The sequence below is a fragment of the Phallusia mammillata genome, chromosome 7 (genome assembly GCF_965637545.1).
Source record: "Phallusia mammillata chromosome 7, kaPhaMamm4.hap1.1, whole genome shotgun sequence".
Lineage (NCBI taxonomy): Eukaryota > Metazoa > Chordata > Ascidiacea > Phlebobranchia > Ascidiidae > Phallusia > Phallusia mammillata.
In genome coordinates this window covers 15,836,809-16,116,905 of record NC_137258.1, presented here as the reverse complement: position 1 = coordinate 16,116,905, position 280,097 = coordinate 15,836,809, and the positions used below count along the sequence as shown (strand labels likewise).

Genomic DNA, 280,097 nt, shown 5'->3' with positions numbered 1-280,097 from the left:
AAACTTTATATTTTAGCACGCAAACGGATCTTCCTTTACCAGGTTTATGTTTCGCTTTTAACTATTTCGTAACTACAAGTTCGAAACACGATACGATAATCAAAATTGAACCGTAGCGAGTTAGGGGAAGGAGTCACAACCTTTTGTTCGTTGGACTGACCCATGACATTCAATTACTTCAACATTTCTCCGACTGCGGTTTTGTTTTGCACGTCCTAAGTAACCACAGATTATGATGCACATATTTGCATACAACATGGTTTTTATTTTTGAAAATGTATTCAAAATGTTACAAAATCGAAAGTGCCCTTGTCACTCATTTAATAGGCTTTTAATTTTTAAATTTGCTTTTCTTAACCTTGTATTTGTTTCTGAGCATAAGGGGCAAATGTGAACACATACAAAGTGCCGCAGTCATACATTCCACTTGTAGACTTACACACTAATCAGCTTTGTATCTCTTTGTCCACAAACAAAAGCTAAGAGCTAAGATACTTGCTTTAGTCACGTTTTAATACTTACATTTCGAAGATCTTCATACTGGTTTTCAATCCCCGTCACCTTCGAAAGTGGATTTAAGGCCTATCCAACACGACTGAGTATATGCCGCTTTTCACACTTTCAATATTAACCGGTATATCAAGAAAATTCCTTTCCCTAAACTATAACGTCGTCGCCCTGGGCGGCCTGAATGCATTGCAAAAATAACATTAGCGAACTCACGCGCAACGTTACCCGGGGCGGCTAGATTGTCACTTTCATCAAACAAAAACTTTGAACAATTGTTTAAACTGTTGAACTTGACATAAGCTGTTACGTGTAAGAAACACGTACGATGGTCTATGTAAAATTTTAAATTTGATGAGAACAAAATTGCTATTTAGGCAATCGTTATGATGCTTATGCTTAAGTTAACTTAACTACATTTGCAATTTTTTTCAGTTAGGCAGCCGTTTTTGGGTATAAATACATACATTTTTGCCGAAACTGCAATACAAATCGAAGGTATCAAAGAATAACGATTCTGAGAATAACGACTTACGCCTACGCCCTACAGCAGTGGTTCTCAATGTTATACGGATCGCGTACCACCTGACAATTTTTTCTATCGCTGCGTACCACCAAAACCCTGTGTGACTTGAGAGACCAAGAAATAGGCCCATTTTCTCACCCCGGATAGCATATTTAACAATTTCAAAAGAATATCCCAAATATAGTTTCGTTTAAACCAGGGGTGATCGGTTTTGTCAGTTGAGTTGCTATTCTAAATCAGGCTTAAATTAGGTATTAGGCTCAATTTCGGAAATAGGTATATCACAGAACACTACTCGCGTACCACCTGAAAAGTTCCGGCGTACCACTAGTGGTACGCGTACCACAGTTTGAGAACCACTGCCCTACAGTGATCTTGCCATTAAAGAAACACCTTATAATCCCGTTTAATTTTTTTTCTCTGAAGAGTTCTATATTTTTGCAACAAGGTTTTTTAATTTTTTCATGTAGATTTTTATCCCTACGACCCCACTTTAATGTTTTTTTTTCTAATTTTTATTCTTGAAATTTGTTCTATCATAACATTTAACATCATAATTAAAAACAAATAATTAAATAACTAAATTACATAAACTATGCTAAACTTTTTACTGCTGTTAAGTTCTATTCAACTTACTAATCAAATAAAATTTATAACTCACATTATAGATATCCGATGAAAGCTAGGTATTGTTTTGCTAACTATTACTATGATCTACCTATTTTGTTTGCATTTCATAAAAAATTAATTACTCTTTTTCAAAACTGCATTCCGTATAACAGGTGCATTGCGTGTATTTTGAATGACAATGGTCGCGCGCCAACGTTTGTTTGCGGTCAGTTGTTCTTCGCTCAATCGCAAACACAAAGACATTGCCATCCAAACGTCACAATCGATCACTAGCGCAGTTTCAAAAATAAATAAGCACCTGACAGATTGTTTTGGCTTGTTCTGTTCACGTTGAGCGTCAAGTAATCCCAGGATTAACATTATTATACTTGGGGATCAAAACCCCATGCGAGTTAATTGCCCACTGTCTACAAACATAAACACATCACTGCTGGACTTCTAACGTCATAACATACACATTGTCTGCGTTTCGTACCTAACACAACAAGCTTGATTTTTGACATTTAATTTATTTTGCTTGCCGAATTTCCAGAATTTTAATGCACAGAAAGTTATAATCCACTAACAACAGTTGTTTCAAACGTATAAGTGTAAGAGAATACGCGTGTTACCGCAAGTACGCAGCTAAAACCACTTAAAATGGATAAGAAAGGATATAATTATGTGTCGGTACTTGGAACGTGTAAAGGCGTAAAAGTAAACTAGGAATTGTGGAAACAACTCATTCCTTTGAAAAGGAAATGTTACAAAAACAAATGTCTTTTTGAAATTCATGTTTTAATTACAACTAGTGTTGTTTAGTCCACATATACCATTTTAGGGGGTAGCTTATTTTAAATAGGTGATAAACATAAACGTGTCTAACATTAATAGTTCAAAAAAATTTGCTCAAAATACTTTACAGCGGTGAAGGCCAAAATATAGGACAAGCCATTGTAACAAAAGAGAAATACGTGATTTTTTACAGTCTTTTAATTTCAGTTACCAAAAGTGTTAAGATTTTAACTATTGACACTAATGCTATTCTTTCTTTGTCGTTGTTGCATTTTTCTGAAGAGCCAAATCCAAAATATATCAAAACTGAAATCGCAGAACTCAAATAGGGTTGCAAAGCTAAAACAAACAAAACAAAGTTGCAAAAGAATAGTTTTATATTCTTTAAAATATCAACAAAAATCAATTCAAAGTCGTTTTTGCGAAATCATTGACTTTACAATTGGTGCTCAGAAGTTGGCCATTGAATTTATAGCTAACTGCATCTAGTAGTCTTTTTGGTGTGCTGCATGGCGTAATGGTTATGGTCGTTTATAGAATATCATCTTACTTACATTATCTACACAGTTTTTTTCACCGTCATTACCAACAGTAGAGATTGGTCAATGATTATGGTTTGTAATAGAGACACTGACATACACCCCTTGTGGTAGTTTTATCGTAATCAGTTGGAAACATTCTAAAAAAGCTTTAGTATGAAACAAATTGCCAGCGAAGTGGAATAAAACTTGTTTTCGCTTGTACTTTATATTTCACTGACGATGACAAATATTTTTGTCGAAACGTCTGTTAAATAAAATGAATACGTTTTATTCCACTTCGCTGGCAATTTGTTTTATACTAAAGTTACTACTTAAGTTCGTGTCTTGTGTCCTAAATTCTAAAAAGGCTGTTTACTACTTGAGAAGTGCGACAATTTGTCACCTGCATCCGAGAAAAAGACCTCCCGCTCCTCCGATATCACACATTAATTTTTCAAAACTGTAAACTGCCTCTTCAGTGACTACAGTATATTCCAGATTTGGATAGTACAACCGAAGTGCAGTTCCTTTGCTAAAATTTATTAAAAATTCGTTTATTTATCCAGAAAGAAGAAAATTGTAAGCTGGTAAAATATGCAAAAATTAAACAATGTTATATATAGGTACGGCATACGGCTCTACTTTCTGGATAAATACGGCATACTCTAAGTTTGGACCTTTCAAAAGGTTTAAACTACTGTAAAGCTGATGTACGACATTTCAAAGCGGTTTTGGGTAAATGTTACAAAGCAATTTGAAAACATCAACATATTAATCGTTTTAAGAACAATTACGGCTGTGATATATATGGGTTGTAATGCACCTGAGATCCAAGCCACCTACGAATTTAAAACGTGAGGTATATTGAGGGCTTCTCTTCGTGTTGGTCACTGATACTTTGTACTCAATGTAAAAGCATTCTTGTGGACAATTACATTCGGAAAAACTGAATATATCTGTAACAATCAAGTGTTCGTATTTAATTGTGCTACACCTCATCGAAATGAAGTACACTAATTGAGGCGTAATTTTGTTTTCTGGATTAAAAACCCACAAAGGCAGATTTCTATGTAAGTAAATAATCGGTACAGACCAGCTGGGCCATGGAAGCATTTTGACTGGGCCACAGACCAATCAAATAGAAAGCTTTTTTTAAGAATTTTCATTTGTGTCACTACACTCAATTTTACAAGAATAATGGCTTGGGGAGGAATTGAGAAGGAATGTGAATTAATTTGAATTATTCTATTTACGGTATAAAGTTACTTTGACTTTCTGCAACGGCGTATGTTTATGATGTAATAAACTACTTTGTGATTACAATAAAGCCAGATAATAGCAGCATATCAATTGTCCAATTATTCGGTCATAACTGAAAATGCTTGAAGAAGGGAAGTGCTGTTTTATGATTTTTTGCATGAACTTATTTTGAACTATATTATCTGTTTGAAATATGGCCTGCAGTTTTTTTTGTTCTGAATCTACTTTATAGTTGTTTCTTTCTTTCATAAAAATTTACTGGGCCACAGAATTTTTGTGCAATGAAAATGGGCCACGAAAGAAAAAAGGTTGAGAACCACTGGTATAGACAGACTATGGTTCGCTGCAAGGTTATCTCGCGTCAAAGACGATCAAATTTCTTTGAAGAAATTTAAAAACAACAACATCTAATTTAAATACCTTTTGATTGGTTTTCATACAATTTCATGATTTCCTGCAAACAGACGAAGACTTGAGCATAATTGCACGTTTTCTCATTACCGGGATGATAATAATAACGGCATCCGCACTGTTTTATTGTGTAGTTCGCTTCGCATTCGTTCAAGCAACCCCTCCTCGTGTACCGATCATAATTTGCTAGTTTGACTTCTCCACATTGTCCATACGGCGGAGGCTGCTTAAAAACTCGGTTAAATAAACGCATTGCAGTGTGTTTGGTCTCTTGTATAACAATATAGACCACCAGCAGTGATATATATTTATAATTTCTAAAAGTATTGGGTCGCATGTAACCACATCTAAGGTATGTCACAAAGTTGTAGTTAACTTAACAACACAAGCGATCAACATATAGATCTATAGAGCGTGTCGTGGGTCGAATCCCGTAGAAAAGTCATGTCTAGGTTGATTGTCGAATTATCCGTGTTGTTCTATAAACGTTTGTCCTAAAAATATAACTATCGATATATCGGCATATCCAAAAAAAATTAAATACGGCAATGATGTCGATTAACAGCAAACAATGCGCTATGTCAGTGGTTCTTAACCTTTTTATAACGGCCGAACCCCTACGATATTCTTCAGCCTTTGGTCGAACCCCAAGTTACATCCTAGGTTTTTAACCCATTTTGTTTGGTGGGTCATAATTAGTTTTTGTTTCAACGTAGTGGCAACAGTTACTGTTTGTCATTTTGTTAAATTCTGACATCATAATACAAGCAACTTGTTTCAGGATTGCTTTAATTCCGGCAATTTTTAGTTTTTACCAAAATGAAGCATTGTATTTTTAGCCTCTGTACACTAACATGAAAAAGATGAAGTAATAAGTTTTTGCTGCCCACAAAATTTCGTTGTTTTTCTGCTTACGAACAACGCGAACAATGCTCTTTGTTACGTCAAAAAAAGAAAAGAAAACCTTAGTGCAGGGTTGAACAACCATTTTGCTGGGACGGCCGCGTCACAGATTCTTATTTTACCAACGGCCGCCATTTACCTGCTTATTTTTGTTTTAAAATACTTGGTTTATATCATGTATTTTTAATTTACAACACAGTTTGTTTCGACTTTCAAGCCGAAAAGCTAATTCGAACCACATCCTGTGGGTGCTACAACTGGACATAAAACGGAGAAAAACTCGGTTTACCAGCTTGACTATACCAGCTCTACGGCCAAAATCTTGTCACCAGCTGCACTGATAATACATAAAACTTTGAAACAGTGTATCTGGTCTGAAGGTAACCTATCATTGTGTTAGCATATTGCTTTACCAAGTATTACGATTCTTTTACCAGCAGTGTTGTTTCTTTTCGAGATAGAACAGCATCTGTGATGTCACCGGGCAAGAGGGAAAACCCCCTATGCCGCAACGTCGTTATGTGGCTGTCTGCTGGATCAATTGAAACTCGGAATCCACTGTAGTACATATAAGGACCGACTGTCCATTCTGATTCATTTTGCTCCAAACCTACATCCAATCCTTCACCTAAACCTTATAATACATATATGATCAGAAATGGTCAGATTTTCGGGAGGCTCCTGCTTTTTACTGTTTTGATAAAAAAAGATTAAAACGAAATTTAGAAAAGTCATGCACAGAAACACCAACATATAGAATGTGTGTTGTGCTTCAAATGTACTATTGGAGCATTCAAATAGTGTAGGGGTCACCAAACTTTTTCACAGAGGGCTTGATAATTTCAATAATCTCGCATGGCTAACAAGCCCTTACGTAGTCTTTCCCAAACTAAAACTCGAGAGGCGGTTTTGACGGGAAGGCCAAGGGCTTATGTCTTTTCACGATGCTATTTGTATTCAGATGGTGCTGCTGTTAAATTGTAAAATTAGGAAGAATGTATAAGTGTCTCATCTACAAACTGATGCTCCTTTATTCTGTCACAAATAACAAAAGAGGGAAATTGTTCGTGCACAAATATACATATTCTTTGCTATTGTGTGTGACGTAACAAACAACTTTTGGATTATACCTATGCGTTGTAATCTTGTTATATCAGATAAATTTATTACTATAATCCATTCTGGAGGTTTGCGCAATCTTTAAAGATATCACATACGTTTTGTTGAACCAAAAATACCTTTTCGAGTCGGATAAAATGACACCGAGGGCCGCATCCGCAGTTTGGTGACCCCTGACATAGTGTAAGACAGAAAACAGACTTTCAGTTATTTCTCTGCGTACTAGTTACTCAGAAGTGACTCACAAAGTACTAAATACAATGTTGTCATTACCTATTGCGGTTTGTTCTAATGTGCTTGATGCATTTGCTCCAATTCGAATGCAAATTCCCATATCCGTCACCGCAGTTCCCATTATTTCACTTCGACATTCTCGAGAATGAAACAGGCACCTGGAATTAAATAAAGCATTTGTACATCTGTAAAAAAAACTTCAAAAAATGCAAAAGAAACTGCAAATCACCCAACAGATTAACAATAAAGCAAGCGTACTGACCCAAAGTTCAAGACAGTGTTTGATTTCTTCTAAAAAAATTATCCACAAACCAAAATAAAATTATCCACAAACCAAAATATTTATTTTCTTACTGCTGCTGTGCAATTCATTTCTTTTTTTAACAAAAAAAGAACTTACAAAAATGCTTGTCTTGTGATCACTTGAGAGGTATCATTTATTTATAGAACTGTTTAGAGATCTTTCGCCAATGTTTCAAGATTTAGATAATAGATGTGATAAGTTTCAGTGTTATGTTATCAGGTAATGTCAGTAATGATGTCAAAAAGTCACGTAGTAGAGTAGCCAATTACAATGTATTCCTAATGCCTACCAATCTGGTACGGTTTTGAACGACGTCCTTTTCATAAATTCCATTCCGTCAAGGTATTCATAATCGGTAACGTTGATTTCTTTGTCAAATGTTTTTGATCCATAATTATTGAACATACTTTCTAGCAGTCGTTCTTCCTTTGGAGTCAACGAGCTTTTTCTGTTAAATCAAAGATACATAATTGATCAAAATCGCTTTTGGGAGTGATAGTGTAGGGAAATTTTTCGGTCATTGAAAGTACTTCTGCTAAAAAGGACTAAACTGGTGAAATAAACTTGGTAAATTTACTGTTTTTGGTACATTCAGTATAGTTTTTCTATAGCATGTTAAGGTCAAATCATTAATTTGCGTGAGTAAAACGATCTTTCGTAGGTTAAAAATATTTAGTTTTGGGGGCGAAGGATTAATTTTTAACATTGAAACCTATAGATGTATTTATAATTTGGCCATTTTAAACTTACTGGTAGATATTGTAAGAACAAATTATAACAGCTGGAAAAACGCTTGATGGTTCGTATTTCGTCTTGCTTCTCATTACTGTTGGATATTCGAAATAATCATTTACACTTCGACACATAATGTAAATGCAATACGACATTCCGCCCAAAATAAAGCAAAACCAAATCAATCTGTAAAGAAAGAGTCACTTTTTGTTGCACTGTGTTTTGCAATGATGTTCAACAACTATCGTACAGTTTACTTTTGATTTACCTTCTCATAATGTTCGAATCACTTCGAAATACGTATCGTAAACCATGCATTGTTGTGTTGTCTGTGAATCGTAGAGCTGCGATCCATAATGCGATAGTCTTGTTTTCTAACTTTTGTTTTTCCTTCTCACTATTGTCTAATGTTTTGTTTTGTGCTTCCGTCAGTTTCATGTTTTCTATTTTAACGGCTAATCACAACGACCTGGTGCAAACAGTAGAAACGCTGTTGATATTCTAAAGATTGCCGTTCAAATACTTAAGGGTTAAATTTTTGCCAAAAAAGAACAGCTTTAATGTTTACACCAATATACCATAACTGTATCGTCATCATATTTTGCTGCCTTGTGTGGCCTAAACCCTGCTACAATTTGCCATTTTGATCAAACACAAAATCTTTAAAACGCGGATAATAAAACTTCTCAAATTTGCTTATTGATGCTTTGAACTGACATCTTTCGCAACTAGATGTTTTCAACTCCTCTGTCTTCACATACAAACAAGCGATAAAAATTTACTGGACAGGAAACTGGCGGTCGATCAGGCTTTCTATCAATCTACCCCATCTTTGAGCCACGTTTTTCAATTGTTGTGCAAGATCTTTGTCGTGCTTGCGTGGTGATATACGACATATTCAGTTGTCGAACACAAATAATGAACAATAACCAAAATCAAACAAATCTAATCAATACTATAAGTCAATCTCACAATGTGCCTATCGTCATTAGATAATACTGTGAAATGTAAATATCCCAAAATAACTCTTTTTTTACTGGACACCATCAGTCATTACCGATCATTTTTTAGCCAAACAATTCTGTTTGTTAATGGGGGTGACATATGCATGTCCAGTGCCGGATAAAGGGTCTGCTGGCCTGTAGGCACATTTTATAGGTGGCCCGAAAATCAGTGTTGCCAACTAAAAAATTAGAATTATCAGTGTTGCCAAATCATTGTCACAAAGATCGTTGTTGCAACTATAACATAGGGTACCGTGCAAAAACTTGGTCATATGCCTAACTAAATAACAACTTTGCACGTTTTTGCGATTGAAAACGCGTTAACTATAGTGTTTGGAGGTCAATCTTACGGAGTAGATCGCTTTCAATACACAAAATAATTATTTTGAAAACATGACTAAATTTCTACTGATTTTTGACTGGCCTGTAAAACATATATTTAATGTTTTTTTCACATTTTTTTTGATATGCTTACATGATAGTGCATAAACCTTCAGCAGATCAACAACTTTATTTTTGTCGAACTGTTTCAAGCACTCAAATGTCGTCAAACTGTTGATTTGGGTCCAACATATCTTCGAAAAGTTCGTTTAGGTTTCTGAGAAAGCTAGTATCTGGAACAATTTTTTTAAACTTCAAACAATTAGGGACAATTAAGACAAGGTCCCACGAACATCTTACAGCCAATAAAAATACAACAACGCAATTGTATAATTCTTCATTTTAAACAGTTTTATAATTGAAGATCTAAAAGATGTAAACTTTTTGTGTAAAGAGTAAAGTCTGGACAAAACCAACACTCGTAATTAAATGCTTTCATTAATTCGCAACTTTCGAATCTCACCTTGTTTCCAATGTTTACCGACTTCATTACATCAACTTTACATACAGATTAATCATTCGCTGAATCGCCATACGCAGGTACACATAAGCACATCACCACGATTTATCAACGGTAACATCAAATACAAATACAACAAAAACAACAGCTAATAAAGATCAAAAATCAATGTGTTCTGAAATTTGAAAAACAACTTTAAATAATGTTGGATGTGGTTTTTATAAGCGTATATGCACTGCTTGCTTGTTCAAAAAACTTTTGAAGTTTTTCTCTTTGCAAGTTTTACTTTGCTTGTATTGACACCTAGTTGTTCGATTTTATATCTTGTTTGTTCATCGGCACATTTATTGAAGTATTCACTTTGGATTCAAGTATTCAGTGTTTGGTAATGTTTGCTATTATATATTTGCTATTATAATGCAACGTCATAACGCAACCATGGAAGGTGGAGATTGGCTACAAAGTCACGTGACGGTTTTAGACTAATAGCCTTGTTAGATAATTCCAGGAAGTTCTCGCTTAAGTCTAGCGAAAATCGTTGTGTGTTTGTGTTTGTGCTGCAGTTTTGCAGTTGCACGTTAGTACAGATGTGTCTCGAAAGAATCTCGAAGAAATCTACTAGTTTTGTATTAAAGTTCTGCTTGGTTGAAGATTTGTCGATATCAACCGCAGACAATTTTGCTGAGAAAATAAAACTTGTTGTGTTAAATTTTAACAGTAGAAAGACGTTGGCACTTAGTAGTTAACGTTACAAGTTTTTCAAAAAGACGGTTTATTAAAGTTTTTCGATTCGGGGTTACGATGTACAATATTATATTGCCAAGTCTTTTCACACTTGGAAAGATGTGCTACCCCGACAATTTTTTTCTGGTGAAAATATTTTCAGTGACAAGCAAACATTTTGCGATTATTTACCAACGCCTTTCTTGAAACCACATAAAGATTGCACTGAAAATAGACACAAATTGCGCTAAAAATAGACACATTAAAACAGTCGCAAAAAGTCAAGTTGTTTAAATGGTTTACGCTTGCAAACTCAATAGGTTTGCAAATTCGAGATATTTTTATTGTTATGTAACGAAAAACGCGTATTATGAGCAATATAAGAAAGGGCTTAAAACTATCCACCATGTCAAACATGTACTATTGTAATGTTTTGTAGAATTATTCGTCATAATTTTGGGTAAAAAATAGTTGTTTTTGCCATACTTAGAAGAAATACTTGCGTACGAATCTTAATAATCAGACTTACAACAAAGTTTCAGGACCAAACATAATTTTAACACATAATTATGTGCGCAATTCAAGAGAAAATGAAATGACGCCTTAACTAGAGCGTTCCTCAAAATTTGGCTGTTTTTATTGTATGACTTCATGAACTTGATTTTGTCGCTTTTTCCGCAAAGCATATTGCCGCAAAATCCAAACCCACATCATTTCAAAACTGAAGTCCACAAACTCGAACATGGTGGCAAAACTGTAAAAATGGAAATCATACAATCTTTTCTTTGTATATTGGATCATAAATTACGTACCTGACACCAAGGAAAAGTCCTCCAGCACCACCAACATCACACATCAGTCTTTCAAAACTGTACACAGCTGTCTCTGTCAATTCCCAATACTCCAGATCAGTGTAATACAACCGAAGTTGCATCGCACTACTGTAGAATACAAACGGAATAAAATAAGAACATGCTTTTTCGCTTGTTTTTCGAACAAACTTTCATACAGGCCAGTTTATGTGACATAACAAAACATATGTTTATCGGAGAACAGCTTTGGGTGCTGTCGTTAGAGGTAATGTAGATAAAGCTGTGTTGAATTGAGTAAAATGGTACAGTTTGAAAAGGTTTGTTGCATTATTATTAGTCGGACAATTAGAAACAAACTTTTTTTACAGTATTTACAAGTTTTTACAACAAACGTTTTTCATACTCGATATTGATGTTTATCAGTTGCAGCATAATATCCTTGTATCCCTGAGTAGGAGCTGTGTGTGTAATATGCAAGTCATACTCAATTTTGCTGCATTCTTGTGGGCAGTCACATTTCGTGTTGTCAAAAATAGCTAAAGAAAAGCAAAAACAATTTGGTTTGGTTTATTGGCTACACACCAAAGAACGTTTTGGGGGAATCTGGTCAGGCGAGTTGCAATGACGAGTGTTTCGATAGGCGTTGTGAACTGATTTCTTGCTGGTTTAGATAAACACCTCACAGTTTCTGTGCCAGAAAGAAATTGCTTTCACAACATCTCGCCTTTGATGTAAGTTACAATATTTTAAGAGGCAAATTGCATACACTTTGGTATTTTCTTGAAAGTTACAGAATTAGGAAAAATAGGCTTTTGACAAAATCTTTTTTTTTTAAACGAGTCTGAATATTAAGATACCCAGATCAATCATTTCAAATTAAAGTTGGCAAGCTTTTGTGGCAATTCGATACTTGAGTTAAATGAGCTTGTAGATCGAGATGAGATAGCACACAATAACTGGCTACACGTCTCAAAATATGTACGGAGTATTTTAATGTTACGATACGAGTATGCTGGTTTCTTTACAACTTAAACATCGAAGTCGGCCAAGCATCGAAGATTTACATAGGATAAAGGGCTTCTTCACTGACCTGTATCGTTCGCAAATGAACTAAAAAATGCGTAGCTGCACCACTCGAGCTCCGACAACGAACAGTATTTGGCGTCACCAGGCATATAGATATACCTGCAGCCACATGACTCCACAGTAAAACGAGTTTCACATTCTACGATACAATTTTCCTGTGAATATTCGTCAAAGAATTCCAACTTTGATGTTCCACATTGCCCATGCGGCTTGGGCTGTAAATCGAAATACTTTGAGTAAAAAAAAAACCTGTTTATTTGGCCAAACGCAGCATATTTAATCTTCTTTAGGTATTTGCAAGTGACCAACCCACATGAAATAGACAGACACAATATGGCAGTCATAGGTCTCATTTCCACTGTTAATTACTACTCGTTGTTTAATATCTCCTAACAGTGAACCATACCAGTAAACCTAGGTAAATCCGGATCTTCGCTTAATCCGGACAATATTTTGGTCCAATCGGGTCTAGATGAATCGAAGTTTACTATATTTGTATGTAAGTTGTCACAACTGGAAACTCAATTCTGGCCCATACTAATTCATAAGTGAACAAAAAAATCTAAAATTACTTGTGGTAACAATGTGTTTGTCTGGGACTGTCTATTACACCACGTTTTTTGTCAAGTGATTATTTTATCAATACAGTTCTACTTGAAAGGTGTGCTTTTGCTATCTCTGAACGCACGTCGCACTTATTTGACCTTAAATGAAATCTAGTATGCGATATATGTTTAAATTGTTAATGCCACTCACTAAAAATCCGTATTTCTTTTTGTGAATAGCCACATCTGTTGCGTATCCAGGTAACAGTGAGAACCCTTTGTCACGAAGAAAAAATACGGTCGTTCCAGGTGAGTGAACAGCTATTCGATAACCGTCGTACGCCATATGAGGCCCATATGTCCAGTCATCAACATAAACTGCCTCAGAAAACTCGAAACCACCCGGTTGTCCTAAAATTGTAAACAAATCAGGGTTTGCAATGCTGGTGCAAGTAAATTGATTACTTGCCTGCTGTATTTTGGTACTTGTATTCGGGGCTATCAGATGGATCAAATACATGACACACACCGTAGTCGGTTATGGTTGTTCTGAAAAGATTGTCTTTGCATTGCCTTCCTTTATACACACAACTGCAAATGTTAAAAAATGTCAAGATAAGTAATATCTTTATACTGACACAAGAAAAATTGATGCTGTTAAAAACAACTATAAGCTACGTTGAAATATTACACAAAAATCAAATATTAAAACAAATAAAATACTAATCAGTGTGAATGTCGTGACTCGCGTTTCGGTAAAATTCCAGCATGTCCATGTCATCAAATTCACTCAGATCAACCGGATTATCATCGAGAGGAACAAAGTACGAAGCATAAAGGCGTCCCAACGCCTTTTCTTGTCGTTCAGTAATTCTACTTTTTCTAGGGAGCGAAACAATTTGCAAAACATGTAAATTTGCCATGATAAGTATTGGGGATTTTTTTGTTAAAAAAAGCAGAATGCGTGGTCGATGTAAAGCACTTTATATACATCCTCAGATTTAGAAAAAATGATCATAATCGCAACAGTACGTATTTAACGTTTGATACCGTACAACGATTTTGGTAATGATTGATTATAGCCATGCTGCACAAAAAAAACTTTGAAATAGTCAAACAGTCTAACCTATATCACCACATAGTTTAATAAACACTTTCAAGACTAACCTGAATACGTTGTAGGGGCATATGGTCACAGCAGGAAACTCACTTTTTGATTCAAATTTTCTACTCACGCTCAATATGGTCGGATAGGAGAGAAAGGCGATCCAGCTTTGATAAATAATGAACAAGCAATAACTCATTCCCAGAAAAACCACACACGTCCAAATGAACCTAAAAGTGTGGTTGCGTAAAAGTATGAAATCTGATTATACGATTTATTTTAGTTACATGATTTTGTTTTGCAGCCTTTAAATCTACATGCACAGATTAAAACCTAAAATCTCTCTTAAAATTGCATGGAGATGTAAAGAAAATCAGTATAACCTTCTCAGGTAATGAGCGTCCCTCATAAACACGTATTTCAGTCCGTGCATTGTAACGCTATCAGTGAATCGATGAGCCATGAGCGAAATCGCCAGATCAGTTGCATCTTTTGCATCACCGAACTTTGCGTCGTTTACCCATTCTTCATTTTCGGACTGGTTTTCTTCCTTTTTTTCATCTTCCGTTTCCAAGTCCAATATTTTCATTTTCAGGTAATTAGTTTTAAATTGTAATAGAGCTCTTATTTGAAAACCTATATGTACAGCAAGTGTGAAAATGGAAAACAATATTTTTTTTGCATTAAACTGTGAGGTAATTGAAACGAATAGTTTGCACTTGAAACACCTCAAATTCAAAACAGATTATTCTCGATTCATCATGAAAACTATTACATAAATGTCAATTACAAGCAGTCTCTTCCTACAAACTCTTAGCCCTGAAATACTCCAGGACAGGTAATGTTGATTATTTTGAGTTTGTTTGCAGTGTCTGGTTAAATATGGTTTTAATCCGTTCTTTCCATGTTAGTTGCACTGTTTGTGGCTGTGTCTTCTTTTCCTTTTTCGTTTTGCGTTGACGTCGAAATCCCGAAAGCCATAACAACTCTCCCACGAAATCAACGAATTCGAAACATGTAACAAAGCTGCATGACAAACAATTTTAAACAATATTCACAAACAAAGTATTTTATCATTTTCTTTATCATTTTTTTTTCATAACATTTGTTACAATATTAAATTATCGCTTTTCGGTGACAAGTATGAAACTACTGTACCTGCATCCTAAGAATAAACCAGCTGCTCCTCCAATATCACATATTAGTTTTTCAACAGAATAAATAGCAACCTGTTCAATTTTGGTATATTCGAAATCCTGATAGTACACGCGCATTTGCAATCCTTGGCTGGGTTTAAAATAGTACAATTAACATCCAAGCATATGAATAGATTCAAAATACTATTAAACCTTAGATCCACGTTGAGATACTTCTTTAGAATTTCTGTCCAACCCTTGGTCGGAGCGGTGTGTATGACTTCCAGCTCGAAATCAGTATAATTGCACTGTTGTGGACATTGGCATTTCGTCTGGTCAAATATTTCTGTTAATGAAATACATATTATATGTACGTGAAATCTGCTCGACGAATCAATTTGGCATCAATAACTTGCTTGATTCATTTCCAAACGCGTCTTTCAGCACATGTAAGCATTCAGGCATTTGCGAAAGTCGGCATATTTGGGCATCACCGGGCATATAAAAAAACTTGCAGCCACACACTTCTACGGTGTGGTTGGTTTCACATTCAAGCAAACAGTCTTCTCTTGAGTACGAATCATAAAAGGAAAGATTGGTCTGTCCACATTGTCCGTGCGGTGGAGGCTATAAGACAACAAAACCTTTAAAACCGTCAAAGAGGAGCTGACATACAGAATGGCTGAGCGAAAGTGAAGAAGAGTCTTAGCGAGATTAAAACATGCCTTAGTCATTCTAACAAACAAATATTCTTTAGACCAGCAGTGCACAGCAACCAACGGCCGCGGATGCATATTTTTGCGGCCGTGCACATGTATTTTTAGATCAGGGAGTCGAGCGCTTGTCATACGTGTTCGGGTTTGGTTAAGGTTCATTATGTTTTGTTTCTAGGGGTTTGAGTTAATATTAATTGTTTTAGCAAAAACGTAGTGCACCCCTGGTTTACACTAACCAGGATAGTAATTTTTTGTCGCTTTAAAACAACTTCTGTAGTAAAGCCAGGTAAAAGTGAAAACCCTTTATCCCGAAGATAATGCACTCTTGTTCCTGGGGCATGCACAGTAACACGAAATCCATCGTAAATCAAGAAAGGTCCAAATGTCCATTCTGATTCGTTTACCACTTCGCCGAAATCCATACCTCCTGTTTGACCTTGAAAATAAAATTAATTGCCAACCAACAGATTTTGTTTTTATTACTTAATATTGATCACCGGTCAATATTCCCAGAAACTTCAAGGAAGAATTACACATCTTTAATTATTATGTTTGTGTTAGTGATGCTGTTCAATAAACTTTACAGATGCTACACTGTGCCAATTCTATTCGACAAGTGTAAGTACAAATTGCTCAATGTGGTGCAATAACTATCTCCAAAAACTTTCTTTTTAGCTTAACCGGCATATGGTATACATATTATCCTCTTTGAAGACACGCCGATTCAGACGTCGAAACGTCAAATGAGTTATATACAAAATAGCAAAAAATTTTTATGAAATATGCCTGGCAACAACACTATACACTATACTTATTTGGCTTTCACTAGGTTTAACTTTTGCAAACGAAGATCTTTGATTATAAAAGGTTGTCCGGTGTATTTCGGTTAAAACATCCAGCCGAAGTAAACTTACACAAAACGGCTCATGCAGTCTGCACGATCTATGATGCTCTATTTTGCAATATGTAACAATTTATATTCTCAGAGTACTTCAGTTTTTACCTATTGAGGTTTGTGCTTTCAAATCTGGATCCGCGCTTGGGTCAAAAACTCTACAGAATCCATAATCAGTTAAATATGTGTGAAGCAGCTCCTTTCCACACAGCTTTCCCTCGTACGTGCAACTAAAAAAATTACTAAGTAGTGTCGATTACTGATGCAACCACAAACAAAAAAAGAATATCGCAAAAATCGTATAAATTTAAACAAAACATAACAAACGAACGAACCTGTACTTTGTATATTAATTTATAATTATTGCAAGCTTTGTGGATTTTTGATTACACATAATGCGACACATACTCACTAGTTGGTGGGATATTGAAAGCTGGTATTGCGAAGAAATTCCAAAAAGTTTAAGTCATCGAAATCACTAAGATTAACTCGTTCTCCGTCCAATGGAAAATAAAATTCACCGAAAACTTGTTTAACTGCTTGGATTTGTCGTGGTGTCATGGCACTACGTCTAAAATATAAAAACACAATTTAGGTTTAGATGAAACGTTTGCATAGTTGCATTTAGGGTGATACTAAAACTATAAAAAACAATCCCCAAATTTTAAAGATGAGCAACAGTATGAAAGTTGCCAAAGGTATACTCGCAAAGCAATTACGAAATCATGTACTGCAGTATGGTGGTTCTTAAAGATATTAGAAAAACCGCGAGGAGTTTGAAAGTTTTAAACTATCTTATGTGGTGTCAGATCTTGCGTTTGTAAACCAATCAACTGCTTAAGATACATCGAACCTGGCATACACACTTACTGAAAAGTGTTGTACGGGCAAATGGTAACAGCCGGAAATTCGCCTTTCGCTTCAAACACCGTGTTGATTCTAAGTGTTGTTGGATAAGTGTAGTAGGATTTGAAACTTTGAAAAATTATGTAACTGCAGTATCCAAGACCACCCAACACGACACAAGTCCATATAAGTCTACAAAAGAAGCAGAAGATTCAACAAACCTAAAACGCGAGGTTACTGCAATATTTCACGAATTCACCGTAACCGTGGGAAGAAACAAACAACATACAATTCGTTTAAATTATTGGATGTTTTTCATGGAATTGATGACCGGGTGACCAAAAAGTCACATAAAATTGCAATTAAAGTCCCGGGCACATTATGTGGTCATAGTAGGCTGCATTTATGTGCTGAACGACTCGGAAATTTGAAAATTTAGACTTTGCTAAGTTGCCAAGGTAATTTTAAATTTGTATTTAATTGATCACAAAACATTGATTTTCCCGACTTACCTGCGCAAAAAGTGTGTATCTCTTAGAAACATGTATCTTACACCATGCATTGTAACGCTTTCTGTAAAGCGATGTGCTTTTAAAGAGAAGGCCAAATCCACTGCATTTTGGGCATCGTCCACAAAATTTTCTTTTTTAACCCATGCCTCTCCAAACAACTTATTTTTATTGTTGTCTCTAATTTTACTTTTAGCAACTGTTTTTTCTGGTACATCCATGGCAATTACTCCTGATATTATTTGCAAAATAAGAAAAAAAGCAGTTTAACAACTTTTGTAAATCTGGTTCTAAACTTTTGACATTATTCGCAAATTAAAAATCGTCAAAAAACTCGCTTCAAACAAGTCAAGCTCCATTTGTAGAATACATCAATATTTTCTAAAGAAACCATATTAAAGCGTATTTGCGGCGTTTTCTTCACTGTTGCATCACAATCACCTGGTTTGTCACATGTTTTACCTAGTTTGTGTCACCAGATAAATTACCATCTACTGATATGGCTTGTATTTCGACATTTCAAAAGACATTTTGTTGGAGAAAACGGATATTATCATGAAAAATTAATGTCATCGCGCCCCCTGCAGAGACCCCAAAACGTGATATTGTTTCTTTTGTTACTTCATAATCTATTTCAAGTGCTAAAAGGTCTGTTTGATAACAGCAGGTGTGGACACAAATTGCCAAACCTAATAATGATCGTTTTATCTGGTATTTGCTTTCGCATTATCAATGGAATCAAAGAAAATGACAAGTTTTTGCCCTTTTTTATACGACATGGCGGTCAAACTTGAATGGTCATCTTTTATAATTGTTAACTTTGCCACTACAGAATAATATTTTCATCTCCCAGGCTTTTCTTTGCTTTCACTCTTCTATGGGGCACCAAAGTCATAAGTCAATGTTCTTAATCGGTCTGTGCGTTAAATTGAAGTTCAAAATGCAACACCAGGAAGTCGAACCGGAACTGAACCCGAACCCGCGAACCGGTTTGAGCGGTTTATTTCATTAAACCCGAACCGAACCCGAACCGCTAATTACGATTTTCTAAAAACCCGAACCGGAGTTGAACCCCATATTTTGTTTGGCGTTGGACCCGAACCGGAACCGAACCAGTAAAATATGCAGTCTGTTTTATATGTTGTGATTTTATTCAAAACTAATACGCGAGATAACACTTATAGGGCGTGTCAAAAATTACGGTGCACGGGCAAAATTCTTTTGGAGTTTGATAAGGCCAGGTAGATGATGGTTAGAGTTAAATTGACATGAATAAAAATTTGAACCGGTTTAAAAACCGCAAACCGGTTCGGACCGGATAATTTGCCCGAACCGGAACAAAACCCGAACCCGAAAATATACATTTTTTAAAAACCTGAACCGAACCCGAACCCTTAAAAACAAAACCAAGTGAACCCGAACCGAACCTGAACCCATATGACAAGCGGTTCGACTCCCTGTGCAACACCAAGTGAGTCAGCATGACATATAAAATTAAAAATACTGATATATATATTTAAATTTACGACTTTTAGCATGATTCTAGGGTGGGTTTCAATTATCTTATCTGGTAAAAAATAGCCGTTGTAAATATTGTGTCACATTTTTTCCATAGGTATTGTGTCACATTTTTGTTCCATTACTCATATTCATCAGTATGTCCCTATAAACAACACAAAAACGTTTAAAGCCAGGAGTGCACAACACAGGGTCTGTGGGCCCAATTTGACCCTGGATTAGTTTAAAAGTGACACAAGTGTGTTGTTTTTAGTTACGTACTAAAATATTCACTGATGATTTCTTGTCGATTTTAAGATGTATTTGATTGTAGTGCGTATTTGTATAGGAACTAGAGATGTACCGAATATTCGGCAAATCGTCCACTTTTACAAAGATTCGGTCTCGGCCAAATAGTTTGTTGCGATTCGGCTGAAACCGAATCTTTTACGAACACCCATTTAAAGCGTTAAACGCATCCTTTCTGCTTAGTACCAACGAAAATCGCTTCAATCATTATATTTTTTACAACATTCACGCTTTTCCCACTGCAGACAAAAAAAATCAGTAATTCATTGTCGGGTTGGCAATCATGTTTGAGGCAATGTTAAACCCCACAGAACTAAAATAAGGACGCAACACAACCATTCTGCACGATTGCCTGGTAGATAAACCTCTGTTTTTATGTCAAACGCGTAGTATACGACTTTGCGTGACGTCATAAATGATTGGGTTGATTCGGCCGTATTTATTCCGCAAAACCGCCGAATATTCGGTTTCGGTCGAAACGAAACTTCGATTCTGTACATCACCAATATGAACGAGTGATAGTGGTACTGTGGTACGAAAGAAATATTTTACACAATAAAATCAAATTACTTAAACATGGTGTAACACGATACTATAGAAGGTTGGAGAAATTCGTGCCCGCAATTCCAGTTGGGTTGTGTACTCCTCATTTGTGCAGTTTTTTAGATTCTTCGCATCAAACGCTCACAAGGCACCAATATGTGGGTTTTAAATTTACACTACAGTTTCTTGTCATACTCTAGTAATTTTTACGATCATTGTTTATTTTGAACGCCCTGAAAATTAATGTTGAATACATCCTATCCGCATGACAGAACATACAATGCTTACATCGCAAAGTCACTCAACTGTATCTGTACGTCATGTGTCGTGTTGTTAAATTGCACCAGAGTGTAAACTTTCCTTGTGAGGTCACAATAGCATGCGATTATATTCTGTCCATCGTTTAATGCAGGCGTAGTTAGAATTTTCGACAGCGGTAAATTGTAGTCAATATAGGCCCGTCGAAAAGAGAATCCATGTTTGTTCCGGGACGTTGACGGGAGTTAATAGTTGTTAAAAAACTATGTCGATATTTGTGTACCATTAGTGTTACAAGGTAAACCACGCCTTATTTTTTGCCGACGTGCTGCATTGCGACTCCTTATTAATGTTTACCTTTCTAGAAATAAACACCTAAATTGGTGATCGCTTACGACAGGGGTCCGCAAATAGTGGGTCGCGACCCAAATTTGGGTCGCGACACCTTCCAGTCTGGGTCGCGAAATATTTTAAATTTCCCATGAATATAAGCATCGCATCTATAGCAATAATGAAATTCAGCTTTTTTCGACCTCCGAATTATTGTAGCATTTGTAGCACGTAACTGTTGCATACAAAAATGTAACAAGTTTTGTAACAATGTAACAAGTTAAGCGCACCTGTACAAGCAGTCATGCGCTTTCTGCACTATTTTATATTAAAACCAAATACAGATCACGACTAGAAGTAGAGAACAACAAGAACAGCTGAACGCTGTGGCTTAGAGTTTGCCAGTTTTAGTATGACTCTAACTTCTTCTTGGGTTATTCGGATTGTTGGCGACTGTTAAGTTTTCTTCCCCGTTTGCGCTGAGTTCGAAATCCAGTGATCCAGAGCAGTTCTCCCAGGAAATCAACAAACTCGAAACAAGTCACAAAGCTGAAAAACAAAATTTTCCGTTTTAACAGAAACAATAAAGAATGAAGGAGTTTCTTAAATTTTTACCTGTGAGTAATCAACTGTTTGCGTGTTTTTGGTTTTTAAGTTTGTTTATGTTTACAAAACGATTTCAGAAGTTCAAGTATTTTTTCTTTTACCAGATGAAACTACACTTACTTATTTATTTATTTGAGATTCACCAAACACAGTTCTTAATTTAACCAAAACATAACAACATGCAACGTAATAAACTTGATGAAAAGTAAGAATACGCTAAGTTTTGCACTTTTGTGCAGACAAGGGCCAAATTATACCCTTAACAGAGTTTGGTGCTTGATGTTGTATAGTCGCAATATTAACATTTATTAAAGACTACGCAATATTAGCTCGAAATAATCTGACTTAGTGGTGCAATTATACATTAAAACAGTATTTAATTTGGCAATAAAAAGATTTCTGTATTGCCCCTTCCCTTGATACTGCAAGCTCGTACTTAGTTTACCTGCACACAAAACTACGGATAGGAATTTGTATCGGCTTTAATTTTTACCTTTCAAACTTTTTACTTTAGAGGTTTCGCAAAGTGTTCGCGCATCACTTATACTAAACCCACAAGCATGTGCATTTATATCGAGTTCAAACGTTACATCCCATGTATGGTTTCTCAAATTTGCCACTTTGGCCTATCCCGGGATTCCGGGACAAAACAACTTTAATGCCTGGAAATCCCGGGATTTTATTCAATTTTTGTTAAATTTATAATATTTGTTTGTTTGTTTGTTTCATTTTTATTTTTAATTGACCGGCAAAGCATAAATGCATTTTTTTCACGAGGCCGCCGTCGAGCTGCCTGTTATATTGCAAGTTAATTGAATCTTTTTTTGTTAAATTATTTTTTAAATTGAAATCAGTTTTCGATTTAGGCGAAAAGCTACAGAGATAGGATTAGAACCGACAACCTTGTAACACAAGTCGATAGCGCTATAATCACTCGTCTTGGCATTTTAAAAATTGACTGATTTTCACCAACTGGAGAGCTATAACGCGAATTTGACGAAGTGGAGAGCTATAACGTGGGTTCTAACACTGTTGTACTGTTCGCAACAATAGAACTATTTATCATTCCATTCAAAAAAGCAATCAATTTTTGAGAAAATCCCGGGATAGATTTTTTTGCTGAATTTGTCCGGGATCCCGGAATTCCGGGAAAGAAACCCTAATCCCTTGTCATGTATCACACGAGTAAAAGGAGTTTAAAGTCGCCAAGTTATATGTCGTTCACAACTTACAATTTAGCAAAAACACCATCTCAAATGTTTGGGGATATTCCCCCCCCTCACAATCATTACCTGCATCCTAAGAATAAACCAGCTGCTCCTCCAATATCACATATCAGTTTCTCCACAGAATAAATAGCAACCTGTTCAATTTCGGTATATTCGAAGTTCTGATAGTATACGCGCAACCCCATTGCTTTGCTAGGTATAGAAGATTCAAAAACAGGTCAGTATAAGTTGTAAGATGATTGTAACACTGTATTATGGTACCTGAAATCCAGGTTAAGAAACTTTTTTAGAACGTTTGTCCAACCCTTTGTGGGTGCGGTGTGGGTAATTTCCAGTTCATAATCAATGTAGCTGCACTCTTGTGGACAGCGACATTTCGTCTGGTCAAATATTTCTGTTAACACACTACATAGTTTATTTATCTGGAATCTTGTTAACTATTCAAATAAGGCATCAATAACTTGCTTGATTCATTTCCAAACGCGTCTTTCAGTACATAAAAGCATTTGGGCATTTGCGAAAGTCGGCATACTTGGGCATCACCGGGCATATAAAAGAACTTGCAGCCACACACTTTTACGGTGTGATTGGTTTCACATTCAAGCAAACAGTCTTCTCTTGAGTACGAATCATAAAAGGAAAGGTTGGCCTGTCCACATTGTCCGTGCGGTGGAGGCTGTAATGTAAATTAGAAACCGTCTTGCCATGTGGAAATGCTTGGTGACCGGCTGATTTGGTTTATCGGTTTCAATGGTCCTGGTGTGATATGTAAGTTTAAAAAGTTTTAGGTTACCATACAAAAAGGGAAAGAACAAAGGGAAAACATTACTGATTTGCGACTAACTTTTTCCTTTCAAACAAGGGGTTGGCGACCTTGGTATTATTTTATTCGAAACTCTATAAAACTAACCAAAACAATGATATGCTTTCGCTTTAAAGCAACTTCTGTGCTATAGCCAGGTAAAAGTGAAAAGCCTTTATCCCGCAGATAATGCACTTTTGTTCCGGGAGAATGTACAGTAACACGAAAACCGTCGTATGCAAGAAAAGGTCCCATTGTCCATTCTGATTCATTTAAAGCTTCGCTAAATTCCATACCTCCTCTCTGACCTGTAAGGAAAACAAGATAATATAACTTAGTTGGATTATGCACATGCATTAGATTAGAGCTGGGTAGGCTCAAAATAAGGAAATGTTATCCCGCAGTTTATTTTTAACAGTCCCAGTAAGCGGGTGGAGCTACTAACACCATACCTCTCGCGACATCCAAAAGTGCCTAAATTTTCGACAGGTGGCGCAAAGAGAACTTTTTTACATTTAAAACGTTATATCTCCCAAAATGCTCACGGTTGGGGCTATTATAGGGTCTGGGTAAGGTGTTAGCATTTAAAATTCAATAAAACTAGCCCAAAAATTTAGCTACTAATGTAAAATTTTATACTTATTTCCCAACCCAACCCCTCTTCAGCCGCTAAATAAACAAATTCAGCTCTTTACGTCCTCTTGTGAAAGTGAATGTCCCCTGAGGTATAGTGTTAATAGCTCTACCCAGTAATCCAGTGATTCCCGATCTTTTTCTAATCGCGAGCAATAGTTTGTGTTGCCTAAACATGTTGACAAAAAGTAGCTATGACACAATATTACACCAGGTTTAGGCCTAGCCTTAAGAACTACTGCAGTAATCGAATAATTCCTTTTGTAATCGAATAACGCATTTTGAAGGACATATCCTTCATTTCAATTAAAAGTAACTTTTTCCTCCGAGGTCATTATTTTTTTTTTAATTTCGTTCATCTGTATAAGTTTTTAAAATTTTAAGACAGTTGAACTCATCACCGCGCAATGCCTTCGCTTTTATGTTAATTAAAATATGGTAGACCTACCATAATGAAAGCACGTATATATATATATGTGCTATTTTACCTGTTGCTGTTTGTGCTTTTAGTTGTGGATCCGCGCTTGGGTCAAAAACCCTACAGAATCCATAATCAGTTAAATATGTCTGAAGCAAATCCTTTCCACACAGCCTTCCTTTGTACACGCAACTATAAAAACAATTAAAATCCGTTCAAGCGATAATTGATGCAACAACAAACTAAAAATAGACAACAGCACATACAACAATAATCTAATTTTGTAAAAAAAATTACTTTTACCTATAACTTATAATTTCACAAATTAATTACTTTTCACATCTGAAATAAAAAAATGTTTAATTTCATTTGTGGTATATTCGCATGTCCTACTTTTGTGTGACATTTTAGTCACATATTATAAGTTGCTTACTAGTTGGTTGGATATTTGTAGGAGGTATTACGAAGGAATTCCACAAAGTTTAAATTGTCGAAGTCGCTTAGATTAACTCGTTCTCCGTCCAATGGAAAATAAAATACTCCGAAAATTTGATGGACGGCTTTGATTTGGCTGGCTGTCATGGCACTTCGCCTGAAACACAATTTGTTGACACATGTCAATGTCATTCGTTTTTGCTTAAAGGAAAAAAATGTCCTATATCGACTTTAAAAAGGCTAATTTATTTCATGGAAGAAAAATCCGCCGCATTTTCAAAAAATTGTTATTAAATAGCCCACTATACATGATAGCCCATACACTTACTGAAAAGTGTTGTACGGGCAAATGGTAACAGCCGGAAATTCGCTCTTTGCTTCAAACACCGTGTTGATTTTGAGTGTTGTGGGATAAGTGTAGTAGGATTTGAAACTTTGAAAAATTATGTAACTGCAATATCCAAGACCACCCAAAACCACGAATGTCCACACAAGTCTACAAAGGAACAAGCTCGTATACTTTTAGACTACAAAACACTCAATATACCTGACTACTGGTTGGTTTAGTTGATTTTAAGCACAAAAGTATCAAATGGGGAAAACCGGAAGACTAGCAGCACACATTGATTTTTACGACTTACCTGCGCAAAAAATGTGTGTCTCTAAGAAATATATTTCTGACTCCATGCATTGTTACACTTTCTGTAAAGCGATATGCGTTCAAGGCGATGGCCAAATCCACTGCATTTTGTGCATCATTCTCAGAATTTTCCGTTTTGACCAATGCTTTTTCAAACAACTGATTTTTGTTTTTGTCGGAAACACTTTTAATAACATCTGTTTTTTCTTGTACGCTCATGGCACTTATACACTTGATATAGTTCACTAAACAATGAAACGGTTAGTTACCACAAGCTTTTATTTTGTCAACTTATCAAACAGCTGCAGTCTTTCCCTTTGCTATTTTAAATGCCAGTTTAGCTTCGTACAATACAATTTGTTTCAAAGGCGTTTAAATTTTATATTTGTTTCAAAAATTTTGCGACACAAACCTCTGCTTTTTTCCCCACAAATACTTTTAATAACTTGGTTCAAAGAGAACAATCTGCACTTGCAATAAAAAAAATTGACTGAAACCATTAATAAAATGTCTCCACGACTTAATTTTTTTTTATTGCATCACATTCATTTTCATCAAGTTTTGTCATACACGAATGACCACATATTCTTACCATTAGTAAACATGTAATAAAAAGTATTTGAACAAATGAACATCATCATCAAAAATTAATGTTACCGCCCCCTGCAGAGACCCGAAAACGTGACATTGTCCTTTTGTAAATGTCACGGGGCTGGTTTGACACAACAGGTGCGATTTGAAAACGAGTTGAAAAGTCATTTCATTAGGGTTGACTTTTGTTATGGTAATGTAAGCAAAATTAGCGTTGTCGTTGAACTTTTGTACTTTTATTTGCTTTGGAGATAGCCACCGAAGGTGCGGAGGGTTTGTAAGACTCCGACTACAATCAGGTTTCGAAAAAAATACAAATCCATTTGTGCTCCTAACTCTCCGTTGTAACGAACAAACGTTTTTTTTTAAGTTTCTTGTCACCAGTTCACCAAGTAACAATAAATTGTGATGCTAAACTACTCTTACTGCAAAACACAACTAACTAATTAAAACATTGTGAAAGAAAACAAAACAATAATGAAAGCAGAGTGAACTCCAGTTTCCAGTCCTATACTCCCCTGATCTAATAAAACGTAAACTTCGGCTCCGGTTAGACTCCGGCGTTTGGCGAACTCCGGCTCTGAACACTTCGGTACTCCGACATGTGTACACCTCTGACAGCGATCCCGATTTTATCTCTCTTTGTAATATTGGTGGTAAAATAACTTTGCAGCTTTACAATGGTTGTAGAATAAACTTTTCGTCAGTAATGCCAGCTTTGGGCGAGTGAGAGCAATGGGTGTTCTTTTTGGCTTTGTTTTATGACACGGTCCACCCCGAAAAACTTATCTTCTCCACTCGTGCATGTTGTTTGAGTTTAAAACTCTACGGTGTAACCCTGAACAAATATTCAAATTAACATTAAATGCTGCCAACTTTTTGAGTGCGGTAAGCCAATTTGTAATGTTTTAATTTACTTTTCAGGCTTGTTTTGATTTTACGTAATAAATCTTACCGGCACGTTGTTATGCAGTAGATAGGACAGCAAGTATTCTCTGCACTCATCACTAATCGTGCAACCTTTTACGACCAGCGTTTGAACCTTGTGTGAGGATCGAACCAACCACGTCATGCCTTCATCGGAAATGTTATTGTCCGACAAATTAAGATACCGAATCTAAAATATCAAAACCTTTAAATGCAAATTTACTGGCAACGAAATCAAAGAATTAATAACAACATGAGCTTAGAAGAACATTAGCATTATTCAAATGTGAGATTGTTAAAATTTTTATCCTGAAACATATAGTTTTACCGGAGCATTGAGTTTGGTGAGAGCGTTTGCAAGTTTCTTGGCACCAATGTTACTGATGTGACAATAAGCTAGGTCCGTTTCCTGCAGTTTTTGCAGAATGTGGGATATAGACTTGGCACCGTCATCGCCGATTTTGTTGTCGCTAAGCTTTAGTGACGTCATCTAAACCAAATCGCATTCCATTAAATAATTATCTAACATCAGGCAGAATATTTTCAATTTTCACATACACCCTTATTTTAAACTTTAAAATTTAAAGCATCAACATCACATTACTTTAAACTTTTCAAAAACGACACCCCAACAATACTGTATGGTTTTAAAAAAGCACTCTTATTAGTCTTTTTTAAAATTTAGTTTCAATTTAATATGCGTACCTGCTGAGGTACATCGGCGATTTTTGAGCATAACTGACTGACACCAAGACTTTCAATTGCGCAATTACATGCACTGAGGCTTCGCATATTGCGCACGCTTTGAGCAAGGGCTGCAGCACCTTCATCGCAGATTGAGTTCTCGTCAATACACAAACTTTCCATCTGCAAAAACACTTTGTTTTTTTGCCCATCTACATTTTCAACGTTCGTGTTTCAACAAGATTATAATTTGATGTTGTTATTAAAATATATTATTATTTGTATATACATGAAAAATATGGTTACGTTTTTTTTACAGCATAAAGTTTTATGTTCTTTGAGAAATCATTCTGTGGAGACAATTTGTTGTCACACATTGATTTTGCCTATGGTTGTTTCTTACGTCATAGTTGTACTACGTAACTCTTGTTGACTGTTGAATTTGCAGCAAAGTAAGATTTTGACACGGTATGGGAGGTATATCATGTCGTAATTCGTATGAGATTTTATTTTAGAAAATCGAGCTTACAATTATCACAAGAGAAAAAAATGTGCTGATAAGTTGTTACTTTTGTGTGCTGGTGGATTAAAGAACAAAAGTCTTCATACTATGTTTACAAAGCTTTGTAAAATCAATTAAACCATTACCGGTTCGTCAAGTTTGTCAATTTCGCTTGCAATTGCCCGTGTTCCCTCAGCGACCAGCAAGCACTTGGTGAGGTCAAGGTTGTCAATATTCTTTAAGCAAGTTGAGAAGATTCGTGCTCCCCTTATGCGCAGCTTGTTCTCACTCAAGTTCAGGTAATGCATCTGAAGAAACACAATACAGCGTTTCATTCGATTTTGCCACACATAATTGTTGTCATGAGTAATGTCCAAATCTAAGTAATCAATTCAAACAGTGCAATTGAGAAAAAAATGATTTTGGTATAGTCAATTCTTATGAAGAACTTATTTTAGATTTCACGTCTTTATGCCACATTAATTATTAAATACTTTTTAAAAGGATTTAAGAAACGTTCTGTGATAGGTCCTGACAAACACGCTTAAAACACATTTTCAGAATAAGATGTAAATCAAGATGTTCACCAAGTTAAAACTTTATGTTGATCAATGTTTTTTATCAATACACTCGTAAGTTCTCTACCTTGTGCTGCAAGTGAGGCAATCGTTGCGTGATTATTTCGAGTTCGTTTGGGCGCATTTCGCAATCCCGAACATTCAAGTTCTTAATGTTGCCGAGACAGATCGCCAGATGTCTACAGTCTTCAGGTGAAAACGCCACGTAACTTAAATTCAGATTCTCAATCTGCGAAAAGACAAGGAAAAAGATGTAAAAAAATATCCTTGAAGAAACACCAGGAGGATTAACGATTTTTTACTTTAAAAAAGACAGTTTATTGAATGTTTTACGTTTCCGACAGAACAGCTTTTTGTCAAGTGCTTTAAGCACAATATTGGAAGCTTCTTTTTTGTTGTTAATGTCCCTTATTGCACCGCAAAAACATATATATGAAGAATTGTTTTTATTCGTAGTATTTACCAACGTTTCTGCAGCGAACGTTGTGACAAAAATCTCCAAAGCATTTTCCTGTAGTCTGCATCGCGACAGATTGATCGATAGAGGTCGCCGAAGAGCTTTCAGGACGTAAACCAGGTTTGCCATATCGACAGGCAGAATAGAGCCGAAGAGTCGAATCTCGTATGGTAAAAATTGAGCAGCGAATGATGTTAGTTCATCGTTATTGGCCTCGTGCAACCAACTGCAACCTCGAAGAAGTTGATACGAGTGACGTTCTGATTCTTCAGTTCCTTGTAGAATGCGGACCAAAGTGTGTTTCAGACATTCATACTTCGCATTGTAATCTTCAGTGGCTGCAGGTCCGAACATTGCTGACATTTGGTTGTAAGCAATGGGATCTAACAGCCCATACAGAAACATAACTACCACGTCGCGTCGATGCCTCAAAAGCTGTGGAACGAGCTCACAAAATTCCTCAGCTGATACAACAAACATGAGGTGGTCTGCCGCAAATTTCTCCTGCCAGATCAAGTGTGAAAAGAAACTGACTCGGTCCCTTGGCATTACTGCGGTCCTCAAGTTTGCTTGGGCCCTTACGCAAGTGTTAAGGAAAGCGTGCTGAGTGCTCTGACTTAACTCAAAACGGCTTAAGTGCTCAGTGCTAAACACGATCACGTTGCGCAGTACACCTTTCCACGCAAGAGCTGCCAAACTTTTCATATCACATCGCAGCAAATCTACATGATCGGTATGACAGAACTTTTCGCAGGCAAAAGACAAAACCCTGGTTATGGAAATGAATGACTCTTCTGTGCCGAAGTTCAGAATATAATTAACTGTAAGGATAAAGTTGATGGGGACAAAGCAGTAGGCAAACAGACTAGGATTGCTAGAAAGAACATGCTGCACACTTTCGTACTGTCCGCCACATATCTGGTTTCCGAGGTTTTGCTGCAAATCCTTGTCAAGTCCGAGAATTTGGACAATTAAATGCGGGCGATAAATGGGATTCAAATTGAAAAGTTGCGCCGGTCGAGAAGTGAAAATCTTTCGGGCAAATGGGAGAAGATTTCCAGACATCAGGTTTTTCATATAAGCCTCAGCCGTATCTTGTCCGTGCAAGGACGCCTGATGTACAGCAGTAGTAAATGATTGAAAAGCGGACTCGTCTACACCATCAACGATGATAAGAACATGCTGGTCACGAGCAATGACGTTGAGAAGACCTTCGCGGTACTCTGGTGGACAACTCCAATTCGGCAAAACTGTGGAAACCAAAAACTGAAGAAAAGACATTTCAACGTTGAAGTTAAGAAACCTCGGTGCGATAAAAAACAGAAACGAGGTTTCACCGAATAGATTTTGATCAATCGCATCTTTTGCCCACTGCTTTGCTGCAGTCGTTTTTCCAATGCCCGCCTGCCCAACCACACCAACTACATTACCATTTCTGGTGATAAAATTTTCCGCCGAGGCTTCATTTCGAAGTGCCCTGCTTTCGACCGTGGCGCGGCTTTTTGACCATGAAAACAGTTGTTCAGCTATTATGTTACCGGGATGGGGGTCGTACATTTTTTTCATGTCATCACGCCGATGAAAATGCCCTTCTGAATTAAGGTCGTCATCCATTCTTTGTGGAGCGCTGGCCATTGGCAAAGTTACTGGGATTAATGGTTGGATCATCTCGACTGGTGAATGTATTGTTCCGCTGATTACATTGGTATGGCTTCGAAGCGCCAACTTTAGTTCCGCTCCTGTACACAATCGTCATATGATGTCGTTTGTCAACTATGTTTTGAGAGTAACCATTTTTAGTTATAATTAACCGCTATTAATTTACCAATATTTAATACGGATTTTTTTTTAATTACTGATTTTAATTACTCTTTTGGGCAAACGGAACTGCGTGTTTAAAAGTTGCGCAACGTGCTTGAATACCGTCATATAGTATTGCGACACATGATAAATGAGCAATGAGGCCCTTGAGGGTTTTTGAGGAACCCCAATCAAAAAGGTATCTGAACCAATAATGATGGTTTCACCACAAAAACGAAATCAGTTGATATTTTTTTTACGAAATCAGCCGGTATGCACACAAGACAAAAATGTCTGCAGACAAATTCCAATAATGCATTTTTTTACAACCCATGTTTTATTGAAAGTTGTGCAATATGTAGCTCGTATCTTGACAAGAATTTGTGACCATCCAATCGACTTTTGGACATGTAAAGGTGGTCACACAACCATGACGAGGACAATAGCTAAGCTACGCAACAATGGAAGTTGGCACAACGAAGGTGATTTTACACAAGGTTTTTTCCTGTTTTGGACTAAAATATCGGTTTATGTGACAACGAACAGTCTCTAGTATGAATCGGACAAACTATGTCAACGTATTCCACGAAACTTTAATCTTTAAAACTTTTTACTGCCTAGAACATGCCGCAAACTAATTTGTAATATGACAAGGCTCGAACAGACAAAAAATCATGCGTTGATGTCATATTAATATACTGGGTCCCAGTCGGTCTCAAAGGTCGCACTATAACGTGATGGAGTCACGTTTTTTACGCAATCGATTGTTTTGAATGTATTGAGATGTGGAAGGGCATGAGTGCGCACACATTCACTTACCAATTCTGTTTAGTTCCACACTTTCGCATCTTTCCGGCGGGTTTTCAACAGTTGTTGGGAAGTTGTACAGATGAATATCTCCAATATGGACATAAGAGGCCTGTAACATGAGTGTATGGAATCAGGGACTAAAGGTACAGTTTTAACACACTTGTCTTTGGAGCTGTGTGCGACCCTCAAACAAGACGTAAAACATTAGTAACTGTTTTTTTGTGTGTTTTGTCATTCTCAAATGAAAGACGAAATCAGCATACAAATCAAGTTTTACATGTTTTCTGTTTAACCCTTTAATGGGTTCAGGTTACAACCCCGCCTCATCAAAACCGACAAGACGCACTGTAAAGTGTTGTGCGGCGGTTTTTGAAGATTTACATGTTTATGCTTTTGTATTTTGCTTTTACAAGCATCAGTTCCAACAAACTTTCCCGCGTCTTGTATTGTTTTACGACAGTAAAATCTTTACCCTTGGTCACATCACTCACAAAAGGCCGGTTGTACCGCATGGCATAGCTTGCCCACTGTACTATTCCATCGTTCCCTTACTGAAAGAGCATAACAATGGAAAGATTTAAGCGTCTCAAGAGAAGTCACAAGTTTATTTCCATACCCTATACCTTTTTCGCCACGCCATTCAAAAATTTGTAGGATCTTATGTTTTCTCTTGTATTTTTTTCCTAAATGCCAATTTATACAACTTACATGTTTTGCCGCTTTTTTAATGTAGTTGCATCTACGAAAGATATTTGGTTGTTTGTATATTATGACATAGCAATCAAATTTTTAAAATAAATCCACTTTAAAGTCAAACGCTATGTAGTGAGTTGCAAGGCTGAAACAGACATACATTCCAAGAATTAAATGTCCCCAATACCCACTAAACACTGATACATGCACAAAGATTACATTTCTTTTTGTTCAAGATTTTTACCCAACCACCATTTAACTTACCCTGTCAATTATAACATCAAGTTCTTCTTGACCCTGGTCATCTGTTGGTTCGTTCGGCTCTGACATATCTTGTTCTTACCTCGCTATTATTCTGAGTGTGTTAAATTCCTCTAAAGGAACTGCAAGTCCCAAAGGAACTGAGATTCGCAGCAAAGCGCACGAGCTTGAGTGCTTCTTTGGAGACGTTACGTCACTCGACTACTATGGGGAAAGTCCCAGACTTCGCCACCACGATAGAGTGACAGGACACAAAAAAGAAAAACTGTTGTAAATAATAATTTCGCTTTTGAAAAGTAAAAGAGCGTTTGTCATTGATTTTCTACATACCAACCCAGAAATTTGATTTTTTGCGAGGCAATGTATAATTTTCCAAGTTACAGAATCAGTCAATGAATTTACATAGAATATATATTTCGCCTAACAGGCATCTTCAGTTCCTACAAAACTACAGGATAAATCATAAATTTCATAATAAAAGACGAATGAAATTATTCTCATTGACATTGATCGTCAATGACCACGCTGTCTGTTGGAGGGTCTAATACTGTTCAGTATAATCAATCTCAGTTTAGCCACTTTTTTGAGTAGCGTGTGTTTTGTTTGAGTGTCACCCTATTCTATGTCGCACAAGGGCAAACATGTGATCTAATGGTAAAACAAGGTCTTTCTTCTTTAGTTAGAAACTTGGGCGTTTGCTAGTTTGGCCAAAGAAAACTATAACTTTACATCGATCTTTGGTTTGGGTCGCCATCTAATAAATTGCTTTATTATTTCTATGTTTTGAACATACTCGCTCGGGTAGAACTACTAACACTGAGCTTGGGCTGGCCCCCGCTCTGGGAATTTCTGGTAGGTGGCGCTAAGGAGCATAGGCGTTTATGGTGCTGACTCAGCAATTATTCTTACCATAAACCCAAACTGCTGTAACAGCACCATAAACGCCTATGCTCCTTAGCGCCACCTACCAGAAATTCCCAGAGCGGGGGCCAGCCCAAGCTCTCTACCACTCGCTCAAGCGTGCCGAACAAGTGTGCGAATGGAAAATGCGAATTGCGAACGGTGGTTGATAAAGTTGGAAGAATAGTTTTAAAAATGTTTGGTTAAAATAAAACTATGCTTTGATTTCACAGTGTTTTACCAAACGAGTCAAACAACATGGCTAAAAATGTTGGTTTTGGAAGTGGAGGACTGTTTGCTGGTGCTGGTATAGGAACTGGTAAGTGTGATTTGCTTTTGTTGGACTTGTTTTTAAAATCTTTGTTTGTTTACATATAGGATAGAAGTATCAGTCCATAATACAACGGACATTTTTGTAAAAAAAATAGTATATGTAACCTATGCAGGGTAAATGCAATTGTTTTATGTAGACACAAAGAAATCAACTTTTAATTTTGGAGGAGCTGCATCAAGTGCTCCAACTCTAGGAACAGCTACACCTTTTGGGGGTGGCTTTGGTGCAAAAACAACTGGTTCCAATTTATTTGGAACTAGTACAACAACAGGTAGTTGCTTACATACCGTTTCGGTCCCCCAAAACACCTTAAAAAAACACTGCTGACATATGTGTTAAATTTATAGTAGGTATGGCAGTCTTAAATGCTATTTCTTATTTTGCCAGCCATGTTAAAGATTTCAAAGCATAGCACACAATTAATTGCTCTTGTGGGTCATATATCTCATGCTTTAGCCTGATGAGGGTAACACTAAAAGAAGAAAAACGGAAAAGCGGGAAAAGCAGGAAATCAACACTAAAAACAGAAAAGAAAGGAAAAGCAGAAAAAAGGGAAATTTATGTTTCCTAAAAGAGGGAAAAATAATTGCAGAAAAACAGGAAAAGAGTGAAATTTCCTGTTTCTGTTTTCGAAACCTAAAGAAACAAGTAATTTCACTCTTTTCCTGTTTTTCTGCAATTATTTTTTCCCTCTTTTAGGAAACATAAGTTTCCCTTTTTTCTGCTTTTCCTTTCTTTTCTGCTTTTAGTGTTGATTTCCTGCTTTTCCCGCTTTTCCGTTTTTCTTCTTTTAGTGTTACCCGCCTGATGATGAAATGCAGATGAGCACCAAACTAGAACTACATTAAAACCTTGTAGCTAAACTGTGTGTAGTTTTTCAAAATGTTTCGTCGCTCAAATTTACCATTATATTGCTTGATATTTGCTGTGCCATTGAATTTATTATTTAAAGGTTTTGGAGGCACTGATGTAAAAAAGCCTTCAGTGTTTAATTTTGGAAGTACAGCTTCAACCAGTGCACCAGCTTTTGGAGCCTCAACCGGATTTGGAAGTGGGTTTGGATCCAAAACCACAAGTTCAAGTTTGTTTGGTGGAACATCTTCTACAGGTAATTATTGGTCTCCTTCCCTGATGAGGACACATATTAATTTATTCCTTATATTTTTCTGTCTAATGCTGTTTGGTCAAGAACTAGTGTAATAATGCAGGGCTAACATTTTTTTTGTACAAAGCATTGTACATATTTTGTGTGTTCTGGGTTTGTGACAAAGTCTTTGGGTGGACACTACCTGCTTTATTGCAGTGTGGTGGTAGGTTATTGCAGTTCAACATGTACATTTTTAAAACACAGTTAAGAATGATTTGTTGCTTTTGTTACAACATGCCAGTATTTGCAATTTTGACTTCATAAAAAAACGCTTTTAATTGATACTTGGGTTTTGCAAATTGTTGTTTTTAAACATAAAGAAGGGAACTACAAGGTCCAAAGCCACCTTAAAGATATGAGAAATGCTGATTGTCTGCTTGGCTACTGCACATACAATAGCTTGATACCACCTGCTCTTTTTAAGTGCTTGAAAAAAACATTTCAATATAATGATGGACAAAGAGCATACGAAAATGTTGATATCCTTATCACTTTATGTATGTTTGTGGAAACCCATTTGTTTCTGCTTGAGTATCAATTATTTTGTTAAATGCTGGGTAAAGATATATGCTAATTGAAACTGGGTAACAAATGTTTTTTCGGTAGAAGTCTGGACAAAATTAGCTGGGTTACCAAGGTAAAACTTCAATGCAAATCTGTCCTAGTGTTAAGTCACAACTGAATTAAGTTAGTTTTGTTTGAAGCTGAAATTAACCAAAGTTACAACTGTGTTAATAAAATTTTGTGACATTTTGTAGGATTTGGATTTTCAAAACCCACAACTAGTACAGGTTTTGGTACAAATACCATGTCAGGAGGACTATTCGGACAACAACAACAACAGCAGCAACAACAACCTGGCAACACTCAAGGTTGGTTTTTGAGAGACTGTATGTTGCAGGGAACTCTTTCTAAAGCTAAAGTATAAGAACACAAATAAAGCAATAAACTTATTTTTCGATGACAAATTGATCATTGTGATACAACAGATATGTACCTGTACTTTAGAATTGTGTTAGGATTTCATTTATAAAAGATTGAAAAAATTATAATTTACCTTAGCTGATTGTTAGGGCAAAGTAGATTCCATACATCTATGTTTGAGTGCTATTTGTTTGCTTATTCACACTAAGCACATACACATTCATGTTACGACACGATGAGATAACCTAGCAAAAAATCCAAAAGCATCAGTTGATTTTAAGGGAACTGTGGATAAAATATTGATAAAATGTATTGCTTTTTATAAGGCTATGATCAGAATGCAAACCTTCATTATATTCTAAGTATGTTACTTTTCCAACTCAGACAATGCTGCAGCTCTATTGTTGAATACGGCCACAGCTCTTTCAGCGCCATTGGTTTTCGGAGATGAGCGTGATGCAATTATTATGAAGTGGAATCAAATCCAGGCATTCTGGGGAACAGGAAAAGGGTATTATAGAAAAGATGGTTCTCATATCAATTTCAATCCAGAGAATCATTTTTGCCATTTCAAGGTATGCCAAATATCGCCATTTCAACTGTTAGCCTTAACTTAACCCATCAATTGATGTAACACTGGTTCATATTGTGAACGAATTTAATGATTACAAAATGCCTTTCAAATAGACAAAGCCATAGTTTTTCAACATTTGTTGGTCAACAGCTTTAGCAAATAAAGTGTTTGATCTTGAATTTAATCGAAAAAAGGGTATTTTATTAGTATAACAATGTTGTACCGTAGGCTGTTGGATTCAGTTGCCTGCCCACTATGAAAGATAGTGATGGTTTTGTATCGATTGTTTGCAACAAAAAGGAAAGTGACATGAGAAGTGCTGGAGAATCAAATGTATCCGGTGCTATTCATAAAATACTGGGTGCAAATGCAAATTTATCCGTGAAGATTGATTCAATAAGACCCTTGCCAGACAACAAGTAAATGATGGCCATTCTAGATGTTTTTAAATGACCAAAAAAGTTGTCGAGTTTGTTTAATGTTTTAATCAGCCTTTATAAAAGGATCAAAATGATTTTTTGCATAATGTTTTAAAATTGTGTCAATTTAAAACTACCATATTTTACAAAAATAGTTTAGATTTGCTTCATTGATCAACAAAATTTTGTTTGGTTAAATTTTTGATTTTATTCATATTTTTGAGCACAAGGTTTTTTAATCCATTTTTAATTCATTAGATGTGAAATGACAATTTATGTCACGGAACAATCAACTACCACTGGTGCTGTAAGGAGAGTTTTAGCTTCTGAGCTGCATCGCTACATGCAGCAGAACAACATTCAACAACAACTGCAACAACAAGTTTTGATGGAAGCTTGTGTACCAAGAGTTACAATGTCAAGTGAACAGATTGAAAGAATTCTTGTCAACCCACCAGCAGGTAAACATATATACTCAAGATTATCTCAGATATGTAAGTGATAGTAAATTTGTATGCAAAAGTTGTTAAGAGTTAAATAAGTGAAATCTAGACATTTTACATTTGGCTTAGTTTTGTTGTTCATTTAATTTTGGAAAAGCTGTAGTGTTGCTCTTAATGGTGACCAGTAATGAAGTTTATACATTGTGCATTTCCCCCACATATTTTTTTTATTCCTCAAAAAAAATGCTTTATTAGGAATTGATCCAGTAATTTGGGAACAAGCAAAAAAAGATAACCCAGACCCAGAATCTCTTATTCCTGTACCCATGATCGGGTTTGCAGAATTAAGAAACCGTTTACAACATCAGGAGTTTATGTCAAAACAGCACCAAAGCAGATTGGATGTAAGTAAACCAAGCAGGGGCAAATATGCCATGCACCAACATTTTTGCAAACATTAACCCAGGTTTTCCTTCTAGGATCTGTAAAAAATGAGTTTAGACAAATGGATAACATAGCCAAACATTATTGTATGCATTTTTGTATTTCATTTGAAATCAAGTTGTATACATAACACTTATTTAATGAAATAACTTGCTTGCTCTATTTTAAATCATGATAACCCACAATACACTGATAAAGTTTGTGCTTTAACTTTTCAGATTTTAAGCAAAGGTTTGCATGATATACAACAGGAACAAGTAAACACACAGTCCAAAATAGAACAACACAAAAGAAAATTGTTGGAACTTTCTCACAGAGCCTTAAAGGTAGTAAACATACTTCCATACCTATAAGTACCATCAAGGTTTTATTCAGACAAAGACTTATTTCTTCTCTGAAATCTTTATTTATTCTCCACATGGCCAAGTCTTGCAGTGGTGGGTTCAAAACGAAAATGATTACGTTGTCTTCTGTCTAGCATTTTCAAATGGTAGATATATGATACAGTAGCTACTGCTGGAAAGCGACATCGTTTTCCCCAAAAAATAAAACCTTGCTCAAAACACAGGCTTCGCACAAGAGGTGTTGATAATAGATCGTTTCTGAACTAATTTTGTACCTTTGTTGTCAGGTGATTATAGCACAAGAAATAATTCGAAAAGCAGGTTATGCCATACAACCTGAGGAAGAACAACTTCGTGTTCAGCTTGATGCAATTGCAAATCAACTTAATGCCCCTACACAATTTCGGGTAAGTAACAGCGCCTTATAGTGTGGTGCATCTGGACAATTAGTTTTCACTAGTTAATAGTGCCAACCAACTTTGTTTGTATTTGAAGCCAATTTAAATTGATATTCTTTGAAACTGAATCCAAACTACTGTTTATCCAGTATTTGTTGTCAGTTATTATGGGTTCCCTTCCCTGAAGGGGACACATATTGATTTTACTCTTATTTGTTTGCTTTTTTTTTCTTTTTTTTTCTTCTTTTTCTTCTGGCCAAAGTTTGTCCACCTCGTTTTGCCTTGAAATGTTTGATGGATTTGGATGAAATTTTCACAGATGCTAGATATAGTTATGTAGATGTGCCATTTGTTTTGTTTGACTCGATAGCCCCAGTGTTTACCCCACTAGCCCCCTAAAATCGGTAAATTTTGAACAATGTCCGAATTGGATGAAATTTGAAAAGTTTGTTCATTGTGCCATTTTAGGGCATCGTTTGTTGTGTTTTACCCTGTAGCCCCAATATTTACTCCACTAGACCCCTAAAATGGGTGATTTTTTAAACAATGTCCGATTTAGATGAAATTTGGACAGTTTGTTCATTGTGCTTTTTTAGGGCATCGTTTGTTGTGTTTTACCCTGTAGCCCCAATATTTACCCCAGTAGACCCCTAAAATGGGTGATTTTTTAAACAATGTCCGATTTGGATGAAATTTGGACAGTTTGTTCATTGTGCTTTTTTAGGGCATCGTTTGTTGTGTTTTACACTGTAGCCCCAATATTTACCCCAGTAGACCCCTAAAATGGGTGATTTTTTTAAACAATGTCCGATTCGGATGAAATTTGGACAGTTTGTTCATTGTGCTTTTTTAGGGCATCGTTTGTTGTGTTTTAAATTTTTTGATAGTTTTATGTTTTATGAATTTGGCATTTGTAGCTGTCGAATATTGTGTTTCACCCTGCAGCCCTATTATTTACCCTACCAACCCCCCAAAATGTGTGAATTAATCAACAATACATTTTGACAGTTTGTATAATATGCCATTTTGAGATGTCAGTGTTTTATGCTATTTAGGCACACAAACTTATAACAATGTCTCAATTGCATGAGATTTAGACAGTTTGTACTTTACATAACTTTTTTTTTAGGAACACTACCAATCACTGTGTTTGACTTTATAGCACCGTTTCTTATGGTTGTCTGTTTACAACTTTGCGGATTTGGGGACCCATGAGTTTCTGCCTGCAGAAACAAATCAAGATTATAAAAAATGTTGGCTAATATAGGACCCAATATAAATAAATATAGAGAATATATTACAGTTTGCAGAATAGGTTGTAGTGTATATGCTATAGTAAAATGTATTTTAACCCAGTCTGCTGACACACACTTCACCTAGTGGTGTAACACAACGTTATTGAGGTAAAAAAAACTTAAAACAGAAAATTTTGGTCATGTTAAAAAAAGGCCAATATCAAAAGCCATCGAAAAATCCGACTTAACCAAATTTAAGAAGATTTCAAACAAATTGCAATGATTTACTTCATTAAATCTGTAACCAAAAATCTCAAACCAGTACAAGTACAGTTACATTTTTTACGGTAAGCTCATTTTTTGAACCACATCAAAAAATCTTGGCGGTTTTGCAGAGCCGCCTTAACGAACTCATTTCCCAAGTTCGGATGCGACATCATTCCACTCTTCCTCCTGCTCTCGGAGCATCCACCTCTCTTGATCCGGATGCACTGGCTGAGATTCATGCTCATCTCCGAAAACAACAGGAGGGGCTGAGTACGTTGGTGAAGATTGTCGCCGACGACTTCAGGGACTTGAGCGTGATTGAAAAAACAATGGCGGCGGACGAGCAGGCACATGACATACGGGACTCCGCTGCCGGTTACCATGGCTACCGATTGCATTCGTACAGATGATAAGCGTAACATATATGTGTTGGTATATTGTGAAGTTCATCCCGAGAAAGGAAGGTTGTACATCCTGGCTAAGCTAAGCTATGAGCAGATTCACCTGCAATGATATTGCTCACTTAACTGCATTGAAAAAAGAACAAAACTTCATGCAGTTTATTTGCTCGTGTCTGGTCACAGACATACGTAAACAGCAGGAATGTGAATGCATCGAAGTGATGTTTCGTGTACTTTGATTCTTGACACGCATTAATAGTTGCTGAGTTGTAAAACTTCACCAATCACAAAATGGTTGACTTGTCTCTGCTACATTTGCTGCCAATCCATTATTTTTCAAGAATGGATTTTCTGCCCCAGGAATAAACCAATTACATAACGTTGACATTTTTTTTGAAATTTTTGTGAAACTGCGGTCGGTGCTGGGGGACAATTTTAGACAACCAGATCTTTACTTTAATGACAATCTTCCAGAGAAAGATGTATTTGGTTGTCCCTTTACTACTTAACATCTTGCTAAACTCTTCTTGTAAACATATTAGTGATTTGCACAGTTAACACTAGACACGCGTTGCGCATACAGTTTAAAATGTGTTTTTTCCCCAAGGGGCACGTAATTGTTTTCGTCCGTACTTTATTCAGTCTAACGCTGATTTGTTTTACTCATTTAGCCGAGAAGTGTTTTTTCACACTTACACACATGATAGTTACCTTTCCGAAGTTGATTCTCTTGCATTTGGAAAAGCAGGATATGTCATGGAACAGGATATGCCAAAGCGATTGCTAATCAACTTAATGCCCTATACATGTAAGTTTGGTGCTCACAGATAGTTACATTTTGGAGCGCCGCGCAAAAAAACACAATTAGCGTTACCGAATCGGCTTAATTGCAACAACTCTTAAGTGTTGATCATAGGGGAAACTGAGTCACTTAGGTAACCAGGATATAGGAGAGAGGTCATCGAAAACATCTATCCCCGATAAATAGGGACCCTTTTAATACATAAGCTTTTTCAACTTTTAGGGCGAAAGTGCCACTTTTGGACATTTGTCTCGGCACCCAAACGTTTTTTTTTTATTTTGCTAGTATTAAGTTACCAGCCTAATGTGGACCATTTCGCAATTTTAAAACGAAAATAAAATAGTTGACAAGTGGTGTAGAGTTGCCATTGAGAAAGTTGATACGATTTATCAACAATATACCTGTTAACATTCAAATTCCCCATGGACTGGTAGTTTACAAAAAGCTTTTAAAGAATCACAGATAAGACAAAATTGTTTCATATATTTGGAACAAACGAACAAATTTAGCTATGTCGAACACAAAATACACGTTGACTGTATAATATTACATGGCGTAAACAAGCAGTCATTTCTGATGGATATGAGCAAAAAGGGATAAACGGTTTAAATTATAATGACTACCTCGTTGCATTGCCAAACAAGACCTCAAAAAAGTTACTCAGAGATGGCGTTGTGGAGGGGACCATCATTACGTCTGGGATTGTGGTTTGAATTGGCATGGAATCGAAGTCGGTGTCATAATCGTTTTGGTTTGGGAATTCCGGGAACCATTCCGTCCCCACATAAAATTGGTTATTATTGAGGATATTAGCTGCACTGTCAACCACTGCTGGAGGATTGTAGATTTCATAAAGGCCAATTAACGAGTAATAAATACCTAGGAATGCGCAAACAAGACCAGCAAGAAATATAAAAACGTCCAGCGCTATGTGGCGCCACTTTAGTTCGTGCCACTTCAGTTTAATGTGGAATGCAGACGGTAGAAGAAAAGCTAGTAAGGTTCCAGTAAGACTCCCTGTCAGTCCCATTAGCAGAGCAAAATGTGGAATGAAAACTCCCATGAGGAGGGTACTGAACACAAGCAAACCACGCAAAACCAGCGCCCAGATTTGAAGGTCACCTGATGCCGCGTAACATGAAGGAAAACCACGTGACTGCTTTGCCGTTTCTTCATCCAGCGTCTGCCATTAACAAACGTTTTGCAACATTTTATAAATAGGTTTTATTGCCTCTTTTTTCACATTAAACAAAATTGTTGCCATCTTTAAGAAAATAAGGTCATTCAAAATAAAAAAATAAATAAACACATTAAGCAATATCTTATGAAACAAATTCCACTTACCAATACAACAGACTTAAGTCTTCTCCTCTCTCCCTCGCTTGAGTCACTACCGGGTGACGCCATAAAAGAGGTTTGAGCCACAGGTGTCTTATTGCTCTCTTCCAATTCACTGTAAGTATTCCTCTTGGTTCCAAATAGTGAACCCCATCCACCAGTCGCGTTAGTGAAAAACTGTTGCTCGATTACTTCAAGTGCCTGGTAGTAAGGCAAAGGGTAGGATAGAAGAGCTTTTATCACCAAGACAACATTGACTGCTGCTCGAAGTCCTGCTGGTAAATTATCGGTTACGACGTCTTTTGTGTTTTGCGCCCAGGTTAGGAAACACACCAAGGCAAAGAAAGCCTTGGTTGCGCAGGAAGCGACGTGAGACCACAAAAGCATCGGCTTGAACTTTTCCCGGTTGTCCATACTGCCCTCAAGTGTCGGAAGAAATATTTGTGACGTGTAGCTGAACACGATGACGCCGATGGACACCGGGAATTCCCTCATGTCAACGCTAAAGTTCATCTTAACAAAAGAAATTACACATTAACAAGTGAAGATGTGAATACATGTGTTTGGCTATTATGATATTTAGGACAAAGCGTAATGTGTTGCTACGTCCATATAAATAATTAAACAGTAGTTAAGTCTGCGGTTACGTCCGAAAACGCTGACATACATATCGTACAAAACAACTTGTAAAAACTAAACAAAACCGTACCTGTCCCCAAGCCCATTGGTTTATTTTCGTAAAGCAGTAGATCATGGTAATAGCGAGCACAACGAATTGGGCGATTGAGCATCCCATGCTCAGCCTCGACACCGCCCTCAAGTGGCGAAGAAAAACACATGGTACCAAAACAAAAGTTGCGATCACCGACCTTAAAAGACAAAAGAATCGTTTAAGTATGACGTCATTGTTACGTCACCATCGCAGACGTACCATCCGGTTTCGTTAACAGATGCTTGTGGAAAACTGCTGGCCATCAGGTTTCCAGAAACAACTATATACAGGACGCATGTCATGAGAAGTTCGATCAGTTGCGAGAAGTTGACAATTAAACTACCCAGGTACTTCCCCAGACATGCAACTGCGACATCGACGTACGTAGAGCGTACCTGAGGAAAACACTTTTTTGTAATACAGTGCCAGTTTTCGACATTCTGCTTGTTAACTATTGGTTACATATACCACTGGTAATTTGTTTTGTTTAGGTTTTGAACATGTTTTAATTAGTCTTACTCGAATTTAAGGTCCAGTTACGCCGATTCAAACTAAATATGTTGTTACCAAAGCACCCATAGCACTTTTTATGAACGATATTAAATTAGTGCAAACTTGTTATTTTTGTACAAACTCACCCTCTTTTTCTTTCCTGAACCGTCGTCTTCGTACAGACAGTCAATTAGAATAGACCCAGTGTAGTTGCAAACAATCGCGGTACCAATGATTAGAAGCAAGCCGACGTAGCCTCCGTGTCTCAATGCGTAGGGAAGACCAAGTACAAACATTCCCTGCAATAAAAAATATTAATTGCACCAGACATAATGGATCGAAAGGTCAATATGCCAGATTTTAAATTGTAACCCTTAAGCCCCGCCTAATCATTAAAAATCCAGACACGTTATTATTTCCTACGCAGTACCGATTTTTGATTAAGGTCTTGTTATCAACAAGGCTCACGGGAGGATTTCGAAATTAAGATTGGCATCAAAAAATTGCCCGACAGCCTCCCTTCGGAATAATCTTTAATGAAACACAGTGTCGCGTTAATTTAGCTCATTTTTTAGGTGGCGAATAAATGGCCTTGTCAGCAAATGATGAGACGAGAAGGTGGTTTTGCAAAAACGAAAAATACCGGAGGACATATTTTTCAGGGGCAATATTTCATTCGTGATTTGCAAATTTACATGAATTATGATCCATGTAGTAGAAATATTGATTAAAATGTTTTACTTAACGGAAAAAAACGGTTTGATTTCGACGTTTTTTTGACCGAACAACTGACTTTAAATTTGTATGTTTATTTGCAAACCAATCGTTAAAATCCTGAAAAATTGAAACGAATGATTCAAAATTATAACTTTAAAAACGGTCAAATATATTCTGCAAAGCATGAGTCATTTTTATCCTTAAAACTTGATAGCAAACGCGGGTAAGGCGTAATTAGCAACAAAATTACAATAAGCAAGATCAACAAAAACTTCAGTTATTCACCTGAATTGCGTTTGACATATTCCAAACGGCGTCCCACACAGTAATAGAGGGTTTTTCAACTCCTAATGATTCCCTACGGGTGGTCGGGTCAAAATCCTGGTAACCGGTCATGCTGCTGTTAACACTTCCCTCATCTGGGGAATCCCCGCCATCAAGCAACTGGCCGTTTGTGTTTTTCACAAAAGTGTCTTTTACTGGCATGTTATGGCGAACCTTGGTGATTTTGGACGACAATTTTCCCAACATTGAGTCCTCCATCATATATAAGTTTGAATCAACACGACAATATGACCGCTACGACTGATAAGCTTATTTAAAACAATTCAAAGATATCATAATTAAATAAACGACGAATCATTTGTAAATACGTGTATATTTAAAACATGGCAAATATAATCAAAAGCAAAAACAAATAAGATGATTTTTTCCTGTTCTTCACATACTTCATTACCATAGTAGAGCAATTATCTTTGGTGTTTTGTTAAATCAAAAGAACTGTTTTGAAGTTATTTTTAAATCAGAAATTAGTTTGAGGAAATGTCACGGCAAAACAGCCTTGGCAAAATTTCAAATATTATTTATGCTTAGTGCTATTCTGTTTAAGTAAATTTTCTGTTTTCAACAATCCAAGTTAAAACTTTGGGCTACCTGCAAAATTTCAATCGAACTTTTCTGCTAGAAATTATTACGCATTCTTTGTTCTCGCCTCTTTTGTTTTGTTTTTCGCGAAAAAACTCCAATGAATACCAACCCAACTAACGTGTACTGTTTGTAAACACTGAGTCTTGTATTGCAACACAACTTGCGTTAACGGGACGCGTCACGAAACAGCGACTCGGCGCATTTGGTTTGAACTAAAAAGCTGCGTTAAGTGCATATAAATCCTTCTTCTGCAGCTTCGTGATTGATGAAAGATTGGACGTGGTCTGGTGAAGCGCATTATCAGCCAACAATCGATAGACGATTTAGCGAGACCAAGTGCAAAAATTAGCAGACATACAACGTACCGGCCAATTTGCGTAAAAGCCATATAATCTTGATTCTGTGTTAAGAAAGGGTAAAGTTCGATTTGCAAGGAATTATCGCTTGAAATGAGCCAAGATCATCACGCAAAGGTTACACGAATCAGATGTAAAAGTAATAACGAAGTAATGTTTTTGAAATCCGAAAACTCATTTTACAAATACCAATCCACAATTGCTTCATTCAGGTTAAAGGTTACCCTAAATTTCAGAAGGTTTTGTTTACCTAAAAATGATACGTAAAAGTGCCAAAATTTGTCGCCTGACTGTTCTATAAAAAAAAACTGGTAAATAGACCTACGTATGCTCAAAAAATCTTCGAAAAGAAAGTTAAACACGTGCAAACCGAACAACAATAAGCTTTGATTTGCAAATTTCTCGTGCGTGAAATCAAACTTTATGTGCGGACTTAAAATCTACACGCAACCTATTCCTCTGGGATTACGAGAAAGCATTTTAATGTAGGGTTAATAGAGACCCGACACAATAAATCTCCATCTAACCAACTCTCGCTATTGATTTCACAATTTTGTGCGTTTTGTGTTTTATGTTGAAACTTGAAATAAAACGCCTCAAAATTAAAACTGCTATACTAGTTGTGTTGTTTTGATTTCATTTAACGACAACTCATTTTAACGTACTGTCTCTATGGTGTTGTCATTTTGCACTTTTCGTTTTTCTATGATTGTGTATTAGACAAGCAGTTTTTTTAAGTACTTTAACTTCATCGAGTGAAAATACACCCGTTTGTTTATGAACGTTTTTATCTGATAAGTTGTTACATAGCATTCGCTGCTTTTTTAGGGATAATGACAAATCTAAACAAAGGCCATCTTAGCAAAATATGTTTAGCATATATAAGCTGTTGCTGCCAGGCATAGTATCAAGTCTATAGAGCTCTTCTGGCAAACGTATTTTTATTACGACTACAGGAAAAGACTATTTCTTGAGTCATGGAATATTCACCAACGGGGCAACACAATGAACATCAAAACAGACGTGATGCTTTCAGCGTGCTACAGGCACCTACTCAAAGATTACTCATTCGTTCACTCATTCGTTATCGCGCGGTGTTTTCGTTGCCTTGTGACGTGCTTGCGTTTCATTCTTTTTTTCCTTTGTTTATCGTGCGCTGTTCTAGTCGCATTCAGTGTTATTTACCCTGATGAAGACGACCTGTATAGGACGTCGAAACGTCGGAATAAAAATACGTTTGCCAGAAGAGCTCTATAGACTTGATGTTTAGCATATGTTTGTAGAAACTAAGTAAACTATACAGGCATATTTTTTTAGTTATGCCCGGCAAGCCAAACAGTTTTCAAGCATACATGTGTTTTTAAATACGGAACTTGTACTTTTTACTACAACAGTAACGCGGTCCGAAATGGTTATTTGTCTGTAGGCTTTATTAAAACACTCTGTACATAACTTGTCGACAGCAAATACGTTACACTTCTGCTGTGCGACCCATCCTAATTTCGCAAATTTAGGATAAATGTTTTTTGCAAACTACAACTACAACCTTTCACACTTGCAATTCTGTAAAGTGCTTTCTGTTGCAACATACCTTATGCTTTTCTACGAAGCGTTTTTTCTTGAAAAGTAGCCTACTGTCTGCTGAGCTCTATTCGCAGTGACCTCCATGTGCATAATGGGTACAAAAAAGACGCTTGCCAAACGTAAAAATGTTTAAAACAAATGAAAGCAATAAATACAATTAAAACCCGACTGAAAATCAACATCCTGCCAGCTCGGTCCTCATAAAGCAATAAAAATGGTAATTTGACCATTTGGCTCTCGCCACGCTCCAAAAATGCTAATCATTACACATTGCCAATTACGTGAACACAAAGGCATGCCTAAACCAAAGTGTTGTGACTATGGGGTGGCTATCAAAGAGAAGATTATGTCGGGTCGAAGGGGGATTGGAAAGGGACTGAAGCGGAAAATAGCCATCATCGCACAACCCGGATTAATAGGAAGCTCGATAATAATCAATAAAATTCGAATAAGAAACGAAACCCGCAATTACGTCATTGTCTACTGTATCTTTTCCACTATGTGTTTGGAATTGCTTTTTTAGGAGTATTGCATTAAGTGTTTTTGAATGTTTTTTTCATGCGTTTGCTTTTGTTCAAACTGTTTGTCTTAACAACGCTAAGAACTTTGCAGTTGGGTTCAATGCGTGACGTAGTATTTTTCAAATGCGTGACCCAATATTTTTGGAGGGTCCAAACGACAAGAGAAAGGGTGCAACAAAAGTTTCTTAATAAGTAGACAAATCAACTGCACCAAAACAAAGTTGTAGCATAACAAAACCTCAGTTGTAAGCACAAAAGGTTGAAAGTGCTTCTTTAAACTGATGGGAGAAATTTGATTTCCAGTGAGTTTGGGTCTACACTGATTCTCGGTCAAAATGATGGTGACAATAGAGCGGGGTTAAAGATGAGTTTAGGACAACTAATAATAGGTCAAACTATAAAACATCATCTTACTGTAGTGGTATTATACGACTGCGGGCCCCGATGAGCTGGAAAAGCGCTTTTGTTTTTGTCACTTTTTGTGCATTTTGCGTTTACAGTCTTCACTTCAAATGTATACTTTCGTGTAAGTATACGATAATACCAAACCAACTTTTGTCCAAAATTTGTTTAGTTATTTTAATATTAGGAACAATTTGACTTATGAACTCAAATGAAAACAAAATACATGTAAACTTAATTGGGGTAAAAAACATGGTCAATATGTTCGATTCGCGTCTGCTGACTTCAAAGCCAAATTCACGCAGTTTGGGCAGTTCGTTGTACAATGTTATCATGCCATATTTTTGTCCTATGATCTTAAAAAAATGAATTACCCATATATTTTCAGTTTCCTGTAACCAACTTACAAATACAATGTGCCAATTTTTACACTTTTATTTCTGTGCGAAACAATACGCACAACACAACAGACTGGGTAAGCGGTAGAAGTAAAACACAATAAATGAATTACATAAAAACTGTTCGGCACCAATTTTCAAGCCAACGATTTAAATTTTGTAGATTCGTAATAACCTAAGCTCGGAAAAGTTTACGAAGTAATAAGAACACGGGCAGTATTTTATGAACAGATGTATTTACAGTTTCTTAGCACGTTTTTGATACAGATTTTGAGGTAGATATAGATAAAAACAGGAGGCAAATTGATGGCTAATGTGAATAATGTATAATTAACACAATTTACCCCGTGACTGTTAAAGCGCTTACACAAAACATCGTATTCACCAATATATTATTTACACATTTAAGTAAAAGTGAAACATTACCGTTCGTACTTTTAAAAACCTCACAACTTTGGCATTGGCAACTCTTGAAAGGCCCATTTTTGACTCACCTATCGGTGGTCTACATACCTATATTTACAAATATAAAAACGTATATTTATCTTTTCACTATTCAAAACAATGGTTAGCCAAACATTGAATTTTGGATTTTAGAGTTTGGCGACTGTAGCCATGGGAACAAATACGAATTAAACCTAATGCGGTACGAAAAAAAACCGTAAATGCGACTACATGGTTAAGGAAATTCTTGGCCAAGTCTGTTAAATCATACAGTTTTAATACTCGCCTCTTTTCACCAATGCAATGTACAAACTACTCGTCAACTTCAATAGAAGAGCCAAGGGCCAAAATATCAAATTCTTCATCATCCCCAAACAAGTCGGAATCAAACACTGATGGTCGAGATTGTTGTGTTAATTCTCTCAACTGTTTCTGTAGCATTTGATTTTTCCGTCCCTCCTGGGCAAATGCAACACTCAAGGCAATACTTTCTTTAAGTAGTTCTTGACATTTTGCCGTCGCCTGCGTCAACAAAAAATCAAAATCAAATAACTTGACCAATAGTTCGACTCCTTGTTTTCTGTTAAAGAAGTTCTTAAAATCATAAAACAATTGTGGACGAACGTAAATTCAGGTTCGAATTAAGCCCGTTTACATTTTTGAACTAAAGCGCGAATCCAAACCTAAAAATGGCGTCTTGCTTGTAGGAACGGGACAATCGTTACACGTTTTTATGTCTTTGTATTTAATCAAGTGATCATGTCTATTTCTGATCATTTTATAATTATATCATTAGTCGGCATATACAACACAAAGCTTGGACTTAACTTCAGCACCTAAAACTATAATCTGTTCCCTCACCTGATCAAGAATAGCTTTCAAAGTCACTCTTATTTCAGGGTCTTTTAAAGCACTTCTTAAACGTAGCAAACTAAAAACAAACGGTTGTTCGTAAAATTAAACTAAGGTAGGGCACAAACCATCCCTGTAAGCAAAAGCGGTGGGCCTACCTTTCTTTAAGTATTCTCCGTCTTTCTTTTTCATTTTTTCGGCGATCTTAGAAAATGCATAGTTAAATGCACTTATTAAACATGGTTTAAAATATAATTACAAACCTTCATTTTCCCTTTCTTGACTATCAGCACATTCAGTTTCAGTATCAGAGTTTTTGTCAATTCCATAACATGGTGCATGTAAACTACAACTGAAAAAAAAAAAAAAAAGATGTAAAGAAAAACAACGCTACTTAGAATAATTAAGACTAACTTCATAGATGTCTGGGCACACTTTCGCAAAACATCAGCTGTGTTGATACTTGATTCCATAATGTCAATCTCAATGTCATCATCTGTTTCAGAGGAGTGTTCGCTTTCCTCCATATGATCCTAAAATATATTACATCAATAAATAAACAAAATGCGAAAAACACATCACTCTTTGGTAGTTTTTGGCTGTGGCCAGGTGGCAAACATGTTTATGTTGTCACACTGGCAGCATATCTCAAAGCGTTTAGTTTTGGTCATTTGCACTGTGACAATTCATCCAGTATTTTTTATTTACTATTAGAATCTAATGAATATTTACCAGTTTAGATATTTTGTTGCTGTGGTTTCCAGTTAATGTAGCATATAGTTCATCTTGTTTAGGCTTTGAAAGTTTACTGCGTTTGTTTTTCACCTTTGAAGCAGAAGTTGAATTTACAACTGGAATAGTCTTTGGGCATTCAACAACTTTGGAAATGTATTTTGCTGCTTCTGTGCATATAACCAGGGAATTTTCCACATATCTAACATTTTTCAAAATGTCTTTTGTAATCTTAACTGGGTGTACGTTTCTGGATTTAAGACAATTGGAAATGTTGTTGGTAGTCTCAGTGCATTTAACTGGGGAAGTTTGTTTGTGTTCAACATAGCTGGGTCTTGTAATCTCTCCAGGAATGTCATTTTTTATCCTAGCCTGTTTTCCAACCTCCTCAACTTTCTGGTTTGGCGGAGTTGGATCAAATCCACTTGGTTGTATAAATAGTGTTGCATTGTTTTTTACACTAGGTTTAGAAAGTACAACTTTGTAGAAAGGAGCCTTATCTTGAGACTGAACAATCATTAGTCTGGCCTCTGAAGCAGTGGTTAGTGTTGTGGTTTGGTCCATCTGAGCTTCAGTAGAAACACTTGTAGGTGTTTGAGTGTCAGAACTGTCACATTCAGAAACCGGAACAGCTTTTATTTCCTTATGTACGTCTACTGATTGAGGTTCAAGTTTTATTGATGGAAACTTTGGTGGCGAGTCTATGGTCAGGTCAATAATAGGAATGCTATCTCGAGATGAAGGATCTTGACTGCATATTTCCTGTTTAATAGGTTTCTGTGGTGATAGCAGGCACTGCTGAGATTTGGCAATGATTTCAACTGACTTTGCAATATCATGTTGGATTTTAATAACTTTCTCATGGTCTTGCATTACTTTTTCATGATTTTTAATAACCTGATTGTGCAACTCGTTAATTTTCTCTTGAAGTTCATCAGTTTTAGTAGAATGGCCACCAAACTTTTGCATGTCAACTTCAAGAGTTTGCATGGGTGATTCTGTTTTATTTGTGTTGTTCAAACTCGTGCTCTGGTCTAATTGTCTTTCTTTGTTTGATGTCACCTTTTCAAAAGTGTTACTATTACAATCAGATAGTCTCTTATCTTCTTCGAAAGTGCCACTGTTGTTTTTGTCTTTATTCTGGCAGCTTTGAAGTGGGTCAAATCCATGTCCAGAGGTTAATGAGGGTACTTCTGTGCTTGGTGTTGATAAGGATGAGTTTGCAGGGCATACAGTTTCCTTGACTTCAGTAGATTGAGTTTGAGTCACCTAAAGGGTATCAATGTTTACTGAAAAATACTATTATGTATTTTACTGGAAAAATCCTTCACAAATTTAATTGAACCTAATCTTTTATTACAAAATAACAAATAATTCCACTAAAACATTGAACTCTTACTATCAGTTTTAGTTGTGCTGTGGGTTCCTTCGAATGTTTTTCTAAAAAAAAACAATGATAAATTTTACTAAACATATAAGCAACTTGTTTTAATCTCAAAATCTCATATACCTGTAACATCATCTCCTTCGTTATCTTTTTGTCTTACACATTTGGAAATATCTTTGGGTTCCTAAAACAAAATGTAAAGTCAATAAACACAGTATATTGCAGCAAAATCCAAAGAAACAATACCATGAATATTTCGATGTCCTTGTCACAGTCTTTAGAAGTGGAATTCACGGGCCAAACATTACTAAATTGATTACTTAAATTGGAATTATTGCTGAAACCTGGTTTTCGTTTGTGGACATACTTTTGCAGTTTTATCGGTGAAAGATTTTTGTTTGATTGTGTACAAACATTTGTTTTGGGTTCTTTACTTGCCACTTTCTTGTCTTCTTTGCTTGCTACTTTCAGTGATACATCATCAGCCCCATCATTTTCTAGTTTTGAAGCAGGTTTTTTTGCTGTACCTTGTAGGTTAACATGTCCTATTGTGGTTTCACTTGTTCTGATAGAAATAACTTTGCCTGGGTTGGGATGTAAAACTTGAACTTTGGGCTTTGCAGATATAACGTTATGTGATGGGCTGGGAAACTTTTTCGTTATTCTTGCATCCAAGATGGTGGCTTTATCAGAAGTCTTAATCAGACGACTGGCAGGTATTTTGTATGCTACTGCAGTTGGTCGTACTGAAGGGGGGCAGACAAATGGTTGAAGGTGTCTGACAACTTGTCCAGCCGCCACAAATGTTTTTGATTGGTTTACACATGCATTGGAGAAAACTTGACTCGGAATGTTTCTGGTCACATTGGTGGCAGTGCTGTTAGTCTTAAAGTATGGAAATACTATTTGCTGATTGGTTGGATTTGGAATGGGTCTTATCACCTTATGTATTGGTGACATTACAGTGTCCATTTCCTGTCTTGTTGTAGGCAAGTCTGAAGCAAGTCCCACTTTTATTCTTTGGTTCTGGGTGATTTGTTTTTGCTGTAAAAGGGTATTTTCAGTTCTCATCACAGCATCTAATGGTAAAAATTGTTGATTAGATGATCCAATGCTGCCAAGTGTACGGTTAGGGAGCATGTTGTTTTCATTCTTAGGTTTGTTATAGCTTGAAATTGTGGTGGTTAATTCAACAGTTGGTTGATTAGGTATTACAGATGACATGGAAACATTAATATTTCCTCTCCGAAAACAAATTGCACCACTGTTTACAGGAAATGCTTTTGAAGTAGTTTGCATTTTTACTGAGCTTGCTTGAACAGGTAACAATACTCTAGCAGAAGAAGGAAGCATTACTTGATTTGCAATTTGACCACCATAAGTCTGCTTACTTTCCTGTGGGTTCGTTTGTGATAAAGAAGTGATATAAGCCATTTTGCCGGCTTCTGATATGCCAGGTTTGGGATAAATGTTTGGTAAAGTCTGTGAAGTTGCTTTTATAGAAGCAATGCCACATCTGGGAATCACAAATTGTGGACATAATGGTATTTCTTGAGGCAGTAAGGGAAAGCTTTTAATATTGGAGGCAAGATTCCTAGGTTTTTCTTTGTTGCTGGTTGGTAGTATTTTTTCACCTGGGTATTTTGGGTCCAAAAAAACAGACTGCTCCATTTCAGCAGTGGAAGGGACTAAAACCTTTGAGTTAATACATCCTAAAGTGCCTAGTTTGAAAGCTTTGGTTTTTCCTTTGATTTCATCAGAAACTTTTGGTTCTTTATGGGGACTGGCAACCGATCTCTGAGGAGATGGACTTCTTTCTGGTGTTTTTTTAATTATATCATCAACTTCATTTACCAAATCAATCGGTTTGCACACATCAAAAACACCAGTTATCATCCCTTCTCTATGAATTTCACTCATTTTAGCATCCAAATTGAAAAGGTCAGTAATAGAAGCAGAACACTGCATTGCTTTTAATTGCACAACATTTGGAGAACTAACATGTGAAACACGAATCTAAAATAAAATAAAACTTTTAAAACAAGTGATTGTAACAGTATTATTATATTATTAAGCTGGTTTATTTTTTGGTTTCACATATTATTATAAGCTGGACTTTTTTGTTATCTTTTTACCCAGTTGGTTTAATTTTGGCTTTGTCAGGACAAACCAGAATAGTATAAATTATAGTGTAAACTAGAAAAGTGGCTTTCTGATATACTTCCATTTTATATATTCTATACGATATTAACCAATTTACTACACTATACACAATTTTATCTACATATTTGATTGTTTTTGCAAGCAAAAACGAATGGGTCCCACATGCGTGTTTATGCAGATTTACGGCTAACAAATGTTGCGGTTATTTTTAGAATCTTAAGGACAAGTTTTCACAAAGCATTAACTTAACTTTCAAAGTTTTGTCCGTATTCTTTTTGCATCATTATTGTCATATAATTACAAAAAAATCGTTTCATTAGACACTATATAAAAAAGTCGTTTGCTACAAAGGTATACATAACAACTTGTTTTTCACTTAACATTGTTTCGCAAAAACGACTGTTTAATGACCTTTTGACACTGTTTTTAACAGCATGCAGTCCTTAGTGTTCAACAATACCGTTTAGCCTAATTTATACATGACTTAAGTACTAATTCTTGAATTGATTTGTCAAAAATAAAGAAGATACGTTATGACCAAAAATTCTTAACTGTGTTGTAATGCCTACAAGTTGACCTTTAGTGACCCGTGGTTAGGCGACGGCCAAGCTAACAACGAGAAAGACCATTTATTGCGGCGTTCGAAAAAAAGTGTTTATTTTTTCATATTTATGTTGATCAATGATGTTTTGCCTGACATAAACGAAACCGAAGTACGTTTATCGAGTTTACATTACGTCTTAGGTGTAAAACCTTCGCCAAAACTAAATATGCATGCGATAACTCAATAAAACGAGACAGCATTGCTGCACAAATAAAAAATGACTGTCTCGTAAAACGTCTGTCCGGACGTCAAGCTGGACACTCCCGCTCTGCCGCCTTAATCGTAAACCACCGTATTCCTCCCTTGGGACTTATATCGTACACATGTTATGGGTTATAAAGGTAACTGGCAAAATTTTAAATACTAAACGAATACCCTGCCTAAACAATTGTTAAAATTTTAAATATTTCTGCACTGAAGGGCTTGTATTTCTGGCCTAAAACTAAAACCGATTATTTCGGGGTTTAAAGGGTGAACAATGGGTGAATCCAATAAAAACTTAGAAACACATTTAGAATATCTTACATTGCACCACAAAGCATGAAACTCCTAGATCCTGTACTTTGGTCAGTACAGCCGTTCATTTTTTTTTACATTTTTGGGGCCCGTGGGTGAACCCTTGGGTCATTCGGGGTCAAACTTTAGGAGGATCAAATATGGATAAATAACTAACATCTGTGTAAATTTGAAGCACTCTTTCTTGACCAAACGCGTCTCACAAACCAGCGTTAGACAGAAAAAAAAATACGGACAAAAACAATATGTGTCCCCTTAAGGCAGGGGTGCACAACCTTTTTGCTAAGACAGCTGCATCGCAGATTCTTATTTCACCAACGGCCGCCAATTACCTGCTTGTTTTTGTTTTTAAATTTATCATGTGAAAATAGGGCTTGTCCCACACACACATAAACCATTTAATGGCGTTCAAAAAGCCCGGATAATTTAAAACTTGATCCACAGATTGAGCTAAACAGTCTGACGACCAGTCTGAGTTATTTATGACGTCATAATCTATATTGTGACGCAAGAGGTGACTGTTTATTTGCATTGTTTGCACACAATAGGCGTATATAAAGTGTGATGCACAGGGTCACTAGGCTGGTAATATTCTTTACAGTCTTACAAAATCTATTTAATGCAGTTTGAAAGTCAAAATATTTAGCAAAAGAGGTTTTTACATCACGGCCGCCAGTGCATATATTTTAATAAACATGTTCACGGCCGCACAAAATCGTCTACTCGGCTGCATGCGGCCGTACGGCCGCAGGTTGTGCACCCCTGCCTTAAGGGAAGGGGACCCATAAAAAGTAATACGCTGCAATTATTCAAAGTCCATCTTCAACTCTTAGCAAAACAAAAGGCATATGCTTACCAATGTAACAGGTTGATAAAAGGGCAAACTAGATTTCCAAATTGAGTAGGGAACATTGTATTTTAGAATTTCCCCAGCAATGCTATTTACACCTTCAACACAAAAATCACCCACAGCAGAACAAGTGTATTTGCCACTGTGTGTTTTCTATGACAAATTAAGATTATTGTGAAAAGAATTACAAAGATGTATAGCAAAGATTAAAAGAATGTACATACTTTAAGGCTGTTATGAGCTTGGGTGATAGTTAAAAGAACATTGTTTTTGCAACTACTCCAGTCACACTCAGACAAAACTTTGATGTAAAAAGGTTTGGTGTTGGATGATTCTGCAGAAAAAAAACTACACTTATGGCTGTAGGATTTTTCACTGTTTTAAACACTGTAAGATTAATATACAATGATGAACAGAATACAAATATTTTTCGTTTTCAATGCAAAGATTTAGACATCAACAAATTCAAGAAAATTCGTACACACATTTACCTACCTTTGGGATTAGTCTCATGGAATTTTAAAATCATAATTCCCTTTGTTGCTTGAAATTCAGTGTTACTATGTGGAATAATTTCACATTCCTAAAAATAAAAGGTTTTATAGTAGTAAACTACAGGCATCACAAACAAGTATTTAAAATCTTACCATGTTTGCTTTCTCATTGTTTACTGAAGATTCTATCACAGTTTTCTTCAGTTCTTTATTCTTCTTACTCTGTGCACCTACTACATTTTTAATTTTTTTAACTGAAGATTTTGGGCATGAACAGGTCTTCACATTTTTTGTTTTTCGAATGTATGTGCGTAGCCTGGCTGCTGAGTAGGTCTCCAACTTAAATAAAAGAGAAATCTGTTGTTCTAAAGTTTGAAAAAAACTGTAACAATAGAACTTACAGGCTTTAAAATCCTTAAAATTGACCTCTTTTTTAAATGCATAGATAAAGGTAGCATTACTACATCTTTTCCAACTTTCTTTCGTTGCCACCTAATCTTGTGCTGTGAAACATAATCAAAATAATATTGGAACAAAATACATTTACTAGAACTTTTTCTCACTCTCTTCAGTTGAACTTTCCATCTATGAATTTTATCTGTTTTTGACAACGCAACTGGAAGGTCCCCAAAGTGATGATGTGCAAATCTTGACAATGCTCCCATATTTCTGCAAAAGTACAAACATTAACTTCTAGAAATAGTAACTGCTAACCACTTTTTTACTCTTGTAGTTACAGTGCTTTTATTGTTGACCCAATGAGAAATTATAGTGTGAAATATACTCACAGTCGAACTTTAAACCAATCCAGCAAATGTAAGCAATGTATAAAAGATATCAAATTTGCTTTAGAAACAATCATCAAACAAGTATGCATGTTACAATTTAAAAAAGGTAATGGATGGATTTAACCTCTCCCTGATTCCAGTGATGTTTGGGTTTATTCAAATACTATTCGAATTCCTGGTTGTTGCTTTATGCTGAACTATTCATGAATATGAATACTTGAATCGCTTAATTCAAATACAGTTTTGTTGTCATTTTGCCATTGTACATACTCTATGTCAGATTTTGATACATTAATATACTCCCAATACTAATTTTATATTGGGTCCTATATTAGTCATTGTTTTTTTTATAATTTTAGTTTGTTCTACAGGCAGAAACTCATGGGTCCCCACAAATGCAAACATCTAGATCAGGGGTGTGCAACATTTTTCGTCCGAGGGCCATATAACCAATTTCGGGCATCAAGCGAGGGCCACACATTTTTTCCATGTACACAATAAATTTGATTTTTCCAAAGCTTTAATACATTTATTTTCTAAAACATTCAGAGTTTTGCCGCAACACTGGCTTTCATAACAAAATAATTATTTACTAGACAAAGGGAATTATTAGGTTACATTCAGAAGTACTTGCAAACTGCTGTAAACCCTGGTTAAAAAAAACTGATTTAGCTTATACTTGTTACATATAGTATAGCAACTTAGAAGATTTACCAACAACTAGTGGAAAATTTTCTTAAATTCCCAAAAGATTTGCATTTTTTTCACTGAAACTGGCTGCCTGTTGCACACCTCTGGTGTAAATAATGCACTTCAAAGGTCAACCACAGTGTGCCACTAAGCTTGTTTACATGCACAAATGTACCCGGGTAAATTACAAAAATTTGCCCTGTTTTGTCGCAATAGAGAAAAAGGCAAATAAAGTAAATTACTGGGTAAAATTTCAAAAAATTCACCCGTTTTAGGGCGCTAAGTAATGGGGTCCTATAAGCAAAATAAAAGATATAAAAAACCAAACAACCAATCCACAGCCCACAGTTAAATCGACAATCAACCAATGTGAAAATATACGCCAATCAGCCATTGTTTAAATTCCTTTAATCATTAGGTTAAAGTACAACAAAAAAGCACAACTCAAAAATAGCATATTCTATGAACTGTACTTTGATTCAATTCAAACATTGATAAAAATTCATTAATTTTGGGGTACTCGTGGGGCGAACACAACAATATATATTTTTAAACAAAAAACTATGTACAAGTATACCAATAAAAATTTTAACTTCTGCTGCGTAAATGTATGCTCCAGGAAAAGTTGAAAAACTAATTTCCATCCAATAAATTTGAGAGAAAATTATGTATTAAAGTCTAAAGCACAGAGCAATCAGCAAGTTTCAACTGGAGTAAATGCTGTACATGCCAAGCAATCAAATGCTACAAATAGTTGTAGACATTTTATTGAAGCATTTTGGGTAATATATATCGAGAGTAGATAATATGGCATCACAGGACACATTGTTTGGGCCTTGTTTAGTGACCCTGGAATAGCCAAAAAACTCATCACACACTTTATGCCAAATATACAGTAACAACCTCCCAAGGTTGAAAGCAAAATTTGTTCCAGGCCTATAAACATATAAATACCTCAAAACCTTGTACTTTTTAAAAATTCTCTTCAAGAACATATATCTTGGAAAGGTCTGGTGTCTTTCAATGTAACCTTAAAATAACAACATTAAAGCTCAGCACCCAAAACATACCAAATCCAATTTACAACTCACTGCTTTTCCAACTTGAACTCAAATTTACTTGATACAAGGCTGGTTTTGAACATTGCACTTCTGTTTGAACAAATGGCAAGAGTGTATTGTTGAGTTCCAGCTTGTGCAAAGCAGTAACTGCAAACTCTGCCACACTTTTAGTAATTGTTTGTAATATTTTTTTACTTTGGGGCCTTGTGATTGGAGGCAGAGTGTACAAATCAGCCATTGACTTCAATAAATCCACCTTGATGTTTTGGTACATGGGTAGATTGCTACTTCTCAATGCTTTTTGTAACTTATTTTGCTGTTCATCATTGTTCCATTGTTTTCGTTTACGCTTTGAATTTTGCACTAAAACAGATATTTTTTTATTATCATTCTAAAGCTTGACAGGGCAACAATAACAATACTGCAAAAAGGGGTAGTAATCACTTTTGTCCTTCTGGCAAATCAACTAAATGATACAATAAACTTAATCTAATTTGTCTTTTCCCAAGTTTGCAGCTAAATGCATATTTTCTTTGCCCATCACCTGATAATGACAATTTCTGATTTCATTTAAGCCAGCCCTTTTTTGATTTACTGTTATGCAAATTTTCCCATACCTCCACAAACAAAGGTATCGATTTGCAACTGAATTTACAGTCACAGTATTCGCTGACTCTAAAAAACAGTGATTTTGTTGCCATAATTTATTTCATGATTTACTAGAATCCTGTCGGCAAAACTTCTGTACCACTAACGTACTGTATTAGTAAATCTGAACAAGAATGGAATATAAAACACTGATTAACTTGTTTCATTCTAGCTGTTTTATGGGTGACTGTTTTATAAATTAAAGAGAATCTTTCATAAACCAGCAATCCTAGAAAAAGGTTTATGAAAACTTGCATTTATTCCAACACATAGTTCGTGACCATGCTGTTGAGCGAAACATAGCCTAACCTTTACTTTTTGGCTCCGCATTTTAATACCACGATTGGAAAGTGACAATCCCAAGGAATCCTGATACCAGGTTTTTCCAATTTAGTCCCGAAATCCCAACCCTATGCGGTATGGAGCAAAATTTGCCAGAAGAGCAAAAGATTTTGATACTGCATATTATGTATATGCAACTTACAAAGACGTGCTTCTATTTCATTTAACAATTCAGGATATAGTGTCAACTATAGCCAAATTCATGTGGCAGATTTTTTAATGAAACAAAAGCAAGCTTTTAGTAGTGCAATATAAATCAGTATAATCACAAAAAACATTTTTTTTTCTGTTTATGAATAGAAGAATAGCTTTCCTATATCTTGCTGTTTTGCATTCACTAAATCCTATTTTATGACAATGCATACATATAATTTTCAATGTTTATGATGGGCATATATTTGTCACTGACATTAAGCTTGACCCTTTGATTTTTTCTGGCAATTAATCTCTTTCTTGACAAAATAAAAAAACAAGCATGACAGTATAAAGGTATGGAAATGAAATCCTTTATAAAAGAAAAGCAATAAAAACCTGGGGTTGGATGAAGTGGAGATTTAGTACAGATTGTGGTGTGATGATCACTTTTATTTAAAGCATCCTGTAGAGTTTTCACATAACCAGCCTGTTTAGTTGGCACATTATATCGTATATTGGTTGGGATATCTTCTACTTTTGGAAGATTATAAAATTCAATATTTTCTGCAGCCAAAAGATGATCAAGTTCCTTGCTACAAAATACTGAATAATCCTCAGTAACATCATCAAAACCCTTGAATTCTTTGTCAATTTCGGGAGCTTCAAAATCTGCAAAAATGACATGCTGATTTTAGCACAATTCACTTCATTTATAGTAGTCATCTTATAAAGTTAACAAACACAAACTAAGGGATTTTGTTTCCATACTCTAACAACACAGCTTACCAAGTGCATCTGTGGGTGTGGGATTTGTGAGTGTGGGATCTGTGACTTGCTTTCTGTCAACAAAACATAAAATTGTCAAAAATTATCCCTTTATGTTATTTAACAAAAAAATTATTTACCTTTTACTATCAAGGGTGCAATTGACTCCTTCTGATGCATTTTTCTCACTTGCAAGTGAAAATGTGTCCAAGATTTTTAAACCAAAGTCACAATCATGATCAGTACCCATTACACCAGATTTGCCTGTTTTGTGCAAATAAGAAGTTTCAATTGTAAACTCCTCGTCGATGATATCTTGTTCCTTTTCTGAAGATATCAACCAGCTTGGTAGCTTGGATATGGAAATGCTTGTTTCAGCTGACATGTATTCCGCAACGTTTTTAACTTGTACAACTGGGTTATAGTGGACATTTGGTTGTTTACTATTATTCTTCGTTTTTTGCTTCAAAGGCATTGCAAATCCCGTGCAAAACCTATTCACAGATAACACAAAACATTATAATTTATGCTTGTTGCAAAATTCCGCAATAAGAAAAGATTTTGCAAACAAAAAAATTCTATGTACCTTTTCATATTTTACAACTAAACGATCCGATTGTACATTAAAAACTATAGATTTATACCAATAATTACGAGTACGTTACAATATTAACAACAAGTACGTTTCGAGCAATAGGATTACTATTTGTATCGGAAAAGACTGTAAAATGCCAAAATGAGTCGCAAATTGCTTTGATACCACCAACGTCTTTGTGATAGCACGTGTACTTTCTATTCCGCCATCTTTGCCACAAATTATTTTGCGCGCCATTTTTACCACAAACAGCTAAAATTATTTTTTTGGCGGCAAATTTTATTGTTTCCGAAGGGGGCAGACAATATTTGTGCACTCAAAAACATCAACCGGCCCACACTAAAACCGTAACGTTGTATATTTAGTCGTAACCAATACTTTAGATCAAGAAAAACAGTTTGTGATTAATAAAATTTCATTTATTCACGATTTGAAAACTATGATACCGTATTTACTCGATTGTAAGCCGCCCTCGTTTATAAGCCGCCCTCGGTTGCAAGCCGCATGTTGAGGTGTTAAAAAATAATGTAAGCCGCCCCCGATTGTAAGCCGCACGCTGGAATTTTAGATAAGATTGTTTCTTAATACATCTTTCTGTTGTTATATGGTATGACTATTTGCCCATATCTGTTAGTTATGTTGATAACTGTACCCAACAGAACGTATATCGACGTATAATCTGTACACGCATACATGTTTTGAACCCCAAATAATTTAAAATGTTGGCGTGTAGAAATAATTTCGGTATACAATTAAAATGTAAGCCGCCCTCGATTATAAGCCGCACAAACGGCAGCTAAAAAACAATATAAGCCGTGGCTTACAATCGAGTAAATACGGTATTTAAGCCCTTTAGGAGTGCAAATTTCACCTCGCTTTAGCGCTTTTTAGAGTTATAGAAATAATAAATATTACGAAAAATTATCAACTGACCTAAATATACGTGTTTAAACCTGGTAAACCATACCAAAGGCTTTCAAAAAGTTGCGAAACTAATAAACAAGCTAAAGGAACGAGTTAAAATGAGGATTTGTGTGTGTGGACGTATATCCCACCACTGTGTGCTAAAATTTACTTGTAGTTTGGTTTAGTTCGTAGTGGAGATGCTCACAAATGCATGTGCTTCGGATTAGACATTGGTCAGGCTCAGGCGATCAATCTTTTATGAAAGAGAAATTGGCGTGAATGCTTGATCAACGCGCATGCGTAAAAAATGGTGATGAGCCGAAGCTTTGGTTTGTCGCGTTATGGATTACTCTGAAATACGCAGATTACTAATGAAACCCATTAAAATGGTAGGGTCGTTTAGATTTGTAATTTGCATGATTCGAATAACAGATTACTAATTTTTGAGGAGCCCAATTTACTTGGCCGAATCAGCAAATTTAATGAAGATAAAGTTTTGAGTAAAAAATAATAATAATACAAATCAACCAAAACAAAACATTTTACGCACACAACTTTTATTATTCTATTTGCCATACCGGAACTCCACCATACAAACGAAATAATAATGCATTTTTAACAAATATTTCGTTCAACTGGTGTAATGTTACACAAAAATACTAGTTGTTTTTGTCCATAACTTGTATTTTTGCTGACGTTTCGCCCACCAGATCGGTAGGGCTTCATCAGAGCAATGAATGATGACTGCGAGCAACAAGCGAAAGGCGCAAGAACAGCGGGATACGATGAAAAACAATTACATTATAACATTACACCAGTTGAACGAAATATTTGTTACATATGCAACCTGGTGGACGAAAACGCCTGTTCAGCATTTTATAATAATGCATACCGCCTCCAGTGGTAAATTCTAATTATGTTCCGAAACGTATGGATGGTAATTGTAAACAGACGCATTGTTGGTATTTTGTTGGATTTGGATTGGAGTTGGACTGTTTGTAATGGTGATACATGATTGTTTTTTTTTTGTATTTTGATATGTCGATACGTTACAAAAAACTAAACACTGAAACAAACCTAAAACCGTTGCGGTTAACTACATGTTTGGTTTTGATAGGGATTAGGATAAAAATATCCAAATTATTTTTCTTACCAGTCAATTATGTAGTTGCCTAATTTGTTTCATGTAAAACTAGAAAAGGTTTCAAAATGAACAACACGACTTCTGGTTCTGAGGGAGTGATGTTTAATGTGTCATTAAACAGTGACTCAGCGAGTGAAGGTGAAAATAATCCTGTAAGTGGATCCAGTGAAATCTCATCAAGTTTTGTCAGTCTTACTAGTCAAGGTTGGTTAGTTTTTTTACATAATCATATATCTTTAGAATATCTCGAGTTCCAATTCTAACATCTATCAACAAATGTTAGTATTAAGTTTACATATGTTTGTTTGAAGGTGATGAAAATCCTGATGAAGCAGCAGAGAAAGCAAGATTAATTGGACAAGTTCTGGAACTACAGAACACGCTTGAAGATTTATCACAACGGGTTGATTCTGTTAAGGAGGAAAACTTGAAATTGAAGTCTGAGAATGAAGTGCTAGGAAAATACATTGATAACCTTATGACCAGTTCTTCAGTATTTCAGCAAACTGGAACTAAACCCAAAGGAAAGTCAAAGTAATGTTTTATATTATGGCATAGACAACCAAAAACATAATGATCACCTTGCAATGTACCATGTTCATGTTTTTAAATTATTTGTGATGTGCAATAGTAGAACAAAACAGATGTTAAGCAATATCAATGGCTGTATATTAGCAAAAAGATATGCTTGGATATCACCACCTTCAAAAACGTCAGATGGATTCATTTCTAACTCTTAGGTACTATAGGTCTGATCTATAAATGCTGAAAACAAAGTTTTTGAACACTGTTGTCAAAAATACCAGCTTTTTTCTTTTTTTCTGCAAATTTAAAGAGTATTTTTACATATTTTGCCTTCTCATTTTTTACATTCAAGTAATATAATCAAGATTGCTAATTATGTGTACTGAAAAGTGAACCACTCGGCAAGTATTTTTTCAATGCTTTGCATACGTACTTTAATACTAATAACATTTAACACAACAAAATGGAAAATACTTTTGTGTATTGTACATTGAAAAACGGGGCCATTTTTGCATTTAAATCATATCTTAACAGGTTACAAATGTTTTGCTGTTTATTTTAATTTAATGCGGATCAGTTAAAAATTAAAATCTTGTTGTAGACTTTACATGTTGTATTTAGTATTTTAGTGCCGAGCATCTTTTCTTTGCAGAAAGAATCCGTGAATAAGTACATTATTTACTTCAGTGAGGCAGCCAGTGTGAAATAAGGGGAGTACAATTTAAACTATCAATGTTATTGTTTTGCCTCAAAAAGCTTAAATTACCCAGTACCTACATAATACTCAAAGCACCACTTCTTGAATGGTCCATGATGCTAAGACCGTAGAGTCGTAAACATATCACAAACAGATAGGAATTGGTTCTCTCTACCTGCCTGCTTGTCCAATACCTGACCGTTTCTTGCAGTATTTTCTAATAGGCTACCTATTAGCAAAAACAAGTACTTTTGGTAACAAAGTCTTATTTATACAGCATGTGGGAACAAATTTTTCATTTTCGCCCAACAAATGATACAGTAATCAAGAGTCCACAACAGGGTTGATCGCTGTTCTGGCGACTCGCCGTATTACATAAAATTGTTCCTTGGCTTAGTTAAGACAAATACATTACGCAGATGGAAAGGGGGCTTGGCATGCCCACAAACCTTTCCCAACTTGCGCTTAAGATTAACTGTTTAATGTTGTGTACACAGATTGGTTTACAACGTATGTATGTATGTATGTATGTATTCTGCGAAGCATAAAAACATTTCATTTCATATCTTTAATACAATGTGAATAAAGCTGTAAAAATGAAACATACTACATTATGAAGTGTGAGCATCTTCACGGAACAAGATTTTTAAAGCTTGTGTTTCAGCACACTAAAGAAATCTGTTGATCGTGCAAAGCGAACTACAAGCAAACAGCACCGTTTGTTAATATGATTCAATAGGCGGGCCCAGGAAGGACGTGTCCCTTCAAACGCATTTACACATTAATACAGGCGTGCGGGTATTTCCAAAACTCTGTGTCCAATCGGTTCGGAACTGGGCAAGCTAAAAAGAAAATATTTTTAAAATAAATTATGACAACAAAAAGTTTGCTTTACGTTTTTCACACCGGTCTCCGTGATAACCTGTCCCAGCGCAGGAGCATTTGTACTGCATTTTGACATCCATGCACACGCCTCCATTTTGACAAGATGTTGTCGAACAGTTGTTGCCTGTAAAAACAGAACAAAAATACTGAAGTGTTTTTTTATTATTAGCTAAACTCTTCTCTGTACAAACTAAACGACAATAGAACGTCTCAATGATGAACTAAAGGTTTTGCCAGACTTACGTAAAGACTTCTTGCACGTTCGTTTCTTCCGGAACGCAAATGGGTTGGTACACGCTCGTACGCGGCTACAATTGCATTGACCATTAGCAATATTGCATCCTCGCCATTTTCTGGCATTACATCGTACGCCACTTGTTCCACGGTTCCCTGGCTTGCCCTCACTCGTATCTAAAAAGTATTCAGATTTATTCAGCCGTCCACCACCACAAAAATACTATACTGAACCTGCTATGACAAATGTCAACGCGAGGATTGCGATCGCTGCAAAGCAAACCTTCATTTTTCGAGTCAAATTGCCGTTCAGAAAACACTAACTAGGTCCTTTGATGCGCACAAAACCAAAATATTGAACGAAATTCAGACTACCCGTACTGCGCACAACACAGAAGTTTAGTTTAACATATCCAGACAGAGCACAATTTAAATGACAGTAATTAGTGCCCGATCGACTGTTCACATCCTTAACTTTGGTCGCTGTGGCTCCAAGTTGCTTAAAACGTCGATCCAAATTTAAAATCACTTGTCGGTGACTCATTTTACTCCATTTGCCATAAGTTCCACTTTATATCGCGGAACATTGACGTCACGTTAACGCCGTTGGCGTGCAGTCGTCATTGAGCCGTAAATACCACCCGTGCCATTTCACAAAACACAGGATTCTGGGAAGAACAAACCATTGAACACAATGCAACGCCTTGTTCTTGCTAGTTCCGCTTGGTAAGACTTACACGAAATGCAATGACGAAAGGTTAGAGGCTCTACAAAGTAGTGATGTACCGAATAGACGACATAGGTTCGGACCGAAACCAAATATTTGGCTGTTTTGTCAGATCAACCGAATACTGAAAAATTTTGTTTTGTGATTCTCGCGACCCATGGACATGCATTTCTACTATTTTGTTGGTATTTTTGTCTATAAATCAGCAATGCTTTTTGAAAATTACTACGCCAGTTTGGAAAATTAAACAAATACTATTCGTTTTTTCTACCCAACATTTCCATTTGGTCCGAACTTTAGAGCTGGATCAAAGCATTATCAGTAGGGCAATTATTTTTCGACCTAAAAAACGAAAAATTTTGACCTTCAAAATGAAAATTTTGACTTTAAAAAACTTTTCTTTGACAAAATTTTGTCCTATGAAAAATTCGTTAAATTACGCATTGTTGTACAAAAAGTTAAAATATGGCTGCATGTAGGCTAACCTAACTAGAGCGAATGAATGTGCAAAAGTCTAACAGAAGGGCAAAAATCTGAAAGCAGACCTATAGCCTATTCTGAAAAGGGAAATGAGCTGATAAAAAATTACTGCCAAAAAACTGCAGCTAAAACACAACAAAAATTGTTTAATACATTTGTCTAAACGAAAGATACATGAAGTATCTGAAGCAAAACCAAAGCAAGAGCTGCAGCTGCCGTAAAATGACTTGGGACATACCAAATTTTACACGTTTTGAGCAGGGTTGCCAGGTACTGTCGGCTGGATTCGGACAGCATTTGTCTGAAAATCGGACATTTTAGGACAAAAAAAACGAGAGCGTATAATTGCTAACAAGGTATCAATATCGAGGAGCCAACTGCCATTTTTTGTGCGTTTACGTTCCCAAGACTCATAAGCGCCGAGTTTTACGCAAATGCAAAGTGGCGGACGTAAAATATGACGTCACTTATGCGTGCAACCACAAGAACTGAAATCCAAACTTAAATTATGTATTTAATGTCATAAACAAGATACTAACCAAAACAAGTTGCACTTTTAAACCACGTTTTGTCGTAAAAAAAGGTTTGCAACCTTCAAAAAATAGCAGGAGACAAAAAGTTATTCAATTTTTTTTCGGACATATTAGGACAAAAAACTAAATGTCCTAATGATTTTTAGGCGTCGGACACAGCATGTGAAATTAGGCCAATTTATCGTTTTTGTCCGATTTTTAGGCCACCTGGCAACCCTGGTTTTGAGGTGGGTTGAGCATCACACCATATCAACCTAATGAATTCACTCACTTGATGGTTTATGATTCACAAAAATAGACAATGGGCCGGTTACAACAGTATAAAGTAGGCTACAAGGTGTAAAATGAAAAGTACACTGACAGTGCAACCTCTGCAACACCACGACAATGCAGTTTGTAAACAATTTTAACTTTGTAAAAAAATGTAACTTTGTAGACAATTTTGACAATTACTGTACTAGCAAATCAGTTGCATGACTACAATAGAATAGTTGTGTTGCTTTGTGATCTGAGTTCTGACAGTTTCGAGTTGCCGTCGTTGCCAGCCTGCAAATGAATTGTTATGATAAGGTTTTGTTATGATAAGTGTGAATTTTACTGATTTTTTGTCTTGGGTGAACAAAATTTTTTCTTTAAAAGTTGTTATAATTGATGAGAAGTTAAGTTTTCTTAGGTTCGATTTTGGCCGTAACGCTACAAATTTTTCGGCCGAAACCGATCTTCGTAAAATAAGGTGATTCGGCTGAATAAACTTGGCAAACCGAATATTCGGTACATCACTATACTTTGAAGTATATGGTACAAATAATATGGTACAATAAATCGTCCAGTGGTTCTTAAACTTTTTAATCTTTTTTCCATCACTTTGCAATTCTCGAGCACTCGATCGCGGCCACAATCTAAAATAAAGTAAGATTGTAGAAAGACTTTTATATGGCGGCCCCTCAAAAATGCTTAACGCGTTCATTATTTTAATGCGAACAAATTTTAAGTGCTCTTTAGCAGATTTTGGATCTTCTTTCGATGCTGGTAGGCCTATATGAAATGTATCTCAAATTTTCAAACGTGCGACGCATTAACAAATTAAAAGTTCGTGCCTCGGCACACGATTCTAGCAAACAACACAGAAGTTGCAAAAAAAGTATTTTCTAAGCTTTATTATGGTAATCAGAGTGAGATTACTTTTTATGACAAACAACAAAAAATTTGCTTTTAAACGTTGTCTGGAACAACCGCATTTCGTCATCCAGTCCTAAAACACCAGCTTCTTTCGCGGCACACTTGGAGACCTTTCTGGCCACACAGTTAGAGAATCACTGGGGTAGACTTATAGTTTCGTCCTAATATTTCTTAAATCCTTTTAGCACTTGGAAACCCGTTAAGCAGTTGCTATACGAAACTTCTTTTTGCTTCGATCTTATTTTATTCTTATAGGCCTAAGAAGAAAAAATAGATTTTTACAAATCGAGTTTGATCAACATGGACATTTAAATCAAGGTGTAAACGAACTTAAGCAACACCTGAAGCAGTGCAAATACTGTTTGTACTCCGTGTTTGTTAAGTTAAGTGCGGTGTTTTTCAAACGGGTGCCACCCGGCTCACTGAGGAATGAATTTATTTATTCCTGGGACGAAATTTATTCACCGTAAAATCGAGGAGAATCAAAAGTGACGTTGGTTTCAAAGGAAGTACGTACAGTAACCTACGCAAGGACAAGCTGCTGGGGTTGCAGTGAAAGACGTGATAGAGAACTTTTTTGGTTTATAATTACCTATTATAGTGCTATATTCCCTTAATGAAACAGTCCGTTCTTCTCTATTTTGTTTTCTGTCAATAAGGCGACTAAATATTTGTAGATCTCTTCTTTACAAAGAATCGATCGCGATTCTTGCGTCATATTTTTCCCTTGTTGCGTCATTGTTTTTAGAGATTAAGCAACTATTTTTTAAGCGTAGGAATATATAGCACAACCCATTTTCTTTTTTTCTTTTTGTACTCTTATTTCTGTTTGAAAGTTTTTTTTACTTTGTCATTCTATCACTTCTTTATTGCAGTTTGTTATGCAGCCATGCTCTTCCCAAATTTTCAAAACGCCAGTTTTTTTGACCAGTTTGGTGAGTGGTCACAACATTTATGGCGCAAACCTTTTTTTATTTATATATTTCCGCATTTCGGGTTTTGGTATGATAAGCGTGAATTTTATTAGTTTCGACGCATGTTGTTGGTTTGTGTTAAAAGTTTTATTCCCGGCATAGCGAAAATAATTAAATCGTACTTTTTTAGGCGCAACGATTGTACAGTGCGACAGGTTATAGTTCTTTGACACAACACATAGAAGAGTCAACAAGTCATGCTTAAAGAGTTGATTTAGCCGTGAGAGTCTTTTTTCTGGTTGTTCAAAATGATGGACAATGAGTACCGTGATGCGACTGTCGTTTTATTGAAAGATGCCGAAGAACTAGAAGAAACAGTCAACCAAACGGCAAGTCAGTGTCCCGGAGGAGCCAAATTAGTCAACAGGATTGTTGCAGAAAAAAAGTAGGTGAAAATGAAGATGTGACTTTAGTGCGATAAAGTATTGTCTTGAAAAGGGTTCCTTGATTGTGTTCCACGTTTTCTTTCTACTTGTCAAATAATTTTTTTAAAATCAAATGCAACAGACTCGTGGTACACTTAAAAGTTTTTTGGGGCATGTTTTTTGAACTAACATTTTATCTGTTGTGCAAACCAGGGATGGCTTATGTACATGGTATTACAAAAAAGTTGTAATAGAAGTTTGGATCACTTCCCATTTCTAAGCACTTTATTCTCAGATCAGTGTTATTGCAGCTTTGCTTGCGTAGCAAACTAATTTGAAACTGCTGTATTGTTCACTCTGATTGTTTATAAAGTTGTAGTCACGTTAAAACAAAGCAATTTCAACAATATTCTTACATTATATCATAATCTGTGAAGTTTATGAAACCTTTATTTCAGATTTCTGCAAGGTTTGCTCACTGGCACTACTGTTTTGAAGAAAAGCCATGTGACTAGCTCAAACCTAAAAAATCTCAAAGCCATGGTAAAATGTGTGAGTGAAGTTGGGGTCAAAAACATCACTGCATTGTTTCAACGATTTCACTTTTTGGAAGCATCAACAGCTGATGCCGATCTATTAGTGAGGTACATAATGAAAAAAGTCATTCAAGTGCTGAATGTTTAGTCATACTCTGGAAAGCAATACAAATCAACATTGTGTTGCAGACCACCAATATGTGTTGACATTGTGGCCAATGATGGAAAACTGTGGATAAAAGTAATTGCGAGAAATGTTAACAGTATGGTGGCTGCCTTGAAAGGACATGGACAATATGGCGACAAATCATTGGTAGATGTTGCCAGACATTTTAAAGCTGTGGCCAAGGAAAACCTAATTGACTTTCAAATTCCTCTTATTTTGTTTAAATTTGCACATGGTGTTCCACTAGTACTTGCTACTGAACTTCAAGAAATGGAAATTTTGGTTGATGGTGAATTGATTTCAACTGCTAAACTAGAATTGGAACCCTGCATTTCCACTTGCTCTGTTAAGACAATAATAGCCCGAAACAGTCAGATAAAAGACAGTTTTGATAATGGAATAGTTGGGGATCAAGAAACAAAGCTTTGCAAAAAAGCGAACTTGGATATTACTGCGATGATATGCTTGGTGTCAAACTTGACTAATGGCCAAACTGATTTTACATTTGGTCAACCAGTTCTTGATCAACAAGCAGTTGAAGAAAGATCAAACCCTGCTCTACCAGTACTGAAAGATTTTTTGAAGGACAAAAAGCTTATTGCGTGTCAAACAGCGGTGAGAAATTTCTCAAAGATTGTTGAAACAATAGGAGGTGAAAATGAAAAATTGAGAAGTAAAGAGCTTCTAAAACAAGTTACAATAGTCCCTGATAGACCGTCACAAAGAACATTGAATCTGACCACTAGCAGTAAAATCAACTCTCGAGCAAAGGTACTTATCCTGTGTGAGTAGTTATAGTAATTTAGTAAGTGTGAGTAATTTATAGTGGCTTTAAAACCTTGGGCTAACAATAACATACGCTAAGTTGTTAACAACCTGTAATAAAATGAAGCTTTAAAAAATATTCTTCTATTTAATCGTTTTACTACATATTTTACATTTTTATTACCCGATTACGCATATCTAATTTGTGTTACAGATTTTGTTTGGAACCGGTGATAGTGAGATGGCTGTTACTGTAACAGCAAACTCAGCTTTCGTTCGAGCTGCGAAGCAGAGTGGTGTAATATATTCAGTTTTCCATCATGAAGCTAGGGCATTGACAGAAACCAAAGAGAAATCCAAATCATAGAGAGGAATGTGCTTTGTTATGTTGTGTAAAATAATGTGGAATATTTTCCAAACAATCATGATTTTTGTTTGATATCACTAAAGTTGATTTTAAGTATATCTATAGATTTGAGTTTTATCTATTAGCATTATTTGTGCCTTAAAATTATGTTGTTTTGAAACACTTTAGTTCGGTTTTGTTGATACTGTGAAATATGCCTTCTTTCTTAAGTGTTTTTTGTTTTAAAGTAAGTGTGCAGGCACAAAATAATGTGTTTTGTATAATGGGCAATGAGCAAAGCACTTCTGTAAGTACAAAATCTGGTAAGACACAAAAGCAGTCTGGTATTGTTGTGGTCTCAGCAAAACAACAAGAACAAAACAAAGTAAGTATAAATTTATACAATACAAATTTTCATGCAGTATGTTTTAATGCAGTTTTATAAATAAAAGCAGGTCTTGCTGCCTATGATAAATACCAAATATTTTTTGATCCTGAAAAGAGATTTGACAGGTATATGGCCACTGGATGTAAATAGTATTTTATTGCTACAGTTAGGAATTATTTGACTTCTTTAGGGGTCAACATTGAAATGGCATAAAAAATTGAAAAAGAGTTTTACTCAATTTCAAAAGGGTTTCCATTTGATTTAGTTGGGTCACTTTGGGTATTACATATTTGTCTGATGTTTCAAGCTAACGGATTCTTGGCGAATGTTTTGGTGACATTGTCGCACTACTGGTTTAAAAAATGTTGTGTGAAACAAGTTGAGTCGACCAAGCTTTAGTATTTAAGCAAAAATAAATTGAATTGAATTGCTTAATATTTGGGTCAATACAAAACATTGTTTAAAAGCACTGCTCCAGGAATGACTGAGAAATACTGGGATATATTTTGTAAATGCCTAACACAGATATGTGTTTGAAGGAGGACACCAACATATCAAAACTTTCTGTGTGTCCAACTTTTGACCCTCTTCTACCACCTTCTTCAACGTTTCCAGACTCAGGATCGGTTGCATCGGGTCTAACTAAACCTTTGGACACTGCTTCTTGTTTAAAACTTTGTGTCAGATTACAGGAGCATCTTGAACTTTGTGCTGAAGCAGTAAAGTTTGACCAACAGTCGTTAGTAACACAAATCAAAGTAAGTGATGTTTGTACTGTAAAATTTGTCATGAATGCAGACTACTTTTATATTGGTGCTTTTATCTCTGTTGTAGTACTGTAGTTTTTGGTCCTGTAATAATATTTTGGTTCATTTGTGCTAATCTATTCCACTATTTTTTTTAACTGTCTGAATCCAACTTTTCATCACCAGTAGATGTATTATTCTTATCTTGTTTGTCACCCAAAGCACATTTAAAAAAATTTGCTTGATCAACGCAGTGATTCCTCTTACAGCCTTAAATATGTGTCTAAACACTTTGTGCTATATTGCCATGAAACATGGTGAGAGGTGATTGATAGGTTCACTGTTAGGAATGGCATCTGCATTACACATTCCCACCTGTTAATTGGGACAAAATTCTTGCTGTTGAGAATTGAGGTCTAAGGGGTTAACATACATATATATTAATCTGTCCTTATCCCTTAGATTTAATACACAATGAAACAATGAAAATGGTAATACAACCTTTCCTAAATGTGCTACACTTTGCATGTTTAGCCTGCACACACCTGGTCCAAGGCATACTAAAGATAAACATTTGTCCTTATAATTGTAAAATTGCAACTGTCGTATTATTACCATTATCAGTTTTCACATGTATGTGTGTGGGGAACATTTGACTCTGCGTGCAGACACAATTGTATTATAAATAAATGATTAAAATTTGGGAATCAGATTGAATTAGGAAACAAATGTGTATTTCAATTGTCGTAAATGGAAAATTATACCATTAAAAATGAATTAGTCACCACCTTTCTAGAATTTTGAAATTTTCATGAAAGTGTTCTTGTCTACAGGAAGTTGATAGAGTGGCGTTGGCTGTTATGCAACATTTGACCGAGCGGCAACGAGCACATGCAAAACACGCCGAGCACTCTCGCAAACTTGACGATATCTCTGTTACACTAAACAAGGTTCGATTGAACATTGACCAAAGTTTAAATATTGCTGATGAACTGAACATGTTATTACCTGAAGATCAAAGACTTCCTGTGCTAAAATTGTTTTAATACTCACAGGTAAATGTGATTTGTGCATTCACTTGTTGTCTGAGTGTTTATAATTATGAGGGTTGGTTGTGTCATTTCCTTTTCCTGTACACTAAATATGTCTTTTCAATAATTGTTTTCACCAATGTATTAGTGACATTTGTCAGTAATTACTGTACTGACAACAACAGGATTAGGTGAAGATATTGAACAGAAGTGTTGCATGCAGTGTATACAGTGCTTAAACATTAACGGAAATTGGAATAAGTGAGCACATTTTTGCAGTTTTTTTTTATCTCTGCAAATGCTACAATACATAATGTGAATTATGTTTTTCATCATGCTTGACTAAAATTCTGTTTTAAGTATCTTTAAACAAAAATATGTTTGTTTTGTAGAAAAGAAAGATTAGAAGAGATGTTTTCAAATCCACTACGCCACACTGTTACGCGGTGTGCAAAGTTCTGGAAATTTCAGCAATCATTGGCCACTAGCATTTCAGTTTGTACAATCAGTACAACTCCCACATTTCAAAATGAAACCAAGTCACCAGATGATGAAAAAGACCAAAAAGGTTTCTTACTTCTAATTGATTTTAAATTATTATGGGTCCCCTTCCCTGAAGGGGACACCTATTGATTTTACTCGAATTTGTTTTCTTTCTGAAGTTTGTCCGACTCGTTTTTCCATCAAATGTTTGATGGATTTGGATGAAATTTACACAGATAGTAGATATAGTTATGTAGATGTGCATCCCACTTTGTTTTTGTTGATAACCCCAGTATTTACCCTGCTAGCCCCCTAAAATGGGTTAGTTTCTTTGTAAAGTTTGTCTGCCTTGTTTTGCCATTACATGTTTGATGGATGTGGCTGAAACTTATACAGATGGTAGATATAGTTATGTAGATGTACATTCCACTTCGCTTGTCCTGATAACCCCAGTATTTACTCTAGTAGCCCCCTAAAATAGGTGAGTTTTAAAACAATGTCGAAATTAGCTGAAATTTGGATAGCTTGTAGAGTATGCCATTTATAGGTGTCGATTGTTGTGTTCCACCCTGTAGCCCCAACATTTGCCCCACCAACCCCCAAAGTGTAAAACGTATTTGTATGTTACTGGGCACCACAAACGAAAGATTTCTGTGGTGCAATAGTGTTACAAGGGCAACCAGTTGTATGTTACTCGTTGGTGGGTTGCTTGGTGGACGTTTTTGCGCCATGACAGTTAGGGGGTTGTTAACAGTCCTATGGCGTCAGAAGCATCAACCGTTGTTGCTCAAAACACCTCTAGTGGTCGAATTTTAACATGAACTGATTGGGCTGTAATTTTGCAGTACTATTGATTGAGTCATTGAGGTTTCATATTTTTTTAGTTTGTGTGTTGAACCCCATTAGTTACCCCACTAGCCCCCTGGAATGGGTGAGTTTGTTAAACAATGTCGGAATAGGCTAAAATTTGGGTAGCATATGGACTATGCTATTTGTTATGTTTTGCCCTGTAGCACCACAATTTCACCAACTGGTCCCTAAAATGGGTGACCCTTTTAACAATGTTCAAATTGAATGAAAATTGGACAGCTTGTAGAATTTGCTATTCATAGGTGTCTATTTTTCGTTTTACCTCATTATGCCACTATTTACTCCTTCTTTTCTTTAAAAAATAACATTAACTAGACATACTTCAAGCAATATATTATTATTTAAACCCAGTGCCGATTACTGTTTTTTTTTTACCATACAACACACAACTTTCACATGGTTATCTCTTGAAATGCATTATTTTCAACTTTGCATATGTGGGGACCCATAAGTTTCTGCCTGCAGAAACAACTAAGGTTATAAAAGACGATGGCTAATATGGGACCCACAACAAAATAAGTATAGGAAATTTATTATTGTTTTAAAATAGGTTATAGTGTATGTGCAACGACAAAATGTGCTAAGCCACCCTTCTAGTTTTTTAAGATTTTAAATTAGGTTAGATTTTAAGGAATTTGGTTAACACAAACATTTTGTTTTAATAGAAAAATGCTTTGTGTTGTGTATAATGTGACTTCATTTTCAAAATAAATGGGATCAACAATAAACAAGAATGAAAGAAAGGTTTTAAAGAATACAAATTCAGACAAAATATATGATGGCATATCATGTAATTTTGATTAACCTCATATCATCAGGCATGGCCACTATATTTGCTTAGTGTTAAACCCAACCCAACTAAGATTAATTTAAACTCTTCCCAGCCTTCTTTTTTGTTATTTTAGTGTTCTCCATTTCTATGAGCATTATGAAATGGTACCTGTTGATATTTTAAGATTCATCTGGATTGGTGTCAACCATGAAGAAATACATTCTAAAGCGACGTGACTACTCAAAAAAGTTTACAGACAATAACACCATAACAGCTATTCAAGCTATGCAAGATTACATTTTGTCTCCTGGTGATTTGGATGGTTTGCAACAAATTCGAGTTCGAAGTCCTTATGTGGGATCAAGTTCACCAATAATGGTTTACTTGGAACGAGATGTAGAAGAAAGAGCAATAAAAGTTTGTAACTCTGCTTGTCTTTTATGCAAGACTTGTTTTAGCTGTTATGGTCTTTTCAAACAAAAACCATTTTTTACCATAGCCTTTACCCTTTTTTCTGTAGTGTATGTTTTTTTTTGCTTTAGTTTATGCTACTCTTTTTGTGCAACAGAAAATATCACTTTTTTTTAGATATGGGGGAGTCGAGAAGCTTTAGAGCGTGAACAAAAGCGATTTCAAAAATTGCATTCAAAAAATAAGTTTTCTAATACTACAGAAAAGACACAGAGTGTAAAGCGGTTTGAAAGTTTGCTTGGAAGTGGACAGGGAAAGGTTGTTGCTTATGCTGCTGTTGCGTAAGTAAACTTATTAATAGCAACAGAATGTGTCAAATTATTACCTGTTTAAATTGTCAAACTGTAAATTGCAGCTCTGTCCTAGTATTTCCAACATTACTAACAAACTTTTGTTATTTGGTGATTTTATTTGTTTATATTTTCAGAAATGCTACAATAGGAATTTTCAAGTTTGGTTGCTTTCTTGCCTCTGGATCAGCTAGTATGTTTTCTGAGACACTTCATTCTCTTGCTGATACATGTAACCAACTGCTGCTGTTATGGGGAGTTAATGAATCACTAAAGGTCATTTCAAATACTGTGTTGAAAAATAATATAGCTGCAAATTTACCAAAACCTGCAGCACCTAAACAAATATGTGTAAATGCCTTATTTGGTACAGACTAAACCAGTTAATCGCAAGTCAGGTAATCAGGTTTCCGACCCCCGATTAAAAGTGATTTTCTCAAAAATCATTTTTTTTTTGGTTTAGTCGGTAGTACATGGTTAATGTAATTTAACAGTGCCCTGGATCCCAATTGTCAATATTTTTTACTTCTTACCATTACAGAATCCTGATGCTAAACATCCGTATGGTTATGGCAATATGCGTCATATCATGGCACTCATATCAGGTGTTGGGATATTTTGTATTGGATGTGGTGCAAGCGTCTACCATGGTGTCCAAGTACTACTTCATCCCCAGGATGGACTCGACCTTGCAAGTTTAAGTGTAAGTAGATACTTGGCTGCCATTGTGTAAACTTTTCTTATTGCTGTAAGTTACTTTGATACATGGATTAAAGAAACTAACATAGAAAATCTGTCTGCCTTCGGCACCAAATTATGCTGTGTTTATTAAACTAAATTGTGTTCAACAATTATTTACAAATTTCTTATTTTGTTTTAGACGTTTGGAGTCCTTTTGGGTTCCAGTTTCATAGAAGCTGCTTCGTTAGTAATCGCGATACAAGAAACACGAAAAAACGCAAAAAAACACAATCTTGATTTTTGGAATTACGGTATGTTCGACACTTCAGGGTGTTTCTCACTCAAATAATTTTACTCCATTTACTTCTTTAGTAAACGAGTCCCGCGATCCGAGCACGAATGTGGTTCTTCTGGAAGATTCTGCTGCAGTTCTTGGCATTTTTGTCGCTGGAGGCGCTCTTGCCCTCACCCACATTACTGGTTTGTGTGGTGTAGCTAAACTACCGTATTTATATGTTTACTTTCATATCGTTTGGCTTTTCTTAATTATTATAGTACACTTAACGAAGATACACACAGTATTTGCACACGTGATAGTTAGCTAACCGAACTTAATACTCCCCAAGTTTGGCCCAGCGGTTCACTCACACATTTTAGGAATGTTGTATTGCGTTGTGAAGTGATACTTGGTATTGCCACTTTGCTGACATAAACAGTATTTAGATTAGATACTTAGGTAAGTTATTTCAGGTCAACGTCTATGTTTTGCGAAAACGCAGTTTCACATAGATTAATTTTTTTCCAATTTATTTTAGTGCATTTTTATGCATTTTTTTCCTTTACTACTCAAACTTGCCAATAATAAAAAGTACAATGGACAAGAAAATTGAAATCTTGGGTTTATGTTTTTACCAAAGCGGCCTATTAATACCGTTACCGATTTGCTCGCACACAGGACTCATTGTTTTTGCTTGCAGAATCAATTAAAGCCATTTGAAGAAAATACTCCAATTTAACGTAATTCTGTTAAGTATCCCAGTTGGTGCATTTTGACATAAACACAAAACAGGATATAAGTATGAAGGAAATCCACCGTTCTAGTCAGTAACTGCTTCACACATATATAATACCACTTGTATTAAAACGCTTCCCAACATATTGTACTTTTTGCCAGGAAATGTAATGTACGATGCCATAGGCTCGATTGTGATTGGTGGATTGCTTGGCACCGTAGCAACCTTCCTAGTAACCACGAATGTCAATGCTCTTATTGGACGATCAATACCACAGGAGCGCATGGAAAATTTGAAAGAGGCTTTGGAAGACGATGTTTGTGTGAGGTAACAATCAAAATCAAAAGATTTAGGTCTGCCGATGATATGCTGGTTTCTTTTTTCAAACAGGGGAGTATATGACGTCAAAGCAACTCAACTGGGGTCGGACGAGTTCAAGTTTAAGGCCGAGATTGACTTCGACGGTCGCGAAATCACTAGAGCGTATCTCGCCTCGGTTGACATGGAACAAGTCATGCATGAAATTAATTCTGTCAAAACAATGGTAAAGATCACGTTTTTTTCCATCAGTGTATAGTGTGTTCCTATGACGTGTTGCAGTATATTGGCAAAAATGCTTTAACAAATTGTTACAAGTTCGCTATTTTGCATTTATTAAATATTGTAGCATCAATAGTAAATGCATATAAAGGCGGCATAAACTATGGAATAAATGTGAAAAAACATTAATCAGTAACTAAATGTCTCATATTTTAATATTATTGACTGGCCTGGTATGTTTAGAAATGTGATGATTTAGAAACTGACATTAGATTATAAATTTTAAAAATATTACCGCCAAGAAAAACGAAGAAGTTTTGGTTCGTATTGTTTCCACCTTATCAAACATTTACGGAGATAATGTTAATACTTAACACTTAACAGTATAGATAGGGCGGACCGAGTCAGTACCTTGGGGTATACATTGCCACGCATCGACATGTACGACTTTGTGTGTTTGGCCAATATCAACATTGTGGAAAAAAGTTTCCTGGCAAAAAGCAGTGACATGAAAAGCTAAAAAAATGATGTATTTTTGTTCCACAGGAAGAACTCGAGCAAGTGTTGTTACGCTACGGTGAACACGTGATTGACACATTGGGCGTCCAGATCGACCGAATTGAAACCGAACTGAAAAAGAAACATAGCGATTTACGTCATATTGACCTGGAAGTCTTATAGTGACGTAAAATTTTTGTACATCCCATGGTTTAAATGTGATCTAATATTAATACCTGCTGCTATGCATAGTGTTTTACCCACGAACGACACAACAATTAGCCAATAGTATAGGATCTGAGAAACATCCCTTGACATAAGCTCACTTTTACTGGAAATAAACCGCTGTTTTTTGTCAGTAAAAGGTTAAACAATCATTATGTGTTTTTGTCAACACATGTATTGATAATACAGCATTATGATTTTGGAATGAATAGATAAAAACATGTTTGGTGTGTTGTTTTTATGCACGCGAATTTTATATTTCTAAAACATAACGTCTATATGTCGATGTGAAGTAACTTGGGCTTTATACCCACGCTACGACAATGCCAAAATGTCAAGCATCTATGTGTGGCATTTTTGTATTAGTTAGGAAATTATATCGTTTTACTGTGTTTCTACTGATTTTGGAATGCAGCAGTTTCATTCAATTTGTGTTTTGACTTTTTTTTCATAAAACAAGTTTTAAATTGTTCGCCTGATAGAGCATAACCCCCTTCGTTTGAAGTGTAAGTTGACAATATACGTTATGAGATTGTCTACATTAAAAGAAACTACAAGCAATCAAGCGTTTACTGTGCAATGAAACTGTAAACACTGTGTGTGTCGAATGGATTTACATCCTAAAACATACCCCCCAAATTACTTCAACATTCATATACCAATTTACAGCCTTCCTGCAATTTTGGTCGTTGGACAGTTCAGTACTTGGTTGTCGATGTCTTTGAGCGTGTCCTCACAGAAAGGGCGTTTATGTACTCTGTGACCTGTACGACGATTTATATTCGGTTGCCGACTCGAAACCTGCCGAAGGGGCCAACCACAATTTCTCACATAAAATCATAGCAGGCTACAGATGTCACTTTTGTAAATACCAGTCCGCAAATTGCGAGCCTGTCTAGGAAATGGTTTTACAAAAAAACTGAAAATTTGTTCTTATTTGCTTTGCTCTGCACAACACGGACAAGACAAATTGATGGATCATGTTAAAAAAACGAATAGAGTAAAAGCAATGTACAAAAGACTCTTCACACAAAAACTGCAAATGCACACAGACGTTAGAAGAAGTTTAAATGATTGTTTGCTACCAATTATTATCCTAAAATGGCGATTCCGCTCTTGAAATTTAGCTGATTTAAAGTGGCAAATATGTGCATGAACATCGCAACGCTACAACACAAAAACACTGAAAACGAAGCAATGATCAGCGATTCGTAGTGAAAACCAGTACAAAGAGGCAATTAAGCCTCGTAAGGCATTCACACCTGATTCCGTGCCTAGCTACGTATACACGTGACGATACTCGTGCGTCATCACACAATACTCCTTGTTTTATGCCTGTGTGAGCGTTCTTTGTCCTCGCGCATATAAAAGTCACTAGGTGGCGACTCGTACTCGTCGCGATTGGTCGAGCGCCGGCTTTTGCTTCGTCGTGATTGGCGGTAGAGATCGGACTCGCTCTGTGCAGCTCGGGTTCGCCGCTTTGACGGTTTCGGCCGGTAGCTAGCGGTAGAGCGCACTGCGTCACGACCGCTGGACTCACCGTCGCTTGAATGGTGCCTGTGACGTCGACGATGTCGGCGATGACTGCTGTCGCTGTCTAATGGTGGTTTACGGTCGTCGTCAGAGCTGTCACGTGACCTATCGTCATCGCGCCAATAACGTTTGGCGGTGTCACCACGTGATTTGTCGTAGGCGGGCACGGCTTCTTCAGGTACGTACGAAGAGGCGCTGCTGTAGCGTTCTGTTTGTGAATTTATGTTGTTAAAACCATACCAAGCCATTTTAGCACAATTGTGATAATGAGTGGTTGTTGTCTATATCATCGTTTAACTAAAACAAATGAGTATATCAAACTGCAAATCCCACAAATAGTCGAAAGGCAAATCAATGTCAAAACTTTGCTTCGCAAGTAATACTTACAAACTTCAGCTTTAAGTACCGCTTATTTCACAACAAAAACCTTTGTATTCTTTCCTTTTTCAAAGTATATTTTAATTGCCAGACTGTTTAAATATTAATATACAACGTGCTGTTAATCGGTCAAAGTTATACATGAACGTAATACACGGTGAATATAAATGAGGCAAGTAAAGTGGCTGGTAGCGATTATTGAGATCGACTTACTTGATCCGCGATGACGTCGATAATCTCCGTTCGATTTATCGTAAAACTCGTCGTAATGACGCGCCTTCATTTCCATTGCTTCGCCAACTAAAACAAAAAAGTAGTTTAAATGAAAAGTGTTTAGCTCAAAATGCTGACTCAAGCTGGGGCAAATAACACATGTTCCGTGTGAAATAATTCGTTTAAAGTCTAATCGAAAAACATTATCCACATGGATCTATGAGATTCATCTAGAACAGGGGTTCCCAACCTGTGGTACGCGTACCACCAGTGGTACGCCAAGGTTTTTCAGGTGGTACGCGAGTAGCTTTCTTTTTTTACAAAAATTTGGATTCACAACTTTATATTTTGTTTATCTGGTTTTGTTTACACAAAAATCCCCAAGCCTATTTTTATTGTTACGTAACTATTTCTGTTGTTTCGTATCATTACGATCTACAAACTACAGGTCATGTCAATTGCCAACAAGAAGCACAGTTGCTTTGAAGAAACCGTACAACACTGTCGGACAGTTGGCGTTGATTATGTCAAATGATTGCTCGGTCAATTGGTGGACAGTAAACAAAAACAAAAATATCATTAAATTTAGTTGCCGTGCTTTAGCGTTATTTTAGTAGGCCAATGTTATTATTCTTAATAAAATATGATTCGATTAAATCAGTTGTTCTGCAAGAAGTGGTACGCGTGGCAGAACAGAGCGGTCAAGTGGTACGAGATCGAAAAAAGGTTGGGAACCCCTGATCTAGAAGTAAAGATATTACCTGGCGATTTTCGGTCGTATGGCCCGAGGTCCACGTCATTTGGCACGTGATTCGGGTCAACCAATAGTACGTTGTGTTCGTAATTTGGGTTTGGCATGCTGTTTCCACGTCGAGAGGCTTTAGAATTGAAAGCTGGACCTGGGGGAACATGTGGGCCCTCGAAACGCCGAACTTTTAGGTACACGAAGTTGGAGGTGTGGCGAGCTGCGAAAAAGACCTAAAAAAATGTCGAAATAAAGTCAATGATCGTACGAAACGCCGTTCAAGCTTTATCAAATATGTGACTTTCCAAGTTGTCCAATATTCTCATAAACTGGCCGTGTTTTGATTAAATCTCTATAAATGTTATGGCCTTTAAATTTGAAAAGAATTATGGTCGACTTCATCCTTTGGTGCCCAACTTGATCAACCAAATATGTTCCCTAAAATGTGCCATTGATATTATTGTACAAAGCTTCAAAACGGGGCATTAAATAGCAAAAAAACATGTAACGACGATGGACATGTTTTTCGGTAAAAAACAACAACATAGGGATTGCTTACCATGCTGATCATCCCAATCGAAGCTCCGATAAACGAAACCAAGTACATGACAAAGTTGGGGTAGTGCTGCAACGAGGATAAACATTAAATGGGTTAGAAATGAAAGTTTTTGGGCGACATACAAATTTGTTACTGTAACCGGAAACGAATTTGAAGAACACTTTTTGCAATGCAATTAGATGGGTGACTGTACCCACAACCATGTAAAAAGGTTACAACCTATCACAATACTTACGTTCTCGCACAATCCAACTAGGTTGCCACGTTGTGGATTATAATTTCCACCTGGACCACAAATAAGACCGTATCCGTTGTTGGATGGCATTTGTTTGAAGAAAACCATCCCTGAAAAATCAAATTACATTTTAGATGTTGATTGACAGAAAAGTAATATTTTACCAGGTTAAATATTGCCCAGGGGTTTGTTTGTCAATCGTAAAACGAATCCTACTCCAAAAGCTCTACTTGTGCTAAATCGTTTCCACTGCACCTCTTTATTTCATGTTTTGACGCATATTGTTGTTGGCTTTTTTAATCCGACGGCCCATTAAAGCAGGGGTCGGCAACCTTTTTTGTACTGCGTACCGTTTTTAAAATCGAAATTTTATCGCGGACCGGCCTTAAAAAAACTACAACTATTTAGCAATGTAAACGACTAAATTAGTTTATCATCCCCGAGATACATGGGCAAAATGTTTTAAAGCGACCACTGCATTAAAGAATAAAGTTAAAACAGGGCTATTTATAATTTCCACCGTGTTCCTTTGTCTGCTGTCACTACTGCTGAACTTGAGCTAAGTCGTGTAGCCGACGGTTTAATGTTAAGAGTCATGGAGAAATCTACACATGCTCTGACATACATAGTGCACTTGTAAATATAGGATACATCAGCAATGGACTTGCTGATATAGCAATATAACCGACAGCACAAAAACTTGAACGTTGTTCTACCTTAATGCAGTGGACTTTTTAGGCCAGGGCATATTTAGGAAACTAATTTTGTCGCGGATTTTCTTGCCGCCTAAAAGAAGTGGTGGAAATTAGTTTGCAATTTTAATGTGATGGATGAGACTATCATTGCAAATCATGACCTCATCGTATGATAAACGACTGTTTCGCGGCACAGTTGCTCTCGCAAAACACCGTTTGAGAATCTCTTTGATGACTTTAATATTGCGCTAACGGCCACACCTGACAATTTACCGTGAATAGCGTCACAGCTATGTAAGTCAACTATGTAACGACTATAGACAAGGGATGACGTTTACAAAATAGTCACCGAATGCAAATATTTGCTTACCGTACTGAACAAGGTCGACACATATGTATTGAGTAGTACCGGGACTCCATGCTGGATTGAAAACGTCCCAGCATCTTTGCATTGTTATTCGCCACATAAGAATTGGAATCACCCCGAATCCGGCAAGCACAAACCAGATGAGAACATTGAACATGGCGTAACCGGCCAACTGCGTTCAAAAAGTGTCATTGAATTTAACACTGCAGTAAGTAGGAGATATCAGCAACGCGACAGCTGGTTGTAAATAGTTGTTGGCAAGGTACGCTATACCTATTTTTTTTTACAATTGTTCGGACAATATAGCTGGGAGTTAACGGAGTATAAAATTTACTCAAAAGTTTCCGTTGGTTAATTTAAAATAACAGACTAAACACATGCTGAAATTAAATATATTTACCCATCCTGTGCAGCTAATACTTGACAATCCGGTCCTCCTTCCTGCATAATTTCGGTCATTCACAGCCTTCTTACTTCGCACAGAATCGACGAGAAATACGATCGAATTAATTGTCATAAGAATGCACAGTGCAATGAGAAAATACTGCACACCTTTAAATCTGTAAGAGAAAGTTGAATTTTCGATTAACCCATTGGCTAAGAAAGTTGGCTTCGCAATCCTTTAGCACAGCTTATAATGTGTTTGTACTACGCAATGCGTTTTGTTGTTTGATGTTGAGAACAACGTAAAAACAACAAACAGGATATCTCAAGTTTTTCTCGATTTAGCTAAATGTAATGACTTTTACCAAAGAAACAAAATATCTGAGCCACACGTTTTCATTGTTTAGTCAATTGACCGTTTCTCCTAACGAGTTGGCACCAAACAAGGTAATGTAAAGATTAAGATTGTCTAAACATCACACCCAAACGATTTGATGGAAAATGTGTGTTTCGTGGTTAAGGGGATAAAAGATCAACCATAGATATTATTTTAAGATTAAGCAAACGAGAAGCATAGAGCCTTGTCGACAATTTGCTAAAATGCGTGACACTGTCGCGAAGTTTTACTGCACGACTGACTTTTAATAAAGCACCTTCCTCAATAGTTTTCGTTAGCCGGCCAAGGTTAATCTATATTAGGGGTCGCCAACTTTTAAAGTTAGATGAGACAACCTTTTGGATTATCATATAAATACAGCACTGTCGGAGCCGCAAGACTGGTCTCCTGAACGTCGGCGGAATATTATATATCACACTATGTAAATTTCAAATGGATTTGAAGGTCCTAGCTGTGGTGTTTAGAGTCGCATTTGTGTGTTGAAAGGCTCAAACCCCTGGCATATACTATATTACACCAATAAACAATACACTACATTTACACAAAACGGCATATGCATTGTGTTTAGTATATTATCAAATCATCGCAAATTCTTGGCACTAAGGAAAGTGTAGAAAGCACTATCGTTTCTCGAAAAAAGCAGCAGTTGGTGTATCGGTAGCGCATCACACAGATACGGTCCCACTGGGAATATCTTGTCGTTTTTATCGATAAGAATCGCTCAGTCGGGAAACACCATCAACCACGGCCAACGCACTTTGCCACAAACAGACATCGCTTATCGGTGAACGTTCCAAACAAAAACACAACTTGTGCGCTTAAAAGTGGACAAACTTTTGTGAACGGTTGCTTCTATTTAAATCGAGTACAGTAGTTACGCTTCGGACTTCAACCCGAACAGCAAAGGAAACGATGTTAACATGTAAAACTGTGGTTGTACTCTATTTAAAACATCTGCACAAAAATAGCCGTTTTAAAATCTAACTAACGCCATCATTACTTTGTACTGCCATAAAAACAGTTAGGTGATGATAGACGGTAGACAAAATTATGTATCAGATTCAGAACAAATCACAGAGTGGCCTCACATGATTCTTCAAGATTTGGCTCATTGTTCGATTATTCACCTTTTGTTGTTTGTCTCAGCTCGTCAAACGGCAGCCACAGTTCCAAACAACAGGTGTAATTTTTCAATGGCAACAAAAGAACAATCACAGCGTGCGAAGGCAAGTGGCAACATGTAATTCATTGCTTAGAGCCGCCAAGTTACAACTAACAGTTAAAGACGGTACTGAAAGTGGTACTTACACTTGAGGCACTAGGTTTCCCCTGACGTTTATGTTAACTAGTTCCCATTCCTGAGTTTGTGGATTGACCCAGTATTTCGGAGGCGGATCCAATGCAGGATTTCCCGAACCTGTAACAACGCGTGGATGTTATATGATTGAAGAAACCACACACGGTTAAACTTATTGTCAGTGGTCTCTTGCTATTTTAATACAGGAAGAATACGATTGAAGATATACCAAACGCCTGCAACCCTGTAAGCAAGACACAGGTTGCTTCATACGAATTCACAATGTTAAATTTTTCATGAGATGTGCTTTTGGGAACCGTCGAGTTGCACAGGAATATCTCCATGCACTTTTAAACCTTGAAATACCGTGTTACGAGAGCATTGTCCTTTCGGCCAACAACCGAACAAAACTGGGTTGGTCGTAAATGGCGACTATTGACACAGGCTGTAGATATGTTGTCATTTGACAACGCCTTTAGCTACGAAAACAAACCTTTTCGCAAATTATCTCTGCGCTGGTTCAACCCTCGCCATCCAACCGAGTAAAACGATAGCAATACATTGACACTTCGCTGTTACGACTTCGGGTAATACTTAACTTACAGAGTGAGCATGTAAGAATTATATGGCGTGCCTCGAAGATTAGGCAGCATTAGTGAGGCACTACGATAAAATCGATTAGAGGCGGTGAGGAACAGCCCTAAACACTTGGCCTAACTACAGCCAGTTAATCAGCGGAGTAACCTCGCAGCATTTTCAATCTTTTGTACTAATATCGAAGTTATCTGCCGGTAAGTCATCAACGCTAGAAAAACAAGTTGTTACCTTCAACCGGTCCATATTGTGCCAGCAACGACAGCGTGTCATCAAGGGCCATCCATCCTGCACCCACATACATTCCAGTCCCAATCAGGTGAAGCAAGGTCAAGGTTATTGTTGTTAAACTACACTGCATATTTCTTTGTTGGCTTACGCTGGGTAAAGTAGAGCATTACAACTAGATCATTTTGTCACGCCCCATTTCACGCGAATCGAAGACAGCTTTCAACCGAACACTACCAAATGTCAAAACTAGAAATGTTCTAAATACAGATGACCCCCATACATCTTTTTAACTGCTGCTGCGATAACATAACCAACCGGTGTAAAATTCAATTAAAAAAATCAATACCACAATTCAGCAAAAAAAAATTCACCAAACGTATTGGCAAGATGTATAACTACTCGTTCCTAAAGCAACTGCTGGCAAACTAGCACATTTGGTCTCCCGTAGACTGTCACCTCGTTTCCCTTTGCTTTACATTGAGGAAAATAATTCAGCAATTAGTACAGAGCATTTGGTAGGTTAGTTAAGATCAAATTACAATATGAGCCTACCTTGCTGCCCGCTTCTTGCTTAATTTAGGCGTACATACACAATGAAACCACGGTAAGTTTTTAAAAAACTCTCGAAACAACTCAATGGCTACACTAATCAGAACGGTTCGAACTTGTTTGAATATCAAACTGGCCACCTTAACAATATTTCAGCCCGTACATTTCAAGTAATTGCTCAAAAGGAACTTTGGATAATTATTAACTGCCCCGCGGCCTCGTATTTACTTTTGGCGAAAGCACTCTTCACCATGTGCTAAAATCACCAACCGTGACTAGAGTATTTTTTCTTTGTGACGTCAGAAACACGCATAACTCTTTAGCATCTTCTAGCAGCAAATTACTTTCATACATTTTCCACCAACGGCGTATTTACCCCTTTACATGTACAAATAAAAATTGAAGTATTGTGGCATACGATTTATTGTACTTATTCTTCTATAACTGTTTGTTGTCACACCAAACAATACCAAACTTTGTGACTTATCAAATTGTCAAATAATTCTTCCTAAGTATCGGATATCAAGAGTTGCTTATAAAACCAGCACGAATGGACAACTTTTTTGGTTTAATGGAGATTTTATAAACGAATTATTCAAAAAGTATTAGTTATAGACTTTATAACTAAGAGCATTTTGACAAGTATTGATTTATATTTTATAATAATCTTACACATATTTGCAAATCATTGAAAGTCATTTTACTAGTTTTGAACTGATAGGTTTGTTCTGTTCTGCTTCTGGTGAGCGGTAAAGGCAAATCGGATTATTATAGAGCAAAACGTTTACATTCTGGATACAACAGTGAAATTACCGTAATTCTTTTTTATTTTTGTTTGGCAAACATTGCACATTGTCGCTTTTTTCAAGAAAACGACTTTCCAACTAAAACAAACTTGTTTTTAGTCTCAAAAGCATGTGCTATTTGCCGAACAAACAGACCAAAATATTTCAACACAACGAAAAACTAACATAAGACCAGCAATCCTGTAAATAAGGCGAAACACAGTTTTGTTTCATTGTTAGCGGTAGTCTCCTTGGCTCCAACAACTGTCACGACTTGCCCTACGCTACTCGGAATAGTTAAACATTAATCGGGCAATTTATTGCCTCATATATATATTGCCTGGCCCCTTATTACGCGAACGTTGACGTCACTTATGTGCTTTACGGTCTGCTGTCGAATGTTTTATGTGATCGCAAATCTACGAGCATCCACTTTCGCCTGACAGCAAATTGGCGTTTTGAAAAATGTGTGCTTGTGCGCGAACGCGCTGAAATTAACCAATTTGTGTATAACAGTGGAATGTATTGAAAAAGACGAGCATACAACTTTAAGCACAAAGCAGTACTTAGTACTTCGAAAAACAGGCGGAGATCAGCATAACGCATGACGACATAAACCAACAAAAACAACATTTCTTGGACGATAAAATATACACAAACGCATTAGTAGCCTACCACACAGTTGGACAATAACACAGATATAACACAGCGAGATTTGTACACTAGCTACTTATAACATGATAAATTTGCATCAAGAGGTGGCGCTGAATTGCACCAGGAGGCAGGCAAGACAAAATTTAAGCATAATTGCTGCTTAGATTAATACTGCACATTCACCTGCACAGAATGTTTATCACCAAGGACCGACAAACAACATGTATGCCTCAATTACATCGCCAGGAAATGTTGGCTGTATTATAGCATGCTCACAAATCAAACAACGACAAAACTTAAAAAACACACACCATTTGCCAAAGACAGACAAAGCTAGTCTTTAAACTTCTGATGACCCAACCAGTTATCTTTCCTCTTTGCCGTTTTTCAATTCTGTATTTTCTTCCGGAGGTTCTTCTTCCTCCATTGTTATCGAAGGCTTTCTTAAGTCCTTGCCTTCACCAAATTTGGTAAGAAAATCTGAATCTTTGAGTGCTCTTGGAGGCGGAGGGACTCCGGACGGCCTTCTATTCGTGTGACGGGGGGAATTGACGTTAAAAGTCTGGAAGCTGCCTCCAAGATGCGAGGGAGAGGAAGAAGAGCTATGTTGGTAGATAAAGTTCATGGTATCCTTCATTGGGTGGTTGATTTTTAAAGAGGATATTTTGTCACGCGATAGTGGCGCCTGTGAGGTATCGAAAGAATCTGAATCTTCTATTTCTTCTTTCTCTTCGTGACGCTGATGCCCAGAAAATCCTTCCACTTTAATCTCTACGTCACCCTCCTCAGCTTTTTGTTGATCCATCCTCAGATCTTTGTCGACTTCTGGCAGACTGCTTTCTTTTCTTTCTGAGGTGAACTGGCCCAAGTCAGTCGACGTCAGATTAGTGTTAGTGTCAATGATCAAGTTGGGTTCAGTCCTGTTCGAAAATTGATCACATTCCGCTGAAACACATATTTTAATTAATTAAATATGGTTTTGTAAATAAAGTAGACAAAACGAGGCCAGGTCTAAAAAATGGTTTATATCGGCCTGCAGATCTAAACACACAAAAAGACAGGTTTTCTGTTATGATTGTATGACAATATTATCTTATGTAACAACCACAGCAAATGCTCAAAGAGATTCAAAAAGTTTCAAAAAAACTTTAAATTTAAAATGAATACATATCAGGTTATATCGCAAAAACACACAGCTCGAACAGTGTAACGCACTTGCTTCCACTATCCAGACACTTAAACACCACTAGAAAGAATCAACACATTGATCGATCTGTGTTCAACTGCAACCTGTTCTCAAGTTGAAACCAAAGTGCATTGAATGAATACGCAAAATTTCATCAAAACAGTATTACCCAAAACACGTTGTTATGTATACAATGCTATTCGGTACCGGCTGTTCGGAAGCTTCCACACGGTGTATGTATGTGCTAGCAGAAATGCCGGACAAAGAAAACAAGCGAGTTAGAGTCGGTACAAGTATGACTGAACGCTCACATACTGCCTGTAACGCAACAGCGTACATTGGCGCGATATATAAATGCCAGATACACATTAGAACTAAGTTTTTTGAGGAAAGAAGTTAAACTGATGCATTGGCCCTATTTCTATGACAGATCTATACCGAATTGCATGTCATATACAAAGTTTCACTACCAAAAACTGCTGAACTACAATTTAACCAAACGGCTGTAAACTTGTTAAGTCTTTGTGCTTGCATATTACTCTTGACAAAGGTGAAGAAAAGCAAGGACTGGCCTTTTTCGCATATAGCTTGCCTTTTCAATATATTTGTCTTGTGCCGCAATTTTGCAGGGTTGCCATCTTGTTAATAATCTACCTTGTATTTATACAATTGTCTTCGGCTTTTTAGAGAATGTACAAGGATGATTAATATACATATCATTGTCCTAAAACGGAAGTTCAAACACCTCGCTTCTTTCTAATAAAAGCTACTTTTCTTCCCATTTAAACTTTGAACTGATTTTTGTCTTGAAACGCGCTCATTACTCCAATATCAGAGAAGATCGATATCAAAACACAAACACTGCACTGAAAATGCTAATGGAGACTTCCTGTTGCAATCTTGCTACAAAAACACAGCTTGTATCCGGGAGTGCAAGGACGGTCCTTCGTTGTGACAGACTGAATTTATGAGCTCCCTTGTACGCGATTGTGGTATCTTTGTTTGCACATCATTAAACGCACAACGCGGATGTGTACAATTTTTGTTCCTTGGGGTTTTGACGGGAAATACAATACATGACGTTGTATATCTGTTTACCTTGAACATGCGAATATCTCACTTAGTGTTCAATTTGTTGCCTAATGACTAATTTGTCATTTCAGAATTCAGTGTATTAGCGTTTTCCATACGTATCAAACTCAAACTCTTTTCAGGGCCACCAGACTGTTCTTCAATGTTATCGAACAAAACCTAAAAAACATACACAAAAACAAATGCTTTTCTAACATTTACTTTGATTCAAATTAGTAACTATACGCCGTGAAACCTCCAACCAACCAGCATTTCACCAAATCAAAATTTTTGCACCTTGTTAAAAACTTCCCCACCCCTAAACTTTACCATTTTAAGAAATCCGTTGCTACACTTTTGAGACTCGATTTGAAGCACAAAAGACTATGGAAGCGAGACTATTGTTTCACAGATTCAAAAAAGGAAGCTTTTTTCTGCGATGCTCTTAAAATGTAATCAGATTGATTGATTGTGCTATTTATAAAACAAATCACATCTTTTAAACCTCAATTAAAAATCATTGATTCGTATCTTCGGCGGGTTGACACAAGATGTAGCACGCGCATTACGTTTTGAAAATAAAGAACGGCATGTTTTGGAGTTTTATGTTTTTGAAGGTTGGAATATGTATGAAAATATTGGTAGCAGTCATTTTTTCCCATCTTGGCTCTACAATTCCATTTTTGTTTTAAAACCTATTACTTTAAATGTTCGCATATTTTAAAGTTTCCATCAGTAGAAACGCAAGAGCACGTATGGAGCAGACGCGTTGTAAATTTACGATGTCTATGGATCACGCGCTACATGACTTGTAACCGTAGCAACTCAACAACAATCTAGTATTGAACCCAACAACTACAAAAACGTGCCTGCCACATTGATTGACAATTTTGATATTTTCACTAAAACAAAGTCTTCAGTCAGAATACTTGATTCTTCTACGTTACAATATGTACTTGATACATAAGACACTGTTTTGTACAATGTATAGAGGAAAAAAAACAATCAATAAAAAACTTTTTTTAACTGCAGCCGGTATAATGTCATATTCAATCACTGTTGTCTATAGCGCGACTACAGTTAAAAAAATCAACACAATTTCATTCGCTCCATTATGGATTTGCTCGCTATGTCAACAAAAACCATTATTTGACATTTGTCATGCAATACGGTTTCAAACATAGCCTATTCATAATATAACAACCAACCTTTCATTTCCAGGGTCGCTGTATGTTTTGACTTTGTTATAGAAGGTTCGACGACCTTCGCGGTTGATGCAGTGCAGCCCATTATGCAAGATGAACAAAGTTGTCAAATGTATAAATTACATGTCAGTGTAACAGCGGTACAATAGTTACAACAAGATAAAATACAGCAGTCCCTAAACAGTAAACAACTGAAATTAGTAATCAAAATGCATTTATTGTAGTTTGTCAAGGATGCACATAGCAGTTTTTAGGTAATTATCCCTAGTTTTTCGCTTATTGTTAAAACGTATTGAAAATCAGTAAAATGGTAGGCACAGACCATAATAACCATAACTTCAATAAAGCCGAATATTTCTATTGTCCTGGGACAATGGATGTCTTGGTTCGCCACGTCTTAAGTGCCCCGTTTACCTTGGTGCATTTGAGCAGAAATCAACTCGATTGCACTACTTGAAGGTGTCAAGTGAAAAACTTTGCGACCTTTTGTCGAAGTCAATCGAAAGGCCATTGCCTTTGCCCCGGTAACAATAGTTTCTAAACACACTGTTTGTTTCGCTACTTAGAGACTGCTGTTGCTTTGTGTAAAGCTTGTTTATGAGGAATACACACAAGTAACTGCCTTCCCTTAGCTCAATTGTAGTCAATAATCGCTGAATAAAACACTTGAACTGTTAGAATTGAATCTTTGCTGGATTCCCAACATTTAGGTATACTGACAGGGCCGAAAGTGAATGCTGTATAGGACTGGGCAAACAAGGTATTTTTGGTTACGCTTTATATCATAAAACTCGTTTATCTACGGTCGTAACTAAAAGAGGTTAAAAACGATAATGATCCTTTTGGGTATTTACAGCTTCTTCAAATTGATGATGCACCATAAAAGCAACCTCGGTCGTTTTACCGATTTATTTCTTGATTGTTTATTTCACAAAAACTCGGAAGTTTCAGCCATCAGTAACATATATTTTTACCTTACGTCACATCAGTTGACAGTTGACATAGCGATGACTATCGATTAAAAACGCCAACTCACATTCACCACATCATATTGCCACTTTCCTTTCGAGATAAGGATCAACTAACGAACATGGTGGCTTTCACCATACAGTGGGAAGGTATCAAGATTAATGGAATGTTACATGACAAATATTGGCCCTTGTCAAACAGCAACGACCAACCCGTGTTGGCGAATCACCCAGAAGGGCCGTCCGTATCAATATATGTTTAAATAATGAGATAAGTTCACACAAAAAGGCTTAGTTGCCAGTCCTGGTGAATTTTATAGGCTAATGCAATAAATCACGTTGATATTTTCTACAATGTTAAAATTGATTCTTGTCGAATTGATAGTTTGATTGCGTTGGTGGTTATCGCCTATCGACGGTGGTTTCTTGTGATTTGAATTTTATTGCCTCAGGCCAAAATCACCAAACCTTAATGTGCTTCATGACGCTGCACATGACCTGTATCGTCTGAACCCGCCATAACAATTTTTGCATTAGATCTGCTTTAGAATTAGATTAAACACATGATTATTTACCTTTAAGAAAACTGTCAAAATAACATTTAAGAGCAAGGCAACCTCAATTCAGACATTTCAGTAAGTCAGTGTATAAAACCGCAATGGGATTAGCTTTGTTCAAACGTATGAAGTAAGTTTGGTTGTTAGGCTGTATTAGAAATTTCTTGCAAAGTTCGAAACAGACAAACACGTTGCTGCGTCATATTTAGGTGTAAAACAAACGTATAATAATCCCCTGCTTTCCGTGTGTATTCTCCTCAATAGTAATGAGTAACCATGTGCAAAAAAGGCTCCACATTATTCAATTGTTTCCAACGCCCGTCGGTGGGTTTTCGTTTTGCAACCTTATATTACTTTAGCGATCGAAATTGGCTGAATATAGGCCTTACGACATTATCCACGCCACTTTTATGTTGAGGTTTAATGTTGGTAAAACAAAATTATGTTTGCAGAGGCCCGGAATTTATTTGTAAAATGACACCTATAATTTTCCGAATTAAATTTAATAAACAAACAAATAGAGATGAAACAAATAAGAAACTGTTTATAAAATAGGACAAGAAAATTTGCATTTAAGTGTGCTAAACCATTAATTTTGAAACCACACGTTAAAGTATAAAATTAGTCACAATGCGTGTAAGAAGGCTTGTCACATATAAAACAAATCACACTGAGGCACGAAATGAAATTGGTTAAATGTGAGGTTGCCGTCGGCTATGTGATCCTGGCAAAAATGCACAGCCTACGCATAATGGACGCAACAGTGCCCAAGGACTGCATTTAGCGTAAGTTGTAAGACCAGTTTTTGTTATCTATATCGTCAAGGCTGCGATGTTACTTGTTTCTGAAACGTGCGATACGCATTTTTTTTTACTAGAGGTTCGTTTTTCAAAGAAGATTTTATTATTTTTAGATTTTAGTTTGGGATAAGATGTTATTTAGGGATCTTAGACCCTGCGCATATTAGCATTACCACGTTGAATGTTTACTTCATTCCTTTATCTTTCAAATTTCTTAAGGATTCTTTTGTGCGTAATAATTTGAAACCATTTTTCATGAAAGATCAGCGCAAAAATTTAACGTTTTGTTCAATTGTTTAGTTTAAATAGTATAGTATAGTATAGTACTGAGTTGTCGGCCTATATAGTTGTTTACAAATGGTATAAGTTTGACATCTGTCTGGAACACATTGCAATTTGAGGTATCGGCTTTTAGTGTGAACTCACGACCCCACAGATTTTGGATTAATACACATTATACCGCAGCAGCCCAAACATTTCACATAGGTTGATTTACTAAATGCGAATGGAAGAAGTAACTGATGTACAGCTTTTGTAATTGAGGTATCATATTAAATCATACTTAAGTTGACATTTAACAGTTTTCGAAAACTTAAATTAAGGTAAAAATAATGATTTTTTGTCTGAAAATTGTTGTGAGAAACATGTGACTTTAAAAATAGCATCGTTTGGGAGTTTGGACTTGAGTGTTTCTGTTTGAGACAATTAAGTCGAGTTGTATTTGCAATGTTTTTTTGCTTAAACCCTGCTGCTGGCCACCTACCTAAGTAATTGTTAAAATAGGTACACTTGTTTGCATTTATTGAGTTTGACTTCCTGTGTACTTTTAAACTTTGCTTTTCAACATCTGAAGCACTACCAATGCTACTTTTTCTCACAATGTATAAGAAATTATCAAAACAAACCATTTCCGATGGTTGCTTTAAGTGAGTAATCCTAAAAGATTTTAAAATATGCAAATTATTTTTTATGTCTTCGTTTGCAGACTGCAAACAATTTTTGACTTTTTAATGCTGCTGAAATAGAACCTGCTTACGAAATGCTGTCATGCCAGTTTGGACGTCAAAGCAGCGTGGATTCGTTGTTTTGATGGTTATATCCGTTGCCGTGTATTTGTACATAAACCGACAAAACGAACATCAACAGTTGCTTTCAACTGCAGGAAGTGCAAAAGTACTTTTTTTTGAGTCACATCGCAACAGAAAAATTCACTCATGTTGTGACAATATACTGACAAATCTTACCAAGGGTAAATGGGTTTTAACATCACCAAAGAAGGAAGCATTTCATGATGAGATTTTGTTAAGTTATTGGAGACAAAGAGGGATACAAAAAAAGCAGTGGAGGGAAGATCATCAGTGTGGTTATTACAGGTAAAACGAGTACAATTATAACAATAAGCTGTCAAATTAGGTTAAAAACATTTCTTTGTTATGTTGGAACAGCTGCCTAATCAAACTATACGGTACAAATAAGCAATTTTGCTGATTCAGGGTAGGGTTTCTCAAATTTGCCAGTTTGGCTTATCCCGGGATTCCGGGACAAAAACAACCTTAATCCCGGGATTCTATTCGATTTTTGTTAAATTTGTAACATTTGTTTGTTTGTTTCATTTTTATTTTTAATTGGCCGGCAAAGCATCAATGCATTTCGTCGAGGCCGCCGGTAAGCTGCCTGTTATATTCCAAGTTAATTGAATCTTTTTTTGTTAGATGTTTTTTTAAATTGAAATCAGTTTCCGATTTAGGCGAAAAGCTACAGAGATAGGATTAGAACCGACAACCTTGTGACACAAGTCAATAGCGCAAAAATCAGCCGTCTTGGCATTTTACAAATTAACAGATTTTCACCAACTGGAGAGGTATAACGCGAATTTGACAAACTGGAGAGCTATAACGTGGGTTCTAAGTTAGAATGAATTTCAGGGTATACCGAACCAAAAACGCACTTCCCTTTCCATAAATGTTAAAGATCTGACAGTCCATTCACGCAAGATCCGGTGGCCCATTTAAGTTTTTTTCACCTTTAACGCAGCCACGTCACAGTTCTTCAGAAAGTTAAAAAGTTCTGACCTAATAGCTGCAACATTAAGTGCCTCGCAACTAAACGGAGATTTGAAACACGACAGGTACCAACCTAAAATGGAAAATTCAAAGTGGCCATCAGTCGGGAGTTGGTGCAATCCCCATGGAGATAAACCTTGCTGCACTAACAAGTGGAGTGGTTTATGTCGACCCGCAGATGCCACGTTTTGTTCTTGCAAAGAGTAAGTAAATGTTTGACTGTGTGTAAGCAAAATGTTTGACTGTTTTTTATTTTCCCGTTTTGCCACAGTAAATTGTTATTTTGCCATTGCAAAGGCTTGGCACGTTGTATGCAAATGCCAAACATTATCACATAGTTATATTTGACTATACGCTGTTGGTGTCATAAATGTCGTAACTTGTTGGGCCGTTTGTAAAAAATATTCTCCAAAATGACAAGAAGTAGGACAACTTATAAGGTATATTCAAATTTATTTTTCAAAACATGCAACACTAGGTTGTACAATTGCAAGACTATTGCAAATTGTCTAATGCGGCTAGAAGGAGAATGGTAGCTTTTGCCAAAAATGTGAATATCACCAAGCATAATTTTCACAAACGGTATACCTATTTACCTTTTTGGTTAATAACCTATTATCATTGTTCCTGCAGATGCATTGATTCGCGAGATTATCACCATGCTGAAACCTGTTCCTGGAGAACGGCGGACGAACGGTGCAGTTGGACCAACTACACTGCTTCATCTGCATGTGACGTCATAGAGGATTCACCTTACAATGACATTTACTTTGTTGGCGATTCGTTCATGCGTAACATGTTTCTTACCATGATCATGCTGCTCTCTGACGACCCCGTGCGGGGAGCGTGGAATAGGAGCATGACAGCAAAAACTCGGAACCTTTGCATTTCTGGACAAATGTACTTTTGGAAAGAATGCCGTTCAATTTTGAAGAGCATTAATCAAGTATATAACAAACATGCACTATGTGGCGGAAGAGCGCCGAAGTTCAACGTCACCATGAAGCCTTTCTACAACCTGAAATTTAAAAGCGATTTTCTTCACCTGGTGGAAAGTTTGTTAGGAAAGCGGGGATCTCTTATTATCATAGGTGTGGGTTTTCACATACAATGCTCTGCTGATGTTGCAATTAACAATTTTTTAAAGCCAGCCGAGAGTTTAATCAGAGAATACTATCAACACAAATTTCCCGTTGAGAGATGGCCACACATCTATTTTGTAGCGCCAATGCCGATCGGACTCCTAAAGGCACCAGTTTATTTTTCGTTGCAAAATGAACAAAAAATAGACGAGTACACTACAAAAATGCAAACTTACTGCAAACAGCACCGAATTCCCTTGTTTGACTTTCGGTCTCTAGGAAAGTTTATTCATAGCTTCGATGGGACCCATTACGGCCTTGGTGTTAATCTCATAAAAGTTCAAGTCCTTTTGAATTACATCCACTCACTTAAGCGCTGAGATGAGCATCTTAGTTGTGGTATTTATGAAATAAAAGTTGAATGTATGTTGCCAAAAAATCTACAAATGGTGATTTTGTTTCAACTTAAAGTTTGAGGTTCCAAGGGTTGGGACTGTCCAAAGCTAAAAAGGCAACACGTTTTGCAAGTTTAAACCCATTTTTCGGCTGCTTGGTATCTGCTTTGGAAAAAGTACGATGTGAAGCAATCTTCTTAATTGCAGAGCGGGATTACCCATCATTTATGTCCAGTAAAAGCAGGGCACTAAGAATAGGTGACACCTAAAAAATGGTAGCCAACAAAAAGCAATCCCACTTTATTTTAACATTAATTTCAGATGCGATTATAAAAGAAGTTTTTTTTCTGTATTCATGCAGCCTATAACTACTAAATTCGTTTTCAAGTTGGTGGTGGCAGTACCTTATGTCAATCTTCGCTTGTATGAAAAGCTTAGAAAAAAATGTATACTACATAAATGCAAACTATTTTAAGTGCAAAGCCTGCTTGGAAATTTTACATTTCAAGATTTATGTAGCAAGTCTGGTATTATGCCACGTGAACTTGTCGGCGTGAAATTACGATATTATCTTAAATACCGTCCCTGTGCGAGTCAAAGATTGTAGCTTAGATAATGTGGGTCAGTCATGACAAAAAGATTTATTTAGTCAACGTAGAAGGGTAGAATTTGCCAACACTGTGATAACATGTGAAAATGGAGAAATGAAAGTAACTGAAATCATTACTGTTTGTATGCATATACTACATGTTTTTCTCAAGCAAGAATGACTTCCGAGCTTAAAAACGCGCCCTTAGGTTGCTTTATTACAGAACCGAGTTTGTGGTACCATAAACCGGTGTAAACAATGCGCGATCGAAGCCCCGAGGCAACGCGGTAGAACAATCCACCGAATTCTTTCAGAGATATAGAGTAACGCGCCGCCTTTTGATAAGTTCACGGATATATAATCAAGCCGAATGAGAAGCCATTGAAGTATTAGGTTATCAGGACGACTTTCGCAAAGGAGAAAAGTGTAATAATTAATTCAAACTTTTAAATTCGATTTGTAAAAAGTTTAAGCCTTTGTCGGTGGGCAATTTGCAAAATATTTGCTTAGTATGATATGAAACACAAAGGCATCCTACAGCAGCACCGGAACATTAACAGTAGCTGATATTTGGATGTTGTGTTTACCACATGTGAAGGTTTCTGTCGATTTTAAAGTTGGTTTAACTTCGCGCCTTGTTCACATGGTTTTAAAGCACGATAAGCATCTGCGTAAACGATGTGTTATTGAAAAACTATTGATCTTTCGGGTACAATCTTTCGACGATTTAGTCGCCTTTAATACTGGCTTTAGTATGTCGTTTATATAGTTGGTATAACCATTAGTGTAAACGGAATCTAACTTCTATGATATAGCGATTAATGCGCGTAGTGTCAAACCGGTAGCCTCGAAATCTGTATTGATTGTAACCAAAACCCTCTTAATTGCATTAACGCGTAACAGTCTTGCGTACCGGTAGTGCTTGACCGCATCACAATAGTGTTCTGACATCACAATTACAAAGCGTGCCAGGCGTGGTCGGTGAGGCAAGAAATGGCCTTTTACGAAGAAGTTGTCGATCAACTAACTTCATCAGTGGCAGAGTAACCAAGTATGTTTGCTTCTTCCCAATGTTAGTCAAGGTGTAGGCTGTTAAGTCCACAATCACGTAATTTGAAGTTTGGAGCACAACGATGAAGGTAAGGTATTTGTTCAAAAAAATGTTGAAAGTGTGTTTATTTTTTGTTTTTATTAGTTTTGTTCGTTTCGGAAACTAAACACATTTGATAAAATAACTGACATGTTAATACTGTCAGACAAACTATGTACTAAATGCAAATAAGTAACGGTGTCGTAAACAGAGTTTGCCACAATAAATTTGCGTCTGACATTCACATTTAGAAACAGACAATGACAAAATGTGACTGTTAAACTGATAACGGTTTATCGCAATTTACAACGCTATCGCTCGAGGCAGAGGTTACAATCGCGTAGACATTCAAGCTTAAATCGTTGCAATTACGTGCTCGGCTGTTTTTGTCACAACATGACCGCGTTCTCCAAAACCTTCTCCACTCCTTAAAATCTGGCCCTTCCCTTGGATTTACAAGTGGTCTGAACAACTGACTTATAATCTAAACTAAGTTTGTCTGCATAAAAGCAATCGTTTCCCAAGCTTTAGCAAATAGCAGTGTCGACAAGTTGCAATTGGAAATATTGCTGCATTTTTAATACTGAAAAGAAAGTGTATGACTTAATTCGTATGGCTTAAATGAAGCCTGACTTGTAACAATTTAAGTAAGGTCATGACCTTTGTGTAACCAATGTTCTTGCAGTATTCCGTTAGAATAGCTCGTTCTGAACTTGCCTTTGGGTGTTTCAAGCATGTAAACAATGAGCGTTTAAAAAGAGGTTTGAAGGTAATTGTACTTTTGCCCAACATATACCCCTTAAAATTTTGCAACCAGTAAAATACAATACTTTTGGAGCTTTTCTGTTCAAGGAGAAGTCATGGTCAATAAAGATGTTACAGGTGTTACTTGCCGAGACAACTTGTGACCCAGGGCCAGGCTTTTCAGGCCTTGCTACTAATCAATGCGTTGAAATGTCAACGGACGTAGAAGCACAAGTTAGAAATTAATTCAGAGAGAAGCGAGCGAGGTTGAGTTGTATTTAATCACATTTAAATCTCAACAAAAATCGATAAACCAAACCCGATTTAATTACAAAGCCTCAACGCATGTGAGCGTTCGTGCGTGACCAGCGGTAGTAATTTATGCTTGACTGATTCCGAACGGAAAACACTGATTTATTTTTTGGGGCGATTAGATGACATTGCTTTGTATATTAAGTTTGCTGAAATTGGCAATACAAACCACCTATGATCCAAATTTTGTAACCTTTTTGAATTGGTTTTTTAACGTAAGGAATTTTTTGTGGTCGCAAAAGTGAAAAGCCACGGATGCTTTCATACCGGAACTTTGTTTGCATATCAAGTAGTTTTGTAACACAACATTATCTCCAGGGCGTCTTGCTTTGGCCACTATAAATTAATTTTCAAACATTCGTTTTATCTTGTAAGGTTACAAAAAGTTACTTATTTTTGGAAACTTAACATGTGGATTGAAAGTTATGACACTTTTTGTCGATTATTAAAAATAGACATCTACGTACGCAAAATGCGGAGTGAATGCATTGTACAAAAATCTCCAGTTCTATTTTAATCGGCTTTGGAAGGTTTTCGGAAAAGTCTTGCACTTGCACCTGTAAAAGTCAACTTGATTGGTAGTTTTCTTCGTACACCTTCCATGTGATTAATGATTGGAATTTAAATCTGTGGGTTTTGGCTGGCACGGCTTAAAAGCGACGAAAATGTCCTTTCTCACCCAGTCATTTCGACAATCGCTGCGCATCAGGTCAGTTTAGGCAATTTGGTTGGCAAAGGTGGAGTGACTTTGAATATCTGGTATTTTTTTGTAGTTTATGCGAAATACCAAGTAAAGTAAAATTTTGAGTGAACTTTCTTTTGATATATGTTGTAATATAAAAGACAGAATATAGGCATGATGTAATTAAATGCGCCATGGAAATATTTTCACAAGTTATATAGGACGTAGGCAGGGGGTGGAAAACATATACGTAATCGCAGATTAGGAAGTATCCACTAAAAGTGAAAACTTCCCCCACGCTAATTGCAGATTTGTGTAGGCCACATACTTGACTTGACCGCAACGTCGTAAATCACCTAAACAGCGCCATTACCGGGTCATGTGACAAACTGCGAGAGGGGATGATTTGCTTGGTCAATGTTGTAGAAAGCAAGTGGTCAACAAAAGATATACGGCCCCCGTAAGCGCACGCGTCACACTTGCTTTTTTCTTTAGTGTAACAAAGCCGAATCTGTGCAGGTGTCTCTTGCAGTTGTAATCAATTGTTGATAATGTCAGCCCGCAGGTATAGAGAGATTTGTGGTGTAGAGTGCAGAACAGTGAAATGTATGGTAGGTTCGGTATGACATCTAAGTAGTGGTGAAGCGGCTTAGGCACACCATATGCAAACGAGATGCACACAAGTTAATAAAAAACAAGCATAACAAAAGTGTTCTACGATTCGCACCATGATTTAATACATAGATCACAGCATCATGAGTTTAGAAAATGCGGTTGCAACAAATTTTTGTGATTCATGTAAAACGAGTAGAACAGTAAGATATAAAACCCGCCATACTACACACATTTTCATGAGAATAATTGTTAAAAACAGATAAGAAAAGGTCGTTGGTCGTGTAACATTTAGTGTATGTAATGAACTGACAAGCCCCCATTGTTCAAGGTGCAAACAGTTTACCAAACACAAAACGGCAAGAAAAGTGATTGTCCCACCCAACGATCAGCCGCGGGGCGTGTTTCAATCCTCTTCGCTTCAAATTGCAGCAAAATTGGCTCACAATCGAAGTGGTCACTTATGTAGTTGGCATCCTATATATAAATTTTGCATACTAGTTATAGACCAGCCCATGAAAGGAAGTTGTTTTCAAAGCAAGGTATGAAGAAGCAAAGTTTAGGAAATTTGCATAATATGGGTATAGCATGAAGCTGTGTGGATTTTTCCCCCTCAGATGTAAAAGTTTTTAAAAACAAAAAAAGAGGAAACTAAACCAGATGACTTTTAATTTTTAGTAACAGATGATTTATCATATTTTTTATAACCCTAGAAGTCTTACAATTGACACGTTTTGGGGTTTATCAAGTCTGTGATACCAAACAAACATGTAAACTTAGATCAGCAGGCTCACGTAACATTAACAAGAACAACACATTGTTTGAAAAAAGCGCATTTTTAAAAGCCTCGTTTCGGCTATCGTCAGAGACCAGGTTCAAAAAGAAGAACAAACAAAACATGTCATTTTAACCCTTTTTAACTACATTTAACTATGCAAACCACTTTTTTATCAAATGATACAACCTTTTTGAACTTGTTTACATAATATTTTATACACATAAATGTAGTTTTTGATCAAACTTAAAATACCTTGTTTGTGTTCAGTGATTCATACTTGATCCTGTCGGATTGGTACAGAATTGCAGTTTACTTTTGACCGTTTGCGTTGAGACATGATTTTAGGTGTTTTCGTGAATGATAAAACTGCCCGGGGCAGCGGATGAAGACTTAAGTTTCTTAATGGATCGTGTCGATTGTTTGAGCTGGACCAACCTTTGTACTTTACTAAGTCTGTACGAAGCTAAATAACAAAATTCAACACAGTTGTTTTATGTCAGCAGATTTTCATAATATCTGAAAAATGCCAAGACGAACTCCAATCATACCTGGGCCAACGGGAAGCCGACGTTTACTGAGAGCGTTGCACACTGAAATGAAAGAGAAAAAACTGATACAGGAACAGAAAGTCGCACCCTATCCGGACTCTGGTGTCCATAGTAATAGCAGCTCTGACGTCAGTGACGAGCCGAACGACTCCGGTACGCTTCGTAGAAAATCAAAACACCAACATCTCTTTACAATGCCAGAAAATGCGATTGAAGCCCAACAGGCTGAAAGCAGCACTTGCACTGACAGCGATGGCTCTGATGCTGAAATTGAAAGCCGTAATGACGACCGAACGTCATCAGACGATGACGTCACCGCTGGTAGTAACTTCCACAATCCCCGTCGCGGTGTTTGGAACGGTCAACAAGGAAGAGGTGTAAGACCTGGAGATAACAGAAAAAATCATGGAAAGTCACGTGACGTAAAACTCAACGAGGGCCCTGCTTACTTAAGAAAAAGAAGCGACGAAAATCATAAAATGAAGAAGAGAACCGAAGATATTGTACTTTCTGAAAAAGATAAGCTGGAAATCCGAGAAGGTTATCAAAAGTTTGTGCTTAACGGTGAACAAATGACTGGGACCTCTTTTAGCTCGCGTCCATCGGCATTCACGCGTGTTCAAAAGCCCCTAGGGACAAAAAGCGAAGAAAGCGACTCCGCTGATGAACTTCAGTTTCCGTTTGAAGAAGCAGCGATCGGTAATGGCGAAATAATGGGAGTACGCGAAGCAAAGCGCTTGGAGAAGGAAACTAAACAAAAGACTAAATCACGGAAGAATGGAGTTGCTGAGGCCAAATTATTGGTGTCCGAAGCCAAGTTGAGTGAATTTGCAGCAAAACTTTCTGCACGACAAGCAAGGATCGATGAAAGACACGCTAAGATGTGTAGAAGGCGTGCAGTGCTCAAGAGCGCCGAAGAGCGACTTCAGGCACTGGAGGCAAGACTTGATGCCGACGAAGAAGAACACCGGGATCGTGAGAGGAGAGTTAAAAACCGGGAACGACGGGTGAGGCAGGAAGAGGCGGGACTTCAGATCAAGGAGTCGTCACTGAAAAAGCGGGAGGTGGCTGTGACGGAGACAATCAAGGATATTGAGCGAAGGAGGAAGTTGGTGGAGGAGAAGGAGGAGATGTTGGGAGCAATGGAAGATATCATGAAAAAGAGGGAAGTTCTGCATCGTGGCGAAGATAAGAGTAAAGTTGGACGCGCGGTTGGTTCTTTGGGCAAAAAGATTCTTCGTTCAAACAAGCAGTCAAATCACGTGAATGAGTCGACCAATCACAACGAAGAGCGACACGAGGCAGAGGACCACACAAAAATTACGAGAACACGAGAGGATCGAATGTCAACAGGGTCGTATAAACAAACTGCCCCAATTCCTACCCCGAGAAAGTCAATTGAAAAGCGCCCCGACACGAGAGGTCGTTCTACTAGCTTAAACTCTGACGGAGAAGATGACGTCAAATCGCAACGTAAACCTGTCCTGGTAACCGGTTCTTTGCCTAGATACCGTGGGCAGAAGGCAGTAATGGGACTTTGGTTGTAACTGCAACATGAAGAGTTTACAAAAGTGCACAATGTATGTTTGTAAATTTATCACCACTATTTGCTTTTCGATTTTTTCGTGTACTTTGGATCAAATGTGAATGTGCAAAGGCAAGTTTATTAAATAATATTGAAAAGAGAACACAAATCAATTCCTGGTTGCTTTTTGCTACTGATCTATTACTAGTTTTTTCTCCGTCAAACTCGTTTCATGTTTAATAAAAGTATTAACTGCCTTTTTAACATAGAGTTAATGTCATTGTATGAAAAGTTGTTTTGTTTGTTCAAGTACAAACTTTGAACCTTGACAAAATACTTCGTTCTTTAGTTAAATCAGGGGTTCCCAACCTGTGGTACGCGAAGGTTTTTCAGGTGGTACGCCAGAAGCTTCCGTATTTTTACAAAAACCTGGATTCACAACTTTATATTTTGTTTATCTGGTTTTGTTTACAAAAAAAGTTCTATGAAAGTACGGATAATGGTGGTAAGGTGATAATGCAGGAATGTAAGCAGGGATTTTCAGTCATGATGAGCATCAAATCTAAAAATCTAAACCGACTAGGTGCGCCCGGAAATGACTTTCGAAGCGCTGTTAGCAAATTTACACCGCGCATCGACCAATTGGTGGATAGTAAACTAAAATCTCATTAAAATTAGTTAGTGCTTTAGTAGTTTTTGAGTAGGCCAATATTATTCTCCTGAATAAAATATGATTCGATCAAATTTGTTGTTCGAAACGAACTGGTATACGTATACGCGTGGTAGTACAGAGCGTCCAAGAGGTACGCGTTCGTAAAAAGGTTGGGAACCCCTGAGTTAAATAAACTTTAACAGCAAATATACCAAAGAGCTTTACTGATTTTTATGGGTTCCCTTCCCTGAAGGGGCACATATGGTTTTGTCCGTATTTTTTTTCTTTGTTTTTTTTTTCTTTGTTATGTCCAACGCTGGTTTGTAACGCTCGTTTGGTCAAGAAAGAGTGCTTCAAATTTTACCAAATTTACACAGATGTTAGCTATTGATCCAAATTTGATCCTCCTGAAGACTCCGAATAACACAGCGGGTTCACCCACAGGCCTCCTAAACATTTGTTTTAAACGGATGTACTGACTAAAGTACATAATCTAGGAATTTCGTGCTTTCTTGGTTGGTGCAATGTAAAGTACTTTAAACAATTTAACTTTTTATTGGATTCACCAATTTTTCTCCCATTAAACCCCGAAATAATCGGTGTTAGTTTTAGGCCAGAAATACAAGCTCTAATAATGTGCTGAAATTTTAAACAATTGTTTGCAGTAGGTTACTCGTTTAGTTTTAAAAAATTTGCTTTAATCAGCCAAATAATAACATTTGCAGCCCATAATATGTGTAAACTGTCAGTCAGACAAAAGTCCCAAGAGAGTAACTCACTGGTTTATGATTGAGAGCAGAGCGAGAGTGACCAGCTTGACGGTCGGACAGACGTTTTACGAGACAGCTATTTCGGTGATTAGAAATCAGCTGTATTTGCGCAGCAATGCCATCTCGTTTTATTAAGTTATTAGGCGCTTTTTCAGTTTTGGCGAAGGAAAGATGAAAAAATAAACTTGACTTTTTCGAAAGCCGCGATAAATGGTCTTTAAATTCTCGTTGTCAGCTCGGCCGCGTCATGACCACGGGTCACTAAAGGTCAACTTAGGTATTACAAACACAGTTAAGAACGATTTTTCGTCATAACGTAGCTTCTTTATTTTTGGACAAATCAATTCGAGATTCAATACGAATTGAGAGGTTACTGCAGGTCAATGGTACTCGATTTGCGAAACAAAGTTAATGGAAAAACAATTTATTATGTATACCTTTATAGCAAATTGCTTTTTAATTTAGATTGTGTGTAATACAACTGTTAAGTCTTTCCAGGAAAATTGTGTTTAAAAACTGACCTTGGACGACAATATCTAGGTCAGTGCTTGTCAACCTTTAGTGAAATGGTACACCCTTTTAACGTTTACTCAAACATTGTACACCCTCCAAAACTGTAACTTGTGATTAACTTTACAATGCAAAAAGAATCATGACTAACAAGAGAAATATTAAATTATGACGTCACAAATGAAATAGCAATTCGCAAGCTGCGTACTAGAGTTTCTTTCCCGGATCCGGGAATCCCGGACAATTTCAGCAAAAAATTCTATCCCGGGATTTTCTCTTTTTGATTGCTTTTTAAGTTGCACTCTTCAACCAGGGGTGCGAAACCCACAGGGTTTCCGTGAATTAAAGGATTTCCCGAGGTTTCATGTAACAATTCAAACAGGAATGATAAATAATTCTGTTGTTGCAAACATTACAACAGTGTTAGAACCCACGTTATAGCTATTTAGTTTGTCAATTTCGCGTTATAGCTCTCTCTTTAAAAATTCCAAGACGACCGAGTGGTTATAGCACTATCGACGTGTGTCACAAGCTTGTGGGTTCTAATCCTATCTCGGTAGCTTTTTTTCCCTGAGCAAAAAACTTGAGCGGCATTGCCCAGTGGAACATGATGAGTTGGAACTAAATTGGACTCATCAACCGCCTTAATCGAAAACTGATTTCAATTAAAAAAAATAATTTTAATTTTAAAAATATTTTTAAACTTGGAATATAACAGGCAGCTCTACGGCGGCCTCGTGAACATAATGTATTTATGCTTAGCCGGCCCACTAACAATAAAAATGAAGCAAACAAACAAATGTTTTAAATTTGACAAAAATAAAATAAAATCCCGGGATTTCCCGGGATTAAGGTTGTTTTTGTCCCGGAATCCCGGGATAAGCCAAAGTGGCAAATTTGAGAAACCCTACTGCGTACACTTGAAACACAGGTGTACCATATTGTACACTCCGCTCTAAAACACAAACCTGCCTGTTATGATCCTTGGTCGTAGGTGTATTGTATATGGTACACCCCTTCAAAGTCGTACACCCTTTAAAAATCATGGTACACCCTGGGGTGTACGATACACCCGGTTGAAAAGCACTGATCTAGGTCAAAGCAAGAGATTAAATTGAAAGTGTTTTTTCGTTCTTTTTTACTGTTTTTGTAATTATATGACAACAATGATGCAAAAAGAATACTGACAAAACTTTTTTAAAGTTGGGTTAATGCTTTTTAATAATTTGTCCTTAAGAATCTAAAAATAACCGCAACATTTGTTTGCCGCAAATCCACACAAACACGCGTGTGGGGACACATTCGTTTTTGTTTGCAAAATGAGGTGTATAGTAAATTGGTAAATAGGACATAGAATATATAAAATGAAAGTATTAGGAAAGTCACCTTTCTAGTTTTTACTAGTTAGTACAAAGAAACACATATAATTTGTTCACGAATTTTATTTGTAACTTGCAACAGGGTATTGCACTCTAAATCTGTGTGACACTACAACAATTGCAGGAAAATATAAATTGCCAATTTAAAAGTTCAACGACAGAAAGTATCATTTTTAAAATCAATAGTTTAAAGTTCAATAGTTTAAACGATAAATGCACATAAAGTTTAGGAATATGCCGTAAAAAATAAGGCTTCATAGGCCCATGGTAAGTAAAAAGAAAAGCAAAATTTTGCTGTAAAATGCGGTTGTTCGAAAACGACAAACGTTAAGAACGCAAGAGTCTTCAATTAGTTTTATCTTGTTGTTCCAAATCTAATATTTTAACTGTAAAATATTCCTAACACAAAAATAGGAGTACCTCAACCCCAGCATCGAAATACGATTTTGGATCATACTTAAAAAAATCGACCGCAATAAAACAATATTCCCTTCAGAAGAAATAAAATCAAAACGTTGTGCAAACGAATCACCACATCGACATTGATCTGAGGTGCGTCCAATCAGATCGTCGTAACGACGGGTGGGCAACACTAGGTTTGCTTGAAATAGCTTTGGGATGACGAACGGTTCCTGGTCTTTTGATTGACAAGGCAATAATCGCAGCAATTATTACAAGGAGCACCAAAACAAGAATAAATATACAACAACGTTTTTTTCGGTATTTATGCTGGAGTTTAGTTGCCTTTTTCAGCTGATGTTTGCTCGATTCCACATAATCAGAGGATATAGTGAGATGGTGCTCAATGCGATCCACGATTGCCCCTTGTTCGTGAACAATTGTCGACATTGTTACGAAAGCATCATGTAGTTGAGAGATGTTTTTCTAAAATGTAAAACACAATGCGTGATTCGTAGCTGAAAACCAAACCTTTCGAAATACCTTACAATAGCCTTTTTTATTAGTGCACCACGTTTTCTAAAACACAAAAAAGGAAATTTTTGCTTTCTCCTAAACGACAATATTTTTTACCTCGAGAGCAAGAATCTCCTTCTCAAAGTGTTCGACCTCCTTCAACCGTGCTCGCATTTCCTGATTGACTTGTTGATCATCAACAATGTTGCTATGTATGAGTGGAACCATCTCACCCTCATCCAAAGCTCTGAATGCACAAAAAAGATGTTGAATATTTTTTTTATCTTTATTTAAAGAAACAAAACACTAGTTAACAAGGAAGATGGCTTTTCTATCTATCTGCAGGGTTCGGGCATGGTTTAGGGCTTATACTTTCGGGTTCGGTCAGGTTCGTGCTCCAATTTCAGGCCCGTTTACAACTCTGCTATGTCATATATAATGATCAACAGCATGATTATTTCTGACGTTTATTTGCTACCAAATTTAAAATACAGATCGCTAATGGAGTTTCCAGAAAGAATGGACAAACTATTTTTTAGTCGAAATAAGACAAACTTGTATGTCTTGTTTGTTGCAAGCATGTAGCTGCTGGAGCGATGAAATATAAAACCACTTTGGATATTTTTACACGGATTTGGAAAATATAAAAGTATTTGGCCCGCCCGAAAATGTTTTGCAATTCATGCGGCCCGCAGTAGTAATTAGGTTCCCCCCACCCCTGCTTTAGCGCATTAAAGGGTATACCTAAATATCACGTTGAATATTTAAGGTGAAAGGATAAACCTAATAAAAAGTTTAATGATGCTTTAAATATGATGCAATGCATCAATAAAAAAAGTTTGAAATCCTGGAGTCGTGTAATTTGGGAAGTCGAGTCGTTAGATTCAATCAGGTTTTCATAACGAAGGAAAACATCGGCGTCAGGCAGAAACACATACCAAAGTAATGTGCCAGGAATAAACTTTTACTATAACAAGTTGGGAAACGATCTAAAACATTACTGGCATTTTGTGTTTATCCTTAACAATCATCATGGATGCAAACCTGTCCAGCTCTTGTTGATCCAAACTTCGTCCGATGATTGACATTTGGCGTTGAACTTTAATACGGGTCATTTCGTTATGTTTCTTCTGCACTGTGTAATATTCCTTCACAAGTTCTGCTAACCTATAAGTAACATGTTATATCGTTATTTCCGTTGGCAAAAAAATCTGAAGAAACATAAGTTACCACCTAATGTTAATATCCCCAATCCCAAGTTTTGTTAGTAAACTAACCCTACTTAACCCAATATTTTTTTGTCACTACATCTATTTTAAACTTCAGTGTTTTCTCTCCAAACTGTCAATTTCCTGACATAAAACGTGGGTTGCAAAAAATCAACAAAACTTACAGTAGGAATGTGTTCTTTGCCTCTGATAAGTATCTTGTTTGAAATCAACACCAAAATTATAACATTTTTAAGTGGATATACAAGTTTCAACTTACCAGACACTTTGAAAAAGTACTAGTGACATTTTATTGACCGAAATAAACATACCACACAACACCATGTACATATGCATGACAACAGACATTACATCAAAGGAGCAAATGCCTTTCTTTAAGATAAAAAAAACATTTTGTTGGTGTGTCACAAGCCTAAAAGTTCAAACAACACCGGAGCACAAATTTCAACGTGTTTGCAGACTTAACAATGTGAAACAACTTGCAAAATCGTACCTCAACTTCACGCTTTAAAGTTGGCTTAACCCAGTCTTACAAAAAAATTTGGATCATAAAAACTATAAAACCAAACTTGCAGGTGGACATATGTTAGGGACACACCTGAAGGACAAAACTCCATGCAAAGTCAACTTAATTCGTATTTCAGCTGGTATTGATATGGAAAGAAGAGTTGTCAGGGAAGGCCGTTTCCATGAAACCTGCAGGTTCATTGTGTTTAAAAACAAGTTTAGAGTTAATTGTTAACAAAACAAGTAAAATACACACATGTTAGTGAAACAAAGTGAAACTAGTAAAATAAAATGGTTAAGTTTGACACAAAACACACACCAAGCACTGATAAACAAAAAAGTTTAGGCTTGGGCAGTGTGGACAATGGCAGAAGTGTTCAAAATAGAAAGTCATTTTATTTCAGTTTAAAACCAGAAAAAACAAACATTGGTGACACTATTTTTGTACATAAAAACATGGTCGCATTTTTTCTACTTTCTTTTTGTTTGGATACAATATGGACATCACATATCCAAGTTCTACTTTGAACACACCTTTTGTGTTAATGGACTCACAACAAAACATGCAATTTCAGACACAAACTGTTAATGATAATATCCACTAATAGAAATGTCGCAAAACAAAGTGTTGCAAATATTGTGTATTTGGATTGTTTAAACAAGCCCAAACAATGTTTATGATTCAATAATTTTGCGACATATCTATCTTCACTGCCCTCAGTCACCTGAACATTCGGTTCACTCTGACTCCAACGCACTGTTGCCATGGTGGGTTCAGGTTGATAATATTTGATGGTTTCTTGCTCCGTTAAATCCATTCGTTGCAGAATGGACCTGGTTTTGCGAGTCAGGGCAGTAAATCTGTTCATTGTTGAAGCTACCTAATAATACTAAAAGTTGTAATGTCTTTTGTTATTAGCTCAAAATATTTACCAACTATGAAACTGAATAAATGTTCTATATGTATTTTGACAAAACACCTCAAGCTGTTATTTAGCCTGTAGTACATGTACCACTAGTGATATGTCAGTCTCAACTGAGCCAATGTAAAAGCCTTTTTAGGGCAACACTGAGTTTTTGGCATTTTGAAATTGCTCACTTTGCTAGTTTCAGAAATATGATAGCATGGCGAAGAAAAATAGAACTATCTCTTGCTTCACCCATTCAAACAGGGTTTAGTATGCAATTATGCAAAGATAGAAAAAGTTGTTAAAAAAGGTGGTACGGAATACATATAAGGTCGAGAACCACTGAATTCTAATGTCATAAAATGTTGCTTTGAAATATCTACAAATCACTGTACAAGTTTACAACCACAATATTACAATAGAGTATAATAATGTATCTCATCAGTAAAAGAAGTCATACTTGTTTTTGTTGTGCTGATTGAGATGATGAACTTGCTATCATTCCTCCATAATGAACCTGTAATTCTTGCAACATTTTGTCCATTTCCAGAAGGAATTTTTGAACCTTTTCCGCCTAGCAAAAAAGCAACATCATGAAAAAATGTTCAGGTTAAAAGCCTTCACTTTTATGCTTCATTTTTTGCGGGCCTTGTATATATGACATCATAAACCCAGTAGCATGTCACAAAAAATATGTTAATGGACATAACATAGTAAACTCCCTAAACATAATCAATGTTTAAGTTTGATATTATACCCAAATATTGAGCAAGCATATACAAAAAATGCCAAATTATTGCTAGAATTACATATCAAAATACATTTGCCAGAATCTGTGCATCTTTGAACTAAAAAGCCAATATTAATCCTTACATGGCAATAACATGATTGAATCTTATTGAACTTACCCTGCTTAAAACCATTGTCATCTCCAATGGCATTGGAACTTCTTCATGATGTTCAGGTTCAAAATATTTTGAAGGGTTTCGTCGTGCAAGCCTCAACAAGTCAGGCAGGCGATCACGAATCATACCAAAAACTCTGTAACATTAAACACATAGCTACAATACCTTTCACTTTCTGCGAAGAAGAATTTAATTGGTCAGATGTAAGCAAAACTCCTTGTGTCTGGTAATAAGTGTAAATGATAAACATGTTTCACAAGTTGAAGACAAACAACTTTTCTTTTAGCATGAAATGTCAATGAATTCATATAATTTCTAATAAAGGCTAAGCCATTTTCCTGTCTTAGCTCACAAACTAACTTGGCTAGCTTTGATTAAAATTAAATAGATGGAATAAAATTGTCTTTGTACAATTTAACCTAATTACTACATATTTTGTATCTTAGTTAAACACTTACAAAATTACCAAAAAATAAACAAAACTGACACAAGTACAGTTGTAAAAAAACCAACCTTGTTCAGGCCATGCAAACTTTTCAAGCCACTGCAAGTTCCCACACAAAATTTCTGCTAAGTTTGGTGGCCGTCTGTTGCAAGATAACAAAGCGCAGGGAAACGACTTCCTGGTTAACTTCGTATCCTGCTGCAGTAATTGATCATTGTAACCCATCACGCAGTTCGTGCAGCTTGGATGGTATATTGAATCACATTTAGACATCACTGCTTTTCATTGGAAAGTTTTCCTGTAAATTCCAATGAAATACACTCACAAATTGCTGATTGGACTACAATGATCAAACATAATTAATTGACTAAATGCATAGTTACTTTTTGCTAAAAAGTATACAAAAATGTTTCAGTGAAGTCTGCAGAAATTTTGAAACCAAATATGTCTAAATAAAAAATATTTTTTTTAAAACATAAAAATTATGATATTACACAAAAAACGATTTTTGTTCAATATTTATTCTACACAAACTTAAGTTGTAAAGCAAAGCCTACAGTAACTTACAAAAAACTTACTATGCTTTGTTTTGCTGGACTGGCTGTAATGTTTAGATGATTTAAAAGAATCATTTCCTAACTTCCTTTTGTAGGAACTGTTGTGTTTCTGTTGCATGCTTTTGTCTGAGTGCAACTTTGATGCAATGCCACTGGAAGATCCCCATTGTTTTTCATTTTGCCTGGTCTCGCTTTTAGTATTTTGGGGTTTGATTTTGTCACCATCTTCTTTAACTTTTCTATGATGCTTTTTTTGCTTTTCCTCTGTTGTTTTTTGAGAATACAAAACGCTAGACAAAGTCCGTCGAAGAAACTGTTTGTTTGTAGATGGAACAAGTTCCTTTTGCCTGAAAAAATAGTTCGTCTAACACGCCTATTTTATAATCCAAAAAATCAGCTTTTTAAGTACCAAGCAAATACAAAACATACATAAATATATATCAGTGGGAAATTGTTGTTGCATAATAAAGAACAACCCACACCACACAACAAATAAGAATTTTATGGTTCATCTGTTGTTTATGCTGCAAACAGTTTTTGTTAAAACAAACTGTACAGAATGTATCCAATATCATTGTCCACAATACACACAATGACACACACATAAAAAATTTATATAGTGCATTATTGTTTGCTAATATACATCTACAAATAATTCAATTCAAGTTCTACTTTAACAATTTAAAAGTGTTAGCAACTATTTACTGAAGTTTGAGTTGACCAAACTTAACACCATTTAAAACAGGGGTCTCAAACACGCAGCCCGCGGGCCGCATGCGGCCCTCCAAAGTATTTGTGCGGCCCGCGAAGTAACTTTGAGAAGTTATGTGTTTTACTTAAGCGGAATACCCTGTCAAACCAGTAAATTTACACAATACAATCATTCTCTAGTAGTGGTATATGCAACATTTAAATGGCATGATCGAAATACCACATCTTTAAAATCAGCAATTGTAATGGTTGCGTCATATTTGTTTCATTGTTGTGTCACTGTATGCCATTGTTTCCACACAAAGCACTAAAGTAGAGTTGGCTCTTTCACTTTGCAACACCGTATATTTGTTTTTTATTTATTACAACATTGTTTTTTAACAAAGCTAATGGCATTAATGAACATTTCCCTTTTTAATGACGCAATATGACTGCTGATATTACACTATATTACACAAATGTTTCGATAGTGCGGCCCTCGGCTTACTTAAAAGTTTGTTTTTGGCCCTCAAATCAGTTTGAGACCCCTGATTTAAAACAACTTTACTTCTGCCACTAAAAAGTTTTAAAATGTTGCAACACAAAAAAGCAATGTCCATGTACTGTTTGGTTATTTGGAAGCAAACATCCTCTAACAAAGTGCATTATATTTCTACCACTAGTATCATTTCAATTCAAATAGTGTTTGTCATCAGCTGCACTGATGGTACCTTACAAAATCAAAAAAAAAATTGCAGAATATCCTTTTTCTTTAATTTAAAAAACACACTTCATTTTATCTCTGTGCATTGCCAGCTGTGTGTGTTACAGTGTTGTGTATACTACAAAGTACACATGAAGTACGCTTACTTATTTCCAAAAAATGGTTAACCAGCAGTCCAGCATTACAAAAGAGTAAAAACATGAAACAAGTTTTACCATCCTCTTGGTCCCATAGTTGCTGATCTCTCCCTTCCCCGTTTTGCCTCTTTTAATAATTCCGCAACTGCCAATTCCTCCAAAGCTTTATCGTCCATTATCAAAAATTTGTACCAATTTGTTAAATTAATTAGTTGTTAACACTGCATGCCTTTTAAATTAAATAACGCAAATGATCAACAATGATGTGCTGTATCCATCACCATTACAAATTTACAAACAAATGCGGCAATAAAATTGTCTTTGCACAACAAAAAAGTACCGGCATGTTACGCATGAATGAATAGTGACAGCTGTGTTTTGATAGAAAATTAATTATTTGTGTTTATTGAGATTATTATTTCACTACTTCGGTAAGGCAAACAGCATTAAAAGGGTATTGTATTTAATACTCTTTAGGTAAGACAAGACAACTAAAGTCTTGGTTAGTACACGCTTTGTTTTTGGTCAGGAATATTAAAATAGTTGGGTTGGGACTTCAGAGCGAACTAGTTTGGTTCCGGTTCCGGTTCAACAACAAACAAAATATACGGTTCAACTCTGGTGCGTTTTTTTAAAAGAATGTTATTTACGATTCGGGCTTAAAAATTCATTCTATATCTGGTTCACCGGTTCGTGTTCAGTTCCGGTTTGAATTTCTGGTTACCAGCAGCGAAACCTTTTTCCTCAAAACTGCCCCCAAAAGCGGAACTAAAACTAGATCAAAAACAAACCTAAAATATAGGCTAATTTTATGCGACTTTTTTGCATTCATGAAACGATATGACTCTATGATAAGAAATTCTAATTGTAGGGCGCAAATATCGGAAACGTGAACATTTTTTGTTAACATTTCTTTACTGTTGACATGAGTATTTTCAGAAACGATATAGCCTACCGTCCGTTTATTGTTTGTTTAACCAGGGAGTCATACCGGAACTGAACCCGAACCCGCGAACCGGTTTAAGCGGTTAATTTCATTAAACTCGAACCAAACCCGAACCGCTAATTACGATTTCCTAAAAACCCGAAAGGAGTTGAACCCCATACTTTGTATGGCGTTGGACAGGAACCGAACCAGTAAAAAATGCTGTTTTATATTTAGTGATTTTTTATCAAAACAGCGCACTGAAGAATACGGGAGATATAACACTTCTAGGGAGTGACAAAAATAACAGTTCACGGTCGAAATTCTTTTGGAGTTTGAAGGCCAAGTAGGTGATAGGTAGAATTAAATGTAAACGAATGAAAATTTAAATCGGTTTAAACCGCAAACCGGTTTGGACCGGATAATTTGCCCAAACCGGAACAAAAACAAATTAAACATTTTTAAAAACCCAAACCCTCCAAAACAAAACACTGAACCCGAACCGAACCGAACCGAACCCGAACCCGAACCTATATAACAAGCGATTCGACTCCCTGGTTTAAACCACCAATATTAAGGGCTACAATTAAATGATAAAACCACTGAAAATTCGACTGTAGCCTTTAGGCTACCAAAATTTATGTGGACGCGTCCACACGCGTGTCCCTCCTTTCTTGTTGTCATAAGCACGTGCCTACTTGCTACTTTGTCAATGTGTCATCTCGCTCAGGGCAATCGCGACCCCGTGATGGGTATGTGGCTATGTGCACAACCTTTTCGCTATGACGGCCGCATCACATATCTTTATTTCACCAACGGCGGCCAATGCCTGCTTGCTTGTGTTTTAAAATTACTTATGTAAAGAAATACTTATATGTTATACATATACCTTTTAATGGCGCATAAAAAGCCCAGAATAATTTCTAACTTGATACACAGATTGGCGGTCTTAGCTTATTTAACGTCATAATCTATATTGCTGTGTCGCTTTTGCTAAACGCCTTTTCGCATTGTTTGCACACAATAGGCATAAAAAAGTCTGGCGCATATGGCTACTAGGCTGGTAATACTCTTCTATGTTCCACAAAATGTGTTTAGAGCAGTTTGAAAATCAATACATTTGGCAAATGAGTTTGTATTTAGGCTACGTCACGGCCGCCAGTAGGCCTACATATATTCTAACAAACATGTTCACGGGCGCACAAACTTGTCTCTGTACTGCCGCAAGGTTGTGCACCCACAACCCCTGGTTTCGCCTATACACGGGAATTACGTTTAAACAATTAATAAATGTACGCACGTATACCATTTATTGTGACTGACATAATAGCGCATAATGTTTCACGACCCCAAAATTATATCCCCAATTGGGGTCGCTACCCACGGTTTGAAAAGCCCTGATCTAGCTCTGCATCAACACTTGTTCCCTCATACTCCCAAGAATTATGTATCACAGGTATAATTATTTCACATATATATATATATATATGACTATCAAATTTAAGAAATAGATGAATAGCTGGGTTTGGCTCTGAAGCATCGATGCAGATCAGCGATCACGGCAGATTTTTCTAGCCTACGTCTTGTCATATGGTGGTGAATGCTTGGTGACCGGCTTATTCGGTATAACGCCTTCAATAGGCCTGGCGAATGATGATCAAATTCAAGAGGGACTGTGCGTAAACAATTAAGCGCCTCAGGTTTGTAACCTGGGATGGAATAAAATAGCTTTCCCCGAAATAGACACATACATCCATCAGAAATTTACTCCGATAAAAGTCCACGATTTGGCATGTAAAACGATGGTATAAAGACTTTTTTACATGCGCACAGCCGAGCGTTAAAAGGGTGGAATAGTCGAAACAAAACTTTGAAAGGGCATTTTTTTCGTTTGACTTTTCCAGTAGTGTAGAATTAAGCAAAAGTTAAACCTGCTTCATATTTTTTACCTTGCGATGTTATGATCTTACAGACCGCAAAGGAGTATAGACATTGGGTGATGGAAGTCATTTATCTGTTGAACTTGTTTGTTTACAAATACGGTCCGTGTGAATTTGTGGGTTCATGTTCCTATTTTATTGAACGTTTTATTTTTTATCCTCGATCGCAAGTCCTTTGGAAAGCCAAGAAGTCTCGAACTACTTAGAAATTTAGGGCAAATAAAATTGTAAAGTGCGCCTGCCGAAACTCACATTGTATGAGCAGGGTTGCATATTTTCAAGAAATCTAAGTAAGTTAGGAGTGGGATTTTGTGAGCCCATGATTTGATATAGACGTTTTTTACTGAACACTTGTTGGTAAGTTATTTCAAGCATATCTTAATCTTCTAACGGATAATGTGAGATTGGACAAACAGTAATTGTCGTTTCTTGTCTGTCGGCGTACATCTAATTCCCAGTCAGACAGTCGTCAATAATTTGACACCCCAGGCAATTTACATTAGACATGTGTCTTGCAAGGTATAAAATCATGGTTATTGCAAACCATATGAACTAGACAAAATAAAGCTGGACCAACCAAAATTGGATGCTCAAAATTGTGCTTTTCTACACCATAAACACCATGATATGTCTAAGACTGAGGACAAATTTAATGACACACATACATGTTTCACAAGCAGCACCAAAGAAAGTGACAAGCAACAAAAATGGAGAACACTGCTGAAGCACCATATGGTTGCCACAAAACAGACATTTCACCATGTCACAATATCAGACAGTGGCTGAAGTGAAATAAACATAGCTTCAGGCAATAAGCATGTACACAACTGGTAGGCAATAAACCTTTTGGAAAACCACAGTTTTGGTAAAATCTGTTTTACAAAAACATACCATTTAAAAGGTATTTCATACTTATGGTAATGAAACCAGGACATACTTTAAAAGTTTCATAGCTCATCCAAGTCGTATTTTTGAACAGATTACAGCAGCACTTAATTTTCCTGTACTTTAGCTACTGGTGGGCAAAAAAGTATTGTGCCAACATAGCTGTTCTAACAATAATAACAACTATGAAAAAGGTAAGAAAGTGCCACAAGGTATGAATCAGAAAAACAAAACAAACAACTACAACAACTGGCTGGAGAAAAATGATACATTTTACAACAATGAAAGCATTAAGTTTCTGGAAATGGTAAAAGACATGCATCATTACGGGAAACAGTAAAAATGATTTTAGAAAAAATATTCAATCATAAACAGACTAGGATTTCCAAGGCTGTTTTCACACCAATATTTGTTCAAAATACAAAACACACAACTTAATGTACTTCAATTATGTGGTGGAAATGTGCCTTCAAGTGCTTGTGGATAGTGGGGGAGTTGTGTACAGTGGTGGTGTGGAATTACTTGAAACATCACCTGGTTCGCTTTTTACATGGGGAGCCTGTTGCTGTATTGTGGACGGAACACTTGTAGTTGGCTGTTGCCATTGAGATGGTGTATGAGTTGGAGAGGAAACACTCGGAAAACTGGCAGCAGATGTGTCATGGTCTTCTGATTTTACAGGGAGTGGAGTATCAAATTGATTTTCAAGTCTGGTAATCATTCTTTCATCATCCTCACCAAATTCACTTCCCATCAGTGTAGGTTCCCCAACCATCATCACATCAGACGTAGTGAAGACTTTTTTCTTTTGTCCCTGAACTGCATTTGCTGGGTTTGTAGTAGAGTTTTTACGCTTTCTAGATGGCCTTTTAGTGCCAGGGCGAGCAGTGTCGGTGGGTGGATTCAGCATTCTTTGCCACTTTTGAAACAAGCAGCTTTTTAAACAGTCCCTTGGGTCCATATTGCATGCTTTTTGACGTGACATGAGCTCTTTCATGGGTTCAATAATCACACACATTTTAAGGTAGTTAAGCATAGCTGATGTTAGGCCTTGGCGAGTTGTGTTTTTGCACAGATCCTCTAACATGCCTGGATTTTGCATTGGAGCTTGTTTGGGAATGTACTCCAAATGACTCCGAATTGCAAAATGCCAAGATCTAATTCTCATGAGTTCATCAGCAATAAAGTCCACACACAAATGACCTTCTGCACATACTTTAGTTGGGACAGGTTTGGTATGGTGCGTGACCATAGTAGCTTGCTCACAGTCAAGGGTTATTCCTGCATTACTTGGAAAATCTTTAGGATGTCTTAGCACAATGTTCATGTCAACAACACCACTGTCAAACATGGTGCGAAAAAAGCGTGGAATCAGAGTCCGCCCAATGGTATAACGCTTCAATCCATCTTCCAGAAAAAACGAAAGAGTAAAGGTAGCTTTGTCATCAAAAAATTCTGTAGCAAAAGCATTCCACCACTGATTATCACAGTCCTCCATTCTTTCCTGTAATCTTCGGTTCATCTGATGGATTCTGTAATCAGGTGGCACCATGCATGGCATAGGTCGATTTGGCATGTCCATGTTTGGATTGCTGTTGGGTCGAATAGGCATTTCAAAACAAATGTAAATATTAAATGACTATTCGGAGAGCAATGTTTGTTAAACTCCCTGAAATAAAATTTTTGCAGTTAAAGTTTACGCACACAGGAACAAACACTACAATCCAAAAATTTAAAACAATTGAATATTGGCTCAAATTGTTTATTTGACTTGTAATCACAACTCAATTTTATTGTCAACTTGGCCAATGAACTACATGTGATAACAAAAGTTACTAGTTATATTTTTTTTTAATACATATTTTATTATTCTGAACAAAACTTAGAAATATCTAAGATTTCCAAAAGCAAAGTTTTTAAACACCATGTATGGATCTGTTCATAAGTTTAATGATGAAAATAATGGCCCGAGTAGATGTAAAAAGTGACATGGTTTATGGTTCAAACATTTCGGCAAATGCTCATGCCATCATCATTGATATGAAGGGCCACATCAGTTACACCAGTTTATATCGACTTGAATCACATAAAAAATAGATATATAAGAGTTAGCAGTTACTGACATGAGGTTGTAGCAAGGTGTTAGCGACCTGCATGTGTGCAAAGTATGGTGAACAGGTGCTGACCAAGGGTGTATGTAAATACCACTTGACCGCTGTGACCGCTGTGGCCAGCCTGTACACACTTTCTAAATGCTGTGGCCAACCTGTAAATACTGCGTGACCGCTGTGGCCAACCTGTAAATAACATGCGGTATACCATGCGGTCACATGTGGTAGCATGCGGTGTTTAGTGCCACCACTGACCAACCACAATAATTTCAAACACAATATTGAGACAGCACTTTACATCAAAATGCACAGTAAATAAGTAAATACTTTGTACACATGCAGGTAGCTTACACCTCGCTACAACCTCATGTCAGTTTTATATGGTGTTTCACACTTTTATATCAATATTTTTTTTTTTGAGTGACTTAAGTCCATATAAACTGGTGTAACTATTTTTTTGCTGTTTTGTTGCTTTGAAATGACTTTGGTTTAAAAAAGATAATAGACTTTTCTACTAAAGTTTTATATTTAGGTTCAGTGGACACATTGGCCACCATACATAAAATATAAATCTGCAATGCAAACAGCAATTCTGGAAAACACTTTTTCTTACCTAACACATTTTTTTGTACTATTATGTTTGCTGATTACATGTGAAACTAACGGTTGGGTGCTTCGATTAAACAATAAACCTCTATAAAATAATTTAAACACACACATGACATAAGATACATTCAAATATTTTTTAAAAAACACATTAAACTGTATTGTTTAAACCTTAAACATCAACGCTTAGCTAGCAAAGAGGACTCGCGGAGTATACCAAACTCCCAAAGTTTACGAAAATCAAAGGAGAATTGACTAAAGCCACAAGTCCAATGAGGGCGGTGCAAACTTACTGCGCGCATTGGACGCACTGATCTCAATGAACCCTTTATAGCAGTGGTTCCCAAACTATGGTACGCGTACCACTAGTGGTACGCGAAGGTCTCCAAGGTGGTACGCGAGCGGGGAGCAACTTATTCAGTTCACACCAAACGATCGCAAATGATCTTCTAGTGATTATCGTAAACATTATTTTAATTTACACAAGTTACGTAGAGCGTGAAATTTTACCCTACTAAATTCCAATTCCTTGGTGTATTGACGCATCGAACTGTAAAGCAGGGTTTCTTTGTGACGAAATAGGTGTATTATGACGTAATGAATCTGTTATTACCACGTAATAAATCCTTAAAGTCTGACTTTTTTTGTTTAATATGGGTGACACTAAAACGCTGAATGGGCGGGACGGGCGGGAGATGGCGGGACGTCGTGAAAACCGCTGAATATCGGGTTAAATTGCTGACGGTTAGTGCTATTAAGGTTGGGATAAGGTTTTATAATAGAAAATCATTAAAAATAATTCCCCCGGATACCTTCCGCGACCGAGCGAAACATTCAGCGGCCGAGGGAAACATTCAGCGGCTGAGGGAGACTTCCCGCCCAAGCATTTTTGCTGAATGTCAGGAAACAGCTAAATAAGTTTTAGGCAGGGACATTTTTTGATTCACATACTTTTATAAAACCTCAACCCAACCTTAATAGCACTAACCGTCAGCAATTTTCCCGATATTTAACGGTTTCCGCGACGTCCCGCCCGTCCCGCCCATTCAGCGTTTTAGTGTCACCCTTTAATATTTGCGAGCCTTTTGTTACTAAAGGCTAAAGTTACTAAGGTAAAGTTAGTTAGTGAAGTTTAGTAACATTTTTATTCATTAAACATTTTGCCTATCATTTTTTTATTTGTGAATTCTGGAGTTTTCTAACAATTATTGTAGATGGTACGAGAACGCTGCATGAACCCAAAAAATGGTACGCGAGTAGATAAAGTTTGGGAACCACTGCTTTATAGAGATCAGTGATTGGACGACTCGATTCAAATGATTTCAAAACCGGTTTAGCAAAACTGGCACACTGGTCACTTTGGTGTAGACAAAATTATCAGATATATATAAGTATGTTGCTTAGCAGCAAATTTTAGTTCATGAAAGTGTCTTTTAACATCCTTTAAAACAGGGCTTCCCAAACTTGAGGGCCTGTACCAATTTTTGCAAAATTACTCCATACACTGGCGCAGAGTACGGGGGTGTGAGGGTGCCGCACACCCCCGGCCTTTATCTTTGTATAACGTCAAAATCGCATCTTTGTTCAAGTTACGTCGGTTTTAAAACGTTTTCAGCCAAGCGCAAACGCGCTTGCAGTGACGCCATTGATCGAACAGACGTCGGTTGAAACGCCACAATTGCAATTGTTTTAAAATACACATGCATTTTAATGCAGCATAAACATGACATATAGACAGGGTTGCCATCGACATGGACCCAAAAATAAGGACCACCGAAAAATTAATTTTTACACGAAACGAAACAAACGTTTTTGAACAAATCTTTGCATTTATACGAGCCATGACATATCACAGGCCATTTTTTGGCAGAAACAACCTGTTCCAGCAACTTCTTGGTTCGTACAAAATACTTCGTGCATCTTACGACAGCTCAGGTCGAGGTTTACTGTTACTTGTAGCAGGGATTCGACTAGTAATTGTTGAAAATAAGACAAAATAAGGACTCAAGTCCAAAACATGGACATTTCTTAGAAATAAGGACAATATGTTTTTCTAAGACATTGCCCTTCAAAATAAGGACAAATCTTAAAAATATGGACGGTATGGCAACCCTGCATATAGAGTTATAAAATATAGACTAACGTTTAAGTATTGTTTGGCGCAATAACTTTCTCTAATAAAAAATAGGCAATAAATTTACGATTTCTAAGCAGTGTTTAATATCCGTTTGCAAAGCACTGCAACGGCCTAAACTTGGTCCAAAGTGACCTCAGTTTAGGCGTCAACAATACATGATTTGAAACTTGAATTGCTATTACTTTTATTTTCCGCCCTAACAAATTACTTAAACGCCCTCTTTTTTGAATTTTCTGTATTTACTAAATACCTAAATAACAATTGTGTCTTTTAAACCTGCCAAAGAGTGCGAGTTTTGGTCATTGTTAAAGGGAATTCACAATTTATAGTAAGTTAAACTTCTTCCAAATTGGACTATAATAATTGACTGGGTAAAATTCGTCAAGTATCTTGTGCCTTCATTTTCTTTGGACACAAAGGTAAGTGTTATTATTCTTTTTCGGGAATGTGTCCTCCTTTTTGGTGATGAAAATATGGTAGGCCTACTTACGTTATAACCTGCATCAAACATAAATTCATTAAATGCCGACAGGTATCGCAGACAACACTCGGGTTGTTTAGGTCGGGTTAAAGTTATAGGCATGTAGCCTAATATACTAAGCTAATAAAGTTAAAACTAACTCAAAGCTATATAATTTGAAATCCCTGACGCAATGAAAATTTAATACCAGTATTCATTGCACCAACAATAGTATTCAGTGTAACTTTTGTCAGATGTGAGTCTTTGTGTTAGTAGCTTCTTGCCTTTACCCCACCTCAATGAACACTAAATATACGACTTTCTTTCGCAAGCAGCAAACACATCAAGCCGCTAGGGTGTGCTGTTGAGTTTGGATACAAGTGTTCATAGATATTTTAACTTGTGGTGCACATGCATCGGTGATTCGGTTGGCCGAAACATTCGAGTCCAATATGCCTTTTTGTCGTTGTTTCGATTTCAGCCTAAACTTTTTTTTAGAATTTTGGCAAAACCGAACTTTTCGGTGGCATATGAAACCATTTTTCGTTTCACAATCGTCCATTTTTAAATTTGCAAATTAACTAAACGTTGTCTCCACTTAAGTAAAGTCATGTTGTCTGGATAATATAAGATGGTTTTTCAGCTTACTTATTTTAAAAATGTTTTTGATAAGTCTTAAAAGATTTTACTTGCAACAACATGCGGTTCAGTTCAAAACTTCCATCAGAAAGTAAATTTCAATTTTCGGCCTGATTTGACTACATATTCGGTTTCGGTCCGAACCGTCTAAGGCTGTCTCGGTGCATCACTGTTCATATCTGCCGTTTACGCACATCATTCTTCACCTTTACCTGTTTTCACTACTTATAAACAAGTGTTGATTAACAAAATGTAAACAGCTTGACTCAATATAACTTGTAAACAAGACAAGTTGCCTCACAAACGGACCATTTATCACTGCACGCATTGCACTACGTTTTAATGAAACACGGAACTACACGTAACACAGCATTTTAAGTCACTACATCCAACGCATACTTATAACAAGGCAGAGTAAAAAACATGATGGGCACTTCATGCAGAAGTTTGAAAGTATGCCATAAACGTAATTAAATAAAGATTTATTAGGCTTATTAACAAATTCCAAATACAGGAAACAGGACACTAGCCTACAGAATAGTTATTTCGTATCAAGGAATTGTAGATTTTCAGTGGAACAACTGTAATTGTAGGGCTGTTAAATATTGTGGTGCTAAATGAAAGCCAGAGAAATGACCTACCCATTATAGAAATAACAACAAAACGTCACACTAAAAACTAGGGAAACACTGGAAATAGAAGTTGTTTGTTTAACAAAACTTTATTTTTATTTTCGTTTTGCAATTACAATTCTTACTGCATGTTTGCGACTAAAATGGTGAAGTTAAGAATTACACACAAGGAAGTAACAATTTGACACAAACAGGCATACACACAAAAGCCCACGCACGATTTGGAACACACACTGATCCCCGCAGATGTGTGTCGCAGAAGTAGGTGCTGAAACAGTGAATGACGAAGATAGTCACTTGGCGTGGATTAAGTAAAACATGTTCACATTCGTATGGCGCAGAAAAAAAAACAAAATTCGACCTGCGAACGCTTTTCGGAAAAAGTTACTTTGTACAAATTTCTTTATAAACTGCTTTTATCCCGTCGCACAGCAAACAAATGACAAACCACATACATCGCAAAGAAATTACTAATTCAATTCGATGGGCGTAAGTTCATACTGTGACCATGGAACACAATAATGACGGGATACGTAAATGACGTCAAGCGTGCGTTACTTGAACAAGGAAGAATACCCCGTAAAACAAAAACGCCAGAATAGTCTACCTCCCAATTAACGTCTGTTTCAGTGCGCTTAGCAAACTTTTAAACAGAATTGCAATGATGCAATCTTCGCAACGCATACAAACACCTGCAGTTCAACTAGCACATAGCGACAGTAAATCCGGCTTTCTGAGAACATGGACAGTGTTATCACTGATACATCACAGCAATGGGCTGCCCCATATGGTCCACAAAGGGTATCGGGATAGTTGGAGAAGGAGTTGTGACTGGTACATAGGATGCTGCAGCATGTTGTGTTTGTGCCACTGATGTTGGACTCGACCGAAGTTGGATCGCTGCAGGTTGTGCAAACTGAGAGACAAATTATGGGGTAATTTCACACTAATGAGCACTTACATGAAATCATTGCTTATGGAAGATTAATTTAAGTTCATGCAATCATCCACAATTTAAAGGGCCACAGTCGAAAACTCTGCAAACAAGTCTGCTCTAAATGTGTAACTTAACAAAATGTCCTTATTAGGTGAACAGAATGCAAGAGGGGTGCTGTTAATGATCACCGATGCAGTAATCTGGTTTAGCTGGTTTGTGCTTGTTTTACGACTTAGTAAGCAGGATCGTAGTGCTTTAACACCTGACACGACCTGCACATGTAACAGCGAGGGTAAACAATGGCCATTGTGACAACCAGGAGCAGATAAGGTGAGCTAACAATGCATCGACAATGGTACAAAGGGCGATGCGCACTGGCAGTAAAACAGGCCGGGACTGGTTGCAATCTCAAGCGATTAAATGCAGTTTACTATCAACTCGTATTGAAATAACATACACTGCAGGATAATGTCGAGCAAAGTGCGGTACCACTGCGCACCAGCTACCAAAAGATAACAGTGTTATTGCGGGGTAGAACACTTAAGCCACGTAAGCTCTTTTAAAAGGGGTAAAAAGTTAAACCTAGCACCGTATGACACCATCAACAAATAATCAATAATGTGTCGTGTTGATTTTTCAAATTCAAGTAAACTGGATTGGACTTCATGTGTTACCATTGAAACAAGAAATTGACAATTTTGTTTTAAGTTGACCCACATCCAATAAAATCAGAAAATGATCGATAATAATTATGTGTTATACCTGATACGAAGGGGCTGGAGGAGCTAAAACGGTAGGAACGGGGACAACAGCCGGTGATCCATCAGCTTGCAAAGCCAGTTGAGACAATACGTACTCTGCGGCATACGATTTCGCTTCTTCCACAGTCACGCAAAGCTTGTTGGGCTATAAAAAACATTTAATGGTCAATTTGGGGATCCAATAGACACCTAGTTACCTTTCAAATGTTAAGGGTCAACTAAGCCCTTACTGACAATTTATTATTTCTCTAAAAATTTGCGTTGGGCATCGAACTATCATTTTGAACAATATACACACATATTGCTACAGATAATGTTAAAGTGTAGAAAATGTCATTACCACTCTCTTATTTCTGGTGTTTCAATTCGCCATTGACTAAATGCAAAACATTACCATTAAAACTCTTACTTGAAAATACGGTTGTTGTGGAAAGAGATTTGTAAGAGCTGGAATTGATACTTTGTACAGGAATAGCTGTCTGTTGTCAGGCGTTGTGGTGGACAGAAGCTGATAAGTTGGGGCTCCCCACATTTGCCGCTGACAAACCTCTTCTAAGATTGTTTCTGGAAGTTTCTGTGGCATTACTGTCGGAATTACTTGTTGCATACCTGAGATCTGGGTCATAGTTGCAGGAGCGTACGGGTTAATTGCCTGACCGGTGGCGATAGCAGGCAGGGTAGCTTGTTTATATATTGCCGGAATAGACTGTTCATTGATATTGGTTGCAACTGACTGTCCGTTAAGTAAAGTTTGTTGGGATAGAAACTCCAATCCCCCGCCATTTACTTCGATAACACCTGGACGTTCTTGGTTATTTTTTGAATAGTACCGTCCATACGTCGCTTTTCCAGCACTGTAACCCAGATAACTATTGCGACTGTTGTTAGGTCTGCTACTTGCTGTACCCCGTCCTCGCTCGTTTCTCAATGAGCCACCGCGAATCGGTCTGGAACCGGTAGCCAGGTTATATTGCCCCAATGGTTGGTAGGCGAGTTCCGTCCCGTACACAGCGGAAGGATATACGATCATTCCATTCGGGTTGACAACGGTCGGACTCTGTACCTAACAAGTTGAAACAACGGTTGATCAATATAGGGCAAAAAATATTATTTCGGGTTTGTACAAAGATTCAGCATAAACGAAAGCAAGTAGCTGTTAGAACCAAAATCAAATATCATGGCGTTTGCCGTGATGTCATGCCAACCAGTTTCTGTTTCACCAAACCACATGTTCTGTCTCTGAAACAGAAACTGATGTAAATGCCATAGTCTACATCTTCTTTTAATGTTCAGAGACATTGACAACAATGGCAGACCGTAAATTTTGTGTTTTGTGCGCATTTTTTATAGTAGGAGATTTGCGAAATAGAAGAAAATGCTTATTGATAAACACGGAAGAAAAATCATTCTTGTCCAAACGTTTGACTTACCACTGCAGCGGTAGCAGGTGCATTTACTTCTGCGCCGGTTTGTGATAAAACCTTGGCTCCAACTTTCGCCATTCGGTTCCAATCACTCTTGTCAACCGGTTTCGCCAACGTCACTTCCACCTCTGCGTCATCTATCTTTGTGCCGTTGATTTTGTTCATTGCTTCGATGCAGGTTTCACGTGACGAGAAATGAACAAATGCGTAGTCGCGGATCTTTTTTACACGCTCAACACACCCGTGCGCGAACTGACTGAAGATTTCCTGCAGAGTGTCCTCGGTGGTTTCCAGCATGAGGTTACGCACGTAAAGAACTTTCACTTGATCCATTATTTCCTGGTCAACTTCTTGTTCGGGCTCAGCCCAGTCCACAGCTATCGGATGACCCCAAAGTTGAATACGCCCTGGAATAAGTTTACGCCGTGCCATGGCCGCTGCGCGGTGGCTGTCGTATTGAACAAACGCAAACCCGCGGTTTTTGGTCTTGTCTGATGCACTAGGATACACTATGACGTCGACAACACCCTCAGTGACCTTGGTCATCTCAGTAAAAATGTCTTCCTTCTTTTTTGATTTTGGAATGCCGCCGACAAACAATCGACAGTTGTCAACGCTGTAACACACACCGAGCAAGCGCCCTTTGCGTATTTCATAATTGTTTAGCTTTTTGACGGCGCCTTTCGCCTCGGACTTGGTCGTAAACATAACAAACGCGTAACCCCGGTTTTTCCCGTCGAAATCCATCATTAGTCGCAGTTCATAGATCCTTCCGGCAGTCTCAAACACCGGCACCAGTTCATCCTCGAAAACATCACGGGGAATTTTGCCAACAAACACTTCTGTGCCACGTGGGGGCGCTTTGTTTTCCCATCCTGGAGGAGGTCCGCCGTACTTTCGTTGACCGTTCTCTTGAGTGATCGCGTACCCAGTCCTTTTCATTAACGCCAACAAGGCTGGAGTTGTTACCAAAGGTGTCTCGGTGGTATCACCTCCTTGGCCAGCCTTTACCCCTGAATCAAGCACTTCATCAGCCGTCATCCTGTATAAGACAGCATTATTTATTTTAAAATTTATATTACGTGTATAAAGTCTATAACTTAATCGCGCAAATGCAAGGAAGTCGGTACACGGAAAATTATGCGTTGTAAATCATTGTATTCGACATGACACGACAAACTCTCACAGCTATACACAATGCCGTCACACGCCAAGATCTGCTTCCGTGTATTTTTGTTTTTGTACCAACTTCCCGGTTCTGTTCCGTGCTGTACGCTCTAAACATTGATCGCGCGCATGTCAAATAGTTTGTTAAGCCCGATGGAGAACTAAGCGTTTCTTATTTCTTCACGATCCAAATTTCAAAAAAAAAACCATGAGACAAGTTACTACTACTCTCGAAAACGAAACACACTTCAAGCGGTAAAGACCGATGTAATATTAAGCGAACATCTGCTTCTAGTTAATTTTTTCATTTTTCTAAGATCATCTTGTGCCGGAAATTAACAACAATTTTGTTCAACTCAACTTGCAAATCTCAGAGATTAAAGGCTGCCTTCACGCTACACATTTCAAAAATCATTATTATTGCTGCAATATTTCTCATGTGATTGCCTAACATTTTTTTTAACCATAGCTAAACGTCCAAGTACGCTATACGCAAAATACCGAATCGCCTTCTTTCTACCGATAATGTTGAGAATGTGAAGAACTTCCGGCAATCCCCTCTGTTTAACTGGCGTCGCACGGCAAGGCAAAAGTAACAGCTCAAACGACAGCTCGTTTTTCTTCTGTCGTTAATGGTCTTTCTGCTTTAAAATGACTTGCGTCATCAGTGAACCTCTAGCAAGCTGCAACATCGAAGTTTTCTGTTTCCACCCGACGCTGCTTCGCGGCTCTGAAGGAAGTAGAGCTCGCAGCGTCCTCGCGCACACGCAAGATGCGCAACGGAACCGCCTACCTGACTCACACTCGCCTGCTTCCAAACTTTAGCTCGAAGCTGCTTCCTTAACGTGCATTCACTTCACATGCGCTGTTGCAGCTCCCGCGATGGCACAAGATACATTTGTCACAAGTTTTTTGTTTTGGTGTGAACATTTTGTAAGGTTTTCTAGTGATAAAGTGCCGTGTTGTGCGTGATGTCGCTGGTGGTCGTTTGTACGTTGATTATTTTGTGGAGCATGGCTCTGGAGCACTGACGGCTACTGCCCATTCTTCCTGTGATTTGCTTCAAAACACAAACTGTCGAAATCTGCCCCTTTGTCGACGCATATTCAAACACGCTCTATAGCAGAGAAATCTCGCGCTCTCCGCGTGGGACCATTGTTGCGTGACAATAGATAGTCCTCGCCCACCTTTTCAGATAAACATTAAAAACAAACAGCACGGGCGTCTGCATTTGTGTGTCTGCTAGAAGCATAACATGATTGTGAAAGGATCGATATGGAAGAGGATATTTCATCGCCTCCCATACACAGGCAACGAAGCCTGGACTGTTTTCGAAAATGTGGCTTCTTCACGAAAAATCAAGTCCAATTTGCTATGGCACGGCTTGCAAAAAGAGCGAAGTCTGCTTGGCACACTTAGGTCTTCATGTTTACCTTAACAATAATCTGTTAATGCTGTCGCCTAAAACTCAATGACTGTCGCGTCCTATTTTTGTTTGCCTAAAGAGACGAACAAATAAGCTACACCCTGTCGAGTATTTGTCATGATTAACTGCACCGACTCTTGCCATTATTCAGACTCACATTAGTACTGCTTAGTTTCACTTTGCTGACAATTAGGCAATCGATGACAGGGGGACATGCAAGGTAATGTTCACTGTTTTGTTACGCTATGGCGACCACCCGCAAACTAAATCCCAAATGATTCGACTCATTAGAACATAAAAAGTATTTTGACATGCGAAAAACTTAACACCTTGTATCATTAGACTGTAGTTTTAACCCAAAACGGGGTGTGATGCCGAATGCATAAAATGCCAGAAACCAAATGCATAAATTTTTATCGATTGTGGTATTCTAAAACATGTCCAAGCAAGCTAATAACCACACAAGATTAATAATAAAAGAACGGAAGGACTAAAATTGGTAGAGGTTTTTAGCATAGAGAGCTTGCCGGTATGCCCGGATATTTGGTATCCTACACCCTCAGATGCCACCAACGCAAACGTCGTTTTTTTTTTCATCTTTGCATGCGCGAAATCTATCCAAAAAGCTTGAACACTAAAAACTAATAACAGGTATGCATTGTACCACACAACATCTCTGTGCAATTTGCGTACGGTCTGGAATCGTAAAGGTAACTTCGTTAAAACACCAATGATAAAGGCCCAAATTAGGTACATAGTAAAATACACAGAGTTACACCTTTTTTAAAAGCAAGAAAATAATATACTAATGCGGGTAAGTACGCATTGCTTTCATGTATCATGAACTACGATATCGTACACACGGTTGTTATCATACACACAGCCTGAGTTAAGCTGACATCGACAATTTTAAATCAACAAATCATTGTTACGCGATTTTTGTACCTTGTTTCCCACAAACCTTAACGAACAGTCCAAAGCAGAACCCCTGCCAACATCTTGTTACGTTGTACAAGGGTTCTTGTTCAACATATGGTGTTTTAATTTGCATGGCTACGGTATTCGGCATTCGGGGAACTCACCGTGTTTTTTCATCGTCTCTGCGACATTGCAATTTCTCAGCGGGCGGTTGAACCTCGTCAGGTTTATCTTCGCTAAACTGCCAGTCTAGCTTTCGCTTGTGCGAGCTTGCCTCGTCCATGTGGCATTTCCGTACAATTTTACCAAGTTACAAAAAAGTTAACTGGCGCCCTGGCCAGCTGCTGGTAAATCTGTACACACACACATACAAGGTGCGTAAGCCTTCATGCAAGCCATGTAAAGCACATACACACACACTCATACACAGTCACCTCACGTAAGACTACGCATATGGAGCTTGCCTGCTTAATACCAGATAGATGACGCGTATCACGGCCAGGACAATGCGCTATACGTTGCTTCCTGCTTTATACCCCGATCGCTATTCAATGAAGTCGCTAGTTTTACTTTCCAGCAAAGTTCGCGAGACGCTAATAGTGAGAAGTCACAAGGAAGCGAACACCAAGCCAAAAGGGGGATGACTAAAGCTGATATGCTATCGACTATGTGCATAACTGTACAACTCCACCACTGCCATGACGTAAAGTCAGCAGTCAAGCTTGCTTCTGCAAAATGAGACCCAGAACTTGCTTTCTAAATCGACACCCATAATTTATCGGAATGGCGGAAGAGTTGTAAAACGGGCAATTCTTTTTTACCCCGCGGTGACCTTGACGGGAGGTTTCGCTTCACAGCACTCGTTATAATTCAAATGTATACGTCGAGGGACAAAATCTTGTCTGTGTATTTCTTAGTAACTTTTATATGGGCTACTGAACCCCTTGTCTCAACAATCTGGCTCTTTCATGGTATAGACCTGGTCGTAGGCGCGCTTACTTGATGAAACGTACAGGAACTAGGCATCCTGTTTTATTGCGGGTGTTGCTTCGTGCAACATGACAACTTAATTGAGATACGTACATCCGTCTAACCTCAACTCCCATGTTTTAAAGCAGTTTAAAACACAATTTGTCACCGTTGTGATTTTCTATCTAAAACCTAAATTGCTTTCTTAAAAAAAGTTGTCGGACTAAATTACTGCGATATAATGCACCTGGCCTCACCTCAATAAATTACTCTCAACTTGCTTTACACTCTACAGAGCAACCTTGCTTTCTACGAGACTGTGACCTTTCCTGCGATACACCGTGCAATTCATTTTGAAGGGCCGTCTTCCTATTTTACTACACCAGCCTCTCCTGACCGCATTTAGTAGCGGTCAGGCTTCGCGTGTGAATACGGAAGTACATTCGCATCACCAACACAACGTTCTGTTAAACCCGCTCGCCAACTCGAACAGAGTCGTTGTCGTTGCTCCAGCCGAGAACATTAGGCATTAAAAATCTTGCCTTGTCGACCGAGCCCTTCTCACGTTTCAAATACAACATATTCGCACAAAGCACACACGATGAATGGCGCAACGTAGGCGACGAATTATGCCGCAGTCTCCGTGACTCGATTGTGTCACAGAATTGCTTCAATAACACAAAGCGACACGCGCTCAAATCTTTCTTTATCGACGCACCCTAGACAGCGATTTTTTTTTGGTAAAATTGTAAAGCAAAAAATCTCGGTCGATATGAACGGCCGCGTTGTGTGTCGATCGCGCACCGGTTGGCGAATTGTTCGCTTTTTCCGATTGCCGGCTGTTCCTTGTGTTTGACAATATTAAACCATCATTGTGAGTCGAATAAAACAGGTCGATATTCGCTAGTGTATCTATGCACCCCGTTACACTATTGACTACCAGTTCATCCAATTGTTACTCCGTGTGGGGCTAACCCCACGAACCAATGCACTCGAAAATAAATCAAACGCCCTTACGTCACTCGTGTGCTTGGCTGATAAAGGCGTGACGCCCACGGTCATGCTTGAGTGCCGCAAAAAAGACTATCAAGTCGTTTTCCTGCACGAAATTGTCGGCGACACGAGAGGTGTATCGTTTCAAAATATGCTCGAAGCTAGCTTGAACGTATCTTATTGCACTTTCGACAACAAACGACATTACTTTGAATTGCTGCGACGCACGAGCGCCCCCAATCGCACTGACGCGAAATGTAATATTATATCTATGCTGCGATTGGCGCTAATCAAACTAACTGTTTGTCAAACTAATCTTTCTCGTGAGCACCGCAGTCGTATCTGGTCTCGCTTTGACAATTTATCTATTTTTCAGTTCTTCTATACCTTTTTTGACATTTATACCGTGATGTAAAACGCAAATACAAACACATACCTGTTTATTCGCAACGTTGAAATGCCGAGTCAAACTTGTAATCTTCTTTTCGGAGGCTGTTCACAGCAATTTGCAATCAAAGCTTAAAAAAGCAATACACCACGATGTTGTGCACGCGAACCTATTGTCCCGGGACAAGTGTCGGTGGAGGTTGCGGCATGCTGCCACTTATGCTTGCAGCCACTTTTTTCGTCGTATTTACTTTTCGCCGTGTGGCGTGCTGTCCGCGGCAATGTAGTAGTTTGTGACGACGCAAACTATCTTGTAACGATACACCTTTTTTCTGCGCGAAACCCTTCCATGCCTCTATGTCGATGCTTGAAAATGTTCAGGCGCAAATTGATTGACCTTTAACGCAGGACAGTTTTGCTGTACTTTACCCACTACTACAACTTTATCGCTGGGTTGATCTATAGATTAAATGCGTTTACGTTGTCCAGCATTCATTTTACTTCCGAACACAGTTTTCCTTTACTTGGTAGTTGTGTTAGGAGCCAGGCATTTGAAACAAATTACATTACACAATAAGAACGATGCAGTTTGTTTGTATTCAAACATGTTCAACTACAATGGACACCACTATACGGCACGGTTTCAAATTAATTCCTCCGACCACCCACATATACGTCAGATATATTTGCAAAGCGTTTTTCGCTCATCCCCTATATGGAAATGTAAATACAAAAAGCTTTCATTTTTCACAGCCAAAAATGGTGTAGCTTAAGATAAATCGGACAGGTTTTACAAACTGGTCCCTACTGATCTCCATTTACAAGACAACCTTAGTCAATACAACATTAACTGTGTTGGAGAAAATGCCGCAACCGCTTTGGACTTAGCTAATGCACGCAGTAAAATGTTTGCCTAAAAGACCTTCAAATTTGCGGGAATCAGGCAAGTGGATAACCAACGCATCTTAGCTGGTGTGAAGTGACGGAGTGTGCTCTTGTTGTGACGTGGTTCATTGTATCTGTCCTGTTTACTCAACGTAACAGTAACTGCATTTATCAACAGTAATTGACCCCGGCGACACTGTAAAGGGTCGTGTCAGGAAACGGTCGCGGATTTAAATGTAGTTTCCGTCGCAGTTACAAGCGCGACGAATACGTTTAATTTGTTTTCTTTGAAGACGATCGTTTGAGCGTAAACTCATTTTCAATGTTGTAATGGTTGGAATATTTTTCAGAAGTTGCAGAATGATTTATTGTCTCTCTTACATTTACAAACTAGGTAATGTCTATATTTTCTGATCACAAAACGTTTACAAAAGTTGTACTAAAAAAACAATTTATCTTGGACAAAATGAAAAAATAGTTTGTTTACAAAGTGGCAAAAAACTTGCAAACTTTGCTCGAATCATTTTATTGTTATTTGCAAAAAACCTCCCACGCGCAAACGGTATTTACGATCCCGGTACCGGCAATACCAAACACAGGAATTTTTGTGGCATATTTCAAATCTGTTGCAGAAATAATTAACTACGACCTTCTTCACCGAGCACCACATCGCTCCACAAACAGTGACGTAATCCCGTCCGGGCTTGTACCATCACCCTATCCCCTCCCGTTAAAGATTTTGTGACGATTTAATTGGTGGTTGGACGCCAGATAAACATAGTTTCGCAACGCCAAACAAGTGGCACGTTGTAACCCTTTAAATGAAATTACAGTAAATGCACACTGCAATGGCTGTGAAAACATTAGTTTCGACTTTCATGCAGTGTGTCGTCCACGCTGTAACTTCCCACGCTTGTCAGTTCTTTCGACAGAAGTTGAAACCGAAATATATATCGCTTCTATACGAGTTACTTCGTGCCAGCTGTTCCTATAAGTATATCCTGGGTAAACGGGACGAAATATTGTCAAGAAGAAAATTGCAAACTGTAAAGTTCTGATTTACTTCACGCGACAGATTTTTTTACGTTTGAGTATCTTTGCCAAAACACGTAAACCGTTTTCATTTATCACGTTTTTCAGCAAATGGTTCTCTTTATAAAGATACGCATCAACCGCAAAAAGCTGGTTCAACAATTCAGGCCTATATCTAAGCATTAAACCTACTTCTATCACCAACGCAACGTAATGACTTTCAAATGGCGCCAAACAGACCAAAATGTCTTTCACTGCAAGCAAATATAACCAATTGCAGGCTTTTGTCCATGGTCGTCACGAAAGCGTTGACACTTTCATCTTTGGCGAATTATTTGATAAATCGGCTTTAAATGTCACGGGCGGAACAATTTTACTTTATGGCCTTGGCGACAGCTTTAGCGAATTTGAGAATAGGGATTCAATTCGAGGCTTGCACAGGGTGTTTGGCTCAGCACAAATTACACGCCCGCACGCTGCACTTTGTTGACTCTCGATGCATCATTACAGGGTTGCCGCATGCTTTAGGCGTTGCTCCTGCAAACTGTGTTGTTTCGTTCGCAAAGTACTTCGGCTTGTTGATTTGCGTCGTCCACATATAAATGGTTTTACGACAGAAACCGCACCAAATTTGGGCAAAAAAATTTTTCATGTCGGAACTGTTTTGATTTGGTCAACAAACACCATTCACGGATTTGTCATGCTGACTATCATTGAGTGAATGACAATGATCTATCTTTAGGCACATTCTTTGCGCATTTATTACCTTGATGCGGCTACAGACCATGTAGTATTTGACGGGTATATAATCACAACATATGACTTTTGCTAAAAAGGCAAAGTGCAAGCTCTCAAACTGACAATGACGTCAACTGTAACGTCATGCACCCAAATCGCTATTGTTTCAAGCTAGGTCGACGGGTGACGACGTGGCAAAACCTACAACCGCAGTAAAATGGATGGTTTTTAAATCCGCCTGCACGAAAAGAGATCGTGATTTTGACGGAAAGCTGCACAAGTCGGACAAGCTGTGTGGGTAGATCACAGAAATTACGTGTTTGCGTAAAGGTAATTGCACAAAAATACGGTCCTGGTGGTCTTCTGCTTGTAATTTCACGCATCGACAAAGCCAGGTTTGTGCACGTCAAGACATAATCTTATCACCCTTGTAGTGCATCTCATCCTACCACACCTGGGAGCACACCCCCAAAAGATTGATGGCTTTAAGTTGATTTAGTGTTGGTCAACATAAACCCAGGGTTGGCACTCGTAGTAAAGCGTCTTTTTCTTGATTCTTCGTGTAAGAACATCTGGATATATAAGTTATGCATAGGTTTATTATATGTAGTATTGTGGGTTTGGTCCAAAAGTAAGTTATGTGATTTTATTTTTTAAACAAGTATAACTACCGCGTGGTGTATATCTAAACAGTCTAACGCAGAAATACGTATATTTTCTCCCAAAACTTTGTATTATTAGTCTAAATTGTAAAATGTGAACACCAAGATATTTTTAATCTGCTACAAAATGTTGTGTTAAAATTTATTTACAGTTAAATTAAACGCGATTTTCTTATTTCACACAATATTTCGGTTAGCCTAAAACAGGTGACGTTGTCCAAATGAAAATATCTGCTTGTAAACTGAGGTTGAAAAAGTATGATTTAAAATGTATGTGGTGAACACCGTATTTGTTTGTTGATCCTTTTTACGCTGTTTTCTTCCGATTTAGAGGGGCGGATTTTTGCGATTATCGTGTTTGTTGTCACAATATTGCAAACACAGCAAGTTTCTGGGACATCTACTCAACCGTAGCATTTAAAGTTCAGTAGATCTTAATATAGAACCATTAACAATTAGCTATTATAAAACTGGAAGAAAATTTCGAAATGTATATCTTTATGTGACAAAATACACATGATAAATATTGATAGCTTTGTAATAGTCGAGTTCTTAAAGTGTAAGCTTACATTGGCAGTGTCAACGTTGGTTGCAAGAAGCACGCAAATCCGCTGTTGTGAGTTCAAGCAGTAGCGCATCAGATTTCTGAGGGTCGCCCTTCTGACTTTCACCGCAAGCGTGCCGCACTTGCTCGAATAACAAGGTATATACGTTCTGCTTGGCAAGCAACGTCTTGCCATGTTTCTGCGGTTTCATAATCAATGGCTGTTTAAGCGCTTTGTGGTCAATTATAATTGCGGGCAGGTGGTTCATTTTTTTAGAAGATTTATGAACATCGCATACAAATCACATCATACAATTACTTTGTATGGGTTTTTGATGCAATTTCTGTTCAATATCGGGATTTAGTACTTTTGGAGGGTTGTAAATTCTATGTTGTCTTAAATTGGTCAAAAAGTTGTATTTAAAAAAGTCGATAACCGTTATTGTACCCAAAACGTCAACAGGGAATTTGCTTAAATTCAAACATTTTTGTAGACTTTTCTACGGAACTGTTTACTTAACCTTTAACATATTAATAGAAAGCGAATCGAACATACTACAGATTCACTGATGCACGCACATCGCAACCTCTACTCCCTGGATCACTCCCAGTGTCATTTGAGACGGTGAAATCCTCTTAGCAATGTTTACAACTCGATTTCAAAGCAAGGGGCTCGTTTAGAGCGTGCTATGTCGACTTACATTTCGATTTCACGTAACTTCACAACGGGTCGGAACTTGGCAACCACGTTTCACTGAACATTGCGACACGGATCATGTGAGATTTAGATTGCCGAAACTGTCACGTGCCATGATGCGCGACGCATGTCAGCTTGGCTTAACTACATACGAGTACGACTCGTTGTTTTCTATGTAACAAAGGGGAAAACAAACTATTAACAATCCATTACTGAACGAAGTGGGCCATGTCTTACATGGGCGTGGTTTTACGCAATGACTCGGCTCAAAAGTATATGATTCCAGTTCTTAGATGGTTTCACTGCTATGTTATCTTAACCCAAACTGCATATAATTTGCTGCTTGGTGCTTATTTATACACCTACTAAACTTTGAGCCTAAATAGACTGGACGCTGGGTGGCGTTATCGCAACACGCTTTGTACTTATAAACTCGTTTCGCAGTAACGCTGATCAATTACTCCAGTTTCTAAAATTACCTTTTACACCATGTTCTCTTGGCCTGGTGGGTGCTGTTAAAATTCGCAACATACATTTCTAAAAAAAACGAAAACAAATCAGGCATATTAAAGTGCTCCACATCGTTGGAAACGCTTTTGTCGCCGTAACCCACACAAAACCACAGAACAAAAATACTGCGAATTTGGTCACACGAAGTCGAAACGACGTAAGTCAACTTTCTTGATGGATTCAACCTTTTCCGTGAGCGGAAATACTGTTGGTTCGCGTTACATTCGACCACATTTCATTTGTTTCGCTATAGACGTCGAATTACAAACTCTTCTGTCATCTGAAGTGTCCATCACCCGGTAAAGCAACCAGAACAAATCTTGTGCATGACTTGCACAATGTTAAGCTATAATAAATACACAGCAGAAGTGCTTCATGGTCAAAATGAATCAACACAAAATGTTTAAAAATTGATGAAAGATCTTGCGCAAAGTACTAATTCCACAACTTGTAACATAGTGTGAAAAAATCGTTTGTCGGTGGTCCACAGGAAGTTAATTATGTTTGGTGATAAACTGAATAAAGTTGCAAGTAATTTATTGAATATTCAGTACGCTTATCCAAGTTATTGTCAATTTATACTTAGCTGTCAGTTATTTTATATCAATCATCAAAATTCTGTATTGAGGAAATACATTTTAAGCCAATATGCTTGTTATGGATGCTTTCGTTACCCTTACTGAACAATGGAATGATCCACGATATTCTTTTAATTGAACTGGTAGCCCATTGAGTGAAACGAGTTGAGAACCACATGAACTCAAGTTAAAAATGTGGCTACATGTTATGTGTAACTGCATCTGTTTGATCTTACAACTATGCTCTTATTCCTCTCTTTAAAACTAAAACAGTTGTTTGAATAATGTTTTTATTTAAACTATATTGCTAGCAATGCAGGCACAGTGGGAAAAAAATATTATTTTGACATCAACCAATCGCCGCCGTAAGCGAAAAAGTTTCGTCACACGAAAACAGCAGCAAATCACAAGTGGAAAAACGTAATTAACGCAAATGAGCACGCAAAAAACACGACGCTATAAGCTGCCAGCAGCCGATAGCTAAAATCATTGCTTATAGCCTCCCCTTTGTGACAAGTCTTACAATGCTTCTACGCCGCTAGTGGGCACTATAGGGGGTGGATAAAATGTAGGTTTCGTTGGTGCACCGCCAGGCATCGAAGATTGCCTTAAAAAGGAAGGCATTTTCTCTCTTCCATGCAAGGTGGAAGGTCGCTCAAAAGTGTTGTTGTTTCCAAACGGTGCAGATGAGCTCCTATGTGGCAGAGAAGGATAGTGGTTCTTCGGTGGTGAATTCCTACTTGCAGGCTGTTGTATCACCACTGGCGCCACAGAGGGTTTGGTCGCATACGGTCCTCGCACTTGCAAACTCGGGTAGCGGTTCGGTGGCACCTTAGCCGGAGACGTGTTTGGCCTTGAAGCTGTCGAAGAGCGCCTTTGGTTTGAAACATCAGTTGAAACCGGCCGCTGCTGTATGTACATCTGCTGGTGATTGTCGCCACTCATTCGTTGCTTCCTGCGGCCAGTGACGGGCACATCATGTTTGGGCAATGTCGCGTAGACAGATTGCTCCTGAGCTGGTTGGAAAATAACCAACTTGTGGGAGGAAGGGCCTCCAACTGGTGTGGTGGGTTGGGATCGACTGTGGCGCCCATTTGGTGTCATCTGTGGTTGTGGCTGAACGGAGTGGAAACGTTGAATTGGTGGTGCAAAGGCGGAAATAGCTTCCGGAGAATGCGAAGGCTCAGACAGCAAGCGCTGACGTCGGCATGACGTAGATCGTTGAAGGTTTAACGAGTTCGGACGCGGATGACGTGAAGTAATTGACGCAACAGACTAAAAAGGAAAAAAAAGTTAGATTTTACGTTAAGTTATGCTAATTAACTAACAGATCAGAAACTATAGGCTAACAAAGTATTCAAACCAACCTGTTCTAAATCGGTACGCAGTGAGTTTCTTGGACTTTCTCCTTTTCCGCTATCATTAGAATCCAGTCGTTGTCTGGCAATGTTTACTGGTTGATGGTGGTTGGTTATGCCCATGATTTCCATGCGACCAAGTGCATTTTGAAAATCCATAATAGCTGTGTCGGACTCGCGCATGATCTCATTGGTTTGGTTCTGAGCCCGTTCATTGCGTCGTCTCATTTTGGCGGAAGCGGTTGGAAGGACACCAGTCTCTGCTGCCCCCAAGTGACTTTCGTTAGATATGGGAGAACCTCCACTTCCGGATGATGAAGCATGTGAGGATCGTTTGTTCTGGGCAGGAAGAGTTGAAGCCTCAGAAAACTGTCTTTGGATTGTACCATCTAAATCCAAATAAAGGTGTCATGGTATGTATTTTATAAAGTTTACAAGTATTTTTACGGCAACATCATTTAGTCATAAAAATTCATTTAAAAATCTTACCGTAGTTTGTAATATGAACTGGTTCGTAGGTTTGGTTGATCAGAAGAGGCTGGAGAGATGAAGGCCTTCTTCCCATAGATACAACACTCTCTTGGCGCATCACCTTCGGCACTATACAACTGTTGTTTGAATTTACACTACTGGTGCTGTTCAACCGGGATGAGGACCTTCTTTGCTTCTTGGCCTTTTCGACATGAAGTTGCAAGGTCGGTGCCTCACTATAGTTGTTTGGCTTTGCACGGGGAATGTAATGTTCGTCGCTCTTGTTGTTGATCATTGGCGTTGGAGCTGGCGTTGGCTTCGGAGGACCACACAACCACTCGAGACAACCATTGTAAGTCAACTGTGCCTTGCGGGTGAGGGACCCACGCTTCTCAAGCTCGTCAAGATTCTGCTGATGTTGCATCATCTGCTTCTGGTGAAAGTCGTACTTTTTCTTCCCTCTCCAACAACGACAGAAGAAATAGGTGGCCATTATAATGACTACGGTTAACATGAAAGTGAGAATCACAGCTATTGCTAGGACGTTGCCACCAAACGAGGCGACTTCCAAATCTGGGTCGCCTAGTTCTTCTGGGCCGACTTTGTCCTTATCATCGATTTGTTGCTCAAGTAAAAGTGTTTCGTCGGGAAACACGATTTCTTTTTCTATATCTTTCAACGATTGTGTAGAGGTTTCGCTTTTCGACGTAAGGATTGCGCAGCCCGGGAACAGCTGGGGAGAATTGATTGCTGATCTGAGGTCTTGGTTTAATGGTGGAAGAGTTTCTTGGAAAGCGACGCAGGAAGTTCCATTCCAACCACAGTAAGGGTCACCAGAACCAATACACGTGCTGCAATAATGAACAGTTGTTTTTTGTCAGCACAAATTGGTTTTAACAAAATCAGACAGAAAGACGGGAACAAGAATATTTATTCACCTTTTGCATTGATGCAAATGACAGGAGTGAAGAGGAACGCTCACTGTGCAATGTTTAAACGCAACTGTGACGTAATCAGATGTCGAATCCAACAGAATTTTTATGACTTTTTTATCCTCTTTGCTTGGCATAGCAGATAAACATCTACAAAAAAAACACAATGCAATTTTTTTGTTTTCTGCACCGATTTTTTTTAAATTTACAATTTCATACTTTATTTTTGCAGGTTTTTTGACAAGAATTTACTTACCTATTTTCGTCAAAAACATCTTGTACACTAAGTACAGCACCGCTCTTCCAGTTACTGGATGGCGCCAGTCGTCTTATGAGTTTTCCTTCTTCGTCTCCGATGTAAAACACCTTTAAATCTTTATCACTTGGTGAGGAATCAACTACAGATGTTGTGTAGCGCGCTCCCTGATGAGTCATCAACAATAAACCTTTTGCCTGTCAAGCAATGCGCGGTTAGAAAATATTATCGAGCAACATGTGCAGTGTAAAGTGGAAATGCCAACCTGGTTTGCCATTTGAGGAGAGGATTTAATGAAGAGAAGTTCAGCATCAGATGGTTTCTCATCCGGACACAAACCAGGATGGTGGGATTTCGAAGGAGCGGGAGTTGACGAAGTTTGGGCCAGAAACGGACCTTGCAGAGCCTCACGAATCGAATCCAGAGTGTAACTGCAAACCGCTGATCCAGGAAGAGAGTTTCTGTACAAATTAATATGTTCAGAAAACGAGTTAGCCTAATTTGCAAATCATATTGACCATAGCCCGATCGGCCCTTGTCAATTTACTGTCACAGAAACTTACTCAGGCGTCACAAAGGTAGCGTAGATGACCGCTTGGCCATTGGCCATGGTGGGCTTTGTGATGTCACGCAGCTCATTGAGATAAAAACCGTTGTACGAGCAGTTCAGTCGCGATTTAATAAATGTTGTCCACATTCGTTGTAAAACTCGTTCCCCACCGTTGTCTCGTTTACAAATCTAAGAAAATCATAAGTTGAATTTAACAAACAGGAAAGGTTGCATAGATTTTACTCTAAGCCAAGATTGTTGGCGTGTTTTGAAAAGGTAAGCTAATGTGGAATTTACCTGTCCGACTTGGGCCACGGTACGGCGTTCACCGCCAGGGAGTATTTGGATTTCGTTAAAAAAGATAAAAACACGGTCTTCATCTTCGGCCATTCCCACAAAACTTGGTTCTGTTTGACATAAAAATGACAGTTAATAGACTCGTCCATGTCGCAGACACGTTTATGAGATCATTAATCGTTTATGACATCATAAATTATTTACCATTGATTGTCTCCGCGGCGTCGGGGGTGCGGAGAGGAGGCATATCTCCCATTGTGCGGGAGATAACTGGAGAGCCACCAGAAAAGGCTTGAAAGGTTCCAGAATACAAAGACTCTCCTACAAACACAAAACTTTGTTAATTCAATGTCCCTAGCAACACATGTCGTTGAACCCGAAAGATAAATGTTATTTTTTACTACCATGTGAGCACACGAGCTTCGATTTGTACGACGCACACGCCTAAACATGTTTGGTGCCTTGTTTTTACAATCTCGGAAAGCTAGTTTTAGTATGTCACATTTTGGTCCCTGGTCAAAATTGGGCATTGACCCTTTGCAATCGTTGTTTGTAACGACCTTTCTTAATGGTTAAATGTTATTTTTCACTTTTATACACAATGATTTCAAAAGGGTACACTGTGATTGAGATATTGGATGTTTATACCCAACCCCAAACATTTGTTTAACGACGAACTTCTTTTGTTAGTTAAACTTTAAAACCAACGGGTGTGCTTGTGTGGTCGCACGTACCAAGTCGTAAATCGAAACAGTCAGCACTTTGACCCGAATTCGCGTTCACAGTCAATATTTATGCGCAAACGACGGTATATTGCCCTAGCTTCGGCACCGAACAGCGTCGTTTTATGACGTCACGCGTTACCCGCGCCGATGTGCAACGAGGCGAAACCAACCGATTATTCGTGCTTGAGTTGCAAGACCATCAGTCGGCAATAGCGCAAACAGCTCCGTGCAAAATTATCTTCACCGTCGCGATAGTGATCAAATAATATTAGGGCGAGGTCAAGAGTGCTGCTAATCTCACCACTCAAGATAAACGGGTTAATATAGACCCGACCTAGCCCGGTTCCCACTAACACTTGTTTGTTTTGATGATAAAAGCGCTGAAAACACGAGTTGTTCTCAGCAACATGGCTCTAGGCCTGGATTTTGTTTGTTGTTCAATATACAAGGTAAGCATCACGAATACACGTTTCAAACAAACATTTGAACGTCGTGTTACCAAATTTGTGCACATATAAAGTAAATGTTAGCTTCAAAAAAACGTTAAACGTGTTTGGATAAATTCTCGGATCATCATTGTTCTATACGCATTATTTTTTAAATGGTTGTCTGAACAAATAATAAAAATATATGTTTGACCAATTGATTACTTTAGTGTTGTAAACCACGTCAACGTTGTCGACAATAAACGAAGCCAAGTCAAATCACCGATTTCCTTCTCAAGTCGTCGACGGCAATTTTGTTCCTAAAACGGATCGCCGCGGGCCGCCCGATGTATGAGAAGGAAACGCAATAACCTCTATTATGACGACAATGGCCCCCCCCTTTTACAGCGCGCACTGACGATTTGAATTGTCACGCAACGATTTTGTTATTGGCCGTAAATTGCCGATGCCAGCGTGACTCGTCGATCCTGCTTGGATTTCAATTTAAATCACACTATGTCTTATGTTCCATTGGCTTGCACGGAAGCACGGTGACATTGATGTATATTTCAGTGCGTTTGTTTAAAGACCAATGTTTTCTTTTTTTAGGTTTCACGCTTTTGAAACGCAACAGAAACCAAGTTTATACAATAACTTGATTTTATGCTGTTTTGCAAATCACCAAATAACAAGATAGTTTGATGGAGTATGGCTGCACTGAGACTAGGAGGCAAACAAACCAAATCAGCGCGTTGCGTGGAGCCTCATTAACAGCGAGGTCAGCATCATGTCAACAATGTAAGCAAACATATTTGCTGATCTAGCAAGCTTGGCGGCATATAACAAACTTTCCAAGACACGTAGTTTGAACGACAATCTACATTTGGGAGTCACTCCCTGTGTGGTTTGAAACATGTTCACAAACCGCCAACAACATCATGAACCGAGCGCTGCAGTGCTACATACAAGACCAATGATATAGCAATTGAGGCTAGGATTAAACTTTCATTGTAGGTCTGGCGACGCCCTATTCTAATTGCATTTTAGTTTTCTTTTTTGAAATTTAAGTAGATGCGGTTTGTGCTACACGGGCAGCAAAGCCCGTAAGCACCATTTAATTGCCTCATCACGCCATTTACAGCTAGGTCAGAACTAACAACGGTCAATGATTTACCTGTAAAAAGACTTGCGCTGGGCTGGTTTGGGCCAAACGGGCACCTCTGCTTCCCAGAAAAATAACCCGAACCAAAGTTAATCAGTTCCACACGACCATCGCTGGATTTAATCGCCTGAAGAAACAGAACTTGCTTATTAACGGTTATTTCCATAATGATTTATAATGTGCGTGTTCTTTAAATATAGTTGGTTTTATAGAGAAAATTGTTTCGTTTATAGACCTACCTGATATTTTGTGCAGTTTGGATTATATGAGTCAGTTCCACAAACCAGAAACTCGTTTCCTTCCTCGTCCAATGCCTCGAACACGCTGTTGTAATTGTAACAGAGTTCCTAAAACAAAATACCGTTAACCTTAAGATCACGAACTAAGTAAGGTATCAAATCAAAGCAGAAAACCGTGTGGATTAAACAGCATCCAAGCCTTAATAAGGTAACGCGACTGAGCTTACACTCAATAGAATTACATGTTCTGTGATTCGATAAGGCCACGGGGGAGGGCAAAGCGCCTTGCAGGTGTCTTTACTGTAAACTCAAATTTGTGTACATGCATGCAGCAGCGGCACTTGCCCTCGAAGCCGTCAACGGGCCGACCTGACGACTTTTAAACATCAGGTTTGTGGTGTAAACAGCACAAACAGCAGCATACTAAGCACCGCAAGTTATTTATTCCATCAGTCGTGATGGGAGCACGCTCCTAATGTATACGTTTCTTGTAAATAATTTATCGAACATGAAGATGCCGGTTATCGTCGGGATGCGTTTGTGTTCCGAGCATTAATAAACAGGGAGCGCTAGCAGTCGGGCCCCCATGTTTATTACGTCAACGTGGCCCGAAAAGTTAATCCGACCAACCATAAATGGCAAAAACAGAATTGGGGAAACCTTAACCTTTGTTTGTTATTTCGGCAATATCGTTTTTGGTAATGGCCAAAACGTCATGGAGTGTTAGTTTACGTTTCCCGTGTCAGGAAACCAGTACTTGGTTGTACTTCACCGCCCTTATTTTCCGGTTAACAATATTGTGTCGAGCAGAGACAATGAGCACCCACGTCATATGTTCTGCGTAATGAACAAAAATCGATTATTCACTTAACAAGAGACATTAGCTCAAGGGCAATACCAGAGTGTTTTCATTGTTTCCTGTCCATGTTGTTTCTATTATCTAACCGGATGTACGCGGGTTTAAAAAACAACGGCAGATGGTGATTGCAGCACACGCTTTATTTATAACACAGATTCATTTGGCCATAAAGAAGGAGAATATTTCACTATTTTAAACCACAAATAAAATTTCGGGTCTTAAAATGACAAAAGATTCGCCACGGGCTGAGGAAAATTTTATCATCCAAACATGACAGTGAAGTATATTTGCTGAGATGTAGGGTTGTTTTAGTTTCTCCATCGCAATTTGGCGTTTTCGATTGCTTTGCACTTTTGTATTTTGCAATGAAAATATTCAAAACCCTTATGACAACAAATTAAGTTTTACTTACGTCAGGTTGGCCTTTCATTATGCACAGGTCACGGGTTTGCAATTCGGACTTCCAAGTTACAACCTGCAAACAAAACGGCCGATTATATGTTTTGCCTCATTTCCTGTTTTGTAAGACATATGAGCGATGACGTACCGAATCATAAGTGATGTCATTCGGATTGGATGACGAAAATTGCTCAGGGTTTATGATGAAAATATCCTCTCTGGAAAATAAAAAAGAAACGTAAACATTGAAGAAAATAAACATTTTTAACAGACGCTTTAATTTTAATGAAATATCAATTCTACGCAGTTGCGTTTGATTGTAGTGAAGTCCCCAAACCCGCTGTCAACTCGAATTAAGCACTCCCTCTTGTCGAGCCCTCCGCCGTCTTGTTAACCCTCCACTTTGCGCAGAAGAGGGTTAAGCACAGCGCCGCGCCTCCTCACCTTTGTTTGCGGACTCTCAACTCAACGCAGTACTATTGTGACGTAACAGTTGGTTTTCTACAGATGGTTGTCGCTTTATGATTTTATGTTATAATATCGCGGGGGCCCGATGGAACAAACGATAAAACCGAACGTTTGGCAAACAAGCAAAAACCAGACTCAGCTGGACAAAGAGACCACTTTTTACGAATATTGAAGAAAAAACGTAACGACGCCAACATGAGGAACTGATGAATCACGGTGTATGACAAATGTGTAGGACTTTTTTCCACTATACCATTACGGTAAAGATGTGGGAGCTTTCTAAGTGCTACAGCTTTATGTTGCGATAACGAGGTCGCTTAAAAGTGAAAAGTGGACGAATAGTCTGGAAAACTGTCCGCCCATTTTAAAGGAAACCATGTTTTTCACCGACAATGACTAAAGTAGGAAACATAATGTTTGAAACTCAGTGGTTCGACTGAAAAAGCAGCCAAGTAGTTTTACAACCTTCCATTATTAGTGCATACATCACTAGTCGTTTTTAACAAGCTTAATTTTTCAACTGTCTTGCTTAGTTCGAAATCTTACAACTTAACTTCCTGTAAAGGTTAATTGCATTACAACGCACGTCAAAGGTAGTTGATGCATTGCTGCCACGAGTCAGTTGAGCTATATGGTAGTTTGCCATTTTCTTGGAAGGCGACTTCTAACAGCCGGCCCACCTGCAGGAGTCAATTTATTTACCCCGTCGTAATGTCGCAAAATAAGACACAGTATTTATCGATTCTCATCTACGTCAAATAGAGGGCTAATAGGGATCCTGAACACGCTACGTATTGATTTTATTTCGATTTTAGTGTCCTGTTGTTTTAGGTCTGGCAACCACAGTGACATTCTCTTTTAACTTATTGACTGCAGTGATGGTAAAGTGTGGGGCTAAAGATTTATTGGCAGTATGCTGCCAGTCATGTGACGGGCTTCGGGTCAAGTGTCAGAGGTTGTTGGGATTAACGTCATTGAGCGCTGATATTGCTGCCACGGCGCCAATTAAAATCCCCAATAATCACAAGATGATTAAGGGCTAAAAATGTTCATATTCCGACCATAATAGAATACAAATTTTGGTTTACAGGTTACAGCACGAAGGTCGCAAATTACTTTGGACAACCGGAAGTTTTGTGACTAATTAAACAACAATTTCTTAACATGTATGTCTGAATAACTTGTAAAAAGCTTTAGGATTTTTTATCGTGAAATCTGATATACTTTCCTTATTCAACACAGACCACCAACCAACCGACCGACCGACCGCTTCCTAATCAGACAACATGTAACCAGGCCAAGCATGGGTTAATTACCAACAAAATCCTGAACACGTTGTAACATTATACTACAACCCAACGTTAGTAAGTGAAGCCCAGGTGGGCGGCGCCACAGACAAACGATGGAATCGTGTGTCCTAATTGGAAAGAATACATCGAGAATTCGGCAGTAAACCGGATACCATCGACAACGTCACAATAGTAGATTAAATAATGGATTAGCGGTAGGTGAATAGACGCAGATGCGCTAGCTCAGATGGATGAGATTTAAAGCTTCTTGAATAACCCCTATTACAATCTCGAACAGGTTAAGTGACCCATTATGATAGTTACCAGCATATGCAGGTGTTTACGTGTCATAAGATAAACTTTGTGGCGAAACAATTAAGATCATTTATCTCGCGAAGATTTCTATCCAAATTAAAACCCAAAGTCTTACCCAAATTGCACGCAATTTTATTAACCAGTAGTTTAGGCAACTCAAGTCGTCGTAAAAAAACACCTGCGGTTTACAGTAATTGAAGACCACAGTAACACGAATTGAACCAGCGCGTGCGTTGGCATTTATTTCAATCCAAACCACAAAAACTTCGAGTCCCTTTATCTTGTTTGCCAGGTGCAGAACCGGTTTCTCTTCCAAAACCCGATATCAAGAAATTAGTCATCGCTTTATTAAACAACCCTTTTTACGTCATCAACTGATTGCGTTGACGTGACTTTGTGACTCCGTTTGAGTAACTTGAGTAAGGGGGATTGTTGTTCCCTCCTGTTGAGTCGAAAGGAGAGTTTCAAGTACTCAAGTGTTGGAACGTGCTTGACGTCAAAACTGTACAAACTTACAACGGGATTGCAGCTGCGCAGTGTTTAAGGCTGTTTCTTAAAGCATTTTTTATTAATTGTGAGTTGCTACGGACAAAAACAAATTTGTAGCCTTCGCTGGTTTTATTGAATGGCTGAGAAATCAGTTTTAATATCTGGTAACTTCTCGTCTTGGCAGAAACTTTTTTAATACACAGAGTGAGTATTCATATAATCCTCGGTCTTATAAGGGGCCAACAAATGTCAATATGTACATGCGAAGTAATTTGGGAGTGACGCTTTTATGGATCTGACATGACAATGCGTCGACACATATTGCCAGTCATACAGGCGTGTCCCCTATCAAATTGAAAAGAAATTGATTCAAGGCTTGGTCAGATTATGACACTATTGGGAAGGGCAGATTTGTTTATCGTATATTTGTGCGGTGTGATGCAAAAATTAGCTTCATTTTATAGAAGTCACTTTTGCAACTTCATGTTTTAGTTCTTTGTTAGCATTAGCACTAGCAGCTGTGAAAAACAATGCAGCACTGCTTTAGTCACGATGTGTTGCAAAGCTGCAGATTTTAACTGTTGGCGGGATAATAGCAACAGAGCATCCTGTAGCTGCCGAAACACCTTACGAAGAGCGTTATTAGCGATACAATGACAGCATCAGTTGCTATTGTTCGTCTCTTCCCGTCGAGAAATCACAAAGGACGGGGCCCGCGACTGCCGATAAACAGACCTGCAGTCATTTGGCGAACACTTGCCAGGCGCCACTTCGAGGAGCGTTAACTTTTGTTTGTTCGAGTGGTTCGTTACTCCCTCTCTTTGTGCAGGTGCCTGATAGTTAACCCACTGGCCGACAGCTTTTCTCTCCACTCGCGTCTCCAGTTCCCGTTTTTTTTGTGATAAAGTCCAATGACGCGACACCCCCGTTTTCCTACTCTACCCATTGTTACAAATCTTTCGCACCGCGGTAAACCTAGTTTGGATCAGTGCGTAGGACCCATGTTTGTTTTTGTAGTTTCAGTTCACCCCATAAAAACCCAAGATAGTAAAATTTACACATAAACTATCAAGAAGGAGTAATGAATGAACAATGGGGATTTACACTCGTATGGAAATTGACATTCAAATAGAAACTTACCTTGCACAAATTACAATCTTTGTTTCTCCCAAAACTTTCATTCTCTTGATCAACTGTATGTGACGAAGACGATGTCCGCTGGAAGCATCGTCACCAGAAAAGGCTTTGCTTGAAATGTCTGCAAGAGAAACAACTGTGTCAGCAATGTCACTTAATGTTTCACGGACAACATGCAATATGAGTGCTTGGCGCAAAGATGTCTCCGTGACAGTTTGTTGACAGGATTAAGGGGCTGAAAGTACCCAGCGTCATACAAACAAACGGTGGCCTCTTCAAATTAGAAATAGAGGGCGCGAACGCCGCCTCTGCCGAACGAGGAAACCCCTGTTTTGTGGCGTCTGTTACGACGCCAAACAGACTGACAGCTTGTCCGCTGTTTCAATCGTAAAACACCTCCAGGAAAAGACTACCGGTAAACCATAGTGTAACATTGCTGTTTGGAAATCTTCCAAATCCCAACCCCTGGCGCACCCTAAGAAGCTACTCGTCGGCAATTAGCCGAACCACAACGCAATTAATTGCCCCTCAAAGACCGTTTTTGTGCCTACTGTAATTTACGATTATTAGCTAATAGCAGGTGATTAAAATCTCGGCTACATCCCGATGTGCCGATGGCCGTGGTCGAAACACAGTGACATTTAGAAGGTGTTTTCCAGCTTAAACTAGCACCTGTTCGTTGGCCAATCTGTTCATTGTTACACGGCGCAAGCTAAACAACAACAGGGAGTCCAGGGCGGCGCTCAAGAAAAATAGCAGCTCTTCAACTCTAAATTGTAACGACTCACTCCCCGCAGGCGATTGTTCAGCGTGCTCGATTGTTGTTTTCTCGCCCGATTACGAGACGTCGCAGCGAACTGTCAAGGGTCTCAAGAACCGTGTTACAACGCCGCGTTAGGACGGACATTGAGTGGCGGCAAATGGAATCAGCTGTTGCCAAGTGATCGCAGTGAACTGTGACCCCCCTGATGATGAAGCAGTACTTTGTGACGTCCCGATGCGGTCACAAAGGAGCCCGCACTCAAGTGTTTCGACCGCGTTACTTTTGAACCGTAAAACAAACCTAAACTTTTAAGACTTCTAATTAGCCGCGTCTATCAGGTTTTCTTTCATATCCTTGTTAATACGCCCGAAGGAATAACGTACGTGATATAATCTTATCAGACGCAAATCCTCATCGAGCCCGTTGTCCCTTTGGGAAAGTTTTTTGGGCCTTGGAAACCCGAACGCCAAGTTGTTTTTTAATTGTAATCTAAACCCGTGCGAAACACGCCAGAAAGTAAAATAAGCTACAATAGCAAAGTCTTGGCACCAAGGGTTTGTTATTTGAAGCTTCTTGGCTTCTGTGTCGCTGTCAGATTGGTCAAGCCCCACTGGCTTTCTAGTGCCGTCCATCGTCGGGGGTAGGCACGACGACTTACGACAGTCTATACTGGATAAACAAAGTCGTACTCGAGTTGGGAGTCGTGCCTCATGGTTTCCAGGCATAGGCGATGCCAGTGATTTACAATAATAAACAACGATATCGCTTTTAATATAAACAGATCGATCCCAGTTAGGTGCGTTTGCTCGGCCATCGTAGGGATGGGTAGTTTTAAAACGGAACCCACGGGCTTTAAACAGGAAAACCCGTACAGCGGGCGTCTGGCGCCGGGTTTGGGGCCTGCGTCAGGTTATAGTGACGTAAAACCCCGTGACAAGTTGGACTTCATTACACTGGACATGCTCTAATGAGCCTTAAAGTTGACAAATCATATTCGGTAAAAACGATTTAAACTCAGGAACTGACACATAAAAAAACTATTTACGGGACAACGAACAATCAGTTGGAGTTGAAGTTTTATTTGTGACGTTTTGGCAGAGTGAGCGAGACCGCAAACGCTGAATTAATCAAAAAGTACTTATTGGTAAGCGTAAACCTAAGCAAAATCTGGACTGGGATGCTGAAAGTTAACAACTAGTCACCGCCAGCAAATCCAGCCCAAAATCACGCCACAGTTGGTGTTTGTTCTGGCACAATGAAACCGGGTCGCGTGCAAAGTGGATTGTGTTTTCACAACTACGCAAACAAACCGTATGTAAGGAGCAACGCACAGGCCATTGTGGCGACTCTGTTTGTATTGTAAAAGCGCATCCAGTGTTTTAAAGCGAAGTCCACGAAAACAACATCGCCTACCGTTTCATACATCGCTGTGCGAAAGCCAGTGATTAAACAATCACTGCAAAGACGTCACAAATCACAATTGGTCGCGCCTGTGTCAAACTGTCGGTCACCAACGGATGAAATCCGCCTAACCACGTGACATAATATCCAAGTAACAAGGACGATGTCAAGTGTTTCAGGCGACGTTTCTATGAACACCGTTCTTGGACGTGGCAATTAGCTGGCTGATTTTTTATTGTGACTTGCACAATTAGCTATTAATTAACCGGCAAATTTGCCTCGATCAAAATTTTGAATTGAGAAATTACCACTAAACGAAAAAGAGCAGGAAATACTATGGTGGTCCAAAACCAACACGTAAATCCAAAATATTGTCCAATCATTACCTTTCAAGCTTGATTCTCTGAGTGGCAGGATATTATCGGGAAACGATGATGAAGTCAGGATGACGTATTTTGCCATAAGCAGTCTGTAATACATTGTTTATGAGCTAAAAATTATTACTCTATTTTTACAAACATGTTATCAAACAAGGTAATTTTATCTCAGTTACTTTTAGAAATCTGAACTGTTTACTACATTTACTGTAAACAAAATATAACAGGGCGACACAAACGAAGCCCAAACAAAGGAACAAACTCCCTTTTTGAGTTGAAACAATACCGGCAGTTCAGTCGAGACGGCTACGAGCATTTTCTCACGAACTGTATCCATTCCATATCATTACTAGGTCAAACCAGAGAGCGTGAAAACTTACATCATGATGAGAATGCGTCCCATATTTAGAAGCTGTATCTTTTGCTTGTCGGTCTAGTGAAGTTTCTTCGCCATGTAAAATAAATCCGTCGCAAAGGAAATCAAACACACAGACAGCACTTAATCAAGTTACGGCAAGGATTAGATGTCAACAAGAAATATTCCTAATCCTGAACTCAAGAATCATGGGATTCAGAAAAGTTCTTTGTTTATTTGTTTTCGCGACAAGACGGTATTAATCCACAGCGTCGTGGTCTCGCAACAAGATAAGGGATAATCTGTGCTTTGCACTTTGCGAAAAGAATCTCAGTTTCATGCCCACACAATTCTGCACATTACACATTACTCCCACAATCAGTCGCATGTGACATTGCAGTGACTGGTCCATAAAAAACTTAATTCATCCTCAATCAAACACTTCCAACTGTCTAAATCACATTTTCCTCATATGCATCTCATCCTATGCATTTCTATTATTGTTCATATTATTTTTGTAATAATACCATGCAAGCAGAGTGATAACCACAAAGTGACTAAAGCTAAGGCAGTGTTGTCGATTAGATGCTTGACGAAAACTTTTTCTGTACTCGATGTAGTGAAGCGGGAGACCACTGGTTACCTTCTAAGGAAGCGCCCAGCTGCGTAGGCAAAGCTGGAAAGTGACGAATCTTTCGCCCCACAAAAACTTTTGACTTCCTTCTTAAAACTTTCCCCCACTGTAATGGACCTTTCTCCTTAAATGCGTGATACAACTCAACTCAAGTCGTTCACTGCAAATTTTTGTGCGTCGCCAGCATGAACATAAAACTACAATTCATTTAACAAAGCCATGTCAGTACATTAAAAACAAGTCGTAGCTGCAAGCTAAATATGCGCTGAGCAAAGAAATGTGATGCTATTGCTGCTCACACAAGGTTATCTCCCGGCTGCAACCCGACGCAACAGCTTTACTACAGTTGAAAAAAAAACTACCCCGTCGCCGCCTTTGCGACTTCTTGTGTTGCTGCGAGGAGGCCGTTGCGAACCCGCGAAAAAGGCTAGCGATACTTTGTTTCTTTATTATCTTGCCGGGAGCACTCGGCGGTCGCCGCGAGAGTAAACACTGCATTGTGTGTAACCTACTTCGGCTTACGACTTCAATCTCTTGCTCGCAATATAACTTCGTTGCACTGCCTTATATTGCACTTGGACGGTCCCAAATCATTCGTGTACACTGTGTCAAGGACCCTTTTAAAGCAACCCAAGTACAGACTTGCATAAAGATCACAAGGTCGTGTAATTAAGTTCTTGTCTAAAACGACCAATTTCTTTTCAATCCATACTACAAAACTGTTATGTTGTGAGCAATTCTTATTTAGTGCTGTTGTGAGGTATTTGTGCTTGTGTTTTTCTGCTTGAGTGCGGGCTCCTTTATTCTTTTGTGAATAAACATTGAACGTATCTGCTTTAATTATATTCTGTTGTTGCAAAACGACGACATCACTACTGTAACTTAAAAGTATCAAATCGACAGTGTGTTTACGGTTACGGTTACTGAGATGTGGGTTTCTACTCTCTAAAGCTTGCAGTTAATTATTAGCCAGATTATAATCACCGTTGACAAACATCTGAGCACTGTATTACGAAGTGGCAGACACAATAAAAAACATTGCTTGTGACATAAAACATTAGCCTACGACCTCCTCCCCCCCCCCCCCCCCCCCACACACACACACCCCAAATCTCTGTTTAATTATATATACTTTTCCGTGTGTTGCAAAGTGTCATCTCCTTGATAGAAAAGCGGACGTTACAATGAGTTTGTTATATTCCACTTTTAAACCCTAACTGACTTTACAAACTGCAAATAGTTTGCACCGACAGATTCACATTGCTATATATCTTTTGTCGTTTTATCACAAATCAAAGACGAAAGATCGCTTATTCGCAGTTTTTAAATCTAGTTTAGTTTTTAATGCATTTCTAACATATCGTAATCAAGTGGTTCTCAAACTTTTTAAGCATGCGGCGCACCAAATAACTAAATTTCCTTTCGCAGCATACTCCGCAGGTAAACATACGAAATTTGTTCCAAAAATGTTAATTTTTGACTTAATGGTGGTGAGTAGGGATGCTTTTTATTACCAATAACAAAAATAAGAGCTTTAAGATGTTGTATTGCACATCAATATTTTGTCATGAATCCTAAAACACCAGGAAATGTTTGCACTTTGAAACAGGGAATTTCGCAGCAGATTTGGACATCTATCACGCGGCACACAGTTTGAGAATCATTGGCGTAATCTGTCAAAAACTAACAAAAATGTTTTTAACGTTTGTATTTGCTGTATTTGCGTTTGTTTAAATTAATTGAATAGTTTAGTAATAGCAACATGTTTAGAATTTTTTTCTCCTAATGCTATTTATGTGCAAGAACAAATTATTCCAATGTTATTTCTCCACTTGACTGACGAATTGCTTAGCAAGGCTATAAAACTGCATTCAAGCGTGACGAATGTCTGTGGGGATGACTTATATTTTAAACCAGTAATGTACATTTGTGTTGCACCCATTTTTGTTTAAACTTGAAAAAAACAGAAAATGAATAGTGGAGCAATGACAGTTTAATTTGCAAGGGTAAATGCGCTGTTAATATACAGATTAAGCGTATTTATTTTTGAATATTTAGACATGACTATGTATATTTTTTCTGACTCATCAATTCCGACTTCCGTGTAGATGCATTCTTCCCTGAGGAAACTGGTGTTTGCTGTGAGGAGGTTGTGTGAACTGTTGTTTAATAACAAACAAAGAGTTTTTATAAAATTCAGTTTTACATTCGTTTTTTTGGCAGTTCTTTGAGCAGAATTTTACTGTATAGTGACGTGATAAGTTAAATATGACGCTTTTTATGGTTTAAGTACATTTACATTCGGCACTACTATTTTGGTAATTTGGTATGAATTATGCATAAAAAAAATGTAGATGTTTGCAGTTAAGATTTTGTTCTCTTGCATTGCTGTTTTAACACCATTTTTTTCTGCCTTCACACACTAATGCTGGATTTCTTTCAATCGCTTATGTTTTAACCCTGGAGGTGTGAAATTCCACATTTTGATTTGTAATTTTTAGAACTGCCAGCTTCTGATTAATTGTATTTTCTTTGTTGATTATATGTGTAATGTTTGGGCAATGTAACCTGTTTCTGAACCTAAAACAAAATTATTTCATATTTGTTAATTTTTTTCTTGAAAACATGTTTGTTGCTAGTTTGCATCTAATTTCTTAAATGTCAAATATATGTTTAAGCATAAAGTTTAGCTTTGCATCACCTTTAAAGCACATTCCAGATTTAGTTATTCACCAATAGTAATTTAACTAGAACTGTTAATGAGTCATGCCATTCTCACATGAGTCAACCATTGGACTTAGTTAATGACAGCAAATGTTACTTATATGGATTGATCACAACATTTGGTAACACCATCTATGCAGCATTACATTAATTAATTCTTTTTTGTCAAGATTTACTTAACATAGATTTGTTCAACAAATTTTTTAGCTCTTCCGGCAGTTTTTTATTTTATTAAATTATTATTATTTTTATTAAATAAAATAAAAAACTGCCGGAAGAGCTAAAAGTTTTGTTGATACGTTATGTCTGGCAGCAACAGTGTATTCATAGATTTGTTCATAATAAATGGAATTATTGTTCAGCTGGATACTGTAAAGTATTTTGTTTGGAGGAATAAATGAAAGTGAAAAATTGCAACAAAAATTTACATAAGTTTAATGGTGAAAAATAAAAGAATTCTTTTATGCGACTAAAGTGTATATAAATGGGTGCAATTGATGTGGCCTTCATATCACTGATGATGGCATGAGCATTTGCCGAAACGTTTGAACAATAAAGCATGTCGCTTTTTACGTCTATTTGGGCCGTTATTTTCACCATTAAACTTACGAACAGATCCGTATATAGTGTTCCAAAATTTACATACATTGTTGAAAAAGAAAATTTGTGGCATATTTTGTGGCATCACACAGACTAGGTGAGGCATGGGTATTTACCCTGTTACTCCCAACAAACTGGAGTGCCATTGGATGGCTACACTAGCCTATATGGCTGATCTCTTGCACTGATGGGACCTTAGAGGTCGAAACAGTGTGCACTGTCTGCAGCTTATCATTTATTGGCTTATTTTTATTTTTTTGGTAGAGCTTATCCAGATATTTATATCGAACAGGTGTTAAACTAGTTACTATGAAATTGTGACGAAGTTGATGGGAGTGATTTTTCTCTGGAACAATGGGTGATGAAATAACGTCTGGGACAATAACTTATACCAAGGGAGCCAAGGTTTGAAAATAAAAAGACAACCCAATGTAAGCTTGTCAGCATAGTAAAGTAAAAAATCCTTGCTTTTTAGAAATTTAACAAGAAATGGGGTGTGCTACATAGTAGATCTCCTACTGGTGTGCCAAGGATCGAACTGCATGATACCAAAAACACCAAAGCAAAGGTAAAGTTAATCATATATACAGAAAACTTTCGAACCCTTCAAACATTTCTTGCAAATTCCTTTCCTTTCTGGTATTTTTTATAGTGATGCGACGAGTACGCGGTACTCGGTATCAATGGTAACGAACGGTTTCAGTGGTATCGATACTCGTACCCGGTATCGAAACATTTTGGCTCAGTTTTCGATACCAACGTGCGAGTACCGAAGGCCGATTTGCACCATAAGAATACGGGCAACTTTATGCCAATATTTGCTTCGGATAGCACAAAATTGGAAAAAAGTTCGGCAAGTTTACGTATATCTTTTTCGCTATCACGTGGAGATTACATTTTTCGGCATGTGTGTGTGTGTGCGCGCGCCTGTACCCCGACCATGGCAGACAAATAAGCCAGTGATATACAACTAAGTACAACACTACACTTAAGTACTCTGTAATCGTACTCGGTATCAAAGGTATATACATGTGGTACTTGTACTCGGTATTGGTACTCGCTTCAAAACCTGGTATCGTCCCATCACTAATTATGGGTCCCCTTCCCTGAAGGGGACACATATTGATTTTACTCAAATTGTTTGTTTTTTTTTCTTTTTTTTTCTTCCTTTTTTTTCTCCCCAAAGTTTGTCCGACTCGTTTTTTCATCAAATGTTTGATGGATTTGGCTGAAATTTACACAGATGGTAGATATAGTTATGTAGATGTGCATCCCACTTTGTTTTTGTTGATAACCCCAGTATTTACCCCGCTAGCCCCCTAAAATGGGTATTTTTTCCCCGAAGTTTGTCCGACTCGTTTTTCCATCAAATGTTTGATGGATTTGGCTGAAATTTACACAAATGGGAGATATAGTTATGTAGATGTGCATTCCACTTTGTTTTTGTTGATAACCCCAGTATTTACCCCGCTCGCCCCCTAAAATGGGTGTTTTTACCCAAAGTTTGTCCGACTCGTTTTTCCATCAAATGTTTGATGGATTTGGCTGAAATTTACACAGATGGTAAAAATATTCATGTAGATGTGCATCCCACTTTGTTTTTGTTGATAACCCCAGTATTTACCCCGCTAGCCCCCTAAAATGGGTATTTTTTCCCCGAAGTTTGTCCGACTCGTTTTTCCATCAAATGTTTGATGGATTTGGCTGAAATTTACACAAATGGGAGATATAGTTATGTAGATGTGCATTCCACTTTGTTTTTGTTGATAACCCCAGTATTTACCCCGCTAGCCCCCTAAAATGGGTGTTTTTACCCAAAGTTTGTCCGACTCGTTTTTCCATCAAATGTTTGATGGATTTGGCTGAAATTTACACAGATGGTAAAAATATTCATGTAGATGTGCATCCCACTTTGTTTTTGTTGATAACCCCAGTATTTACCCCGCTAGCCCCCTAAAATGGGTGAGTTTTTAAACAGTGTCAGAATTGGCTGAAATTTGGATTTCTTGTATAGTATACCATTTATAGGTGTCAATTGTTGTGTTCAACCCTGTAGTCCTAACATTTACCCCACAAGCCCCTAAAGTGTAAAACATATTTGTATGGTACTGGGCACCACAAACGAAAGATTTCTTTGGAGCAATAGTGTTACAAGGGCAACCAGTTGTTTGTTGCTCGTTGGTGGGTTTCTTGGTGGTCGTTTTTGCGCCATGGCAGTTAGGGGCTTGTTAACAGCCCTATGACGTCAGAAACAGTAACGGTTGTTGCTCAAAACACCTCTAGTTGTCGAAATTTTAAACATTGGCGGATTGGGCTGAAATTTTGCAGTACTATTGATTGAGTCATTGTGGTTTTTATATATTTTTTAGTTTGTGTGTCGAACCCAATTAGTTGCCCTACTAGCCCCCTAAAATGGGTCAGTTTTTTTAAAACGTTAAATAGGACATACTTTAACCAATATCTGGGGTGAATCTAATTTTATAGTTTGTATTCTACATAGTATTATTATTTAAGCCAAGTGCCGATCACTGTGTTTTACCTTACAACACCCGACTTTTGCATGGTTATCTCTTGAAATGCATTATCTACAACTTTGCATGTGTGGGGACCCATGAGTTTTTGCCTGCAGAAACGACTAAAGTTATAAAAGACGGTGACTAATATGGGACCCAATGCAAAATAAGCATAGGAAATATATTTATGTTTTAAAATAGGTTATAGTGTATATGCAAGGGCAATATGTGCTAAGCCACCCTTCTAGTTTTTTATGTAATCACAATAATTTTGTGTTTACTTTGCAGAACACTATAAGTTTGGATAAATGTGTCAAAATCCAAAAATCCTCACCAAAAGATGGGAAAGTGTTTCAACTTGAAGTGTTTTTTGATGATGACAAACCTCAGGTTTATATTGAATTGTTATGCTTTTATTTTGTCTTTGTCAATCACATTTTTTTATTCTTTTTTATGTCAGATACTGTCAACCACAGATGAAGGAGAACTTGAAAAATGGGCAAGCGGGATAAGCCATGTGCTGTTTGGAGGTGCATCAGATGAATCTTCTGGTAAATCTTTTTGGTTTTAGCATTACAGAAAAAAAATACAATCTATCTTTTGCAAGGTCTAATATTTGTTATTATGGGTCCCCTTCCCTGAAGGGGACACATATTGTTTTTGTCCGTATTTTTTTTTTCTTTTTTTCTTTTTTCTGTCTAACGCTGGTTTGTGAGACGCATTTGGTCAAGAAAGAGTGCTTCAAATTTATTCAAATTTGGACATATGTTAGATATTAATCCAAACTTGGTCCACCTGAAGTTTGACCCCAAATTACCCAGCGGTTCACCCACAGGCCCCCGAAACGTAAAATTTTTAACGCTGGTTTGTAACGCTCGTTTAGTGAAGAAAGCGTGCTTCAAATTCATTGAAATTTGGACATATGTTAGATATTAATCCAAACTTGGTCCACCAGAAGTTTGACCCCAAATTACCCAGCGGTTCACCCACAGGCCCCCGAAACGTAAAATTTTTAACGCTAGTTTGTAACGCTCGTTTAGTAAAGAAAGAGTGCTTCAAATTTATTGAAATTTGGACATATGTTAGATATAAATCTGAACTTGGTCCACCTGAAGTTTGACCCCGAATGACCCAGCGACACACCCACAAGCCCCCGAAACGTAAATGTGTCTAACGCTCATTTGGTCAAGAAAGACACTGTAAGTCCCAAGAGAGTACGTTTACGAATAATAGGGCAGAGCGGGAGGGCTCAGCTTGACGTTGGACAGACGTTTTACGAGACGTCGTTTCGGTGATTAGAAATCAGCTGTTTTGCACAGCAATGCTATGTCGTTTTATTAAGTTATCACTCACATTTTCAGTTTTGGCAAAGGTTTCACACATATGACGCGATTTAAACCTAATAAGCGTGCTTCGGTTTCGTATAATGTCAAGCAAAACTTTGTTAAACAAACTAAATATGAAAAAATAAACTTGACTTTTTTGCAAGATAAAAGTTTTTTTTAAATGCTCAGTGTCAGGTTGGCCGCTGCATGACCACGGGTTACTTAAGGTCAATTAGTAGGTATTACTAACACAGTTCAGAACTTTCTTTCGCCATGACGTAGCGTTTTTTTTTTTTTTTGAATCAAATACTCAAGGCATGTATATATTAGGTCAAACGGTGTTGTTGAACACCAAGGACGCCGTGCTATTGAAAACGGTGTCAAAAGGTCAAACAGTCGTTTGGTGTGTACACCCTAAAGGTTACTACAGGTCAATGGTACTCGTTTGCGAAACAAAGTTAAATGAAAAACTCGTTTTGCGAAACAAAGTTAAATGAAAAGTTATATATACACTTGCAGCAAATCGCTTTTTAATTGTCTGTAACACAACTGTTACAGCTTTCTAGAAAAAAATTGTGTTTAAAACCCGACCTTGGACGACAATATCTGGGTCAAAGCAAGAGATTAAATTGAAAGTATTTGTTTCGTTCTTTTTTATTGTTTTTGTAATTATACGACAATAATAGTGCAAAAAAATACAAACAAAATTTTTTTATTGTTGGGTTAATGCTTTCTAAAAATTTGTTCTTAAGAATTAAAAAATCACCGCAACATTTGTTTACCGTAAATCCGCAAAAACACGCATGTGGGGACCCATTCGTTTTTGTTTACAAAAACAACCATATGTGTAGATCAAATGATATGTATAGTAAATTGGTAAATATCGTATAGAATATATAAAATGGAAGTATATCAGAAAGCCACCATTCTAGTTGGTAATGCATTCCTCTAGCCCACTTTACCAACTTTTTTAAGTGATTGCAACAGCTTTGGTAATGCTTTTTTATGCTTCTAAAGTATGAAAGTTATAATACTTTTTTTAATTACAGTATTTTTTGATGTGGAAATTAAAGACACAGATATGGCTAAAAAGTTCAGCCTCAAAGGCTCATATCTTTTAAATGTTTCTGCTGAGGATATTTTACTTGTGGACAAAAAAAATCGGATGACAATTATCAAGTGGCCTTTACATCTTTTACGAAAGTATGTGCAGACTTAAACATAGTATATATTTCAGTTAAAACATGAAAAACTTTTAAGTTAAAACATGATATAAAATCCAGTACATGGGTAAAACATTTGTCAATCTGATATAATTTAAATTGTTCTACAACCCAATAAGCATTTAGAAACTAAATCCCAGCACGTTGACCTTATGTGTGTGAATGGGATTGTTTGTCTGAAAAATATTTGTGTTCTATTAATATCATTGTGAAAGTAGTTAACCGTTGAAATGTACGTACATTTCAACTGACAAGTTTCTCTTTAGGTATGGAAGGGACAAACAAGAATTTTCACTTGAAGCAGGTCGTAGATGTCCTTCGGGCCAAGGTATAATATATCCACTTTCACATGTTGTGAAAAATTATTTACAATTGTAACTATTGATTGTATATTTATATTTTATTATATAAAATAGATGATTTGTGGTCAGTATGACTTAGATATATGTTATCATGTTGTTATTGTTGTTATGAAAGCACAAACATTTTTAAAATAATTTTTGTAAATGTTTTTTTGAAAAAACAGGCATGTTTTACTTTATAACTGACAACTACAATGCTATATTTCAAGAAGTGGAGAAAAATGTAAAAAGCATCGCCTCTAGAGGCAGAGCACAAAGTAAGTCAAAGTTAAAAAGTTTTACTTTGCACTTTAGTTATCATGTACTTTTAACTAAGGTACATCCAGTGTCGGTCCTCCCAAGCCACATCCAGTTCTTAAAGCTCCCCATTCCCCTGACATGTTAATTCCTGTGACCCCTGCATCTTCTCTGTATGATGATCCGCTAGATGTAAGACGGGAAGCATCAGCTTCATTAGTGGAGGATGCTTACACATACAATGAACCCATAAACCTACAAACAGCCTCTAAAAGTGTCAAAGCCAAACCTGGTGTGTAAAAAATGTTGTTTAGACAGAAATGCAGTCAGCATGAAAAACATTGTGTTACAGTTTCAGTGTTTCGAAAATTGATACTTTCCTTGGTGTACCATTTTTGCATGTTTCATCTGAGGGCAAAATAACATGGCATTTTATGTATCGCAGGTAAGGCAAAGCCGCAGAAAAAAGAAAACAAAACAAATATATTGGGCAAGAAAAAAGGAGCAGCCAAGAATAGTGCTCCACAGAAACCACCCCGACAAATACCATCAGCTCCACAGGTTGAAGAAGCTTATCAAGTTTTCAATGGAGAGAATGACAATTTAACATCAGACTACAGCTCACTAGACATAGGACAAGAAATTGAACCCAATGAATATGATTCCTTTCATTGGACAACAAATCAGAAAGCAGAACCAACTGCAGATAGCACATATGCCACTGCTGGTGACTTTCCTGGAAGGTAATTTTAACTTTTACTTTAAAAACCCAAACTTGCTTTGAAATAATTTGTGCAAAATTGTTCCCAGACGGTTAATTTGGCAAAGACAGCACAGTAACTGTAACCCTACATTTCCTTTGACACGTTATAAATTTAATTTAATTAAAATATAATTTAAATTTTTTATTTAGGACTAAAATTTTTAAAAGATCCATCAAAATTTTTGCAAATAAAATTCTTTCCCTACTTTTAAGTGTTACAGCTCCTTCTTAGTTAATACATAACAGATCTTTATGTTTTTCAGCAAAAACCAGGAAACAGATGTGTATGATCATGTACAAAGGTGAAAGAACTTTTTTAGCGCTTCCACAGAATGCCAATAATGTTGAACAATAATAGACCCAATGAGAAAGACTTTCAGTTTTAGACCTACGTCCATCTGTATTGTGTACAGTTGAGTTGTCACAATTCTGTTCAAATGACTTTACTATATTGTTGTGTTACTTTACTGTTGTCTACAGTGTGTCTGCTGAACCACAAATCTTCATTTTTACATGCAGTGTAATTATTTGCATTTTAATTCCAATGTATTTTTGTCCCTTATCTAAACAGTCCAAATGAAACAATTTAGCAATACATTTTTGTGCAATATATCATTTTGAATTTTTTTGAAAGTACTTCTCAAAGCACGTTCCCACTTTTTGTGCATAGTAATTCATTCATGCTGCAATAGAATGTGTCTTTTTTATTGAAACAGTGATTTATCGTCATCCGATGCACTTTAAATAACAAACATAATGCCACTTTATTCTGCAGTCTTTGAAAAACAGTGCAGGTTACTCAGCTCACAGTGGAAATCCTTCTTTTTTGACTTTTTAAGAAACTGAAAACGTTTTGATTGTTTCCCAATACTTTTCCATTTTATGAACCATAAACTTGTCAGATAAGTTTACTCAAAAGGATTTCAGATGAAGCATCACCATTTTAGAAACTATGGATCATTTCAACAATTTTTCCCAGTGTCATTGACCAAAGTTTGCCATGTCAAGATTGAAAACTGATGAACGATATTATTGAATATTTGAATTTTGCTAACACAACGTGTGTACATCACGTCACGTACAATCAAATAGCAACTAGGTGGTGTATGCTTGTATTGTAGTCTAAACCTCTATCAAATCCATATCAATGAACTATATAAGCAATGAACAATCGTGCACAAATGCAGTCGGTAGAAACTGAGGCTTCAAATTTTGTTTACAATACGCTGAATTCTCAAAGATTTGCGATTAAAACGTCAGTATCATTAACGTATGTTCCGCTTGTCTTACCGGGAACTTCGTCATTAGTTGCCAATGACAGGAAACAGGGGCACATCAAGGTTCACTACGTCACGGATTTTTAGTCAGGAAACGTAACCGTATTTTTATGACGTTATAATTGCCATGGCGGAAAGCAAGCTGATGCCCATGGGTTTATAATGTAACAAGTAGCTATGTCTATTTCTCTTAAAGCATGAGTGGGTTCACTCAGTTGCCATTCAATGGGATGGATTACAGTAACAAGTAGAGCCGCGTGACTTCATGACCCGCAGAGTGCGCTTCCCTTCATTTAACTTTCACATGAACTGCTTCCGGCGGTGACGTAGAAAAGAAAGTTCCTTCGTCGCAAAATATTATAGCATCGTGTGTTAACCGTTTTTTTTTTTTTTTTTATGTAAAACGCAAATCTTGTAGAGATTAAATTGAGAGAAACAAGTTTTGTCAGGAGGTACCATAAAATAGGATCAACACTACCAATGATATTTAAACAATCGAAAACTAAGAGATTTATTACAAACAATTAATAATTAGAAGATAAGTTTTGGAGTTACAGATCGGTTGTTATCTAGAACGATAACCGAAACTTTTTGTCTGCACGTTATTTCCTTAACCGTACCACATCGATGTTTTTTACATAAAAAGGTAGTTTGGCATGGACAACGTTCCGCAAAAGCAAATACAATTCGATGGCTTGCTTTGTTTAATGCTCAAAATAAAGACGAATATCGCCTAATTTAGCATTCCAGCTGCATAAATCTGTGTGGGGTGAAATTAATTAAATGGGTTTAAATGTTATGTTGACATATATCGCAATTCCGAAAAACAAACAAATAGAGGTCTAGCTTCAGCTGCGTCACGGCAGGAGAAGTGGTTCAATGGTTGGCCATTTTTAATCAAACGCACAAAACCCTTGTTTGTTATTCTTAAACCCTGGGCGAACTGAACAACAATGTTATCGTAAATACAGTCCGTCGTCGCAGTAATCTCGTCGCGCTAAAGTTTCGCTTGTCAACGGGCACTTATACAAATAGAGACGTCAAACCGGCCCATTCATCAGTCCCGACGTTTCTCCATTGTTTTCCAACAAAGTTAACTCAATATTGATTCTTCTGTTTAATCTATACACGGAACCAGTCCGCTCCAAATTAAAGCGGGATACTTTGTTCATTGTGCTGAATGTTGCTACTCCACGGGCCACACTGTTTCCACACAAAGACTGGGGAAAATCCTATTAACCTTTTCCGAAGTATAGATCCGCTAAGAGTTTTGTCACAGCAAGTGTTTTGTGGTGAAGTGCAGTCCTCGTCCCCACCAATTACCGATCGAAAAAAGGGAATATGTTTGCAGCACAATCTTTATATCGCTGGACTAAACGGATTTTTGAAGATGCAGTAATTGACCGACTTTTTAAATTAGGGAAAAACAAAGAATTCTTACAAAACTATATGCCATTGAAAGGCAGTTCGAATAAAATCATAACGTTGCAGCAATACTTCTTAAACCCTCGCCTCATACATGTTACGTAGCCTACTTCTATATTGTCTTCCCAATCGGGTTTACGCCATTTATGCCGCCCTGCTTGCAAAACAAAAGATGGATATCTCTAATGGAAGTAATGCATTTTTCGTCTTTTAACAAACGCATTTTTTCAAATAAGCAAAATATGGTCGCAGATGACTTATCACTGCTCCAGCTTCAGCAATAACATTAACCAGTTTCGTGACTCGAGTGCAACCTAGTGTTCACCATTTAAGTTAAATCTAACAGAGCAAAAAAATAATAATGGCGGAGTCACTAACTACTAACACCGTACCACACGGAAGACCCACATTAAGCTAATTTTCAATAGGTTGCGCAAAGAGCTGAATTATTTATTTATTAGCTGAGGGGTAGGGTTATGATGTAAGTTTTTGAAAATTTTACTCAGATTTTAAGTTCTATTGCCAGTTTTATTGAATCTTGAATGGTAGGCTAATACTTTAACCCAACCCTAATAGCCCTAACCGTGAGCATTTTTAGAGAAATATTGTTTTAAATGACTAAAATGGTTTTTGCCCCACCTAATGAAAATTAGTTAAATGTTGGTGTGCCGTGAGGTATGGTGTGAGTAGATTCTCCCCCCCCAAAAAAACACTTATTTTTGGAATAAGGTCATTTTCTGAATATAAGCAGTCGGCAGATATCCTGTTTACTATATTTATTCATTGTCACGGAGCAGCAGTACAAGGAAAATCTCAACCACAGCTAGGGTGCAAATTACCTTTGTCGCGCTTTATAACGTCCCAACGTTGCGCAGCTATTTCCGGCTTGGTGAATATTTTAGCGCAATTGTGCTGCTACGATTTGTATCACCGGCGAAATAAACTCAACTCAACTCAACCTATAGGCTACCATGTCCAACAAACAAGCGATTTCAAAATTCGGCGCAGTGTTACACATGGCACCGTAAAAGAAAAACTTAGTTTGGCCAGTAACTGTGGTCGTTTTTTGCCAGAATCATAGGGCGCGTTTTATAAGAGTTTTTTTGAAAGAAATAACTGTAAATTTGGTTTAATTTTGCGGGGCGCCGCATAAAAAAGGTTGACGACCACTGCTTTAAACTAATTACCGAAATTGAAAAAGTAGTACCAGTTTAACTGAAAAATTCTTTTTTGTACGTACTCCACCATCCTGCAACTCAAAAAGTTGTTTTGTATTGATAGGACCTCTTTATTCAATTGTCGATCTTTTACCAAGAAATATATTTTCACTAGCCGGAAGGCCTATACATTGTTTTACATTTGAACATTGTTGTAATTGTTCTGAAACCGTTTTAGTGTTCAGCAGTATTTGCTCCTAAACTATGCGCAAATATTATAGTTCTGCTACAGGATTTGAAAAATATTTTGGTGCCACACTGGGTTTTGCGAATCGGTTCGGTGAATTAAAAAAAGTGTAAAACAGATATCTAAAGTTTTTTTGACGCAAGAAAATGGACAGTGACAGTGAGTCGAATCCCCTTTTTGAAGAGACTTTACAAAACAGTGACGAAGTAAACCCGAACGAAATTGAAGACACAGTTAAAACATCTTCAGAAAGATGGTTTGTAATTGCTGCCATGACTATCGCTTCTGTGTTCCGTGGATTTGACCAAGCCTCATTCGGTCCAATTAACAACGTCTTGACTGAATACTATCGGGTAATGCCGTGGCAAATTGACTGGTTAAATAACGTCTTTACACCTGTGGCCATTTTTGCAAGTGCACCACTGTTCCTGGCCCAAAGAAGACTCAGCATCAAATTATCAGTAATTTGGGTAATATTTTGTATTGCTTTTGGTTTGCTTCTTACCTGCATAGCTTTATTGTTTCGCAATATGTTCCTGGTTGCGATATTCAGCCAGTTTATAACCTCAGTTGGAGTGATTTTAACATTTCCCCTAAGAAGCATTGTCGCTGCCGCGTGGTTCCCGGCTCACGAAGTCCCGCTAGCTGTTGCTGCTTTAATTGTTGGTTGGGAGCTTGGAGAGGCTGTGGGTTCAGTAGCAATCCCGCATCTGGTTGCAATAAGTGACAAACCATCAACAACCCGAGAGCGTTTGTCAGCAGTGTTTGGATCGTTATCGGCTGCAACCTGGGTCATACTAGTAATCGTCGCAGTGTTTATGAAAGACGGACCGTTGTTTCCGCCAAGCATTGCCCAGGCTAAAGTCTTGCCACTACAAAAACCGGATAAAAACATCGGAAAATATGAATTGCTGTTAAAATTTAAAAACGAGCAAGTGAAATTGCTTACCAACATTAATTTCCTAGTAGTGTGGTTTGTACAAATAATCGTCATACCTGTTTCTCGGAACACATCTACACTATTATCTTCGATATTGCATAAAAAATTCGCTAATTACAAAAATTTGAACATCAACGGGGGGTTTATGCTCATGGGAATGTGGATTATGATGATTATTGGTAGTATGTTGGCGGTACCTTTGTTGAGTAAAACAAGACGTTTCAGAGCGGTTACGCTCGCGGCTACAGGTTTGGGGAGTTTGTCTTGTCTTTTGGAAATAGTTGGATGCAAAATCGAATCGCTGGTTACGGTTTACTTTAGCCAGATTATTTTGGGTTTTTTTCTCGGCGTCAGCCAAGTAAGCACTGTCGAGCTTATCGTTGAAGTTACTTATCCAATGCACCTTTCGGAAGTTTACACAATTGGCATGACTGGTGCCGGGCTAATGTGGCTTGTTCAAAGTTTTGCCGGGAGACTGCTGTTGGACAAAACTGGACCAGAATCGGCACTTGCTGTACCCTTTGTTGCGCTTTTGCTACCAACAGTTTTACTATCACTACGAAAATTGCCATTTCATCGCCAGCAAGCAGAAAATTCGAATGCAAACAGCATTTCTTAGCAAATATGAACACTTAAAGCGGACTTAAAAATCACTTCATAAAAAACTGCAAGGGCTTGTAGTAGGGAGTATATTCTAGCCTACTACATACGTTCAACACGCGCTGTTGTGATTTACGCTCGATGTGGCGTGCTTTTATTATTGTATCTTATCTTCCTGTTAACCTTAATCCTCTTTTGTTCCTTCAGAGGCTATGCAATTTTAATGTCTAGACCAGCGCCCTAGTGGTCCAACCCTTGCTGGGACTCTGGCTTAAAATCGCACCCATGAGATAAAATATTACTTATTTTTTTATGAAAGTTCTTCTCTCTTGAGCATATGTCTACAATTAGATTAACTTCTAACAACACGAAAGCTACAGTGAAACCCAATTGTATTGCATCAACAACATGCAGGGGCAATTTCACCCAATTAAAAATAATTACCTCGCATAGGAAAATCTAGGGCAGTGCTTTTTTAACCTTTTTTCCGTGTTACACCTTCTACAATTTTTCAGCAACTTTGTTAAGTCAACTAATAGTTACTTTCTTGATCAAGTGATTATCGTATTATTATACAATCTGCGTCCGTAAACATGTAAACTTAAATGCATAAAACATTTTGCACAAACCAAGAATCTCTGATGATATAAATGGTTTTTGAAAACGGTCAAGAGAAGTGGTTTGTTTGTGTACAACTTCTTTATACTTTAATTGTCTTCTTATTGTTCTCACATCTCTTTCATCAGGAGTGGTTACAAAGGGTTCAAGAAGTGACTTCACTTGATACAAAAATGTCAAAAACTGTAACATTTTTTTCTTATTTAATGTATGGTTCATTTTGTAACATAAATTTACCCCTGAAACGTGTGTTTAAAAAAGCTTTCCACTAAATATTTTTCTTTTATAGTGGGTAGAAATGCCTTATAACATTGACTAGCTGTTTTGCTAAGACCATCTCTAACATAGTCTTTCCAAAATGGCAAAATGCCTATGGTCTTTATACAATCTTACTTTATTTGCATTTAACATAATTGTAAACAATACTAAAACAGTGGAACAGCTATTGAAAGCAACAAATGCTGTCAAAAGTTGCTGCATTGATTTGCTTGTGGTTGGTTATTTGAATAACATTTCAATTGCTTGAGCTTAAAAACATGTAAATCTACTTGTAAGACCAAAAATAATCAATAAAGCAGAAAAGTTGGATTCATAAACCCAATATTTTTTATGATGCCTTTTTTTCTTCAAGGTGCTAGATTTTAATATTACATGACTTTTAAAAATGTCAATTTGGCAACACTGTGACACATTAGCTGTATCAAAGGTAAATAGTTCGTAACACATATTTATTTAAAAAACTTTTTTACCATTATAGCTTTCCATTACCTTTTCTAATATCAGGCCGTTTTCTGCATCTTTGTCCCAACAAGCAACTGTCAGTTTTTTCGCAACCTCAACAAATGTATAGTCTTGGTTTGCTTTCTTTAACTTTAATATTACAGTATCAATCATGTCTAGATTTGGACGACCTTTGCCAGCAATAATGAGATCTTGCAGAAGTTCAAGTGATGCTGTACATCCAGCATAAACTTTCTCACCACACACAAGTTCATACAATATCATGGAAAAACTGCAAAAAATGAACCAGGGTGGTAATACTTATCATAACCATCTTAGAAACAACGATGACTCGGTGATTTGTAAGTAATTGAGTCTTAGCAATGTAATTTATCTGTTTTACTTTTGGGCTAATGCACTCGTGACAGTGGCCTTGGAAGCCTAATAAAACAGAAGACACAGCTGTATTTGCAAGCTTAAACAATTTATTGAAATTCACGAACCATTTTTTAAATAGTGCCCAGACAAACAAAAGTAAAATCAAAATCAATTCCTCCAAAAAGTGGGGCCTACAAAAATTCAATTTTAAAACTGCAGGTGTTGTTTTCACCTAATATGCTTAAACTTACTATGGATTTGAAAGAAACACTGTGAGCATGTTGTTGCAATACCAAATATACCATTTTACTTGCATAACATGTCACTTTTTCCTTGGCACATATAACAGCAATACTTTTTTATAATTGATGATGATGATGACACTATTTCGCTTGGTGAACATAGCGACACAATAGCACTCAAACTATCACCAAGTTGGAAATAGCTGCGCAACATTAAAACAGTATAGAGCGCAATAGAGCGAAGGGCACATTTGGTGGATAATGGCTGAACACGCTGCAGCTACACTGTATTATACAACGTTATGTGACTGGGGCTCACAAGAAAGTGAGGTTGGCACATTGTGGTCCTAATATAAATCTTAGAAAAAAAAGCTTGAGTTAACTGTGAAAGTATTCCCTGAATTTCATCCAGTTTCACAGGATGCATTAAACATGTTTGAAATGCAGTTTTAATAAATAAGCATTGCCACTAGAGAAGACTGTTTAATATTCCACATAATTTTACTAACTCTAAAAAACTAGCTCTAAACTAGTAATTCCATAACTATGATCTTCTATTTCCTTCCTGTGTGTCTTAAATAATTTATTTACAACATAATTATATTCGAGGGTCAGGCGAGAAATGACAAATAGAGGCAGATAATACCAATAACTGAAAGGATACAGTCATCGTGGGGTAAAACACCAATAAAACGTTGCAATTTCATTTAATTCAGACACATATTAAAGATTACCTCATATTTTAAGGATGGGTTGAATTGCTCAGGATATTTGGGAAAAGAAAAGAAATACCAAACTAGAAAGATGGCTTTCCTACTGGATTATGTACTGTAGTAAGTATAGCCCTATTTAAATTTAATGTTTTGTGGCTTCTGGGTAGACTGCTAGTTCATTTGTGATCAAACTTTAGAAGGATCAACTTTAGATAACTAGCTAACATATGTGTAAATTTGGAGTTTGAAGCACTCTTTCTTGACCAAACACTAACCGGAGTTGGACAGAAAAAATACAAACATAAACAATATGTGTCTCTCAATAAATACTATCACCTTTTAAACAACCATAACTCCCACTTACCATTGTTTGATTTAATTCCATAACGGAGTTTACAAGACTATGATTTTCAGGCAAACAAATGATCAGTGCACTTTATACACAAATCAGTACCATAAACTTTCCAAAATTTTGGTTAGTGAATTTTCTTTATTTTCACCCCCCCCCCCCCCCCCCATAGTATATTGCAGAAACCCACAGCTTTACATCATCAGTTACTAATTATGTGCTCTTTTTTAAATGCCACAAACAGCAAGTTGTGAAGTAAGTTCAAAAGAGTTATATTTTGAATTAGAGCAAAACCAACAGAATCAAATCTATCAAAAAAGGTTGAACAATGTCACAATGGTAATACTGTACTTGCATTTTTATATGTTTCTCATCTGGTTCATAACATTTAGCCAAAACATCACCAAACTCCTTGTGTTTGCACCAGCGCAAAACAGAAACAGTGGTGGCCCATAAAACTCCCAGCTTTGTCTGATCAGTCAGTATATCAGCAACATCTATCTGTAAATGCACAAACAAATGTTTAAATATCAATGAAAAATATAAAGACTTTTCAGACTACATTTATACATCAAGGCAATATGAGACCTATTTTAAACTAAAAGAAAAGGTAGGTATATTTTGCACTTCTTTCTGCAAAGTCGTGGCAACTGGTATATGACTGTTCCATCTTAATTTTTTTTAATTACTTTAAATTTATTTTTGTTTTATTTTACCACACAAATGACAAAAGCATGCAAACAATATTTATGTTAACCATTCTTTGTTTAACCTACCTTTCTCAGTTCATTAGAATTTATTGAGATTTTGAGCATTATAAAATCAAAACCAGACTTTTATTAACCTACTTTTTAAAAGAACCAAAATTTTTCAACCTAAAAAAACAACTTAAATACAGAACCAAATCCCAGAAAACTCACCCATGTACAAAAAAGAAGAACTACCGGTTGTTGACAAAACAGCCAAGGAGGAAACAATCAAATCACAAAGCAATGATGAAATAAAAGTCATGAAATGAAAAACAAGGTCAATGACGAATGAGTGTAAGGCAGTGAGGAAATAAACTGAAATTCTCCTTTATGTTGTTCCACAATGTGTTTACAACCTGAAAATAAGAGTTGTTTAAAAAACAGAGTTGCAAACAATGAACATACTGTTTTACATGTAATTTATCATACATTAGAAAACCAACGCGATCCTGGCAACCAGCAAAAAAAGGCGCCAGCAACCACGCAAAGGGTGCACTTTCGACCCCAATATCTCGCGAACCAAACAAAGCTGAACAAAAAACTTTTAACACAATACTCTTTGGTTGCGCAGTACATGTCCCTTTTGGACATTTTGAGCGGTGGCGCGTCATTGATTGCTGGCGAGCGGGGACGGCGGCATTATGCGCGAGTTATGAACTTCAAGTTAATATTCGGAACAGAGCCCCCGAAATTAGAATAACCAGTTAGGGCTTTTTGAAAACGGCATGTTCTGCAGAAACAGAATATGTCAATGGCTTTTATTCTGCGAAACGCGTTAAAGAGCATTAAGCAGTCATATTCATAAGCGTATTAATATTTGTGGTTTTAAGATTTTTTTAAATTAATGCCATCGATGGTTTGTTAATGTTTTCAAAAGTATTGTGTTAAATTTTTTTTGTTCAGCTTTGTTTGGTTCGCGAGATATTGGGGTCGAAAGTGAACCCCTTTTGGACATTTTGAGCGGTGGCGCGTCATTGATTGCTGGCGAGCGGGAACGGCGGCATTATGCGCGAGTTATGAACTTCAAGTTAATATTCGGAACAGAGCCCCCGAAATTAGAATAACCAGTTAGGGCTTTTTGAAAACGGCATGTTCTGCAGAAACAGAATATGTCAATGGCTTTTATTCTGCGAAACGCGTTAAAGAGCATTAAGCAGTCATATTCATAAGCGTATTAATATTTGTGGTTTTAAGATTTTTTTAAATTAATGCCATCGATGGTTTGTTAATGCTTACAAAAGTATTGTGTTACATTTTTTTTGTTCAGCTTTGTTTGGTTCGCGAGATATTGGTGTCGAAAGTGAACCCCTTTTGGACATTTTGAGCGGTGGCGCGTCATTGATTGCTGGCGAGCGGGGACGGCGGCATTATGCGCGAGTTATGGACTTCAAGTTAATATTCGGAGCTGAGCCCCCGATATTGCAATAACCAGTTAGGGCTTTTTGAAAACGGCATGTTCTGCAGAAACAGAATATGTCAGTGGCTTTTATTCTGCGAAACGCGTTAAAGAGCATTAAGCAGTCATATTCATAGGCGTATTAATATTTGTGGTTTCCATATTTTTTCAAACCAATGCCATCGATGGTTTGATAATGCTTACAAAAGTATTGTGTTAAAATTTTTTTGTTCAGCTTTGTTTGGTTCGCGAGATATTGGGGTCGAAAGTGCACCCTTTGCGTGGTTGCTGGCGCCTTTTTTTGCTGGTTGTCAGGATCGCGTAGGTATTAGAAAGGTGCACACAGTCAACACTTTTATAGCATTTAAGTCTCCACATGAACTGGGAGGGTCGCTGTTGAAGTTGTAGGGTTTAATATATTGATTAATAAACATCTAGGAATGTTTTCTAACGTACAAATGTTGTGGGGAGATATTGGGATAACTTGTATAGAACACGGTTACTGGGGAGAACTATGGTAATTAACACACCACAATAGCATGTTGCATTTGTCTTCAAACTGATGCTAGGGTCAAAATTTGCGGCTTGGAAAACATGTGTGGGTTAGATAGAGTAAAAGAAGGCCTGGAACATGTGTGGATTAGATAGGACCGCTAAATTAAATAAGAGCATCTTTTGTGTTAATTTGATGTGATATTTTCCTGGCGATTGTTACTTTCTGATCCCACTCCTCGTTTCCAGATGGCGTGATTTTAATGGGGTCCCATGGATAATTGTTAGGACGTTTTTTTTAATGTGGAGATAGAGTAAAGGGACAGAAATGGTCTTCCACATCTTTTTGTTGTAGCACGGAACTTTTCCGTACGGTACGGATAATGATAACCACAGCTGCAGCTGGTGCAGGTGTACAATAAAATGCATGGAAAGCACGTTTAATGGATTGGCTTTGTTATTGCAGGTCTTTTTTTACAGACTGACTAAAATCATTAAAAGACTCGGATGATACGGATAAATAAAACATGTGTAACCAGTGAAGTGTGCAAAGGTCAACTCAAGTTTAGTTCAAATGCCAAGGGTCAACCAAGTTTGTGTGGATGTATGCATTTTGCAGAATGGTCTTTTTAGAATAGCTATTAAAATTCGATTAATGTTGATTGGAAAATCCAAATATACATACAAGTAACCATGTAAACCTTTATAGTTATGCAATTTTTGTACAAAACAATATAGATGTGACGTGCACCAGAATACAGACAGACTCAACACTACGTGCGGTTTCATACGTATCTACAATCTATAGTTGAAGTGGAAGTGCTGTAAAGTACAAATGACAGTACGCCGATGATGCGTGGAAACAAACCAGTGATGATAAATGTGGGAAGTTCAGTAAATGCATTGTCGTTAAGTAAAGACAATAGCAAGGTGGTAATTGCTGGAAGAGCTTTACTGAAAATTTACAATGTCGATGAAACAAACGGTTTCACTGAACATCTTAATCTACATGTGGGAAGAAAGCAGGTTAGTCAATATGAGGAAAACAGATTTTTAGCAGTCTACTAATATGAATTTGTTTTTGCACATGTCTTCGTTGGTATCCAAAGCTGTTGTTTACCACCCATTTGGTCACAAATACAAACCCCAATAGCCAATGTGCTGAAATTTTAAACAGTTGCTGTCACAATGTTCCTTATTTGTTGTTTAAAAATTGAGATAAGCCCAGTGATCACTGAAGATCAACTTGTAGGTATTGCAGAACACAATTGAAAATGATTTTTTTAAACATATACTCCAGAAACAAAACTAAAGTTACATATAAATTAGGTAAAATGTTATTGTTCAACACTATCAACTGTGTGCTATTGAAAACTGTGTCAAAAGTCATTAAACGGTCACTCGCCGATTACATGATGACAGGCAACTGAAGAACAATTTGTTATCAATACATTTGCTGCAAAATATCTTCCTAATTTGTAAGTATCTGTAATACTGTATAGGTTTTCTAGGAAAGGTTTAACTGTTTCAAACCTTGCCTTGCACGGGCTCCTCTAAAATACGCAATCTACGCAATCTACTTATAAAACGTGTGCAACTTTTAGGGTCTGGGTGAAGGTTTATAATAAAATTAACAGTATAATTTAGTTTTAGATGTCCAGTTTGGGCTTAATATTCTCGTATATGTTGAGAGTGGTACTAAACACTGTATGGTACCGCATGTTAACACTTGTAGAGAAAATTAGACCTGAAAGGCGTCTAAAATTAACTTATAAAGTTATTAGTATCACAAACCCTCACCCTGACCCTAATAGCCCTAACCGTCAACATCTTAGTTAGTTTTTGTTCGTAGATTGCGTATTTTAGAGTAGCCCGCCTTGCACAGCTACTTCACGGTCAAACCTAGAGATTAAATTCTTAGATTGAGAGTATTCTTTGTTTTTTTACTACTTTTGTAAATATAAGACAATATAATGGAAGCAGGATATGGATGACATTTTGAAGTTTGGGTTGATGCTTTCTAATTGTCCTTTTAAAAAAATTTAAAAATAAAGAATTTGTAAACCTTTTTTACTATAACCAATTTGCATGAACACGTGTGTGGGGACCCATTCATTTTTGCTTGTAAAAACAATTATGTGTGTAGATCAAATGGTGTGTATAGTAAATCGATAAATAGGGTACACAATACATAAAATGGAAATATATATATATGAAAGTCACTTTTCTAGTTTCAAACACACTTGTGTTGGCACCTATACATTTGTTTGTACAGAAACAACAACGTTATTTAAATACTTGGTAAAAGTGTGTAGCACCTTGAAATTAGGTAACAAATGTACATCTGTTGCAAGTATGGTGAATATGGATATCCATTTAATTAGATGCATTGTAGAAAAGTCACCTATCTAGTTTTCATTTTTTAGGGTTTAAATATGAGTTGTTCTGATGTTGCCTGGAGCTCTGTTGATGAAACTCTAGTTGCTACTGCTGCCACAAATGGTGCTGTTGTGGCATGGGACCTAAGCGCCCCTGGTCGTGAGAAAAAACTCGCAATACTGGCTGAGCATCGTCGTACTGTTACCAAAGTGTCATTTCATAACTTTGAAGCAAATCTACTAATTAGTGGATCTCAGGTACATTCATATGGGCAAAATTCTTTGTATCTTTACAAAAGGTATGTTGCTCCATAAAAATAAACATTGTGGTCAGTGATCCTTAACGTTTTAACAAACAGACTTTAGTATTTTTAGGATGGTACAATGAAGTTGTTTGATTTAAGAAAACGTGAAAGTACTTCAACGTTTCAAAGTAAAGCTGATGGGGTCAGAAGCGTTCAATTCAACCCACATGAATATTTTCTATTTGCTGCAAGTTTTGACAATGGATATGTACAGGTAAAAAGTGCCTTTTTTCATTAACACCCATAATAGAAGTTTTTGACCTGGTATACAACTTGAAACTTGCATGTTCTTGCAACATTAAACCAACATGTTTAGATTCAAATTCAGCTAACTGCGACATTTACCCTGGTTTGGGTGTAGGTTGTTCACAAGCTTAGTAAGATTTTTAGTGACATACATAGGAATTGCTGGAATTTCTTAAAATTGGATGGAAGACTTGCTGATTGGCTTTAATGAAATAAAAGAGGGAAGTGGTATATCAAGACCTTTTTACCTCAACATGTGTCAATTTATTATGGGTCCCCTTCCATGAAGGGGGCACATATTGTTTTTGTCAGTATTTTTTTTTCTTCTGTCTAACGCTGGTTTGGTCAAGAAAGAGTGCTACAAATTTATTCAAATTGGGACAGATGTTAGTTATTAATCCTAGGGATTTCAAGGTATTCTAAAGAATTTGTTTTCCCTTAATCGGCCAAATGATTACCTTTACAGTCCATAATATACACTGTCAGTCAGATAGAGTCCCAAGGGAGTAAATCACTGGTTTACGATTTAGGCGGCAGAGCGGGAAGGCTCAGCTTGACGTCTGGACAGACGTTTTACGAGACAGTCGTTTCGGTGATTAGAAATCATCTGTTTTTGCGCAGCAATGCCATGTTGTTTTATAAGTTATCATGTTTTCATACTTGGCGAAGGTTTCACACCTAAGATCTGATTAAAACTCGATAAACGTGCTTCGGTTTCGAATATGTCAAGCAAAACTTTGTTGATCAACAATAAATGGTCTTTGAACTTTGTTGTCAGGTTGGCCGCCGCATGACCACGGGGCACTAAACAGTGTTGCCAGGTCAAATTGTGGAAAGGCGCAACTTTACCCGTCAAAAGGAGCCCAATTTTAGAAATACCTGAAATACAATTGATTTTTACTGCCTTCACCTGTTTTTATTCAGGTTTCTCCGTTTCCGATTTAATTTTTGTGCATTTCAAATGTGAAATTGAGCTGTTTCCAGTAACACTGTATTGAACACACTCTGTTTACCCACTTTTTTAAAGTTTTGTAATCTTTAAAAAAAACATGTTTCGCATTAATAACAAAGTAAAATGACCTTTGAAACAATGGTCTTTGCCAAGAGACAATTCTTATTACGTGGTAACAACGAAGGCGTTTATTAAATTTCTTTGTTTGAAAAATGAACGTTGCATTGCGTGGACTGAAAGCATTCTTTTGCTCAGCTGGATGTTAAATCTCCGACGCTCGGCAGTTTCATTAGTTCTTTTCTTGTCGAAATTGAACTTACAACGTTTTCCACGTCACAATAATAATGCAATCATTACTCGTCAAACGGTAGAAAATGTCATTTACAAACCCACCCAAAAAGGCGCAACCCGCAACTCATGAAAAAAGCCCGCAACTCGATGTCGAAAGTAGCCCAATTTGGCGACAAAAGCGCAACCTGGCAACACTGGCACTAAAGGTCAGATTTTTCGTCATACTGTAGGGTCTTTATTTTTGACAAATCAATTCAAGAATTTGACATTTGGCGCATACACCGTGGGAGGTTACTACTGGTCAATGGCACTCGCGAAACACAGTTAAGTAAAAAACAATTTGTTAGGAAAAACAATTTGATACCCTTGTAGCAAATGGCTTTTTGTTTAAAAACTGACCTTGGACGAAAATACCAAGGTCAAAGCAAGAGATTAAATTGAAAGTATTTTTTCCGTTCTTTTTTCTGTTTTTGTAATTATATAACAATATCAATGCAAAATAATATGGACAAAACATTTTTAAAGGTGGTTTAATGCTTTCTAATAATTTTCCTTTTTTTCCATCTAAAAATAATTGCAACATTTGTTTACCGTAAATCTGCACAAACACGCGTGTGGGGACCCATTCGTTTTTGTTTGCAAAAACAATCATATTTGTAAATCAAATGATGTGTATAGTAAATTGAAAAATGGGATATAGAATATATAAATTGGAAGTATATCAGAAAGCCACCTTTCTAGTTTTTACTGCAAACATAGTATGTGGCAAGGGATTTGCTAATTAATGTGCCAATTATTATATGGTATGACCAGCTTGTTGCTATGTAATAACATAGTTTTGGGTGCTGTCAGTTACATTCTACCTGCAATCTCAGTGGTAAACCCAATAACCCCAATATCACATTGAACTAGACTACTTAAATGTATATATCTAACGAAGCGAAAGTAATCTATTTTTGTTTTACATCAAGTTCCAGAAAGTATAATGTTGTTTAAGATCTGGGATTATCGACGTCCAACTGGCTGTGTCAATCAATTTATTGCACACAAAGGTTCTGTTTACACTTTAGACTGGCACCCTGATGCTGATCGAAAAATGACACTTGCGACTGGAGGGCGTGACAACATGGTTAAAGTATGCTGAAACTTTTCCGTTGTCACGGTTCTTGTAAATTAAAATTAACCTTTTTACCACATATTAAATTCCTGTGAAGAGCTGTGTTGTGTATTATATGGTTACATAACTTTATCATTTGTTGTAGGTGTGGTCTTTTGAAAACAACAAAGAAAAGGAAATAAATAATGTTCCCACTATGTCATCTGTTTCATCTGTAAAGTGGAGACCTCATCATCCTGAGCAAATTGCCACTGTCTCAATGATGCTTGATTTTAGTGTAAATGTGTGGCATTTAGGCAGAAAATATGTCCCTTTCGCCCATTTTGAGGCAAGGTTATTCTCGGTATTTTTTTACAGAACAAAAGTTTAACATTTTTTTTCATTTTTAGGTACACAAGGACAGTCCTTCAGGAATTGCATGGAAGCAAACAGATCCCAATTATATTTTCTCCTGTTCAAAAGATGGCAACTTAATGATGCATGCAATGCGCGATGCTTCATGTCCTGCTGACCAATCAGTGAGCAGTGGTTTAGCATTTAGTTCATGTGGTTTCATCGCACATTCTAGTCAAACTTCTAACACCATGGTGAGGGCACAAAGTCCTTTAGGTTCATCATCAAAATTACCTGCCATATTTGGGTGGAAGGCAGGAATGAAAGATATGGTGGAAATTGAAAATTTGCCAGATACTCCACTTGCCACTGCACCCAGAACAAGCCATTTTTTGAATGCCAAATCAAAGTTTCGAATATTTACAAGTGTTCATTATGAAACAAAACCTTGTGTAGACTTTGATGATTATCCTGATTCCACAAGTCACATTTTTGAACACATGACAATGAAAAACTTTATATTTGCCGCAAGAAAATACATTTTAGATGGTGCAAGTGCGAATTTGACCTTTTCTGAGTTGTGTCACTATAATTCTGAGGTGGCATTGGATGCTGGTTTATGTAATGTTGCAAGGACATGGAAGTTGCTTGGTGTATTCTTTCACAAGGATATTTTGCTAAACAAATCATCAACTAAAGTGGAAAGTGGCGAAAAACTAAAAAAACTAGAAAGTGAGAACAAGCGTCATTCCTTAACTGTTAAAAAGGTGAGATAGCTTGTCATTCTATTACAAAGTATCAGGCAATCTTTTACCAAAGAAACATTTAAAGCATGCTATGTACAAGCATACAAAGATAGGTGGTTTGCATGGAACTTGACTATTTGTAAAATTTGGTTCTGAATATACAGACTGGGTTTCACTGAACAACCCAGATTTTTAGAAAAAGGGACCCAATACAAAGTATAAGGACATACTTGGGAATCTTTTTTTTCACGAATTAAGCCATAGTGTACCATTTACCCTAGTTTCCTAGGTTTCAGAATATTGTGATAAATTTTTTCAGGATGAAATTCATGGATCACAAATTATCAGCAACACCATGAATGACATTGACTCCGAACACCATTCTGATGATGGGCGACTTCAAATTGAAGATTATTTAACAGATATTGCACGTGGTCGTCAATCTGAACCTGATCTTTACATGACTGATGATGACCCTGGGTAAGGCACAAATTAATTGTACTATCTTGTTGGCAACTAAAAAAACTACACTTACAATGAATGCATAAATATGTAATTACGCTGTTTAAAATCGTCGCGTCGAAAGTTTTTGAAAATTGTTGTTTTGGTGGTTGGTTATCAAATATTACCAACAAATATAAGCCTTGCTGGAAAGTAGACAAATAATTATCTTTCATTTATGGACTTGTTTAGGTTTGGATATGGTGGAATAACTTCAGAGGCTGAATTTTTGTCGGAACATGAATATAGCTATGTTCCATCTGAAGCTTTTCAACAAAGAGAGGTATGAAAAAATATTGACATTTATGTGACAACATTTGTTTTAAAAAAACGTTATTATTTTAAATGTATTTTTTGTTCTATCCCCCAAAAATAATTATGGGTCCCCTTCCCTGAAGGGGACACATATTGATTTTACTCAAAATGTTTGTTTGTTTTTTTCTTCCTTTTTTCTTCTACCCAAAGTTTGTCCAACTCGTTTTTCCATTAAATGTTTGATGGATTTGGCTGAAATTTACACAGATGGTAGATATAGTTATGTAGATGTGCATCCCACTTTGTTTTTGTTGATAACCCCAGTGTTTACCCCGCTAGCCCCCTAAAATGGGTTATTTTCTTCCCAAAGTTTGTCCGACTCGTTTTTCCATCAAATGTTAGATGGATTTGGATGAAATTTACACAGATGGTAGATATAGTTATGTAGATGTGCATCCCACTTTGTTTTTGTTGATAACCCCAGTATTTACCCTGCTAGCCCCCTAAAATGGGTTATTTTCTTCCCAAAGTTTGTCCGACTCGTTTTTCCATCAAATGTTTGATAGATTTGGATGAAATTTACACAGATGGTAGATTTTGTTATGTAGATGTGCATCCCACTTTGTTTTTGTTAATAACCCTAGTATTTACCCCGCTACCCCCTAAAATGGATGAGTTTGTAAACAGTGTCAGAATTGGCTGAAATTTGGATAGCTTCTAGAGTATGCCATTTATAGATGTAGATTGGTGTGTTCAACCCTGTAGCCCCAACATTTACCTCACAAGCCCCCAAAGTGTAAAACGTATTTGTATGTTACTGGGCACCACAAACGAAAGATTTCTGTTGCTCAATAGTGTTACAAGGGCAAGGAGTTGTATGTTACTCGTTTGTGACTTTGTGGATTGCTTGGTGAACATTTTTGTGCCATGGCAGTTAGGGGGTTGTTAACAGCCCTATGACATAAGAAACATTAACGGTTGTTGCTCAAAACACCGTTAGTGGTCGAAATTTTAAACATTGGCGGATTGGGCTGAAATTGTGCGATACTATTGATTGAGTCATTGAGGTTTAATATTTTTTTAGTTTGTGTGTCGGACCCCATTAGTTACCCTACTAGCCCCCTAAAATGGGTCAGTTTTGTAAACAGTGTCGGGATTGGATAAAATTTGGGTAGTATGTGGACTATGCTATTTATAGGTTTCAATTGATGTGTTTTACCTTGTAGCCCCAACATTTACTTAACTAGGCCTAAAAAATAAATGAACTTTTAAAAAACGTCGTAATTATATGAAATTTGCAAAGTTTATTAAACATACTAAGTCCTCAAATGTTATGTTTTGCCCTGTAGCACCACAACTTAACCAACTTATTCCTAAAGTGGGTGACCCTTTTCAAAATGTTCGAATTGAATGAAAATTGGACAGCTTGTAGAATTTGCTATTTATTTTTTGTTTTACCCCATTATGCCACTTCCTAAAATATATCAATGTTTTAAAATAGGTTATAGTGTATATGCAAGGGCATTATGTGCTAAGCCACCCTTCTAGTTGGACTATCACGTTTGTTTGAATGTTTAGTGCTTACCCAGATGTTTTCTCACACTTTGAATATTTTTCAATAAAGGACATTGAATTGGACGCAATTGCTAAATTTGGTCACATTGAGCCACCATCAGGAATAAATGTTGACACAGAGTCAGAGAAACGAATCCTAACTGCACATGGTGGCAGGTGGCATGAGAAAGTTGTTCCAAAGACAATGGAGTTGTCATCATCACCATCACCCCCAGCTAATGAAGATGACAACATATCCGAAGGAGTGATCAATGTCAGACCAACATTATGGCCTGCCCCCTTGGATGAAATCAAGGAGGACATTGCTTGCCAACAATTAGAGTAAGGTTTTTTAGTTTTCTTGGTGTAACTTCATATTTTGACAAAATGAAATTTGTAAAGATATTTTGCCGAAATGAATGACATTCAAACTCCAGTTGTAATGCTACTTGCCATGTCATCTTATCCAACTCCTGTTATTCTTCCAATTAAAAGCGAGACTGTCGAGCATTGGCAATCATCATATCTCGATTTGTTGGCAAAGAATCAACTTTGGGTCGAACATGCCAAGGTAAGTGGATGCTTTGGAATACAATAACTTTTAGCTAGACATCATTCCATATTTCCAGGTTGTAAAACTAAGTCGGGTCCCAGCAGTTCAAGCCTTGTCATCATCATCAACATTTACACTTGGCTGCCAAGTCTGTCAGCGACGACTACCCTCAAGCAACCCATGGTCATGTGACCGACGCATGGATGGTGAACATCAAAACAAGGCAGTGTCCTGTTTTTACTGCCAACTTCCGGTCCGTGGACGCTACACTTATTGTCAAGGATGCAGTTTTGGTGGACATTCAAGTTGTATGGCAGCTTGGATAAAACTTTGTCAGGCAAATAGAACTCCAATTGTTTGCAAATATCATTGTGTGTGAAGGAGATGAGCTAATGCTACGAAGAGCAGAAGTTGTAGCGCAATATTTTACTGTCTGATTTATTAGGGTATTGTCCAATATGTGTTCATGCAATTAAAATAAGTGACACATGATAGCAATAATGGATGTCCCACTTAACTTTGTTTCAACATTAGGTATCTCATATGCAATGTTTTGCTAACAATAGTTAAAACTGTATCGCTTGTAGTGCTTGTTAAAGAGTTAGTTAACAGCTTATACAGCCAATTCTGATTCAAGCAATAACGTAATGTAGGCCTTACACGTAAGGGCACTAACAGCAAAATTAATTGGATTTTGTCATCCGCTTTTTGTGTCAAGTTTAGATAAACACAGGTATTATATAAAAACACCCACATATATACAATATCCTTATTACTGATCTAAGTCGATACCTTTCAAAAAAAAAAAAAAACATCAAATCATAAAAAAACATCAACCTCATGCAGTTCCATCACCCAATGTGCTAGTACCACAAAAAAATTGGTACTATGGGAATATCAAAACCATCTGTGATGGAGGAATACACTGGTCACTGTTCATAATGTTTGTCATGATTATGCCGGTCTTGTCAAAAATGTAAATATTGATGCAATTGAAGTAAGTGGTTCATGATAAAACAAGGAATATTTTTTTCTGCATGGCTTTTGCAAGAAAATAACATTTACCAACATGTTTTACCTGAACAAATAATCTTACTAAAACTAGAAGGATGGGTTAGCACATATTACCATTGCACATACACTATGTCCTATTTCAACACTTTCTTATATTGGGTCCCATTTCATCCAACGTTTTTTTATAACCTTTGTTTGTTACTCGGTGTGTCAGTGTAAATAATGCATTTCAACATAACCATGAGAAAACACAACAATCACCACCTCACATGGTATATTCTATATGTTCAAATTTCATCTAATGCAGAGATTGTTTCAAAAATTCACCCAATTTAGGGGGCTAGTGGTGTAAATGTTGAAGCCTCAGAAACACAGTAATCAATGGCTCAAATAGCATATTCCATAAACTGTCCAATTTCCATCCAATTCAACCCTCGCACATAAAATTAATCCATTTAGGGGGCCAGTGAGTTAACTAGTGGGGTTCTACACCTAAACAAAGAAAAAACTAAACCACAAATACCCAAAGTACAGTCCTGCAAAATTTTGTCTCAATTCACTAGTGCTAAAAAGTTTAACCACCAGAGGTGTTTTAAACAGTAACCGGTTATGACGTCATTAGGCTGTTAAAACCCCTGAAATGCTCTTTGCAAAAATAACTACCATTTAAGGCAAGTAGATTAAAATTTTTTTTGCATGTTTCTGAATAGCAATAAAACTTGAGCATTTAACTAGTGAAATGTAAAATATGCAACAAACTAGAAGGGTGGCTTAGCACATTTTGCCATTGCATATATATATATACACTATAACCAGTTTTTAAATGTTAATATATTTTAAAACGCAGAAAATCCAGTGTCGCCATGCAAAGTTGAAAACAATACATTTTAAGAGATAGCCATAATAAAGTTTGATGTTGTAAGGTAAAACACAGTGATCAGTACTGGGCATAAATATTCAAGCTATAAAAGTACAAACTGTACAAATCGGATTCATTTTAGACATTGTTTAAAGTTTGTTCTACTTTAAAGGAAAGAAGAGATAATTAGTGGCAAAATAGAGAAAAACACAACAGTATACACCTACAAACTGTCCAAATTTAATTTTGAAAATTGTTGTAAAAATTCACCAATACTAGGAAGCTAGTGGGGTAAATGTTGGCGTTATAGGGTGAAAAACAACATCTACATATAGCAAATTCTACAATCTATCCAAATTTCGTTCAATTTAAACAATAGAAGGGTGGCTTAGCACATATTGCCCTTGCGTATGCACCATAACCTATTTTAAAACATTAATATATTTCTTACACTTAAGATTAGCCACTGTCTTTTATAACCTTAGTTGTTTCTGCAAGCAGAAACCCATGGGTCCTCACACATGCAAAGTTAAAAACAATGCATTTCATGAAATAACTATGAGAAGTTTGTTGTTGTAAAGGAAAACACAGTGATTGGTACTGAGCCTAAAAATATGCTATATGGCAGTGGTCTTCAACCTTTTTTATGGGCGACCCCAATTTAAGGGAAAATGAAATCAGATTTTACATGCGACCCCATTTTTTTCAACACTGAGAAAAATGTTTTTAGTAATGCTGTACCGAAAGAACAATTACACAAACTGTACATAATTACAAACAAATATGGCGATACAAAAGTATTACGAAAAAAGTTTTTAAGGCGTTTCATTTAAGACATAAACCCAATTTTAACACAAACTTGTCAGATTGTTCAACATTTAATTTGCACTGTTAATGAGATGGTTGCGCCTGTATACTGTCCACAAGTTTTTGAAGCCACGGCTTGACTTTGCACAAGCTTAACCACATGTCATGCTCCACTTCCAATCAATTACGATGTCTCGTTTTTAATACACTCATTGCACTAAATCCTGCTTCACACAGCCACGTGGTTGAAAACGGGATTAGAAAAATTTGGCATAGTTGGGTACGTTGCATAAATAACTATTCACTCGTTCTGGTGTCACCTTAAATAATACAAACTTATAGTGTTGAGTCATAATACACGTTGTCGAAACCCATTGTTACGCGATAAAGGCATTTTCTGTTTTTCCACTACCATGATTTAATTGCAACAGGAGGTAGCAAGCTGAACTACAAAACAAGAGCAAAAGTTGCGATCTAAAAGAACATAATATTAGTTTCATTTTCTGTAATCAATTTTAAAATGCACTAAATTAAATTCGGCGACATTTCGCGACCCCAGAAAAAGTTTAGGCGACCCCACTTGGGGTCGCGACCCATAGGTTGACGACCACTGCTATATGGAGTACAAACTATTCAAATTTCATTCTATTTATACATTTTTGAGTGTTTTCTCTATCTGAGAAAAAAACAAACACAACAATCAGCTCCTATTAATGGTGAATTGCATGTGATTGTAGGGGGCTAGTGGGGTAAATGATAGTGCTGCAGGGTTAAACACAACCATTGACAACTATAATTAGCACATTCTATAAACTGTCGAAATTTCATCAAAATCGGATATTGGTTAAAAAAATCACCATTTTAGGGAGCTAGAGGGGTAAATATTGTAGCTACAGGGTTAAACACAATAACTGACACCTATAAATGACAAATTCTACAAGCTGTCAAAATTTCATTTAATTCTGACACTGTTTAAAAAAACACCCATTTTAGGGGGTTCGTGGGGCAACTAATGGGGTTCTACACCCGAAAGTATAAAATATGAAACCCCAATGGCCCAATCAACAGTCATGTAAGATTTTATCCAAATTGGCCAATGTTTAAAATTCTGAGCATTTGAGGGGTAATTAGCAACATTCGTTAATGCTTCTGACGTCATAGGGCTGTTAACACCACTCTGTTGGCGTTTACTAAATAATGCACAAACACAAGTACTAAATGTTTTGTTGCCTTTATTGTACTATTACACCACAGAAATCGTTCATTTGTGGTATGCAGCAACATACAAAAACGTTTTTGCATTTTGGGTGCTAGCAGGGTAAATACTGGGGCAGAGTTGCAAGTCGGGCCGGGCTTTTCGGGCCGGGTTCGGGTTCGGGCCGGGTTCGGGCCAGGTTCGGGCTTAGGTATTTGTGAGAAAACGGGCTTAAAACGGGCCTGACTTTACGTTCCGTGTCCGCCATTTTTTTAAATAAAATCACTCAGCTAAGTAACAAGTCTCTGGATTTGACCTAATGCCCACCCTACTCTAAAAAATATTGTTTACGCCATTGTCTACTATTGTTCATTGTGTTTGTTGTCTTTCTCTTTTTTCTTTCTCATCCTTTGTTGCGAGGCTTTCGTGGATAGGCCTGTTGATCAAAATTTCGGGCCTAAACGGGCTTCTCAAAAACGTTTCGGGTTCGGGCCGGGCTTCGGGCTTATACTTTCGGGTTCGGGCCGGGTTCGGGCTCAGATTTTGGGCCCGCTTGCAACTCTGTACTGGGGTATCAACTCAAACAGATGGCACATCTGCATAACTATATATACCATCTGGGAAAGTTTCATCCAAATCCACCAAAGATTACATACCAAAAGTGCATGGACAAACTTCTGCGGAAAAAAGAAAAAATAACTGAGTGAAATAACCCTTTAGGGAAGGGGCCCATAATTATGTAGAAAAATCACCCATTTTATGGGGGTAGTGGGGTAAATATTGGGGCTACAGAGTTAAACACAACAAGCTAACTATAATTGGCATATTGTACAAGCTAACCAAATTGCATGCATTCAAAGACTGTTTAAAAAACTAACCAATTTAAGGGGACTAGCTGGGTAAATGTTAGGGTTATCAAGACAAATGAAGCAGATGACACACCTACATAACTATATATACCATCTATGTAAGTTTCATCCAAATCCATCACACATTCCATGGCAAAACAAGTTGGACAAACTTTGGAAAGAAAAAAAGAGAAAAAATACACAATAAAATAGAGTACAATCAATATGTGTCTGCTTTCCTAAAGGGTACTAATATTTTAACAACACATACTGTACAAACAAATAGTAACAAAATACAAAACACAACATTTGACCAGTAATTACATCATTTCAAAAATCACAGTAAGTTGAACGATATCAAGTTCTATATAATTATTTGTTACTCTTGAAATTGCTTACAGCTTATATTATAAGTCAGGATGTCAGATTTGGCTTCTGTTTGCTGAGAAGGCAAATCTGTCAACATAATAATAGTTATATATGCATGGTAACAAACATTTACTCCAGTACGAGTAACATTTTAAATAGTAAAGTGGTAGCTTCATACATTATTATCCTTAGCCATGTACAAAGTGATTCTACTATGTTTTGGAAACTAGCTTCAGGCAGCAACAACTTACCTTGCTCAATATGAAATCCCTCTGCAAGAACTTTTAACGCAGATAAGCTTGTGGCTGCAAACAAGTCCCATAATTTTATGCATAGTAAAAAATGGAAATATAAAGACTTGTTTTAGTTATTGCCCTTCGTTATTTCGATAAATTTTCAGTCTAAAAATAAGTTTTCAGCAGACGCAATGAACACATACAAAGTTATTACAAAATTAATAACGAACTAATTAAGTTAAAAAAAAACTAGGATCACTTAAATTCGAACCAAAGTTAATAATGTAACATCTAAAACAATCACGTTTGCAACAACTTGTGGTTAAATCCAATAATAACTTCTATTGACTTAAATAGTGTAATATTTTCAGCTTGTGTTAATAGTTTGTTTTCCAATAGCAGTCTCACCTGGCAATTTTCTCCATGCTTTTAACATTTGGCATCTTTTCTTTTTCACATCATTCCCATGTTTAGCTTTTGCTTCCCGAATGTGAATTTCAGAAACATGCAACTTAAGACGAACAAACCGCTCCCAGAGTTCATTTGGAATTTGTAAGCACACTTGGTAAAAGTCATCAAGTGCTAACCAAATTCAAGACTAATTGTTATTTTGATTTTAAAGTACATCCCCATTCAATAAGGATGAAAACACACTTATGGTTTGTCAAAACAGTGGTCTTCAACCTTTTTTTAAAGCCACCCCAATTTAAAAGAAAATTATATCGTACTATGTATTGTTTTAAAAACAAAGGTTTTTATGATACCAGTGTTCCCACTTTAGATCGGGGTTGTAGTGCTGGGTAAAGAGTATTTTGTCACAGCTTTCACAAATTAGGCAATAACATATATTTCAGGCTTATGTTTAGTTTACCCTTTTTCTAGTTTGTAAAATAAAGTTTACATAAACACACATTTTATATCAATACATGCACATAAACGCAATGTTCTTAATTATGTATTAAGTTGATACCTTGCAATGTTTCAAAGTCCACAAAAAAGTTGTTGTTTTTTATAATTTCATCATTCGAAAGAACTTTAAAGTCAACCTCATGCAGTTCCACATCACCCAATATGCTAGTACTGTTTTCCTTTTCTTTCACAACAAAATAGGAAGTAACTATGGGCAGATCAAAAGCATCCAAGATGTTGCGTGTTGGAGGAATGAACTGGACACTGTTGCTTGACATTTCTACATCGACTGATGAGTGGTTGTAACTGAAATAGTTGTTTGAAACAACATATGTCTTTAAACACGGGATAATTGAGTAAATTAGTGGAACCCTTGTTTAAAAAAATTGTCATTAAAAAAAGGAGAATGGAGGTAACTGATGAACCAGCATTGCAGAGTTGGAGTTGTAAAATGGGTTTTAGATTGAGTTATAGTTGGAATCTTTAATATGATTTCAACTCCAAAAGTCAGGTCATGTTACCATTCTGATTTTAGTTTAGTTGTGTTTGGGCTATTTTTTTAGTTTTTTATTTTATTTTGTTAATAGTTTGATTTTTACCCTGTTGGTTTGACTTTTACACTGGAATGGTCACATTCTAAGAATTTCTTGAAGTTGCAATGATTCTGAGAGTTAGAGTCAGCCCTTATACCTATTTAAAAACCTTAATTTCAGTGAATCCATATGCATATGTTTATCACTCTGGTCAAATCTGTTGTCTTCAATAGTACATTGCCAGACATTGTTATGCTTTTTTACAAAACTGATCCTCTTCATTTTTGATATTTTCAGCCATAACTTGATGTTTTCCATAATGCATCTTAAACTAATGAATACATTGAATTCAGAAACTGAAAATCGTGCAAAACTATAGTGCTAATTTACTTACAATGAAAAATGTGTGCTTTCAAAAACAAATTCATTTTTCTCATTTCCTAAATCACAAGGTTTCCACTTAACCCAATTTAAACCATCAACACTAGTTTCAATCTAAAATGTACAAGCATAATAAAATTAAATATATATGGCTTGGTACACATGTACAGCAAAAGAGAAAACAATTCTTTAGTTCAAAGTAATAGAGTGAAAGAATTGAGTCATTGGGTTTTGATTCAAATAAAGGAGAAAACATTTATTTGCATTCTGCATTTTGAGGTTTAATGCAGATGACTGATATTCACACACAGAGAGAGATTAGCTAAAAGGTGTCAGTTTGGGGAAAATGTTTCTGGATTTTATTACTTGCCATTAAGTAAAATGTATGTTATGTCTGATCAAGTGTTTAACTTTTAGCAAAACATTCTTACCCAAACTTGCACAGGTTTATTTGCATCTGATGTATGGCAGCATGTGGGCAAGGTGACCTTCACTGGCTTATGGAAATTTAATCCATGTGGTTCACATTTCAACAAAGGAGTAATGTTCCTCTAAAAACAACTTCTTTATTTGTGTAATCAAGGTTAAATAGGAAACTCACATTATTTCCATGTTTTCCATAGTAGGAAGTTAATGTTATTCTTGTCTCCTTTAATAAAGCATTTTTGGGAAACTCAACAGTACAACCTCCAACTTTTAATGTGGCACCTGCAGGTCCAACAATTGAAGACATTTCATTGATAAACTCATACCTTCCCTAAAATGCACAATGTTTTCACAGGGCAATTATTCCAATTTGATCCTAACATTTCCAATACTTACTGTCACAGCTTCAAAATATGGAAGGTACGGTACAATAGTGGTGGACTCCTGACATCCTGTTGACAAAAATGTCTGATCGAAATATTGTGGTTACTATCAGTGTATTTTCAAAGAAAAGAATTATAAAAAGAAATTGAAAACATAGTTGTAAAACATCTTACCAATGGAGGTACTTTTCAGTTTGTAGTTGCAAGAAGCAAAACATTTTTACCTTTTTTTAGTGCAGATAACTCACTGATCTGCACATCAAAGTTATTAATGCAGTCAACAATATCACTACCAGTATATGGCAGGCCTAGTTTTGTTTTCATGAACAAGCGCTTTTGAAATAAAAATTCTGCCATTTCCGAAAATGCTTCAAGAAAAGCCCTTGAAAAATCTGAAAATAATATGTATGACATAGTATTAACTTTGATGTCTAGTTTATAACTTTGTAAAAAATATTATTTTGGATGTTTCTGGATAGCTATATACCTTGAAGAAACTGTTTGTGTTTTTTTCCCAGTTTTGTTTGAAGCTTGTCAATGCCCCTTGGAAGGGTAAAACAGCAACAGGTATGATAAAACTGTAAAATACTTGAATCATGTTTGTGAGATTTAATATTGGAAGACCGAATGTAATGTCTTCCCCCTTCCAAACCATAAAGCTGATTATCTGCCAAATCATATGGCACTAGAAGAAGTGCCTGCGTAAAATACGTAACAAACATACATAAAAAAACATAAACCATGTATTGAGCAGAATATTACCTCAAACAGGGTGCCTTTGACTTCTTGAGTTTGGCTTTTAGTGTAATATGTCACTTTCTGCAACACAATGAGACAGTTGCTGTTAGTTTCAGATGAAATTCAAAAACATAATACTATATTTTTGCAGTCCATAAAGATTTTGGCACCATGATAAACTTACCTTAAAATATTCAATCTCTGAATCTGAATTCTCTAAATGCAACAATATATGAACGGAACTAATGAGAGAACAAAACTCAAACAAGGTAACAGATGACTGCAGAACATTGTGCTCCACTTCACTATTTGTTATCAGGAGAAAAATATAAACCTAAAACAATTTAAAGGGTTTCTTTTACGGTTTTCGCCACATTCCCATAAAAACTACATTATTGCACATTTTAATTGGTGCATCTAAAATACACATCATCACTTGGTGCACTTAACATTACTTTTATATCGCTAGGTGCACCCTTATATCAAACTGCCCGACAGAAAAACAATCTAAGTAAAGAGACCCATAAATTCAACATAAAAATATTTTGATTTAAACACGACAGGTTAAAGAATATTTCATTTAATTTTGCACCATGTGCAGTAATCTCAGATATATTTTGTTTGCCAAGTACCAAGATTAATTTTAAACTTTCAATAAAACTAGAAAGGTGGCTTTCTTATTTTTGATTTATATGTTCCAGTGTTGCACCAAACCCGCATCATCAGGTTTAAGCCAAAACCGCATATTCTGCCATATGGTGAAATAATTTTTGCTGAATCAGGCCAAACCTAAAATCTCTGTTTCTGATGGATTTTCGATTGTGAACCATTTCAATCACACTATGGGAGTATAGTCTCTAGCAAGAGCATAAATGTATTTTTACATGAATTCGAGCTAGAAAGATAATCACTGGGTTGAGCAACTAAAAGTAAAGTTTTCCTGTCACGAAACTTCAGTTATGAAACGTTAAGTTGTACAAACAAAACACCTCTCCATATTGATAATGTTGAATTTTAAAAGGTTCACTCCAAATAGCAAGGCCACATGTTCCATCATACATGCAAGCATTAATTTTGTCAGAAACCATCTGTATTTCCACCTTCTCATCCAGCATCCAAGCCTAAGTAATGTAGAAAACAGTTATACCAAAAATATATTTTAATATTATCCAGAGACAGTTACAACTTACATTTTCTTCATCAACATAGCTGGAGAGATGTCTAAAGAGTACCTCAAAATACATTTCCTTCTTGTATTTTGATAAACCGGATACAGTACAAAGAGACACATTTTTGTCAAGAAGATCGAATGACTCAAGACATTTGTTCAAGGTTGCTTGGCAATAACTTATGGGATCTGTTTTATTTGAAGTCTTCACAAGAGGAACTGAAACATAGTAAGTTTGCTAACATGAAAAACTTTACTAACAATATGTGTATTTAGTCCTTTTTTTAAAGCAGTTTTAGGTTCTTTTGCTTGAGATTTGAAAAATGGTATGGCTTGCACACAATTTATTCACAAACATGCAGTAACCTGTACAGGGTGCAATACCTGCATGATTATTTCCATGCTACATAATGTACCTTTAAACTTATTACAAACCACCTCAAAATTTTTGCAGCATCAGAAATTTTCTCCACTTTAAAGTAATGTTTAACCTAAGTTAACCAACCCTCTGCATTAATTATACAAATGTAATTTTGCTGACCCAAATGCTCAGCCCTGGTTTGGAGAAAAACTTCTGTCTTGGACATTCTTTTGGAATTGCTAACCTTGATGGTTTTAGAAATATGCTGTCCTAGTCAAAAATAATAGGCCAATCTCTTGTTCTACTCTTTACAACAGGGCACACAGTGATATAACATGTAGTCAGGTACCACCACAATAGGCATAAGAATGAAAACCACTGCTTTAGAGGTTGCATTAATTTAAGTTCATGAAAAACATGCGGTCATTCGTCATTAAGACTTTGAGATATAAACATATTGTAACTACAAAAATTGATGAAAAACTGTAAAATAGCTCATGCAACTAAAAAACTAAAATCAACACCCAGTAAACTACGCTGCCAAAAGTTTGCTGTGGAAACCACTACAGGTGAGTGTTACTATCGACAAAGAGAACAGGGCAACAGACGCTTTTTGTCTGATAAAAAACCATGTCCAGAGCAAAAACAAAGGAAAGTTGAGAGCAGTGGTCAAGTGATATAGCGAATAAACCTAATGATTTGGGACAAATAGGAGGTGAAGGATTTACCCTTGAACGAAGCTTTTTTAACATACAGTTTAATTTTTAACGTTAAGTACAAACATTGTTTAAGGGTTGTATTACCGATTTTTAGGAAACACAAAAACTAGTTTACAGAAATCAAAAAAAAAATAAGGGTAAAAGAGTGAATACAACCAAACATTACAAAATGATTCAATATAATTTGTAACAACATACCAACAATACATGAAACTGCTCGGTAATGTGCAGGTATAGCTGTTTAAAATGTTGCGGCTTATATATTTTTGAATTTGTCCATTGCACAAACACAGCAATAATGCCAAGAAACAAATTAAACAGCTGATTTTTAAAAGTTGCCCTTGGAAGTATAAACATTGTTTTCAAAAGTGTCCTTCATATAAAAATGAAAGCAAAAACTACCAAATTCTCCAGGAAACAAGGTCTTTTTAGGCTTCATTTTCATGCTTCTGCTGGTTCATCACAACAAACGTCACAAAACAGTCATAAATGCACAGTTTGCTTTGCTCAGGTAATGAAAAAGGGAACTAACCTGCAGTTTTATTTTCGTAACTGGGGGTTTCCCACAAATTGAAATGTTTGTGTGATTACATTTTGTGAAAATCTCACAACCACATTCTATTGTGCCATCCTTATTTTCGGGTTTGCGAATATTGAAAATTAGCTTATTTAAAAAATTTGAACCAGTGACCCCAATTTAGGGCGAAGTTGGCACTTTCAATAATTGCCTTTCTCAAAACCCAGAGCGATACCTATAGGCTCCTCTAAAATATGCCATTAGCTACTATTCTACTTTCGCAACTCACGCCATTTATTGTAATAATTGTGAAATTCTTTGACATTGGACAGTGTTGGAGGTGATACTAAACCCAGTATGTTAACGCATGTGAGTTTATCTACCCAAAATCGGGTATTTGAGAATGAATTATAATGTAATTATATAAACTCTTATTCCCACCTCCTGCCGTTAACATTTATGTTGCATTGGCGTATATAGGTTTATGCAGTGTTTGCGACTTTCGTGGCAATGAAACGCAATGAAAGTCCAGCATCTTATTTGCTATTGTTAGTAGGTAGGCCTATTGCTGTCAATACTAATACAAATCCTTTAATCTTCTAGTCTTTGCAAGTAAATATATTTATAGCCTACACATCAATAGTTTGGTTTGTCATGTACACATTGTTTCTAGAGAAAAACAAGCATACTATTGAAAATGTTGACGGTTCGGGATATTAGGGTTGGGGTGTGTAATTGGAATACATCATAATTCAATTGCAGATACCCCATCTTGCTATTCCAGTAGGCCAAGCAAATTCACAAATATTGTAAAATTTACAGTAGAAAAAGAAACTCTTGGAAACCAATCCAAAACAGTGAAAAAAAGTGAAAAGTAGAAGTAATTAGCAAAATCACAGCATGGTCAAAGCAAATAACATATTTACAAACACAAAACATCAAAAGCAGACTTTTTTAGAATATTGCTGTGATATTTAGACCATTAAAAGTATATATTTAGAGTAAGATATTCACATGAGTTAAATGCGTAGTACTTTTATTGAACACATGTTGAAATAATTATATTCCAAAGCTATTTGGCATCTACAAGTTACTGACAAGTTTAACAAACATGTCATAAAACACTACACATCAACCACTATAAAAAGACACAATTGTTTACAAAAAAATAATTGGTACTGTAGTTAATTAATTCTATATATACATATAGAACATAACTATTGAAGCATCAATAAAAACACTTAATACTCAAGCAATCTTGTACAGTGTCAAGTTTGGTAAAATTTAAAACTTGGCATGCAAGTTAGTGCTGTGTGTAGGAAAACATGAAGGCACAAGGCAGTGTTAAAATTCTGCTCCAGTCCATTTCTCCATTTTCAGGTTCTGGCAAAACAATTTATTACATTTTTATATTGGTTAGTGCATTATGCAAACATTAAGTATAGGAGCGACTTTCCCTAAAATTACACACATATACCAAAGCATATTTGGGGAATTGTGATATATTGCTTACTGATTATATTACATTGAGTTTCATATTTTCTAACTGCTTTCTTCATTAATCAACCATATCATAAATATTACAAACAGTATTATGAGGTGATAATATTCTAAAACAAAAAAACAAACATGTGACAATTGTCTGTTAGTAATTACTGTTCCAATAAGACAAGCTACTACTGTGTTGTTGTTTTTTGAAAAAACTAGAGAAATGACTTGAATAATATCCAACTTAATTACATCACGAACATGAAAACTGCTGCAAGCACATTATCAAATAATTTCAACATATTTTGTCAAAACAGAATTTTGTCTTTAGGTATTAGATGGAATCAAAAATAAAGTTTTTGTCAGGTGTGAAATTTTTGTGAGTCTGTTTTTTCAACGGGTAAGCATGTGAAATGGAAACACAGGGGACAATGCTATACTGCCTGTGTTTACCAAACTGATGTTTCCTAAATTTACCTTGTTGTATTTGTCCCTTGCGTTGGACAAAGCAATTTGTTGCAAGCTATTTGGTTGGCACATGCGCCCAGACTCAGGATTTGTGAAGGCTCCTCGCAGTAGCAATTTATCTTTAATGCATGGAAGTAATTTTACAAGTACAGGGATGTGTTCATCAGTAAGTTTGTTGAAAGACAAATCCAGGACTCGGATCTGTAATATAATACTACATATAAATGTAAAAAACTTAGAGTTTTTTTCATTGAGCATTGATAACAACATACTGCAAAAATTATGAAGTCCATATGTAGTAAGGTTAAAGTATCCGAAAAACAGATAAATGAAGATGTTTTGCTTTTCGATATCTTCATGTACACAAAACATGGAATAATACCTGTTGCTTCATTTTTGTTGTCGAAACACACAGGCTCTCCAACGAGGATGGAGTTGGATAGGTGTTTCGTAAACCCAAATATTGTAGCTCATTTTTTGTTAATTTTAGGATCCTTGAAAGTGCATAAAAAGCACTGGCTCCCATCTTTTGATCATGAAAATCAGCATGTTTGGGAAATGACTCTGAATACACTTTCACCCATTTAGCCTCACACTCCAACAAGACGACAAAAATATCCAGCAACTGTGTAAAATCCTTTTCTGAAATGTAAAAGTTGTGGTATTTAAGGAACTGTACTGGTAAACATAACATTGTTAAGACAAACCTCTAACACACTTATCAAAGCTTCGCTTTATCTCCAGGTCCAGTTTCTTCCGTTTACGTTCAAAGTCAGAAATGTCTGTACATAACATACCAAATAATCATACTAATTCATAAAATACTAAATTGTTTTACTTACTTGAACTGATGAACTTGCCAGATCCAAGGAGAAGGCCACAGACAAATCTTTTAACCATTGCCCAGTTGGATTCGGTAACTAGATTCTCGACCACATCATTAAACATTTCTATTGACATATGGTAGCAACAGTAGTATGCAGCAAAAAACTCCTGCCAAGTTTGATGAACAAAAAACAAGATTTCATTTCCTTCAAATAGGGTCTCCTCTGCACCTCCCAAGATAGTAATAATAAGATCTTGAACAAGGTTTTTTTCTAGCTTAATTTCGATTATGTCTTCTCCAGTAATGACCACTGACTCATCTTTGGTTTTGTTGTATGCCAATAAGCTTATTTGATGTAATAATTCCTTATTCACACGATGCCCAGTGTGATGTGAGCGGCTAAATTGCTGTACTAACTTCATAAACATGTCAGTCATTGTGCGCACTGCCTGGAACTTCATTATACGATCCCCGAAGGCAGCTTTTACCATAAATTTTAGCATTAAAACATTATGACAGAGACTGAGAAGCTGTGGGGAGTGTGTTTCAAGATCCTTCCAAACTTCAGTCTGTCTGGAAGGGCTGGCAGGAGAGAAAGAGTGAAACAAAATCTTCATATCTTCAGGGTGCAAGTCTTGAATAAAAATCACTAGTTTAGGTCTGAGATCATAAGGAAGACAATTAATGGCAAATGGTCGTGATGTTATTATTACTGTAGCAGATTTGAGAAAATCACCACAGCACAAACTAGCCACCAAATGCGATACAGACATGGGAGTTTCACAGTTATACATTGGAGGAGTTTTAATCTTTTGAGGAGCCTGATCATACCCATCTAAGATAATCACACATCTTTTCTCATTTGACAATACCCACTTGAAGGCTTCTGTTAGTTTTTCACGTGACCAATCTACAAGTTGATTGTCAATAAGAAACTGTTTCAACGTAATCTTATCTGGGTAATCTAATTTTCTAAATTGGAAATAAAAGCAAATTAGTCCAGGGGACATTGCAAGGCGCATAGAGCATGTAGTCTTTCCAGATCCAGGGGGACCAATAAGAGCTATAAACCGATGCTCCTTTGCTTCAGTAAGAAGATTACTAAATTTAATTTCAGGGTTTGAAATTTTATTTTCATGATTTTGCTGGCTGGATGGTTGGTATGTTTGTGATACAAAATTTTTGACATCAGCTCCTTCATAGTAGTTTGAAATGGTGTACAGCTTTGGACAAACATATGTTTCTCCACTTCCGTCAGGAACCCTATTGATCCCAAGATCTTGTTTGTTCAACTTTTGTAGCAAGTATTTTCTCATTTCTAAACTAATGTCTTCACCAGAACCTTTGAAAAAAAATGCAACAGTTTACTCTGATGATAAATCTAAAAAGACAGCAATTTGAACATATTTATTCCATAATATGTATCTATAAATTATAGTTTAAATTTTTATAATATAACAAATAGTTATTTGCCAATATTCATTTGCAATCAAAAACTAGAAAAGTGGCTTTCTGATATACTTCCATTTTATATGTTCTATACGACATTTACCAACTTACTACACTATACACAATTTATCTATATATATGATTGTTTTTGCAAGCAAAAACGAATGGGTCCCCACACACGCATTTATGAGGATTTACGGTAAACCTATGTTTCGGTTATTTTTAGATTTTGTAGATAAAAGCATTAACTTAACTTTAAAAGTTTTTGTCCATATTCTTATTGCATCATTATTGTCATATAATTACAAAAAAACAGTGAAAAAAAACAGGAAAAATACTTTCAATTTAATCTCTTGCTTTGACCTTGATATTGTCGTTCAAGTTCAGTTTTTAAACACAAATTTTCCTAGAAAGCCTTAACTGTTATATTAGACACTATATAAAAAAGTCATTTGCTACAAAGGTATACATAACAACTTGTTTTTCACTTAACTTTGTTTCGCAAAAACGACCGTTTAATGACCTTTTTACACTGTTTTTAACAGCATGCAGTCCTCAGTGTTCAACAATACTGTTTAGCCTAATTTATACATGACTTAAGTACTGATTCTTGAATTGATTTGTCAAAAATAAAGAAGATATGTTATGATGAAAAATTCGTAACTGTGTTGTAATGCCTACAAGTTGACCTTTAGTGACCCGTGGCTATGTGACGGCTAAGCTGACAACGAGAATTTAAAGACCATTTATCGCGGCGTACGAAAAAGTTAAGTTTATTTTTTTATATTATGTTGATCAACGACGTTTTGCCCGACATAAACGAAACCGAAGTACGTTTATTGAGATTAAATTATGTCTTATGTGTAAAACCTTCACCAAAACTGAAAATGCGCGTAATAACTCAATAAAACAACACAGCATTGCTACACAAAAAAACAGCTGATTTCTAATCACCCAAACGACTGTCTCGTAAAACACGTCTGTCCGGACGTCAAGCTGAGCTCTCCCGCCGTAATCGTAAACCAGTGAATTCCTCCCTTGGGACTTATATCTGACTGATAGCGTAAACATATTATGGGTTGTAAAGGTAACTGGCAAAATTTTAAATACTAAACGAATAGCCTGCTTAAACAATTGTTGAAATGTTTAAATATTTCTGCACCATAGGGCTTGTATTCCTGGCCTAAAACTAAAACCGATTATTTCGGGGTTTAAAGGGTGAAAAATCGGTGAATCCGAAAAAAAGATACAAAATTCTTTAAAAAACCTTACATTGCACCAAATAACAAGGCATGAAACTCCAAGATGCTGTACTTTAGTCAGTGCAGCCGTTTTAAAAATTCAGGGAAGGGGACCCATAATTACATTTAAAGAAACATTTAAGGTTAAACAGTTTGCTCAATGCTTTCTAGAGTACTTGATTCGGCTGCACATAAAGCATTAAGAGTTACATTCACAACATCCCCATTGCATATTCACAACAGTATTACGTAGTTTAAATCTTTGTTTAATTTCTCAAGCATTTTTATATAAATTTTTATATATTTTATATTTATATATATATAAAACAAACATTTAAAAAAAACTCAGAACAGATTGAATAATTAAAAACGAGATTTTTAGCATAAATGCAATTGCTGCAATATAGATTTTGGAGTATCAGATATTTAGTTTTTTAAATAATTTGCTGTCTAAACAATTTTATATCTGTTATACTTTCAACATCCAAAGTGTCAAAATTAACAAAAAAACAAAAATGTTTTGTTTTATAATTTGAATAAACGCCCAATGATTTATTTTGTTGGATACCCTTTAACTTTTGCATAGTAGCACTATTTTGTTAAAAGCACCAAACAATAGCAGTACAACTATATTTAAAAAAGCAACTTGTTAAAGCAGTTGGTAAGACCATTTCATGACCTTTACTTTAAGTAATAATAAGTATATCTATCTTAAATTATATTTAAATCAGTATGAAAATACAAAAAGTAAATATAGCCACAGATTTGATTCAAATCACAAATATTAATATAACAACAAAACAGCTATGCTTCTTACTTTCGTTACTGTCCATTTTTATTGCATTAAAATCACTTGATACAGAGCTTTCTTGCACTGTCACAAACTTTTTTTTCCTGCAAAATATAAGTTATAGCTGTTGCGTTTGTTTTATATTCGCACTGTTAGACAAATAATGCTCTAGGCAATTGTGTGAAATAGACATTTTGAACTACTGTTTCATATTAATCATATGCATTTTGAACTACCAACGTGGGTCAAATACAAGTTGCCTACATTTAAATACTGTATGACTGTATATGTGTGAAAAAATGAAAAAAAAAAGTTTTGTGTATATATATGAAGATTTTTATTATATTGGTATTTATGAATAATACGATGTTTATTCAGTTTTGGCAAGGTGAAACAGGTTATTTTTTATTGAAAAAGATATTGTTATGTTGGTCCATGACAATTCAAATGCATTCGAAAGAAAATAGTTGATTTTGCATATTTTTTATTAAAGTGTTGAAATGTATCAGAATCATGAATCCCAAACTGCAACCTTTCCCTTGTTAAAAATATTACATATATTGCGCAACTTCAGGCATACAAAGTTTGGTGCAACATGCTGGTCAGAAAAAGAGAAAGGCTTTTCTAATGATGTATTGAAATTGCCATGTCTGTTCCTATGCTGTAACTTTAGAGATATTATGCTTTGGGTTTTGTACATTTTAATCGAAAATCACCTTGCAACTTGATGTATGTCTGCTACAACTGATCGCTTTCTTGCTCCATTCTACACGATAAAAATGGATGTTATTAAAAGTGAAACTAAAAGAGTTGCCTAACCCAGTGGTTCTCAACCTTTTAAGTTTGCGGACCGGTAAACTTTTAGAACAAATTTTGCGGACCGGTGGACTTTAAAAAGTCAACTCAAAATGAAATCACGACAAAAATATACAATTCAAAAACAGTACGAAAAATTCAATTTAATGAGATGGTGCTGCTGTCTGTTTGATATCATATACGTATTAGACGCGGTTCTAATGTTTCTGTAAGGCGAAGTAGCGCGTTAACTTCTACACGGTTTCCCTGCCTTCAACATCTGACATTTTGCAATTAAGACATAACATTGTAAAATATTTGGCGGACCGGCAGAAAAGTTGAAACAGACCGGCACCAGTCCGCGGACCGGCGGTTGAGAACGACTGGCCTAACCCATATTGCTAGTGCACATACACTATGACTTATTTTAAAACATATACAAATTTCCTACACTTATTTTATAATGGGTCCAATGATAGCCAATGTTTTCATAACTGTTTGTTTTCGCAAGTATAAACTAATGGGCGTCACACATGCAAAGTTGTAACAAAATTTGTCAATATTCTTTTTGCATTGTTATTGTCTTTTTTATTATAATAGTAGTAAAAAAATGGAAAAAAAAACTTTCAATATTGCTGTCAAAGATCAGTTTTTAAACACAAATTTTCCTAGAAAACAGTTGTATTACGGACACTATAATTCAAGAAGCTATTTGCTACAAAGGTATAGTCTACATAACACTTTTTTTAACTAAAATTTGTTGGTTTGGATAATGATAGCTTTTACTTTGTTGGTTTTGTTTGGCAAAACGAAATACCATTGACCGACTGTTTACTGACATTTTGACAAGATTTTCAATAACATGCAGTCCTTAGTGCTTTGCTTAATTTATACATGACTCAAGTATTGTGGATCAAACTTATTTGTCAAAAGTAAGAAAGCTATGTTGTGACAAAAAATTATTCTTAACTGTGTTTACAATACAAACAAGTTGACAATTATTTAACCATTTATTGACCAATTGTCGCAACTTTCGGATATACCAAGTTCATGTTTTAACCTTTATATTGATTAGGAACATTTTGCCTGACATATTAATGGGAAGCACTCTTTCTTGACTAAACCCGTATTACAAACCAGTGTAAGACAGCAGAAAAATGTGAACAAAACAATATGTGTCTCCCTCAGGGAAGGTGACCCTTAATATTCCTGGGACATGAAGTACTAACCTAACCAAATCTCATCCATTCAGCTATTGTCAAACAAATTTTGCCATTTTTCAATCAACATCCTACAAATTGACAATCAACACCTAAAAGTGGCATATTCTGCAAACTGTCTAAATTTCATCAATTTAGGAAAAGTTTACAAATATCATTCATTTTAGGGGTTAGTGGATAAATGGTGGGGCTGCAGAGCAAAACTTAACAATTGACACCAAAAAATGGTGTATTACAAGCTGTTAAAATTTTAACCAATTGAAACACTAATTTTACCCATTTTAGGGGTTAAAGTGATGGGTGGTGTGGTTACAGGGTTAAACATAACAACTGACTCTACAAAACTTTGTTTTCTAAACTGTCAAAATTTTATCCAATTTGGACATTGTGTAAAAATGTGAACCTGTGGGGTAACTCATGTGGTTTTGTGTCAAAACCAATAAATATAAAACCACAATGACCCAATGAACAGTCCTGTAAAATTTTATCTCAGATGGACAATGTTTACAATTTTGACTACCAGAGGTGTTTTGAGAAACAACTGTTTACACTTCTGACGTCATATGGTTTTACTCAGTTGGGATTGGTGGGGTAACAGTCTATACCAGTGGTCTTGAACCTTTTTCAAAAGCGACCCCAATTTAAAATAATTAAATCAGCATTTACATGCGACCCCCTTTTTTTCGATAGGGAGGAAATTGTTTGAAGTAATGCCGAAGCTGAAACTATTTTCATATTTCGAAACTAATGTTTCATTTAATTTGGCCAATCTATTCGCGGTAAAGCTCACCAGTTTGCAGAAATCAGTAAATTTATCCAATTTTACCTGAACACGCTGTATTACTTTCGACACCGTATGTCATTCAGGCTCTATCACATAACAATGGGTAGGATAACTTTTGTTTAGAAAAGATTATTGCATGATTGGATTGTGACACGAGCTATCAAACAGTACAGCAAAACATGAGCAAAGGTTGCGAACTAGAACAAAAACGTATCATTTTTTGGTAATAAATTTGAACACCAATAAATTGAATTTATGGCGACCCCAGAAAATTTTTAGGGGAAATTGCCATGTCTGTTCCTATGTCATATGTTTCATATCCATCTGTACCACCCTACCCTCTGTAAAATTTTATTACAAATCTAACAAAGATTTTGTGGCAAAAGTGCATTGACAAACTTTAAAAAAATAAAAAAAGGTGAAATCAAGACGTGTTCCCTTGATGGACCCATAATTATCGCAATTTTAGTTGTGGTGTAGTTTGAAAGACTGTGTGGTGCATTTTTCAGCAGAAAAGACATGTTTTAAGATTTAACATTGTCTTGGTCAAAGATTCGGTGAAATATTCCATAGACCCCCTATTTCTTGGGGGACATATCTTGATAGCCCCCCTTAGGGGCCCCCTATTATTTGGCTGAATCCTCTACTTTTGCAAAGATTTTGTTTCTGATAAATATTTTTTTGCAACATGAAAGATTAATATAATTGAGTCAGAACGTCAGCCTATCTATAGTTAAGTAAACAAAACTTTACAATGCTAAACCTTAAATGATTACCCAAAACTTCATCTTTCAAAAATCAGTTTCAACAAAAAATGTTTAGCCAAATCCAACACCACCAAAACCAATGACACAAAACATACCATTGATTTTGCATCTTCACTTACAGGATTTGAAGACAATTGAGACTGAAGGAAATTGCAGATATTTTCATCTGCAACAAAAACATTTGACTAACTTTTACTGCAATTCCATTTTTTGTACTGAAGTTGAAAATTTTTTCAACAGAAGGATAGTACATATTTCCATTGACTTTAGAATATGGCCTATTTCATTTTTTGTGTAAGAAGGTTTGGTGCTATAAAGGGCATACAGCAATTATATTTTCTCACATAATCATGCTATAAGAGGTACAAACGATTGTTAAGGACGCGGCTTTTTTGTATCATTTTTAGTTGTGTTTGTGTTTGTGAGAACTGTCCAACATAAGAAATATGTGGTAGATACATGTTTTCAATGCACAGTAGTTTTTTGAGACATGCTATTTAAGGGGTTATACATTTAAAAGGGTTAAGTTAACACAATCTGTGTTCTCAATGGAAATTAATTTGTTAAGACATAGTCTTCAATTTTTACCTTTTCTTTTCGGCACATTCTGCTGTTGTTTCATCAAAAGCTCCTCTATTAACTGACTAATGTCATGTTTTACTGTAAAAAAATGATCAAAAAATGATCATGCAATGACATATAGTTAAGTTTTTATAACTAGAAAAGTGGCTTTCTGATATACTTCCATTTTATATATTCTATACGATATTTACCAATTTACTATACTATACACAATTTTATCTACATATATGATTGTTTTTTTATCTACATATATGATTGGCAAAAACGAATGGGTCCCCACTAGGGATGTTCAAAGTAGAATATCGAATCTTGGGATTCGAATCCAGTTAGATTCGAATCCATTTTTGCCGTTTATATCGGGTAATATGAACCAATATAAATGTGTGCTCTCGTCGCTGGCAAAAATGTAAACACATGTGTTACGCTTTTAAGTGGTCGCCCCGTCATTGTACCAGTTGCAAAGATGGCAAGTGCATCGTCGCCGTCAAATCAGTGAGCGCTATATAACGTTATAACGCCAAGTCCCAAGTCGCTATAACACAGCCACAACGACGGTTGTGCGTTGGAGGCATAATTAACGATTAGTGCATTTGTTCCGCATCTGATCACGTGATTATGCTTATGCCATTAAACATCGTACCGGCGACTTTTTGCAATGTCTTACCAGCATCTAATTGTTTCAGACTTTTTTTTTGACACAACAAAAATTTAACGGTCATGGCGATAGGCAGCGAATGGAAGAATGGGATTGTCTGTTAATATCGCAAAAACAGTGATGGAATCCCATAACATATGACGTTTGCATCATTTTTTAACCGCATACAAACATAAGAATGCAGTTAGTGCACGCTGCAAAGTTCACAATTTGTGTGGTAAAATCGCTGGTAATTTAATTGGACTTTAAAATTGCCCAATGTCCCTGCTTTACATCACCCAATGTTTTAACTTTTTTAGGGTGCCTGTTTTTGCAGTTGTTTTAGGTTAACAAACGTTATATATTAGTACACTAGGGAGTCTACGTCAGTCCTCGTCAGTCTATCAACAAATCAAATTACCACAGCATGCTTACAACATAGTTACTTCTACTGAAGGCAATAATAATCACCAAATAAAATTGTAAAAGTTATTTTTAACCTTATGCTAATTTTTCTGGCTTAGTGAATTTTGGGTCATTTAGTTTCAATGCAGTTGTGCAAAGTTTTTTCCCAGTGTTTTTCTTTGTTTTGGCTGGTTCTTTTTTTACATTATAAATGAAAAATATGTTTTATAATGTATTAAACTGGTCTACTTTAGTTGTTGTCAAGATTATTGATTGCTCAGTCAAAAATAATATAAGAATTGGATTCGATATTCTAGATTCGCATCAATTATTCTAGAATACCCAATTATTTTACTTTGAACATCCCTAGTCCCCACACGCGTGTTTATGTGGATTTACGGTAAACAAATGTTGCGGACATTTTTAGATTCTTAAGGACAAATTTTTCACAAAGCATTAACTTAACTTTAAAAGTTTTTGTCCGTATTCTATTTGCATCATTATTGTCATATAATTACAAAAAATGGGTGAAAAAAGAACGGGGAAAATACTTTCAATTTAATCTCTTGCTTTGACCTTGATATTGTCGTTCAAGTTCAGTTTTTAAACACAAATTTTCCTAGAAAGCCTTATCTGTTATATTAGACACCATATAAAAAAAGTTGTTTGCTACAAAGGTATACATAACAACTTGTTTTTCACTTAACTTTGTTTCGCAAAAACGACCGTTTGATGACCTTTTCACACTGTTTTTAACAGCATGCAGTCCTTAGTGTTCAACAATACCAGTTAGGCTAATTTATACATGACTTAAGTACTGATTCTTGAATTGATTTGTCAAAAATAAAGAAGATACATTATGACAAAAAATTCTTCGTTACAACTGTGTTGTAATCCCTACAAGGTGACCTTTAGTGACCCGTGGTTATGCGACGGCCAAGCTGACAACGAGAATTTAAAGACCATTTATCGCGGCGTTCGAAAAAGTCAAGTTTATTTTTTCATATTTATGTTGATCAACGACGTTTTGCCTGAAATAAAACGTTTATCGAGTTTAAATTATGTCTATGGACTAACACCTTCGCCAAAACTGAAAATGCGCGTGATAACTCAATAAAACGACACAGCATTGCTGCACAATGAAACTGCTGATTTCTAATCACCCAAATGACTGTATCGTAAAACGTCTGTCCGGACGTCAAGCTGAGCACTCCCGCTCTGCCGCCTTAATCGTAGGGACTTATATCTGACTGATAGCGTACACATATTATGGGTTGTGAAGGTAACTGGCAAAATTTTAAATACTAAACAAATACCTTGCTTAAACTAGAAGGGTGGCTTAGCACATATTGCCCTTGCACATACACTATGATCTATTTTAAAACATAAATATAATTCCTTCACTTATTTTATATTGGGTCCCATATTAGCCACCGTCTTTTAAAACATTAGTTGTTTCTGCAGGCAGAAACTCATGGGTCCCCACACATGCAAAGTTGTAAATACTGCATTTCAAGAGATAACCATGTGAAAGTTTGGTGTTGTAAGGTAAACGCAGTGATCGGCACTGGGCTTAAATAATAATACTATGTAAAAACATAACATTTGAGTATGTTTAATAAACTTTGCAAAATTTCATATAATTAGAATGTTTTTTAAAAGTTCATTTATTTTAGGGGGCTAGTTGAGTAAATGTTGGGGCTAAAGGTAAAACACATCAACTGAAACCTTCCATTAGCATAGTCCACATACTAACCCAAATTTTATCCAATCCCGACACTGTTTAAAAAACTGACCCATTGTAGGGGACTAGTGGGATAACTAATGGGGTCAGACACACAAACTAAAAAAATATGAAATCTCAATGACTCAATCAATAGTACTGCAAACTTTCAGCCCAATCCGCCAATGTTTAAAATTTCGACCACTAGAGGTGTTTTGAGCGACAACCGTTAATGTTTCAGATGTCATAGGGCTGTTAACAACCCCCTAACTAACGTTCACCAAGCAATCCACAAAGTCATAAAAGAGTAACATACAACTGCTTGCCCTTGTAACACTATTGAGCAACAGAAATCTTTCGTTTGTGGTGCCCAGTAACATACAAATACGTTTTACACTTTAGGGGCTTGTGGGGTAAATGATGGGGCTACATGGTTGAACACATCAATCGACATCTATAAATGGCATACTCTACAAGCTATCCAAATTTTAGCCAATTCTGACACTGTTGAAAAACTCACCCATTTTAGGGGGCTAGCGGGGTAAATACTAGGGTTATCAACAAAAACAAAGTGGGATGCACATCTACATAACTACATCTACCATCTGTGTAAATTTCAGCCAAATCCATCAAACATTTGATGGAAAAACGAGTCGGACAAACTTTGGGGAAAAAATACCCATTTTAGGGGGCTAGCGGGGTAAATACTGGGGTTATCAACAAAAACAAAGTGGGATGCACATCTACATAACTACATCTACCATCTGTGTAAATTTCATGCAAATCCATCAAGGATTTGATGGAAAAACGAGTCGGACAAACTTTGGGGAGAAGAAAAAAAAAGAAAAAACAAACAAACAATTTGAGTAAAATCAATATGTGTCCCCTTCAGGGAAGGGGACCCATAATAAAATCTCCTGATTGTTTAACTGTTTATTTATCCTTGAGCCAACAATACTTTTTTAATGGCTGAAACCTTTACAGAACTGAACAACTACCAGCAAAATGGCAAGATCACCTATCAAAGTGAGGTTAAAACTAGAAGGGTGGATTAGCACATATTGCCCTTTCACAATCGGGTCTGCATTTCTGACTTTTACAAGAACAATATATGCCCCCAATATAGTTTACAATAGGTTTAAGTTATGAATACCGGTAGACATTTTTGGCCGAGCATTTGGTTCACCATTCCAACACTTTTTGATTATTTCTATCAGTTGTTTGTACACTCTGGCTTCGGTGCTGTTTTTGCTGTTGCTTATTAGGTTTGTTAATTCTGACTCGTGAGGCCTTCCATCAAAAAGAATGTAATTCTTCAATTGATTTAGATGGGCACCGGCATAGACAACCACTTGTGTAACAACTTCATATGCAAGCATTGAAAACCTGTACCCAACAATACTTCATTTACATTAGCACTTTTTTATTTCAATTACAACACAACATAAATAATTGTAGTCTTCCTTTAAAATTGACTTTTTATTTTACAATACTAGAAGGGTGGCTTAGCACATTTTGTCATTGCACATACACTATAACCTATTTTAAAACATTCATATATTTACTCTGCTTGTTTTATATTGGGTCCCACATTATCCATCGTCTTTTATAACCTTAGTTCATTCTGCAGGCAGAAACTCATGGATCCCCACACATGCAAAGTTGAAAATAATGCATTTCAAGAGATGACCATGAGAAAGGTGTTGTAAGATAAATAATAATACTATGCAATCACAATAATTCAATCAATAGTACTGCAAAATTTCAGCCCATTCCGACACTGTTCAAAAACTCACCCATTTTAAGGGGTTAACAGGGTAATAACTGGGGTTATCAACACAAACAAAGTGGGAAGCACATCTACATAACTAGGGATGGGCCGAGCCGAGCCAGAACCCGAGTACTCGGTACCGAGCATCGCTGTTTTTGCTGCTCGGTGCTCGGCCGAGCAGTTGCACAAACTGAGCCGAGCGTTAAATTTGCATATTCATGCCCTGCTAACATATGTAACTAGCGTTCTAAAGGGTGTCTATGAACAAAAACGAATGATTTTTTAAATGTATTAGATAGTGGAAAAACGTGTACTTAAAGGGCATGTACAGCTTAATAAAACACCGCCGGTGACGTAAGAGACCTTGTAGAGCTAAAACGTAGAAAGGGGATTTTTTGTGACGTCATAATGCACCGAGCGTGCTCGGCTGAGCACCGAGCATTAAAGTGAGATGCTCGGTGCTCGACCAAACAGAACATTTGCAATTTTGGCACATCCCTATACATAACTATATCTACCATATGTGTAAGTTTCATCCAAATCCATTAAACATTTGATGGCAAAACGAGTCAGACAAACTTTGGGGGGTAAAAATTTTTTTTAGGGGGCTAGCGGGGTAAGTACTAGGGTTATCAACACAAAAAAAGTGGGATGCACATCTACATGACTATATCTACCATCTGTGCAAATTTCAGCCAAATCCATCAAACATTTGATGGAAAAACGAGTCAGACAAACTTTCGGTGAAAAAAAAACATTTTAGGGGGCTAGCGGGGTAAATAGTGGGCTTATCAACACAAACAAAGTGGAATGCACATCTACATAACTATATCTACCATCTGTGTAAGTTTAATCCAAATCCATTAAACATTTAAAGGCAAAACGAGTCGGGCAAACTTTGGGGTAAAAGGTGGCTGGCGGGGTAAATACTAGGGTAATCAACACAAACAAAGTGGGATGCACATCTACATAACTATATCTACCATCTGTGTAAGTTTCATCCAAATCCATCTAACATTTGATGGAAAAACGAGTCGGACAAACTTTCGGTGAAAAAAAAACATTTTAGGGGGCTAGCGGGGTAAATAGTGGGCTTATCAACACAAACAAAGTGGAATGCACATCTACATAACTATATCTACCATCTGTGTAAGTTTAATCTAAATCCATTAAACATTTAAAGGCAAAACGAGTCGGGCAAACTTTGGGGTAAAAGGTGGCTGGCGGGGTAAATACTGGGGTAATCAACACAAACAAAGTGGGATGCACATCTACATAACTACATCTACCATCTGTGTAAGTTTCATCAAAATCCATCTAACATTTGATGGACAAACGAGTCGGACAAACTTTGGGAAGAAAAAAAAAGAAAACAAAAAAAAAATTTTTTTTCAGTAAAATCAATATGTGTCCCCTTCCCATAATAAGATGTAACAGTACAACAAATCGACTATAATCAAGATGTGTCGATAAAACCTTAAAATATCAACAGCTACTTATTTTTACCCATAAACATCCTCCATTGTAGACCGTTCAATAGTGCTATCCTTCAAAAATTCAGGTGCAGCATAGGGAACTGTGTGTCCGGATGAAGGGTGATCCAATGTTGTGCACAAAGAGTTGGCTGATTTTAGAACATTGCTTTCACCAAAATCAGCAATCTTAACCAAACCATCTAACGTCAGCAAAACATTTTGTGGTTTTAGATCACCATGAACAATAGGCTCATCTTTTTCATGCATGTACTGTAATGCATCAGCTATTTGGTGAAGTATTTTCAATTTTTTTAATAATTCAATTGTTCTTTTAGGTTTGAGGTGAAGAAAATCCTCTAAATTTCCACCCCTGGCATATTGCGTGACAATGCCAATAGATCCATCTTGAAAATCAAGGGTTTGGAAAATCTTTACAATGTTGCTGTGCTGCAAACTTTTCAAGACTTTCACCTCCTTTCGAAATCTTATTGACAAAAATTGACTTCATTAAAAACTACAGCTCAACTATTAAGTGATGCTAATATTTTATAACTTTAACACTAAAGCTGTCACAATCAGGTTGTTTTAAAGGTTTGGTTTGGGTGACTGCTAGTAGTTTTAAGAGACCGCAAGTGTTTCATTTAAATACCAAAAAATAGCCATATCCAAATTTTGGGAAACCGCTGGAGAAATTTGGGGGACCGTTTTGGTCCCCCAAAACACCTTAAAAAAACACTGGTCACAATCATACATTTTCTAAATTTATATGTACACAACTTTAATCGCTACATACTTTTTTCTAATTTCATCTTTTTTTTCTTCAGTTCCAGTAAGTAATATTTTTTTTACTGCAACCTTGCCCAAGGTTTTATGTTGTGCAACAAAAACATCACCACTTGCACCATTTGCAATAATTTTTAGCTCCTTAATGTCAGATTCTTTAATCTGCAAAAAAATGTAATGATTTTCACAAAAACACACACACACACACTAACTTAAACATAAAGTATTATTATTTACAACTAAGGAAACAAGCAGTGAAAAATGCCCTTAAATTTTATCCAAATCAGTTACAGCATTTCCAAAATACAACAGATATGTAAGCCTACTAAATCACTCTACAGAAGACCCTTTAAAACAGGCCCTCCAATGCGGCCCACGAACAGTCAACAACAATTGTAGTATTTTGTCAGACTTTTATCTAATTACACTAAATTTGTCTTACTTTTCAAGTTGAAAGCTATTATTTAAACTGACGTTTACCGAAACTTAATTTACACATACAAATTCATATGTTATGAATAGAAACGATAGTAATTGAACCGTTCCTTAAAGTTTTAGTCAAGGGTGTACAACCTGCGGCCGTACGGCCACATTGAAATATATGTACTGGCAGACGTGATGTAATTAAAACTTCTTTGCCAAAACTTTTGATTTTCAAACTGCCCTAAACAGATTTTGTGTTACTGAAAAGAGTATTACCAGCCTAGTAGCCATATGCGACAGACTTTTTGTAGGCGTATTGTGTGCAAACAATGCGAAAAACAGGTACAAAAAGCGTCAAAATATAGATTATGACATAATAATAGAGTTAAAACTGCGGGTCTTCACATTGTGGAGCTTAATCTGTACAATAAGTTGGAAATTAATCTGGGCTTTTTGGGCGTCAATAGATGGTATATATATGATATAAACCTTTTTCTTGTAATTTTTGAACAAAAACAGCAGATAATTGGCTGCCGTTGGTGAAATAAGGATCTGCAATGCGGTCGTCGTAGCGAAAAGGTTGTTTAAGTGTATACAACCAGATTAAAAATCACATGCGGCCCACAGCATAATTCCCAAACTGCAATGTGGCCCGCGAACCCCACGAGTTTGACACCCCTGCTTTAAAAGCTAAGGGGTGTCTAGTAGAAAAGGTATACTAAACATAAAAAAATGTTTACAAACTTTTTGTTCTGACCAAACAGCAACATAAAGTCTAAAAAAAATAGTCTTTAGTGAGTGTATTAATGAGCCACTTCTGTACACAGCACACAGGTGGTTTCATAAATTTGTTTTACCTGGTAACAAAATCACCCAAAAAACTGCAACAAAAAACCCTACCTGTAATTTCATCTTTAATGGATGGTATCCAATAACTCTACTCAACTGCTTTCATGATTGTTTTCGATAAACAACCTAATACATCAAAGCTGTAAAAATACAAAAAACAGACAGTTTTATTTTTCCTTAGGTATGCAAAACAACTTGGATGGAAATCAATGGTTACAGAACAAAAAGAACAAATGAATAATGCCTTTACAAAATGCAGTCAAAAATGGCCTGCAAATAAAACAATAAAAAAACAGTTCATGTGTGTACCTGCCATGAAGACTGGGTTTAAATTTTCAAAACATTATTAATGGAAATAATTTTAAAAACAATCCCAAAGACCTGAATTATAGCATTGTATAGACTAGTTCTTAAAATGAGGTGACACTTTCCTTGGATATTGAAACAAAGGGGCAAGTACACAGTAACTTTGCATTGTTGGTTGCAGGCGTTGCAGCTGAATTTGGGATAATTACTTGAAACAGAAAACAATAAATGGTAAATATTTAAATAAAAATGTGGTCACGCAAGTCGCAAACCCGAGATATCGTCAGAAAACAACAACCTAGTTGCGCACGTTGCTTCCATAACCTTTTTCATTTTTAGGGAATCCCCCTTCAAAAAAACAAATCTCCCGCCGTTCACCATTTTGTAAAACTGTAATTATATTGTTTGAAAAATCACCGAAAGGCCTAACTACGTTTAAATCCAATAGTTAAAAAATAAGATCTGGTCATAAGTTGGCCATCTAGCAAACCTGGTAAGCTATTGATAAATACAGCCAGGATCAGCAGTTCAGTTATGACGTCATAACCGAGTATAAATTTGATTGTTGTCTTTGTGTATGAAAAACGTTTATGATTTGCATGTGGGATGTGGCTGAGTTTAATTACTGATGTTTTTTACAGTAGGTTGGTTGAAAATGCATCTGTGAAACCAAAAAGTATTGCAAATTACAATGTTCAACCTAAAATATTTGTAGTATGGCCCATGGGTACAAGCGCTGCGGCCTGTCATTGGGCAGTTGTTACTAAAAACGTTTATCCTAACTTTTATTTTTGATCAATTTAAAAGCAAAAATGGTTTGAAACTGAACTGTAGATAACAAACTCACTTATCAGGAAAACTTACACCTTTTGTAATTTAACCCAAAATATTTGGTTTGTGTGGGGCAGCTTAAAACCATTCTATTTACATTCCCATAAGTTAGTTATGCTGCAATGTAAGAATGAAGTTAGTTATTTCAGCTGAAACTTTACCATCTCATTTTTGAAAAAATGGCAACCATATTATTGACATACTTTAGGGAGTATTTAATCACATATATCCCTGATTTTTAGACTGCCCATAATGATGGACCAAATCAAGTCTTTAGATGCAAAATATATTTGGGGGTTTTTAACCAGTGTCACATGTGGAATAGTAGTTGGTTGGATATTAAAGGGGATTGCCTCTAAAAAATCGTACTTGCCCACTTTGCAGCAGAAGTCTTCCAACACTAATTTGGAAGGAGACTTTGATGATGAAGACTTCAATGAAAAAAATCAATTTAAGATGGTAATTGCTGTAAGACAGGATCTCAAAATGGGCAAAGGAAAAGTAGCTGCCCAATGCTCTCATGCTGCTGTTGGTGCATACAAGAAATTGAATGCCAAAAATAAATCACTTTTAAAATGTTGGGAATATAATGGACAACCAAAAGTTGTGGTCAAGTGCCAGGATGAAAATCAGCTGTTGGAGTTGTTTCATCATGCCAGGGCCATTGGACTAATCGCAACAGTAATTGAAGATGCTGGAAGAACCCAGATCAGTCCTGGCTCCAAAACAGTTTTGGGTGTTGGACCTGGCCCAGAAGATGATGTTAATAAAGTCACAGGACATCTAAAACTGTTATAGGACAGTATTTTCACTATTTAAATAATCTCACTGATTTATTGAGCGTTGCAAACCAATTTACCAACCAGCTTGGACATTAAAAATGCACTATTAAACACCAATAGTACCATGTTGTTACATGATGTAAAGTAGTTCTAATAATGCCATTTATGTGTCTAGAGTTTAGTCATGCAGTTACCAGAAGTAGGTGGTTATTTATTGTGCACGATCACTGGTTTTGGTTTAGGATGTATATTGAGAAGACCTCAAAATTTAAGATATATAGGCCAACTTGCAACTAAAAATTGCAAAATGGTAATGGTTGTTCGAAATGATTTGTCAATGGGAACTGGAAAAATCGCTGCGCAATGTGCCCATGCCGCTGTCTCTGCAGTTACCCAAATACAAAAGACAGATAACAGTACACTTCAACTGTGGCTTTTGGCAGGACAACCCAAGATTGTTGTCCAATGCAATGATAAAAATGAACTGATGAATGTTGTGATAAAAGCCTCAGAAGCAGGAATTAATACTGTTTTTGTACGGGATGCTGGACGGACTCAAGTTGAAGCTGGGACTGAAACAGTCTGTGCTGTTGGTCCTGCTACCAGTTCAGAAGTTAACAAAATAACTGGAAGACTAAAGCTGTTGTGATGCACAGCAAAAGTAAAATGATACATACACAAAGTACAACACTTTATTGATAAACAACCGCATGGTAAAAAATTCTATTGTCTATGTGAGTGTTCCTCCACCTGGATATAAAGGTTCGCTTGGCATAAACTTTTTAAGCCAAGTCAGTGTTTTTCTGTGTGGGTATGGTTTTAACACTCCAAGTTTTTCATATTCTTGTGGAACAAATTCATAGACTGGCTCTGCCATATCTAAAAAAGTTGAATATTTAGGATGTTATGGCCTATTTTGAAATATATGTCTTATTATGGGTCCCCTTCCCTGAAGGGGACACATATTGATTTTACTCAAAATGTTTTTGTTTTTTTTCTTATTTTTTCTTCTACCCAAAGTTTGTCCGACTCGTTTTTCCATCAAATCCTTGATGGATTTGGCTGAAATTTACACAGATGGTAGATGTAGTTATGTAGATGTGCATCCCACTTTGTTTTTGTTGATAACCCCAGTATTTACCCCGCTCGCCCCCTAAAATGGGTATTTTTACCCCCAAGTTTGTCCGACTCGTTTTACCATCAAATGTTTGATGGATTTGGCTGAAATTTACACAGATGGTAGATATAGTTATGTAGATGTGCATCCCACTTTGGTTTGTTGATAACCCCGTTAGCCCCCTAAAATGGGTGAGTTTTTAAACAGTGTCAGAATTGGCTGAAATTTGGATTTCTTGTATAGTATGCCATTTATATGTGTCGATTGTTGCGTTCAACCCTGTAGTCCTAACATTTACCCCACAAGCCCCTAAAGTGTAAAACGTATTTGTATGTTACTGGTCACCACAAACGAAAGATTTCTTTGGAGCAATAGTGTTACATCGGCAACCAGTTGTATGTTGCTCATTGGTGGGTTGCTTGGTGGTCGTTTTTGCACCATGGCAGTTAGGGGCTTGTTAACAGCCCTATGACGTCAGAAACATTAACGGTTGTTGCTCAAAACACCTCTAGTGGTCGAAATTTTAAACATTGGCGGATTGGGCTGAAATTTTGCAGTACTATTCATTGAGTCATTGTGGTTTTTACATATTTTTTAGTTTGTGTGTCGAACCCAATTAGTTGCTCTACTAGCCCCCTAAAATGGGTCAGTTTTTTAAAACGTTAAATAGGTCATACTTCAAACAATATCTGGGGTGAATCTAATTTTATAGCTTGTATTCTACATAGTATTATTATTTAAGCCCAGTGCCGATCACTGTGTTTTACCTTACATCACCCGACTTTCTTATGGTTATCTCTTGAATTGCATTATTTTCAACTTTACATTTGTGGGGACCCATGAGTTTTTGCCTGCAGAAACGACTAAAGTTATAAAAGACGATGGCTAATATGGGACCCAATACAAAATAAGCATAGGAAATATATTTATGTTTCAAAATAGGTTATAGTGTATATGCAAGGGCAATATGTGCTAAGCCACCCTTCTAGTTTTAACACATACTTAATTTATTGTGAAAAGTTTCCAAAACGCTTTCATCCCACTTTGATTGAAAAAATCTAATTGAAGCCGGTGTTAATTGGGATTGAAGTTCATCAAAAAAGTCTTTCGTTTGAAACCAGCGGTCACGTAGTAGCAAGCTGAAAGTGAACAAAACACTTAAAATAGTGCACACACAGTTTTCAGTTAACTTACCAAGGGCTATCTTTTTGCCATTTGTCATAGTTTATTTTTTCTTTTTGCTTGTACAATACAAATATCATTCTGTGATAACCAGTTCCACGCATCGGTAAAGGTTGAAGGTAGTCCACAACTACATCGCCTGACGCCACCTCATTTCCTTTGATATTACCACTAAGGAATATTGTATGTAAAACTAAAGTCCTGTACCAATATTTTAGATTGCTGGGTACTTACATAAACCAGTGCACATATTCTGAAGTGGTAGATTCTAAATTGCCATCTGGGTTCACCAAAATCAATGTCCAAAGTGAATCAGGATTTGAGTCGAACATAATGTTAGGTGGAGAGGCTGCCTGTCACATAACAAACTTTTTTTAGTTAACTACAAACAGTTTACTTGCCCCACTTCATGACATTTTTAACTACAGGTTTCAACTTTTGTACTGTTTGCAGGGAAAAAAGCAACCCCAATCTACCCTATCTAAATAATCAATACATACAATTATTCTAAATTTCCAGCATTAAGTCATAGCAATAATCAACACTTACTGCAGAAGGTGAAAGACTATTCCCATAATAAACTGGACTGACATAATCTGTTGCTTCATATTCCACATCCATATGAACCACTGGATAAAATATTTTATCACAAAACAAGTCCCTGTAAATGTTGTAGTGTTTTGCTATGGTACAGATTTCTTTAATTCCTTGAGAATCCCGCTCCCATTCTTCCATAGCAGTATCAACACAAAACGTTTCTGCATAGATCCAATTAGATTAAGATACATATATTTATCTAAGGCATGTCACATTATTCTTACAAATTCATTAGCAAATATGTCCAGTTTAAACGTTTAGTCTTTTTGTTTTCAAATGCAACACAAAACTTAAATGTATTTTAAAAGTTATCTTCTGGGATAAACGATGAAGATTTAAGTACTCATATAAAACTTAATTTTTAAAACTAAACAGTAAACATGACTGTTACCACCGGATCAAACATTAAAAAGCAATGCTTAGGTACTCCCAATGCTGCAAATTGTAATACAGTACTGTAAAATGTAGACCTACTATGCCTTTTTTGTGCATCTTTTTGCTTTTGTAGATTATTTTTTAAATGTAATATCACTTTCCGACGCTCTTTTTTTTCCTTTAGTGTTAGCTTAGGAATGATAAGTTTAAATCCGACGTCTGTGTAGTTTGGTTCATCTACAACAAAATAGGACATTTGTCTTTTAGTTGAGTTTGTTTCGCTTTATGAAAGAAAACATGTTCGCAATAGCATTAAAACGTTTACCAAGTCAGAAATAGCTGCGAACTGTTGCAACATTATTGGGCACAATTGGTGGATCATAGCTAACCTGTGCAGCTACACAGGTATTTCAAGCAGGTTGATTTTCAAGCTGCTCTTAAGATTCTATTTGAATAAGGTATACATATGTATAAAACGGTGGATGACTTCAGACTTTTTAAAGTTTTCAGTCTGTTTTTTTAAAGACAGATGTCAAACCAGTCAATTTCTAACCAACATGAATTTACTTAAATTATGACAACACCAAAGTACCTATTAGAAATTTAAGTTAACCCACATAAGACTATGTGATTTTAAAACTAGAAAGGTGACTTTCTTGTATATTTCCCATTTTATACATTGTCTTCCTTTTATCGATTTACTATTCACACTATTTGATCCACTCGCATGATTGTTTTTGCAAACAAATGGATGCTCAAACACATGTTTATGCAATTAGTCATGGTAAAAAGATTTGCAAATTCTTTAATTTTAGTTTTTTTTAGAAGGAAAAATTAGTAGCAAGTATCAACCCAAACTTCAAAAGTATTGTTTATTTCATGTTTATTGTCACATATGATATATATATATTTACAAAAGTATATATTTGAACAAACATAAAAAAATACTCCCAAACTGAGAATTTAGTCTCTAGATTTGACCTTGATACAGCTGTACAATGCCAGTTTTGAAACAGTTGGATACGTTTCCTAGAAAACAGTTTATTGACCTTTTGACATGGTTTTCCATAGCACATGGGTATTTTTTAAAAAGCTACACTGTAAGAAAAAAACATTTGCAACTGTGCTCAGCGATACCTACAAGTTGACCGTCAGATTTTGGGGTTGAAGGGCTAAAAAATGGGTGCATCCAATTAAAAGTTACAAAATTGTTTAGTACATCTACATTGCACCAACTAAAAGTATGAAACTCCCAGATCATGTACTTTAGTCAATACAGCTGTTTCAAAAAAATATGTTTTGGTGGCCTGTGGGTGAACCACTGGGTCATTCAGGTTCGAACTTTGGAAGGATTAAATTTGGATCAATAACGCAAATTTATTCATGTAAATTTGAAAAAAAAAACAATATGGGAAGGGGACACAAAATAATTACACAAACCATTTTGTATTTTTTGCCATTTGTCTATCGTTTTCCAGTGTGTGTCACTTTCCCTCTGTTCCTTTCTTACAAGCTCAGCATGTTTTACATACCTAAAACAAACAGGATGTACATTAAAAGGCATTTTATCTATCTATATCTTTTTATAACCTTATTTGGACTTTGACTTACAATATGTTTACCAAAATCACATCTTACTTATCATAGCTGCCATACTGTGGAATGTTGGGTGTGTTAAAGTACTTTTCATTAGGTAAAGGAAGTTTTTTCTTTCCCAAAATATCATTTACTGAAGCTTTTTTAAAGACTCGTAACTTTGATGGTCGCTTGTGAAGCATGCTCCTTGTAACCTTTTCATTGAACTTTGCTTCATCTGTAAATGCAAAGGATAACAATGAAAAATCTTAACAGCAAAATTCAATCTTTCAAAGTTTGTATAAGTTTGGGCACAAGCCTCAACTTGGTTCAGATATTTACAGTAACTAATAACATGGTCAAAAATATCATAGCAATCAGAACAGCAATATTGGTGAAGTTTAAGTTAAAGAATGTGTCTACTGAGCTTGGCAGGCAATATTACACAAATTATTTGAAGTTAACACAAAAATATGCACTTGAAACTGAAAATGTAGCAGGTTAGCCGAAAAAGCAGACAATCATTGTTTGATATGTCAAAATACTAAATACCTGTCATGTTTTCCAAACATTCCTTTCTCACTAAAGTTTCTGGTGAAATACGATAACCACTGGCATAGTAACGGTAATGAAGTCGCCATATCTGTCCAAAACCTTCACTTAACAAACTAACATCTCGAGCAAACGACATTGTTGTTTCAAAAGATTCTGACTACATTACACGCTGCAGATTGCTATAAAGCTACTCACATAACAATTAACAACTAAAATCCGTCATTAAAAAAGTTTAGAAAGTAGAATGTAGAAACCCCTTGAACAAATCAAATCAAAATGTGCACTTTTTTCAAAAAGATAGAAAACATATTTGCTTAGTTCGATTTCTATGAGGGGAATTATAAACAACGCAATGGCATGGGCTTTGCATGGGCCACAAACGACGTGTTAAACCAGGGGTGCACAAATTAGAAATCTTCCACCAACGGCCGCCAGTTGTTAAATGTTTATAATTTATTATAAATTATAAATTACCATAATCAGCATTAATTTCACAAGACCCGTTTTCCATCGTGTCCCAATTCGCCTAGTTGGTATTTATCTGTTACTAATTTGTCTATTCTAGTAGGTATGCGTTTGTCTACTTGGTGTGAAACATACCTTTCAATCCTTTCAGACTAATGTAAAAAGCCAAGGCCGCCAGCACAATTATCCTAGCAGGCCTTATAGATTTGAGAGTTGCGCACCCCTGGGTAAAGGTCAACCCGTCGAAAGCATTTTTTAAAGTCGCCAAATCTATGATTAGCGAATGTTACCGACATTCATTGCGGAATGGAATCTTTGGATTTAGCTTAGTAGTGAGCCACAGTTGTATTTTTGCAGGTTCAAAAGCAAATGTCGAGTGACACGCATCAGTATGCAATAAAGTTGGCTGACGCTATCATACATAGCCTATATAACGGTGCTTGCAATAAATGCTTGTGTTGAATGCAGTGCTATCAGAAGAAAATGTTTGAATTTGAACTTTCCTTTTCTTTTTCGAGAGCTAATTAACGGTCATATGACGTCTACGCTTTACTGTGTTTTAGCTGTTTATCTTTATTTTTATAGAGTTTTCATGTTTTATCGTTCATTGTGTCTATCATCGTTCATTACCTACCAAAAAATATGTGTAGTGGGCACTATAACAGATGCGTCTTTTTTATTCTTCGAATAGACATTGACAAAAAAATTAACGCCAGAAAAATAAATTAACAACCACGGTGCATAGGCAACAAAGAGTGCTTAAAACCTTGACAAATAACAAAATAAAAACGTTAAAGCAAGTAGGCTACAAGCGCAAAAAAACAATAGTATGGTTTTTTATTATTTTTGTTGAGTTGTGGATTAAATAAAATATATGGCAAAGATAAATTAGATAAAAGGGTTTGGCAAAACTCACCAAGTGCTAACCGATTTCCAATTAGGCTATGTACAGTACATGGTAAAATACATTCGGCAAGCGCCGTTAAAAATGCCCAATTTATGACCTATATAAACATATAACCGGACCGGTTGCGTACTGATCTTTGTAATGCCCATTTGCAACTGTGTAAAATATGTTTAACTCGATATTACCTGTATCAAAAACAGCCTTTAGGGGGCCATGGTACTTCACCAAAACGAGTTCAAGTTTGAGGCAACATGTATAATTATTGAGTCTCAACGGGGCATTGATGAACAGTTACCCCAGTTTTAATAATTGGCGTGTTAGTCAAACATAAACTTGAAGTATTTTTTCCTGCTTCGGATCGGGATCTAATTGAGGTACGTTGTTTGCTTGTACCGCTGAGTTATTGTTTGAATTTCTCGAGTGGCCGTTTGTCTGTGCACCGTAGGTATTAAGTTCTAAGTTTCGTTTTGCTTGTTTCTTGGAAGATGTTCGCATGGTTGAGTAACGGAGCATATCTTCAGCTGATTTCCACCTCACTGGCGACTCTTCGGCCTTTAAACTGTCGATGTCAACTACTTTGTTTATTTGGCCAGACGAAACACTCCGACTTGCCAAGTAACCCGGATTTTCCCCTTCCCAGCTAGAATGTTTAACAGGAGGCTCAGTTTGCGTTCGTTTTCGCTTCGCCTTTTCGTGGTTGTGACGAATTTTTCGCAGGACAGGTGTACGGAGAAGATCAGGAGTTCGGTAGCCCCGTTTGCGGGAACGAGCTGCTGCGAACTCAGCAGAATGAACACTGAGACCCGAACTTGTTCTTGGACGACCATCGCCTTCCTCACCCGATATAGGCAACTCATCTTTGCCACTGCTTGAACTTGTAGTGCTTGTCTTTGGACCTCTGTTACCTGCAAGTGCAGAGCAATTTATTTGTTGAGAATTGGACATCTTAAGCTGGTGGTTCATTATCCCCAAATGTTTTGATTTAAACATATTCTTTTTTAACCTACGAACATGCACGTTTTGCAAGTACATATTTGTTTTTGTTTTTACTTTCATCTTCCCACCAATTGTGCCCTTACCTTTGTCGCGCTTTAAAACGTGCCAACGTTGCGCAGCTATTTCCGGCTTGCTCAATATTTTAGCGCAATTGTGCTGCTACGATTTGTATCATCAGCGAAATGAACTCAGCTCAACACTTTATTTAGAAATTGGTGGGCAACCCCAAGTTTGTTGGCTTGGATAATAAAATGTTTCAGGAATATGTCCACAACTTACTAAGTGATGTTATGATTAAAGTAGCAAACATGGATTGTAAATTAATTTTCCGATATTTCTTAATGTTTAAGTACTTTCAACTAGGGTTCGTTTAGGTACTTAAAATCAAACCATGTTTTGCTGCGCAATAAACATCGAGTCAATGGTTCTCACAAGACAAAATAAAATATACACGATAGTTTTACTTTTAGGTCGAGAGGCGTTAGTATAATTACTAAGCAAAAAGCCTTTTTTGCCCCCCACATTATGCAGTATATTAATAGATAACAGTACTGACTACACTCCTTTTCAACAAGTTCTTTATAAAGTATTTTAAATAACTAGAAGGGTGACTTAGCACATATTGCCCTTGCATATACACTATAACCTATTTTAAAACATTAATATATTTCCTATGCTTATTTTGTATTGGGTCCCATATTCGTCACCGTCTTTTATAACTTTAGTCGTTTCTGCAGGCAAAAACTCATGGGTCCCCACAAATGCAAAGTTGAAAATAATCCAATTCAAGTGATAACCATAAGAAAGTCGGGTGTTGTAAGGTAAAACACAGTGATCGGCACTGGGCTTAAATAATAATGCCATGTAGAATACAAACTATAAAATTAGATTCACCCCAGATATTGTTTGAAGTATGTCCTATTTAACGTTTTAAAAAACTGACCCATTTTAGGGGGCTAGTAGGGTTGGGTTCGACACACAAATTAAAAAATACATAAAAACCACAATGACTCAATCAATAGTACTGCAAAATTTCAGCCCAATCCGCCAATGTTTAAAATTTCGACCACTAGAGGTGTTTTGAGCAACAACCGTTAATGTTTCTGACGTCATAGGGCTGTTAACAAGCCCCTAACTGCCATGGCGCAAAAACGACCACCAAACAACCCACCAATGAGCAACATACAACTGGTTGCCCTTGTAACACGATTGCGCCAAAGAAATCTTTCGTTTGTGGTGCCCAGTAACATACAAATACGTTTTACACTTTAGGGGCTTGTGGGGTAAATGTTAGGACTACCGGGTTGAACACAACAATCGACACCTATAAACGGCATACTTTTCAAGAAATCCAAATTTCAGCCAATTCTGACACTGTTTAAAAACTCACCCATTTTGGGGGGCTAGCGGGGTAAATACTGGGGTTATCAACAAAACAAAGTGGGATGCACATCTACATAACTATGTCTACCATCTGTGTAAATTTCATCCAAATCCATCAAACATTTGATGGAAAAACGAGTCGGACAAACTTTGGGTAAAAAATACCCATTTTAGGGGGCTAGCGGGGTAAATACTGGGGTTATCAACAAAAACAAAGTGGGATGCACATCTACATAACTATATCTACCATCTGTGTAAATTTCAGCCAAATCCATCAAACATTTGACGGAAAAACGAGTCGGACAAACTTTGGGAAGAAAAAAAAGGAAGAAAACAAAAGAAAAACAAAGAAAAAAAAACAAAAACAATTCGAGTAAAATCAATATGTGTCCCCTTCAGGGAAGGGGACCCATAATTACCTTTAAAGACGCCGTTGCAGAAACAATTATGGATATTTTGCATTGTAAAAAAAAACTGTCACCCAAAAACTGATTTACTATATGTAAGTCAGCAAGAAAAAATCTACCTTGTGGTTTCGCATTTCTGTGTTTCCTTCCATCAAAATCATGCGAAGGTCGTCTTACATCTGTCGGTGCTCCGAATGTTTTGCCAGCCTTTACTAATTGAACTGGTTTGCGAATTATTTCTGACCCGTCCGTATCCAAAACCGACAAAATCTAGATTTATAGATTAAAGGTTGGTGTTTTCAAAATGAAATAAAAACAGATTTATGAGATTTAAACATCGAAAGCAACAAATTCTAAAACTTAAAGTAAAGTTATCTTCCCAATTTAAACAACACTTGGTATTGGTTTACCACTTGTGGTACGTTGGAATGCTTCCTTGTATCTCCGTTTCTTCCAGTATACGGTGACAAAGGTGGGGATCCATTTAGCTTGTCACTTTTAGGAGATATTGGCACCTCATCGTAATCTGCCAAAGTGCGGTATAGAAGTTTATAACATGTAAACTAGCTGGTTTACAAGTCGCAAAGAGTTAAGTATCAGCAAAAATCTGGTAATACTCAATAAATTTGGTTTTGAAATATGTAAATATGCGAAACATATCGGTACCTTCACAACTCTTAGCGAATTTTGTATTAGAATTTTTCGCAATTACGTTTTTAGATCGGTTAATACACTGTGATAGTGATATTCCCTAAAACGGACGCAATTACAAAAGGCATAACAGTATGCCAGAAACCGCTTAATTATACGTGTTTGCTTTGCCGAGCACCGAGCGTTTAATGTTATTAATCATTTCTTGATTGAGCAAGCCTTATCGAGCTTTAATAAGATAAGTCTTTCTGTAACAGTCACCACAGTGTGTTAAAAAAAATTAACAAAAGATCGTGGTGTATTGTGACAAATGTGCGTCTCAAAGTCCACACACACCTCGTTCTAGCATTTTCATCTTTTCCAACTTTCTCCGTTTTTTGACTTTCTTTTGCCAACAGATTGCAACGCCCATCACAAAGATAAGAAGTAAAGAACCACAAACACACACAGCAATAATGCTGGACGATGAAACTCCAGCTGATGCAGCCTGACATACGTCACTGCTTTCTACACACAAAATAAGTTGTTTTGTATCCAGGTAACCAAGACAAATTTAAAGTGAGCAAAAAATCAGAGCCAGTATTTGTGTGCGAAATATGACTACTTTTCGACAAGTGCTATTGTCATCGTCAGGTCATCAGAATTAAAAGCAACAGAAGGCATGCAACTAGATGAAGTCATCTTAAGGCATGCACAAATTGAAAGTGGGTTTACCAGTATGCCGAATTTTTTATAAAATTTGAAAAGCATGCAGTGCATATACGAAGTGTTTACCGCAGTGCTCTGCAACTGTTATGCCACACACATAACAAATTTTAAAGCGCTTCACAAAAACGTTACTATTGCTTTTATTACACTAAAGCGTCGAATTTCGCAGAGTAAATATAAACTACTAATGTTTGGATTACTACATAAAATCGTAAAACCCACCATATCCAGGAAGTCTATTGTCTTTGACACCGTTGTAACATTGCTCTGATTCTTCGCAATATGGCTCCTCTAGTGGCTTTCCGGATTGAGTTTGGTGACACCAAGCGCATCCAACAACACCAGAACAACTTGTACTGTTAAACTAAATCAAAAACATTAATAAAGACAAGATTAGCATTGCCGTTTTTGATCACTCTATATAGTACTATAGTACCACGGAAACGTCAACTGATGTGACTGTTCGAGTAACTTGGACCAAACATTACATGTTTTGTTGAGATTTTAGATGCAAACAATGCGGTTTAAAAAACTTTTCACTTACGGATTCCTGGCATTGAGGTTTGTTGCACTGTGGTAAATATTCTGGAATGCATTCCTTAAAACTCATAAGTTCTGGTCTTGGGGGAAAACATGTTGGGACATTTTCCTCTATCTGCAAGTTTTAGTGGTTAGCAAAAGAAATTTGCTGTTTCACAACTACTATAAAAACTTTACAATCATTTCATCTGCACAGGCATCCAACTCTATGGGTTCGCTGCACGGACAATTCCAGGTCGCATTTTTGCACTGATATTTCTAAAAAAACAAACAGCAGTTGGGTCGACGTATTTAAGTTAAACCAATCAGTTATTTTTATATGTCACTTACCGAGTCGTGTGCTGGACAATCGAAATCGGAGCACCATGGGAAAATACGTCTGGCAAGGAAGAATATGTTTGTGTTAGGGACTGGCTCCATGAAGTATTGTGAACATCTGGGAGAGTTTCTGCGAGCAAAAATACATTTCTTCTATATTACGAATTACCACACGCCCTGGTTATTTGGTACTTTCGTAATCAATCTGGTACCGCTTCTCAGTCTTTTTTTGTAGCAACCCGAGAGTTAAGCTTAATTTCTTAGCGAAGGTGTGGTGACCCATATTTTTCCAACAGCTTTTTTTAAACACGGAGTATTTCAATTGTACTAAGGAATTTGTCCAGTGGCACCTTCGTCAAGGGAGTATGCATCAATGACGTCCGTAGGTCTATTTAGTTATCAACAACTTTGTCTATCAAAAGCCTTTAGCTACCGTCATCATCGACGCAACCAATAACGCAGTTTGAGGTTGCAATTCAGGGGTTGAGAAGCACTGCTGTGTGTTTATACACGGTATGGTATTGCTTACACAATAAAAGTCTTACACAAAGTAACTTTCGTTGATTTGTGTTTTTGAATCCAGCTTATACCAATTTCGGTAAACTCCCTGGTCAAGATCAAGACATTTCATCCTTTTGACAAATTTTTGTTCATTCAACATTGACATGAGAGTGCGGTCGCCTAAGTACAAATTGTCATAGTAACGAAATACATTGCCAAAAAGCAAACGAAATGTTTTGTTTAACCTACTAGAAATGTGTTTCACTTTAAGTCTATTTTGTTCGTTGTTGTCCAAATAATCCATGTGAAGAATAATGTTGCCTCGATCATCCACCAAAAGGCAATTCCATCCATTTGTCGAGCTTTGTATGTTTTACCAGTTAATTAGGGTAACACAAAAAACCCAAAAATTTAAATCTATTACAGTGGCAATTTGTACCAATTTACATGTTAAAAATTTTGCGGTCAATCTTACAGAAGTTTGCACTGTTTAATTGAGTGAATGTACCTATCCAAACTATGTTTGCAGTTCGGGTAATGATCCAATAAAACAGAGTAAAGAAAGTTCAACGAGAAATCAACTCCCATCACGCCAATCACCTTCCTTTCCTAAAAATAGTCCGAGTTGATTATTACAAAAACAAACTATATTGCTTAAGCCTATGATCTTTGCATTTTTGTACACTTTAAGTACCTTGGTTGAAACTGGGGTCAATATGGCATGGCTTATACTGATAACATTTCCAACACCTGCGGCATCTTTGTATGGAGCAGAGAAGATTGCTTGATTAGGATTCACAACAGCTAACTCGTACCTTTACATAAAAAAATCGTTAACTAGTTTAGGCCAATTTAGATATTGTGGGATATCAGGAGTATATTTTTGGTATAATAGTCAAAACAAGCTTAGCCAAATTTTAAAAGAAACAAATGTACTTTATAACTTTGATAAAAACGCGCCATTATCAACCCTTCATGTTATTGCCACACGTCGTTTTGGTAGACTAGCAACGGTTAACGACAAGCAGCTATTCTAGACTGGCAAACATTTTTGACGCAATTGTGCGGCTACGATTTCACCTTTCCAAATATATTCAGCTTAACTTATTTTGATGAGAAACTTTGATCCTAACCCCGACAGACCTAACAAAAGCATTCATTCATACACATTTCCACAAAAACAAACAAATCGGGCATATCTCCAAAACATATGGCATGTGAACTTTAAAAACCCAACAATGTGACACTCGAATTAAATTCGTTGGATAAAAAACAAACAATATCAACCAAGTCTATAGGTTGTACAAAAACGTCTAATGGTGTACGCACCAAACTCTTTTTGTGACGTCAAAATCCATGGGCAGTCTTGTCCCCGGCCACAATCTATCGACACCTGTCGCTGTTCCGATGAAGCGACGTGCAACGTGATCGTCCGTCTGGTTTACCCAAATCTTATCAACCATCGATGACCAGAGAACGTCAGCAATGACGTCGTCAGCAAATAAGTCTACATTAGAATATAAATTTGCTCAAACTTTACAATTTCTCAGTTAGCAACTGTTTCAGAAACCCCGTAATTTCGTTGAAATTATTGGACGGTTCGGAGTCTACTGGATCAGTCATTTTAACCTCAATTTCTTAAATCAAAATAGTTTGATGTAATTTTTCGACAAAATACGGAAGAATTATTAGCGCAAACGTAAAATGTATTCCACTGAAAGTTCACATTCTAGAATTAAACGATATCAAACAGCAAAATCGCAACTAATACACTTTATAAAATGATGTCATTTTTAGTAGTTTTAGCACGGAATCACTTTAAACAAAGTTGAAAAGTAATCTAAGCAAAAACACAATCTCTTTAGTTGTGTCTTAGAACCAATGATAACATTTTAGGAGGATAGTGCGGAAATTGCAAAAAAGCTCTACAGACAAACAAAAAATATACTAAAATCAAAATGTGCCCCAGTTAGAAAGCATAATTACTATTCTTTGACATTGTTGGGCGTCCTTCAACAGGACGGGCAGAGGGCAAATTACCTGGACACCCAGTAACAGAGGATGGACGCTCATTAAAAAATAATGCCTTCAGGCTTTTGACTCTCATTTCTAGGATGTGTGAAGATTATAAGAAACAAACATGGATATTCAAAGATCCATTTCGCCTCACACAACACTGATATTATTTGTTTGGACGATGTAAAATAAACAGGTTAAAAAATACGAAAACTATTAACCGCTTGTGGGGTGAGGTTGTGGGGGACAGTTCAATAGCACAGTTATTGAGATTGCTGTAAATACCTGCTGTTCTAGAATGAGCTTGTAGTGCAACGTTGATATCGTCAATTGAACGGGAAGCGAACAAATCATCATACAACCTGTAATATCTTGCTACAGATGCCTCAGTCTCTGTGGTTGACTCGTAAACTAACGGGGAACGAAAACTTCGAGGGGCGAAAAGAACTGTAGATTGGGATGTTGTAGATTTCTGTGACAAACAACAACTTAATAGATCGTGATAGGCTTTTCAAGTATCTAGAAAATTATTGTTCGTTTTTACAGAGTTGCTAACAGGCCGCTGGTCATCTCATGTGTAAATAGCCTGGGCGTTGGACTATTTTGCTAATGCTTTCAGAAGCCCTACCTCTTCCACGCAACATATATCATATTAAAATCAACAACGCAACTTAATAAAAATTATAACAAGTTTTTAAATAGATGTAAAAACTATCTACTGTTCTGACTTACATGGTAAAAATGTCTGCAGATATCTGCACTTGTATCCAAGCTCAGTCTGTGATAACGGAAACTTGAATCGGGTGGAATTATTGGCAAAACATCTTGTGGCATGATGCCAACTTCGTATTTGTCATTTTCAAGGACAAAACAAACTGAAAAATTAGCGCCCTCTACTGGCCGCCAGTAATACGTGACAGTTACCTAAAACAAGATAATATTTGCAACAAGCAATCGTCAACCAGGATGTTTTGCTTAACAGTGAAACGAAGATAGACTGTTCACCTGCGTTGTCTGCACAGCAGTTCCTACAGGTAAAACCTTTTGAACAAACAGAGTTTTATTTCCACTTTCCCCGGCTTGCATAGACGCGATTACATCTACAACCCCTTGGTGGCGCTCGAGTTCCAAAATTTCAATAAACTTTGGTTGATCGGTGTCGTTTGCGGGACGGGGCATTAGCGGGTGAGTGATAACTCGACCATTTCCATCTAAACCATTAAAATGTTTTCTAGCTTTTTTGGTACAGTTGTGCTCGCACGAAAAATCACTTTGTACAACATGGCGGACTCAGTATGAGCATAAGTCAGTTATGCAGGCGTTGCCCGCCAACCGAGGACGAAAGCGAAACACACATAATACAGACGATTTTAGTTGCGAATAATCATACCAAACTGAATCGTTAGTTACAGTAAAATCGACTTCGCCTTTATTAATGACATTCTCAATTCTCTTGTTCAGGGTCCACAATTTCGTTTCATTAGATATCGCTGCATGCTTTCGTAAAAATTGACTGTACATTTATATTAGGAATTATTGAAAGGTGTAATTAAACTTACCAATCACAAAAATATACGAGTCACCGCCGCTGTCGAAGTACATCGCATCAGTAAATACCTCCTGCAGTGTGATATCGACTGCCGCTACCCCAAATAAACTTCGATCAGATTTGAACACCGGCAAACCGACAGTAAAAATGAGACCTTGAAATGAAAAGAAATCATATAAACCAGCGGTTCTCAAACTGGGGTCCACGGTCCCTTAGGGGTCCGCCACGCGATTTCAGGGGGACCACGAGGAGCTTAAAGTATTTCTACAATCTTATGTAATATGAGATCTTGCGAGGGTATAAGCAAAAATTAGAGACAAGCGAGTTTTCTACGACAAAAAGTGGTTCTTTACTTCATTTTGAAGTAACAAACAGAGGCAATTGTTCGCGCACTATATTTATATTGTTTTAGTCTTGTTTGTGACGTCATAAATTGCCTTTGAAACATTCCCACGCAAAGTAATTTTACGAAATTGAACCAAATTCATTCTGTATGTTGTTGTGGGAATGCTTTCGGAAGGAATAAATTAACTTTTAGTTTGGTAACTGGACAGTTTTATTTTGCCCAGGTATTCTAAATTTTATGAATATATTTAGCTTCGACCGTGAGTGCTCGAAAAAATTGCAAAGGGACCGTTATGACAAAAAATCCAAAAAGTTTGAGAACCGCTGATATAAACCAATTATTAACTCACGAAGCATACCAATACGCTTTACCTAGACCGCCTGTGTCAACATAAGGAACTGAAAACGTGGTCTGGTTTCGATCGTTCTCTCCTGTATAGGTGCGGTAAAATGACGTCAGTTTGTTCCGCAACATTTTTGGGTCAGTGATGTAGAACGAAAGGCCTATCATACAATTTTACTTCGTCATGACAGTAGTATGAACTTCTTAACATTTTTCACATGTTTGCTCTAAACTAAAGCTCTATTTACTACTTACTTATAGTGGTAAAATTTACACATATGCCTGCAGGCTTGAAAAGTTTACTTCACTTGAAAAACTAAATACAAAAGTACGAGTATTTTTATTAAATCGATTTTGTACCGATTAATTTTCAGTAAAAAAATTTCCCTCAAATTATTTGGTCCTAGATATAAAAAACTAAAATTGTTAAGCAATTTTAAATAATACACTGTGAAGATGGGTTTGTTGACGCAGGGTTCGCGTTTCATTTCAAAACAAAATTATTTCTAAATAGGTTTCATGCACAAGGTGCTTACCTTCCCGTGGTGAATTTGTGGTGTTGTTCGGGTTTTCAGCTTTAAAACCGAATCGCTGCGATGCGATTTTGTCAAGTACAGTCATGTTTACTGCAAATAGATAAGCTCTGTTATTACCATCATTTAGCGACAATGTTGTACAAGAACAAAAATGTTAAAATATTTCCAAGTGCAAAAATGACATCGTGTCTAATACCGTCTCTCCCAAGGCCGTATGTGTATATAACTGCGGAATTGTTGATTTTTCTATTGCCCTCCTCTATGGTTCTGTACACTTCGTCCAACCTGCCATATGATTCCTTCGGTTCTCCGTCGGTAATAAAAAGAATCACCACGTCACCTGTCGCAGACATGTTTTAGCTTACGAGGTTAACCATCAGTTTATGTGGCTACCGTTGCGTGTGTTGTTGACATTCTGTAGTGCGTTGGAGTGCAGCAGCTCAAATGCGTTTTTGAAAGCAACTGTGAACGACGACTCCCCTAAACAAATATAATGTTTAAGTTTACTAAAGTTGGGGCCAAGAAACGTATGCTGTAAGTTTGCATTTATTTCAAAAACCTTGTCACAAACTGTTATGGTTAGACAGTGTACAAACATTGATAAGAAATCTCAAATTTTACAATTACTTTCTATAAAACTGTTTTGACAAAAACGGGATAAGATACTAATGGTCGACGACCCAGCTCCATCAGCTTATATTCTCCAACCTGTCTGTTTAAACATTATCTTAAGTGTGCCTTTCACGGTGTTGCGAGGTTACCAAAAAATATCGATATCATACTTAAGAACTCCCACCATTGTACCGATGGTTAAAGAATTAAAAGTGTCTGTTTTTTTTAACACAGAGGCTCCATGGTCACAAATGAATGCGGTTTAGTCCACAATTCCAGTAGCTACATTCTAATCTAAATGATGAATGCGTGCTCAAAGTGTTTTTAAATCATTTACCTTGAGGTTGAAGAGTTTGTAAAAATGTTTCCTTGAGCAACCTGATGTTGTTGCTGGTGGCCAAGGCTAGGTCGTTTTGAAAACACCCATCCGGTCGGTTTGCCACGTTGTTAAACGTCACCATTCCAACCTATATCAACACAGCTAAGCTAAATAATGTAAAAAAGACACTTGCCTACTTAACTCTTTAGGACTTTCAATCAAAAAGTCAGACAACATTTTTTTACGCAGTTCATCACTGAAAATGAATCGGTTTGATATGGTGTATCAAAACGCATCGCTTATTTACAAATTGATTAAAGTGTGCAACCATACAAGGTGAACATAGTACATTACCAAATTTTCAATCAAAAACTAAGTTACGTCGGACAATCAATCATGTATACCTCACGCATTTGTATTACTTTTTTGATGGGTCGAATTGGGAAAAAAAGGAATTGTGTGTAAAAGGAATTAAAACTTCGTGGGATAATATATTGTTTCCTCATATCTGTGTGACGTCACAATACCCCAAACCTGTTCGACAAACACTTGTAGTTTGTCGTATCTGTGCATACGCATAAGCTATTAAAAAACACAGAAACACAAACTATGTTCGCAAACTGTTTTTAGCGCCCTGCTATGTGACAAGCACGTTGGGAGGTTTATATCTACCACTTCACTGTGGCTATTGTGGATCAGACCATATTATTATATCAGAGCAAATATTCGCGTTTTCATAAAAGGCCCAAAATCTGAACGTTACGGGAAGAAGGCATTATTCAAGCACGATTTTGACACTACAAGAAAGGTCTAGTAAGTCAAAACAAACAAAAGTGTTAGAAAAATGTCACGTTGGTCGTTAAACTTTTCCCGCATCGTTTATTTTTATATTCCACACCTAATCACGCCAACAACTTGGTTTGGCGAAAACCGGTAAAGTGTTTTACCACAAAACATCTGCACCTTGACTTTTGGTGCAAGGTATGGTGGGAGAAAGTAGGTGTTTATTTTGATTTCTGATGCGAATCGCCTGTCATGTTGGGAGGTGACAAGGGAATGACGCAAAACTCAACAACAAATAAATAAGCGAGCAAGAATGTGGTGCAAAGTGGCTGAAGAGAAATCTGAAAAACATTTCTTTTTCGTTGTTCACATAACTTTGCATTAACCTTGATAAAATAAAAACCCTGCCTTACGAATCCTAATATAGCGCATCTTGTTATCGTGGAAATGTTTTGTTTAAATATTTGCAGCAGTCACGTCACAGCACAATTGGTAAAAACTAGTGATGCACCGAACCCGCCTAAAAAGGTTCGGGCCGAATAATTTCGGCCGAATCAGGCCGAACCTAAAATCCCTGTTTCTTGGGATGTTTTCAACTGAACCTTCTGTTGTTGATGCGAATGACTTCATTTTTGACAAACTAGAATCATTTCGCAATGCGTAAGCTTTGCTAAACAACTAATATTTTGCAGACAACGTGGCTGGTAATTCATAGATACAACAAGTAGTTAATTTATGATGTTTCGTATGGGCGTAGATGAAATTTAAGGCCTTAATTCAATGCAATAAAAAAGTTCGGTTTCGGCCGAATTTTCAAAAAAGTTCGGGCCGAAACCGAAACATTGAAAACGGCGGATTCGGCCGAAATGTTTCGGCCAACCGAAACTTCGGTGCATCACTAGTAAAAACTGTGAACAAGAGACGGACTTGTACCCCTATACTAAAAACAAAATTGCCAGCGATGTTGACTAAAATGTATGGTAAAAAATTTTTTAGGCAAAATGTTTGCATCATATAGGCTATGAATTTTACATTATACTATGACTGCTGCAAATATTTAAATAAAAACATTCTTCTGAATAAATACAAACGAATTATTTATCAAAGCATCCCTGATTTTCCTCGATAGGTTATGGGGGTTCGAACCCAAGAGCAAACATGGACTTGGAGGGCCTTATTTACGTTTGTACAACGTTTCGATAGGCCTGGCGAAGCATAATTCGTCCAAATAGCATTAAACAGTATTACAAAAACTTACCCGGTCTTTGGGTGTTAAAGTATCAAGAGTTGAAATAATAGCCGATCTCGAAATATCGATCAAGCGATGACTGTGCAAAGTTGCTGACATGGATCGTGAGTTATCGAGCAGGATCAGAACGCGTTTCGCATACGGACGAGCAGTTTCAATGTACCACGGCCTGCAAAAGTTATGGAAAAAGGATATATTTGCCATTATTTTTAACTTAAATTTTTAAACAACGACGACTGGTGTTTGTTTAGGCGCTTTTGATAAGCAGAGAAAATACAGGGCAACGTAAATGCGGTAATAATGAGCACAAAAAATAAACACTGACGGTTTCTCCTAAAAAGTACCGGACATAGCTAGACGTTGATCAGAATATTTCAAGAAAAAAATCTGCTTTGTTTTAAAATCGTGCAAAAATGAAGAATCTAATGAATTAAATCACACTGATTATGAAAATACATTAGTTGCCAGAACGATGTTTACTTCCTACATTCTTTGTTCAACTTTTGTGAGATGTTTTAGCCAAAAGCGTTTGAAACAGCGCTGCCTATATACACAATGAGAAAGCACTTTTACTGCCAAAACCGTGCCAGAAAAAATGTGCGTAACCAAACACGCCACAGTCGAGCACTGTTTCGTTTTTACCCACCTAAATCTTGGATCGGTCCTTCCGCATTGTTCCACTTTTAAAGCAGGATAAAGAGAAAGAATTCCTTCCTCTGTGCCGATGTACTGCCACTTGATGTCAGGCACGAGCTCTCGGTTTCGCTTCATTACATCAAGGACGGATGGCGCAGAAGATTGAAAAAACTCATGGGCGGTTGGAGCTATTACTTCGCATAGTTTATTTGGATCAATCTAAAATGTTTGTGAGGATGATGTTGCGTACCGATAAATCGTAAATTTTCAGTTTAGTTTTTGATGTATTTCCAAGATATCTGAACATGAATTTTAAATCATAGAATTTCTTATCCACCCATAATTCAAATATAGAATAAAACCTTTAAAACAGTATCTGCATTCGCGAGAGTTAAATTAAAAACGTACATTTGTTTTGTAATTTTCGTTCTGTTGCAGCAACGATTCTTCGTATATACAGCACGCGGGCCAATAGTAGCTTGCCACGTCATTGATCGTGGCTTCCAAACTTCTCTTTAGTTGGCGAACCGCATTAACTCGGGATTTGATAGCAGCTGAAATCTTTTCTGTTAACTGAGTGCAAAGTGGACATAGTAACTGCGATTTAGGTTTCTTTTTTTGCATGGCGAGATTCACATGGTTCCGGAAATAACCATCTATCTTAACGAATAAGTGTAACTTAAGTTATTGTTTTACTTCCATCTATTTCGTTTTGGTGTAGAACTATGATCTTGAGTAAATCATCAAAGTGGGAAAACATACAAGAAAGTGAGGTACAATAAAAAACAAATGTGTTTTCATATTGGTAACAGTTTAGATGACTTACGTTGGCAACGAACGCGTTTCCATCAACCTGAAACCTCTTGAATGAAAGTGTGTTTACTGCTGCCTGCAACATAAACCATATTACTGTCGTTAAACAGTGGATTAGATACGGAAAAACGAGTTATGTTTCGTAGAAAGAACAAAACATGACATGAAATGTAGTTTATTGAATACAATTGTGGGGGCTCTTGACGAACAACTTCAATAAACTGTGAACATTTTTACATTTCTCATACCAGACAAAAACACACACACACACACAGGAAAACTATTTTTAAGTGAGTACGAAAGTAGCATAAACCTGAACGCTTGAAACTCCAAGGGTCGTGTTCATCAATTTACCCAAGTACGAAGCAATAACAGTGACGTCAGCATCGATGTCTTGTGTCCACACAGGTGACAATGTCAACAGCAGAAGGATGAATGTGAACCCAGTCCCCAGCACAAGTCTTGCCATCATCGGCTTAATTACCGACTTTTTTACATTTTTACATAATAAATCACGTATATCATGTTTTCCTTATGATTTCAGCACACATATCAATATTTCTAACAACAAGAGTAACTGGGTAAACATTGTTATGCTCAAGTTGTTTTAAACATTCGCATTGCATTCCTTCTTCCAACTTTGTGGTATTTGTGTCAGTTGCAATCTATTCTTAAAAAATATCATAAATGATTACACCTAACAAAATTTAAATTTCATTTCACAAACAACTTTAAAATGGACATTCTCCCAGCGAATTATAATGTCAATACCCTCAAAAACTTTACCACCACCTGAGTTCAACGCAAATATGTTCATCGAATTTTTAGACGTATAGAATATTTTTAAGATGGGTAATTTGCATGATATATAGAGCTAAGAATATATACGCAACGTTTCAGAAACCCATCAATAATTTACGGACATCACAAACTGTACCGAACACATGGGCGAAAAACCACACAAACTATCTGTTCGAAATGTAAAACTTTTTAAGTAAAACCATCTTTGGATTAGCGCAGTGGTTCTTAACCTTTTTGGTGTGGTTTCCCACTAACGTCAATCACCAACTTCGAATTTCCCCCTCGAAGTTATTTGTACAATGATGTTTTGTGCCCTACGTTAACAAAAAAATATTCTTTAAATGAAATAATTTTGTGGAGCGATTTGGTCTGGACCCTAAAGGTATACTGCAATCTCATTTAGTTTAAATAGTGCTTCTGTGAGAGATTAAACTTTTTGGAATACTGAAAAGTCTGCTCTGCTTGCATTATTCATTTATTGCATCACAATCAACAAAGGAAAGGCTTTATTCGCGCACAATAGCAAAGTCATTGATGGTTTTAGTGTTGTCTGTGATGTAACAAACGGCCTTTGAATTTGTATGTGTCTTGTAAACCTTAGTAAAATTAATCTTACATGTTGTTGCAGAAAATTTTTAGTAAAGTAACTTTCAATGGTTAATTCAAAGCCGGATTCGACCCTCGAGCGCGAGTTTGCTCTTTTCAAGCTTACATAATTTCCCACTAGTGGGAAATTTCCCACCGCTTAAGAACCACTGGATTAGCGGATGCGTAAATATGCTAATAGCAATGGCAGCGCTGCCTTGCAGAAAATTTGTAACAATCATTATTATATCAAAGTACCCTTTCTAGTCAACGACACATCAGTTTGACTTGTAAATTGATATTCTAGCGACTACAAAAGTTCTGAAACTAAACCATTTTCTCTTTGTACGGAGAGAAAATAAGGGATGACTTAAACACAATTTGAGTTGCGTAATGGGTTGAAGGATGCACGAACCGTAAACACCTTTACCTATAAATACGCCAAACGAAATCAGCCCTGCGGTTATGACTGCTTTACATCTTGAACATTTCTGCTTCACGCCAGTAAAATGTACGTCAAGTGCGTGTAAAGCCTGATTCGAGGAACCAACCTAAGTATTTTATGCCCTCTACATTTTAATGTGTTGTAATGTCAGAGAAAGTTTTTTTTTTATGACCACGTACTGTTTGGGGAAAAAGGGCCCTAAAGTTGAACGTCAAAATTACTTTCCACGTGATCTGTGACGGAATTGGTAGATACAAATCAGCTATAAATGCATATGTATCTGTTTATCTACAGCGTTTAAATATCGCTGAGGCAAAAGAGCATTGAAAACAAAACAACTCATCACTTCGCGTTTCTTAACGTTCATGATCAAAAGTTGTTTGACTGCGAATGTATTTAGTCTTTGAGCTGCACCCAGGTATATTCTACCACGGCCGTCACCCAAACATTGGCGATCTGTAACGTTTTAATTCACACCTGAGTTCAAGCTCAGCTTGTTTTACAGTACTACAAACGTCTTGTAATCCAAATTCGGTCCTAACTGCCAAAAACTTCAATATATTTTTAAAGGTTTCGTATAGAACCGATAGTTTTCACTGGTCAAACGATTCATCACCTGTGCTTGATGCGAGTGGTTTCGCAAAAAAGAAAGTCACGCACTAGAATCTTTCACAATAAATTGATTCGTAAGTTCCCCACTTTCATAGTCGTGAAGCTTTTTATACACAGGTAACATCTACCTACTTTTCAACACGATACAGGCTAGCTAGACCATTTGACTGAAATTCCTATCACCAAATTAAAGATCTTTTGTTTAGTGATCACTTGAAAGCACTTGTTTATGTTTCCGTGTAGAGCCTGTTCTCGTGTTCAGTAGCCAACATCTGATAACTCTCCTTGTTCTCGAATGCTAAAATAAACGGACAGAAACTTTTTCTTTTTTTGGTTCCGCATCGTCTGTTTTTACACCGCGCAACACCTGACTGGCTTTGCTCAAATCAAACGTCAGTCTGGCATATTTCATCTCGTTTTGAGTATTTTTATCCGGCACGTTGTGACTAGACACGGTTTAGGTAACGTAACTTTTAATCTTCTCTGTGGATAATTTTGTCAGCAAAATTTTAAAGTGTTTTGTGGGTTACAAGTCGAGGTAGGCTAATTATACCCAAACGTTTATCTGTTCCAACTATATAAGCATTTCACTTGTAATTTGCGAAAAAAAAATTTTCATCAATTGATTAAGTGTTACACACAAATTCTATAAGATGTATCTACAAGTTTCACACGCAATTGTGACGATGACCAAGCATATGTTATCCTACCGACTACTGTAAAAATGCCTTTTTGGTAGATGTCCTCGGTGACAAACGTCACTTATGACAGCATAAAGAGAGAAAAATGGCAAATGTATAGTAATACTAGGTGTGGCATTATTTTACGTTGGCCTTAAACGTACAGACGAAATGGTCGTACCTAATGGCCAAAGGGGCGAAAGGGAAAAAATCCAAGAAGTCTGGATCTGCTAAGAGCAAAAAGTCACCAGCAGTCGAGAAAGAAAACAGTAAGCAACATGACAAAAATCATTTATTGTAACGTACAGCAAAGTGTACCTATATGATGTATTACTTCGACTTATCCAGTCAAGCACCAACAGAAACCGTTAAACGGTACGATGTGTTTCAAGAGATTCTGCAAAAAACATACCTTTTGACAATTGTTACGTCATTAAGCTTGCTGGGTGCAATGTGAAGCAGCCTGTTTTTTAAGTTAGGTAACTATGACAGTGGTACATAAAAATAACAACAACACATGGAGCATTGATATTTTATCTTGTGTTTTCGCTAGTAAAATGGTATTGCCGAATTGGCAGTGTTTTATATGCCTGAATGGCAGTGTTTTATTTGCCGAATTTGAATTTACCGCATGTAACTTAATTAAAGCAAGTGATTTTCGGTCCTTCCGCAGCACCCGAGGATCAATCGCAAAAACTGTTGCACAGTATCTTACGATTAGGTTTGCATTGTAACAATCGTTTGTTTGTTTTCATTTTCCTGACTTCTTACAGAAGAAAATGATCCCGCCGAAACATCAAGTACAAGCGGGAAAAACGGATATTATTGGCAAGAGCTTCGAAGACAAGCAAGCGTTCTACAAATCAATCAAATGATGAACAGGTTATGACTGTGTTCACAAAATCCGGTTAAATTTTGCTAAACGCCTACCTTTATAGGCCGGTTGTATTTTCCTACTTTGCTGTTGTTCCGGCGTCGGCATACAAATATCCAATTGGCGGAAATGCCGGTGACGGAGGGGCCAATAAAAAAGGAAAAAAGAAGAAATAAAGACACTTGTTTCAAAAATAAAACGGTTGCCCATAAAACAGTTGTGCTGGAGGCAGTTGCATATAGGCAGGGTTGCCAAACCAAAAATAAGGACAACCGAAACATTATTTTTTTGTACGAAACAAAACAAACGTTTTTGAACAAATCTTTGCATTTATACAAGCCGTGACATATCACATGCAAAATTTTGGCAGAAACAATCTGTTCCAGCCACTACTTGTTCGTAGAAAATACTTCTCAGGTCTAAGATTACTTTTACTCGAGCAGGGATTTGTCCAGTAATTGTTGAAAATAAGACAAAACAAGGACTCAAGTCAAAAATAAGGACATTTCTTACAAATAAGGACAATGAACTTTTCTGAGACACAGCCCTTCAAAATAAGGACAAATCGTAGAAATAAGGACGGTATGGCAACCCTGCATATAGGGGTATCGATAATTGCAAAAAACAACAACACCAAAACGATTTTCTTTTTTGCATGTGAACTGCAATTTTATTCGAGAAATTGGGCGATTGATAGCCCGCCTACAAGCCACTAAATAAAACTTTTTAACAAGCTTTCTTTCCTTATAAATTCACCATCCTTATGTTGCTTTGCCTGTTTTTTGGCGGTGTTCGCACATTCAAATACATGCATATTGCGACACGCACAGGACTTGTTCAAGATAAACAACCCATAACGTAGTTTACGACGTTTTATTTCCACTTTCTCGTTGCGTGCTGGAAAATGAGTCTTCACACCAAAGAGGAACATATTTTGTGCTTTAACTAACTTAATATGACACCGGACTCGGTGAGCTTTGAAAGGCGTGGGTCGTTCTACCCATTGATTATAAAATAAGAACTCGCAGCGAAAAAGAACAACATCGAATATTTTGTTGGTGAATTTTAAACTGTCCACAAAATGGAGCACAAGAAAGCAAATTTCAGAGCGTAGATTACATGCTTTTCGTCGAAGGCGTCGGGGTTGACGATGAGATATGACATAATTAAGAAGTTTATTTGATGCACTGACTTGCTTTACACTCTCATCTCAGTTTTCATCTAAATAAATTAGCTACGTCATCATGTAACATCTTAAGCTTGTAACATCTTTGTACTTTAAAGGCGCGAATTTTCTGCCTATTTAACCACCAATTTATAGCGCATTTTTTATCAATATGTGGACTATGCTGCATTTCAAGCAGTAGTTACACGAATTTGCCTTGTGTAAAATAAGTCTGAACAATTACTTATTGGAGACCTTTACGTCAAGCTTCAAAAATAACAAAAATATAATCTAATTTAGCTCATTCAGCATACATTAGCAGCTATTGTGTGTTTTTTCTAGTTACATGGTGAACTCGGCAAATTATTTGAAAAATTTATGGTTCGCAGATGTTTTTCTAAGAGATCTTAAAAGAAAGTTTTTTAAAAAATGGATAAAACTCTGACTTATGGACGCCAAAGGTCCGTAAAATTATGAATACAGGCTAACGACAATATCAGACTGGTAGTTTTTGAAAACTCATTTAATTCGTAGTTCGTAATTTTGCATTTTGCGGTAAACGATCACCTAACGAAGGTCTTTGTCACCAAATCCAGTTACCCGCCACGAATATAGCTGGCAACCAATGTATTAGGCAAAAAATCTCCTGCAAAGTTTTTCACCTCAAGACATTTTCGACGATTGTTCAAATAAACTATTTTTCACAGTTGCTACGTTCTCTGTTGACTTTCTGTTTTTTGCTGCGTCATATCAAATACTTGAATCGGTTCGGCTGATGATTGTTTGTTTTCTACGGCAAGTTTTGCTTTTAATTCTTTTGCGTAAATTTCCAAAAGTGGAGTCTGAAAAAACATAATTATGTGAAAATAACTAATATTTGCTCATTTCCATCTGGTCAGACTAACCCAGGGGTGGGGAACCTGCGGCCTTTTAGGGCACAAAGTGCGGCCTTCGATGTCAAAATACATCTTTAGGATGTTGAAATTACGGACTGCACCAGGCGCCGAAAAGTGGACAGAAAGGTATTTTTCGATCTTTATGCCACATTACTATTCGATTAGTTCTAGGGCAGCGGTTTTCAAATTAGAGCCAAACGGATCCCATAGTGCAGATGGGGGGGGGGGGGGGGGGGGGGCAGACCTGCTTCATGCTCGCGCCGCATATCACAAAACTTAGACCATTCTGTACGTCACAAAGTTTGATCACCTCTGTCATTGGCCTGGGAAATAGTCCATGCGGCCTAAACGACTATTGATAAACCGTTCCGAGGCCTTTATAAACAAAAAGGTTCCCCACCCCTGGACTAGCCCTTTCATTTTGTTACCAAAATCACTTTCTATTGTCTTTTATGTTGGTTCTGTACATAACACTGAAGATTAAAAAGCAACATTTTCACTTACATGTAAACCTTTTGACTTTTCAGCTTCCCACTGCTTTTCCATTGCTTCAACCAAGGTAAGGCCTGTCCATTCCGCTTCCTCCTCAGAAATTACATGCTTCTACAACACAAAACCAGAAAGGTGGCTTTCTAATATATTTCCATTTTATACATTCCATATCCTTTCTAACGATTTACTATACACATCATTTGCTTACAAGCAAAGTAACTAAAACCTAAACATGGATAGAAACTTGCCTTGTATTTTTCATAAATAGATTCCTGCTTTTGGGGGTCATTTGGGAACAAATCAGTTTCTTTCCTCGCTAATTTGAGCAGCATTTCCCTCTTCAAGGAACTTCCAAATTTTTGCAAAACTTTTGAGTGTGTCTGAAAAACAAACATAAAATGCAGTTGAGCATAAAAAATTAAAGCAACATGGTTACATTGACCCTGAAGAATCAAATTTTTCCGTTAATCTTTGGGCCCTATACTTTGATGCATACTTTTTTATGGTGTAATCCTTTCATGAGGTGATGCAGGTTTTTAATTCGACTTTGTGTAAGAAATTGGGCAACGGTCAAGGCTACACTGTAAAACACCGCAACACACATACTGCCTTGCATAGTTCACAAATGGTAAAATTCTTTGTTATTTGTTTAAATGCAGTTTTTAGCACGTCATAAATACATCATTTAAAAAAAAACTAGAATTATGGCTTTCTGATATATTTCCATTTTTTATATTCTATACGATATTTACCAATTTACTATACACATCATTTGATCTACACATATGATTGTTTTTGTAAACAAAAACTAATGGGTCCCCACATGCGTGTTTGTGCGATTTACGGTAAACAAATGTTGCGGTGATTTTTAAATTCTTAAGAACAAATTTTTAGAAAGCATTAACCCAACAATAAAAAATTTTGTTTGTATTTTTTTTGCACTATTATTGTCGTATAATTACAAAAACATTAAAAAAGAACGAAACAAATACTTTCAATTTAATCTCTTGCTTTGACCTAGATATTGTCGTCCAAGGTCGGGTTTTAAACACAATTTTTTTCTAGAAAGCTGTAACAGTTGTGTTACAGACACTTTAAATTAAAAAGCGATTTGCTGCAAGTGTATACATAACAAATTGTTTTTCATTTAACTTTGTTTCGCAAAACGAGTACCATTGACCTGTAGTAACCTTTTAGGGTGCACACACCAAACGACTGTTTGACCTTTTGACACCGTTTTCAATAGCACGCCGTCCTTAGTGTTCAACAACACCGTTTGACCTAATTTATATATGCCGTGAGTATTTGATTCAAAAAAAAAAAAAAAACGCTACGTTATGACGAAAGAAAGTTCTGATCTGTGTTAGTAATACCTACTAATTGACCTTAAGTAACCCGTGGTCATGCAGCGGCCAACCTGACAACGAGCATTTAAAAAAACATTTATCTTGCAAAAAAGTCAAGTTTATTTTTTCATATTCAGTTTGATTAACAAAGTTTTGCTTGACATATACGAAACCGAAGCACGCTTATTAGGTTTAAATCACGTCATATGTGTGAAACCTTTGCCAAAACTGAAAATGTGAGTGATAACTTAATAAAACGAAATAGCATTGCTGTGCAAAAACAGCTGATTTCTAATCACCGAAACGACGTCTAGTAAAACGTCTGTCCGACGTCAGCTGAGCCCTCCCGCTCTGCCCTATTATTCGTAAACGTACACTCTTGGGACTTCTGCCTACAGTGTCTTTCTTGACCAAACGAGCGTTAGACACAGTTACGTTTCGGGGGCCTGTGGGTGTACCGCTGGGTCATTCGGGGTCAAATTTCTGGAGGATCAAGTTCAGATTAATAACTAACATATGTCCAAATTTGAATCAATTTGAAGCACTCTTTCTTGACCAAACGAGCGTTACAAACCAGCGTTTAAAAATTTTACGTTTTGGGGGTCTATGGGTGTACCGCTGGGTCATTCGGGGTCAAATTTCTGGAGGATCAAGTTCAGATTAATAACTAACATATGTCCAAATTTGAATCAATTTGAAGCACGCTTTCTTGACCAAACGAGCGTTACAAACCAGCGTTAGACAGAAAAAAGAAAAAAAAAATACGGACAAAAACAATATGTGTCCCCTTCAAGGAAGGGGACCCATAATTACCTGTAAAATAAAATTATCAAAGCCAAATGCTTCATCAATTAGATCTAAAGCAAGAGATGAAAATTTTGTTGTAATATGGCGATCCAAGATTTCGCTATAAAAAGTCTGCTTTCTTAAAAGTGGTCTCCATGTTCTAGGAAACTTGACGGGATTTTTCTGTAGAAAAATCCGTACTTTAGAATATCTTGGTAGTGATGGTTTTAAAAAGCACATATTATCATCTTACTATATCTCCTTTTGCTGGTTTGTAGCCAAAGATAACTGCTTCCCCAGCCCAAATTTCCTTTTCAGATTCAGGAGGATAAAACAGTTTCACAGGAAAATTGTACATCTGTTTACTTACACCAGTGTGGTCTTTGTGCCATAACCCTTTAAAACAATAAATAATAAATATAAAAAAAATTCCACATGTGTTCTAGGCCTTTTGTTCTACATGAAGAGGTGTGTTCATGTTTTTAAAGAACATATTTACAAACCTTCATGTTGTGGTTGTTTGCTGCCTTTTATGACCTTCTGGTGGAGCAATGGCCGCTTATACTCAAATTCATCTCTCCAAAATTTTGGCAACCTGAAAACCAACAAATGCAATAGACAAAAAATACAAAACATATCACCTTAAAGGCTTAAAGTGTATGCCCAAGGTGTTTAAAATTTCATAATGAATAATATGACAGAAATTATAACAATAAACAAACTAGAAGGGTGTCTTAGCACAATTTGCAATTGCACATACACTATGAACTATTTTGAAATGTTAATATATTCTCCACACTTATGGTATATATATGGGACCCCATATCAGCTACTGCCTGGTTTTCAACCTTTTGATCCTGCATCCCCTTTCAGCTGTGCAATGTAACTGACGACCTCCTTCAAAAAAATATCCTATTATTTGACAACAACTAGATTAAAATTTGACTTTAGGCCAGCGGTTCCCAACATGTGGGTTGCAACCTGAACTGGGGTCGCCTGACAATTTGCCTGGGGTCACCTAAGGCAGTGGTTCCCAACTCGTTTTAGGCCATGAACCACTAGCCCCAATAAAATAAACTCATGGACTTAACCGGTATGGAAACATTACAGTCAATTTTAACTTAGGGCCTACTAATTTTATCCTTGGGGTCACTGCAACTTGGCAAATGTTATCAGGGGTCACAGCACCAGAAAGGTTGGGAACTGCTGCTTTAGGCAAAAGGGAAGTTCAGCTTACTATTACTAGTTTTTTTACACAACTAGTTAACCTGGCATACCACACTGACAGGCTTAATAAGCTATCCTGTGCTGTCAAATTTACTGGCTGTTTTAATCTTCCCCTGGCCACACCTCAGCAGTGGCATGTTTATTGAGCCAATTACCTCGGGTATAGTCATCTCGGGTATAGGGCACTTCTTTTAAACCTCTAACTCTGCAACCATGGTTGGTCTTGTAAGTAGTTCAGGTGGTAAAAATGGAAAACAAAAAACCTAGAACAGTTACCTGTTATATATGGGATATTTTACAGCAGGATTAAACAACAGTTCATTTCTTGGCAATTCATGGACAAAGGTTCCACGAGTAGGTTTGTACACAGGCAAGTCTCTTTCCCTTGCAGGTAAATATTTTGAATGCAATCTGCAAAAGTAGTATAAAAGCTGCAATTGTCATTTGAAAGACAAAAAATGTTTTAACCTAGTAAGTAAGAACGTAATTTTGACAAAACATTTCATAAAAAAATTGTCTACAAAATACAAACTCTTTTGTTTCAAATGCAACTTAATAACACTTGTTAAAGTAATATTAAATTCCAATACAAAAAATCACCTTGGAGGGGCATTATATCCAGCCTTCCCATATATTCTTGCTACTTTTCCAGCCATTTTCAAAATGTATTAATTGATTATTGGTGTTTAGATTATATTGCAGCATACAGACCAACCAAAAAATCTGTAAACAAATCCTTGACTTTGTGTTACAAAAGTTGTAACAGTGATTTGGACCTTTTATTAACAGTCCGCTCACAAACAAAACATGAGATATCTTTTGATTTAGAACAGGTAGAACGCTAAAAATCCACACCTGTTCTTACTTCTAACTTGGGCCGAAATCGGGACATTCTGATTTCTGCCCCAAAACTCAAATCCGATTGCATTTTCAAAATTCTACATTCCCGAGTTAGCACGTGTGAATTGTTAGCGTCATAGCGTTTCTGCGTGTTCAAAAACAAGTGCGCTGTGTGTGCCTCAGACTGGCAAGAATGGCATGCCATTGCAATGTTTTGGATTTTCCCTGGTTATCCGTGCCAGAAATGGTGTCCGCGAAATTTCGCACAGCTCCCATAGCTAGGCTCTAATAGGTGATTACAAAATTTGTTAATGTTAAATTTATTATTTATACACGTTGGACAATTAAGTTCTTTGTCATCACAACTCGCAATCGCAAACATAACTCCACGTAAATTAGTCAAGCACATCAGAACTTAGCAAATCGTCACGCTTGAAATAACAACGTACCGTAATCATCAAAATTCAAAAGTGCATTTTATCGGTATTCTGGTTAGGTAGGTTATGACATTAAAAGCAGAGAGTCGAACCGGAGCTGAACCCGAACCGGCTAACCGGTTTAAGCGGTTAATTTCATTAAACCCGAACCGCTAATTACGTTTCATAAAAACCGTAACCGGAGTTGAACGACATGTTTTGATTGGCGCTGGACCCGAACCGGAACCAAACCCCCCCCAAAAAATAAAAATATAAAATAAAAAAAATAAAGATTGTTTTATATTTTGTGAGTTTTTTCAGCGCACTGAAGAGTACGCGAGATAACACTTAGAGGGCGTGACAAAAATAACAGTTCACAGTCAAGAATTTGAAAGAGTTTGAAGGCCAGGTAGCCTAGCCCTAGATTAGTGGTTCCCAACCTTTGCACACCGTGGGACCGGTAAAAATGTAAAAAACATTCCACCGACCGGCAACAAAAGATCGTAGTGAATGCAACAGATATTCGTAAGCTTTTTGTTCACCAAAGTTGTCGTTGTGCATCATAATGCAAGATTTAGGCATTGCCTATGTATTTAGGGCGTAAAATTAAATTCAAACGGCAATCAACTCAACTCAAACAACAAAACGCCAATCTATTTACATACAAAATCAATGCTATCTCAAATCATTTCAAAAGCGAAGAATAACTATGTTTTACAAAATATTGTTGAATGCTAGACACAGTTTGTGACAAAACAATCATAAACGTCACAAAAGCTTTGTTAAACAATTTGCGGGTATCAACGGTGGAGAGCTATCCCAGTTTTACAGCCAAGCGTAAAATGAATTTCGGTACCAACAACTTTGCAATAGGCCTACTTGTCATTGTATTTTAAAAAGTAGCTTGGCATAAAGTAAGATAATTTGAGGAACGGCAAAATATTTACACGGACCGGCACCGGTCCGCGGACCGGCGGTTGGGAACCACTGGCCTAGAAAAATAAAACCGGTTCAAAAACCGCAAACCGGATCAGACCGGATAATTTGCCCAAACCGGAACAAAACCCGAACCCCAAAAAACAAAACAAACTGAATCTGAACCCATATGATAAGCGGTTCGACTCCCTGATTAAAAGTGACTGCCGGCAAGTTACATAAAATACTAGAAAGGTGGCTTTCTGATATACTTTAATTTTATGTATTCTATACGATATTTACCAATTTACTATAGTCTACACATCATTTGATCTACATAAATGATTGTTTTTGCAAACAAAAACGAATGGGTCCCCACACGCGTGTTTGTGCAGATTTACAGAAAACAAATGTTGCGGTTATTTTCAGATTCTTAAGGACAAATTATTAGAAAGCATTACTCCAACTTTAAAAAAGTTTTGTCCGTATTCTTTTTGCATCATTGTTGTCATATAAATTAATTGTTCTTCAGTAGCCTATTGCGGTGTAGTCGCCGAACGACCGTTTAAAGATCTTTTGACACGGTTTTTAACAGCAGGCAGTCCTTATAGTATTTAACAATAACGTTTCTCCCAATCTATATTTATCTTACGTATTGTTTCTGGAGTATATGTGTAAAAATTAAAGAAGCTACGTGTGACAAAAAATCATTCTCAACTGTGGTCTGCATTTCCCACAAGTTGACCTTCAGTCGTCATAGGTGCGGCAAATAAAAATAGGTAAATCATTTTTTAAGGTAAAAAATTCTTTAAAATACCTTACATTGCACCAAACAACAAAGCATGAAACTCCTAGCTCATGCACTATAGTCAGTACAGGCGTTTTTTTGAAAAAAAAAACGTTTTGGGGGACTGTGCTTTGGGGTAGCCTATTCGGAGACCCATAATAATTTTTGTGTGACAAATAATTACCGATAATTTAGAGCAATTTTTCATTCATAAATTATCCAAAAAGGAAGAAAATAGTGGTACGCGAAGGTTTCTCAGGTGGTAGGCCTACGCGAGCAACTTCCGTTTTTTCACAAATACCTGGATTCACGACTTTATATTTTGTTTACTGTACACAAAAACTATTAAAGTTAGTTGTGGTGCTTGGCAGTAAAGAGCATCCAAGTGGTACGAGATCTTAAAAAGGTTGGGAACCCCTGGTTTAGGGAAAATCTACTTACACCTACACACCTATCGAAAATTAGCTAAATATGCGGCTGACGTGAGTTATGGTGTAAGTATATAGCTCTACCAGAGTTTAGCAGAGCAGATGTGTGCGCAATGGAGCAAAACTGGCAAAGATTCGTTGTGTTTATTTATGCCTGATAGACTTGCAGACGTTACAATTACAAACTAGTTTGGTTAGTCGTTTAATCCACTTGTCAATCAAAAGTCAATCAGTCCGCGCAAATCCGCGCAGATGTGTCGTAACTCCGCGCAATTGTTTTGACAAAAAAACTTTCCGGTGTCGAGCATGCCGTTGATTTAAGTGCAAATAAACTGAACTTGAACTTGCCAGGCAATGTGCACGCTGCTCACGTATTAGGTAATAATTGACCAGCTTATCTATTCTACAATCTACTAAAACTAAACATGTGATATGAGTATCTTAAAAACCACGTTATAAAATCAGTTTGTGCAGTTGACAAATAAAAACACTTCGAACTTGTTTTGCTCACCGCTTGTAGTGATGCGGCACAGGAGACACCGATGGACCGTCCCCACTTTAAAACAGGGTAAATTTTCAACAGAATTTTTTTCTTTTCCACTATGGTTACTGTTGTGAACAAAGACTTAAGGTTGCGATTTCGCGAAAATAAAACTCGTCACATACTCACATTTAGTCTACTGTAATGTAGCGGCACGCTGTTCTCTCATTTCTTTTTTTTATTTATTTATATGTAAGTAAGTCGCAAACTTACACCAATTTCAATTGCATCTGAGTTTTTAGATATAGCCTATAGCCAGTGCCGGATTAACCATTAGGCAAAGTAGGCACGTGCCTACAGGCCAGTCAAAAATCCAGGCCAATTTACAACAACGATCTTTGTGACAATGATTTGGAAACACTGATAATATTATTTTTTTAGTTGGCAACCCTGATTTTCGGGTCACTTATAAAATGTGTCTACAGGCCAGCAGACCCTTAATCCAGCACTGCCTATAGCCCTAGCCCAGGTGTCGCCAACCCGCAGCTTCAGAGCCGCTTGCGGCTCTTTGATCCCTCTGATGCGGCTCAGGTTTTGAAATTACCAAATGTTTTGATTACACTTTCTGTGACGTATATGCAAAACATAAATGTCGAAAATGAAAAATTGTAGTGCAATAACAGGAGCGAACCCGCTTCTAGTAGCTACAATTAACCGGAGTAACCGCGTCTACACCATGAAACGTAAATTTTGAAAGAGGCAAACTGGCGGCGCGCAGGTTAATACACAAAGTGGGATTATTGTTTCGGTTTGCAGTGTATGTGCGTGCGTAACAATACCTATATCTGGCTTGCAACAGGCGTTGAACAAAAGTCAGCGTCTGAAGAAAACAAAACATTTAATGCTACGTGAGGGGTTTCATATGGTTTTACTGCTGACGAGACCGGTTGAGTACGTGTGCCTAATATGCAAGAAACTACCCAACAACAAAAGGTCAAAAGGCTTGAGACAAAAAAGTGGCATTTCATTTGAAACTGCAAAACGGCTTTGTGGCTCCCAGCGGTTTTTTTTACAATGTTAAACTGATCCGAATGGCTCGCAGAGTTGTAAATGTTGGCGGCCCCTGCCCTAGCCTAACAAAAAAGTACCGATTTTTTAGTTGACACTTCGCTTCTGGTAAACTCTGTTCAGTTTTGTTAAGTTGAGTTTATTTTGCTCGGTGAAATAATCGCAACAACATACTGTACTAAGATATTCACCATGCTAGAAAAAACTGCGCAACGTTGGGACGTTAGGGTGGAGTTCGACAGGAAGTGAACCATCCAAACAAACATATCGGATAGTTTCAAGCTGCAGAAGAAAGGCTGCAGAACACACATCATAATAATTAATACATAACATTTAGTCAGTGCCGGATTAAGGGTCTGCTGGCCTGTAGGCACATTTTAAAAGTGGCATGGCACCTTGTCCCCTGGTTTTAGCCTAGTTTGCACTACACAAAAACAAACCTTCCAATTAGCCTGACGTTATGAATTTGATTTTTGTGTATATTTTTGCGGCTCATATTATTGCAACGTTGCCTTCTATAATAAGGACTATAACAATGTTTTTAAAACCCTTTTGGATTGTTAATTATTTTAATATTTTATCAACAAGAATGTTGCGCTGTCTTTAAGTATCGAAAGGCGTGACTCCATGCGCCTCCAGACAGCACAACAGGGGCGATCGCTTGTGTTCCTAAAATTGTCTTTTTTTTTTTTTTTTTTTTTTTTTTTTTTTTTTTTTTTTTTTTTATTGCGCATAAACATCACGACAGAAAGACGATTATAACGAGCAAACACATATAGCCATTAGCGCAGGTGGGCATTCCACTTCACTCTATATTTCCATATAGTATCATTTTTTCGAGAAACAAATTTTTCATTGCACTTACAACGTTTCATCTCATAAACAAACATTTCCACCTTTGGCCTCAGTTTTTGAATCTTACTTTTGTAAATAACAAATCTAGCAATCAAAAGCAAGCAGTTAATCAAGTTCAAAAAACCTTTTTCAAAGCATTCAGTGTGGATTCCAAAGAGTTTTATACAATTGTTAAGGTCGATTCGATTACACATGGCACTGTCAATCCAGGCACTTACGCTTTCCCAGTATACCTGGACATGAATACAATCACAAAATAAATGATACATGGTTTCTCTGCACACACCACAAAATGTGCACACATCAGCCTCCGCAATCCCAAATCCATAAAGCCTATCGTTTAGAACAATGGCTCTTAAGTTGAATTTAATTTGGAAGGAGCGCAGTCTAGTTTCCATTGTACATTCGTGCAAGTTTTTGTAGATATCTGACCAGTTTAGGGGCGCCCCTTGTAGAATTAGTTCCCATTTTTGTTGCTGCTTGATCGGTTGCTGTTTATTACCCGAAGCAAAGAACTCGTACGCATTTTTGGCTGTGGATAATTTGTCTTTTATTCCTGTCCGTATTTTGTCCAGGACTGTTTCTCTGTCTGGTTTGTCAGGTGTGTATGCTTCCCAAGCTGTTGGAATTGCCGCAATAAGGCACTGGTAGTTTGCATGGTTTTGATTGTTGTTTATCAATTGGTAATTTTCGCAAACGCTTTTGAAGCTGCGATAGTCTAAATTGTTGTCTATAATTTGTTGGTACTTTAGTATACCAGCGTTTATAAAACTTTCGAAGGCGATGGGTTTTCGTTTGAATAATACTTTGTTGTTTAACCAGATACCGTAGTTATAAACTGTGTTCTGCTTCCAAAATTGGGTTACACATTCCTTCCATAGGTCAATCGATGACCAGAATGTCGAGAGGGGAGTTAGTTTAGTGACCTCTTTGTGCGAGAGTTTTAAATTGGTGGCTGCAATGCAGATCATGGCGTTTAGTGAAGTAATACTAGTTTCAATTGTTTTCCAATAAGAAACATAGTCAGCATCAAACAGTTTCCGTATCCAGGAGAAACGAAGTGATTTTGCATAGGCTTCTAGGTCTATCATTTCCACGCCACCGTCCTCTATTCTACAATACAATATTTTCCTGCCGACTCTCTCCCAGTTGGAGCCCCAAAGAAAAGTAAAAAGTTTTCGTTTAATTTCTTTCAGAAATTTTTGCGGTATACTAATGGGCAAAACGCTCAGTTTGTACAGCAGTTTGGGTATCGCAAGGGTTTTGATAATGATTACTCGTCCTAATAACGAGAGTGATCTTGCTAGCCATGGTTTTGTTACAGCTTCAATTTCCTTTCCTATAGATTCAAAGTTGAGTGAAAACAGATTGGTTTTGTTTCTAATCACTGGAATTTTTACGCCTAGATATTTTATGAACGTATTTGGCCATGAAAGACCTTCCGAAGAAAGGTGGTGATTGGCGTTAGGTTGTCTTTCGCCTATATACATGGCGCATGATTTCGCAAGATTAATGTTACAGCCAGTGTGTTTGCCAAATTCCTTTGCTTCTGCAAAAGCTGCACGAAAGCTTTTTTCTGAACCGTCTAGAAAAAGTAACGAGTCGTCCGCAAAAAGCGAAATTTTAACTTCCTTTGCACCTACGTTAATTCCTTTTACGGCTTTGTTCTGTTTAATAGACAAGGCCAGGAATTCTATGGCTATAACAAACAACGAAGGGGACAGCGGATCCCCTTGTCGAACGCCTCTTTCTATCCTAAAAGGGGTAGACATGTGGTTGTTATTAATGATCAAGCATTGTGAGTTAACATAGAATGTTTTAATCCATCTGCACATATCTTTTCCAAATCCAAATTTGGAACAAGCTATGTTAACAAAGTTCCAATCCACTGAATCAAATGCTTTACATATATCTAAAAACAGTAGGGCCCCATGCAATCCTTGCTCAGAAATATGATCCCAAATGTTGAAAAGCGTTCTTATATTATCTCCTATGTATCTACCTTTTACAAACCCCGACTGTTCAGGTGCTATAATCGTGGGTAGTACTTTTTTTAAGCGACTGTCGATGGCTTTAGAAGCTATTTTATAATCTGCGTTCAATAGGGTAATAGGACGATAGTTTTCGGCGTATAAAAGGTCTTTTTCTGGTTTGGGGATTAAAGTTACGACCCCCCAAGTCATTTGCCCAGAAAAGGCACCTGTTTCAAACGCATGGTTAAATGCATTAACCAACGGACATTTTATATCTTTCCAAAATACTTTGTAAAACTCCGCCGGAAAGCCGTCTAGTCCCGGGGATTTGTTGTTTTTCATTGTCTTCAATGCTTCATAGCATTGCTCAACAGTCAGTTTCCCTTCACACGCGTTTGCGTTTTCCTTATCTAATCTTGGACACCCTACACTGTTTACGTAGTCGTTCATTTCATCATTTGTAGTGCGGCACGGGTTTTTATTTGCCCTATACAGCGTTTCAAAATGGTCTTTTAGAACTTGTAGAATAGTCTTTTGGTCTGTTTCTATTTTGGAGTTTGAGTTTAATCTAGTAATGGCCTTTTTCTCCATTCTTCGTTTCTCCAGATTTAGGAAGTATGAGTTGTTTTTGCCACCATATTCTGCCCACCGCGCCCTACTTCTTACTATTGCGCTTTTGCTGTATCTTTCAATAATATTGTCGTATTGTTGTTGGGTTATTGCGATTTCGCTCGTCGTGCGTTCGTCATGGGGTTGGGGTGATTTTTGCATTTCTGAAAGTTTATTTTCTAGCTCTGTTTGTTGGGCTTTCAATTTTTTTCCCTTTTCGCAAGCGTATTTGATAATAGATCCCCTTAGGTTGCATTTTAGTGCTTCCCAGAGGACTTGGGGAGATACAGACCCATTATCGTTAGTTTTCATAAATTCGGCGATCCATGTTTTAGTTTTTTTTACAAATTTTGCGTCGTCCAACAAGGACGTGTTCATCTTCCAATACCCTCTTCCCCTAGGTATTTTATCCAGATTAATTACGAGTTTGACGATGGAATGGTCTGATTGTGTGCTTGGTTCTATTTGAATTTGGGTGGTCCTGTTCAGAAGTGTATTTGTGACGAGTATAAAGTCTATGCGACTTGCTGTGTGTGGGTGTTTTTGTGTGCGAGTGTATTGTTTTAGAGTCGGATTTTTGATGCGAAACACGTCGTATAACTCAAATCTTTCCATCGCTTGTAAAATTGTATTTTTCGCGCGGCGGTTGCTATGCGTAGTTTTTCCTCCGGTTTTATCTACTTCATCATTAAGTACGCAGTTGAAGTCCCCGGCTAAAATAAATTCATCTGTTCCGCTTTCGGCGCGTTGCTCCTCCAAGCGGCTAAACAGGTTGTCGTAAAAATGCGGGCTGTCTTTGTTAGGTCCGTAAACATTACATAGTGTTACACGTTGGTCAGATATTTCAAGGTCTATGATAACAAAGCGCCCAAGATTGTCAACTATCACTTTGTGTTTTAAGTACGATAGATTCTTGGAGAACAATACCGCCACTCCTTTGCTTTTTGTTGTGCCGTGCGAGGCTATAATTTCCCCACCCCATTCTAATTCCCATTGTTTGAGGCAGGATGCGGATGTGTGCGTTTCTTGTAGACAAATTATATCAATTTTTTTCTGACGCAGAAAATAAAACACACTTCTTCGTTTCTTGGGGTTTTGCAACCCAGCAACGTTGTAAGTTATGATAGAAAGCGGCATTTAAACGCGTTCTACACCTATTTCGATGTCAAATTCATATTCAAAGCCGCATTCGCAAAGATAGGGTTTGTTAGGCCCCAAAAGTTGGCAGGTTTTCTTCCCACAGTTACAATTAACAATTGTGTACTTGCAATAGTTGTTTAGACAGTTGGTCGTCATGGTTCGTTTGGGTATTGCGTTAACGGTTTTACACACACAAAACATCGCGTACCTTTCGCATTCCAGACATTCGAAAGTACCTTCGTCGGTTTGATACTCGGGCTGAAACTTGTGACAGCAGGGCATTTTCCTCATAGGTTGATTGCAGATGGTGCAGTTCGTTGTCACCTCCTTATCCGGGACCAGAAATCGGTCCAGTTCGTTGCAGCACGCTGTGGCAATGTTAAACTCCGACGAGCATTTCCAACAAAAGAAACTGGTGTGTTTCTCTGTCACGTATCCATCTTCATCGCATACTGGGCAGGAAATGGGGATTTTTAGCTCGCTAAGGCTGATTGATTTTGCTTGGTGCAGGTTTGGTTCAGTTGGGCTTCTTTCATGGCGTTTTCTCGACGAACCCTGCTTTAGTTCCATAGGGGGCTTGCTAATTTCCTTTGGTTCAGGCAACCTTGTTTCTGTGTTGCTTATCTCAATTTCACCCGTTTTGGTGAAGGTGTCGGCGGCGTCCAAATCTAGCGGTTCCCCAATCGGCTTGTCTGAACTCTTATCTTCTCCAGCGCCCTTGTTGCCACTCTTATCGGTGGCGGGGCACTCAACGCCTTTCGCGGTTACATTTTGGCTTGTTTCCAGTTTCGGGTAGTCTTTTATTCTTTCAGGGCAGTTTTGTTGTTTGTGCCCAGGTTTTGTGCAGTATTTGCACGTTATTTGCTGCCCGTTGTACGTGCAGTAAAATTCATAACCGTTCATCGTAACATAGCTTGGGATTGGGTTTTTCTCCACATCGGCTCTGTCAAGAGTGAGAATTCTCATTCCAGTTAATAGTCCTTTTTTATCTTTCCGGTGTTGGATATTTTTTACATCACCATATCTTTTCTCAAATTCTTTTTTAATTTCCTCGTTAGGAAAGGGTATAGGTACCCAACCCACCGCCACATTTAAGTTGTCGGATTCATACAGTCTTACCGAATATACTTCATCAACTTGTACTAGTTTTTCATACAACTCCAGTACAGCTTTTCTTGTGGTACACGTCACGTCCACTAAATTTCCCTTTCGTTCAGATATTCCCACCAGCTTCTTTATTGAAAAGCTTTCTTTTTCTATCATATTGACAACATCTTCTCTTTTGCTTTGACTTCTTGTTTTAAAGCTCATGCAAGTGGGTCTCTTTAAACGTTCCCCACCTCTTTGTTGTATAACTTGCGCAAAACTAGGACCTTTTTCCATTGCTGCTTGCGTCCGCTCGCTACGAGCGCCAACATAGAAATAAAATTGTCTTTAACGCGCCTTTCCTTGCGCTCAAACTCCAAGACGCCAGCAGCTATATAACGAACTCTTTATTTTACAATATAGCCGAAAGATGGCGCTCGAGAGTATGGCAGCACGGCGAGTACAAGTGGTCAAAAGGCGGTTTCTACAAAAAATGTTCAAATTAAGACAAGGCAACAGAAGGAGAATTTCAATGACATTTACGCTTACCAAACTATTAAAGGACTGGAGTCGTTTAAATGCAAGCGATCAGTAGAAGGTCTGTAAACACAGCATCTAATAACATCACATATAAACATCATTTAATCACACTAGTGACTGACGGCAAACTTAAGCAACAATAATCTTACCGGAATAACACAGTTCGGTTCAGAATAACACGGGGTTGGACGACGGCGGAATTCACGTCTGAATACAGGTTTCATATAAATTCAAATCCAAAAGGTCACAACAAGGTTTAAACATATGCTTACCGATCACTAAATATACAAGTCACACATTGGACGATTCAGTTTCTAAACAGCATAATTTTCCTGTTTGTTACACAAAAAACAAACATAAATGACCAGTTAAAAAACGCATGCAGACGCTGTAAGTTCCAGTCACTAATAAACACGAGGCGGTCTTGCTTACAAGACGTGATACCAATAAACAATGTCCAAGTTGTGACATCACAATCACCGATAGTGTGCCAGACAATGTATCAGGTTGCACAACACTGCGTCATACACACGAATCAAGGCTACTGGCGGGAAACACAGAAAACATAAACATATGTACAAGGCGATGTAACACTCCCACCCAAAATGTGGGAACAACGTGACACATTTTTTTCAAACACAACATCGCCAATCGGGCGTGCATCGCAATGAGGCGATGATTTCTTGTCGGACAGTTATTGTTATGAAAACTCAATTTGGCTTCCATCTAGCAGTCCGAGCTGCGAATGCTCGGTGAGGTCGGTGTTAAGCTCTCGTCAGAATCAACGATGCGGCAAAGCTTGGCGATCGGCCGTTGGAGCACACCACCGCTCGTCCGTACGAGCACAGTGCGTACCTTTTGAGATTCGTCGGGATAAGTTCGGACAACGCGTCCAATCAACCACCTTGAACGGCATTTTGAATCGTCAACCAGTAGAACGATGTCGTCCTTCTTAAAGTTCGGCTGGCTCTCGTGCCATTTGGAACGAGTAGCAACGGCGGGCAAGTACTCCTGCACAAATCGGCGCCAGAACAGGTCGGCTAGAAACTGTACTTGCCGCCAACGACGTCTTGTGTAGCAGTCCTTCGCATTGGTAATTGTCGGTGGCATATTCGGGGAACCTCTCATCAGCAACAGATGATTCGGGGTCAGCGGTTCTTCATCCCTGTGATCAAACCTAACAGGTATCAGGGGTCTAGAATTGATTATAGCCTCAGCTTCCACAAGCAATGTCTCCAAAGCTTCGTCGGTCATCACTTGGGAGGACGTAATTGAAGACAGGATTCGGCGAACAGACGGAATCATCCGTTCCCATGCACCACCCATGTGGCTCGCAGCAGGGGGATTGAAAGTCCACGACGTTCATTTCTGGTGGAGAAATTCAGTTATTTGACACTGGTTCCAGTCTCGTAGTGACTCTCGCAGGATGCGCTCTGCGCCAACAAAGTTTGTACCGTTATCGCTGTAGACGTGAACGAGTGCTCCACGGCGCCCGATGAAACGACGAAGAGCAGCAATAAACGAATCGGTAGACAAACTGTGGGCGACTTCCAAGTGTACAGCACGGATTGTAAGACAAGTGAATATGCAGCCGTACCGTTTAATTTCACTGCGCCCTTGTTTCACCAAAAATGGTCCAAAATAATCAATTCCGACATTTGAAAACGGAGATTCAGCAACACCAAGACGAGCCGGTGGTAGATCAGCCATCATTTGCTGTCCTGGTCTAGCACTGCGACGACGACAGGGCAAACATCTTCCGAGAACGCGACGAACAGCAACGCCGCCCTTTGCAATCCAGTATTTTTTTCTAATAGATGTCCAAGTGTGCGCTAAACCAGAGTGTCCAACGCTTTCATGGTGCGCCTGAATCAATAGGTCAGTAAGATGTGAAGAATCAGGCAGAATTGCAGGGTAGCGGGAATTGTAGTCAACAGGAGCCTTTGCTAAACGCCCTCCAACACGAATGAGTTGATCTTTGAGGATAGGGTTTAGCTTGTACACTGCGGAACTGCAATCGGACCTTTTCGGACAGCCTCGTTGAGTCAAAGACGATAGCCGTGAGCCGAAGTGTTTCCGTTGCACATACTTGACAAGTTCCAATTCAGCATTTTCAAGTTCAAACACATCAAGAGCAGTGCGTTTGATTGACTGTCTCATCCCAGGACTCAGATAAGCCTTAAATCTGATCAACCAAGCCACTGCTTTCTTTAGCCGATGCAGATTTGAGTAATGCTCGACAATGCGATCAACAGAAAAAGTCGATCTTGAAACATCGACTGCAAAAGACCCAGCAGTCCTTTCGATAAGAGGCTTAAATTCTGCGGGAACTTCAGGGGTTGGCACTGATTGCACAGGCCAATTTTCTTCCGACTGCAAAAGGAACGACGGCCCTTTTAACCAGCGACATGACCCGACGAAAGATGTGGCAGGTAATCCTCTGGAAGCATCGTCTGCAGGGTTTTCTTTAGTTGGAACGTACCTCCAGCGAGAAACGTCAGTCAACCTCTCTGTCTCGGCCAAACGGTTGGCTATAAACACAGGAAAACGTTTCGTAGCATTACGGATGCTATGTAAAACAGCAGTGGAATCACTCCAGAAGGTTGAACGGGTAATTGGCAAGTCCAGTTCCTTTCTCATCAAGCGATCAAGTTTTGCAGCAAGCACAGCGGAGGTCAATTCAAGTCGCGGGATTGTCGTGGTACTCAGCGGAGCCAGTCTGGATTTTCCAATAAGAAATGAGCATTTGACTGCTCTGTTCCCGTCTACGATTCGCATATATGACACAGCGCCGTATGCTAACCTCGAAGCGTCGGCAAAATGATGCAGCTCGTATGTGAGTGGTGTCCTTAAGACCAATGTCTTAAAGCAGCGTGGGATGGCAACGTCACGCAAATTCGGAAGGTCATCGAGCCACTTTTTCCATTGACATGAAACCATTTCAGGAACATCATCATCCCAATCCAACTGCAGTTTACACAATTCCTGCAGTAGCAATTTTGCAGTTAAAACCACAGGAGCAACAAATCCCAGTGGATCGTATAGTGAACTGACAGTCGAGAGAATTCCTCTGCGCGTATGTGGCCTCCTCGGTAGTTCAATTTTGAACCCAAATACATCATCGAACGCGGACCAATGCACCCCGAGGACTCGTTGCTGCGTCGTGTCGTCAAGGCAGTGTAATTTTACAATCTTCGCACGATCATCCTCGGGAATCGAGTCTAAAACCAGAGTTTCGTTAGAAAGCCACTTCGTAAGGCGAAATCCTCCTCTGGATAACAGATCCTTTAGCTGTTGACGAACAACAATCGCAGCATCTGCACTGTCAACAGATGTTAGACAATCATCAACGTAAAAATTACGCAGAACAGTCGAACGAACACGACTGTCGAAGTCACTGCCAAATTATTCCCCAGTTTGCCTTAAACAGAAAGAAGCGCAGCTAGGGGACGATGTCGCACCAAACAAGTGCACTTTCATCCGATGAGGTGTCGGGGAGCAGCTCAAATTCCCATCAGGCCACCACAGGAAACGGAGAGCATCGCGATCAGTGGGTTCCACGCGCACCTGATGGAACATTGCCTCAATGTCGGCAATTAGGGCAACGGGATGTGTTCGAAAACGGGTCAGAACTCCTACCAAGTTATTCACCAAGTCAGGACCCTGCATAAGACTGTCATTAAGGGATACTCCTTTACTCTGAGCAGCACAGTCAAAAACAACACGCAGCTTGTCCGGCTTATGGGGATTAAACACGGGATGGTGTGGCAAATACCAGATGTGCTTGCCAATTGATATTTCTTTTTCAGGGACCTCTTCCGCATAGCCTCTTGGTATGTAGGTCTGCACTGTATCTACATACTTTTTACAGAGGTCTTCGTTGCGTAACAACCGTCCTTTTAAACTGGCCAGACGTTTGTCAGCCATTGTGCGGCTGGCTGGTAGCGTTTCTACCCCAGCCTTCCACGGCAACGGAAGTTGAAAATGATCATCGCGGTGTTTGACAGACCTTTTCATTAAGTCGTATGCCATCCGATCTTCTCTGGATGTAGGCGCATCGAATACCGAGGTCCCGTCACCAAATTCGTTTTCCCACAGACACTTGACCTCCTGTTGGTGCATGACCCGGGCCACTTTCATGTATCGAACGTGAGCCTCATCTGTGGCGGACGAATCAAATGTAGGACCAAAGAGTGACCAGCCAAGAGGGGTTTTTACAGCACACGGACCCCCCCGTGGGTCTGAACGCGTACACAGCACGTTAAAGGCTGCAGGAACATCAGCGCCTATGAGAATCGTGACTGTTCCTCCTTCCAAATAAGGCAGGTTTAGATTTTGGAGATGTGGATATTTGTGAAGAACATTTGGCGTAGGGAAGCAATTTGGCGATACAGGAATTTTATCAACAGGACTTCGTTAAGGACCAGAGGTTTTCCTCCACCAAGCGGAGTAACAGTGAAAGAGATCGTGGAACCTTGATACACTCGAGATTGATCGGTAAGCGTGCTTAAGCATATTTTTCGACCCTTACACTGTAGGCCGAGTTTGTCAATTAGTCGTTGTTCGCAAAATGTTGAAGTAGAGCCTTGATCCAGGAAGGCATACGTATTTACCTCGATACCGTTATGTCTGACTTTCACCGGCACGACGTTGAGGTAGACTCCGCAGTTACTGGTGGACGCCTTCATACTAGAAACCGTTTGGGTAGTCGTTTCCATGACAGGGTTCTCATCATTTCCGACGACCTGTTTCCTTTGAAATGCACCATGCAGCTTCGTATGATGAAAGGTGCTAATGCAACCCTCAACGGAGCACGATTCTCGACAGGGACAATTTCCGCAACGATGCCCTGAACAAAGACATTTAAAACAAAGGCCATTAGAGGTTACAACCTCGCGACGTTTTTGTAAGGTCATTTTGTCGAAGTCCGGGCACGTTGACAAATCATGTGATAGTTTACAACAGACACAACACGGAGCGGGAACAGGCGGTGTGTCAGAACGTGCCCTGTTAAACTTAGATGATGAGACGTTGTACGTAGCGGCTCTTGAACTCCGTTTTGGCTCGATTGGCGTTTTTTCGCGCACGACTTCGTAGACCGCTTCGGACCCAAACAGTGAATTGGCAACACGGGCGCACCGCACAACGAAACTTGTAAACGCAAGGTATCCAGCTTGTCTCCCGGTTTCCTCAAGCACCTGGAAAGAGTGTTCCACCCATCTCTCTCGATGCTGAAATGGAAGTTTCCGGATGAGTTGCTTCAACGTATCTAGTGAGTTTAAACTTGCGAACTCTTGGCTGTCTTCCAGAGAACTACGGCATTTTTCAAGCAAGTCAGAAAAATCCATAAGTTCCTTTGGTCGACCTTGTCTAACGGGCGGAAAAAGCTTTAACCGGCGTTCGCAAGCATTGGCAACAATATGTGGTTGACCGTAATCATAATACAGTCGGGAACGCGCCTTTGAGTAACCAGAGACTGCATCCTTGCTGTAGATTTCGAGCTTGTCAGCAACAGAATCTTCATAGTATTGAAGCAAGCAAACTAGTCGCGATTCTTCGGATTTTGTTCTGCGATGAACATGCGACTCAATGGCTCGAACAAACGACCAGTAGTTCAACGGGTCGCCGTCGAACTTCTTGATGGCCGGCTGAGGCAGGACTATTTGTTGTTGAACGAAATCGGTGTCGGGAGCACATCGAGGCGGGGAAGAAGCACGCGGTTTGTACATGTATGGAGGATAGGAGTCGGAATCGGTACGCGACCCTTCGACAGGTGGAACAACAGCAGGAGCAAGTATAGGCTTTATATCCATTTTCGAAATTTGCGGGCGTGACATTTTTACGGGATTTGTCGGAGTCTGGGCCCCAGCGGATGAACGTGGTGGAGAATATACGGGCTCCCTGGAACAATTGCCAAGTGATGCAACCGGTGGCGACAAGTCATTAATCTGTGGTTTGTGCACGACCGGTCTACCTTCGTTCTCCAACTCTTCGTCCCAAGCAAGGAACTCGGCTTCGGCCAACGCGACTTCATTGTCCCTATTTTTTATTCTTCGTTTGGCATCGATGGCGGCCTGCTGCTTTTCGAAAGCGGCTTGCATGTCAGCTTGTTGGGTCTCTAAGGCGACATCTTCGTCGAGTTGCTGTCGCGACAAGCGAGCTACGCGCATCCGTACACTGGCAGCTTTTCGGCAACTTTCCGTCGAACCAGACGTGCGAGTACTTGCCGAACCGAGATGGGAGCTGGACGTGTAACTCGATCGAGTTTCGTGGCGACCCATGGATTTCTCGACGTTTACGAACCATTCCTGTACACGGGAATCCAGTTCACGTTTATCCTGTTGGCATGCCCGTCGTGCTTGAGACATGGCTTCGTTACCTTCCTCAAAGGGGGCATACGCGGCGACGAGATCGCTGAAGGTTCTTTCAATCACTAGAACAAACTCCTTTACGAGGGTGACATTTTCGGTTTTTAGCATTAATTCTTCAACTCGCAAACAAGCTTGTTGCCAAGCGTATGTATAACTGGAAATTTTGTCTTTGTCAGTGATTTCGACAGTGGAGAGTGAGTCATGTGACTCAGGCGCAGGAATGGCGCCTTTGTCAGTTTCCATTGTGAAGTTTTCCATGCTTGACGTCAATCAACAAGCCGTGGGTGTTCAAGTGTCCAGAAGTTTGAAACGATGTTGCGCTGTCTTTAATTATCGGAAGGCGTGACTCCATGCGCCTCCAGACAGCACAACAGGGGCGATCGCTTGTGTTCCTAAAATTGTCTTTAACGCGCCTTTCCTTGCGCTCAAACTCCAAGACGCCAGCAGCTATATAACGAACTCTTTATTTTACAATATAGCCGAAAGATGGCGCTCGATAGTATGGCAGCACGGCGAGTACAAGGGGTCAAAAGGCGGTTTCTACAAAAAATGTTCAAATTAAAACAAGGCAACAGAAGGAGAATTTCAATGACATTTACGCTTACCAAACTATTAAAGGACTGGAGTCGTTTAAATGCAAGCGATCAGTAGAAGGTCTGTAAACACAGCATCTAATAACATCACATATAAACATCATTTAATCACACTAGTGACTGACGGCAAACTTAAGCAACAATAATCTTACCGGAATAACACAGTTCGGTTCAGAATAACACGGGGTTGGACGACGGCGGAATTCACGTCTGAATACAGGTTTCATATAAATTCAAATCCAAAAGGTCACAACAAGGTTTAAACATATGCTTACCGATCACTAAATATACAAGTCACACATTGGACGATTCAGTTTCTAAACAGCATAATTTTCCTGTTTGTTACACAAAAAACAAACATAAATGACCAGTTAAAAAACGCATGCAGACGCTGTAAGTTCCAGTCACTAATAAACACGAGGCGGTCTTGCTTACAAGACGTGATACCAATAAACAATGTCCAAGTTGTGACATCACAATCACCGATAGTGTGCCAGACAATGTATCAGGTTGCACAACACTGCGTCATACACACGAATCAAGGCTACTGGCGGGAAACACAGAAAACATAAACATATGTACAAGGCGATGTAACAAGAAAGAAAAGAAAACCAAATAAATGACACGATCCTGTTTGAGTTTGATTTTTTGTTGTGGAACTGTTATTTAGACACCATGGAAGTATGCGCACAAACTTATGTGCAAGTCCTTATCTTTGAACGAGACCACCATCCAGGCCCACTCAGTTCATTTTAATGCGACTCACGTTTTTAGAGACAATTTCCCATCAAGTTTGGGAACTATAGGCAGATTCGTGCAATAACCGCTTTGGACACGAGGAAATCCGTTTTGTTCTTATATTCACGAGACGAGAAATTGGATGCATATTTCCAATAAAAGAACAGCAGCTACGTCGCGTTGGAGTGTGTTTTATCGCCCAACTTGCTCCTGTTATTGTGTGTCCTATATAGGCAGGGTTGCCATACCGTCCTTATTTCTAAGATTTGTCCTTATTTTGAAGGGCTAAGTCTTAGAAAAGTTCATTGTCCTTATTTCTAAGAAATGTCCTTATTTTTGACTTGAGTCCTTCTTTTGTCTTATTTTCAAAAATTACTGGTCAAAATCCCTGCTACAAGTAAAAGTAAACCTTGACCTGAGCTGTTGTGAAATGTACGAAGTATTTTCTACGAACAAGGAGTGGCTGAAACAGATTATTTCTGCCAATATATTGCATATGATATGTCACGGCTCGTATAAATGCAAAGATTTGTTCAAAAACGTTTGTTTTGTTTTGTATCAAAATTTAATTTTTCGGTTGTCCTTATTTTTGCTTTCAAGTCGATGGCAACCCTGTATATAGGCCAAACCCGACGCAGTCTATGCACACAAATAGTCGAACACTCAAGAAGGACAAGTCATACGTTCGCTCGCATGTTCCAGCTCACCCGACCCATCGAGTATATTTTCTAACCCCGAAGTGTTGGGCAGTTTCAATCACATGCAAGTTGATGCTGCTCAAATCTTAGTTCACACAACAATACAATAAAAAGTTAAACAAAGCGCCGGAATCCACGCGTGTTTTTTGTTTAATGCTGTTCAGCGTTCGTTCCAATACCCCAGATACCACAGAGTCTGTATCCAATTTGCTTGTAATTTTTCCGCCGCTTACCTGCTTTTATCTGTCACTCCGTGTCGCTCTCTTTCTTTCTCGATTATTATGCGGTTCGTCCCTTTCTATTAAGTTTCATTTCACTTCATGATGATGACAACATATTGTCAAAACGGTGTTTTTTTGGAACAATATACACGGACTTGAAAAGTAATTTAATCATAAACATTACTGCCAAGGTAGTGGTGTATAAAGAATACATCGTTCAGACGTTTCAACAATCTCTGTTGTCATCATCAGTGTAGGTGTTTTTTATTCGTGCATATATTGGCTTTAGATGAGTACATTCATACAGAGATAAGCCCTGAACTGTCCATGGAAACCAGCGATCATTGCACACTCATGTATAAATCATAATACGCCAGGCCCATTAAACGCTTTATACCCAGTCAAGCCGGTCTCTCGAGCATTTTCGATACGGCACAGACCAGGAAAATCTGACCTGCGGTTGGATTCGTATCATCGAAAGGAGTCTTTCCGGAACTCGCGTTCTAAGCCAACTGAGCTACCATGTTCAGTGGTGAACTTTTCGTACGAAGCTGCAAGGGCTACGGTGCTTGTGATTTGACATTCGGTGGGTTTCTGGTAAGTTATACCTGGCTCTGGCTTTCTGATCTACCTGGCTCTGTAGAAACGCAGCATGGTGTTTGGATTGTCTGCATGATATTTTGATATTTTTTGTTCGCTCTTTTATTTCATGCTTGTTAATCGGATAGGAGGGTGAAAAAACAGTTTATGGCCTAGTTTGTAGTGGTGCAGTTTAGTACAAATCAGGAGTGGTTTTTGGTGCAAAAGGCACCTCAACAAATACCGTATTTTGGTGAATATCTTGCTTGGTTAACTACTCGTAGTAAATAGTTATTAGTTGTTAACTCTCCAACTAGGCTCTCACTCAACCTCGTGATAATTTTTGCTTCGTTTTTTCAGTCACTATTGGTAGTTTTGGTTTAATCGCCTCTGATGCCTTGTTGCGCTCATAGTCCTCATTTTACTCTCTTCCAGCCACTTCTGTTCTAACTTCCTTCTCCGTTTACCAGTGAAACGGCACGGAGGGTATAACGAAAGAGCGCTCTTCTCCTCTAAGGTAAAGCCCCAAGCTTCGCACCCCGGCACAACTGCCTGCAAGGCGCTCCTTGGTTTCCCCCCTCTTTGCTTGCCAATCAACCCTTGCTTGTCGCTTAATCGGTTGATTGTTATAATTAGGTCGTTTGAGACTTTCAACGTTAGTCCACGCTAGTAGATGCTTTGCCTCATTTGCCTTCATTATACTTGCACTTCCCACATCACCAAATCACGACCAAAACCTTTTTTGAAGAAATAGATCACTGAACATATATACAGGTCACCATGGTGACCTAATTGCAATTTATCTATAATTAAGACCAGTGGTGGCTCGTGCCTAAAATTTCTTGGGGTGCTGCTCCAAATTTTAGCCTTTATTGGACACATATAAGTTGGCAATATATAAAAAAGCCACATTTCTAGTTTTCTAGCCATTGTTTTGTTTAGAAAAACAAGTAATACAAATCTTACTTGGCAACTCCACTGTGACGCAATGTTTGTTACGCAAGACCTTCAAATTGGATCTTTTCTTAAACTCTGGCAGTTATGGGTCTCTACATCAACAAAAAAAGGAATTTAAATGTGCTCGATGCATAAACCGAACGGAACTTTTCTTTAAAGCAACAGTCATTAAACAACATATCAAATACATAAAATCCATAGGCACTCCTTACTTAAAGATGGATACGAATTCTTTTACGGAAGCGAGCCAACCACCATATATTTCACTTTTCTGTCGAAAAGCGCCTGACTTCTCGCACAGTATCCGGTTTGTATGGCCTTGTACCATGGAAAGCTAATATTGACAATCCGTTTCTCGGGCCGTTCGTTTCACAAACAGTTTTTCTTGGCCTTGTTGCCTAATCGCAAAGATCAAAATGTTGTAACACACCACATTTAGATTTTGACTGGTCGATTTGTATGATGATTTGTTCTAGAAGTTAGTTTAGAGATGACAGCGGCGTTGTTCAGAAGAACCTGTTCGTTCTGTGGGATTTTGTTTTGTTTGAAGTTTATGGAGGAATTGAACATGATTTAGGTATGAAAATTACATTGCTTAACTTTTGCCAAAAAGATGGATACGAAACATTAGCCTACAGTCAGCCTAATGTAAATCGCAATGACACAGCTAGCAGCAAAGTTAAGCAATGAAATATAAGTTGAAATGGTTTGTGACTTGTGACATAAATAATATCAACAACCACCTGTGACGTAGCAGTAAACCAGTAATGGATTCCAGGAACTTCAAGCCACTGCATACGTGACTACTGACTATTCTCATCAGCAAGGCAAAACAATTATTATTCCTGACTTTTTGTTTTGGCAGTCCATTGCAACAATACAAGTAGTTGATTTTTTTAAGCATGGTAAAAATGTGTGATAGCTTTTGCCGGAAAACCCACGTTTGATGACGATGTCTTCAAGTCACTCATGTTTTAATAATCCGCGTAGTCTCCCGTTGTAGTTAAGATACCTGCATATAAATGTCAAAGCTGGAAGTTGCGCGCCTATTATCACATATTTTAACAAAACAGCCAGTTTTTGTCTTTGGATACACAAAATCGAAGCTAAAAACACCTTGCTATGATATCGTGTAGTTGCTATAATAAGCATTACTAATCAAGTTGGTGTGTGAGTCATATATTTTTATACGTATACTCGGAAGCCTACTTGTCGTGTTAAATCTACTTCGCTTCCCAAACTCGGGTCCGAAGGCTTCGGACCGAAGCCATGTAGGGATCTGCAAACCATTTTTAGCAAAACGACCACCGAAATCGATTCGCTGCAATTAAAGGTAAAAATTGCAAATGTATGAAAGTTCCATTGCCGGCCACCTTTTGCACACAAGTGTGTGGAGAATGCTGAGACTATATGCAAACGTACGATTATTACGGTCTCATCAGTATCACTACAAAACCGTTAGTCTTTGCGTAGAAGTGGCTTAACACACGCAATAAGCAAGAGTCATGTTACCAGCGGCCTATTAAAAAGTGACGGGAAGCAGTGGCCTCACCGATGCTACGCTGCCCACGCGTTACTGAAAGTTTGGACTGGATAATACATCAACTGGACGTTTAGTTGCTGCAGCAGAGCTAGCAGTAGCGAAAATGGTTAGGTTTAGGTGTCGATTTTGCTATATTTAGTTTCGAGGTATGCTGTTATAATTAAACAAAAGCTTTAAAGTTGTAATTGGTGTGAAGTCATATTCAATTAAATTGAGCCAACAGTTTAGTGGTATATATACGTACCAGGTCAGTTTAATATCTTATTGGACTATTTACCTTAATTTAAAAAAAGAGGTTGTGCGATCGGAGTAAATTACTTTGTCACACAAAAACGTTAGGTGTGCCGAAATGTATTGTTTGTAACCTTATCCAACACAAAAGAGGAAATTTGTCACAAAGGGGGGTTCAGAACTTTAAGTCAAAAGACTAGTCCACATTGCGATTGTTTTTTAAACCTGTAACATTAATACATAATTTAAGTGCTTAACACTGACAATATTCACTGTTAACTGCCTAAAACCTACATTACGTTTATAACTTTCTGAAGTTACCAAAATGGCCTCAGTGAAATCGTCCATCTTAAGCATTGCAATATTATTCAAGCGTTTTGTGGTGATTGAAAAATAAAAGTTGTTTGAACCAAACGTCAGGCACAAGTAGGCTACTTACAATCAGCTTACAAAATCGTAAAATCGTTCGACGTTGATGTGTAGTTTTAAAGAAATATACGCTTAGTGGGAATGTTTTTGAACATTTTATAAACAGTGGGAGTATTTCTTTAACACACTACATAAGTCAGGCCCATTGAAGGCGTTATACCGAAGAATTTGCGTTTATTTTATTTTTTTACTAAGTTAGGGTCAATTTGTTAGCACAACAAATATCTGCCCGAATAGCAACCTGAAAAAATGTTCGTTGCGAAGTTATCGTATCCCCACCCCCAAAACCATAACCCTTCCACATCTATAGTGATCATAAATGATAAAAAAAGTATTTACTGTTTCCACATTGTAATCGTCACGTTTATAGGACATAAGCCACGTTGTGACAGAAGTACATCATACTGAACTGCAGCAAATTATACCCTATGTACGTTATAAAATTGATGTTTCTACTATAACCGCCGTTTTAGATGGGCTTATACATAAAGCTTCCGCTGCGTTATGCACCATAAGGTTGCTAATTTAAATGCAAGCATTTTTTATGGCAAAATTTGCAAATAAGAACCTAATGCATGAACGAAAACAGACTAATAGAGAGTAACTAGGCCTATTTATTTTGCGTCGAGTGATTACAACTTTGCGATGTTTGATTTACATTGATTTAGGTATGCGTGGTGGTTACATTTTATCTCAAGCTGTTCTAGCAAATAAAAACAGTTTTAAACAAAAAGCACACAGAATAACGCCCCAAGCAAATAAGATATATTTAATTGTATTTTGAATACGTTATTAAATTACTATAAAGGCAACAATTATGAAAACTATTGGTACTAAAAATTATGTGTCACCTAATACATAAGGTGTGACATTTCCTTGTCGAAAAAAACCTGATATCAGCCTGATATGTTCTAATCACAAACTCTGCTCTATCGGAGCGGTTAAAGCCAAATGCCTGTATTCAAAGCGTCCAGACATCTTCAACAATGTTTATCTCTTACTCACTTTGAGCTACGTTCTGATAAGGCAGGTTGTAACACGAGAAGCTTCTATTGAATTATATCGATGAAGATGCAGAATGTTTCATTTTGGCATTGAGTAAAACGTTTAAAAACAAACGTAGTTTTGTTTAACTTACAATTATAGCCTTACTTTAGATATTCGTGTTTGCCTAAGAATGTTAAACTGCACCATGGAGCTAGAGGGCAAATGACCTGGATAGCCTTTTTTATTATCTGCGCAACCTGTTTGTCGTTTAGTTGTTGGGTGAATTTGTAGCAAGGAGATTTTCAAATGTTTTTGTACATGAAAGATTGATAAAAAACAGAGTGATTACTTTTCGGAAACTGCTTCTTTTTAAATTCCATTGTAGACGTAACAAAAATTGTTTGTACAAATACATAGGCAGCTCAGCACGTTGCTAAAGTCAGGAAGCTGGTTACACAGGTAATTAATTAGTTTTTCCCCAAATATGCCAAAATGTTAAGTTGACGTAGGGTATTTTGCATTGCTTGCTGTCACATTTCAACTACTGAAGCAGGTTTGTTTTGGCGAACAACAGCAACAGAAAATCGTGTACATCAGTGGTTACCAACCTTTTTCATCCCTCGACCTAATTTAGCAACCAAATGTGCCTTGCGCCCTTTTTTTCAAAAACTTCAATGTTTTCATAATCACTACAATAAACTCTCACTTTAGGCAAAGAGAAAGTATAAGTTAGCTGATCCGTACGGTTTTTGTGAAGAAAGTATCCTGTTACAACACACTGACCGCTTCACCTACTGTCAGTGGTAATAAGCGGTGCTGTAGGTACTTGTATTGAGTTCTCTTCTGTATAGTGATGTAATAAAACATTTGTTGGGAATTGTAATGGTCATAATCGAACACAAAACAAGTTCAAATCAAATATGTTCCCTGCTCTTATTTTGTTATTGCTGACAAACCTTTTTGATGTTTATTGAAAGGCCTCTCGACCCCAAGTAAACTGGCAAACGATCCCCACGGGGATCGCGACCCCGGGTTGAAAACCACTGGTGTACATCCTTGAATGCAAGCTCACAGGGCGTAGGAAAGATTGTGGTTAAATTTAGTGTGATAAAATACTTACTTACTGCTGTACTGTTACTAACACGTTTAAACCTGACCCTAAAGTGGCAAAAATGTGGCCTTCCCTTGTGTTTGCGATTAGAAATGTGTACCAACAAACAAACCATACTTGACGTTTATATAAAGCATGCCAAAACGGCATTGTCAGCGCCACGTCTGGAATTGGTCAAATATTAACAAGGGAAATGCTGCTCGACCAACCAGCCTCTTTCGTGTTAGCAACAAAAATTAAACAAAACCTAGTAGACGGACAGCAGTAGAATGGATGGAAAATATGTGATTTTATTTCCTTGATTTTATTTCCTTGTCTTTAACCGTGAACGTATTTAGTCAATCACCCACCCGTGAATTTTTCCCAACAAATTTCGCTTTTTGGTTGCGTATCAAAGCTTCTTGGATCAATTCTTAGCGCAGTTAGGCCAGAACAGAAAAAGTTTGTTTTCGCTTTTTTCTTCGTTAGTTTTTGGGAAGCGAAAACGGTATAGAATGAGAAACACACACGCAATATGTGGCGAGCACTTGTAACACATTGAATGTTCTATTAAATATAATCTATTTTCCTTGAATTGAATAAGATTCATTTAAATTTGTTAACCACTAACCATGCACCACATTCACTTCCTGTTACGGATGCAGTGTAATCGGTCATGTGCCTTTTATGAAAGATAATAAACGCTTACTCATTTCACGGAAAGGTAGATGCACTGCACGTAAGTTTGTGTCGTTATCCCTCAAGTAAGAGAACTTTTCTGATTTCTTTATAATACGTACAAACATTTGCATGTAGGACAACACAAGTTTTCAACACAACGCACGAACATAAGAAAGCACATCGAATTATTTTCTGAACCCATTTACTCAAAAAGACAACCGTCATCACGTTGCTACTGGAGCTTTAAGATTCTCGAGCGGTTAAGAATTTCGCTTCTAGGATTACTTCACACAGTCAGCTGTCAGCCACAAACACGAACGAAGAAGAGACCAGAATAGTGGTGTTAGATTTCGTTTTGTTCCCGTCGTGTAGCTTGGTTTGGTTCTGCTGATAGATCGAAATTTACGCATACCATACAAGTAGCTGGAGTCCTCATTTTGTTCCCAAAGTTTATGGTTGGCAACAAAGCTCTGTTGACAGTTAAATTTAACTGGCTTCCCAAGTGAGGGTCGCCACAGAAATATAAGGTTTTATCACCACATCAGTTTTAACCTAAATATTACATGACAGGATTGTTATGCCTTTTCTTCCTGAAAGGCCATGCTTTTTGTCACGCTTGGCATTGTGCACGCTTGGACTTTTGGGTTTGTGATCAATGCTTTTATATCATTAAATATTCCAATTTCAGCCACACTGGTGCTGGGCAAACACTTCGCCCTCGCTACGCTTTCTAGTTTCGTTACGCCCAATTAGACTACGGTTGCTGGCAGGGCTGCACTTTTAGTTGGAATGCTGTATTATCCGCACATACAAGATTTATTGCCACCTAAAATCTTTACAGCTAGTGTGGAGTGCGAACGCACATTGTTGCACTTTTCCCTTAATTAAAACCGCATGGATATGACCTAAATGAATCCAGCCAACAATCGCAATTACACACAAACTGAAAAACGATTCAGGGGTTTTACTCAGGTATGAATATGGACGTAGCAAACATGTTTGTTGTATAATCCTGAACAACCTGAATGCTATTTAGTGAAGTTCGCTGTATTTTTAAGTATAACTATATAGGTACAGCAGTACAGGTTTTCAGAAACACGTTTTTTTTAACCTGTGTTGATCCAGTTTAAGCATATGTTTAATGTGTGTGATGAAAAGAGGAAACCGTGTGACGGGCACATGTTGTGCAATGCTGTTGTTTTTATGTAATGTTTTGATCAAACTATGATGGGTTAAATGAGACAATGTATAGGCGATGTTTTTTAAAAAAAACGAACCTCTGATTTTTCTATAGATTTTTAAGCCATTCTTCCCGCAGAAAACTTTGCGCCCTCTTGGTACTTAGAATACCGGTAATGCATTAAGGTTGAAAAACGCGACCAAATCGTAAACACTGCATGTAAAATCGCACGAAGCATGCTACTGTTTTGAGTAATTTCAGAATATTCTCATCCCAGGGGTAAAGTCGTATTTTATTCTTAGGTAAATTACAAAAGGCCTGAAATATTTTATTATTTGTTTCCTGTTAAATTTATATAGTACATGTTTTGTTTAGACTGAAAATATCTGCTCAACCTTATCAATGTATTTTGAAGTATTATAAAGTAGAAATTTTTCAAGAAGTATGTCTGGGCCATGCCGGTTACCATCTCAATCATTTGTATTTCGTTGCGTTGCAATTATCCTGGCATGTGGCATCGTGTATCAAATGACTCAAATTCATAACTTCACCAAATATGCAGTAAACTACAAGACAGCAACCCGTCAAGCCATGGAATCCCTATTTCAAGTCAACAAAACAGATAATGAGACATTCCCCCCTGCTGAAACAGAATTGGTCAAAATACACTCAATTTCCCCAAACAATTCAGTTAACCAAACAACAATCAAGAAAAATGTCACCAACAATAAAGCTAATACCGACTCTAAAATCTTAGAAGCGAAAACGATTTCGAACCAATCAGTGACCAGCAGAGAACATTCCAAGAGTGCTATCTCTGCTCAAAGTGTGGTAACCCCTTCAAAAGGTAGATATAAACATTTTTTACACTTTTCTATTGTTTTACATATAATGACATTTGTGTCAGCCCGTGGAGCGACAAAGCTACATAAATGCTTATGTGATTTAAATTTTAAAATTTGTGATGTTTTCTTTACAGATGTTAAGAAACCACAATCGGAAACGTCAGCATACAAGGTTGATCCGGAAAAGGTTGCGGCAATGGTTCGGATTGTTAATAATAACATTGCATTTGTGACGAAACATGCCCAGTACTACAATGAACCAATAGAGGAACTGCCTTTACAAACTAACGGTACAGTACAAAATTTTGCACAAAAACCAAGAGATGTAGCGCGACACATGATTTTTATGTAATTAACCAGTATATACGTAACATTGACGAGCAGCTTTTCACAGGCATTATCATTCTGACACAAAATCGTTCGGGTTCAACATTTCTTGGCGAGATTTTCGACAAGCACCCGGACGTTTTCTATAATTTCGAGCCACTTGGATTTTTCGATTTTGGCCAGAAACGACATGCCGACAAAGTAGAAGTGGTTCGACGTAATCTTAAATGCGACTTTCCCGACATACCTTCTCTGTACAAAACATTGGATTTACATCATCGCGCCCTTAAAACGCACTGCATCGTGAACAACTTCTGCTTCAGGTATTTGACAGCGTTGTTCTTTTGTCCACCTTGCATGACATTTTGTTAAAATGTAACCGGCCCGATTTTACTCTTCTGTGATGTGTTGAACTTATATTTACAAAAAACGATAATTTAAGGTGCGAGCCTTTCAAAATATTGAGTAAATAATTTTTTTATTAAGAAAAAAATTGCCCACAGCAACTTGTGGAGGGAATTAACTGGCTTTTTATCAACAAAAAGATTTGCAAGTGCAATAAACAGCAACGTCAAAACGCTTAAAAAGTTGAGAATTTTTATTGACGGAGTATTAACGAGGGAGTCGAACCGCTTGTCATATGGGTTCAGATTTCGTTTTGTTTTTCAGGGTCAAACCGGTTTGCGGTAAAAAATCACAAAAAATAAACATATTCCATTTTTTCTGGTTCGATTCCGGTTCGGGTCCAACGCCAAACAAAAAAGGGTGTTCAACTCCGGTTCGGGTTTTCATAAAATCGTAATTAGCGGTTCGGGTTCAGTTCCGGTTCGACTATCTGGTATTAACGAAGAAAGCGTCATCATCGCTGATGAGACTAACATAATTACATATTTCAAACCACGTTTAACATGGCTGTTTTTCACACAAATTGTGGGTAACGTTATCAAGTAACCTTATGTTGTTTTCATGGTTGTTCCCAACTGTTAATAGTTTGAATTTTTTTAATTGGAAGCAAAACCCTTTAAGTGCGGCGGGCGCATAAATGCGCCCCGACACATGCCTGGTTCTAAACAGCGATAAAAATCGTATTAGTTCGGATATTTTTTACAACTGGGGTGCGTTTGAAAGCTTATGCATATTAGCTTCAATTTATTCGAAAAAAATGACATGTTAGTATTTGAAAAAAAATAATTA

General features: G+C 37.2%; 33 protein-coding genes and 4 long non-coding RNA genes across 55 annotated transcripts in view; 12 read left to right on the top strand and 25 right to left on the bottom strand.

Annotated features, from left to right (window-relative positions):
- LOC145238070 (uncharacterized) overlaps positions 1–739 on the bottom strand; it is a 10,300-nt gene extending 9,561 nt beyond the window's left edge. For 2 of the 3 annotated variants that reach the window (XM_080101112.1, XM_080101113.1), the window contains exon 1: positions 523–738. In XM_080101112.1, coding sequence (XP_079957238.1) covers positions 523–539 — 17 coding nt within the window. In that variant the 5' untranslated portion in view covers positions 540–738. Of the gene's footprint in view, positions 1–522 lie in introns of all 3 variants that reach the window. The other variant, XM_080101111.1, reaches the window with a different exon arrangement.
- A 1,423-nt stretch (positions 740–2,162) lies between these two features.
- On the bottom strand, positions 2,163–8,602 carry LOC145238936 (bile acid-sensitive ion channel-like). 2 transcript variants are annotated; one of them, XM_080102225.1, is made up of 10 exons: positions 8,190–8,602; positions 7,940–8,107; positions 7,479–7,637; positions 6,925–7,043; positions 6,771–6,824; positions 5,967–6,166; positions 4,639–4,852; positions 3,782–3,914; positions 3,362–3,490; positions 2,163–2,776 (listed from the first exon to the last, which is right to left on the bottom strand). In XM_080102225.1, exons 1-10 carry the CDS (start codon positions 8,357–8,359, stop codon positions 2,665–2,667), a joined length of 1,458 nt encoding a protein of 485 aa, XP_079958351.1. In that variant the 5' UTR covers positions 8,360–8,602; the 3' UTR covers positions 2,163–2,664. The 2 variants fall into 2 exon arrangements, with proteins under 2 accessions (XP_079958351.1, XP_079958352.1); XM_080102226.1 differs by lacking the exon at positions 6,771–6,824.
- Positions 8,603–10,699: 2,097 nt separating this feature from the next.
- On the bottom strand, positions 10,700–15,057 carry LOC145238937 (acid-sensing ion channel 1-like). Its single transcript, XM_080102227.1, has 9 exons — positions 14,421–15,057; positions 14,100–14,267; positions 13,656–13,814; positions 13,402–13,523; positions 13,144–13,343; positions 12,392–12,602; positions 11,705–11,837; positions 11,302–11,430; positions 10,700–11,243 (listed from the first exon to the last, which is right to left on the bottom strand). Exons 1-9 carry the CDS (start codon positions 14,624–14,626, stop codon positions 11,126–11,128), a joined length of 1,446 nt encoding a protein of 481 aa, XP_079958353.1. The 5' UTR covers positions 14,627–15,057; the 3' UTR covers positions 10,700–11,125.
- LOC145239043 (acid-sensing ion channel 2-like) lies at positions 14,886–18,360 on the bottom strand. Its single transcript, XM_080102332.1, has 9 exons — positions 18,143–18,360; positions 17,655–17,822; positions 17,197–17,355; positions 16,893–17,014; positions 16,126–16,325; positions 15,590–15,800; positions 15,387–15,519; positions 15,196–15,324; positions 14,886–15,063 (listed from the first exon to the last, which is right to left on the bottom strand). The coding sequence occupies exons 1-9, from the start codon at positions 18,358–18,360 to the stop codon at positions 14,886–14,888; spliced, it is 1,518 nt and encodes a 505-aa protein (XP_079958458.1).
- A 15,763-nt stretch (positions 18,361–34,123) lies between these two features.
- On the top strand, positions 34,124–42,128 carry LOC145238786 (nuclear pore complex protein Nup54-like). The gene is made up of 12 exons (XM_080102051.1): positions 34,124–34,204; positions 34,276–34,361; positions 34,513–34,647; positions 35,329–35,484; positions 36,282–36,395; positions 36,832–37,022; positions 37,250–37,440; positions 37,699–37,901; positions 38,139–38,287; positions 38,546–38,653; positions 38,959–39,078; positions 40,700–42,128. Exons 1-12 carry the CDS (start codon positions 34,182–34,184, stop codon positions 40,979–40,981), a joined length of 1,758 nt encoding a protein of 585 aa, XP_079958177.1. The 5' UTR covers positions 34,124–34,181; the 3' UTR covers positions 40,982–42,128.
- A 109-nt stretch (positions 42,129–42,237) lies between these two features.
- On the bottom strand, positions 42,238–45,647 carry LOC145237704 (vesicular inhibitory amino acid transporter-like). Its single transcript, XM_080100671.1, has 6 exons — positions 45,319–45,647; positions 44,463–44,615; positions 44,044–44,219; positions 43,822–43,981; positions 43,119–43,625; positions 42,238–42,957 (listed from the first exon to the last, which is right to left on the bottom strand). The coding sequence occupies exons 1-6, from the start codon at positions 45,577–45,579 to the stop codon at positions 42,394–42,396; spliced, it is 1,821 nt and encodes a 606-aa protein (XP_079956797.1). The 5' UTR covers positions 45,580–45,647; the 3' UTR covers positions 42,238–42,393.
- A 3,593-nt stretch (positions 45,648–49,240) lies between these two features.
- LOC145237703 (uncharacterized) lies at positions 49,241–62,220 on the bottom strand. Its single transcript, XM_080100670.1, has 20 exons — positions 61,833–62,220; positions 61,714–61,766; positions 61,324–61,596; positions 59,833–60,165; positions 59,696–59,771; positions 57,827–57,932; positions 57,665–57,766; positions 57,417–57,602; positions 57,265–57,352; positions 56,994–57,103; positions 56,776–56,922; positions 52,883–54,652; positions 52,760–52,820; positions 52,649–52,689; positions 51,250–52,518; positions 50,932–51,050; positions 50,781–50,869; positions 50,676–50,721; positions 50,527–50,596; positions 49,241–50,187 (listed from the first exon to the last, which is right to left on the bottom strand). The coding sequence occupies exons 1-20, from the start codon at positions 62,165–62,167 to the stop codon at positions 49,978–49,980; spliced, it is 5,484 nt and encodes a 1,827-aa protein (XP_079956796.1). The 5' UTR covers positions 62,168–62,220; the 3' UTR covers positions 49,241–49,977.
- Positions 62,221–64,290: 2,070 nt separating this feature from the next.
- Positions 64,291–65,469, top strand: LOC145239421 (short coiled-coil protein B-like). The gene is made up of 2 exons (XM_080102737.1): positions 64,291–64,541; positions 64,649–65,469. Exons 1-2 carry the CDS (start codon positions 64,403–64,405, stop codon positions 64,873–64,875), a joined length of 366 nt encoding a protein of 121 aa, XP_079958863.1. The 5' UTR covers positions 64,291–64,402; the 3' UTR covers positions 64,876–65,469.
- Positions 65,470–65,867: 398 nt separating this feature from the next.
- LOC145239419 (cysteine-rich motor neuron 1 protein-like) lies at positions 65,868–67,233 on the bottom strand. The gene is made up of 4 exons (XM_080102736.1): positions 66,913–67,233; positions 66,688–66,855; positions 66,455–66,568; positions 65,868–66,401 (listed from the first exon to the last, which is right to left on the bottom strand). Exons 1-4 carry the CDS (start codon positions 66,965–66,967, stop codon positions 66,334–66,336), a joined length of 405 nt encoding a protein of 134 aa, XP_079958862.1. The 5' UTR covers positions 66,968–67,233; the 3' UTR covers positions 65,868–66,333.
- A 3,468-nt stretch (positions 67,234–70,701) lies between these two features.
- LOC145237786 (UPF0415 protein C7orf25 homolog) lies at positions 70,702–73,000 on the top strand. The gene is made up of 4 exons (XM_080100776.1): positions 70,702–70,956; positions 71,395–71,580; positions 71,662–72,409; positions 72,618–73,000. Exons 1-4 carry the CDS (start codon positions 70,820–70,822, stop codon positions 72,768–72,770), a joined length of 1,224 nt encoding a protein of 407 aa, XP_079956902.1. The 5' UTR covers positions 70,702–70,819; the 3' UTR covers positions 72,771–73,000.
- Positions 72,863–74,938, top strand: LOC145237787 (BLOC-1-related complex subunit 5-like). The gene is made up of 3 exons (XM_080100777.1): positions 72,863–73,134; positions 73,677–73,895; positions 74,717–74,938. Exons 1-3 carry the CDS (start codon positions 72,964–72,966, stop codon positions 74,927–74,929), a joined length of 603 nt encoding a protein of 200 aa, XP_079956903.1. The 5' UTR covers positions 72,863–72,963; the 3' UTR covers positions 74,930–74,938.
- Positions 74,939–75,325: 387 nt separating this feature from the next.
- LOC145237784 (proton-coupled zinc antiporter SLC30A9, mitochondrial-like) lies at positions 75,326–81,318 on the top strand. Its single transcript, XM_080100773.1, has 10 exons — positions 75,326–75,482; positions 77,224–77,456; positions 77,628–77,791; positions 77,938–78,076; positions 78,342–78,503; positions 78,681–78,792; positions 78,854–78,961; positions 79,656–79,821; positions 79,885–80,038; positions 80,581–81,318. The coding sequence occupies exons 1-10, from the start codon at positions 75,326–75,328 to the stop codon at positions 80,713–80,715; spliced, it is 1,530 nt and encodes a 509-aa protein (XP_079956899.1). The 3' UTR covers positions 80,716–81,318.
- A 404-nt stretch (positions 81,319–81,722) lies between these two features.
- LOC145237785 (uncharacterized) lies at positions 81,723–89,097 on the bottom strand. Its single transcript, XM_080100774.1, has 9 exons — positions 88,386–89,097; positions 87,572–87,680; positions 85,883–86,042; positions 85,486–85,654; positions 84,421–84,530; positions 84,186–84,251; positions 83,643–83,859; positions 82,882–82,968; positions 81,723–82,498 (listed from the first exon to the last, which is right to left on the bottom strand). Exons 1-9 carry the CDS (start codon positions 88,513–88,515, stop codon positions 82,068–82,070), a joined length of 1,479 nt encoding a protein of 492 aa, XP_079956900.1. The 5' UTR covers positions 88,516–89,097; the 3' UTR covers positions 81,723–82,067.
- Positions 89,098–90,234: 1,137 nt separating this feature from the next.
- LOC145238701 (uncharacterized) lies at positions 90,235–93,957 on the bottom strand. The gene is made up of 2 exons (XM_080101945.1): positions 93,839–93,957; positions 90,235–91,318 (listed from the first exon to the last, which is right to left on the bottom strand). Exons 1-2 carry the CDS (start codon positions 93,918–93,920, stop codon positions 90,738–90,740), a joined length of 663 nt encoding a protein of 220 aa, XP_079958071.1. The 5' UTR covers positions 93,921–93,957; the 3' UTR covers positions 90,235–90,737.
- A 3,195-nt stretch (positions 93,958–97,152) lies between these two features.
- Positions 97,153–99,700, top strand: LOC145239132 (uncharacterized). The gene is made up of 3 exons (XM_080102415.1): positions 97,153–97,533; positions 98,289–98,426; positions 98,857–99,700. Exons 1-3 carry the CDS (start codon positions 97,208–97,210, stop codon positions 99,683–99,685), a joined length of 1,293 nt encoding a protein of 430 aa, XP_079958541.1. The 5' UTR covers positions 97,153–97,207; the 3' UTR covers positions 99,686–99,700.
- Positions 99,701–101,059: 1,359 nt separating this feature from the next.
- LOC145238699 (uncharacterized) lies at positions 101,060–106,844 on the top strand. Of its 2 annotated transcripts, none has more exons than XM_080101941.1 (2): positions 101,060–101,428; positions 105,011–106,844. In XM_080101941.1, the coding sequence occupies exon 2, from the start codon at positions 105,031–105,033 to the stop codon at positions 106,600–106,602; it is 1,572 nt and encodes a 523-aa protein (XP_079958067.1). In that variant the 5' UTR covers positions 101,060–101,428; positions 105,011–105,030; the 3' UTR covers positions 106,603–106,844. The 2 variants fall into 2 exon arrangements, with proteins under 2 accessions (XP_079958067.1, XP_079958068.1); XM_080101942.1 differs by having other exon boundaries at positions 105,008–106,844.
- A 3,092-nt stretch (positions 106,845–109,936) lies between these two features.
- On the bottom strand, positions 109,937–117,199 carry LOC145238926 (uncharacterized). 3 transcript variants are annotated; one of them, XM_080102214.1, is made up of 10 exons: positions 116,987–117,199; positions 115,379–115,704; positions 114,869–115,098; positions 114,359–114,578; positions 113,911–114,024; positions 113,268–113,423; positions 112,634–112,731; positions 111,851–111,973; positions 110,924–111,053; positions 109,937–110,776 (listed from the first exon to the last, which is right to left on the bottom strand). In XM_080102214.1, exons 4-10 carry the CDS (start codon positions 114,479–114,481, stop codon positions 110,420–110,422), a joined length of 1,101 nt encoding a protein of 366 aa, XP_079958340.1. In that variant the 5' UTR covers positions 114,482–114,578; positions 114,869–115,098; positions 115,379–115,704; positions 116,987–117,199; the 3' UTR covers positions 109,937–110,419. The 3 variants fall into 3 exon arrangements, with proteins under 3 accessions (XP_079958340.1, XP_079958341.1, XP_079958339.1); XM_080102215.1 differs by having other exon boundaries at positions 113,301–113,423; positions 114,359–114,491; XM_080102213.1 differs by having other exon boundaries at positions 114,359–114,491; positions 116,987–117,198.
- A 3,204-nt stretch (positions 117,200–120,403) lies between these two features.
- LOC145239131 (LIM domain-binding protein 2-like) lies at positions 120,404–122,357 on the bottom strand. The gene has a single exon (XM_080102414.1). The coding sequence runs from the start codon at positions 122,268–122,270 to the stop codon at positions 121,128–121,130; it is 1,143 nt and encodes a 380-aa protein (XP_079958540.1). The 5' UTR covers positions 122,271–122,357; the 3' UTR covers positions 120,404–121,127.
- A 4,577-nt stretch (positions 122,358–126,934) lies between these two features.
- Positions 126,935–136,490, bottom strand: LOC145238563 (putative RNA-binding protein 46). Of its 2 annotated transcripts, XM_080101768.1 has the most exons (6): positions 136,275–136,490; positions 134,041–134,229; positions 130,372–131,407; positions 129,351–130,004; positions 128,943–129,086; positions 126,935–128,159 (listed from the first exon to the last, which is right to left on the bottom strand). In XM_080101768.1, the coding sequence occupies exons 2-6, from the start codon at positions 134,157–134,159 to the stop codon at positions 127,998–128,000; spliced, it is 2,115 nt and encodes a 704-aa protein (XP_079957894.1). In that variant the 5' UTR covers positions 134,160–134,229; positions 136,275–136,490; the 3' UTR covers positions 126,935–127,997. The 2 variants fall into 2 exon arrangements, with proteins under 2 accessions (XP_079957894.1, XP_079957895.1); XM_080101769.1 differs by lacking the exon at positions 134,041–134,229 and having other exon boundaries at positions 136,275–136,489.
- A 5,654-nt stretch (positions 136,491–142,144) lies between these two features.
- Positions 142,145–156,955, bottom strand: LOC145237197 (semaphorin-6A-like). Its single transcript, XM_080099967.1, has 16 exons — positions 156,164–156,955; positions 155,793–155,875; positions 153,246–153,363; positions 149,693–149,762; positions 149,558–149,620; positions 148,287–148,394; positions 148,060–148,174; positions 145,940–146,056; positions 145,736–145,845; positions 145,452–145,627; positions 145,154–145,349; positions 144,889–145,085; positions 144,639–144,782; positions 143,719–144,551; positions 143,239–143,618; positions 142,145–143,146 (listed from the first exon to the last, which is right to left on the bottom strand). The coding sequence occupies exons 1-16, from the start codon at positions 156,184–156,186 to the stop codon at positions 142,391–142,393; spliced, it is 3,489 nt and encodes a 1,162-aa protein (XP_079956093.1). The 5' UTR covers positions 156,187–156,955; the 3' UTR covers positions 142,145–142,390.
- Positions 156,956–160,331: 3,376 nt separating this feature from the next.
- LOC145237198 (docking protein 1-like) lies at positions 160,332–167,286 on the top strand. Of its 2 annotated transcripts, XM_080099968.1 has the most exons (10): positions 160,333–160,501; positions 160,572–160,664; positions 162,898–162,999; positions 163,070–163,160; positions 164,984–165,137; positions 165,424–165,485; positions 165,684–165,776; positions 165,836–166,048; positions 166,202–166,499; positions 166,783–167,286. In XM_080099968.1, exons 1-10 carry the CDS (start codon positions 160,451–160,453, stop codon positions 166,823–166,825), a joined length of 1,200 nt encoding a protein of 399 aa, XP_079956094.1. In that variant the 5' UTR covers positions 160,333–160,450; the 3' UTR covers positions 166,826–167,286. The 2 variants fall into 2 exon arrangements, with proteins under 2 accessions (XP_079956095.1, XP_079956094.1); XM_080099969.1 differs by lacking the exon at positions 165,836–166,048 and having other exon boundaries at positions 160,332–160,501.
- A 5,254-nt stretch (positions 167,287–172,540) lies between these two features.
- LOC145202716 (uncharacterized) lies at positions 172,541–175,335 on the bottom strand. 2 transcript variants are annotated; one of them, XR_013853327.1, is made up of 2 exons: positions 173,552–175,333; positions 172,541–172,944 (listed from the first exon to the last, which is right to left on the bottom strand). It is a non-coding gene; the product is annotated as an uncharacterized LOC145202716 (long non-coding RNA). The 2 variants fall into 2 exon arrangements; XR_013853326.1 differs by lacking the exon at positions 172,541–172,944 and adding an exon at positions 173,179–173,310 and having other exon boundaries at positions 173,552–175,335.
- A 21-nt stretch (positions 175,336–175,356) lies between these two features.
- On the bottom strand, positions 175,357–178,109 carry LOC145202717 (uncharacterized). 2 transcript variants are annotated; one of them, XR_013853328.1, is made up of 3 exons: positions 178,046–178,109; positions 176,106–176,290; positions 175,357–175,686 (listed from the first exon to the last, which is right to left on the bottom strand). It is a non-coding gene; the product is annotated as an uncharacterized LOC145202717 (long non-coding RNA). The 2 variants fall into 2 exon arrangements; XR_013853329.1 differs by lacking the exon at positions 178,046–178,109 and adding an exon at positions 177,861–177,924.
- A 416-nt stretch (positions 178,110–178,525) lies between these two features.
- Positions 178,526–187,554, top strand: LOC145202713 (GATOR2 complex protein WDR24-like). Of its 2 annotated transcripts, XM_080075750.1 has the most exons (11): positions 178,526–178,848; positions 180,249–180,458; positions 180,576–180,719; positions 182,992–183,129; positions 183,257–183,439; positions 183,501–184,211; positions 184,510–184,670; positions 184,884–184,974; positions 186,571–186,842; positions 186,903–187,071; positions 187,130–187,554. In XM_080075750.1, exons 1-11 carry the CDS (start codon positions 178,672–178,674, stop codon positions 187,430–187,432), a joined length of 2,559 nt encoding a protein of 852 aa, XP_079931876.1. In that variant the 5' UTR covers positions 178,526–178,671; the 3' UTR covers positions 187,433–187,554. The 2 variants fall into 2 exon arrangements, with proteins under 2 accessions (XP_079931876.1, XP_079931878.1); XM_080075752.1 differs by lacking the exon at positions 178,526–178,848 and having other exon boundaries at positions 180,393–180,458; positions 180,567–180,719.
- Positions 187,555–191,597: 4,043 nt separating this feature from the next.
- LOC145202714 (uncharacterized) lies at positions 191,598–204,047 on the bottom strand. Of its 3 annotated transcripts, XM_080075753.1 has the most exons (16): positions 198,402–199,857; positions 196,942–197,138; positions 196,741–196,872; positions 195,936–196,085; positions 195,776–195,832; positions 195,501–195,711; positions 195,238–195,405; positions 195,027–195,082; positions 194,806–194,961; positions 194,636–194,755; positions 194,218–194,318; positions 193,993–194,154; positions 193,352–193,596; positions 192,790–192,963; positions 192,397–192,450; positions 191,598–192,232 (listed from the first exon to the last, which is right to left on the bottom strand). In XM_080075753.1, exons 1-16 carry the CDS (start codon positions 198,442–198,444, stop codon positions 192,156–192,158), a joined length of 2,103 nt encoding a protein of 700 aa, XP_079931879.1. In that variant the 5' UTR covers positions 198,445–199,857; the 3' UTR covers positions 191,598–192,155. The 3 variants fall into 3 exon arrangements, 2 of the variants coding, with proteins under 2 accessions (XP_079931879.1, XP_079931880.1); XM_080075754.1 differs by lacking the exon at positions 193,993–194,154; XR_013853325.1 differs by lacking the exons at positions 191,598–192,232; positions 192,397–192,450; positions 192,790–192,963; ... (9 more) ...; positions 195,936–196,085; positions 196,741–196,872 and adding exons at positions 200,482–200,673; positions 200,855–201,114; positions 201,180–201,254; positions 201,315–202,640; positions 203,702–204,047 and having other exon boundaries at positions 197,074–197,138; positions 198,402–199,899.
- A 1,443-nt stretch (positions 204,048–205,490) lies between these two features.
- On the bottom strand, positions 205,491–217,125 carry LOC145202715 (putative serine/threonine-protein kinase DDB_G0271682). The gene is made up of 7 exons (XM_080075755.1): positions 217,041–217,125; positions 215,728–215,879; positions 214,966–215,418; positions 212,842–213,074; positions 208,933–209,004; positions 208,440–208,510; positions 205,491–205,544 (listed from the first exon to the last, which is right to left on the bottom strand). The coding sequence occupies exons 1-7, from the start codon at positions 217,050–217,052 to the stop codon at positions 205,491–205,493; spliced, it is 1,047 nt and encodes a 348-aa protein (XP_079931881.1). The 5' UTR covers positions 217,053–217,125.
- A 1,214-nt stretch (positions 217,126–218,339) lies between these two features.
- On the top strand, positions 218,340–219,036 carry LOC145238597 (peptidyl-tRNA hydrolase 2, mitochondrial-like). Its single transcript, XM_080101814.1, has one exon. The coding sequence runs from the start codon at positions 218,379–218,381 to the stop codon at positions 218,922–218,924; it is 546 nt and encodes a 181-aa protein (XP_079957940.1). The 5' UTR covers positions 218,340–218,378; the 3' UTR covers positions 218,925–219,036.
- A 56-nt stretch (positions 219,037–219,092) lies between these two features.
- On the top strand, positions 219,093–220,631 carry LOC145238598 (peptidyl-tRNA hydrolase 2, mitochondrial-like). The gene has a single exon (XM_080101815.1). The coding sequence runs from the start codon at positions 219,093–219,095 to the stop codon at positions 219,555–219,557; it is 465 nt and encodes a 154-aa protein (XP_079957941.1). The 3' UTR covers positions 219,558–220,631.
- LOC145238596 (large ribosomal subunit protein mL38-like) lies at positions 219,587–224,578 on the bottom strand. The gene is made up of 9 exons (XM_080101812.1): positions 224,307–224,578; positions 223,818–223,992; positions 223,620–223,711; positions 222,279–222,416; positions 221,757–221,965; positions 221,442–221,560; positions 221,220–221,378; positions 221,028–221,164; positions 219,587–219,787 (listed from the first exon to the last, which is right to left on the bottom strand). The coding sequence occupies exons 1-9, from the start codon at positions 224,443–224,445 to the stop codon at positions 219,639–219,641; spliced, it is 1,317 nt and encodes a 438-aa protein (XP_079957938.1). The 5' UTR covers positions 224,446–224,578; the 3' UTR covers positions 219,587–219,638.
- An 868-nt stretch (positions 224,579–225,446) lies between these two features.
- Positions 225,447–240,942, bottom strand: LOC145238949 (VWFA and cache domain-containing protein 1-like). Of its 2 annotated transcripts, none has more exons than XM_080102242.1 (27): positions 240,700–240,942; positions 240,400–240,462; positions 239,982–240,146; positions 239,584–239,792; positions 238,947–239,106; positions 236,924–237,053; positions 236,368–236,454; positions 236,171–236,314; positions 235,975–236,064; positions 235,468–235,599; positions 234,761–234,904; positions 234,207–234,412; positions 233,934–234,125; positions 233,487–233,673; positions 232,515–232,692; positions 231,880–232,000; positions 231,694–231,794; positions 231,435–231,547; positions 231,230–231,365; positions 230,697–230,814; positions 230,544–230,624; positions 230,371–230,481; positions 230,049–230,190; positions 229,455–229,625; positions 228,878–228,993; positions 228,587–228,737; positions 225,447–226,586 (listed from the first exon to the last, which is right to left on the bottom strand). In XM_080102242.1, the coding sequence occupies exons 1-27, from the start codon at positions 240,856–240,858 to the stop codon at positions 226,003–226,005; spliced, it is 4,191 nt and encodes a 1,396-aa protein (XP_079958368.1). In that variant the 5' UTR covers positions 240,859–240,942; the 3' UTR covers positions 225,447–226,002. The 2 variants fall into 2 exon arrangements, with proteins under 2 accessions (XP_079958368.1, XP_079958369.1); XM_080102243.1 differs by having other exon boundaries at positions 240,741–240,834.
- A 5,114-nt stretch (positions 240,943–246,056) lies between these two features.
- Positions 246,057–251,720, bottom strand: LOC145238924 (large ribosomal subunit protein bL28m-like). 2 transcript variants are annotated; one of them, XM_080102211.1, is made up of 9 exons: positions 251,585–251,720; positions 250,896–251,018; positions 250,572–250,706; positions 249,572–249,663; positions 249,322–249,464; positions 249,096–249,251; positions 247,185–247,316; positions 246,949–247,047; positions 246,057–246,390 (listed from the first exon to the last, which is right to left on the bottom strand). In XM_080102211.1, exons 2-9 carry the CDS (start codon positions 250,949–250,951, stop codon positions 246,259–246,261), a joined length of 945 nt encoding a protein of 314 aa, XP_079958337.1. In that variant the 5' UTR covers positions 250,952–251,018; positions 251,585–251,720; the 3' UTR covers positions 246,057–246,258. The 2 variants fall into 2 exon arrangements, with proteins under 2 accessions (XP_079958337.1, XP_079958336.1); XM_080102210.1 differs by lacking the exon at positions 251,585–251,720 and having other exon boundaries at positions 250,896–251,118.
- An 8,030-nt stretch (positions 251,721–259,750) lies between these two features.
- Positions 259,751–261,222, bottom strand: LOC145238784 (uncharacterized). The gene has a single exon (XM_080102048.1). It carries the CDS (start codon positions 261,188–261,190, stop codon positions 259,805–259,807), a length of 1,386 nt encoding a protein of 461 aa, XP_079958174.1. The 5' UTR covers positions 261,191–261,222; the 3' UTR covers positions 259,751–259,804.
- A 140-nt stretch (positions 261,223–261,362) lies between these two features.
- On the bottom strand, positions 261,363–261,908 carry LOC145238783 (uncharacterized). 3 transcript variants are annotated; one of them, XR_013862174.1, is made up of 4 exons: positions 261,706–261,908; positions 261,583–261,640; positions 261,443–261,493; positions 261,363–261,377 (listed from the first exon to the last, which is right to left on the bottom strand). It is a non-coding gene; the product is annotated as an uncharacterized LOC145238783 (long non-coding RNA). The 3 variants fall into 3 exon arrangements; XR_013862175.1 differs by lacking the exon at positions 261,363–261,377 and having other exon boundaries at positions 261,387–261,508; XR_013862173.1 differs by lacking the exon at positions 261,363–261,377 and having other exon boundaries at positions 261,387–261,493; positions 261,706–261,907.
- A 251-nt stretch (positions 261,909–262,159) lies between these two features.
- Positions 262,160–262,759, bottom strand: LOC145239042 (uncharacterized). Its single transcript, XM_080102330.1, has one exon. It carries the CDS (start codon positions 262,757–262,759, stop codon positions 262,160–262,162), a length of 600 nt encoding a protein of 199 aa, XP_079958456.1.
- Positions 262,760–262,795: 36 nt separating this feature from the next.
- Positions 262,796–265,573, bottom strand: LOC145239041 (uncharacterized). Its single transcript, XM_080102329.1, has 2 exons — positions 264,900–265,573; positions 262,796–264,755 (listed from the first exon to the last, which is right to left on the bottom strand). The coding sequence occupies exons 1-2, from the start codon at positions 265,571–265,573 to the stop codon at positions 262,796–262,798; spliced, it is 2,634 nt and encodes an 877-aa protein (XP_079958455.1).
- Positions 265,574–268,303: 2,730 nt separating this feature from the next.
- On the bottom strand, positions 268,304–268,875 carry LOC145238929 (uncharacterized). 2 transcript variants are annotated; one of them, XR_013862207.1, is made up of 4 exons: positions 268,673–268,875; positions 268,550–268,607; positions 268,410–268,460; positions 268,304–268,344 (listed from the first exon to the last, which is right to left on the bottom strand). It is a non-coding gene; the product is annotated as an uncharacterized LOC145238929 (long non-coding RNA). The 2 variants fall into 2 exon arrangements; XR_013862208.1 differs by lacking the exon at positions 268,304–268,344 and having other exon boundaries at positions 268,375–268,475.
- An 8,975-nt stretch (positions 268,876–277,850) lies between these two features.
- LOC145239510 (carbohydrate sulfotransferase 1-like) overlaps positions 277,851–280,097 on the top strand; it is a 6,782-nt gene continuing 4,535 nt past the window's right edge. The window contains exons 1-3 of the mRNA XM_080102836.1: positions 277,851–278,578; positions 278,711–278,866; positions 278,971–279,226. Coding sequence (XP_079958962.1) covers positions 278,176–278,578; positions 278,711–278,866; positions 278,971–279,226 — 815 coding nt within the window. The 5' untranslated portion in view covers positions 277,851–278,175. The remainder of the gene's footprint in view (positions 278,579–278,710; positions 278,867–278,970; positions 279,227–280,097) is intronic.

Excerpts from the sequence above, each read along its gene's own strand:
- LOC145237704 (XM_080100671.1), bottom strand. The coding sequence starts at position 45,579 with ATGATGGAGGACTCAATGTTGGGAAAATTGTCGTCCAAAATCACCAAG. Across the intron at positions 44,616-45,318 it reads ATATGTCAAACGCAATTCAG|GGAATGTTTGTACTTGGTCT; the intron begins GTGAATAACTGA and ends TTTTTATTGCAG. Across the intron at positions 43,626-43,821 it reads ACCAATGGGCTTGGGGACAG|ATGAACTTTAGCGTTGACAT; the intron begins GTACGGTTTTGT and ends TCTTTTGTTAAG.
- LOC145239132 (XM_080102415.1), top strand. The coding sequence starts at position 97,208 with ATGCCAGTTTGGACGTCAAAGCAGCGTGGATTCGTTGTTTTGATGGTT. Across the intron at positions 97,534-98,288 it reads CATCAGTGTGGTTATTACAG|GTACCAACCTAAAATGGAAA; the intron begins GTAAAACGAGTA and ends GAAACACGACAG. Across the intron at positions 98,427-98,856 it reads ACGTTTTGTTCTTGCAAAGA|ATGCATTGATTCGCGAGATT; the intron begins GTAAGTAAATGT and ends TTGTTCCTGCAG.
- LOC145238936 (XM_080102225.1), bottom strand. The coding sequence starts at position 8,359 with ATGAAACTGACGGAAGCACAAAACAAAACATTAGACAATAGTGAGAAG. Across the intron at positions 8,108-8,189 it reads GATTCGAACATTATGAGAAG|ATTGATTTGGTTTTGCTTTA; the intron begins GTAAATCAAAAG and ends CTTTCTTTACAG. Across the intron at positions 2,777-3,361 it reads GGTCTTTTTCTCGGATGCAG|CTTTGCAACCCTATTTGAGT; the intron begins GTGACAAATTGT and ends TGTTTGTTTTAG.
- LOC145239042 (XM_080102330.1), bottom strand. The coding sequence starts at position 262,759 with ATGGGTGGTGCATGGGAACGGATGATTCCGTCTGTTCGCCGAATCCTG.
- LOC145202713 (XM_080075750.1), top strand. The coding sequence starts at position 178,672 with ATGATGCGTGGAAACAAACCAGTGATGATAAATGTGGGAAGTTCAGTA. Across the intron at positions 184,671-184,883 it reads ATGACTGATGATGACCCTGG|GTTTGGATATGGTGGAATAA; the intron begins GTAAGGCACAAA and ends GGACTTGTTTAG. Across the intron at positions 184,975-186,570 it reads AAGCTTTTCAACAAAGAGAG|GACATTGAATTGGACGCAAT; the intron begins GTATGAAAAAAT and ends TTTTCAATAAAG.
- LOC145202715 (XM_080075755.1), bottom strand. Across the intron at positions 215,419-215,727 it reads AAAGATGAAATTAGAAAAAA|ATTTCGAAAGGAGGTGAAAG; the intron begins GTATGTAGCGAT and ends TTTGTCAATAAG. Across the intron at positions 209,005-212,841 it reads TCGGCCAAAAATGTCTACCG|TAAAACATGACATTAGTCAG; the intron begins GTATTCATAACT and ends ATTTTTTTACAG.
- LOC145237784 (XM_080100773.1), top strand. The coding sequence starts at position 75,326 with ATGTTTTCAAATCCACTACGCCACACTGTTACGCGGTGTGCAAAGTTC. Across the intron at positions 77,792-77,937 it reads GTTGCTTATGCTGCTGTTGC|AAATGCTACAATAGGAATTT; the intron begins GTAAGTAAACTT and ends TTATATTTTCAG. Across the intron at positions 78,793-78,853 it reads TCTTGATTTTTGGAATTACG|TAAACGAGTCCCGCGATCCG; the intron begins GTATGTTCGACA and ends TTACTTCTTTAG.
- LOC145238563 (XM_080101768.1), bottom strand. The coding sequence starts at position 134,159 with ATGGACGAGGCAAGCTCGCACAAGCGAAAGCTAGACTGGCAGTTTAGC. Across the intron at positions 131,408-134,040 it reads AGAGACGATGAAAAAACACG|GATGACGGCTGATGAAGTGC; the intron begins GTGAGTTCCCCG and ends TGTCTTATACAG. Across the intron at positions 129,087-129,350 it reads CACAACAACCGTATTTTCAA|CCCAACAAGCTTTGCGTGAC; the intron begins GTAAGAGTTTTA and ends TGTTTTTTATAG.
- LOC145239421 (XM_080102737.1), top strand. The coding sequence starts at position 64,403 with ATGAACAACACGACTTCTGGTTCTGAGGGAGTGATGTTTAATGTGTCA. Across the intron at positions 64,542-64,648 it reads TGTCAGTCTTACTAGTCAAG|GTGATGAAAATCCTGATGAA; the intron begins GTTGGTTAGTTT and ends GTTTGTTTGAAG.
- LOC145237785 (XM_080100774.1), bottom strand. The coding sequence starts at position 88,515 with ATGCAGTGTAGTTTAACAACAATAACCTTGACCTTGCTTCACCTGATT. Across the intron at positions 86,043-87,571 it reads GGAAACCTAGTGCCTCAAGT|ATTTAAAGGTGTGCAGTATT; the intron begins GTAAGTACCACT and ends TTTCTCTTACAG. Across the intron at positions 84,252-84,420 it reads TAGTTGGATTGTGCGAGAAC|CACTACCCCAACTTTGTCAT; the intron begins GTAAGTATTGTG and ends TCCTCGTTGCAG.
- LOC145238949 (XM_080102242.1), bottom strand. The coding sequence starts at position 240,858 with ATGATGGCAAGACTTGTGCTGGGGACTGGGTTCACATTCATCCTTCTG. Across the intron at positions 240,463-240,699 it reads TTGGAGTTTCAAGCGTTCAG|GCAGCAGTAAACACACTTTC; the intron begins GTTTATGCTACT and ends TTTATGTTGCAG. Across the intron at positions 230,815-231,229 it reads ATCAACGAAAGTTACTTTGT|AAACTCTCCCAGATGTTCAC; the intron begins GTAAGACTTTTA and ends TTTTGCTCGCAG.
- LOC145238937 (XM_080102227.1), bottom strand. The coding sequence starts at position 14,626 with ATGAAAATATTGGACTTGGAAACGGAAGATGAAAAAAAGGAAGAAAAC. Across the intron at positions 14,268-14,420 it reads GACGCTCATTACCTGAGAAG|GTTCATTTGGACGTGTGTGG; the intron begins GTTATACTGATT and ends CCACACTTTTAG. Across the intron at positions 13,344-13,401 it reads CAAGTACCAAAATACAGCAG|GACAACCGGGTGGTTTCGAG; the intron begins GCAAGTAATCAA and ends TTACAATTTTAG.
- LOC145238597 (XM_080101814.1), top strand. The coding sequence starts at position 218,379 with ATGATGGACCAAATCAAGTCTTTAGATGCAAAATATATTTGGGGGTTT.
- LOC145237787 (XM_080100777.1), top strand. The coding sequence starts at position 72,964 with ATGCCTTCTTTCTTAAGTGTTTTTTGTTTTAAAGTAAGTGTGCAGGCA. Across the intron at positions 73,135-73,676 it reads AACAACAAGAACAAAACAAA|GAGGACACCAACATATCAAA; the intron begins GTAAGTATAAAT and ends ATGTGTTTGAAG. Across the intron at positions 73,896-74,716 it reads CGTTAGTAACACAAATCAAA|GAAGTTGATAGAGTGGCGTT; the intron begins GTAAGTGATGTT and ends TCTTGTCTACAG.
- LOC145202714 (XM_080075753.1), bottom strand. The coding sequence starts at position 198,444 with ATGAAAATGAAGCCTAAAAAGACCTTGTTTCCTGGAGAATTTG. Across the intron at positions 196,086-196,740 it reads AACATTATCAATATGGAGAG|GTTTATATTTTTCTCCTGAT; the intron begins GTGTTTTGTTTG and ends AAATTGTTTTAG. Across the intron at positions 195,712-195,775 it reads TCAAAGGCACCCTGTTTGAG|GCACTTCTTCTAGTGCCATA; the intron begins GTAATATTCTGC and ends TATTTTACGCAG.
- LOC145238596 (XM_080101812.1), bottom strand. The coding sequence starts at position 224,445 with ATGTCGTTTGCTCGAGATGTTAGTTTGTTAAGTGAAGGTTTTGGACAG. Across the intron at positions 221,379-221,441 it reads GAATATGTGCACTGGTTTAT|TGGTAATATCAAAGGAAATG; the intron begins GTAAGTACCCAG and ends AATATTCCTTAG. Across the intron at positions 219,788-221,027 it reads AACTTTTCACAATAAATTAA|ATATGGCAGAGCCAGTCTAT; the intron begins GTATGTGTTAAA and ends CAACTTTTTTAG.
- LOC145238701 (XM_080101945.1), bottom strand. The coding sequence starts at position 93,920 with ATGGGCTGCACTGCATCAACCGCGAAGGTCGTCGAACCTTCTATAACA. Across the intron at positions 91,319-93,838 it reads AGCGACCCTGGAAATGAAAG|CGGAATGTGATCAATTTTCG; the intron begins GTTGGTTGTTAT and ends TATGTGTTTCAG.
- LOC145237703 (XM_080100670.1), bottom strand. The coding sequence starts at position 62,167 with ATGCCTTTGAAGCAAAAAACGAAGAATAATAGTAAACAACCAAATGTC. Across the intron at positions 57,104-57,264 it reads CCATGAGACTAATCCCAAAG|AATCATCCAACACCAAACCT; the intron begins GTAGGTAAATGT and ends TTTTTTCTGCAG. Across the intron at positions 54,653-56,775 it reads TTTATCAACCTGTTACATTG|ATTCGTGTTTCACATGTTAG; the intron begins GTAAGCATATGC and ends ATTTTATTTTAG.
- LOC145238924 (XM_080102211.1), bottom strand. The coding sequence starts at position 250,951 with ATGGCTGGAAAAGTAGCAAGAATATATGGGAAGGCTGGATATAATGCC. Across the intron at positions 247,317-249,095 it reads TTGATAATTTTATTTTACAG|ACACACTCAAAAGTTTTGCA; the intron begins GTAATTATGGGT and ends TTTGTTTTTCAG. Across the intron at positions 247,048-247,184 it reads CTATTTATGAAAAATACAAG|AAGCATGTAATTTCTGAGGA; the intron begins GCAAGTTTCTAT and ends TTTGTGTTGTAG.
- LOC145239131 (XM_080102414.1), bottom strand. The coding sequence starts at position 122,270 with ATGCCTATTCGACCCAACAGCAATCCAAACATGGACATGCCAAATCGA.
- LOC145237197 (XM_080099967.1), bottom strand. The coding sequence starts at position 156,186 with ATGGGACGCATTCTCATCATGAT. Across the intron at positions 153,364-155,792 it reads CAGAGAATCAAGCTTGAAAG|ACATTTCAAGCAAAGCCTTT; the intron begins GTAATGATTGGA and ends TTTCTCTTGCAG. Across the intron at positions 144,552-144,638 it reads CATTTGCATCAATGCAAAAG|CACGTGTATTGGTTCTGGTG; the intron begins GTGAATAAATAT and ends TCATTATTGCAG.
- LOC145238926 (XM_080102214.1), bottom strand. The coding sequence starts at position 114,481 with ATGATTCGTGATCGCCTGCCTGACTTGTTGAGGCTTGCACGACGAAAC. Across the intron at positions 113,424-113,910 it reads AATCAGCACAACAAAAACAA|GTAGCTTCAACAATGAACAG; the intron begins GTATGACTTCTT and ends TAGTATTATTAG. Across the intron at positions 111,054-111,850 it reads GATCAACAAGAGCTGGACAG|AGCTTTGGATGAGGGTGAGA; the intron begins GTTTGCATCCAT and ends TTGTGCATTCAG.
- LOC145238699 (XM_080101941.1), top strand. The coding sequence starts at position 105,031 with ATGCCAAGACGAACTCCAATCATACCTGGGCCAACGGGAAGCCGACGT.
- LOC145239419 (XM_080102736.1), bottom strand. The coding sequence starts at position 66,967 with ATGAAGGTTTGCTTTGCAGCGATCGCAATCCTCGCGTTGACATTTGTC. Across the intron at positions 66,856-66,912 it reads GTTGACATTTGTCATAGCAG|ATACGAGTGAGGGCAAGCCA; the intron begins GTTCAGTATAGT and ends AATACTTTTTAG. Across the intron at positions 66,569-66,687 it reads AACGTGCAAGAAGTCTTTAC|GCAACAACTGTTCGACAACA; the intron begins GTAAGTCTGGCA and ends CTGTTTTTACAG.
- LOC145237198 (XM_080099968.1), top strand. The coding sequence starts at position 160,451 with ATGGGTGATGAAATAACGTCTGGGACAATAACTTATACCAAGGGAGCC. Across the intron at positions 160,665-162,897 it reads CCAAAAACACCAAAGCAAAG|AACACTATAAGTTTGGATAA; the intron begins GTAAAGTTAATC and ends TTTACTTTGCAG. Across the intron at positions 163,000-163,069 it reads TTGATGATGACAAACCTCAG|ATACTGTCAACCACAGATGA; the intron begins GTTTATATTGAA and ends TTTTTATGTCAG.
- LOC145239041 (XM_080102329.1), bottom strand. The coding sequence starts at position 265,573 with ATGAAAGTGGCCCGGGTCATGCACCAACAGGAGGTCAAGTGTCTGTGG. Across the intron at positions 264,756-264,899 it reads CATCGGATGAAAGTGCACTT|TGCAGATGCTGCGATTGTTG; the intron begins GTTTGGTGCGAC and ends ATCTGTTGACAG.
- LOC145238598 (XM_080101815.1), top strand. The coding sequence starts at position 219,093 with ATGCAGTTACCAGAAGTAGGTGGTTATTTATTGTGCACGATCACTGGT.
- LOC145237786 (XM_080100776.1), top strand. The coding sequence starts at position 70,820 with ATGATGGACAATGAGTACCGTGATGCGACTGTCGTTTTATTGAAAGAT. Across the intron at positions 71,581-71,661 it reads GATGCCGATCTATTAGTGAG|ACCACCAATATGTGTTGACA; the intron begins GTACATAATGAA and ends ATTGTGTTGCAG. Across the intron at positions 72,410-72,617 it reads AAATCAACTCTCGAGCAAAG|ATTTTGTTTGGAACCGGTGA; the intron begins GTACTTATCCTG and ends TTTGTGTTACAG.
- LOC145238784 (XM_080102048.1), bottom strand. The coding sequence starts at position 261,190 with ATGGAAAAAGGTCCTAGTTTTGCGCAAGTTATACAACAAAGAGGTGGG.
- LOC145239043 (XM_080102332.1), bottom strand. The coding sequence starts at position 18,360 with ATGGATGTACCAGAAAAAACAGTTGCTAAAAGTAAAATTAGAGACAAC. Across the intron at positions 15,801-16,125 it reads GACAAAAAATTACTATCCTG|CCTCCACCGCACGGACAATG; the intron begins GTTAGTGTAAAC and ends GTTGTCTTATAG. Across the intron at positions 15,064-15,195 it reads GGTTTATTCTTAGGATGCAG|CTTTGTTACATGTTTCGAAT; the intron begins GTACAGTAGTTT and ends TTTGTCATGCAG.
- LOC145238786 (XM_080102051.1), top strand. The coding sequence starts at position 34,182 with ATGGAAAATGCGAATTGCGAACG. Across the intron at positions 37,902-38,138 it reads TCTTGTCAACCCACCAGCAG|GAATTGATCCAGTAATTTGG; the intron begins GTAAACATATAT and ends ATGCTTTATTAG. Across the intron at positions 38,288-38,545 it reads AGCACCAAAGCAGATTGGAT|ATTTTAAGCAAAGGTTTGCA; the intron begins GTAAGTAAACCA and ends TTAACTTTTCAG.